The sequence below is a fragment of the Haemorhous mexicanus genome, chromosome 1, assembly GCF_027477595.1.
Source record: "Haemorhous mexicanus isolate bHaeMex1 chromosome 1, bHaeMex1.pri, whole genome shotgun sequence".
Lineage (NCBI taxonomy): Eukaryota > Metazoa > Chordata > Aves > Passeriformes > Fringillidae > Haemorhous > Haemorhous mexicanus.
In genome coordinates, this window is record NC_082341.1 from 122,889,089 (window position 1) to 123,106,540 (window position 217,452).

A 217,452-nucleotide genomic window follows, 5' to 3' on the forward strand; every position below is an offset into this window, starting at 1 on the left:
CCAGTAACAAATATAGCAAGGCACTTGTAGTGTGTGCTGTAAAGCTTTTTAGCAAACCCGGATTTGTTCTCTTTCTGTCTGAGAGATGGAATTTAATCTATCAAATGATCAGGATATTTTTTTTCTCATTAAAGCAGAGCTAGGAAGATCTGCCACAACTTTTTTTCTTTTTAACTCTGTGCTGCAGAGGGAAAGGGGTGAAACAAAAAGGTAAAAAATGTCAAAAGATTATTCAGTGTCTGACACTCAGTGGTCAAAATCTAGTACTGCAGCTACAGAAATCAGAACTGCATCAAAAGTGACCCCATTCAAAGCATCAATAGAAATATTAAAGGATGCATAATCTTCCACTTCTGTATTTTATTAGCATGTGCTTTTAAGCCATGGGATCAACACAGTGAGAATTAAAAACAGTGTTTAAATTACAGATAATTGAATCTGAATAGAGGGCACAAAATCCAAAGACTCTAATTTAGTTACTTCAGAATCAATGAGATTATTTCAATTTGATCATTAACTACTGAGGACAGATAGATTTTTTTTTTCTGAATTTCTGTGTCTTTAAAAATACCAGTCACACTACTGGCATATTTTAATTAAATTTAGTGGCAGTTTAAGCTTCAGAAAATTTTAGAGAAAAAAAATGAAAATACAAATTTAATCCCCTGAAAAAATTATTCACATGAAATCTCTCTCTGAATTAATCTTATTTCAAAATAAACATTAAATCAAAATAAATAGGCAGCTAAGAATTACAAATAAATTTCACAAAAATATTTAACTTGCTGCAAGAGAAATTGTAAGGCCACATTGCATTGCTGTAAGGTAGGCAGTGAAATCACTTATAGCACAGCACAATGAAAAAAATTCTAAAATAGCATTAAAAAAAAAAAAAGTCCTCAAAAAGCCCCTCACTGCATGTTATCAGAGACATCTAGGCTTTGCTTTGCATTTACAGAAATGTAAAAAATTTAGACTGAAATGCAAGCCAGAGTGGTGCTGAACCCCAGCAAGAGGTGACAGGGGTGAGCACGTCCTCTCCTGAGAGTGTTGGCTGCACTGTCATACTTGCTGGAAAAAGTGGTGTGACCCAAACACTCTGTCCCAGGAATTAGCCTTGGCTGGGGGGATAGGCACCAGAAATGCAGGTTTAATCCTGCAGATTAAAGGACCCATGTATTACTCCAAGAAAATAGCAACACAAAATAAGAGATGGTCCATACCTTCTCTCATCCTGTTTCATTTAGGGGATGGAAGCTCTCCAAGAAAAAAAAAAATGTTTGTAACTAAATGAAGGAGATTTAGGTAAATTCTTTTAAAATCCTTTTGCTTAGCAAAGGGCAGGGTTTGAGCAGAGGGGCGCGATGTTGTCCAGGAGAGGCATTCGAATAAAGATATGAGAGATATCAAATGGGAATTCAAAATCAGAGAAAAGTTTTGTCCTTCACTCCTTGAGTTTATGGACCAGAATATTCTAGATTACCTTCAGAGCACTGATGGCTTGGTTATAAAAGCCAGCCATGTATGCTGGAAATATTTCTGTGTATCTTTCCAAAAGTTACATTTCTTTGCACAACAAGAACTTTATTCTCCCAGGTACAAAGCTGGACATGCATGGTATTTTTGGCAAAAACAAATACGCTGTCTTGAACCCAGAATATTTTGCAGACATGCCTTGACCTAAAAAAGAGAGATTGTGCAACCTCACTGTTAGAAAGCATGGGATGGTCATTCCTTCAAAGAAGAATCCTCACATTCACAGGCCCTGGTCTTCCTGGATATCCCATTTTCTGTTGAAAGGCCAGCACAGCAGTACACAAGAAATCCAGGAGGTTTCTGAAATAATAGTTTCCTAAAACAGGTGATCACAGAGCCAACAAGGGGACGTGTTCTGTTGCACCTCATGCTTACCAACAAGAGAGAGCTTGTTTGGCATGTGAAGGTTGGGAGCAGCTTTGGCTGCAGCTATCACAGGATGCTGGGGTACAGGATGCTGAGAGGAAGAAGCAACACAAATAGAATTCCTACAATTCCCAGCCCTGGACCTCAGGAGAGCAGCCTAGGACCTGTTCAGGGAACTGCTTGGATAATCCCATGGGATAAAGCTCTGGAGAGAAGAGAGGTGCAGGAGTACTCAGTGATTTTGGGGGACCACCATCTACAGGTTTGGAAATTATCCCCATTATTGTTCCCACGGTTGGGAGGTCAAACAAAAGTGGCAAAAGAACTGCATGGTTGAGCAAGGAGTTCCTGATTAAACTCAGGATCAAAAAGGAAACATATGAGGTTGAAGTAGGGTCAAGTTATGCAGAAGTATTGGGACACTGTCTGAGCATGTGATGGGGTTAAGAAAGCCAAAAATCCATTGGAGTTGAATCTGCTGAGGGATGTCAGTGGCAACAGGAAGTGTTTCTATGAGTACAGAAAGAGCAAGGAAAGACTGGGGAAAATGTGGGCTTGCTGCTGAGTGGGGCAGAGGACCTGGTGACAAAGAGAGGGGAAAGGCCAAGGCACTGAACAGCTCTTTGTCTCACCCTTTTACCAGTAAGATCAGCCTTCGGGAACCCCAGACTCCTGAGCGGAGGTCGGGAGCAAGGCAGACTTACTCTTGGTAGGGAGAGGTCAGGTTAGGGAATATTTAAACAAAGTGGAACTTGCATGGGATCTGGCAGGATGCACCCACAAGTTCTAAGGGAGCTGGATGATGTCATTGCAAGAGCACTCTCAATTTTTTCTGAAAGGTCAGGGTGTTCAGGGAAAGTCCTGAGGACTGGAGGTTGTCTCTGTCTGCTAGAAGGGCAAGAAGGAGGATCTGGGGAGCTACAAGTTAGTCAGCCACCCCTCAGCCCTTGGAAAGTAGCATCTTCATTAATAGCCTGGACAACAATACAGAGGGCACCTTCAGCAAATTTTCAGACTATATACAACTAGAATGAATGGCTCTCCCTTAGGAAAAACATTGCCAGCAGGTAGAGGGAGGTGATCCTTTCCCTCACATCAGCCTTGGTTAGGCACATCTTAAGTGCTGGGACTGGATTTGGGCTCCCCTGCCCAAGAGTCTGAGGAAGGGCCATGAAGATGATTCAAGGACCAGAAGATCTGATGTATGGAGAAAAAGCTGTGCCTGTTCAGCCTGGGGAAGAGAAGCCTTGGGAGTATTTTATCAATGAGTATAAATACCTGGTGGAAGGGAATGAAAAATATGGGCCCAATCTCTTTCCAGTGGTGTCCAGTGACAGGACAAGAGGCAATGGGCACAAACAGAAATGCAGGAAATTTTTCTTTGACATAACCTTTGCTTTTTACCTTTTTCCACAGGCTGCCCAGAGAAGTTATGGAGTCTTAACCCTTGGAGGCACTCAAAATTCAACTGGACACTTCTTGAGCAACCTGTTCTGGGTGACTTGATTGAGTGGGAGGTTGGGCTAGATGATCTCCAGAGGTCCATTCCAACCTCAGCCACTCTGTGACTGTGTGAAATACATGGCTTTGTTCTTCACTCTGGAGATGGACTACCACATAATCCTGTTGCTTCTGTCATGCTTAAAAGGCACTTAATAAAGGCCAGGACAAACAGAAGTTACAAGAGGCAATGGAAACAGAATTTTCTTAGCCCAGGAACACTAAACATGCCAATATAACATAAAAAAACCCAAACCAACCAAACAAAAAAGTTATTGAGAAGCTTCATTTATTTTTGGCATCCCAAGGAGAATATTCAGTGCACCAAATTTAAGCTTTCTGTGAAATATCTTATAGAATTGTCTTTATCTTCATTGTATGTTAGAAAGTGTCTTTTTAACAAGCTTAGTCAACAGTCCCAAAGTCATTCACCCAAGATGAACCAGGCAATTTACAAATAACTATAAATCTAATATTTTTGTCTCAATAATTCAGTTATAAATAATGTTGCAGTACCACAGAAAGGGTGAGAGAGGAAAAATCATGACTGCCAGTAATGTTTATTCTCACCCCTTATTAGGCATTACATGACACCTTGAGTAGCAAAGAAATATTCCTTATTAATATTCAAATAAAATATCTCTGTTGGCTTTAGCTTTTCACTATACCTATGGCATGAAAAAGGGCAGTTTTAAGGTAAAAGCTTTTCATTTGATGAATGACCTGCAAATGTGGTAAGTACTACATATCTTCAACATCTGTTAAAACTTGTTCTGTTGAACAAACTGCTGTATGGAAGGGACAGATGTAGCAACAGTATTTACAGGGAAAGCTTTGTAAAAATTTCCAAATGTCTTCTGAGGACTATTTGTCGTATTTTTTTTGTATGTGAAGTCATGTTCTTATTAGAAATCTTACCTTTAGAAATCAAGTAGAGTAATAACTTTTTTTAAATAGCAGCTTAAAATATCTTCCTTAAAACAACACTAAAAACAAGTGATGTAAAAAACAAAATTTAAAATGTCCTTAGGTGGGATTGCTTAAATTTTTTGTCTTTGTTAGCTTTTTTCATAAATAAGAGATATTTGTAAAAAGTCAGGAGCCAATGTCTAAGTATTTTTGAAAAGCATAAATGCAATGGACTTCTATGCAAACAAATAACAATTTATCAGCCAAGACAGAACCTAGGTACTAACACAGTCCTTCAACTCTCAGTGGCAGGGAGTATAATTCTGTCGAGGAAAGCTAATATTTTGAGGAAATAATTAAAATCTGTACCTGTTTAAATTGGTGCCTTTCTGCATTCTTAGCAAGGCACTTGGATTATTGGCTAGGTAGAAGTGAGATGATGACTGAGAATGCTGCTTTGCAGTATGCCCTGTTCCCATATGCAGAATTGTCAAAATCAGACTCACATACATGCCTGAGCTTGTACATGTACATGTATTATATTCCAAGCATCCAACAGCACAAAAACAACCTTGTTCCACATTAGGAGTGAAAATGCACACTGCAAATCAGCCTACAGCCTTCTCAACTGTTTGAAAATGTAACTGAAGTTACATCTAGACCGTTGGTTACCAGCTTCTGTGTCAAGAAAATCAAGGCTGCTGAAGTCTGCAGTGGTACCACAGGAATATGTTCAGAGGATGCTCTTTCACCAGTAGCTTTTCATCTTGCACTGACATTTCTCACTACTCATATCCATCAACGTCAGAAACCATGTCAGGTTTTATAGCAAACTTTCTACATTTGCCTTAAAGGGTGTCAGTCAGCCTATGCTGTGCATTTAGATGGGCTTGGTGGGCAGCAGGACTCCCAGCTGTGCTGCAATGCAGCCTGCACCAGCACCTGAGAGAGACACAGAGCTGTCCTGACAGCAGAGATGCTCAGAGGAGCATGTGCTGCTCCCCACACCCTCCCCGGAACTGCAAGAGCCTTCCACTGGAAGTAGGAGTTAGTGTTATTATGGTAGAGTGGTTTTGCCTGTGTTCATTGAAAGGTGTTTAATAGTAAGTGCAGGGATGAGTTTTTGTGTCGTCTGCCAGGCTCTGTACACATGAACTAGAAGAGATCTGAGCACCCAAAGTGTGTCCCCTGATAATTACCTGAGGGTGACTGGCTGCATCACCTCATATCTCATCTTGTCTCCTCTCATCTCTTCTCATCTCATCTCACCTCATCTCATCTCAACTTCTTGTTTTGATTTTGGGCCTTTAGAAGATAGATTCTGAAGACAGGAGATATAATGGTAGAATTAAGGTCTCAAACAGTTTCCATATCAGGTGCTACAAATAGAAGAGTATTCCCCTCTAGAAAGGATACTCATTTAAAACAGCTTGGGACAGAAAGGATTTCAGGACATTGTATGATTGTGTTCTAATATTTTTGTAAGTATCCATCTATTTCCTCTCTACTTGGACAGATTCTTCACATTTTTATTAGTACCTTTTCTAAATCTATCATTGGACATCACAATCTGATAATGAAAACACTACATATGTCCCAAAAGGGCAAGGTGTTTTGAGCTTACACATTTAGGCAGGAATAACTAGGATGATGATCATTCCAAGATTTCTAACTAAAACTTTAGTACTGATGACAGCAAACCTCTGTCATGGTTTGAGAGGAAATAGTTTTTTTGGGATGGTGTGGTCACGCCAATCGGTGTCCAGATTTTAATATTGGCACCTGGTTTGTCCACTGAGGGCATGGATACGCCTCTGAGAACACAGGGGTTAAAAGCTGTGAACTCCCACTGGAAGTTCCTTTTGAGTTCCGGCCCTGGACCAAAGGAGACCTCTCCCCTGTCCAGCTCCTAGCTGGGCAGGGGGGAGGGGAGCCATGTGGCCGGAGGGAGGTAGGCCAGGCCTGGGCCGAAGGGTGGAGGAGCATTGCACTGCGAGGGCTTCGGGCAGCCATCCCCCATTCCCCCCCCGGAGGGAGAGAGCGAGAGCAGCCTGTGCCTGTGATAGCGCGGCTGGAGTGAAGGATAAGGGGGGGTGCCCAGCAGGGCAGCCAGCCGTGGGAGTTCATGAACCAAACCAGCAGAGCCTGGGACTTTTAACCCTTCTTGGGACGATGGAAACCTTGCAAATGCTGATTCCTCCTGGAGTTGGTGAGATTGAGAAAAAGTTGAGAAGAATTCTAGGTGGGAGGAGATGATGGAGTGGCTTTTGGCTGGACTTTTCTTGGATAGCTATGGACAGAACCCTTGAGTTCCTGTGACACAGAGACTGCATTCTAGGGGGAGGCAATGGCTCAGAGCCAGGAGAGTGCGGTGATGTGAAGGTGTGTGAACAGAGACGAAGGGTGGAGGGGGGTTGTGGTGGTGCCCTCCGTCTTTGATGAAGAAGAAGAGGAAGATGATCTCTGTTCGAGAGACCCCTCAGCCCCAGGGGGTGAAACATGGGGGGGACAGGTGTCCCAAAAGGAGAGGGACTGTGCTCTTTTTTTGGAACTGGACAAAGCATCCTTAAAGGGAAAAACCCTAGAAGCAGCTCTGGTCCATGTGCAGTGGTGAGAGCACTGGACATGGAAGGAAGAGGTCACGATGGCCAAATGTTCTCCGGGCGGTGCCACCTGTGACATGGAAACACAAGAAGTTTTGACTGTTTCCTGGGTGAAGTCTGTAGTGCAAGAGGGACTCCTCTCTTCTCAAAGAATTGAGAATTGATTATCCAAAGGGTGGCAACGAAATTAAGAAATTTGGTGGGGGGAGGAGGAGGAAATTTGGAAGGTTTTCATCCTGTGTTCTGTTTTTTCCCTGTAGGTTTAGGTTAATAAAGTTTTTTTTCCTTTCAATCATAAGTTAGAGCCTGCTCTTCTCTGTCTCTGATCACATCTCACAGCAGATACCAGGAAAAGAGGTTTTCTCATGGAAGCACTGGCATTTCGCCAGGCTCAGACCATGACAACCTCAAAACCCTGAAAAACTATTTAAAAGGTTAAAGTTGATTTCCAGTTTTGAAAAGCATGAACTAACTGCAGCTCAAATCCTTTATTACACAACGCAGTTCCAGTCCTCATAAGACTCACATTTGACCATTTGTATATCTGAGGATGCTTGATGAGACCTCAAGCCAGAGATGTTCCTCTAACATTGCTCCAGAGAGTAGCTTAGCTTTCTTCCCCATTAATGAAATTTCTAGTGAGTTAAGTCCTGCAGCTTTTCACTCACCATGAACACCCAAAGCAGTAAGATAACCACCAGAACTACTCCTAATACAAAGAATACAGTGTGTGTGTCATCTGCAATAGCTTTTCCTCTACCAGAGGAAAAGAAATAAACAGGTTTCATTCTATAAATAAAAGTAGATTAACTATAAAGGTATTAACAAAACAGACCAATTAATACAATGAACAAGCAAGATTAGTCTCTTCAGACTGTGTAACAGGAAATGAATTTTCTACATTTTTCATGGCAAAATGAAAAATTTCATCTGAGGGAAGTAAATTGGAAATAGGAAGGTCCTACAATCAGTTTGAAAACATGGGGGCATAGCTGGCCTTTTTTCATTCCTTCAACTCCTTTGGGAATAAAAGAAGAGGAGTGCACTCAAGGTGAAGAAAAATGTCAAATGTCTGGCTACAATCAATGCAAAGGTACTGAGAAGATCTACTACAATTGTAAATGAACCACAAACTTCAACACAGCTTCTTCCACAAGTCACACATAAATAGGGGGGTGTTCACAGTATATATTACAGTGATTTTTAAATCACCTTCTACAATATTGAATTAGGCAAATATCCAGTTTCTGCTCTTTGCACTGGTGGTGTTGAACTCTACCATTCAAAGAACGAAGAGCACCTACAGAGTGCAAAAGCTTGAGGGCTTCAGAGGATGTCCTGTATGCATAAGAAAGTGTGGAAATGGAAAGAAATGGCTGGAAAAGGAAATTTGCTGGTCTTTTCTTTCATCTCACTTTTGTGCTCCTATCAAGGAGGCAGACACATTTTCATACAGGAAGAATTAAGGGGTTAAAGTGATCTCTTCCATATTTATTTGCACTATTTGTAGCATACTTATCTCTTTCCACTCCTTTCTAATGCTACAGATTTATAGTGCAAATAAAAGTAATGAATGACCCAAATTCACCTTAAAATCCCAGGAAACTTGAACAGCCTGTATCCACTGAAATAACACTGTTATCACAACAGCTTTGGATAATAAACTCCTAACTGGACTGACAGAAGTCTAGTCTTTGTTGAATTCCTCCTCTAATCATTTCAATACAGAACAAGCTGTTTACTTTAATGTTTATTTTCTTGTAACGCAACAAGACTTCATTGTTGGAATTACTGAATAAATATGGACCTGAGAAATAGTCACTGGTGAACATTATTCATGGATGTAGAGGTCTTAAATGATTCAGACTCTGATTCACTCACATCCTCAATAATTATCGCCACAAAAGCGAACACGTTTTAAAGAACAGGATGTGAAATTCATGTTCTGAAGAATTTGTAAAACAAAACCTCTACAGATTTTTTTCAGGTTCACTATGAATTATTACTGACTTCTAATACCTCAATCAGGACTCCTTCTTTTTCAAGTAACCACAGTACATGGATTTTTTTATTTTTTTTTTCATGATTAGAACAAAAGAGAGCTTTTAGGTAACTGGAAACTTTCAGAATTGCTTCAGGTTGATTTAGGCCCATTACTGAGGTTGTTCTGATTTCATTGAGCACACGTGAGGTTTAAGTCACTGGATTATTTTGTAGAAAGCTAAGCAACTCTGTCAACATCCATAAGAGTCTTCACTCTTTGGTACTGAGCCAAAGACTTTGGGAGATTTACTGCAAAATTCTTTGGGACATTTATCTAAAAATTAGCAGTAGGTTTTTTCTATCTGTTTTCAATATAAATTAGCCCAATAAGAAAATTTTAAGACATGAAAAGCTCCATCACATGCAACCTAGAGAGCAGCAAACCTGAGATTTGGGTTAGGTAACTGTCAAATATTTCTGTCTTCAGGCATGGTAAAGATGTTTTAAAGAGCTCAAGAGGTCCTTGGAAGTCTTAGGTAGTTGACCAAACTTTGCATGGTGCAGTCCCATCTCAGAATCCTAACTTCATTAACTGACTGTATCATGTGACATTAAGTTTTCTTTGCAGTGTGCTTTCCTAGCTTTTGTTTTCAGTCATGCAAAAAAGAGTGTTTGCAGCACCAGGTGATGCAAATCAACCACAGAGCAAAAGATAATTGTAGAAAAATTTGATGAATATTCCAGAATATCAAATATAGTTGTGCAGGTGAAAATCAGATCACCATCTTATCATGAGGGATGGAAGAAGAGAATATTTTTTGCAAATGAGGCAATATTTATCTACTTTTAACTTCACTATTCATTTGAACCTTTCAATGCCTCCAAAATCTGAAGAAATTCTTTTAATCTGCTTGATGTCTGCCCAGGTGTATTGAAAGTATGCTATAATTAAGGTTTGCCTCATAACTAGAAAAGATTGGTACAAATAATGAAGTAACTATCTAGGTTTGGTTTTTTTACTATATTTGCCTGGGTCTCCAGGGAAACAGCAACTAACCATTTTGTTTACTTCTTGAAAAATGTCTTGAGGAGCAGGTTGGACTAGATGACTTTCAGGGGTTCTTTCCCACATTCCTGATACTTTGACTTTATTTTCAAAGACATCTTGCATCCAGATCAACAATTAACATTTAGCATAGAAAACTTATGCTTTCTTCTCTAGCCTTAATGATGTTCTACCTGATTTGCACGGATTGCATAACCATAGAAAACACGGCTGAAAGAAGAGGGTGCATGTAGTTGTCTCCCTTCATCTAGTCCATGATAATCATTTAATTATGAGTCTGGCATCTATAATAATTTAATAATGCAAGTTCTGTTCATGTCATAAGACAAATGGACAAGTAAAGAGACAATTTATTCTGTGTAGAAAATACATCCATTCAATTTCACACATTTGGCAGCATAGATCTTGGTCTTGAAAATCTTGGGATGATACAAGATTAAGTTATCCAATAAATCATTCCCTAGCAGCCATCCCATCACTATTCCAGAACAATTATGGCCCAGCTACTTCCGTTGAGCACAAGGAGATTTCTGATGACTGAAAGTGGATGGTGTTAGATTCTCTCCAGTGGTACCCAGTGACAGGACAAGGAGCCACGGCCATAAACAAAACCACAAGCAGTTCCACTCCAGCATGAGGAAGAGCTTCCTTACACTAAGGGTGTCAGGGCACTGGAACAGGCTGCCCAGGGAGGTCATTCCAAACCTACCTGGACATGCTCCTCTGGACATGCTCCTTGTCACCTGCTCTGGGTGACCCTGCCTGGGCAGGGGGCTTGGATGAGATCTCCAGAGGTGCCTTCCAACCCTGACGGTTCTGTGATTCTGTGAAAAGGTGTTGGCTTTGAGTAATTTTCGTTGTTTGGTTTTTTTTTTTCCTTTGAGAACATGGTCAAAGCAGAAGACAGGAAGCAAATGCCATGGAAAATAATGAAGTAAGAGAGAAAGACAATGTAAGGTGGAAGTGCAAGAGATAAAGAATAAAACAGCTGCATTTTTTTAGGGGAGAAAAGTGGTAAAGGAAATCAAGCAATGATAATGAGCTTCAGATAAAACAGTGGTGAGAAACACTTAAAACAATAGTTGTAAAAAAGACTGTGGTAAATCTTTGGCAATGCATCCAGTCATTTCAGAATGCCTAATCATCAGGCAAAACATTTCAAAAACTGCTTTATACAGATACATGATTTCCATAATTTAAGATATTTAGATATTTCAGTTTTAAAAAAGCCAAACATGAAAACAAAACAAAATAAACCAACCAACCAAACAAAAAACCAAAACAAAAAAACCCCCACATACACAAAAAGACAGGAAAAAAAACCCCTAAAACACAAGCTTTGGTTTTAGCCCCAGGGTTTGTGTTGGTTTGTTTGGGGTTTTTTGTGGTTTTGGGGTTTTTTTGTTTGTTTGTTTTTTGTTTTTGTTTTGGGTTTTGGTTAGATTTTCTAGAGCTGGCACCTCACTGGGACAATGGATCCTTCCTGAGTGCCTCTGTGTGTTTTAACATTGTGTTCAGATGCAGGCAGATGTCACCTGTCATTCATCTATCTATCAAGACAGACAACACACAGGAAGATGCGATAAGCTCAAGAATTACAGTATGAACAGCATAATTCAGCTTTACTTCTTCACCAAAAACATAAGCCATTCCTTTCTCCCATTTTATTTCCTTCTCACTGATCTGAGGACTCTTTGTTTTGTATGAAGCATAAAAATGTGCTGAATTTGAAAGATATTCTAAATAGCTATTCTGCTTGTAAACTTTTTAGTCTCATCACATTTTGAAAATAAAATAAATACAGTCTGCAGACACTCTTTCAGTGATTAGGGAAAGAATAAACATTCAGAAAACTTGGGAGACTTCTATGAAAATTATGTCATTTTGTCCACAGATGTTTATAAATTCAATTCAGATTTATTGCTTTGAAAAACCCTGATTTTTTTTTTTTTTTTTGTTTGCACATAAGTATTGCCTTTATATATGCTTTATTTTAAACAAAACTGCAATGGATCAATAGCCATAAGGTTTAACAGATTCCTAAGAAGTTACACGTTCTGTGCTTTTATCCAAAATTGCCAATCTGAGTACATCCAAAAAACATACACATCAGCAAAGTTACCTAGACCAGAATTGAAGACCTGAATATTATTTAAAGTTAGATCATCACACTACACTACACTACACAGATTCTGGCATCTTCTCACTCCTCCTTTTCTGAGATAGTAAAACAGTTATTCCAATTCTGAACTGTTAGTAGGCAAATCATGGAATTTACATCCACTACCATTATTAGGTTCTTCTTTGTGTAACTTCAGAAATTTGCCTCTAGAAAATGTGGACTTAGAAAAATATGAAGATATTGACTGTGTAGTAACTTCAGACTAAAATATTGATCCTTAAGTGGGTTAGTTGCCCATTCCTTTAGAGGTCATGGAAGCATCATGGACTTGTATCATTTGCTCAGCTAATGTAAATTGAAATATTTTATTCAATATGTTTGAAAGCATCTGACCAAGGTGAAATATGTCACAAAGTGATACAAAAGGATGTCACTGGATAAGAAGAAAGAGAAATCGACCTGAACAACATACTAATTCAAGTTCTTCAATGAAAACGATATTTAAATGGCACCTGTCTGTAATGATATTACTGCTGCTGTTACTGAACATTCACCCATTCCATTTTGTTAGTAAAACAGCAGCAGATAGAAGCTTCCTCTGGTTTTCACATTTCTTCCATAACTCTCAAGCCTGGGGGTTGCTTTTGCCTTCCCACTATTGCCCAGGACCACCCTCAGCACAAACAGGTTGCTCTGCCTCTCTAAGCAGGTACAAAATTGGGGCTGTCAAGGCTTCTTCCACCCACTTCTTCAGCTGACAGTCCTTCAGCTACGATTCAGCCTCCAACAGATTAACTCAGGTTTGCCTGGAACCTACCTCCCAATTTATACTATCTGCTGTGGGTTTAAAAATAAAAGGTAGAATTTGAGGTAAAGTTTTCAGAAGGGATCTGTACAGCAGGACAGCTGATGCTGCCATCCTTAGTCCTCATGTGACAGTTTGTGCCTCACTCAGCCTTAGATCACTTTCTTCCACAAAGCTGCACCTAACAATTACTTTTGGTGTCTGTTGCAGAGCTGTCAGCTCCGCATCAGCTGTCAGGAGGCTGAATTTCACTCCGTCTGTGTCTCATCCCCACGGCCCTGACTGACAGGCGTCCTGCAGCGTGTGCATCTGACTGCCCCAGTGTGCTGCCAACCTGCTGCTCCCCCAGATCAGGCTCACACCCTGGGGGCTTTAAGCTGCCTGGTGATGGGAAAATGCAGGTTGCAGTGAGGGCCAGCAGTGCAGGCAGGGATGGAACAGCACAAGCTGCTGACAGAGGATCTTATTCCACTCCTAGATCCCTGGGTACCAGCTTCCCTTTCCCTGCCATGGGACTCCTTGTCACCTCAGCTCTGTGAATCAGGTGCACAGATCTCGTGTTTGTCCCTCCAAACACTGCCAGGACTAAGCACCCAGCTGTGCCACCCTCTCCGCACTATCTTGGAGCTTTATGTCACCCAACATAATATATTTTGTATAGCTCAAGGCAGCTTTTAAAAAGATACAGTATTAAATGTGTGATAATATCACAATGGGGAGAATACCCTAAGTAACTCTTTGCAGCCTAGTCCAATTCTTTGGAAAACACTACTTTTGTCTTTGAGATGAAACAATTTTCTTTTGCAACTTGCAGAAAATAAGTGTGGGTTCTTAGCACTTGTTTGCACTAAAAATCTTCAGTATCAAGTCTAGCTACATGCATAAAAACCACCACAAATTATTGGCTTCTTGTGCCAATGACAGTCCAGAATGGCCCTGCTGTGCCACCTTACCTGTGTGACTCAAGTGACTCCTGACTGACTCAAGAGATGTGTGTTGCTCACCATTTTTAACAAGTAGGTTTCATTCAGCTGCTAATCAGACACAAAGTGAGGTATTAGCAGGCAGGAAAAAAAGAAGGCCACACAAAATAACATGACAATGCTGCAAGCTTGTCCTCCTTATATTGACTTTATATCTACTACAATCTAAAGTCAAGATGCAAAAAGGTTGTTTGTTTTTAATTTTATTTTTATATATCAGTGTATATATGCACCCATGCACACATACATACATTCCAGTTTCTTTTAAGACCGTGAAAAAACAGATTATTTATGTAAATTGGTCATTAAGTATTTAAAAAGAAAGAAATAGTAAGACACATTTGTCTTGCACAGCACTGGTGAATTAAAAGACACAGGAGCCCTTCTCTAACCCCTGAAATATCTCTGCTTAATTCTACACTAACATTGGAATTATTGTTTCTTAAAAGCGGCTCTGCTATTATAAGAAAAGGCATCCTGTATCTCCAAATATAATTTTGATGTCATTATTTCAGAAGATGTTTGAAATAACAGGAGAGGGCCCATTTTCAGCATTTAGTTACATTTGCTGGAGATTTTTCTAACAAAAGAATGACAGCTGCAATAAAAATCATACTGGTGCCAAATGCTTTCATTGTTTGCCTTTTTTTTTTTTTAATCTCTTTCAACTGAGAAAAGTAAGGCTAAAGTTGAGGAAAACATTTTTTTCTGGTGTGTATGAGTGGGCGTGCAAAATACTTCTCACTCTTCCTTAAACCACATTTTCCCCCCTCTTTTAAATGTGATGGGGAAAACCTTAAAATAACTGATGGACAGGGAGACATCAACTTACTTACTCTTTTATTTTTTCCACAGTTAAGCAAGATTCATATTTCACTTCAACTCACAAATTCTATAGGGCAGCAGGGGTGGTGGCAGTTCTCACATGGGACCAGAGTGGGACAAGTCAGGGCTGGGCAGGTGTAATCCAATCATGTGTTTGCCACACTGGGGACAGGACAACCATGCAGGAGCAGGGTCAGAAAAAAGGCCCAGACTTGTCAGCTGCAGTACTCTGGCTCTGGTAAAAGAGAGGGAAAAGCAGAAAAGTCTCAGCGATTCCCTGGAATAGCAGGGACCTCTCAGCAATTCCCTGGGTGGGAAAGCAGAAGAACCTGAAGCTGCTGAACAATTCATACTTGATCTACACTGAAATCATTCTTGATCTATAACTGAAGGGCTGTTTAATTATTTTCACCTCTAAGAAAATGGGTGTAATGAAAATGCTAAGAGCCCTCCTGGAATGCCTTTGGAATAAAAACCCAAACCACCTAACATACAACCAGTTTGCAGCAGAGCTTTGGTGAAACAGCAGTCTTGCTGTGAACTGGTGCTTTTATGGTCAGCTGAGCTACTGTTGTCAGGGAGATGGAAGTGGTTTTCAGTCCATGTCCCTTTCCTAGCTCTTGCTCATCTTATTACCTGGCTTTTACAGTGCTCTGCTCAGGTGCTATTATCTCATTTTTGGAGATGGGGAAAGCAAGGCGTGGGCCAGCAGGAGCACAGGTCAGCAATGGGACTTCCCCATGCTCACTATGCAGCTGTGAGTCTGGTTTGCTCACATGCAGACAGGCTTGTGAGACCAAAAACTTGTCTGTTTTTCTAGCTGTGCTAATATGGACCCTTACAGCTCACTTTTTCACTCTTACCAGATTTAAATAATAAACTCTGAAGATCTGAAGCAGTGGTGCCCAGGGCTGCTGTGTCAGATGAAACTGGAACAGCACCAGAGAGAGCAGAAAAACAGGGCAGAACAAAGTGAACAGACAAATTATCTCCTTTTCTGGGAAAAAAAAAAACCTCACACCAGCTTGTATGACTTTACTTTTAAGCTGGCCAATTAAAACAAACAAACAAACAAACAAACATATAAAAACCTTACCATTTATTGAATAGCTCTAGGCAGAAAGAGTCGCAGTCCTCAGTTTTTTGACAAGTTTGGAAGAGAAACACAGCTTCCAGATCTTTTCAGTATCTCCTCTCTGGACATATGGGACACTTGGAGCAAAACAGAGGTGACAGGGTCCAGAGGCAGAAGTTGTGGCTGGAAGATGTGACTTCCAGTGAAGGTCTTCTGAGAGAAAACCTGCAACAGCAGCACTTCCCTGGGGCTCTGCAATTGCTATCCCACACAGTGAGCCTGAACACCAAGCCCTGTGGGGCCACGAAGTCACCAGTGGCAGGAAGCCAGGGCACCAGGCAGCCCAAGCCACAGCCAGAACAGGGCCACCAGGCACCATCATGAACCACCAAGGGGTAGGGCAAGACTGAAGAAAACAAAACAGGGGCAAGGAACCTGATCTGACAGGCCTGTGAATTATTCAGCATCACTCACCATCTGCGTGAGGTCTTCACTTTGCAAGGTATTGCATTGCTTATTAGAGAGGATAAGAAAAGGAGGGAAGCATTTGCAACAGGAGATGCAGCTTATTCAAGTTTCAGGAATAACTTGCATTTGGGAACTACCATTAGATTTTTTTGCATCAAATAAGAGCCACTCAAGTCCCCAAGAATGATGTGGTTGTTCTGAAACACTGACTCAAGAGTAGGTGGTGGGTTTGTTAAAAGAAACTCCAACCATGGATCAGGAAAGAAACTACTTGGTGAAACTCTGAGTTGGCCAGATAAACTGATTCTGGAGATTCCCTAGTGCCACTGCTCCTTTCCTTCTTGATCTTGGCTTCTGAATTTCTGCTTTAGTTCTTTCCCAGTACAGAAAGAGAAGAACTTCTGTCCAACAGCTTCCAGAGTGGATGACCTGGCCTTTTCTCCAACTGAAGAGATGGGTCTGAACTTTAGCATCACTGAAAGGCCTTTGTATTTGGAATTAAGACAACCCTTAAGTGAAAAGGGGTTGGGAAAACTGAGGTTCTACAACCTCTCAGCCTCCAGCCACTGGAGCCACAGAAGAGGACAGTGTCCTTTTCTATGCTCCCAGAGGAAAATTCCCCTCAGAAACTCTGATCTGTGCTTTACATGTGGTCTTGTTCATGCTGGATGTCTTAAATCTTTGCTACAAATGATAGAGGAAAAGGATTTCAAACAGTGACTCAGGTATAGAGCTTATATTTCCTCTGCCATCAACCTACCACAACCTTCTTAATTATAATTTTATCTGAAGTTTCAAGTAAGACTCAGACCACAGTGAACTATTTTTCAGGGTCCATTATCTCCCCAGCTTCTCACCAAGCTGTGGCCTTTAGGCTTTAGAGAATCTGGCCTTTAGAACAGGCTGCCCAGGGAAGTGGTGCAATCCCTCTGGAATTGTTCAAAAAACATGCAGATGTGGTGCTTAGGGACATGGTATACTGGTGGGCATGGCAGTGTTAGGTTAATGGTTGAATTCAATGATCTTAGAGGTCTTGTTGAACTTTAATAATCTTCTGAATAAATGCAGTAGATTACAATAGAGAATGGAAAGAATGAGGCTGCAACTTTGTGAAAGCAAAAGGAACAATTTGTAATGCCTGTGCAGCTTCAAAATGGCAAGGAAACAAGAATGCAGGAATATAACATAGAAAATCAGCTAGCTACCCTGCAAATATCTTGTAAGGCTGCCTAGCTAACATGCACCAGAAGAGGTAATCTACAACATATGCCAGAATTTCCTAATCTTGGTCTGGCTCCACAATAGTAGTTCTATTTATAGATTGCAAAATTAGAATAGACCAGAGTGATTTTTTAGTCTGATACTCTGTTTAAGCGAGATTTGAACATTCCCCTACATTAGTTCTTGATACAAATCCAAGAGTCAATTTAGATAGTCCATTAGTTTTCAACCTTTTACAATTTGCATACCTTTAAACCTTCCAATAGATTTGAAGATGTTGGGTGCAGACTGACAAGCAACATATACATCCAAGTTACTTCTCTAAGATCCCTGGACCACCAAATGTTTACATTAAACACGTTAAATACATTTTGGAAAAAAAAAAAAAAAAAACTGAAAAAAACACCCACAAACATATATACCTTTCAAAAAGCATCCAATCTTAATTTAAAATAAATTAAATGAAAATTTTAAGTTGAGGAAGAAGAAGTCCCTCACAATGTTGTTTAAGAAATTACCCTCATGAATAAAGGCTTTCCTTTTCTCAGGTGGATTCCTCTGGTTTCATCTTCCAGACAGTATATGTTGTGTCTGTTTGCCAGCTAGGCTGAAAAGCCCTCCATTACCGTGCTTCTCTCCTGATGTGGACTCTCAGAGTGATTGCATTGCCCTTTTGCCTTCCCTTTGATAAGTTAAATGGATTAAGCTTCCCCCAGCCACACTACAGGGCATATTTCCCCACCCATTAATCATCCCCCATTATAATGTAAACAAAACAAAAATGTATTCAATACATTCTTCATTTTTCTCTGTTCATACTTATGTTACTGTCTGGTTTAAAAGACAATTTTATCTGACTAAGTTATAGATCATTAAGCTGAAAAAAAAGTTTGCCCGTTACTGCTGTTTTACCATCTTGCCCCATCTTGTCTCATTAGCAGGAACTGATTGAGCATGAAGGTGTTCTCTGGCTGTCAGTAGATAAAGTAGGTGCTCTTGGCTTTCATCTGTTCTGAATTCTCCTTGTCTCATTATCTTCACAAGGTCAGATTCTTTGACACCAGGACTGCTTGCTTAGCACTCCATTCTGGTAATTACTTGCCTGGCAACCTTAACCATAAGTAGATTGCATGTATATGGCAGCAATGAAAGTATCAGCATACAGGCCAACAGCCATATATCCATATAACACAAATACCATTAGAAATGTGTTCATTCTACTGATGTAATTGCTCTGCTTCTGTATTATCATACTGCTGCAAGCACGATGTACACATTAAAATGCATGGTTTATATTACAGTGCTGAAACTGAAGTTGCAATTCAGTGCAATTCAGTCTTTTAGGACTAATCTCAAAGCTTCTCTTCCACAAAACTCACAAATAGTTTATATGGAAAAGGTTAAGCTACACTTCTTCTCTGAATCTTCTTTTACCTTCTCAGAAAGACATACTCAACTCCTGAAATTATGAAGTTGGTAGACTTTGGGAAAGTCTGGATGGTGACAGCCATTATTGGTGCAAAGACTATTGTCAAATCAGTGCACAGTCTTCTACAGAATAAATGCATTTCCTTTGGTCTATTTATTGTGAGAAAGCAAAAAATACATTCTGTGATGGATGCCTCATACAGCTCTCCTTTTTATTCCATTTTACATTTACAAAATTACTCCCTCTACAACAAATCTTATTTACACAGTTCATCAATAATAGTCAAATTGTATTTGAGTCACTGACTTCTCCAAAGTTGTAACAATAATATATATGTTGTTTACATTCAAAGAAAATCCACAAAGAGTATAAAAATGTGAATGCCTTGCATTTTGGCAGAATGCCGAAATAAAAATCCCTTCATACCACTGCAGCTCAAACTCATTTATACCACATTTAAACATGCTTCTTTTGTTACTGCAGTTCAACATCTGATCACCTCATTCTTCTTAATGTGTCAGCAATGTTTAGATTTACGACAAAGCTTTAAATCGCCTATTCAATGTAATTTCAAAGGTGGTGAAGTATCTAAAAAAAAATCTGTCCCTAAGGCACTGGGGTGTAGGTATCACATTGTACTTGCATTGTCCAATTTATTGATGATGGTCACATCATCCACATTTTACAGATGGAAAAACTGATGCCCTGAGAAATTAGATGAGTTGGCACTAATGGTACAGCAAGTTAGAAATAAAAATTAGATCTGCTGCCTCCTAGTTTCATAATCTAATCAGTCTAGCTTGTTTTATTTAAACTCCTCTAACAGCCACAGCCCCACACTCAAATGCAAACCCACAGATCCATTTTGTCTGTCAGAAAGCCCTTGGTTTTCTTCCAGCCATCTCCACAGGTCACAATCCTTCCTCCAGGTTCAGAGCATTTCCTACCACTTTCTTCCCTGCTTACCACCTTCAATCACAAAAATCCATCCTTACCTTGCACCTGTCTGCAGTAACAAGGATTGTTCCCCAATCAGAAGTCATGACCTCCTTCCACTCAATTCAAAAGCCCATTTAAAGGCAGCTGAGAACCCCCTCCCAAACTACCTCACAGAAATCCAGGTTCCATTCCTTGTGACCTTTAGATGCCCCAAAGCTCTCCAGATGAGGCTCTGCTTTATTTACCAATACGGAGGTATGAACAGGAACTAAGTCTCTTAGTTCTCCATATACAGGCTTTAGTTTTTGTCAAGTCTCTCTACCATTTATTTGGAAATCTCTGCCAATTGTCTTTAGAACATTCAGAGTCAGAATCAGCCTTATCACCTTAAGCCCCAGCTGCATTTTTCAGAACAACTTTTTTACCAGATGTAAGGAGGTGCTCATTGGAACATGGTCTGTCTGTGGACAGTATGTATCCTGACATCTCCAGAATCTGGTCCAGCCTTTAATGCCTTTTACTTGGATGCACTGATGCCACACAGCACAGGGTTCATATGACAGAGAACACGTCCTCTTGTCTTACACTGAAAATATGTAAGCGTCCATTACATATTCACAGAGATACTAACATATCTGGGGATTTTTTTTTTTTGCCTTGTGCCTTTTCATGCAGCTTTTTATATCAAATAGGGAGGTTTGAATTTAATTAGACAGAGGAGAATATACTATTATCATCAATACTTAATACTAAAGACATGAAAATTCTTATACAGAAATGTTTGGCGAAAAAATTAATTGTGAGAGAGGAAAACTGTCTTTCATTTCACCAGGATTGGATGATATTCAATGCAATTGAATATTCATCAATTGAGTGCAGAAGCCTCAATCCACTGCTTGGTTAAAACTGGCCAAAGAGCCAGAGTATTATCACAGAACCCCAGGCGTTTGCTCAGCCTCTCAGACTATGCAGTTCACAGAAGCTGATAGACAAGCAACGAAACAAAAGCCATGTATATCTCTACATTTATCATTTTAGCTCCAAAATTACCTCCATGGTACAGAAAACAAGTTGTAACATGTTCACCGTCTCCTGGCAGATGATCTACTTTCCACTTTGCTTGTTCCCATGGATCCTGAGGACTTCACTTTCTTCTGTGCTCCTTCTTTGGAGACTAGCTAGTTTCAATCCTTCCTCTTCCCCACATCTTTCAGCTCAGAAGGACTTCTGAATCCTTAATTCAGTCAGGAAGGAGTTTTAGTCTTGCTTACAACAGATTATCACATATCCTCCTCTGCCTAGGAAAACTGGTGCCCTGGGCATGTTTTTTTGGGTTTGTTTTGGGATTTTTTTTTGCCACTGGCTAAGCAAAGTCAGCCAGTTAGTGCTTGGCAGTGCCTTAGGTACTCTATTATCACATACTTACCATCAGTGTAGGCAGCAGCCAACTCTCAGCATGTAGGTTTTTTTCTTCTTTTAAACTTTACAGAAATATATACCTCTCTGACACATGGCAGCCACAAGAGGGACAAATATATCAAGTGCTTTCCTTGACTTTGTGGGATAGTGACCTTTGAGGAAACCCAAAGGCTGAGACAGGGAGCTAGGATTTAATCCTAATGTATTGGAAGGGCAAAGAGTGACTTATATTAGGAAGAGAAATTTGCCAGGAACTAAAACAGAAAAACTTAGGGTGACAGCCAAGGATGAACATTTTAACAGCTCCAGTTTGGTTGAAGAGAAGTCATGGGGAAAACAAAACAAGAGAATTTAATGATTAATATGTTGTATGGAACTGTGTCAAAAGCCTAAGAGAAGTCAAGACATTCACATTTAATTTAGAGCTATGCAAGAATCTCTGCTAATAGACAACGAGACAATAACATCTACTTTCTGCCTCTCAGTTCTTTTAGTCCAGGCCCTGTTTCAACACTTTTCCTGAATGACAATCTCTACAGCAGTACTGCTCTCCACCTACTTTGGGAAGTTCATAGTGTCTCTCCAAATACATACAAATTAAGAATTATAAACAAATGCAAAGAAAAAGCACAATTTGACAAAAATAACAAGATAGCTTTTGCCTCATGTCTTCATCTATTTTTAGGAAATAAAACAGGTAAAGCCATGGTCTAATTCAGCTTTTATTTCCTAGGCAGGCCAAAAAAGTCACACAGCTAGCTATGATGGCAGATATTCATTCATCAGCAAGTAATGGAATATCAGCAACTGAGGTCTTTGTCCCTAAGAAAAAATACATGTTTTTCACCCTTATGGGTTTTGTAGCAGTTTACACTAAAATTGTTGTCATGAAGGAGTCACAGTTTACAGAGGAGGAAATATGTGATTAGGCCTCATGGTGGGGATTTGACATCTCCATAGCTCCCTGGTAAGCCCTTGTCCTCCACTCCCCTTTGGGAAGTTGGAATCATTCATAGTTGCAGTACAGTGCTGAGTTTTAATGGCTCATTGGCCATTCAAGGAGAGACGAGTGCTGATGAACCTCAGTAGTCCTAAATACCATCACAAGGTTTTTCTATGAGAAAAATCTCTATGTTCAAACTGAGGGGTTTTTTTTCCTTAATCTGAAATTAAAACTATAAATGTTGGTACTATGAGGGAAAATTTAAAAAGTAATTAATATTAAAAAAATGCATATTACAATAAGGTGTTTTTCTTTGAGATAAAGGGATAGCGCTCTTTCATCAGCCAAACTTTTGGCTATTTCTAGGGAAGCCTAACATTCCAATGAGTTCTTCAGTGTCCAAGCCAAAATCAACCCCAAACCAGAGAATATTAGGTACTATCATACTTGCAGGTCCTCTTCACCATTGCATCACAGGAAGGCTGAAGCTGTGAAGACCATGACTTGTCCTCAGTCCAGTGAGAGAAACACCAGGATCTCTGTCTCATGTGAAAATTGTGTCCCAGAATCCTGCTGCAGAGGCTAGATGTGTGTCCTGTCTAAACACGTTTATTCCAGGACCTTTAACTGTTATCCTTGTTCCCTCACCAGTAGTAGAAAGGTGAGCTGACTGGGCTGAACTAATGTTGCAAAAATTCTGGCATTGTCAGTTCCATGGTGATCTGATCTGTAAGGCTGCTACAGATATTCAGTTCCTGGGAAGTCCCAACTTCCACACAGCCTGTGCAAAAACCACTGACATCACTGAAAGCAAATTGTTTCCTTGAAATCTTTCATAGAGGTGAGATCTTAAAGCAAAAGCTTGTTTTGACTGGAAATCTGCAGCAAGATATGCTCTCAAACTGCTGAAGTCAGTGGGGTTTGTTCAACACAATATCATGCTGATTTCAGTGGAAGTTTCTCTTGGTCTACATTTCATTTTTATTGAGACAAAGATTGTATAAACTTTACCCATAGTGGTTAAAACCTAGCTCCTGTGAAAAATATCCATATTAACCTCACAAAACACCAAAGTTCTACTTAGGACACTTTGTCAGACATAAGTGATGCATGAGTCCTCTGGTGGCACTCTGCACAAGGGTCAGCTCATCCCACACAGCATTGATGAAGTGTGGTCCTGTATCCCTAAGTTTAACCTGGAACTGCAGATCCAGCTATCTCAGCAGATTCCTTAGATGCTGCCTCTGCAGCACGTTAAGAGTTTCCCACCAGTATTAAAACCATTGACCCAGCCCAGGTTGTTTTATATCCTCATTTACCCAGGGAGAAAGACTCTTATATTTTTTTATTTTTTGTGAAGGACGATGTATGACAAGACTTACTGGGTCTTCTTCAATGTAAACAGGCAATAACTCTTAAGGTCAAACAAGAACAGATTCTCAGGAATGAATAATTAATAGGGATATACAAAATGTCAGAGCTCAAGTTTCTAGGATTTGCTGAAACACAGACAAATGGAAATCTGACAAAAACAAATTGTGTTTAATAACCCTTAAAGACATGATTCCTGAAGCATCCTGCAGTACTCGTCTCCCCCTTTCCAACTTCTTTCATCTTCATTTACACCTGACAAAGGCTAGTGAAAATAATGTTTGAACTTAAAGTAATAAAATCAGTTATAAAATCACTTACTTTATCACACATTAAATGCTTTTGCCCACTCTTCCTTCTTTTTAACCTTCCTGACTATTTTTAGTGACTGTACAGCACCACTCTCTGCCAAAGTAGCCCAATGCCACAGGGGTGGTGCCTGCAGGCACAAAATGGAAGGACATTTTTTGCCCTCTGCTCCCGAAGGTGATGCCAAACCTTGTGACTATTGATGACACAACGCTGAGCCCAGCTACCAAGCCAGAGACATGAGGTAATATATAGTCTCTGGCTAATTCAGCTAGGTGGATTATAGTTGACTCAGAACCAAGGGCAGAGTGGGATCACATTATGGGGAAATCAAGAACTGGCCTATAACTCTTGGCTTATGCCTCTTATGCCCATCTTTAAACCTGCTATGCCAGCCTGACGTTTGGTACCAGTCCAACTTTATCATCAGTCCATAAAAACTGAACTGCTTCTGAATTATGTCAATGCCGAATTTGTCCCAATGAAAGTGCAGAATCAGGCCATCTGCTAATAATGAAACAAAGGGAAAATATTTCACTGCTGCTATTTATTCCACACTGACCTTCTGGAGATTTCTTGACCAGATTTATAGATCAACCCTCCAACTCAGAGCTCTAAAACCAGAATAACCCATGGAATTACGCAGTTGCAGGCAGTGGGCAGTCAAACTGGATACATACAAAGTAAAACTAAGAAATAATGAGAAACAACTGTTCAGAAGGGAGATCACACATGTGAAGTCTTCTGCTTTCAGGTGAAGAAAAACCCACACCATTAGGATGCCAAATGCTGTAAAAACTTACTCCTCAGTGTGTGCATTTAGGCACATTTTGTACACACCCCACTCAAGAAAAAGGCATTTTGTCATGAATATCACTTAGCATATGCATGGGAAATATTTGCCATACTCATCAGTATTAACAAAGGGATGAATATTTACCCTAACGCAGGATCATTAGGAATAGAGAAATATGCAGAATATTCGCAATATCTAAGATGTTTCTCAGCACATGACATTGTCAGTTGACCAGCTGGGCAAATTCTACAGCATTTATCCCATATTTTCAGCAAACTGGTGTAAATGACAGGTTCAAGCAGCACCCTGGATACCAAAATCTCCTCTTGCTGTGAACAGACACAGTTGGTCAGTCAAACAGCAGCCAGTCAATCAATCACATATACAGCCTATTCATATATATAGACAGAAGCAGCCTTAGACCTTGAACTGCAAAATTGGAGGCTCCCAGGCAGAAAGCTCAATGAATCCTTGGAGGAAGAACAATGCATGGAGCAGTAGCTGTGGTATTCATTGTCCAATGCCCCACTACCACACTGTGGATTACAACTGCCCCTCAAAATGTCCCCAGGAGAACTTATTTTGGTTTAAAGACTAACCAAAAGTTGAGGAGACACACAAAGAAGACAGAATGGATGAGGTCTATGGGAAGAATAGGGACACTTGAGGAGAACCTGCTTAAGAGCTCCATCATGCTCTTTCAGGCAGATTCTCTATTGCACAAATAAAGCACAGGCTGAAGCCCATGATCAGCCACTGTGTCAGCATGTTCCTTGGTGCAGTTTTGGTCTGTGCCCAGCAGCAGCAGCCTGCACTGCCTGGGTATGGCCCAGAGCACAGCACTTGCCAGGATTCATGCCCAGGTTGTGGGCTTGATATAGCCACCCCCTGTTTCAAGGGGGACAAGAATTCAGGCATGTGGAAGAGAATGTATCATGTTGTGTAGCCTCACTGCCAGAAGCCTGTCCTGGACTATTTTTCAACAGTAGCAAAGGCATGCCTTAGTCAAGCTTTTGCCAAAAGATGTGGGTTTTTTCCACATCCTTCTGTTTGCCTTTGCATGTCAAAATGGCATGAGCTCCCACACTCTGTATCAGCTAGATGTGCCCTGGCAAGTCAGCTCTACCCCTCAGAGACTTCATACCTAATCTGGAGCCCCAGCAGAACCCTTATCCTCAGGCTGTTACAGATCATTCCAGCAGTTTCTCATTAGCTCCTCTCAGATAGGTGACACTTTAGACCAGTATTTCATGTTTAGCAGTTAGACATTTTTGAAGAGAAAAAGATTTATCCTCCCTTTTCTTGTTCCAGTTCTAATTTCATACCTTCTAAACTTCTGTTAGAAAACAAGGAATATAATATTTTCTTTTTTTCTGGTAATTCAAAATTACATAGAAGTTTGTGCTCCAAACTGAAAAATATTCATACTTGAGATAAATAACTAACATGTTTACTTTGCATCATAGATTACACCATTTTGTTTTGCCTAGCTTAGGTAATCTTTTTTTATGTTGTAGCTTGATTCATTATATTGACATCCAGATAAAGGAAATTAACATATTGTAATAATCCAACAGTAAAGTTTTTCCATGCTGATTCCAGTCAATGTGCCTTTATGCAGTTACATTGGTCAGAGGTCTTGCAAGGCTGGTCAATTTCAGATATGGATAAAACTTGGTTTCTTCATATTGCAGTGACATCTGGAAACAAAGTTCAACTTCACCAAGTGACAAAAAGTCTCCAAGAAAAATAATCAGCTTCATACCAAATCTTGGGGATTTTACTATTTATAAGTCTGGATGTTATTACTTCTATAAATATCCAATCCTAGTTAAGTTCCTAGTCTCAGCAACATCCAATTACAAGTTCTGCAATCTGTTACCTATTATAACTATTGAACATTTCACCTTGCAGATTCACAGATTAGACTCTGATTTCTAAATCCATCTTTACCTTTCTAAAATGACTGTCACCACATTTATCATGCAAACTATCAGTACCAAGGTTAGGAGCAGCCATACTATCACCCCAAAGGCAGGCAGGTTTTTATATGCATCTCTCCCAAAATATGAAGGCTTAAAGAATGCTTAGAGGTGCAGAACATGGGATGAGCCTAGGATTTGAACCTTACTCAGCCTGAGCCATGGGCTAACAATCTGTTTGGGGATTAGCCAATTTCCAGTTGAGGGCTGGGATGATCTTAATCACTGCCAGCCATGGCCAGGGGACATTAGCATTTCCAAGGCAGAGGCAGCCCTGGGCTGCTGAGACGAAGCTCCTCCCTGGTAGAGCTGAGGATTAGGAAGCCCTGGGGGTAAATAGAGACACAGAAGATTTGAATCTGAATGGGACCCACGGAAGGAGTAGCATCTGAAACCAAGCTTACTTTCCCAAGTCAGGGTTCTTCGTTCTGCTACCTGGAGGCACAGGTGTGCATTTAGGAAATCCTTCACAGCTTTATTGCTGAATAAAGAGGTGAAGAAAGATCGTTTGCATTTGGCCCTGCAGACTAAACTTTACTTGTTTTCCTTCTTACTACCTGTGACTTGTTTTCCTTCTTCTTACCTGTTATTATCTAACAGACTGGTCTGTTAGATAATAACATTTCAATTTTTGCAAAACTTTTAACTCCACTTGATTTTCAGAATAGCAAGTGAAATACCAAGGCTCAAGTAGTCCTACAGAAGCAGCGAACCTTAAAATCAAATTAAAATCCTGTCTAAGTACAGTTTATTCTCTTTAACTAGTTATTATAACAGAAAACATCTCGGCTTAGTTGTTTAAAGCCCTTCAGGAGCTGGAAATGCCTGCTTCTTTATGAAAGAATTGTCTTCTGTTCACTAGCAGCAGTCTGGAAAGCTTCCAGACAGCAGCAAGAATTAGTGAGGAGGAAACATGTTATAAGAATGGGCCACAGATGTGAACGCTCACTTCCCCACTTTGGTGAGCTGATCAATTAAAGGTAGTTAGCAGTTTCCTGACTGGTGCTGTCTTGAACATCTGCAGACCACAAATGCAGCTGCTTCCCATCTTCTCCACCCCATAGGACAACCGAGCTGCTGCTATCTCCTACAAAAATCAGTCATCAAAATGGTGTAGTATCAACCACCTAAGTCTGAACAGAGTATTTAAGAGCCAGTATTAAACTGAAGTGTTGAAAAGATATTTGCCTAAAGCATCTTTAGTTGAATGTTTTGACAGTTGCATTTTATATTGAAGTCACTCATTCACCATTGATATGCTAAACCAGAAGGAACATCGTCACCTGTAAGGGTGGAAGTAGACAGATGACCCAAAAGTGTTTGTTTTGGGGAGGCTGACTGGAACCACTTTTTAGTAGTACTATTAGAACGAAATTATCAGTAAGCAGAAAAGTGTCTGAATCACACAGACACTTTTCACAGTTGCTGGAAGGCATTATACTACTGCTGCCTGTCTTCATAGTAATGTCAGCCCTATGTGTAAAGGGGGTAGTGAGAGATCTGTTTCCTGGCTCAAAGCACATACAGTACAATACCATATGCTCCCATCAGAAGGAACCGTGGGTGCTCACAACTAATCAAGATCAATCTCTCAATTAGGCAGATCACAGGGTTCAAACACAAAGGAGAAGTGGTAACTCCCAGCGATGCACTTATTCTCTCAGCCATGTTGTTTCTGTGTTAGATTATTGCTGAAAGGCTTAGGTGGAGGAAAAATGTGTTTCAAGGAGGAGGTGTCACAATATGTCATTTATAAACAGCATTTATATTGCATGGTGTGCAGTTTATAATGCATCCACGTGGACAGGTGCAGATACACGCAGGCGGCTTGGTCGATGCTCTCAAAAGGCTGGATCCAAGCCAGCTCTAGTCTCAAAGATGTTTAGACACAAACCAGCAATATACACAGCCTGTCACCAGGCCTCACTGACTTGAGCACAGAGCAATGTTAACACACTTATATAGACCAGAAATGGCTCATGTCTGGCCAGATCAGAGAATCTTACATCCACTCTCAGGAGGGAGCACCCATAGATTCCCCTCAACCCCCTCAACTTGTTAAGGAAGATGCCAACATCTGAGATACTGCCAGTGAAAGAGGGTATTTTCAAACTCAGACAGAATTTAAAATCAAGTCTTTACTGGGGGGATAAATATCTATATAAGTCTTATCTCCCTCGGAGGTGTGTGGACATAAATATATATATACAACTTAGCTCCCTTTGAGGTTTGTCTTGAATTTTTACAATGTTCATAGACATGTTGATAGAAAAAAAAAAATATCAGTGTTGCATGTCTTTCAAGCATATGGCACTCCTTAGAGCCAACAAGGCTTTTGTATGAAAGATGAATATGAAATCAGGGCAAGATTTTAGTATACCGAAGCAAATTTCTCCCAACACTGTGTACAACAAATAAAAAGATAAAAGAAAAGGTGGAAAATCTGTAAGGTGGTCAAGCTACAAGTGAATTTAACTCAGGTCCACAGGCTACCTGAAAGAAAAGATACAAAACAAATGAACAAACAAACAGAAATCCTCCTTAGAGATCGCACCAGTCAGCTGGCCAGAAAAAAATGCCAAAGCAACAGTGTACTGGTGCCATCTGGCTACTTCCCTTCCCTCCAATGGCTCCCTGCCATATTCCTGACCAGGGTATTGGAAGAACCAGACACAGGCCACATCCAAAAAAATCCTCACAGGTTTTATACTGGGCCCAGTGGATGCTGGAACAGGTTTCTGGGAGTCAGTGTTATATAAATGTCAAGCAGTGTGAACATGCCTGAAAGAGCTAATAGCTGAGTACCAAACCTTACTACATTAAAGGCACACTGGGACTTGACTGCAGTAAAAGCAGCCCCTTATTCAAGAGACTTCAGGTTAACAGGCTGCAGCATGCTGGGTTTTCTCCTCTGTGGCTACTTTTCATTTCAAACTTCCCTTTCACACCCGAAATGGGTCTCTCACCTTGAAGAAGACAAGACTTGAGGTCACTTTGCCAGGAACTAATCTTCACCTTAGGTGAAGAAAACCAGGTTGTGATTATCAGACAGTTGTATTTATTTTGCTTGATATAAATGTAATCTAGGGATTGAAAGCAAAACACTACATATTCAGAAGATAATTCACAGTTTTAGATATCAACTGAAAATCAAAATATGCACCATTTGCAGTCAGCAACATTCGCGAACCACATGTATGGGGTATGTACAGCTGGTGTAGAATTTAATTTGAATGCTATTTATGTGCTATGCATGCTGCATGTAAAGCAGACTGTCAACTGTTCATTTCCAAAAAAGGAAATAAAAGATACAAAAATTAAACCTGCAAATTCCAGAAACCTCGAGTTTCCAAAACAAAAAGTCAGAGTAAGGTATAATTCATTTTTCATTTCACTGATTTTTTTTGCCAGTTTAATAGAACCTTTTATTCTTTTGGTGTATTTCTCTAAAGCATAGTGCACTTTGTAATTGTTTATATGGGGTTATAAAATTCATAGCTCTCTCAGACACAGGAATAGCCCCTACTTAGTCAATATATATTTCTTGGATTTTTTTCAGCTTCTAATATTTTAATGCAAATAATTTATATCTTAAATAATTTTAGTGCTTTTAAAAAGAGTGAGATTGCTAGATTTTTAAGAGACAAATGTTGTTTACTCATACCGCATATATAGCACAGGCCTTTGCAGTGCTAGTGTCCTGGCACTGCACTAATAAATTAACAAAACACAGTACCTCCAGTCACTGCAAATTTTACTTCATATTCATTTGATTCCAAGTAACACTACAGAAAACTGAACCCCACTATTTTACAAGCTGGTTTAAAATGATCTAAAAGAGCTTTTGTAATTCACTTTAACTAAAAAAAAAAAAAAAAAAAAAAAACCAAACAAAAAAAACCCAAATAAAAAAAAAACCCTTTTGTTTTTCCATTCCCATTCTCTTTTATCTTCTCTACAATTATGAATGGAATTTAGCCCTATGAGAAGTTCATACCATGATCACCACTGCAGAACACCAGAAAATATGTGGAAAGGCCTCTATTTAATCTAAAGACATTGGAAAACCTCATTTAAAGACTTATACAGAGAATAATAATAACAACAACAACAGCAACACAGACCTTCGTAAAAATAAATTTTACTGGTGTCAGATGTATGGTATCTGTGACAGTAAATAAAATGAATCATGGCCATTTGATGACCCTGAAAGCAAATGGAATAGTACAGTTTGTATCAATATGCCCAAACTCTTCTCTATCCAAAATGAGGTGGCCCTTCCACAGTGCTTATGGACAGTCATTGCCACCTGCCAAGAGATGCTAGATATTTGCTACAAGACATCTGTTCCATGTAGTGACCTCAGAGAGAAGGATGAAGGATCCCTCTTTTTGTCTAAAACATGATAGATGACAAAATGGATCTTTTTTTTTGTCCATACTTTGCAAAAGGCATTTTATTATCTATCTTAAGTTGATTTTAAAGAATTTCTACTTTGGCATAAACACAAAATGTATGCTTGTAGCCCAAAACCCAAAATTACTTCCTTAAACAATTACTGAATCTTGGTCTTTCATTCCCCTAAACTATTCTAAGTGAACATAAATTTGGTAAATCTCCATAGGAATTTGCACTCATTGGGGAAGATGACTTGCAGAATAAAGTCTGTTCTTCAGAAGAGAAGACTTCAATTTATTCAGATATCTTGCAGGTAGGATCCCATGGGTGGTAGCTCTGAAGGCTAAAGCAGCTCAGAAAGGTAGCAGGTCTTTAAGGACAGCATCCTCTGAGAACAATGCTTCACACCAACATTCAGGGGAGAAAAAAATGTAGATGTATTAAGATACAGGCTTGGCTAAACAGGGAACATATCACAGAGCTCCAAAGCATAAAGGCAGTATATGAGTGGTGGAATCTAGGACAGACTACAAAGGACAAATGCATAAATGTTGCCTGGACATGCAGGGAGGATGTTAGGAAAGTAATAAATTTAGCCTAAATTTATAGTCCCCTAAATCTGGCCTTCCTGAGGGATGTGAAGGCAACCAGCTGTCCTGCCATTGTGTTATAGTAATAAAAGGTTGAACAAGGAAAATACTAATCTGTTTCTGAATGAAGCAGGGGATCTCATGTCAGAGGACACACAGAAGGGACTGTTCCAACCTCCCCAAAGGACCAAAGTCTTCAGGAACCCCAGGTCTATTCAACACGAGAGAAAAGGCAGAACAAGGAAGACACTCTTGGTGAAGGAGGAACAGGTTAGGGAACACTTAAACAAATTAAACAGACACTAGGAGTCCTGCAAGAACCAGCTGATTTCAGCACAAGGTCACTCTTGATTATCTTTGCAAGGTCTTGTCATGTTGGTGACATTCCTGAAGAATGGAAGAAAGAAGTGTCACTCTTATCTTCAAGGAGGGCAAGACAAAGAGCTGGGGGAACTACAGGCTGGTCAACCTCACCTCAGTCACTGAGAAGATTATGAAAAACTGCCTGGAAGCCCTTTTCAAAGAAGAAAGTAATTGGAAGCCATAAGCGAGAATTATGAAGGGGAAATCATGTTTAACCAGCATAATGGCCTTCCATAATGAGGCAGCTGGCTGATGGATGAGGGAAGAGAAGTTGCTGTTGTCTACCTTGATTTTAGTAAAGCTTTTCACACTGTCTCATTTTCATCATCATTGACCAACTGATAAACTAAAAGTTAGGAAAGTGGAAAGTGAGATGAATTGGAAATTGAGTAAATAACTGGGGCCAGACAGTTACGATTGGCAGCATAAGTTTCATCAGTGGTCAAATTATTGGTGGTATGCCACAGGGTACACCACACTGGTCCCAATACTGTTTAGCCTCACTACTGACCTGGACATTGCAAGACAGTGCACTCATCAGGTTCACAGATGACAAAAAACTTTGAGGTGTGTCTCATACATCAGTTTTACTATTCAGAGGGACCTGGACAGGCTGGAAAATTGGGCAGAGAGGAAATTGTGGAAGTTCAACAAAGAGAAATGCAAATTCTTGTACCTAGGAAGGAACAACCCTAGGGATCTGTGACGGTGTTCACAGGGGTCCCAGGATGAGGGAAGAGATGAGAATGTTGACTCCATGTTTTAGAAGGCTTGATTTCTTATTTTATGATATATATTATATTAAAACTATACTAAAAGAAAAGAAGAAAGGATTTCATCAGAAGGCTAGCTAAGAATAGAAAAAGAATGATAACAAAGGTTTGTCTCTGACCGAGACAGTCCAGACAGCTGGACTGTGATTGGCCATTAGTTAGAAACACCCACATGAGACCAATCACAGATCCACCTGTTGCATTCCACAGAAGCAGATAATTATTGTCTACATTTTCTTCCTGAAGCCTCTCAGCTTGTCAGGAGAAAAAAATCCTGAGGATTTTTCAGAAAATATCATGGCTACAGGGACCAGCACGTGCTGGGGACAACCATCAGGAAAGCAACTCTGTAAAGAAGGATCTTGGTGTCCTTGAAAAGCAAACTGAATATGACTCACAAGTGAGGCAAAAAAAGCCGACACTATCCTGGACTACATTAGGAAAAATGTTGGCAGTAGGTTGAGGGAGTTGATCTTTCTCCTCCATTAAACACTGCTGAGACACATGTGTAGCAATCTGTCCAGGTCTAAGCTCCCCAATAGAAGAGAGAGATGAATTTACTGGAATGAATCCAATACAGGGCCAACAAAGATGATCAAGGGCCTAGAGCATCTCTTGTGTGAGGAGAAGTTGAAAGAGCTAGGACTGTCAGTTTGGAGAAGAGATCTTATCAACATTTATAAATATCTGATAGGGGAGAAAACCCCAGAAAAACAACCAAACAAAAATAAAACAAGCTAACAACAACAAAAACAAAGAGGAGAGAGCCGGACTCATTTCAGCAATAGCCACAGATAAGGCAAGAGGCAATGGTTAGATATTGAAAACATGAAACTCCATCTAAACCCAGAGAAAGCTCACACATTTTTTTACTGTGAGGTTAGTCAAAGATTGAAATAATTTGCCCAGAGAGGTTGTGGAATCTCTACCTGTGAAGCTACTCAGAAGGCAACTGGTAATGGTCCTAGGAAACCTCCTATAACAGACCCTGCTTGAGCAGGGGATTTGGCCCTGATGACCTCCAGAGGTCACTTCCAACCTCAACCATTGCCTGATTTGCAAGTTTCAATAGCTAGCAACAGACACTGAATACAGTTCACTTAGAACTTGTGCAAAATGCTAATGGTGAAGATAATTAAACTTTTTTGACAATTTTCAGTTACTCTGATACCTTCTCAGCAGCTGAAACCTCTGAATCCAGTGAAAATGTAAGTTTTAAAAAGCTGCTTCAGATCACACAGGAATTAAATATTATTTCTAACAAGCACAGAAAAGGAAATCTGCAGTCGAAGTCATGCAAATTTAGGCTAAAGTGTACAGCTTCAGAAATATATGTAAGGCTGCTTCTCTTTGCTTCTTGAACTGAACCTGTTCTAGAATCCTCATAGACTAACATAAATTAAATTATGGTAATATTGTTTTCTGCTTTTAAACTCTGTGAGCAGCTGAACACCAGTTCTCTGGTCTGCAATGCATATTTAAGAAAAACTTGTAACATATTTAAAGTGCACATCCCTGTAGATTTAGCAGGTGCATTTAAATGAATATGAATTCCTTGACACAATGTAGATGAGGGTTACATTGCAAGACACTTTGTGTAAAAGAATTTCAAGAGTTGACAAAGAAGCTTACTCTATTCCATAGTCTGTAAAATACTGGAAAGTATTTCTATAGCCTGTAAAATACTGGAAAAGTTCAAGATTACTAAAACCATGGTAATATCCTGCCCACATCATCTTGAACAAAACTGCTGAGTTGATTGTAACTCTGTCAGCTTGACAAAGAAAAAGGAATGGTTTTATTAAGGGAAAAAATGGCCAGAGAGCTGAACACTGTTCCAAGTGCAATTTAGGGTCTACTGTAATCTTTGGATACATAAACAAGGAATATCAAGCAGGGGAAAAGAACCTGGTATTCAGGCTCAACATTCAAACAGCCAGTCAACAACTCATCCTCCTAAGGAGCGCAGTTGGAGCACAGACTTCAGTTCTGCTGCTCCTCCTCAAGAAGGCAGCTAACAGTACAGAAAGAGTTCAGCAACTAACCAGAAGACTCCCTGAGGTGTGTTTTATTATGATAAACTGAAGGGTTTGACTTTAACAAGTGGGAAGTTGACAACTCAATTTACATTAGTAAGAATGGTCTTCAGTCTGGCCAAGAGAAATGCAATAGTGCAATGCTAAGGAGCTGAAATTAACCAGGTTCAAACCAGGAGAAAGTGACTTGTTTTAAAAAGTGAAAACAGTTATCACTGGAGCAGTTTCTCTGCATTAACAAAGAAATCAAAACATTAGGATTTTCTTTTCCACAGAGATGATCTAGTTTAAACAAATTAATTCACTGCAGTCTTATGCATTGCACAGGAGGTCCAATTAAATGCTTGCAGTGGTTCCTTTGAGCTTTTTAACCATAATCTGTAGTTTGTGACTCTCCTGCCCTCCCCAAGACTGTCATATGCATGTAAATGCTGCTCACACAAGTGCACATGCCTGCCACAGCTACAGGATGAATTGCACACTCCCTCCATGGCACTGTAACCCACATGTTTTATGCTTCAGCATTTGACTTTGGCCCAAAGAAAGAGAGAGCAGCTGTTGTTTAGACTCATTAAGAGCCAAGGAGCCCAACAGAGGTCTGTTCCACGCACTGCCTGCGCGGGAGCGGATCGGTGCGGCACTATGGGAGCACAACCCAACAGTTGTTTCCAAAAGGCATGTGCCAGCACCATCCACAACACACTTCCCCACACCTTCCCTTAGACAGCACACACCATCACCATCTTCATCATTGTCCTATGGTTAACACAGCAAACACCTTCAAATACTTGCCAATGAGCCAGTAACTTAATAAACAGAACCGATGCTGAATTAGAGTTGCATATTTGTCATTTCAAACTCTGGGTCTACCCTGACACAGCCTTTTCCTGACTGTGCTGTATTTTGGGACTCGGTCAACTCTACCTGCTGGTTGTTGCCTGAAAATGTCTTGTGCAAAACAATTGACTTAATGCCTCTTGTCTGCTCTCCTCTTGGCAGAGCATGTGTCCATCTGGATTTACAACCTCCTATGACCACCAGGCTACCTCTCATGACACAACCAATATCCTCACATATACACAGACTGTTTTTATCAAGTGGTGGCAGCTCCTAGGGCATTCTGATTTTGCTTATCTCCCTCTTTTATGTTTTCAAGTATCAGTCTCCCTTGTTTTATAGCAGATTTTTCTGTGTCGTTCTTGCAAGCAAAATCTAAGGTTGTATTAGCCCTGTTTCATTGCCACTATTCTGTAACAGAAATACTAAACATAGTAATAAAATGGCTCTGCAGCCCTTTTCTACCAATAGGTATTTATTACTTGAGTGATAGTTCACAACAAATGGGCAGAAGAAGAAGAATGCTCACCTAAACCTCCACTTTACTGCAAACTGATAAAGCCATGGCCACGTAGCTGAGACTGAGACTCTAAAATGTGCCTTCTGTTCCAGACAAACCAGCAAAAATTACCTGAAATACCAAAATCTCCTGTTTGGTTGTAGCAAGGCTGTCTCAGAGATGGGAGAACAGGGAGGTTTCTCAAACACTTCAGAGAGTAATCTGTGTTGTTTGATCTAAATGGATAAATCTCTGCACCAGCTGTGTCACCTGTGGGGATAGCCTTTACGTCCTTTTGCTTTAATTAGTCTTTATTTTTTGAAGAAATTCTTTAGCTGTTTGAACACTCAAAATTTCTTGGCAGTCATTAAAATATCCCTCTCATCTTTCTCCTATATTTTCCAGTTCCAAGATTATTTCTTTGTGCGTTTTTTCTTCTATTTTGATAAACCTTTTCCTGTAACTGCTGAAGAATCACAATACAGGCTGAAATAAAATCCTGTGAAATTGTGAATTAAATATTGTGAATATTGTGAAATAAAATCCTTCCTGTTTTGGTCCCTTCCTTCAACTGACAATAATTTTTGTAAATAAACTGTTCTGACTACCCTATGCTAATACCCTTCCTTTTTCCTTCCAGGGTTTCATTCCAGCAGCAGTTCTGGCAGCTGTTGTCCACCTTTCATTTGAAATTGGATTGATTTCTGTTTTCCTGACAGCATAACATAAACATGATCTAGCACTAGACTTTGTTACACTGCATTTCTATTAACTACTGAACCTCAGTCAGGTTTGAATTCAAACTGCAGAATCTCTGATTTGGAGCTGAAAGAACAATTTCTGTAATCCCAAAGTAGAAGCTGCCAGATCCTTCTTAGTGATGACAGTAAGCGATGCATGGTCAGTCTCTGATTATCATTGACTGCAAAGGTAAAAAAACAAAAATCCAAGGGCTGAAACCAATTACATTGAGTCTCTGTTTGTCCCTAAATTTGCTGACCCTCTGGTTTGTCCAGTTCAGTAGAACAAAGTTTCCTCCATCTTTTCACATCTTGAGGAAGTTGTGCAACCTTCACTTGTCAGCTGAGATTATCCCAGTGATGAAGGTTCAGGCTTTTAGGCTATATCTGCACTCTTAAGTAAAGGGAGTGGGAGTCTCTAGTCCCCCAGACAAAGTGGCACAGGCTGATGGATACCCACACTGCTAAGGCCAAACCCACACTTCAGCAGGATGGCTTTACCCAGGGCCCTGAGTACTCTGTGTTTCTTTTGCCAGTTTACAAAACCTAAAATAACATGAGAGATGCAGTATGGGCATCATGCACAGCATGTGCACCATCACTCTAAGAAAAAGAGCATGCTGGCAGGTTTGGCATCTGGAAAGACAAAGTCTTCCAGAATGGCCGGAGATGACTATCCAGCATGAAAGGAGCCAAACCTGTTTGCAGGCCATATTAGCCTGTAGGCACGACCTGGCAGGAACTGCTATTGGACCCTTAGAACCACAGATTAGTTTGGGTCAGAAGAGACCTCTAAAGATCAGCTAATCCAACCCTCTTTCCTTTCACTGGATCAAATTGCTTGAAAGCTCATTGAATCTAGCCTTTCAGAGGCACCCACAAAAGCTCTGGGAAACCAGTTCCAGTGTCTCATCATATTCTTCACAAAAATTCTTCCATCTGTCCAATCTAAATCTACCCTCTTTCAATTTCAACCTGCTGGACACACTTCTTGAGATACAGCCCAGGCTACAGCTGACTTCTTGGGCTGCAAGTGCTCTTTTTTGAGTCCTGTCCACCAGGATCCCCAAGTTCTTCTCTACAGGGTGGTTCTCAATCCCTTCATTCCCCAGTCTGCACTGAGATTCCAGATTGTCCTGACCCAGGTGCAAAAACTTGCATTTGGCCTTGTTGAACTTCACGGGCTCACACCTCAAGCCCATCTCTTCCCAAACTGGTTTGGAAGAGGCTATGTGGAATGCTTGACAGCAGAAGCACAGTGTGTACTAACTACACTGTGTGCACAGCTCAGGCTCAATGCCTGCCTTCTATTTGCCTTTTCCTGGAAGCATGGTTGGCCTGCTAAATGTCTAGTGAACTTATCTCTTGCATCTTACATGCATTAACATCTTTCCCTTACAAAATAATTGGGGAAAAAAAAAAAAAACCAAAATGAAAAGGCACTTTATTTATAGTAATATATGTGAAAGCTCTTTAGGTCCTGTGATCTATCATTTTCAAATCATCTTTGAGAACGATGTAGTAGGTGCCCCCCAGGCTGTCTGCAGCCACTAGGATTTCCCATCTGGCCCACCATCTTTCCTGCAGCAGACGGAGACCAGATGTTCGAGGAATTAAATTCACTGGGACAGCTGAACTCCAGCATGAGAGCCTTCAGAGCCCAGCTCAGAGAGAAGCACACCACCACTGTGCCCATGAAGGCTGGGGTGAGGACAGGAGGGCTGATAGCATTGTTTCTGCACATGCCCAGGTTTGTTTGTCAGCCTCCAGTCTGAAATGTTAAATGTGCTCCTTGATTTCTGATTTGACTTCTGGGCACACAAGCAAGTTAGCATGAGACAGAGTGCAAATCACAATAACCCCTTGAGTGCCACCTGGTCCTGGTTGAAACTCCTGATCCCAAACTGCATAGAGAGTTATTTAGCACTGATATAAGATGAGGGTCTGTAGCTACAATCTGTAAACAGAATTGAAAGGATTCAAATGCTTTTGTGTATTCCATACAATACATTTTACTTTACAGTCTATTTGCCTCCTGCAAAGTAGTTGCCTATTTAAGGTTTTAGGATTTTTGCCTCTGATATTTCTGCTGCTGCTGTTTTTGTCAAATTATCTTTGAGCTCAACACACATCCCTACTCTGCTCAGTTTTTTGTGTGGTCTGACTTGTCTCCAAATGAAGGGTCCTAGTCAGGCTCCTATCTCTGCTGACAAAAAGCCAGTAACACACTTAAGGGCTTCAAAAGCAGACATGATTTATAAGGTTGGGTGATGCCTGCCTCCCTTCCTCCTGCCACCTACTGTCTGCAGATATAGAGTTTAACCTTCCGCAGCTGCATTGGGAAGAGATTCAGCTCTTAACCAGTTTTCTGCCTGACCCAAGATCCTGGGTTTGCCAAGGCTGCCAAAATCCATGTCAAAGTCATGTTACAGGGGACTAGCAGAACTCTGCTCCTCTCAGGACTAATCTCCAACTGCTTCTCATTCCATGCCACCACTGTGCAGGACAGCCACAGGCTTGTGCCAGAGCTTTTAGAGACATACTCTCTTTGTGAAGAGGCCTGGGTTTTGGATGGAGTGCTTTGTGTACAGGCAGGAGGGCAGGACAAAACAGGATAAAAGGCTCAGAAATATTCATAAAACAAAGGATGAGGCAGGTGTGGTGTGTCTAATAGCCCTTTCTAAACAAGCCCTATCTGGGGTGAACCTCTTGAATGATCTCATCAAATGCAAGGCAGAGTTTCTTGGACTCCTGGATTTCAGGATTCATACCCACATAGCAAAGTGCAGCCATGTCTCCTGCTGAAGGCCCCCAGATAAGCATGTTGAAAGTAGACACCTTTGGTCCATCCTAGAACCAATTTGATAATGGACAGATCACAAATGCAATAAATTGCACTCCATGTGAAGGAAGTGCTTACAGAGCTTTAACTGAATGACACTGAGACTAACAAAGTTTACTAGAAAGGTTCAGGAAATGTACTGTAAGGGTAAAAAATAAAGTGGCTTAGTGTAACTCTGATGTGGTTCCCCCAGGGTAATTTGCACATCCCACAGTCTTACACCCTGGGATTGTACCAGTGCCATCAAGTTCAGCCGCTGGCACCAGCTGAACAAGCACTGTTTGTGCCAGTTTCCTGGTGGGAGTGATTGATGAGAGCTGGTTGAGCTTGCTCTGTCCAGAGCAGGTGTGGAGCAAATTTGCCCTGACTCAGTCAATTAACTTTATCAAAGAATCAGAATCAACAGCGTGAATACGATAACAATGTGTTGCAGGGTCCATGCTTCTCACTGTGCCTGCTCTCATGCTGATGGAATAATTCTGAGTTTATGGCCAAAAATGGGGCCCAAGTCTTGTAACGTGTGAGCACTTGGGTCCAGATTAATCCCATGCATGAGCTTCTGCTATTACACTGGATTATTCCTGCAAAACTTCCTATGACCACAGCTAAGAGAGGAAGGCAGGGAATCTCCCACTACCTATTTGGTAGTCTAAAGAAATGTGTCTCAGGGAGCCTCTTTCTGTTCAAGCACACACCTCTCCAAGTCTGATGGCCAATCAGACTGGCATAAGGTTGACCTCAGTGATGTCTCAGAAAAACTGCATGCCATTCTTCACTAAGATCTTTATTTTAGGATTACAGACAAGAACTCGGGAACCAACCACTACATTAATGGTGGTCTTCTTTCCTGTGCTAACAATGTCTGCTGCTACATGTAGCTGTGTACAGGGTCAGGGATGTGAAAAGCCTCCATGCCCTTTCCCTGACAGTGCCTCAGCTCCCAAGTTCCCAGAAGTAACCTTACATGCTTTGTAGATCAGGTGCATCTAGGCTTGCCTCCAGCCTTGCCACTTCTTTTCATGCCCATTTAAACTCAAATAAATCTGTTGTCCAAGCAGTTCACCAGTGAGAGAAATGAGACAATTATGAAGTAAATCAGTTTGAAATATGTTCAGATCTCCATGCAAATGTGCCTTTGCACAACTGACTGTCACCTTGGTGGATTCAGCCTGCAGGTGCATGGAACTCCTTGCCTCCAGCAGTCCTCTCCTGGAATAATCAAATTACTCTGCAAAGGAAACACTGGTAAGTCTCTGTGACAGCCTGACAGGACCAAGGATGCTAAAAGCTTTTGTCAGACCTCAAACATCTCTGATCACTCAACTTTACCCTCAGAAAGGAAGTTGTGTGTAAGCTTAGTGGTACCTGGACTGTTCCTGGCAACTGAGGCTATGTTGTAAAATACTCTGAAAGACAAAGTTCCTCACAAAACTGAACTGTATGGGGTTTTTTCTCCATGGATAGCATATAGCCTCTGTCTTTACCCTACCTTGGTATCTGGCTCAGCTCTTCGGTGGATGTGCTGTGCCTGGGTTTGAATAAAGGACTAAATGAGCAACACCAAGGCTGCCCCAGATGTCAGAGCTCAGCATCTGGATCTCTCAGGAGCTCAGCAGGGTCCATACCTCACCTGCTGATGCTTCCCTGATTTGTCTCCCCTGGTCCTTGAGGATGCAGTGAAGTAGATTCCTTTAGCTTGCACCAGCAGGCCTCTGCCCACACAGTCAGCAAAGTGCTGGGACCATAGCGGGCAGTATTCTCCTCTCTGGATGGAAAAACAAGTTCAAATCCCACTGCAATGGTTTGGCTAAAAAATATTGTGAGTGTCACAGTGCTAATCAGAGCTAGGCACTGTTGCAAGGAGCTTTCCAGTTGGTCAGGATCATTGTTGTCATTAAAAGATCCTGTCACTTTTAAAATGAAACAAGGCCATATAGTATATGAAGCAAGCAACCAGCCAACCAAAAGTTAGAAAGCAAGAGAAAGAAGAAAAGGTAATAAAGAAAAAGACACAAAGAGAAAGACAGAAAGAAAGACAGCAAGACAGGCAGCCAATGAGAAAGAGAGGAAAAAGAGAAAGATGAAGGGGAGAGAGAGAGAAGAGAGAGAGAAAGAAAAGAAAGAAAGAAAAAGAAAGAAAGAAAGAAAGAAAGAAAGAAAGAAAGAAAGAAAGAAAGAAAGAAAGAAAGAAAGAAAGAAAGAAAGAAAGAAAGAAAGAAAGAAAGAAAGAAAGAAAGAAAGAAGAAAAAAAAAAAGAAAGAAGCATTGTTACTTCCCCCTTTTTATTACAAGCTGTTTCCCCAGAGCCAGTCTGTAGCCAGAATTGTATTGTACTTCAGTGAAGGCAAAGAGAAATAATACCCAAGAGAAAAAAATGTGGTCTAAAAATGGGAAAAGTTCTCCTACCTTGTATTATGTGCAATTCCAGGCACTGTAACAGTGAAACATGAGCTGATATCTCTGTTTCTCTGAACATGCTATGTTTTAGAGGATGTTACTCTCAGGGCTTCTAAACTTTGTGACATAAACAGCAAACCTAATTCTGAAAAAAGCACCTACCACACCTGATTACCATAACCAGGATCACACACCCTTAAATCAAAAGTCAGTTGAGTTGGAAAAGGTTTAAGTTTTTTCAATAAATTACTTTTTATAATGACTATAAAAGTTATATAGTACACAGAGGCTTGCTAGAGGTAGATACTTTACTGTACCTGAATTGCTGCGAATACTTGCTGAGACATAAAGCTGACAATCAGACATCTGAGTGTGTTTGAAAAACATCATCTACCAAAAGATTAAAGCATGAATTTAGCAAAGTAATCCAGGAAGGAAATTCTTTGTTCTTTCTTGTTACTTTTCATGGCAACTAAAGGGATATAATGGGAAATGATCTTATACTTTTCTTCAGAAATACTTGAAATATAGGAAGAGTTTGAGAACAAAATAATTTTTCACTGTTAAATATAAGGATTTTGACTCTTACTGAACTGTATTTCAACATTTTTTTTTTATTTTATGCCCATGATAACTCATTAAACATATAAAATTGCCTTATTTATAGAGTATAAGAGCACTGCAAGTCATAGTGCCTCCATTTTTCAATGTAGCAATGACCTAGATGTGTATAGATTCTAAATGATCTTTTAATTACAAGGGGAAGAAGGGAATTGCTAGAAATAAAAGAGATTTGTTATTCTACAAAGAAGGGGGGGAAAGGAGTAATGATTCTAAATTTTAAAAAGTACTAATTGCAATTTTTATGAAAAAGAAAGCCCAGTTAGGAAAAACAACCTTGTAGTTAGGATTGTTGATAGAATGTCATAGGGAAGGTTGAGGGAGAGAAAACTAAGGATGTGAAACTGAGCATATCCTTCTGATGTGCAGCATGGGGAAAAAGGGGAATTAACTAATGAATGTATCCAAAGTACTGACAATATTTTAGTGTTCCTGGAGAATTAGTGAGCTCTAAGATGTCTGAAAAGAAAGAGGAGAAGGTTACTGATCTTTTAAAATGGCAAGGGAAGAGGAAGAGAAAGAGTGAACCTGTCATCTACCATCTGGTAAGCCTAACTTCAGTCTGCAGTAATATAGTGGAAAAAATATTAAAAGGTAAAGATCTTAAGCACTTAGGGGAGAATGTAACCACAACCAGTAAACAGCATGGATTTATAAGGAATGGAAAGAAGGCACACAAAAGTATTTTTTTCTTCCTATAATTGCAAAGTGGTGACTGAAGGGAATACAGTAGGTATAATATACATGCCTACTAACATATAGATTTGTATGTATGGGCTTCAGTAAATTCAATAGGATCTAGCAGTGCGACCGAAAAAAAAAAAAATCCAATGCAATTTTTGGGCTTCTAACACAGAGACATGGTGTCACGTACCCGGGAAGTGATAGATGCCTCTCTCAGTATACAATAGTGATGAGATAGCATCTCCACTACTGCTTTCAGATTTAAGTACTTTCAGTACCAATAAAAGTGAACTGGATGGAGTTCAAGAAGCATGGAAGGAAAAGCAAAAGCCTATAGAAAGTGTTTGGCGATAAAATATTAACTGAAAATAGACATCTATAGCCTGGTCAGACCAGGGTGGGAAGAATAAGCTCAGTGCCACGTTCCTTACAGTGAAAGGTTTTCAAAGAAAATAGGGTCAAGTCTGAAAGGGAAAGCCAGACAGGGAGTAAATGTTAAATGTCCATGGCCAGAGCTCTGGCCCCTGCTCCTGCTGAGACTCAGCCAGACATTTATTGGGGTGCAGAAGTGCACATGAATGGGGATTGATGTTCGTGAGGAAAGAAATGGCTTGGAGGACCTAAAGGAGCTTCTCTGGGGACGGAAAGGGAAAGGGAAAGGGAAAGGGAAAGGGAAAGGGAAAGGGAAAGGGAAAGGGAAAGGGAAAGGGAAAGGGAAAGGGAAAGGGAAAGGGAAAAGGAAAAGGAAAGGGAAGGAAAAGGGAAGGAGGGAAGGAGGGAAGGAGGGAAGGAGGGAAGGAAGGAAGGAAGGAAGGAAGGAAGGAAGGAAGGAAGGAAGGAAGGAAGGAAGGAAGGAAGGAAGGAAGGAAGGAAGGAAGGAAGGAAGGAAGGAAGGAAGGAAGGAAGGAAGGAAGGAAGGAAGGAAGGAAGGAAGGAAGGAAGGAAGGAAGGAAGGAAGGAAGGAAGGAAGGAAGGAAGGAGCTCCAACTTCTCCAAATCAAAGCAGAGCATATTGCTTTATGTTAGGACCTTCCAGTCTTTTTCCACAAACCTCAGTGTAATGACTCAGTGAATTTGTCACTGCCTATATGCCCTGTGTTGTCCCTGAAACGGGGATAGCATCAGACTTTTCCATCCTAATCGGGTTCAAGTACATGGATTTTCTAGCATGTCTATAGAATTGAACAGAAAACACCTCCTGAGAGCCTCCTGACTCCTGTCCAAGCACAGACAGCCCACAGGTTTCAGTTTCAGAAGGAACACCAAAGGAATAATTAGATATGTCCCCATGCCGAAAAACGCGGAAGGGGTCTTTTTTCGTTTCAATGCAATTTCCTGTTACATTTTCATGTAGTTTTCATGGCTTCATCCGTTCCCTCCACCACCGCCACCAGCCCCGCCGCCTCCGAGGAGGGCCATGCACTTCTGCCGATGCCCAGGAGATGGTGCTGTGGATTTTGGATCGGGAGCTCACTGGTCGGGGCCGGGCCGGGGCCGGTGGGTCCCGGTGGAGCCCCAAGGGGACCCCGCGGACAGCCGGCGTGTCTCCGCGGGAATCCCCAGGTGCCCTTGATCTCTCTGCAGCCCTCCAGAATTGCCCTCACACCTCCAGCTGCCCCCCAGGGGCGCAGGGCCGGGCTACCGGGGTGTCGTTCTTCGCCCCGAAGCCTCAGCCTCGCCGCGCTGTGGGTCAAGTTCACCAGCGCCGGTTTTGTACCCCCGCCAAGGACCACGGACGGAGGGAGCGCTTACCTCCGCTTCGCAGCTCCTCGTCTCACCAAAGCCCCCCAAGCCCGGCTGTACACACACGTCCCCCTGCCGGGCCCGCTCCCCCCGGCACCGGGAGCTGCGCCCGGCGTCCCGGGGCTGAGAGCACCGGCCGCTTCTCATCCCGCACAGGCACCCGAGCTCCCGCGGGCTGCCGGGCCCTGCCTGCGGCTGGAACAGCTCCCAGGCCAGTGCACCGGCCTCCTGGGGCTGCCCCTAGGCGGACAGGCAGGAGGGTGTTTGCACCACGAGAGGATCCAGCGGGAAGGGTAATTTTATTTCTTTTTACTGTTTTTTTTCCTACACCTTGAACTTAAATAAAGTTTTCTTCGCAAAGACAGCACAGCTGCAGCTGTGGCGAACGAAAGCGCGCTCCAAAGCTTGACTCAATGCTGGAAAAGCCGGGCAAACCCTGCATGGAGGGCTGCTGCCTCTGCTGCACTCAGCGCTCGGCTCTGATCTCCCCCAGGCTCGGCGTGTCACAGGAAGAAGAGACTTCGGGCTGAGCCGCTGGAAGAAGGACCGGAAAGTTGCGGAAGATCCCAAGCCCTCCTCTTGCTGAGGGGCCGTCCGGCTGCTGCAGGCACACGCCGTCCCTCTGCTCAGAGCAGGCAGGGAGAGACTAACCACCTGGCGAAACTCTGTCTGCATTCAGCTCTTGGGCGTCTGACGGCAAAATTTGGAAAGGGTCTTTCATCACGGAAACTTTTCTGCAAACCCTACCCTGGGAAGAGGGAAAAGGGGAAATTACTTCTCTCACAGGTGGGGAGCGGAACAGAGTAACTCTCGAGCAGATCTTGCTAAAGACGCCACAGAAAATCAGCAATCACTGTGCTGTCCGCTCTCGTCTGTACCCTGGGACCTTCCAGCCTCCTTACCCCCTGCCCCTGCCTCCTGCCCCGCCTAGGACGGCCCGTGCCCGGCCGCTCACAGTGGAGCCCGGGGGATGCTCCGGGGCGGCGGGCGCAGCCCTTCTGCAGCTCGGCTCCGGGCTGCTCATTTCCCGAAATAATGACCCAAGTGTGGGGGAGCTGGTGGCAGAGGGCTGCGGTACAATTAAACCAGGTAACGAGACGCTGGGCAGATGTGTTTTCATTGCGCTGTAAGATAAACGCAGTGTTAAATGCCTGACAACTTCCCAGAAGCAATCAGCAAAAGTTTACGAGTGCATAAACCTCAAAGACCATTCCTCGGTATTTTTATAAGCGCCGCATTTAAAGCTTCTATAAATTCTTCTGCTTGCTTCCAAACTAAAGTTCCCGTAGACTATTAAACAGCCACTTCTTCGTGAGGTGGGGAGAGGCAGATCACAACAGGAGGGTCCAGGGAAGGCGAGAGGGGCTCTCTTTTCGTCCCCTCCACTTTGCTCTCCCAGCTCCCTCCCACACCTCCCACAAGGTAAAGTTTGTAAGAAAGTTGGCATCTTTAGAGTACGACAAATCACAGATGAGCACATCGGCAAGATGAAGGGTTATATTCATGTCTCAAGAGCAGGGGACAGACCCACTAGAGAGGGAAAGGAAAGAATGAAGAGAAATTAAAGGAAAAGAGAGGTGGTTGAAAAGACGGGATGAAGCAGGTAAAAAGAATACGAGCAGATCTAGAGGCAGATCATGCGGAGTGACCGGTGGACAGGGAAGACCAAAAAAAGCTTAGACGGAGAGGGAGATTTCAGACGCAGAGGGCAGATCTAAGCGAAAGCAGCCGAGGGGGAAAGGAGGCTGCCGCGGAGGTCGCCGCCGTGCCCCCGTTCCCCCGCCCCGACGGCGCGGCCCGGCAAGCGCCCCTCGCCGATAGGGGCAACCGCGGCGGCCGCAACCCCGGGGCAACGGGACCCGCCGCCTGCGGAGAGGCAGTGTACGTCATCCCCAAAGTTGCAGAAAAAACTAGACAGTGCTAGTGAACCCACAGATCAGCGGGAGAGATCAAGCCGGAGCCCTCTGTCTTCGAAGAAATAAAATGAGGGGAATGAAATATTCCCACTAGCCATCAAATTATAATAACAGTATCCGTCATCCTTAAGTGACCACACGAGTTTTACAAGTTGGATACCAAACAGATTAAATAATAATAATAAAAAAACCCAAATCCCTGTTACGAACATAAAGCCCTTTGTTTATGATCCCGGGGAAAATGAAGTTGCTAATTGAAAAACAATAAACCTAAAATGCCTTTGGATTAATAATGATAGAGGTTAACGGTGACATCCATCCCTTGGAAAGGGGGAGGGGAGCGAGGCGCTCGGTGACTGTGCGCTTGGACGGCGACCAGGGACAAGCGCGGCAGCCAAATGGGGCTGGGGGGCGGGGGGTGAGACCCTCCCTCTTAGGAGGGCTCGGCTTGTATGTTCGCCTCTGATCCGGAGACACGAGGTGAGGAGGGTCTGTATTGTAGTCATGTCCTCGCTAGATGAAATCTCAGTCAATTACTCTGAAATCTGCAGCTTGGCTTCTTTTCATTCTTTCCAGGTGAAAATTCAAACGTTTTCTGTTGTCGCCTGGTCCTTTCTTTCCTGAAACAAGGCACCCAACTGTTCTGATATTACCATTCAAAAACGGGTTCTGTGGCAAACCTCATTTGTGAATCTATTACAGAGATTAATAGATTATTTCTCCTTTTTCAACTAATTCTCAGTGGGGAAATTTAACCATATGGTAAGGAGAGAATTAGAATTTCATCACATTAGAGCAAAATGTAATGAAAAGAGTCCAACACCTGGGGCCAACTCCGAAAGACACAATTAAAAGGTTTTTAATGAAACCAGAGAAACCAAAAAATTTTCATAGCCTTCAGTAATCCTGCCACATAAGAATGATTTGGAAGTGTTGGGAAATACTGTTTTTTTTACTGATGTCATAAGAATGAAAACCTGCCACTAAATACTCTGAGTGCTAGCAGAAAGGCGAGAGCGAGCTGCTCGCCTCAAGCATCAGAGGACTAGTGGGACAAAATTCTGACCGACCCTCGGGTTTCCGCTTCAGCTTTTGGAAGAGTGCAGAGGAGTGTTCCCGGCTCCGAGGAGAAGCCCCGAGAGAGGAGCAGGGGGTCGGAATAACCGGATGACCGAGGCCGCCTCGCCCTGACACCGGCGGCGGCATCCCGGCGTTGGGGAAAAGAGCGGGGGTGCTCCGGCCGAGTCGGGCTCGCTGGAGGGAGGCAGGAGGGCATGGACGAGCAAAGAGTTGGTTAGTCACAGTAAAAAATAAATTTTAAAAACTTTGGTACGTTTTGCCCTTTCTCTTCCCCAGAACCGTACATTTTCAAGGTAACTGGTGGGGCTTTATGTTTTTTATAGGGACACGGGGGATAATCACTCGCAAGCAGCAATCTGCTACTTGAAAAGGGATAAGGGAAGGAGGAGGGGAACCTCCCCGTAGTTTGGTCTCCGTTTGTTGGAGGGGGGGTGGGGAGAGGGAGGACTGGGGACCACCCGCCTCCCAAGGAAGCAAGGTGGACTTTGGCGGTGGGCAGGAGTGGGCACGACGGCTGGGGTTGCTCCGGGGGTTTTCAATTTTATGTTTTTCTTTCCCAGGCGATGCTTTTCGGGAAGATGGGTGGGGGTGGGAGGGAGCTATAAGTTAATGTAAATGCAGGGGGTGGGTGGGCTGGGGGGAGAGGGTGTCACTCCCGACTCCACGGCTAAGTTAGCAGAAGTCTGCTGGCAGCACTCGGAAGGAGAAGTGTTGAAGTGGGCTTTTCTGTAGTGCAGGGCTGTAATTTGCTGAAGGAGGCAAAGAACATCCTTCGATCTAAGTAGGGCTTTTAGTGTGCTCATTGATGAGTGAAAGTCGCCACACATGTCAAGCTAAAGGCAGTTGTTGGGTTACTAACAGGACACAACGTCTTGCAAACATATGCGTTAAGCTGTGTATACAGATGGCAGGGAGAATAATGGAGCAGGCGCCTCTTATAAAGCTCTAGCTGCTGCTTGTCTTCAGACCTGGGAAAAGAAACTATTCAGACTCAGGGCCAGATAGCGCCTGGGATTGTTTGTTACCGTTTTAATCCTATTAATTAAAACGTTAACCTGATTGGGTAGAAAGCTCTGTCCCAACAGGCGAGTCTTCTTCATAATAACCTACTCTCAGAGATAATGATGTAAAAGACTCCCCCGTCTGCGGCGGCTGCTGGTTGATGGGTCCGGAAATCTCTTGAAGGTGAATCCAAGCAAGATAAACGGTGGAAGCGGCTCCACTGGCAGCGCACAATGCCCCAGCGCGGCGCCTGCTGAGGGCGAGCCGGAGCCGCAGCCGGAGCCACAGCCACAGCCCGAGCCACAGCCGCTGCCGGAGCCGCCGCCTGAGCCGGAGCCGCCGCCCGAGCCGGAGCCACAGCCAGAGCCACAGCCGGAGCCGCCGGAACCGCAGTCCGAGCCGCCGCCGGAGCCAGAGAAGGGGAAGCCGCGGCGCCGGGCACGGCGCAGCTCCGGCGGGAGCCGGGAAACGATTTCTGCCAGCGGGACGCCGGGGAGCCGCCCGCCGCGGCGCGGAACCTTGGAGGAGCGGGCCGGGAGCTGAGGGGGGCGGAGGAGGCGGAGGCGAGCGGGGCGCCGATGGAGCGGGCGCTGGGGCTGCCCGCAGAAGAGGACCTCTTCCACAAGAGCCTCGCCGCCTCGGCCAAGCGCATGGAGTCCGCCTTCCGCTCGCCCCCGGGGCTCGACCTTTCCCACCCCCGCGACCGCCAGCCCTCGCCGCTCGCCTGCTACGAGGCGTCGGAGCCCGAGGCGCTGCTGCAGCCCGGAGTCGGCGGCGACCCGCTGGCGCTGCCGCCGGGCTCCGTCTGCGTCAAGTACGGCGAGAGCGCCAGCCGCAGCTCGGTGGCCGAGAGCAGCGGCGGCGAGCAGAGCCCCGACGACGACAGCGACGGCCGCTGCGAGCTGGTGCTGCGCGGCGCCGGGGGGGACCCGCGCGTCGCCTCGCCGGCGGCGGGCGGCGGCGGAGGGGGGGGCGGGGGGCTGAAGGCGGCCGAGGGCAGCTGCTCCAACAGCCACGGGCACGGCGGCAGCAAGAAGTCCAAGGAGCAGAAGGCGCTGCGGCTCAACATCAACGCGCGGGAGCGGCGGCGGATGCACGACCTGAACGACGCGCTGGACGAGCTGCGGGCGGTCATCCCCTACGCGCACAGTCCCTCGGTGCGGAAGCTCTCCAAGATCGCCACGCTCCTCCTGGCCAAGAACTACATCCTGATGCAGGCGCAGGCCCTGGAGGAGATGCGGCGCTTGGTGGCTTATCTCAACCAGGGCCAGGCCATCTCGGCCGCCTCCCTGCCCAGCTCCGCCGCGGCGGCGGCGGCAGCGGCGGCGGCGCTGCACCCCGCCCTTGGCGCCTACGAGCAGGCGGCCGGTTACCCCTTCAGCGCCGGGCTGCCCCCCGCCACCTCCTGCCCGGAGAAATGTGCCATCTTCAACAGCGTCTCCTCCAGCCTCTGCAAACAGTGCACGGAGAAGCCTTAAGCGCCGCCGCCGTGGCCGCCCCCCCCGCCGCCGCGGCCCCGGGGAGCGGCGAAAGCCGGCGGTGCGGTCCCGGGCCAGGGAGCGCGGAGGTGGCGGAGGGACTGACCGCTGCCTGGCCCCCGCCACCTCTGCCCGGACTCGCCTCGCCTCGCTCTTCTCCTCGGGTGCCACCGAGACGGGACCGCGACGGGAGCAGCGAGCAGCGTGCGTGCGGCGGCGGGGAGGGGGCGCGGGGCCGGGGGTGCCGCGGGCAGGAAGGAAGGCCCGGCCCGGGGGGCGCCGGGGGGGCTCGCTGCGCCTCCGGACAAAGGAGAGGCCGGGAAATAGCAGGCCGGGCTGGGAGCCGGGGCTGTCGCCGGGGACAAATCAGAGAGGGCACTTGAACATAGATTTTTTTTTTTTAATTAATTATTAGCAGTATTATTATTATTCTGAGCCAGGAAACAAACAAACTTGAAATGTAAACTTATTATTTAAGTGACTCGCAGAAACAAAGAGACTGGACCATTGCTATGGAAGACTTTGTATTTTTTATCGTCTCTAAACTTTGATCCTGTGAAAATGCGCAAAGTTTGGTGAGAGTGATTTAAAAAATCGAGAGAGTTAAAAAAAAAAGACAAAAAATAACCGATCAAAACCCCTACTCCGTGTCGCTGAAAGTATCGCATTTTTAAAAGAAATATTTATGTGCACCTTGTTTCTTTCCACTTTGCAATGATGTATAAACAAGACATGCTATTTATTTGTTATTCTTTAAAATGACCCTTCCACGCCAACAATATTTATCATGTGTTAAGGTCATGGGTCTTATGTGCAGTTACTTTAAATGCTTCTAAAATTCTGTTTATGGATTAACTTAAACTGTGTGCCAAGTGTTTAAAACATTTATTTGCCAACAACATATAACCAGAAATGTTGATGTATCCGAGCTGCTTAGGTTTATGAAAGGTCATCTGAATTTTAAGTTGCATCATCCCTGTATTTAAATTGAGCTTTAATAAATTGCTTCAGTCCAAAAATTACAGGAAAAGTGTATTCTTAATTGCTCAACCAACTGATTTTTGAAAGGGTATTCTTTGCATTATAACAGGTAATAACTATTTACTTTTACAAGGCATCAGAGCAATAGCTGCTACAAGAACACTTGCCAAGCCAGTGTTTTCCCAGGCGCTGTGTTTTCGAAGGTATAATTTAAACCGCTTTTAATGTGTATGTAAATTATTCTGACTGTGGATAATTATTTAAGTTGAAATACTTTAAATACTTTAGGCTAATTTACAGAACGCGTGGAATTCTTCTCTTCCTTTTTCAGGGGATGTGGGGGGTGGGTTTTGATTTTTAATTTTTTTTAATTTTTTTTTTTTTTTTAAGAAAAATAAGAGATGAAAAGCAAGAAGTAGCTATTTACCCAAAGTGAGCCTTCAGTTTGAGTTTGCATGGCTGGGTGGCTGTCTCTCTGCCATTTGTAAATCAAGGGGGTTTTTTCCATTTTCTGTTTTATTTTTTCTTTTCAAAAACCAGTCCTGCTTTTTTCCACTACTTGCAGATAATACAAATTCGGACTGTCAGGTTGGATGGCAAAATAGGAGCCATGATGGATCTGTTGGCAGGTCACGGATGTGTAAAGAGTGATATATATTAAATAGGTCAATCAGATTATGACAGCAATGTACGATCGTTTGTATGTGTATCTATGTCGGAAAGAATCTTTATTAAAATATTTTGAACAAACGCTTGTATTACGCTGTGCTTTGTTAAACATATCCATCCAGATTAAAGGAGGTGGATGGTGGGGGTGGGTCGTTTTCTTTCCTTTGCCTTGCTCTGAGCGCGCCCCAGTACCCTCACCGTCACCCCACTCCCGGCTCTGGGTGTCCCAGGCAGGGAAGCGAGAAGTTTTTCCTCCCTGGCTGCGTTCCTCCCACTCCCGTGGCAGGCAGCCCTCCGCCCGGCCCTGCCCTGCCCGGCCCTGCCCGGCCCTGCCCGCCCGTCCCGCGGCTCCACGCCCGCCCCGAGCCGTGGGGCTGGATGCGCCGCGGGGAGCGCTGCAGGACCGCCCCCCTGCCTCCTCCCAACCCGCCGGAGTTTTGGAGCCGCCCCTCCCCTCGTGGACCCTCGGCCCTGCCCCACAGCCAAGGGCAGGGTAAGCACGCAGCCCCCCAGGCTGTCTGCTCGGCGCTAAGCCCGGGTTGGGGGTCCCTGTCCTGCGGCTCCCCCCTCCCTTCGGGCGGCCCGGGCCGGCGCCGGGTGTCCGCGGAGCCGCCTCTCCCAACGGCAGCACCACAGGCGGGGGAAGGGTATAAATATTTTCTGCTCCACTTCCCATCAAAAAAGATTAATCAGAACCTGTAACTTTTCAGGAAACATAACTGTAAAGTGCCACGGAGCTGTGGGAAGGCAGCCCAGAGAGGGTGGGCAGATCAACCCCCAGGCGCAAGGAGAAGCGTCTCTCAGCATTTACTAGACAAAGGCTGGGTGCGTCTAATTATGATTATTAAAACAATTTCCATGACGATGTCTAATATTATGTTAATTTGAAAACAACTGTGTATGAAAACTGTCGACTATAATACCTAAATTCATTTAATGAAACACATCGTTAAGGCAATTAAACCTCCTGGATGTGATTAAGGAACATAATTACGACACTGTTCTGCGCCATAATTGGGTGTCTTTAATCAAGGGGTAAAGTGATCAGCAACACAGCCATTAGTTTGTATTGTTCTGTCTCTGCTGTCCATCATTCTGATTAGGAATTAACCACCGCCACCAGCTTGGCGTGGTGCGTGCCTGTGTGTGTGTCTGTGTGAGTGTGTGTTCGTGCATATAACATCGCAGGACACATTTGCTGCAATATTTACCGCTTAATGTCTCTGGCTACCGAGCGGGCTTCCTTCCCGGAGAGGTTCCCTTGGAAGGTGCGGGCGCTGCTCGGCTTTGCCCGGCTGTGGGGTGGGGGAAAATAAGCCAGGTCCCAGCAAACTCCTGGAGCGGGCGGGACCTAAGGTGGGGAGAAGGCAAGGGGCTGGGGGAGGCCCACGCCCTGCCTCCCGGCTCCCGTGGCCGAGGGCAGGGTCCGAAGTGTGCGGGCCGGGCCTGGAGTGCTCCCCGCCGGCTCTGGGGAGCGAGGTCTGTGGCACATGGAGCGGGTTGTCCGCTCACCGTTCTCTCGCCTGCCTCTGCCTCGGAGCGACGGGACAGCAGAATGAAAATATTTGTCATTCCTGGCTACCGCTGCGGCCCGACTTTGGGCTCTCTTGCTTCCTTTTCGATTGCTTCGGTGGGAGCGAGGGGTCCGTGCCAGGTAGAGGTGCTGCCACTCTTGGCCCCAATCTCCTGTCGCGCTGCGCCGGGCATCCTCCCTGGGAAGCGGCGCGAAGCCACTGGGCCAGTCCCTGAGCAGGTCTTGCCAATGCAAGCGTAATGTGTGCCGGGCTGGGGGGGAGGAGAGAGGCTCCCCCTCCCGCCTTAAAGCTTGACAGATCACTTAGCCAGAAATGAACATGTACCCTTTCTAAAGAGCTTCTTTCCCGTTTCCAATCGCCCCACCGAACCGGGATCTCCCTCAGCCTCATCCGGAGCTCCCTCTGCCCCTGTCGCCCAGCCTGGCTTCCTTCCCCGGCCCCTTACCCCGGCTCGGAGCTTAGATTGTCCCAGCATGAGTGACATTGGCTTTCCTAATGTAATGACTTATGAAAGATATAATCATGTGTTAAATTGAATCCTCCGCTTAACTGTTAATGGTGTGCTCTGGGCACATTTACGTATTAGATGCTATGGTAACTAATTACCACTAGAAGAAGGGATAATACACTTTCCAGACTTTGACAAATAATTATGAGTGTTCACATCCCTGCTAGCAGCAGTTGCAGCGGATCTGCTGGAATGAGTAAGTGAATAAATGAATGGGTAAGTGAACTTGTGTGCATGGAGGGGACTAGATAATGAATAGTGGTCAAGTGAGTTTTCTTATTAAAACCTTTAATGAAAATGTGATTTAGGGTGGAAGGGGGGAAAAAGTGAGACGCTGCCTCTACACGTAATTAAATCGCGTAATATAAACATCAGAAACATAAATAAGTTTGCTTTTAATTAAAACTCAGCAGTCGAAGTAAATTATCCACGTGCTCGGAAACTTTACAGCAATTAACACTTTTTTTTTTTTTTTTTTTTTTTTTTTTTTTTTTTTTTGGTGGTGGTGGTGGCGGGGGGAGGCTGTTGGGGAGTAAAACAAACAAACGAGCCGGGACTCCCAACTCTCTCCAGATCATTTGTAACTGTGATCGCACCGCTGCTGCCCACAGGCCAGACTGATCCTGAGGCTCTAAGCAATCGGCGAAGAGCTCCTTGCAGCGGGACAAAAGTTTGGGGAAGTCGCTCTGGGCCCCGCGGCGGCCCCGGCCCCGCGGCCCGCCCGCTCCGCGGGGCCGCTGCTGCCCATCGGGGCCCGGCCCCGCCTGGGAAAGCTCCGGCACTAGCGGAGCCCATGGAGGGCGTAGGGCAGGCTCTCCCTGAAGCTTTGAGCGTGGTTTAGGCAGGCGTCGCAGGGGTTAAGCCGATTGTGCCCGCTCCTGCGCTGCCATCCCGCCGGAGCTGGGGCAAAGGCGGGAGCCGCTGCCGGGAGCCGGAGCCGGCACGGCTGCCCCGGCTCCCAGCCCCACCCGGGGGCTCCTAGCAGCCCTCCACGTCGCAGAGAGGACATCTGCTAAATGAGCACAGAGCTGCAGCCAGCCCCATTTTACCCCTGGTCACTCATCAGCTCGGTGTCACCCAGCCCGCCCACACCCGCCCCCGAAGCGCTCCGGAGGGGAATTTGGTCTGGTTCGGCTCGTTCTCCAGCCTCGGGAAGGGTTAAATCCTTCCCCAAGCCCCTAGTTGCCCTTGTCCTCTCAACCTGATTCAGAGACGTGTAATAAAATAGGAAGCAAATTTATGGTCTGTTTCAAGCACTTTACTGCTGTATTTTTAAATTCATATATGCACATATAAGAACTATGATCTGTGAATAATTTGAAATGCTATAGGAAAATGATGTATTTTAGATCAAACATAACCGTTTTCTTACGTAATTGTCTCGGATTAAAAGAAAAAATAAAGATACATTTCGAAGAGAGACAAAGCTGAAAATCTAATGACAGCCATAAACTGCTAGACAGCCATAAATTAACGTCTTCATCAAACACTGAAGGGATCAGTGCTTATCTAAATCAACAATTATTTCTTCCGAGAAGTTGCAGAACAGATTGCCCCTTTAATACTATTTTTAAATTTTCATAATTGAGGATTAGGGAAAAACAATCGCCTTTCCAGAGTTAACCTCCTCTCCACCAGCCGAAGCCGTCCAAACTCACCGAACACCCAGACCGCTTCCCTAGGAACCTCCTCGGGGGTCCCGTCCCCTTGTCCCACTGCAGCACCCCTGGAAGCTCGTGATGCTTTCAGGAAGGGGCATGCAGGAGTCTTTCCTCACGCCCCTCTCCCCTGATTTTTGTCGCGGGCCGGGGGAGGTGGGAGCGCAGGGAGCACAAGCCGGCGGCGGCAGCCCGGCGGGCAGCGGGCAGCGGACGGGGATGCGGGCGGGCGAGGGTGCGGGTCCCCGCCGCCGCCGCGGGCCGGGGGCATCCCGGACCGGCAGCATCCCCCGGTGCTTCCACTAGCTCAACTAATGCCCATCCGCTTTTCAGGTTCAAAGCTTTAGCGAGGCGGCTCTTCTCCCAGCTGCAGCCACCTGCGAAGCCGGTTTTGCAAGAGGCTGCTGTAAAGAATTCATTTTTTTAAAGGCAACTGAAAGATACGCTGTGAAGAGAGGCGATTCACTGGCTCGCAAGATGGAAATTAGACAGGGAAAGACTTGCTGCCTGTAGGAGATTAGCGAGCGACTAAACTGTTTGGAAGAAAGAGGTAGTTGGAAGGATGAGCTGATGGGGAAGAAGTCGCTGTCAAAAGTCATCACAGGGTGTTTGCCTACTGACTTTTGCTCTCCCTGTAGCCAGAACTTAGACTTTTATTCAACTTTTCTGCACTCATAGCTGCTGGTTTTGGGGAAAAGAAAAATAAACCGACACGTTAGTGTCAAAATGGGTTTAACAAATCTTTGAAGATAGAAAGAATCCCGCAAGGGTTCTAGCAAGAACAGCTGAAGCTTAGGCTACTTTCGATTATTTTTTTTGGTGTGAATAGTTTTGAAGACGAGCACATTTCTACTATTATGAATGATATACTCATACCCCCTCAGTACATGAAACCCCAGGAAAGCCTGATGCATAGAATAAACACAGAACTGTTATATGAGGATCAACATCCCACCACAGCTTCCTTGCTTTCACTTTAAAATGGAATATTGTCTGCCTTTTTTTTATATGCTTTTATATATTTCTTCATATTTATTGCTAACTATAAATATTGACAATAACTTAAGGATCACAATACTTTCATAAACATACCTTTGAGGGGTGTTTTTGTAATGAGGTAATTTTTCTATTATGTAGTAGGTATGGGGACATGACTAGCCAGGATACATAAGCTGGTTTAGGTAGTAGACAGGAAAATACTTCACTTTCTATGGTCTGGCAGTTAGCATAGTTCTATTCATATGAGTTAAGCATATGCATAATTTGATACCTTGAACAGTTTTAAAATACAGTGCTATACAAGTAACATCAAGGCAGTCAACCCAGTATCAAATCCAATACTAGATAAAATACAGTGTTTGGGGGGGTGTCTCACTAACTCCTTCCTTTCAAACTATCTTTCAGACCATTATGGAAAGCTCACTCAGAAATGTGTCCTTCAAGAAATCTCAAACAATGCCACTTTTTAATTTATAAAATTATTTTAATTTAATTTAATTTCAGTAACTTCTAATGTAACCTGGAGTTAGAACAATTGCACAGCTACATACACATTAACCAAACCCAGAAAATGCTGCAGGTCTGTCTTCTCTAGGAAGCATCTTCAATAACCCTCATGGACAAACCTGACAAGCATTTCTGCACGAAGGAATGAAGAAACACTGATGACTTTAGGGTACAACATTCCTATTAAATACCTGGAGAACTCAGCAGCTACAGCGATACCTAGAAAAGCCAAGTTTTGCTTTGCTGGTGCACTGCTGTGCATCGTAACAATTTCATTCATATCCCCTTTTAAAATGAATGATCTGTGAAGACAGAATATTTTACTTTAGGCAGTACATCTTGCACTGCATGGAGGTTTGCAAAAGTAAAAGCCTAGGAGTTGTACTTAGGAATCACTAGTGGACTGCAGATCTTTATATTAATTTTGAATAATGTCCTAAGAATGTCAGAAGTGTCAGAAGTACCACTTTTTCTGTCTCACCTGATGAGAATTGGCTTATGTTTCATGGCAGGGGGGGGTGGGGGTGTGTGTGATAAAAAAGACACGATACTTTCCAATATTCAGATGAGTTTCTGTATTTCACTGCTGAATTAAAGGGGTTTTTTTTTTTCATTACAGAATTATCTGCCAAGACCAGAAAAATGTAGAATGTTGAAATAATAGTTTAAAAATTAAAGCAATAGCTGTGAATCTGTGAGAAAAGTATAAATATAAGCTGGAAAAAATACCACAGACAATCATTCAATATTAAAATAGATATATTCCTTTTATTGTGCCCTTGAAATACAAAATTCCTTTAAGATGTTAGATTACTAAAATAATGAAATTTCTATTTTCTTGCTCAGAAGTACCTTAGTTGATCTAGGAACCTGAACAATGGATATTAACTGTTAAAGTAGAACCTAGCCATTGTTCATCTATATACAAATTGTGAGTTTGCAAAGTTAAGAGCACTTCACAATCTCTTGAATGACCATTCAATAATGACAAAATAAAAGATCATGTAAAATTCTACAAGAAAAATTCACAGACCAGTAATTATTCATAAAGATAGCAATGCCAAAAATAGTGACATGCAACTGGCTTAAAAGCATAAAGAACAACTCTTACATGGTTTTGTATTATTACATTAGGACATACTGACAGAGATTTGAAAATCTAATTTGCAAACAGGTACACATATACTAGATGGTTTCCTATATAATGGAACATTTTAAAAAGTTTATAATAGCATTTAGCAGTACTAAGTGCCAGCATGAAAATGGAGAACATTCAATCTGTAAATTAAAATAAGAGGAATAATTAAAAAACTATGTTTTAGCATTCACATTAGTTCATGATAAATTAACTTTCTTCTTGGGTGCTATAAAGGGCCAGACTGACTTAATAAATCTATTTTTTTAAATGAGAAAAAAGGTGCTTATATTTTTTTTTCAATAGCAGAAGATACTATTGATACAGCCACAGACACCAACAACTTACAGTCAGAGGCTGGCAGTGACCAGCCAAGTCACATCTCAGACTGATGGGCGAGTGCACCAATTCATCAAGGAACAGCAGAGGAATTCAGGGGGTACCCATGTGCTCCTCCTGCCTGATCCTGCACCTGCCAGGTCTGTGGATGCCCCCAGAAGGTACTGCTGGGCTGGCAGGGCAGACCCCTCTGCTGAAGTGGAAAGGTGGGAGAGGGAAGCCCAGGTCTGCCTCCTCCCACCCTGCCCTGCAGCCCCACTGGCACCTGAACGCTGGCAAAGAGCACTGCTCTTTCTGCCTGGATGATTTTGCCTCTTCGTGCTCCAGTGACAGACACTCAGAGCTGCACAATCCTGGGTCCTGCAGCCAAGGAGGTTATCAAAAAGGGTGTTGTGCCCTATGCAATGAAACATGCTCTTCTTGGCACAGCACCCTGCACCTAGCTTGGCTCCAGCTGGGATTTTTGGGGATGCTACACCCTGTTGTGCTGTCTCAGCTTATTGACCAGGAATACCAACACCATGGGCCTTCAGCCTTGCTCCATGGAGACTGAATCCCTCCTGGTCAGACCAGCTGCTGACTCTCAATATGTCCCCTCCTCAGTTGCTGAATACATGGATCAGAATGTTCTAATGTCCCTGTCCAGCTCCAGCTCTCATGGCTTTACCTGGGAGCAAGGCTTTCTTCCTCAGCAGCTGAGGTGTGCCAAGGTAGTGATGCAGTGCTTACCAGCCAAACTAATCTATCAGGGACACAATTCCAGGCCAGGCTGAGCAGACCCTGCCTTGCATTTGATTATTTTGGTTCTTGAGCAAAAAGAGCAAGCAATTTTTATCCCAACAGAATGCTGGCCTCTTGTGTGGTGCTCTCTAACTCTGATGCAAGGTCTCCAAGCAGCTTCATATAGGTTTCATCCAACTCCTGGGAAAGATTCTGACCCTTTTCTCTTTTTTTTCAAATGGAGCATACCATACAGATTTAATTTGCTGCTTTGGAGACAATTGAGTTCCTCTTTTAATTTCAGAATAGATACTATACACATTGATCAGCAGTTAATCTGAAACTACTAATGATTTGCATGTACTTTTGGCACAGTCCTGTTATGCCCTATCAAATTATGCAGCAGCCAGTGATACTCTAATTCAAAATCCTAAAACCAGAATACAATTATAAAAAAGAGGCTTCTGTTTAAAACAAATACCCACTGGTTTTTTCGCAGTTGCTTCAGGTTTGTTTTAAAGTTGGATGCCAAAGAAGGATTCATCATAATTGTAGCATGAGACATTTTACAGCTTACATATAAGCAATAATGGAATACAGTCAACAGTGTAATGATATCAACATTCCCTCCCTCAATAAACCAGTCTCTAATGTCCAGACTGGATTGTGAGCTACAGCTGAGTACAGAGTAGCTTCAACAGAGTAACCGCAGGAGTAAGTAACCTGAGTACAAGAATGTCTCCATAAAAAACAATTTTACTCTGTGGCACAAAACAATAATCAGCTTTTGTTGTTGATTAAATGTTGAAGTAAAGTTAAAGCATTTAATCAACTGTAAAGCCCATTTAATGTAAGTGTACTCCAAATTTGTAGACATTATTGATACTATATATGAAGAGAAAATGTTTATCTGATATATCTCACAAAACCACAATTTCCTTCTTGGATGATTTGGAATGTGGCTGTACCAATCTCTGAAAGTCTTTCTACTGATGCTGACGCTTATTTAGGATATGTGCTTTACACAAATAACTGAACAGACTTCTACAAAAATAACAATTAATAATTCTTAGTATGTAGGTAGTAGTTTTCATCCATAGGCCATCAAGTGCATATAGATTAGTAGAATTTCTGATTTTGAAAGACTCACTCTGCCACATCCCAAAGAGAGATGTTATTTGGAACACAAGGCAAGGCCCACAGATGTGACTATTCTGCCATTACAATTATCATCTTGGCAAATTGAGACTGGACAGCCAGGGGAATCCTCATCAATCTCTGAAGTGATGGCTGGGAAGAGAGACAGGGTCTAAACTCTCAGATTTTGAGCACTAGGAAATTAATTTTCCAAACAAGAGCTGGGCACCCAGTGAAGCAGGTTGGGCAGCCAGTATAAACTTCTGTGGCAGCCCAGGGTTTTCAGTTGCTCAAATTTTGGCCCCAGGGAAGAGCCTGTTTTCCAATTTGCAGATGGACAAGTCTGTTTCCAAACACAGGTCACACTACTCTGCCTATGCACAACTTAGGCAAGGTAAAACAATGTTAGAAAACATTTTTAGGTACCACACTTGCCCTTGAAACCCTCTTTCTCTTTTGCCTTTTTGGAGAAATGAAGAAACATAAGAAATGGTCAAAACAAATGCATGAACATGTTACTAAGAAACAGTGAGAGAAAGAGAAGCTAATTTTTGAGGTGATAGAATAATTCCAAATGGGCTTCTATATTTTCTCCCTGAACAACATGCTTTTTTGGGGGGGGCTCAAGAGCCAAAATAGATAATTTAGGCTTGATCGAGAGCCTATTAAAATCAACAGAACTTCTCTTCTGACTTTAAATGATTGCAGAAAAGAAATCACATATTTTAAATTTTTGCACTGCACCCAAAAAAAAAAAAAAAAAGGAAAAGGAGCAAGAAAGCAAAGCATTCACCATCAGTACATAAACCTGAAGTTAGAAATGTGTTGTCAGTAAGACATTCTTGCAAATCATCCTCCACCACCCCACACAACTTCCATCACATCTCCCAAATAAAGGGCTAAGACTATCAACACCATGAAAGAAATAAAGTAAATATAAAGTTAGGATAATAATCACAAGAAGCTCCCCCTTTCTTGTTATTATGCTTGTATGAGCAGATGCTGATATTCATGTAAGTGGCCTGGATTCATCCTCCCTGTAAATCCTGCTCATCTCACAGCCAAGAGTATGGGGATGCACCTTGTAGAGATGCTGGGCTATTTAGTTCACCAGACTCTTGTCACGTCACCTCACTTCTCACAACTCAAGCAGGACAAATTGAGGCTGCACGTCCCTGCATCTGGTCTTTACCTCCAGCCCAACGGCTTTTCTCCTTAGAAACAAAGAGGGAGGAGGTAAAAGCAGAGAGGGAAAAGCAAACGTTTCCAAAAATATAAAGCTGAGTGATGAAACAGAGCAAACACGGAGATTAGTGGAAGGCATATAGGCAGCTGCTCAATTTCTTAAGGACCTTAGCTTGTAACGAAAGGCAATATCAACGTCTGGCAGGAGGATACCAAGGCCCATGCGACTGTTATCAAGTCTGACAGCTTTGTTTTCTGCTAGTTCTACATCAAAATGAGACAATAGTATGAAAAGAAACATCTTCATCTCATTCATTGCGAGGAACCTCCCCGGACACATGCTGATCCCAGAGCCAAAGGGCATTAGGAAATACTTCAGTTTTCTTCCTGCCTTGTAGAATGCGGTTTTCTTCTTGCCATTCTCTATGTATCGATCGAACTTATACTCCTGAAAATGAAAGAGAAAGAGAGAGACAGCGTGATATCTAACAAGGCAGTTACATGAGCTGCTTTCTTTGCACAATGGTAACGCGTCTGAAACCCAGAAAATAAGATAAAGAGGAAGACAAGGAGCTGACAGCTTCTTCTTTTTAGTTGGTTCCCTCAAGTTTCATTAACTCACATTATCTTCCCTGCAAAGAACACTCTTTAAATCCACTTATTTAGTTTAGTCTTTTTACATCAAGCTCCTTCAACTTCCTCATCTCATCCACCGAGTGTCTGGCCTATATTGATTGTAATTAGATTTTGACCGCTGTGTAGCAGGGACAATGAATCTTAGTGGAAGGACAATTTTCTTGTAAAGCATCATACACACTCAGTGTGGTACATACATCATGAGTAAGGATAATCTGCAAAATTCTGCAAATGCCTATGAATAAATTAATGCATTGCACCGATTTTGCTCTTGCAAGCCAGAGCAAAATCCATCCTTCTTTTGCACTGAATGGTGCAGATCATTCGAAAACTCCAGCGCTTTGCAGTCAGTTTTCCTTTCAGTTGGAGATGGTTGTTGCTTAATTTGCCACATCTTACCTTCAAATATTTTGCTGCAGAAGCTGTGAGCAAGGCAGGACAATGCCAGTGACTGACCATTACAAAGAGGGTGTTTTCAAGTAAGGCTTGAGGTCACACTTGTAACCTACATGCCGTAAATTGAACATATTTCTGACTATTTTTGAGTAGCAGGATCCCTGTTTAGAGATAATTTGTGTTTTTGAATGAAGGAGATCTGGCATCCTCACTCAGTCAATGGCAAATTAACCACTTACAAAACCCTCCTGCATGCTTTGAATAAAAATGACAGGCACTTCTTGCTTATGGTCACTCATTAGCATTTGTCCTGCTTTGCATACATCTGCTATAGCAGCAGCCATTTGGAGCTGGCTGGGAACAAGTCAGTCAGACAGAAACCGACCTCAACTGATTAAAAAACCTCACACCACCATTAAAAATACACTGATACTGATCTACCCATTAGATTAAAGGCTCTGAAAATCATGCACTCCAGGTCTTGCTGTTGAGAAACAAATGTCAGGGGAAATGGTCAGTGAGAAAGGGAACAAATACTAGGTGCATTGGAGGGGATGTAACTTTGGGTGCTGAAGTACAAGAGCTTATTTCACTAAATGACAGAGGCCTAGATTTTCCACAAATATAAAGGTGATTCTATGTCTGCTTCCACTGACAGGTAATTATTTTCAGTCTCTTTGAACACCCCAGCCAAAAGGAAGCAAGCCTTTTTTTTTTTCTGCCAGGAAGTTATTGCTTCATTTGGAGCAGCACAGTAACAAAAATGAAAGCCCAGAATATCATAAGATTTACTTCCTGAATTCTAAATCCTGCTGATCTAAAAAAGCACTGCTAAATATGAACTGCAATAGCTTAAAAACCTAACCCAGAGCTCTTCACTTCACTCAAACGTTTTCACAAGGTGCACTTCTGGTGTCTGGAGGAATTGAACACACAGGCACACTAGGTCAAACTTTATGCTTTCTTTGTCATATTAAGAGCTTTCTGAGACTTGCAATTGCTTTTAACAAAAAATAAATTGCTGATTGCTGTCTAAGGAACAGGGAAAACAGAAAACAAGTGTGAGATAGGAATGCAGCCAATGACAGTGACATCAAACTCAGGGCTGCTGAAGCCCCTTGGGTTGAGTAGTGTTTCCTTAAAAGCTAGCTCACTGACTAAATAAAGACCAATTTTTTAAAAATGAAGGAATTTTCAGCCATGCACAAGGTCTCCTGAAAGAGACATGGTGGCTGACAGCAAGGAAAAGGCCAGGACGCTGAGCAAAAGCAGGCAATGAAGTTCTGTGGATGAGCTGCTACAAGTATTATGAAAACTGAGCAATCTCCAGTGATTGATCTAAGTCTCCTTCTATCACATACTGTATTTAGCTTTGTTTGGGAAGTCACCATAGAGGATTTCCTGCAGGGTTTCCTGATACTTACTCTATGGGTTTTGCAGAGTTCATTTACTGAGCTCTATACCTAGCTGAGTTAGAATTTAGGGTTTCACTTACACACTTTATAGAAAGCTGACTAATTTATTTAGGCCTTAATGGGTGGAGAAAGAGGTCAGAAATATATGCTTACACACTTACACAATATGGTGCCAAAGCACAAGATAGCTTGAACTTAAATTTATGTATCCAGGAGAAAAAGCATTGCTACAAAATTATCTCATCAAGCTGCCTGTTTTCCCAGGAAAAGTTTTCCCTAAATACATGACAAGCTCAAGACTGCACCTTTCAAAAAATTCATTCTCCATCTCTATCTGATCCTCAGTAGTTATTGTTGAAAGCACACTGCATATTTTAAGAACCAAACAGAACAGTGATTTCCCCACTTTTCGAGAGGGGCCCATGTGCTGAAATCAATGTACTGCAATGTGTGGATTGCTCATTCACTATCAAAAAGATAAAATATATGAACTAAAGCTGTACTGTGAAAGCTGAGCAGAGCTGATACTAAGCAGATATATTCAAGCAATGGAAATATGGTAATATATTCTGGCAATTATTGGATAAGGGAGGAGATCAGTTTCCACACTGATGCTTTTGGTCTAGGACCTAAACAAACAGATGGACTTTTGACAAATCAATAACGTTCTCCAAAATAAAGTGTTAAGGATAAAATAAAGAAAGAAAAAGATTATTTGTTAGCTGTTATCTATCCTTTTTAAGGATAAAAATATTAATCAACTATTTGCCAATAGATGAATTATTTTTAAAACCCTGATTTTCTCTGCAGGCTTTATCTTCATTTTTGGGTGGGGACAGCCAGCAGAGCTCCCCTGAATGTAATTTTCATTCACATGGCTCCAGTGTTCATCTCAGTGACTATACCTTACTCCTGCTGACTCCAACATGCTCCACACCTCCTCTCACTGAGGCTGGCAGAGCTCCTACACAACGAAATGCTGTCCTGCACTAACGAGGCACTTGAATCTCATCTTTTCTTTGCAAGCTCTCATCTTTAAATTCCTGAAAGGGAGAGCTTCACGGAGCAACGTCTCTAACACGGGCTTTCTATAAACATGTAAAACATCCAGTTCCTTTCTTCTTTGGCTCAAATGCCAAGGATGGAAATCAGCATGGCTGGGAGACAGCCATTTGCTTAGGAAAATAGGGGTGAGGAATGGATGAGGTACAAGCTCTTGCCTCTCAGGCAGACAAGCCATTTAACAGCCTCAGCGTGCACCCTTGCTCTTTCTTGCCCTTCCTCTGTGGCACCCTGGGCTGGGGACAGCAATCTAGGGAGCAACCTAGCAGAGAGGAGGACTATTCAATTTGCATGCAGGTGGTGAACTTCTGAAGCTGTATTACAGCTGAGGCAGGGTGGATTAATTTTGAGTCTTTGATATTCATTAACTTGAGCGTCAGTGAAAAATACAAGGAGATGACACAATTACCCTCCGAGCTTCACTGCAGAGCAACAGCTTTACAGTCTCAAGTTCACAACACTCTAATTGATCAAGAAGGGGTGAATCCCTACGAAGGGAGGTGAAAAAGCATAAGGCTCAAGTAAGACACTGCTATTATAGGGCTTCAGAGAGTCAATGATGCTTTGCGGGCACTTAGCTAAATGGCCCACATTATTTGCTATTTAAACCACCTTCTATTATTCAGCCCTCCTTGGGTATCAAATGATCCACTGCCAAACAAAGCCCACATTTAGCCTAAAGTTTATGGTAGTCAATGTGCAATTGTCAATTCCTTTGAAAGCAGTCGCAGTCAGTCTCATCACCATATTTCTCTCTTCAGGCCATGAATCCTTTGACCTGCAGGGCCCTAGAAAATACATCTGAAACTAGGAAGATTTGTTCCACAAGAAGGAACAGCAGTAAAAAAAAAAAAAAACCAAAAAAACAACAACCACCGATCACAAAAGGCTTGGCTGCTTCGATGTGCCTGGAGTAGGAAGAGTAGCACCAGCTGAATGTTTACCTTAGGATCTTCATAGACCTCAGGGTCCATGTGCAAAATCTGCGGGTAAAGGGCTATCCAGTCTCCTTTCCTCAAAACGACTTCTTGATTCCCTTCAAGCTTGAGAACAAAATCCTCTTGGCTGATGCGGATGTTCATAGAGGATGAGCACATTCGTAAACTCTCGTTTAAGGCACTCTCTGCGATTAAACAAAAGGGGGGAGGGGGGAAGCATCAGAAATATGGGAGATGACTGGAAGTTATACATGGCTACGGCTGCTGATTCTCCAGGAGTTTAGTAGGGCAGGCTAAAGGGAAAAAAAAAAAAAAAGGGATAAAACCACACAAGCAGAACCAAACATAAAGCAGAGACCAGGAGGAGGCAATACACAGGCCCGCAGGGTTGGGGTGGGGCAGTCAGGGTTGCTGAGCCTCCCGAAGTGATTCTCCCTGATGGAGATGAGAAATCCTGTCGGTTGTAAGCAGCACCAGGTTTTGGGTGGAAAGTCATTATTCAGGCATCGTGTTGAAAACAACGCAATCAAAAGACATGAACGCTTTATGCATTTACATATATTTTGGTGGTTGCAAACAAGTACCAGTGAAAGCATCCACGGAGCTGTTCAGCTTGCCTTTTGAAAGTTGTTGGATTTAATGGTAGGACTATACATTAGAAATCATTCTGCTTGTTAATTCTCTAGTCATTCTGAGAAATTTTAAATGCATTTTCTTTTCAATGCACTATGCTGCCAAATTATAGTGTCTGTTGTGGTCAGAGTGAATGAAAGCAATTCATTATTTGCCTAGTAATTTTAAGAGAGAAAGACACTTCTAATTGGCCTAGAGGAAACAAAACATAGTCCTTTCAGGTTTGGGAAAAGCAAGACTTCTGTCTCCACCATCACATCCTGGAAGGCTCCAGAAGCTGAATGTCCTTGCTTTCCCAGTGGCCTTCACCTTTTGCTCCTAGCACGACAGATTTTATGGCTAATTTCCGGCAATTTATCCTGGCAGTTTGAGGAGGAATTCCTTTGGGAATAATATGCATAATTTGCATAAATCATTCTGATAGCATGTATATCAGCATGTAGCTCCTGTCTAGGGCTGCATCTCTCACTTTGTAATCAAAACTGACTATTTTTCCACCAGTGTGTATGGGCACTGTTATATGTGACTTGATTCCTTCTAATCATTAGTGTGAAAAATAGCTTAAAATAGGGTTTCATTTGCATGTAACAATCCATTTGTGTCTGCCTTTATGTTTTGTGATATCAAATAAGCCTTCTCTAAGTGTTCACCAAGGCACTGCAATTGCTGCACCCAAAAGGTTAGTTTGTTAGAGACAGTAGCTACCCAGTGTAGATGCCTCTGAAAAAAATAATAACAAACGTTCTTTCACTAAAAATTAAATCTGGTGCAGCATGCATAGCAAATAAAGTGGCCCTGGATGCTTTCTTGCAGGAGGTTTTTCCTTAAGCATGCATTTGTCTAAAGAAATGAGGCTGCGGTCAGCTTTGTGTGGCCAGTGCCGTGATTCAATGTGACGTACAGTGAGTCTGTGCATATTCTTTTGGACTGCCTTCGTTACTATAATCAGGCAGAGTCAAATCGGCTTGTTGGTGACGAAGCCAGAAAAGAACCCTGGTTCCAGAAGATGGCCTCTACTGCGGATAGCCACAAGGCACCTGACACGATAGATTTCAACTGGCAGTGCTCTGGCAACAAAACTTTACGCGGTACAAAGGAAGGGTCCAGCCTCAGCTCCAGACTGCCTTCAACCTGCAGAAAATGAAGCTGGTAGCTTTGTACCAGTCCACCATTTGGAAATGGTGGTGACATACGTGGAGACAGCAGAAATCAAATGAGAAAGAGGGAAGGAGGGGAAAAAAAAAAAGAAATAATTATAAAGTGCCGCGGCAAAATAGCAGCGCATTTAACCATCCAAGCAATGCGGTCACATCCTATCGGCGGACATCCTCCCAGAAAGCGCGGCAGTCCCTGCCCGCTGCCGGATCTCAAATGACAATTGGGCAGCATATCTTATGCAGAAGTTAATCACAATAATGGAGCACAAAGTGTGGCTTAGCGGTCAGATCGTAAATGACAAATCTGTTTTACCTTCCAGTACCAGTTATGTGTGGAAGGCGAGCTTGGCTCTCGCTCTGAGCGATCATGCCGATAATCATTAGATGACAAAAGTAATGAGTCACATTATGATCAACAAAGGAGAATGGAGCTTATATGGCTTTGCAGGCTCGCATTAAAAAAATAGACAGTCAGCTTTCCACAAATGCCAGAGCTATACATTGAGAGGAATGACAACTGCACAATAAAACTGCAGCCTTTACTTGCAGTTGTCATAGTTCAGCAGACACCAGCCATCGCTGCTGACAGACCAGCTGGGTAGCTTGGGAGGCCTTCCATTCTGCACCGTGAGGTACAGTAAATTATCCAGCACGGTAGAGCAACATCTGTTTCTGTGCTTGTGCCGAACAAACAAGGCAATTTAAAGCATACCAAGGGATAACCAAGCAGCAAATGAACATGACCCTCGTTTTTTTCCCCCCTTCTTACACACATGAGATGCTAAACTTCACTGTGCAAGCGCTACATAAAGAAGCCAGGCTGTTGTTTGATAAGGTGTTGTCAGAGAGATTTTACATCTTTTCTAGAGAGAGAAGGAGGGGGGAAGACAGAGATATATCTCATAGTATTGTTATTCTTAGAATCCTCCCACTTCTCTCTTCATTTCTCTTATACTAAAGCTAGCACTCAGCTTCCAATTCATTCTAGACTTTTTTTTTTTAAAACTGTTTCAATATACTTATAAATATTCAGTCTTTAAACCCTAATTTGCTATACTTAGTTCACATGCCTTCAAGCATTTGTCTTCCAATTTCCACTGAATAAATGCGTACTAATGAGAAATAGAGCAAGCTGCTGAGGCAAAGCTGGGTGACTTGAGCCTGGCCTGCCACCAGCTTGTGATAGGCAGGCAAATTGAGTTAAAATGAAAAGTCTTGTCAGCTGAAATACAACATGGTAGCCAAACAGCAAGCTGTCAATCATCCAGCCAAAACAAGGGACTGCAGGTAATAAAAGGTCATTGCGAATCATAAGTGCATTTGGCTTTCATAGGCAAGTTAATTTTAATTAAACATGATCTCTATCTGTAAATATTTTATAAAACTTATTGTGGAGTAATGGATTGTTAATTTTATACTAACACAGAGCAGGTAATAGGGTGCAATAATTATTAGAGTGTATTGTAGGAAAATAGCTATTGAGTATGCAAATATTTGGGGGGGTCATTTACCCACGGGCATCACGGTGTGCCAACACAAACGATAATCTGAAACAAGTACATTTGCATCTTACTCAGAACTAAATGGTACTGCCCAGCCCATTCCAGAAAAATATATTTATTCCTTTCAATTCAACCATTGATTTTAATGCTTAGCATTTGTGTTACAACTACACTCTCTGTATTAGCTCCTTTTGGGTCCCTACCCTTTCTTGTGTACAAAACAATTTTTCAAGCTGTGCTCTTTTTGCAGGAATATCTGGGATTCAGCAATGACCTGGGGCAAGAATACTTCACCATATAAATGAATAGACTAATATTAAATAAACGAACTGACTAAACATGCCTAGCATTAAACATGCACTAAGTACATCTCTGCTTTACCCTTGGCATTTCCATTATAACCAGTTTAACTGACAGACCATTTTCATGTGTCCTTTACCATATTAGAGCTCTGTTGTGAGCCATAATGCCTAATAATGCACGTTACTCTGTGTGCACAAATACATTTGGATTTTGGGATTGTATTGGTTATGCAGACAACCCAAAGGGTGCTGCCCAAGAAATGTCATCAGAAGAAGATAACCCTATCAGGGCCAAAATTTGCTAGTTTGATTTTGGGTTGAGTGTGTTTTGCGTTTTGGTTTGGTTTGTTTGTTTGGTTTTTTTAAAATAAAATAATCATGTACCTGAGCTTAGAATTTAGGAGTAAATCAGGCCATGTTGTTCCCTAGACACAACAATCTGACCATAATAACAATGCTCTTCCAGAGAAAGACTTTTAGCAATTTGTGCTTCTTCTCCATAGCATGAAGATTCAAAAAGACTCTTGTTATAGTAGACCAAAAAGAGGATGGAGAATCAGAGCGCTTAAAACAGGAGAATGAGATGACAAGGTGATGAACATGCAAGCATCCCACCTGGTCTGCCTCATTTGAGAGCAGGGACACAATCCCAGTTTCCTACACTCCGGGTTGGCACAGAGGGAATGGAAAGAGGAAAAGCTCAGCCTTGGAGGTTTGGGGTCAGCGGCCTTCCTGCAAGAGGGGAGGTCTTGGCGTGCAAGCAGTGCAATTTGGGACCTTTGTCCCTCCTACACATTTATTAACAAAACATCCCTTTCCCCTTTCCACTGAAGCATGACTCCAATTCTCTTATGGTACAGATTTTTTTTCTATATTATTATTTTATGGGACAGTATCCAGCCCTTTATGACTTAAGTGCCAGAAGAATTGAAATCTAACTTCTGTTCATATCACATTATGTTTAACATGATTATGAAATTTAACAAAAGTGTTACAAGAATACTACAAAGTAGGATGTGGCACTTCCCTCTCAACACATAAATCAAATGCTACCAAGGTACTTCAAGATTTCAAGAAGAAGAGGAATGACACAGTTAATGTTTTTAAACTGTTCATACTGTTTTGCACCAGATGGTTTCAGTGAACTACATGGTTTTATTTTCCTTATTCCTACACTTTTGGGGAGCCTTTTTTTTCCCTTTTTTTTTCATTGGCCATTCCCATCTCAGTCTATAAATATAAACTAAGTTCTCTTTTGATCTTCTTGATGCTTGGTAACTTATTTATTGGTGTATGCTAGCTCTGATGTGAAGTAGTTTTACTTGTGCTCCATAGAAGTCCATTAAATGCTTAGAAAGTCATGTTACTCACCAGAATTGTCATCCAATACCTCCACTACTTCAAAAACATTCTCCATTGGTTAGAGATAAATCTGCATCAAAAGAGCCATGACTCCGGATGTAACCAACTTTGTAGACTCACGATATGTAAGATTAATATTAATGCTCTAACACAAAGGAAATGGATCAGACTCAATTTTATATTTGTACTAATCAAATCAAGTTTGCACACAGATTCTTGAAATGTGCCACACTGGATGATCTTGGAGAATGAGAATGGCAGCTATTGTAAGGATCCAAACCAGGAACAGAATGCACTGTTCCACCATCATCCCTTGACACAGCTTTGCTTAAGAGTACAGCATCAGTTCAGGTCATGAGCTACCAAGACCTATGGACATGAGCTTGTTTTGAACATGGGATTGGTTTTGATATTTAAAAACAGAGGATTATGGAACCTTTAATCTTTTGTTCAGCTGTTGTCTGCCCTTGTAACACTACTTGTGGAGATTCACAGATGATTAAAAGTTAGGTACCTACCTGCTACACTGTCTTTCATCCCTTGGGCTATTTTCACCATTTCTCTTGCCAGTGTCTATGCACTACCAAATGAAGTGAAACCAAGAGCTGATGCTCTGAAGGCCTATACAGCTCCTGATTCAAACTTCCAATGACCATTGTCAAGAGTCTCCCTCTGAACCCTGGATCCAGAACTGGAAGATGTGTAGCTCCCTTAAAGCTCCCTCTTTTGAATAAAGTACTAAACCCACCGTTTCTCCTCTGCAAATTTTTATCTTCTTATATTTTATTTGGAGGCGTTGCCCAACAGAAGCCTGCTTTAGAAGCCTTTTTTGTTTTGTTAAAGAGAGAAAGAAAGAAACTGCTTGCAGATAAAATACATTTGCAGTTTAAATATACAATCCCACTTTAATTTCAGAAAAGGGTCTTTCTTGGCAGTACCATACAGAAGTATTTGAAATGCATTAACACTTCGGCAGATGCTCAGACTCAAACAACTTAATAGGCATCAACTTTTTTTTAAATAATTGCAAAGCTTCGATTTAGCCTTTTGCATACCTTGCATAGTTAATTACCTAGGCTTTAATGTTTACATGCAATGAGAGTATCTACAGCTATAAACTACATAATTTATAATTGATGTAAATGGGTGTTATTATGTCAATTAGGCAGCTGTGTCCTCCACCTTCTCAGTAAACAGAAATGAGTGATAAACCGAGTTTGCCGGGAGAGCCCCTCTCCTCTTCCTAACAGATAAAAATAAATTACCTAGGTAGACCAGGTTGTCCAATTGTTCTCTGGTGAGGTGGATGTTATATGTGGGCCCTCTCTTTTGACCTGTTGACTGCAGCAAATGGTCAATCTCGTCACGCACCGCTGCAAGAGCTTCTGGGTGCCGCAGAAGATAATACATGGCCCAGAATGTAGCTGGAATCGTGTTTCCCACAGAGGCCCACAGGAAGGCAAAATGATGTGCTGGGAGAAAATAAGTGAAAAGGAAGATTAATAGCGTTTATTACACTGATTAGATTTGCAGTGTGCTAATTAAAAGATGTTAGGACACAGACCCAGCCAAGGATCAGTGAATGCTAATGAGGACCAATAGGCTTCTGAAGTCTAATTTTCTGCTTAATGAGAATAGTTTGAAATGTAATGTCGGGGGGGTGGGGGGAATAAGGGGAGGAAATGCAGCTCAGTTATAATCTTTCTCATTATCACCATTAAGTATCTTGTTTTACCACCTCAGCACAAAAAAAAAATCAATTATCATAGAGGGTTGTTTCAGAGTAAAACATTTTATCATTAGCCAATTAGAAAGAACATAAAAAAATTTCAAGGTCGCCATTTTGCCTTTTTATTTCAAAGGTCTATAGTAAATTATTTTATTTTAGACAAGCAATCATTCATAAGTTTCCTACCTGCTTTGTCATAATCTCCAAGCAGCTCATATTTCTCAAATATATCTTGTCTGGCTTGGACCACTTTTGACCCTCCCAGCCATTTTGTCATGTTCTGAAGTAAAAAATGATGTATAAGCTCCTTCCGAACCTTCTTGGTAGCTCCTAGCAACTCAATTGGTATGTTTGCAGCTAAATAGGGAAAGCTGGCATCAAACTTGATAAATTTGTCTCTGATTTCACTAATAACTTTGTGGCCATCTGCAGCAGGAACTCTTCCATATAGTGTTACAAAACTGGCTTCAAACATTACAGAGCAGCAGAATTTGTACATTTTTTCTGTTTCCCAATCTGTTGCTTGTGAGCATTTCCATTCAAATATATCCTGGAGATTTTTCATCATGTGGTCAGAAATGATATCCAAAGGCTTGCCTTGTAGATACTGGTAGATTCTGTGCAGGTTTTCCTTGAGTTCAGGGAATTTTCCTTTTGACAAAGCTGGGTAGTCAAAAGTTTTGGATGCCATTTTATTAGCGAATTCATGAAATTCAAGTTGCTTGCTATTTCGGATGACATAGACATATTGAAATGGGTCCATGATAAAGGTAATATATCTCCCTGAATAGAAGAACAGAAAACAATTAGCGACACGTGCACTTTTATAAATCTGGTGACACTTCCAGAAGGAATAACTGAAAATAAGCCAAAGCCTGTGAAAAAAGAATGCAGGAAAAAAACCCAAAGCAAAGATACGTGAATAAATCTGCAAAGAAGAAAAAAAAAAAAAGAAAAAAAATAATGAAAGAAATGTTATATAGATTTTCTTTGTTAGGCTGCAGATTCCACCAGTGTACAATTTGCAGGCTCTTCTAAAATCCTTGTGAAGCCATTTCCATGTAGACAGATCTACTGTTTGTGCCAACAGTTGTGTGTGATCTCTTCAAATGTGGTGCTCTTAAATAAATAATTTTTTACTCAGGTCTAATTCATGAAAATACAGTGTGGAGTCATAGCAACATTTGGAAACTGTAGGTTTTCACTAGCAGAAAGTGAGAAACACATACATTTCACCTGCACAGAGGAAAGTGAATGACAGAGGCTGGAGTGGAAAACATGCCACCTAGACAGCTTTTTCCATGCAGATGACACAGGAACTCATAATCTGCCAGTTACAGCTTTAACTGCATGCTGCAAACCCCCAACATTTAAAGTTTTTCTCACATCTGGCTCTTTTTCCCTGAAGCTTTTCTAACTTTTTGTTAAGAATGTGCTTAGTATCCATAACATGACCACCTTAGTTTATGAATCTGAAATCACAGCCTGTGATGTAGCAGGCACCATTTTTATCACGGGTTCCACTGTGGGATACACACTGTCCCAGTGCCAAGATCCATTGTGTCAGAGTGCACCACCAACCTCCTACCCTTCCCAGGGTCCTTGATGAGGTGACACAGTGATACCTTCAGCTCCTTGTACAGAGGGATAGGATTGCATCAAGTTAAATACTTTTTCAAATTGTCCCTGCCAGAGAAGTCCTCCAATTTCTCCCCAAACTTCAAGACAAATGCTGAAAAAAAGCACTTGGAGGAGCCACCATGAATCAAAATGCTAACACTCCCAAAGCTCAATTAAATCTCAGTTCTTTATAGATGGTTTTAAATTTAGAGTTCCTGATTCTTACCTTGAATGAAGAGGTGCATTAGGGAAAAAGGGTACCAATTAAAATGTACACTTTCGCTGTGAAATCTCCCAGTCACAAACTCAGGGAAAGAGCAAAGCTTCCAGCACTTACAGGCTAATTCTGTCTCACTAAAGGGACAAATCTCCTTTGATTTTAATGGGAACACTACATGCTTAACTGCGGACCAAATTTGGCTCTGTGACAGATGTCCAGAGATAAAGAAGTCACTACCACTAAAAATGTCAAGTATCCATGGTTACCATATAGTGATATCTGAATTATCATAGTTATTTCATATTCTGATTTATATACACACACAGTGCCCTATGGTATCTGGGTACACTCTGGACTTCCTCTACAATTACCAGCGGCCATAATTCCCCTCCCAATTACAACAACTGCAATCCCAGTGAACTAGTAAGGAAATGTAAAGGACATATCAAGACAGAATTTGAACCCTTTATCTTTTTTGCCAACAGTTTGTGAACGTTTTTAAGATACTCATGGATTTTGTTTTACTGTAACATAATCAACCATAGCTGTAAATTCAATTTTAAAGAATATTGAGAAACCAGCATGACAGAGAGATCCTGAATTCTCAGTCCCCTTTTTAGACCTTCTATGACTACAGAGGCTAACAGGAATTTTTAGTCTTGACTTGACTTTAGTCTTGCAGGATCTTTGTTAGGAGTCCTAGAATTACCCTCTCTTGCCAGCTTTCACCTACTTTCATGCTCTTTATTGAGGCTACCATCTTTGTGATCAAAGCTTGGAAAGAATGTCCACTGGAGCAATTTTTAATAAATAGATTTGGAGTGTTATTAACCCTAAAGATGAAAGCTGGCTTCTTAACTTTGCATTTACAGGGTAAACAATTTAAGTTAAGATTTTTAATTAATATTAATTTAAACCATCTGTCCACCATCTGCTTATTTCTGATGCAAAATATGAGTTTCTTTGTGATCTTTAATCAGACACTTAGCAAACGCACATCAATTCTTATCATTTTTAAGTAAGAAAATGATTTTCAGCAAATGAGTTTTCAGACAAACAATTTTAGAAATAATTTTAAATCAAAACTCACTCACTACTAGCACATACTTTGAAAAAAAAAGTCCCTGAGAAAAAGAATATTACAGATACTGCTTTTATTATTCTCATCAGGTTCCTGGTAGCAAAAAGTAAGTATGTAACAAAATAGAATTCATTTTGTAGAATCATTTCAGACTCCAGACCACATCACTGCAAGTCAACAACATATATAAACACATAAACCAAAATATTTGTTGTTGCTACATTTTGTAAGTGTCTAGACAATCAGAAGAGTGGAACCCCCCTATAACAAAGGCAGCTTGTTTATGTATGCCATCGAGAATCTAATTTTAGATCTCTTAATTAGAAAAGTACTAAAACCTAGGGCTAATTAATGGCTGTTAGAAAGTTGTGAGAGTGGGTATGGGAGCCTTTAACAATTACAGTCATCCTTGCACACAGATGCACTACATGGCTGCACTGCTTACCCCGGTCTCATCCATACAGGAACAGATTGCTAATTACAAAATCGTGCCCCAACACCTCCTCTACACCCTGAACAGCAAACATCCAAAGTGGAACAAACTTTCTCACCTCAAGTTATGATTTTAAATTTTTAAAGTGCCAATATGGTCCTTAGTTTTTCTTTTAAAATCCTGTCCTTGTCTCCAGTGAGGTTTCCTCCCACTGATTGTCCCCGGTGGTGTCAGAGACCAATAAATTAAAACCTTTCATAAAGTTTTCAGTTATTATTTGGTATTTCAAAATGCAGTTTCCCCCTCTACTCCCACGTCTTTCCACTGCAGCTAATGCCAAGACAATCTCTGGAAAGTAACCTTTTCTGAAATCAATCCAAAATCTTGATACTCATGAGTTTCCATCAGAGTACTAAAAAAGGTAATGCCAAATCAGCCAAAAATGAAGGCATACTACTATCTCCACAAATCAGGTAGCCTTAAATATTGAATGTATTCATATAGATACCACTAGAGACTAAGCCTTTCCCTGTTAGTTTGTAAAAACCCCTTCAACACCAAAAACTAAGCAGACATGTACATATAGAAATGTCACACTCCAATTCACAATAGTTTAAGTCACTGAGCTGCTTTATTTAATACAGTAAAAACAAGTCAAAACAAGAGATGTATCCTTCTTTCTGCAAAAAGCCCTCTGAATTTTTATTTCTAATGGCTACAGAGAATTTATACTTCACTATCCAATTCTTCAGTCTGCATTACACCCCTGCTGCAAATAGCCTAGTTATCTCCATTTAGTTTCTACGATCTCCTAGAAATAGAAGATTGATGTGGAAAATATGAAAATTGTCAACTTTGGTAAATCTGAGCACAGAAGCCAGTATTTGTATGATAGTTAAGAAATTACTCTAATAATGCATTCTGGACCTTTTTAATGCTAATGATGAAAGACAAGCATTTCAGATGGCATCTAATGATGGATGTTATTTCAGTAATGCTTGGAGCAGGCTTCAGCCTGGTAAGGAGTTAATGTAAATTACCTTTTGCCTATGAGAGAAAAATGTGATATGCTACTGTAGGTGTATCATGCTTTAAAGAAAAGAATGACTTAGCAGCAGTATTTGAAAAGGCAAAATGTGCTAAGTAAAAACCACGGAGATTATTTTATTAAAGGTGAGTTAGTCTCAGAGAGAATGTTGCAGGGTTCATTATCACTCCTATGAACTTGAGAGGAAAAGGACACAAAGTTTAATCCCAAGAAACAATGACAAAACTGTTTCAAGCTCTTTAAGTTCTTACCTAGCTGTCTGCCTGTGCTGCTGAGGGGCTGCCTTAGCAAGCAGAGGGGCTTGGGAAGTATGATCATCTCAGTGCCACAGACTGTCTCTCTCTTTCCCCTCCTTATCTTATTATTTTCTTTTCTGATCTTTTTTTTTTTTTCCCCCCAAGACTATCGCATTTACGTAATCGTCTTCTTATTAGGGAGATTCTGCTGAACTGCTGACAATGATGTACAGTGGTGCTGCGCTGGCATGACGTTTGGGGAAAACGATTCTGCTGCACCACCACACAAAACCAATTAGAGAACTATTTTCTGCGACAGGTCAGGAATTTACATTGTTTCTCATAGAAAGATGTGCTTTTTAATTTCTTTATTAAGATGACATCCATGTCCCTTGCGACTTTTAGGGATGACAATCATTTGCTCATCACATGGGAAAGTACAATCAGCAAAATCGCATTACTAGTACGGGGCAACGCCAGAAACTCCAAGCATCGTTCCGCATTTTCCAAATGAACTAGTTTGAGAACCAATAATTATAAAAATATATATTGATAGAATTTTTTGACAGGACCTTTAGACATCCACCAGGGGGGTAAAGTAATGATAGTCCACATACAGCTGGCTCCGCTATGTTTGCCGAGCACAGAAACATCATCTATGTCAAATCAGTAAGACATACAGAAATCCTGTACGCCTTCCGATCAGGACATGAGAGGAGACACTAACTAGCTTTGGTTTCCTCCCTGACTTGAGGATGACAAACTATTTCTCTTTAGTGAAGTCCTGACAGTCAGCAATTTAATACCAAAAAAGAGAACTTAAAGTGGTGTCTCTGTTATGATGAATTCACAAAATCAAACATTTCCCTGATCAAGACTGAAACTATATCCAGAACTAACTCCATTTACCTCAGTCTTTATCAAGGGAGGCTTGGCTCAAAAGACGTGAACCTAGGGGATTATCCGAGATGGAATTTGGTTTATCATGGAAATAGAAATTTCTGAAACTAAATCATACTCATAGATTGATTAAACACAAACTTATAAACACAGTCTTGCATAAAATAATAAAGAGGCAAAAGAAATATTTGATTAAACACTTTTAAGATTCTGAAGTATGACTGTATCCAGTTTTATGAATGTACTAGTACATGAATTATAGCTATTAATTGGTATTTGTAAGAAGCCAAAACTGTATTATAGTGTGAATTCAAATTAACAATAAAAAAGACTGTATTTCAACAAGAGTTGGTGTTGTACTGTGCCAAACTCACTTTCAAGTTGCAAAAGATCTGATTATACCAGTTTTCAAAAAAAAAATCCCAAATGAAATTTTAAAAAATAACATATTTAATACAATAAAAATTCTCTTCCAAAGGAACAAAAGGACAGATTTTTTAAAAGGAGGAAAATTTTTCTTAATTAAAAGCACAGCTTGCAATTAAATTAATTTACTTTAAAAAAAAATTAATTCCAAAATATTGCTTCTGTGGAAATATAAAGCTAATGCTCCTACCCTAGGAAAAAAAAAAAGCAAACTTTATACTTTACACTGAACATTTTTGTTTCAAACTCCCTAAAACTACAGAAATAACTAAAAATTATATAGACAAAAGCTGGTAATTTGAACAAGGATATCAGCATGTAAAGGTGCAGAAGATTGTTATAACCATCTATATTAATAAGAGCTTGCCTTTCTGAACACAAGAAAATACTGGATTTTATATTGACTTTAGTAAAAAGTAGATCTCTGTAGACAGACGTAAATTTATATATTTAACTTTCATTCAGGATTTTAGTTTTATTCTATGTTCTTCTTCCATAGCTAAGTGCCTATGTGAAATCACTCAAGTGTTGGTATTCAATCTAGCTTAGTAATACAATTATAAATACAGGAAACAGCGAGGTTATATCATACTTTATTATATTATTATTTTCAGCAAGCATGATCAGAGTAAGAGGCTGGCAACGGGAAGTTTCTGTGTTCCAGTCCCGATTGTATCACTGAGTCAATGTGTCATTCATTCCCTTGTGTTCCTGTCAACCAGTTGTAAAATGTGTGAGAACAAATTCTGCACTTTTTTTCTTAAGTGTTTTCTAAATTTAATCTGATATTTTTTTGTGCTGTGTCAAGATGATGTTAGTTCTCCTTTCTTTAGGAAAATACATAATTGAATGCGCTGGCAAAATCTATGTTCATACAGTATATACCTACAAAATCTGTCAAAATACATATATACTTAGAGATGTAAATAAATCCACACTTTGATAGTGATATTTTATAGATAACTATTATGCTTACAATATATGTAAAATTGAGGGATTTTTATGGGTCTATGCTAGAGAAAAATGTTTTGGGTTAAGGAAGATTGTAAACTAAACATTTGGATTAGTATTTAACTTCACTGATGGAAAAAAATCAAGATACATACTAAAATATTTCTCACCAGCAATATGTACAGTGAAAATATCTCCAAATTTCTTTTGCTGATCCAGTAAGAATTTGTAAGCATCTTTTCTAAAAATCAGAGCTTTCCCAAGGTAAGGAATCCAGCCATTTATTAGTGGGGGCTCTCCAGTCTTTCTGTTAAAAGCAGAAAAAAAATAAACAGGAGTTAACTTTGGCATGAGAGCAACTCATCTTTATATCTATTTATATACTACACTTAGACCCACCTTTTACATCTATAATTCCTGTAATGTATAATATGTTGTACAGAAAGTTCTTCAGATATGGTGGCAGGTTAAATCTAATCACACCTCTGAGCACTGAAGGCTCCATGTGGTGATTAGGAAAAATAAGTGAGAGAAATTGAGACGCATTTAACTACAGGTCGTCCAGTTATTACCATCAAGTTATGAACACAGAAAAATGACATTCAGTAGAAAAGCTCCCAGCTAAGAGTCATCTCATTTTCAATATTTCGTGTGTCAGAGGAAGATGTATTGGAAGGCAATTATGACAGATTTAGGTAAATAGGACGCCGACACACCACACAAAACAAGTATCCTTACAGATAACATTTTAGTAATTTCAGCTTACCAGAACAGAGAACAGCCATTCTAACTAAATATCTTTAAAATATAGGATAATAATACAGGCTGAACATTAACTATAATAAATCTTAGTCTCTTTATATTTATAGCCTAAGATAGAAATGTATCTGGACAGTTTAAGAAGAATGTCCAGGTATTGATGTTTGCATCCCAGTTTAAAAAAGCAGCCATGGTGTGTTAGTTATCTTTACGGAATAGTATAAAACACCTTTTAGGAATCTACTAAATTACATTTTTCTTTAAAAGGAAAAAAGGTTCCCACACTGTCCTACTCCTGACTGCAAGTAAATATCTTCCCTTCATGCTGGTCTTTAGTTGCTTGAATCTGATTTACAACAAAGAAACATAAAGCGTGCTTGTTCTGGAAGGGATTAAAACAAATATTCACAAACAACTCTGCTGCTACATCCCATCTGTGAAGGTGACTTATACTACATGCAGAACAACTCATTCTGATTAAACACAAGATATTTACTAGCTTGGATCTAATCAAAGATCAAGGGATCACAAGCTTTACTACTATCATACACAGCATGGATTTTTATGTAGCTGGATTAACCCTATCATAGTCACATTCCCCCCTGAACTGCTGTAACACAAATTAAAAAATAAAATACCTATGGTATGCTTTTTGGTATTTACTTTTAATTTTACTTTCATAATTGAAACTTTTTGGGCAGGAAGATACAAGCCAGAGATTTGCTCACTTACTTAAAAAAAGTTATCATAAATTTAATTTACAGATAAACAGATGTGGCTAAACCAAGCTGCATACTTTGATCTCTGTATAACTGACTATTAACTTCAAATTTAAGTTTCCAAGAACATCCTTTTGTCCTCTGGGAAACCAGTACATCTTATTGTCTGATAGTCTCACAGCCAACAGTTTGCTTTGCCTTTTTAATTTCCTTAAGTTTTGTGACTTTGGCATTCTGTTTGGTTGTTTTGTAGTGTGTTTTTTATTTTGAGGAGAATGTGAAGCTCCTCTTTCTTCAATAACACCTAGAAACTACTACATTAATCATCCTCTTGTGGTCAAGTAACAACATTATTTACTCAAATGATCCAGAAAACTTTGTAATGTTTAATTTTGTATTAAGTGAATAAAAGCAAAGGACTAATCTGAGATTACATGAGAGGGATCACTAGCCCTGGAAGCATAGCAGCCAACTTGATACCCTCAATTATCCCTTTCAAGCCCGAAAAGAATCTGGACGATTTACCCATTTTTTCCCCCCCAGACTATTAAGTCCTGAGAGTGTCTGCCTTTCACTTCCCTGGCTGGAGACTACGTCCTGTAAGTAGCATCCTGACAAATATTTAGATAGGCTTTTTGTCATCCTCTAATTGAATGCATCTAATTTCACCCTCCATGTTCTGTCATTCGGTCAGAAGCTGTATTCTTCACGAGCTCTCCGCCGGGTAAAAAGAAGGCAGCTCAGAAATCCAGGGGAAAATTAACTTAATGCTCCAAGTCTTTGGGATCACATCAGGGAGACATTTTGCTATTGCAAAGACGTGAGGGTCATCGTTCACTTCAGACATGTTTAGCTCAGCAGCAATAAGCTTAACACTGTTAAACACTGTGTCAAGGCTACGTGGCTTTCAGAGAAAAATATAACACCAGTTCAACTTATGACCCACAGCAGACTGATAACAGAAATGTGTCTTCATTTCTTGCTTTCTGTCTCTTTGGGAGATGGAGGTCATCTCCACGACTTATCAGTGTCTGCTAACACGCGGCACAGAAAAGAGCGGCCGCTCGTGTTTCAGTGCCTCCCCAAATCCAGTGCCTCTCTCCACAAACTTTCAAGCAGAGCAGTGTAGCCAACCCCATTTCCTGAGGGACTCTTACCTGCATCCCGGGTATCTCCAGAAGTCTTCATCAACTTTGGATGCTAAATGGAACCATTAACAAAACCCACAGAAACTTTTACTGCTTAATTAATTTGCTCATGAACTTTAACTCTGGGCTCACGCTTCACAGAAGTTGTAAAATTTGATAATTAGGGAAAATATTACAAGCATTAGAGTTATATTTTACTCATGACAAATATTTTGTTTTACCAAATGCAAAATATAGCTAAGAAATATAAAAAAGCACTATGAAGTGTTTTGATGGAAATTTAGGACTGCAACTTTTTTAATTTAACCATTCAGAATGTCTTACAGATTACATTTTATTCAGGTCTAGTCTAACTGCTTAAATTCTAATGCATTTAACAAACCTCACAATATTCCCAGGTCTTTTCACTCCACATATTGGGCTGGTTTTGCTTATATAGAGGAATATCTTTACTTGTCTGAGAAGCCTCTGTGAAGTCAGCAAGACCTAACGAACAAATTTCTCACATATGTGAGTGAATTTTGCAAATAAAGCATCAGCAACATGTCCAATGCAATCTATAAGTAGACGGATCAGTTACAAAGTGGAGGGAGAGCAACACAGTTGTATCATCCATCATTGTTAAATGGATAATTTCAAATGGCATTATGCAAAAATCAGCTGGCTACAAATACAGCCCATAAATAGAACGAACAGATTTTGATAACTGTAATTTTTCGTTGCTTTCACAGAGAAAAGATACTTTCTTGTTAGCAAGTAATAGAGCTGCAACCTCTACTACACCAAAAAAACAAAGTTTTGGAGTTTGCTTACAGTTTCCACAAGGGAATATTTTTCAGCTCACCTAAAACACAGAAGGCAGTGACTCAGGTGTGATTATTTAGCTACAGAGGTAAGGCAATACTAAAAAATGTGGATGCTGTATCTATATAGTCTCACTTATACCAAGCAGCAGGAGAAAAATGAACTTCAACATAAGTATTTTGGAAAATGTTCAATTAAAAAAAAAAATCAAATTCAATGTCTCTAAACATTATGCTTTCATGCAGTGAAAGGGGATTATTTTGGAAATCCCAGTAAAGTCATTTGTAAAGGTCTCTAAACATGACTTTTTTTTTTTTTTTAAGTTATAAAGAAAATACCCTAAAGATTCACAAGCAAACAGACTTTGCCAATGTGATCTCTCAAGAAATATTATTGCTTTATAAAAGCACACAAGACTATTCTTTTCTTGGTTACACCATTTCAACATCACTGCAGTGTGAGGCATTGAACCCGTGTAAATGAGAGGAGAATCTTTCTCATCTCACTGGTTATTTGTATTCCAAAGGAGCAGATGCCTTTCAAATTATGCAAAAACCCACAGCGCATCTTGTACTATAGCAGATGAACAGGTTAATTTTTCTTTTTGCACATAATAAATCATAAGTGCTTTAACACCCATAGTCGCATTTCATGAACATAAACCTTCTGTTTAATAATGTCTGTTTACAACTAGAATCAGACATACAGTAATCTTTTGCCTGGGATAAACATTAATCCAGATCTGTCTAGAAAAATTATACAATTCATTACCATAAGTAATCTCTATTGTGCCCCATGCTTAACCTTCATCTTTTTTTCCTGTCCTATAATCTTGCAAATCCACTGGCGGTGTATGATTGGCATCTGGTGTTAACGCAGCCTTCACTGCACACAGCGCAGCTGAAGGAGCCGGACAGGAACACGTCACTCTGCAGGGTAACGCCGGTTCAGCTGACCGCTTTTCGCAACAACTTCCACCAAAGGTGGAAAAAACCCCACACCAGCCCAGGAGAAAAAGGTCTAACAACCACAGAGGGACCATTTTCACTTTCCACACCATCGTTACCATTCACAAAAGTTAAAGTTAGTGCCCTGAATTTTCCATAGTATCTTTGGACAAACCATCATAATACCATGTCCAAACTGGAACACACCACGTCAGGGGACTTTAAGGAATGGAAACGGATTGGTACAGAGTAGAACAAAAGCTATTATGAACATGTCAAAGCAGTTAGAGATTATTCACAGGCTCGATCACAATATTTAAGCAACAAGACATGACAGGCAGTGTCTTTCCAGGGGCTTATGAACACTCTAACTGTGAGGAAAAGAATGAGGCCAAAGGCTTCAACCCCAAGAAAGGTAATCCCCAGAAATGTGGTGTCTGGAATGTCTTCTTGTATTATGAGAGAGAGAACACAGGAAACTTAGGACAGGAGGAAGCCAGGGAGTCTTTAAATATTTTTTTTAATTTAACAGTTTTCCCCTAGACCTACTTATAGGTGTTCTACATCTATGAGGACAGAAAATAAAATTTTCTTTCAAATATTTGTCAACAGAGCAATTTCTGACATTTATAAAATTATGTATGTCTTAAATCCTTACCCAAATTATCTGACTCAGTGATCTCCTGGAACTCTAAATCTTCCAGGTTGAATACATGCAGTACCAAAAAAAGCAATCCCTGCAGAACAAGCCAGATGAGTGTTTTAGCAATATACAATCTTTTACCCTTGAATTCTCAGCTTACATACTTCCTGTGGAGGTAAAGGCATTGCTCCTATCTGGTCACTGCTTTCAGGTTTGTGGGGAGTAAATGGATGCATCATCTTGAGAGAGACATGGGTTGACTCGATGAAGAAGTGTGAGTCCTGGACAGAAAAACCTCACACTGCTACTGCCTATACCATGCCTAGGTAAAGTGGTTTCATACTGCAGTGCTGATCACCATCTCTTTTTCTTTAAGATAAAAATCACTCATAAAAGAAAAGGACAAAGACTCAGAAAAAAGTAGAAAATACACTTTTGAGCACTCCAAGGAGAGGAGAGTTTATCTGCACTCCCAAAAAGAGCAGTACAGCAAAACAGACTCTAGTGGTAATGTGGGACAAACTGGGAGAAATGCTGACAAAAGCAAATCAACCAACTAGTGAATTTTTATAGTGATTGTTTTTTTATCCCCAGAAAAATGCAATCCTTTTGGTGCAAGTTTTTCATGTCAAAAATTTCTGGGTTTTTAATAAAAAAATACTTTTTTTCTCCTTTAAAACCATACAAGGTTTTATTGCTAAGATCTCCAAATGTAATCCGCTCACCACTGGAGCATCTTCTTTTCCCTCTCTTCAAGCAATTTAATTTAGGTAATCCCCAAATACCCAAAAATACCAAGACTCAATAACTCATTCAGTAACTCTGAAATATCACTCTCTAAGAAATCTAACTCCTTTGCAGTTTAGGCTAAATTATATCAAGAATTGTATGTTGACATTGTACATAGCAATTCTTCCCACTGCACACTCTGTTGAAGGACACATCTATAAATTCTACCTCTATTTCTAGTTACCAGTTGGGACATTGCCTAAAAAGCCAAAAGGCAAGTAAATACCATTGTGGGAAAGTAATCAGAACAGTTTTAAAATGGAAACCCACGAAGAAAGAGCTTCTGTCTCAGGCTTTATCAGAGGCTCAAAATTCTGAGAAATTTTACGATACCAAATGTAATGTAAAGTTTCATAACAGCCAGGACAGGGGGCATGGTGAAGACAAGACCTGATCAATGCGACAATAATTCATCAGTATTAAAAATTAATACAAATTTAGTGCTCATAGCCTTCATTTTGCAATCCAAATTTGCTTCTGCTCTGGGTAAAGGCTGTGAGAGCAGCCACGACTACTCAACACTTTCCCTGACCAAGCTCAAGGTCATTCTAATAAATTTTACATTTGAGGCTCTTTGTCCAGTCCAGGACTTTCCCTTTCTTAATTCAGCTTTAAAGATAGAAAAACAGGCTAGGCAGAGATGATGAGAGGTTACAGATTTCATACCTGGTACCCCAGGTAGGGTGCTGTGCATTGGTATCTTCCTTATATTTTCCTATGCCCTTCTTGAAGACAGTCAGTAACAGAGACTTTTCAGTCTCCCCAAGCAATGTGCTTCTCCTCACCTCTAACCTTTATCTTCACGTACCTCAAGCCCACTACTTCTCACTCTGTCTGCAAAGGATAAGAGAATAAATGCTTCCCTTCACTTCTGCAGGAACACTTATGTATTTAAAGATACTTATTACGTTCTCCTGTAGTCTTCTTTAGGTTAAACAACCTCAGTTTCTTCCAGTATTCCCTCATAACTATTTTCTAGATCTCTACATACTTGTATCACTTCTTTCTTCATTTTCACACCTTTCTCTATGGCAGTGTCCTGCACTGAGCACAGCAGTGCAATTACCCATTTCATCTCAAGGGTGACACCCTTTGCTTCCCAGCACAACCTCAGCTTTCTGTGCAAGATCACCACCATGTTGATAAAAATGCAACTTGGGAGCCATTACAGCCCTCAGCCTTTTCCCAGTGAAAAGATTGTGCTCCCATCCAGATGCTGTTGATTAGTCCTCTGTGTTTTCCAGTTTGCCATTTGGAATGCTAATCCCTCCTTTGCAGGCTCGCAGACACTCCTCTTTAGGTATAATCCATAAACACAAACACTTTTTCCCCTCATGTTCATGTGAGAAGGATGGGATCAGAAGATCCACCTGTATTTCCTTTTACTCCAATTAGGAACATATTTATGCTGCACATTAACTGACTTTACTGACTGACTTTTGTCTGATATCCTTCTCTTCCCTAATTCATTTCTGCACTTCAATATACTGCTTTGCTGCAACACATGTTAAAACTGTACACAGTAAGTAGCTCATAGTAGGAAAATCATATTAACCGTCTGGCCTGGAAGTGACAAGTGAAGTGTGGATAAGAATGTCAGCACTCCCCACAGAAATATATTCAAACAGGCAGAAATCATTCCTTACGTAATAAAGAGCAAACAAAAAAATTCAGGAAATCTCAGAAACAGTGGTGGGACATTATCACATTTTAAAAACCCTGGTAACAAGGAAAGAGAGGAGAATGCTAGATGGAAAAATATTGCTGCTTCTGTATGCAGCAACAGTGTTTTCTTTGAGAATGTAGTATGTAATTTCAGAAGTAAAAAAATAATTATTGCAAAAATCAAGTATTGTTTTCTATAAAACTGCATGTAAATAATGCGATATGATCATTAGAACAAAAAGGATGATGAAAATAGACCCTTCATTTAATGTAACTGAGCCATCCAGAAGTTTGGAATCTTGGTTAATCAGACATCTCTATAGTCACCAGTGAGAAAAGGAGCTTTTTGGAAGTATTGGTCTTTATTAATGATACATCAGTACGATCATCAAGGTATCTCCATTAGATTTCCTCTAATTCTGTCTTGTCTTTTTTCATATTTGTTTTTTTGATGTCAGTTTTCCTGACCCACTCATATGGAAATCTTTTTCTCCTGCCCCTGATTCCTCTGCATACTTCCACCCTCTTGGGATGCCTCCACGGACCTGCCATGACCATTGAGTCCCTCTCCCACCCACTGTTTACCTTCTTCTCAAACCAGATCTTTCTTCTCCTGTTCAGATCTGGGTTGCCTTTGCTCTCATCTCTCGCAATATGTTCTAGTCCAGGAATTGTCCACCTGATCTCACTTCCAGTTCACCCTCAGCCAAACCCCTCCTTGAATCCTGACCAGCACAGTCACCACTGTGAGCCACACACACTGCAGTGGCACAGAGAAGAAGCAAGGCTGTTGGTGAGTCTTGTCCAGTTTCCCCACTGTGCTCTCCTGTCTTCCCACACCCATCTGTTGTCTCCCGTCTTAGGCAGAGACAGGAACAACCTTTCTACAGTGCATTTCTGCATTGTTCACTGCAAAATTGATCCTCCGTTCTGAGATCAACCAGTACCAATAAAATCACTGTCTCTCTCCATCTCCCCTTTCAGGGAGTATTAGCCATTCTCAAGAAGCAAATACAATTCATTCAGGATGCATGTGTGTGTGTACACATGTATTTATCAATTATGTGTATTTATTAATCAGATTATGCATATCAATACAGATTATGTGTATATAAGCATACTTCTATATGCACACACATAAGCATTTATGCAAACAAAGATCACATCATGGGAAAAACTGAGTGGTGCCATAATTTCTTTTTTTTTTTTTTTTCCTAGCAATAACACACTTTCTATGTTGTAATCCAAACAGTTTTATTATAATATTTTGGGTTTCAGCTGTAAGATTCTGATGTTATAGCCATGGTGGCCTTGTGAGTATCAGTACCACCCTTTTGACCTGAGTGCATTATATACCATTACTGACCAGCAACAGACCACTGCACAAAACTGCTCTGTCCCTCACTCTGTCTACCATGCATAGAATTTTCAAATACCAGCAACCCACTCCTGATTTATTGAGGTAATTAGCTAGAAAATGGGGTCACTTACTCAGTCTAAAAATCTCCATGCGCATAGCTTTAGAAGAAGAAAAGATTTTGCATTTTATCTTTTTTAAAAAATATGAAATACAGCTAAGAAGATTTTTAATTAACAATTTCATGGCTCCCAAAGTTATGGCCATGCATTTCCCAAGTGGAAGCACAGACGCACATGGCGATCTGCAAGCAATTTCCCTCCTCTACCCCATGAGCTTCAGATGTCAGACATTTCACAAATTGTATTACAGAATTAACAGTCAGGACATATTTTGCTCAAAAATATATTGAAAAACTCCAAAGTGTAGTCTCAACAGTTGGATAAACACAAAAATACCCCAGGTACCTTATTTAGTTCACTTATTTGCAAATAAACTCGAAGTTGATATAATGAGAGTAGGTAACTAATTCTATCAGTAAAGCATGTATCACAGGAAAACAGCATTTGAATACTGTACCAAGGTGAATGTTTCAAAAGCTATAAAGTCTGTAAGATGAAAAGTAGGTCTTCTTCTCTTTCAAAGATTATTCAATTATTCATATTTTCTTTCCAGGTACTTTTCCCTCTTTTCCTTCCAGTGCTACAAGTCTATTGCACGTAGACTTGTATGTTAAGAGAAACAGTCTTGTAACAGGATTCCCCACAAACATTAATTCTCTCCTGCTTCATCTCTTTCAGCCACCAGCTTAGATTAACATCTCAGTTTCTCCTGAACTGATTTTACTTCTCTCAGTAGAAACTGCAGGTGATCTATTTCAGCAGAAAGCATGCAACAATCCGCACTCTTTATCTTTGGCTTTTCACTAGCTGCAACAAGTCTCTCCTCTAATTCCCCTTCCTAGATGTGCTTCTGCATTCTTTACTCTTCTTCCAAAACTTCTTTTCCATTTCACTTGTACCTTTTCCTCCTTCTCTCACCCTGAGCTCTGCTCCAGCTCTGCCAATGCTCTCAAGAGCATATGGGTCTTTTTCAAATCAGACTTTCTCATAGTTCACACTGGATAAGTCCTATCCCTGCCTTAACAAGCTGCCACAATTAGGGAGCCACAAATCCAATTACTTGTAAATGTATTTTCCTAGGTCTGTGTAGTAATACTTTTCACATAAATGTACACATGAGCAGCACCTTTCTATAATTCATACTATTCACAATGAAACAGCAATCTGATGGACTCTTGGGTCTGAAGTGAGTGGATATGAAAAGTGCAATCTTTTACTAAGCAATCTTGGGTAGGACTAGACTGAAACTAGATCTCTCATTATGAGGGGAATTCTGAAGTATCTTAAAACATTTTTATTTTTAAATTAAAAAAAATAGCCCTTAAATATATTTCCCACAAAACAGCTGCTCCTCAATTTTATTTAGCAAATATCAAAATGAAGCCAGTCACAGCCTTCTCAGCTTGCCCACAGCTTTTCCTAGGATGCTGAAAGGACTTAACAACAGGGATGGTGGTGCCCTGTCCTCCTCAGGCGGATTTGCAGAGCAGCTTGCAGCCACCCTCAGCCACACAGACTCTGAGAGCGTGGGTCGTGTGTCTCACAGGCAATCTCTGCCCGACCTCCCCCTGGGGTGCTCTCATCTGCTTTTCCCTCTCCTGAGCCTAAAACTCTGCTAAGCCCATAACAGATTTAATATGTATTAATTTAGGAGCATCAGTGCATTGCCTGAAAACAATGGTTTGATGCTTGGAAAATACATTCCTTTAATTGGTCTGTGGCTGCCCTTCTTAAATATTTATGTAAACTCTATTGTGTTCAAGGGCATAAGGGTTAAACCTAAATGAAGCCTTGTACTTGTGTGAGTGCTCTCAAATACAATCTCTGTGGGTTTTAGGCAAACTAACTAATTCCAGTTTTAGGCAAATCAAGAACACATTTTCGTTCTGCAGTCACAGAAAGTAAGATATTACTAACTTAAGATTGTAAGACGGAACAGTGCCTGGGATACTGTAGGTCTGAACATGTTTTAAACCCCTCTGTTATGAAAAAAGGAGTAGAAAACATAAATAAAATTCTCAATTTTTAATTAAAGTGAGCAAATGTCAACTTGAGGACTGTAATCAGAGACATTAGAATTTCAAATGAATATCTGTTTCATTTTTTCCTAATTTGATTCCTGTACAAAATAATATTTAAGTTATAAAGGATCATCTTTTTGAAGAATCCAAGATAGCTGTATATGAAAATATATTATCCTTTTATTTTCTTTTTCAAAACCAGATACCATCCTATTGAGTAATTTCATAGAATAATGGAGTCATTTAGGTTGGAAAAGACCTTTAAGATCATCATGTCCAACCACTGCCCTAGCACTGACAAGTCCACCACTAAACCATGTCCCCAAGTGTTACTTCCACACAAGTATTTCCAGGGACTGGGACTCAACCACTTTCTTGGGCAGCCTTTTCCAATGCTTGACCACTCTTTTGATGCAGAAATTTTCCTGACATCTACTCTATACCTCCCTGGGTGCAACTTGAGGCCATTTCCTCTTGTCCTGCCTATTGGTACTCAGGAGAATAGACCGACCCAGTTTCAGGGAGTTGTAGAGTGACTGGGTCACTCCTGAGCCTCCTTTTCTCCACCTCAGCTCCTTCAGCCATTCCTCACAGGACTTGTGCTCCAGAACCTTCACCAGCTTCCTTCCCATTCTCTGGACACGCTCCAGTGCCTCCCTGTCTTTCCTGTAAACTCAATACTAGAGCCCAAAACTCAGCCAACCCATGAAGAAAAAAAGGATGAACACCAGGGTTGGAACCAGGTATTGATCTGCCCCATCATTCCCTGCAAATAGGGGAGAACACTGCTTGTGCAACTGATCCTTTAGCCAGTTGTCCCCAAGCCCTGAGGTCTCTCTTGATTGCCCTGAAACTTCTTGTTGGGACTTTCAGACTGCCACCTGAAAAATCAATAATAGATGATAATCTGAAAGCCAGAACAGGGTGGGAAGGTTCCTCTTCACATCTTTAAGCTGGACTCTGGAGGCAGCAGACTTCCCAAATAGGTGTGACCAGTTTGCATGCTGGGCCTTCTGTTCCCATCAGAAGAGAGTTTCCTATGACAGCCACCTGTCCTGCTTTCTGGAAGTGGCTTTGACAGAGGATGTGGTCTGACTTGACCCTGGTGACACCTCCATGCCAGATGAGCCCTTGCCCTCATCATTGTCCAGCTACACTCACAGAGCCTCACCCCTGTTAGCCAGGCACCTGGGGAGGTGGGGCAGTCACACAGGTGATGCTCCTGCTGCTCCTGCAGAAATTTATCCCCATTGCTCCTTATCCTGTAAGTCACTGTGCTCAGAGAGGAGAGGGAATCCTCCATATCTAATGGGCTGCTGTCTGTTGAGCCTGTCTCAGGGAAGACAGGATGACATTGCAGTAGTCTGTCTGTCTCTATCATACTCCCTGATGCTCCTCAACCTGCTCATCCTCATCTCATTCGAATTTGAAATTTTATTAATAAAGTGTTCAGTATTTTTCAACCAGCAGCTTCAACTGGGTACCATTACAACTGTGTTGGAGCCCCACATAATTAAATACTGATTCCCAAACAGCAAATGAAGCAGCTGTCTATACATGGGACACAAAATTCACAGAAGTGTCAAAACTTCACGAAATCTTAAAAATTTAAAGCATTTCTGTTGAAGAGATAATGAGCTTTACAGGTTCTAATAAAAAGAGTGTAGAAACAGACAAAGAAGGAGACTAAGATTTAGAACACCTCATCCATTATAATCCATGGATGCAAGCTCAGGACTATAGACTGGTGACTCACCCAATCATCATTCCCTTTGCTTAAAAAGTTTCAAGACTGGCTTCACAGCATTCATCTAGCACAGAAGTCTGTAGAGGTGTGGGTGTTTTGAGTACATTCAAGGAAGGACTCTCATGTGTCTTGCTATGTGACCAAGGAGCCAGACCATTAGCCCCAAACTGTGTCATTTGACTGGTGCCAAACAGAAAAAACAGTAAGGATTTTGTCCTAGAAAGGACCTCAATATTGCTTGCCAGAAGACAGTTGGAACTGTAAGAAATCTGAAAATCCTCCAGCTCAGGTTGTTAGTAAAGCTGATATGAGGTGCTGGGTCTTATGGATACCCTGGGCATCAGACCCTGCTGGGACGAGCCACCTCTGACTGATCATAGATACAGCATGCAATCTTATTTCGGTCTGTATGCCTGAATCCCAAATCATGCATTCCCATTGTCCCAGTGTTTAAGTACTTGCAATTTTGTCAGATTCTGAAATTTTTGTTTGTTCTGACTGAATGCTAATTTGTGTTAAAAGTACAGTGTAAAAACTTCCTTTATTCCAAAGAATAAGTGAGTATCAATAGTGTCATAAACAGCTGGAGAAATATGGACTCACTGAAGTCAATGCTAAACTGAATATTCAGACTGATTGTGGCAGGGTTTCATAACCTGTGCTGCACCAAGAAGTCAGGTATAGGGTGAGTCCTGAATTTCATAATCTACATGCTATCCCACTGCTCATAAACAACTGGTGACATCATAGGGGAGATGAGGAGTGCATCAAAGGCATGGCCAAAGGGTTCACTGACCATGCTGAATTTTGTATTGAGGGTAGGCAGAAATCCTAAGTTTTCTTAGCTATAGCTCTACTCTGGTTATAAACTTGAGTTCTCTACCACCAATAACTGCTCCGTATTATATACCTTTGCTATTTTTCAATTATGAAAAAATTACAAGAAAATGAAAATTAGAAACAAAAGGTTACCAGTAAAAATTTTTAACATTTCAATTCCAAAGATTTGCACCATTCTGATACAATGTAGCCTTCTGTTAATGATGCATCTGTCATTTTATTGACACCCCTAAACAGCTTTATTCTCTTTTCTAATTAAGAGACAAAGCTGATTATGTCAATCTATGAATTGGCATCTGAGTGCTTTTGTTAAAATGTAAGAAGCAATGAATATGACTATTGTTATGCTAAAACAAAAAACTTGGGAATTTTTACTGGAAAACCCAAGATAGAATAATAAATAATGGCTAAATTAGAACAGATTCTTCATATTCATGCAGATGCACATGTGATTGTATTATATAATTAAATGAAGATACTGTGTGAAAAATTAATTCCCAGTAATAGAAAACATAAAGCAACAGTGATACATAATATGCCTGACTAAAATATGTGAGGAGAAATCATCAGATCATAAAACATCAAACAAATAAATGACAGACTAAGCTATCAATCCTCAAGGAAAAATTAAGTTATTAAATAATCCAAAATGCTTGCATGTCAGGACACGATTTCAGCTCCATCCTGCTGCTAAATCAGAGATACCTACTCAGTAGGTTCTTTTAAGACAATACTGTGGATAGGATGAAAATCTTACCCTTGTAGGTAGGTCTTTGTGTTTGGATTGTCACAGGTAAGACTCTGGAACAATCTCCTACACACCAGCTTGAATTGCTGCAATCTGTCCTAACCTAAGAAGGCCAGGGAGAAGACAGCAGCAGGGAAATCCCACAGAGTCAGATATCTTCAATGTTTTGGGATGTTAGCAGTTTTCAGACTCAAAGATAACACAAAACAGTTTTCCCCTCAGTTCTAATCAAAGGCAGCAGACAGAGGTTATGTGTCTCTTCCAGCAGCACTAGATCTTCAAGACCACTACTGGTGCTGAGCTCCTGGCAGGAAAGCACTGAATCCTTTCCAAGGAACTCACTGATTCCATGTTTGCAGTTCCTGCTGATGGTACCGGGTGTCCTCAGGACAGAGCTTAAAGTACTGCAGTCTGACACAGCTCTCCTGGCATCAACTGAGCTAAAAGAATTTACACCCTGAAGATTTAGTCTTCAGCTGCTGACTGTGTCAACCAGTGTTGGCATACATCCAACGAACACATACATTTTCCTCTTTTCCTTTAAAAAATACTGTCCTAAATTATCAGAAAAAGCCAAGACATTATAAGCTATTGTATCAATGGCATTACATTTAGTTATAGCTTCTGTGCTCCCTCACATGCACACCACACCTGTGGTTGCAAACTACCGCTCTTCTACCATTTTCTCATCAAGGGATCATAGACTTCTGTCTCAGATAAACTACAGGCAGCAAATGGAATGTCCATGACCTTCTACTTTGATCTTCATGCAGGTTTAGTCCACAAGGGAAGGGAGCTCCTCATACTTTTGCTAAAAAAAAAAATAGATCTGCAAGTATGAACTACAGCCTTTGCACTGTGTATGTGCAGGTTAAGAATACTCCTCTGGATACCTTATGGAGATGTCCATTACTTATAAGACCAATGGTCTTGCTCAGTACTTCAAAACATCACTCTACTTCTGTTGCACATCATGAAATATCCAGCTGACTGAAAACAAAATTTTGGGAATGGTTTTAAGGAATTATTAAAAGGGATAATAATTTTTCCTCTGCCGCAGGATCTCTGTTGGAACTCAGGACATCCCTCTGGCTGTCCTGGATGGCCAAGACCCCTGCCAGGGGGCTCAGAGACCCTGGCACAGAGCCCAAGACATTTGTGGTTTTGATTATAACCTGTGGAGCAAGTCACTAACCTTTAATGAAGGTCTGCAAGCCATGAAAGTTTAAGTAGAATGACAGTGAATTTATCATGGGGTGAAAAATAGATTTTCAGGGTTTTTAGAATGGGGGTTCAGGGGGCAAGATGGAGGAATCTGGGCATGTCCAGCCTTTCTCCTTCTTCTATTTGGCCTCCATCTTCTGCTGTGATGTTGGCACTTTAGGATTGGTTTAGAGTAGAAGCTCACTATCTAACATAGGTGATAGGTATTGGAAAGTAATTGTAAACATTGTATACGTAGTTTTTAGTATAAAAAGATAACACCACCCCTGGGGGCAGGCAGAGTGCCTCAGACTGTCTGCTGAGCAGACCTCGGCTGGACAGGGGAAAGAATTTTATAGATAAGATACAATAAACAACCTTGAGACCGAGAACTGAAGAGCTCTGACTCCTTCTTCAAGTGCCAGGCTGGGAAAAGAGACATTTTAACCTTTCTTGGGGTCACTCTGACCAGCCAGAGACCCCGAGAGAGCTTCTCTAAGAGTCCACTCAATAACCTGCTGTGACCAATCAGTTTGGTAAATTTCCATTTTGACTACCCACTAGTAAGGCTGGGCTGTTCTCCGTTTAGTGAGAGAAAGGGAAGATTTCAGCCCTTTGGCTTGAAAAGGGTCTGCTTTTAAGAATGTCATGGTCTTCTTTTAAACCACAAACATTTTGTTCACACTGAAGTAGCAAGATTGAGATAATTACATAAGAGTGGATCATTCAGAGGTGACTGACAACAGCATCAAATCATCCCAATACAAAATGCAAATATCTGGAGTTATTAACTGCTGTTATTTGTTCTTAATATTATTTAGAATTTTCACCTTAAAATAACAAAAAAGGAAGTAAGCAAATTGAATCACAGCCTCATGTTCTTCTTACAAATTGGGGGATGTTTTTAGTTTTTATGAGCAGGTAAATAAAAACCAAATTACAATCAGTGGTATAAATCCACATACCAGTATTACCTTGAATACTGCTATTGCTAGGCCAGATAGTACTTGGTAGAGATAAAATCTGACTAACACTGATACACTAACAAAAATTATAATGATGGCCACAGAATACAAACACCTGCACATGTGTAGGACTTACAAACCAGTCATTAGCAGATGAGATTCTCAGGGAAAAGGGACTCTATATAATCTGAAGAGCTCTCAAAAAATGCCTTTGAAAATCAGATTAATAAATTCAAACCCTACCATTGCACCTGTCCATGGCCCAGCCACAGAATTCCTCTTGCCTGTGCTGGGATCAGTTCTGACCACAGCCAGCCGCTGGACCTCTGCCAGCCACAGCAGAAGCATGGGTCTTCCAGCAGAACAGGCATCACAGCCACTTCCACGCTTTTCCCTTTCTTGTCCCCCAACTCCCCCTCACCCCCTCCCAACAGCTCCTCTAGATGGGCCAGAGGACATGGCCAAAGGAAGGGAAGTGCAGCCAAGACTTTGCTATGCCCCAGCAGCCCCTCTCTGCTGTTGCAGGGTCACTGGCAGCCAGAATGATTTAGAGCAGCCTTCAGGCTATTCTAACTTACAGTGAGGGACTTGACTGACTCATTGCTGCTCCAGGACTGTGGGAACATAAAGCTACCTTAAAGCCATTTCAGTCATCCCTGCTTCTGAGCTGTGCTATTTTATCCTTGCCTGTGACTGAAAAAAAACGGACAGTGAGAGCTGTTTACACATCTTGCAGCTGCAGCAAGTGGTGGTTTCCTTTGCCTTTCTTCTGGCTTTATTTGTTGGGGGTTTTTTGTGTCTGTTTTGGCTTTACAGACAGCTCTGGTAGTGTTCATAGCCCCGCACTCCATCTGAGACGGTGATTTATGGCAGTCTCTGCTCTATTGATTGGTCTTCCAAAGCTGAGGCTCCCGTCAGCTGCAAGGCTGTGGGAAGGCATGCTGTGCTGGAGTTTGCTGTCTGCAACCAGGACAAGCAACATTCTTGAGGTTCCCATGCGTGTCATGCCCATCAAGAATAATTTGTACTTTAGCATCTTAATATTTTACAGAATCAAATGCTAGTGACAAGCTCAACTGAAGAGAGATCAACTGTTTCATCTCATTGCTTATCAGCTTTGCTTACATTTTAACTCTGATGGTACTTTGGATTAAATTTCTGCATCGATAATCTGTTTTGTTAGGCACAGAAAATATCAAACTACATTTATTCTACTAATTCCTGTAGCACTCATGCACTTATATATACCTTCAATATTCTCTTTCTTTTTATATTTGCCATTTTAATTTAATGCTTTTCATTGCAAATTTTTCACACTTACCCTCTTTGTACTTTTCTTCTATAATGCCTTTATTAAATTAAATCTTTTTTTTTAAAAAGTACTTCAATTTTTTAATATTATTGCTTCTTCTCTATCACTATCTAGATTTAACATTTCATTGAGCAGACAGTTTTAATTTTCCATTTCTCCAACTGTTCTTTCATTAGACTATTTCTTAAGTCTTTCATTTTATTTTTCTCTTCTCTAATTTTCTTTTAACCTGACTAATGGACTTGTCTCTTTTGTAATTTGCTTTTATTCCCTGTTACTCTCCTTGTGACTTCTCTTTGTTGCTCAGTGCTGACAAGTGTTCTTCCCCATCCCCTGTGAGTGACAGTGACAGCATTTGAGTGGTAGCTGGCAGATTTAGGAACAGTAAGTATCTGTCTGAAAAGATTTTATTTGGTTTTATTTTTATTTTGACTGTAAAATCAGACCTCTCGAATCCTAGAGCACCAGGGGGCATTGTTTCATTTAGAAAATAAAAATTGTCATGATAGCTATTAACTTCCCAACAAGTCCACTGCAATACCAAACAGAGCCAAAGGGAAAAAAATGGAGCTATTAAGGCAAATGCAGCAACCAAGGAGGGTTACAGGTCAAATGTTTTAGTGCTTAAAAACAGATATTATTCTGGAAAGCTGCTCTACAGTGAATCAGAAGTGTTGTACTCCTGACCTCCATGCCTCTGTGCCTCAATGTTCAACTATAGCATCGAGGAGGAAATAAGGAATTGGGAGTTACACTGACAGCTCTTGAGCAGAAACATGAATTTAACCAACAGTGGAAAATATTGACTGAAGTATCTAGAAGGAGCAGGCAGTGACAGCCAAGGGAAATGACATATAAACGTAAAGAAACTGCCTGAACTGCCATTAAAATGAATGGAAATGTAAAGCAACAGGAGAAAGTAGAATGTCCTACAGGTCCAGAAGCTACATTTTAGTGAAATAATTAATAGGCTGCATTTCATAACGAATTGCAGGGTAATAACAAACATAAGTGCAGCTTCACAGCTGACTAAACTCACAATAGCAACAGGCAACCTTATTACCACTACTGAAACAATCCTGTTTGCCAAAGAAAAAGAGAAAAACAAGGGAGCAAAACTCTCTATAATTATGAGGGAAATCATCTATGTAACAACTTAACTAATGCCCAGAAGCTGAATGACTCACAGCATTAAGAAAATTAGAAAGGGTGCTCAGTAGTATTATATAATTCAGGACACGTACATTAGAATACCATGGTTTTACCATGCCAGCAACAAATTTAAGCACTATGCAGTACAGGGCTCCAAACTCTGCAGATCACAAGCAAATACCTAATTCAAACCACAGAGCAGAATTAAGTCTGTAGCTATATACAGATTATGGATCTACATGTCCAAAGATGGATTTTTGTTATTTGGATGAGAGGGATTCTTTGTTCATTTGTGGGGTTTTTTTTTCCCTTTATTTTGTTTAGGGGGAAGCTGTTGTTTGTTTTACTTTTATTTTCATGTGATTTGATGCTTGTGTAGCTTCAAGAGCTCCTGCTTTGAGAGTGTTTATAAGCAAAATTACATGAAATGCAGCCTCCTCTGGATTGCCTGCTGCAGGTGACGACTTCCTGAGGGAACTGATGGACAACACTGTCTGAAACATAAACTCTGCTCACACTGCCAAGCCTTGCTGCAGCTCTTTTAGTCCAAGTCATCTTGACTCAAGCCTTGGGCCAGGTCACATACAGACCAGAAATACAAACTAAGAACAAGTTTGATGTCATTTACCTAACCCACTAATTTCTAAATAAGTAAATTTGGGTAAAAAATGACCCCCTTTTTAGTTTGGGCCCCAGTAATACAAGAAGAATCACAGGTGCTCTTGAGCAATACCTGCTGTAACCCACAGAAGCTCCTGCAAGTTCATATTTCTCTTAGGCAGAGGCAGAACCCAGGAGACACTGTGCGTGCCCCAAGGTGAAATCAGCTGGAAGGCAGGAGAAATCAGATATCAAGTTCAAACTTGTACAGCAAAGTTTTTACACAGCAACTATTTCATAAATCTCACTCCTTTATGTTGTCTTCAGCTTCTGAGCCCCTGCTGCTCTGCATCCCAACACCAGGGCACCACCTGGCACACTGTGCTGCTCCTCCAAACAGCATATTGATTTTACATGAAAATGAAAATCACACAGCAGAACTTCATGGTTTGCTGCAGAGACTTCTAAAGATTAGAGAAATAGATGTCTATGTTTATATAAATACAAATAAAACAACAACCAGCGCATCAAACACAAAAACTCCATTTTATCCCCCTATATGTCATGATTTGAAGGTTTTTTCCACTACTTGCAACAGATGCATTGTTTCTTTTTTACTAATAAAGATCACGTTGACCCCTCTCCTTTATAATGAATAAGCAACAAAGCATACATTCATATTACAAATAACACATAATTACACACACCTATACTGAGCTAATTAAATTCCTGCCATTTCCTTATGTGCTGTATTTTACCTACTTGTACATTACCATTTTACTGTGGCAACTCTTATGACTCTAAATGCTCATTTTCTTGTTACATTATAAGCAACCTGTTGGTGTCTAATTGAATAGCAGATAAGTAATTTAATCTTGAGCTTCTACTGCCATCTGCAATATTAGGAAAATACTGTATGTAAATCATAACCACATACCCAATCGGTTAAGAGTTTACAGTCCTTCAAGAAAACATTCAGCAAAACAGCTTGCAGTAACCCTGCATTATTTTCCATATATACTATCAACAGTATATTTTATTTATTTTCTTGTACATTAGCATTTTAAAAATAAGTGTTTATGTTTATTGTTTCCTTCATTAAGATTTGTTATGGAAATAATATGGCTGAGTTTGAAATACAATATTTACAATTAACAAAACTCCATGTTCAGTGAATGCTTACCTGTGGAGCTAATGTATTCAAAACACAGGTTAAAGCTCAAAAGCAGGTGGACACAGCATCATTAACCCATCATCTAGATACAAATTCACCTGTGAAATTAGGAAGCCTTTGGAAGCATTTTATGTGCAAAGCCTTTGAATACATTTAGGGTAAATCTTAACATTTCTATCTGGAACACCTTTTAGGATACTTGGAGAAAGATCTCCTGTGAACAGATCTATATTTTCAAGAACTGCTCTGAATCTCAACCTAGGCAGCTCTCAAGGGCTGCAGTTACGTTACATCTGCCATGTGCTAGACTGCAATGATAAAGAGGATGTTATTGTTCATTTCGATTTAATGTGTGGATAATACTGTCCCTAGGCACCAAATTTCTACCAAGGAGGTTAGATTATTGTAATATCCACATAATTAATTGCATTATCAATTTTCTTACTTTTTAAACATTTGCTTTTGGTTAGAGAAGATTATTGTACTGCTTCTAAAAATGTCTTTACAATTAATTATCTTTCACTGCAGCAAGCAACGAGGAAATGGATATTAATCATATAAGACTTTCTCAAATTGCTGGGATTATCTCATTTTTAATTACAGGGGGCATAAACAGTTTGTGCAAGAAATGTGGCAAAATACCTATAGCTTCTGTAATATCCTTTTTTGCACTGAAATCAGTCTGCCTTCTTATTTACATAAAATATTCCAGTCTGCCTTGGAAAGGCTCTTCAGCCTTCAATACTATCTGTGGGAAGTTTCACCACAGAAAACAAACATCAGCCATCAGCTCAAATCTGCCTTGCAGCCAGTGAGTCAGGGATGTCTTCCTAGGGGCTTTAAACCAGTTGTGCTCCCAGACAACACAGAACAATGCCAGCATCTCATTTTCAAGACGTAACTGACACATTAAAGGCCCATGATTGTTAGAAGCACTTCTTGACTAAAAAATTGAGCTGATAACCCCACTAAAAAGCCTGTTTTCTAACCAGCAGAACATCCTTGGTCCACCAGAGACATACTTGCACTGGCTCTCCCTATAGCATGCCTGCAACACCCTGTGCTCAGCCAGTGGGTCCCATCTCCACAGCAGACATTCCCAGCCAGCCAGTTGGGCTCAGCTGCCTGAGGTAAGGTCCTGGAGAAGGAAGAAGGCAAAAGGAGAGGGAGAAGGGAGAACAGGATCAAGAACAAAACAAAGAGGAACACTGAACTGAAAAATAAGGGAATAGATTTAGAAGTCACCCAAAGACCTTGGAAGACAAAAACAAGAGTAAGAAAAATGTTGAACTCCAGTGAACAAGCAGCAGTATCTAAACCAAGTTGGTCCTGACCTCCTCATAGATTTTAAAGAGCTGGCCTTTTACTAGAGCCTGGCAGGGAGCCCATGGAAACTAATGTAGTAATTAAGTTTGAAGTGTTAGCCATGCAGCAAAATCCATCAATGGAAAGTTCAAAATTATAAAAATACTGCTCATAGGCCAGAAAACCTGAGCGTCTGGTTCACAGAAAGTGCAAGAGGCTAAAGGCATAGGTCTATGCATACTTCTGCCATGCCCTCCCTGGCACACACCTGCTGCTGGCCCCAGAGTCAACAGGAAATCTAGCTCTTGGAGCTGTCAGTCTCACCTTGACTATTATTTCCTTTAAACATAAAATGACAAACACAAAATATTAATAAAACACATTTCTGATTTGGGGAGTGAAGAAAGGAACCCAGAAGCAGACACACAAGAATACAGTCTCCATTCATATGTACTTCCAGACCAAAAGATTGTTCATTCTGTATTAATACATGATTTAAAATCTACTTGTGAAAGAAAAACAGCAAATAAGAAAACACAAGCTAATATAAGCTTTTTTGCAACTAGTGAAGCAGAAGTCTGATCTTGCAGCCATGGTGCTGAAACTATACTGCTTTCATGTGCGTGCTTAATGCACTGCTCACAGTGTGAATATTTATACAAACTCATTCCTATCTAGCTTTTTACTTCATCAGTTCAAGTTTTGACTGAAGTTTTAACCCTATTTGAGCCTTATACAAGGAACTGAATTTACGGATTCTTCTCTTTCTTTCAGGTTTTGGTATTCCTGGACAGCTTCTGTGCAATTACTTACTTGTTCATCTTAACCTAAGCAATTGTGGGTTATATAAAGACTCTTCCACCTAGTACCATCTTTTGGTTCAATTAGCACAAACATGTAGCCTTCCCACTGCTCCAACCTGCACCACCTCCAAGGTACTGCTACACAAGTACAACTCACCTCAGAAGGTACAGCAAGATTTCTCTTGTGCAAGCCTGCATTATTTTTTCTCAGAAAATGCCCATGTCTCTCTCAGCACAGGATGAACCTTCTGAGTCTTGCAGGTGACATCATCTGCAGCTGTTCTAAAAAAGTTTATGAGGCAGAATTCCCACTGAACAGCCTTTGCTTTCTTATGTCATCTCCTTCAGCTACTTCCTGAGTCAAATCTGCTGTAGGTAAGGCTTGTTTTCACTAATTCAGATCTTCAACAATGAACATTTTTTCAAGCAGACAAAGAGAATAGATAAAATATTGCTACAAAGGAAAGGAGAGCTATAGGAGGAAGGATGATGGGGATTGAGCAGTTAAAAGCAGTAAGGTACATGAAAAGGAGTATGGCTCATACTTTCAAATGAACTTGAAAGATTACACAGAAAGAGAAACTGCAAAGAAAGCATCCTGACATGAAGTACAAGACAGGTGAACTGTAGGATTCTACAATGGATCCATTTCACAAGGCTGCTCTAATAAAAAGCAAGATCCTGGTCAGAATTACTCTGAAGTATCTATCCAAAACAGTTTGTACACTATTAAATGTGCTAGCTGGAATTTAAATTCAAAGCCTACATCTCTTTCACAGTTACTATGGAAGCGCCTACCCTCTGTATATTTCAGATCTACAGTCTTAGACTTGGCCTTCTTTGCATATTAGATTATAACAAAATGTTGTCACTTCTTCCCAAAAATATCTCTGAAGACTGACCTTTCCCTTCTTTCATACATCAAGAAATCTCATCAAGTGGCCATGTCATCTTGCCCCTCACAGCCACTGGACATCATTTACTAGGGGGTGCTTCTTCATTCTGAGCACTCCTGAGGTGGGATGTTCTGGTAGGGAAGAAGGCCATACCTGCTTTTTGGATTTCTTCTCTCCTCTGTGTTGGGTGCAAACTTAGCTTCTCCACTAAGATTCTTTATGGCTTTCCTGTATTCTTGTGAACAACAGAGTTTTCAACTAAAGCTCCAATCTGCCAGCAGTACCACCCCTCACTGCTCAGGCGTCCCTTTCTTGTTACACTACCAGCAGTTGAGAGGAGACTGCTCCATGCTCCCAAGACCCAGGGTGGTCACACCTCAGAGAACTGTGGGGATGTAGCCCCCTCACTTGGGCCACTCCATATATTTCATTTTATAAAGCTAGACAGAGCCCAACTAAGATCAGTCTGCTGCTGATTTCTGCAAAAGGTTATAGTCTCACCTGATAATGGTCAAAAAATTTTAGTGACCTATTGGCTTTCATTAGCCAAGATAAAATTATTTTGCAACTTATTTTTATCTAAGAGATGGATATACATCCATAAACCCACCACCACAGAACAGAGGTGACTCTTCATGGCAGATGTACAGGACTTTATGTGCACATTTAATAAGGCCCTCATGAAGAGACCACCCTCTGCTGAACATGAGTAGCTGTGAATAACTGATACCAAGCTGTAGCAGTTCTGTGGAGTAAAAAAAGACTCTGGGGCTGCTGCATCATTTGCCACAAACTCTGGAGGTGCATAAACAAAAATTACCTTCACATACCCATAATTTTATCTGTTCACATTACAATTGCATCTGTCCCTGGGTTATGCATTAAACGAAGTGTCTTTGCTGAGGGTAGGACCATACAATTCTCTAAGACATGTAACCTAAGATCTTTTCCATTATGGTACAAACCAGACTTCTGTGGTGCTCATAAATATGATCATTCTAACATTGTCAAAGACTACCAAATGTTTTTTTTAAAGCAAAAGACCAAGGCAAAGAGAACTTATTTATTCTTGTCTAGAAAAAAGCAAGAAATTCCAAATTGTTTGGAAACAGTAGACCTAAAAATTCACTGGAAGTTAGTAAAAGGAAACATAGAAGCTATGATCTTTCCATATCCCCAATGTTTATTTATAGGAGAAATATCTAAACATATAAGAGCATATATAAGCCTTTATGAAATAGGTAGCTCTTTGTAGGAGTACACAGGACATAGTAAAGGGAGTTAGATAACACGTTACTCAAAATAGACCAGAGCTAAATATGCCGGCTCTGCTCACTTTCCAAACTTTTTTTTTAAATGCTGACCAAGCTCAGCTGGGCAAGACCTGCTTAGTGCAGTCATTTTCACATTCCCACTGAACATATCAGCTCTGACAATATTTTTTTTTAATCTCAACAGCAGAAAGTAATTCATAATTCTCTCTAACTCAGCCAAGAAAAAAAAAATCAAGCATAAGAAATTAAAAATGCAGATACAGTATTATATGAAATTGCACAATGGTCCGATGTTCCTGATATTTTTATCTTAACACATCAAGGGTGATAGAAGCTTCTTTTTGCTGTCAAAGTGATCAAAGAGAGGTTGAGAAAGAATCTATAAACAGATGCTGCCCAGTGACAAACCTTAAAGAACAAGACTGTGGGGCCAGATGTTTGAGTGACCTTCGGACTACAGAACATGTTGGCATGGTGTTGATTTAGATAGCTGTTGGCAGGGGCTTTCGATCCAGCAGCTGAAAAAAAAAATCTAAATTATGGAAATATTTTTTCTCATCTTTCCCCTAACTATAAAAACTGAAACTACTGGTCAGTGGGGCTGATGGCTGTCAAAGAAGTTGAATTCACCACACAACCCTGCCAGTAGGTATCACATCAAAAAGGAGTTAGCTGAATGAACAAGAACATCTTCAGGCTGTGCCATTTTGCATCCCCCTCAACTTTCAACAGCTGTTTCTTGAGTGAATACAGATGCAGAATAATTATATGAAATGTTTTACATTTTCAATATACTACATCATGTAAATACGTAATCTAAGATTACCTATGGGTGATATAATATAAACCACCATCAAGAAAGGGTTTGGGATGTGGAAAAGGAAATCGAATAATTAATCAATATGGGTGACTTTCCTAAATTATGTTCTTCATACATTCTGAATTTGTAGAATTAAAATGACATTCCAAAAAAAACACCCTCAAAACCCAACAAAGTAACAACAACAAATGCAGAGATAATTGATCACATACATGTTGTTTTTGTCAAATACTAGAAGACCCTGGAAATTATTATTACACGTAACTTTAGCTGTGCTGCAATTTTCTAGATCGGTCTCAGCAAGAGCTTCCATTTTTTAATCCGATTGGAGAAATTAGTCACATACTAGGAGATACAAAAGGAAAAGACAAAGTCATCAATCCAAAATTCCAGCAGATACTCAAGTCTGAGCCATTGCACATTACTAGAACAAATGGAGAAAGCAGAAAAAGTCTTGCTTTGTAACATTAAATGTGATTGAAGACTGTACAGTTCTTCTTACGCTTTTAGACGTTTTGTCACTTTACCTGGAGAAATATACACTGCTTATTCTGAATTGCTGCTGATGTCCAGCACTTGTCAAAACCGCTATCTGTCAAGCACTTCACAAAGTGTTGCAAAATGACAGATCAGGATGTCTGAATAGATGGAGCCCCAGGAAAAACAGAACAGATAGAAAATTCATGACTCTAAACTACATCAAAGCGACTTCTGTCAACATCATGTCAAAAGAAGGAAAAAAAGAACTGTTCATTTTAGAGGGTTTTTTTCATTATATAAACACTTTTTTCACGTATGAGCTAAGTGTAAGGAAAAATTAACTTGGTGTACAGTATGATCATTTGAATGTGCCAAAAATACTCTTTAAATAATCCGGGAATAAGGAAACTTCTAACAGTAGATACTGTCTGGCAGTTAAAACCAATGACATCCAAAAGAAATGCATGAAGAATCTATCAGCTTAAAATAGGACAAACCATCTGGCTCCAAAGAAATCAAAGTATTCTGCTGTGCGTGTTTGTTGGGTTCACAGAATCCTACAACTGGATTAATTTTGTATTTCCTCTCCAATCAGTTTTGATCATCTCTACTTAGTCTGTCAATTGCACAACCCTAATTCACTGTTATATTGCAGGCAGCAGATTTAGTAATATCAAGACAATACTGTAATTTAAAAAAAGGAGCACCATCAGCATAATCAGATCGTCCATTACAGAGAAATATTTTAAATCATTCCTCAAAGGTTCCAGAAAATAAGCAGGTTATGATACATGACTATATACATTTAAATTATACATAATCAAATTTTGAGAAAGAATCACACACAGAATATTAGGAGTAGTGCAGAGCTAGAGATGTTTTCTGTCTCACATACCTTTCACCATAGGTCCCTGCCATCAGTACTAAATTCAATGAAGTTTACTAATGCTGTATTGACCTCTAGCAATCAAGAGGCTAAATGACCCTGTACAGTGGGCTCAGTGGCTTTTAGAGCATTGGGAAACACAAAGCACACACACTCATCAACTTGGGAAACGGAAAGTGGCCCTTTGTGCATGACCAAAGTACAGAACTTGCAGCAAGTTTGGAAATCTGCAGGGTCTGCCTTTACTGTCTCAGTGTCATCTTTGCTTGCCGGTCTGGCTTGAGGAACCGCGTGGAATGGGACATGTTGGAAGGGACCTGTCAAAGGCTGTCTGGTCCAAGCCCCCATCCCAGGCAGGGACATCATTCTTCCATCCACTTTTTCAAAGGGCCTATAAAGCTGCTGCTGGCTCTGACACGAGTGACAGCTGATCCAGAAACTGGCACTTGCTCACTGGCACAAACATGCTCCAATTTTCCTTGGAGAAGATGCCCATCAACCGCTGGCCAGCAAAGTTTGCTAGCTTCAAAACATTTGCAAGATAAAAATGAGCATGAAGAGGAACAGCACCTTCTGGTTCTGAAAGGTGCTTCAGGACATCCTGTTGAATGTGTACATGGCTGGGAATTGCAACCTATTAACACTGGAGTACAGTGGAAGGCGCGTCTGCTGCTTACTGTATGCAGAACTCAATATATCTTGCTTCCTACTTACAAAAAGATGTTTATTACCTGTAACTGTACAGAGGTGTGTGCTTCACAGCAGCAGTGATTGGTAATAAGCCTCCTTTTCTCATTTACATTGATAGCAAGCATTAGTGAAGATATATGCATTTCATTTCATGGTTCAGGAAGAACAAAGTATATGTATATGTGATAGCAGTGGGTGGTTAATGAAATGGTCTGACAAACATAAGCTAATACATAATCATACCAGAATGTGGACTGGAACACCTGTTCCTGCTTCACAGGCTTACAATTCTTAAAGAAAAGTTACTATTCTCAAGAACTGAAATCACTACTATTTAGACATCAATATGCTCCGAGGAAATTTTAGTCATTTTTTTGCAAACACTAAAGGGGGGAATTTTAATGATATCAAATCTCTTTTGCTTGTGTCCTAAGAGTAATGAAAACTTCACACATGCATGAAGCTCCAGTAATTATTTTAAACTGCCTTCTGTTGTCCCCCTGAGGAACACGGTGGTATTTGTTTGATGCAGTTTAATTAGTGTCAGGGTAATTAATGCTATGCTATCTACATGAGATCAAACCCCTTTCTTTGTAACACTCTGGTAACTAAGAACTAAGAAAAGGAAGTGGTTTGAAAATGTGGAAGCTTGGTAGGCTAGACTCAGAAACAAATCAAATTGCTCAAATCTGCATTTACGTACCCAAAATATTAAACACATCCAGCCAAGTCAGAACGTACAAGTGTGAGATTGGGATCATAATGCATTAGAACGGCGCTGTAAGACAGGAGACCCACCGCTACCCATGTAAGTGAAATGCTTTTTCTATGGATGTAATCAAATTAAGTGAAACATTCATGGACACAGTGCACCTTGTAAGGAGTTTAAATCCTTTAATAATGAAATTATATACTTTTGCACAACCAGATCACCATAGTTATTTATAAGCAGCATGTGGTGCTACCATGTGCTGATATATTTTCCTAAATAAAAGCATCATTTGAGTTTAATGAATGAATGTGATTCTGCTTTAATGCCTGAATAAAATTTGCATTTAATTGAATGTTCAGTCTACACTTCAAAATAGTGTCCTCTACAAAAAGGACCAAGGAGGCACCAGAGTGCAGAAGTTGGAACATACAGAATTTCCAGACACACACACACTGCACACACTACATAAATCCTTTTTAACTGTTTCTTTGGTAATAAGGAACTGCAGTATAAATCTCACAACACACAAACTCGAGGTGATTACAGGCTTAAGGATACAGCTCCACTTATTTTCACTGGATAAACTGTTATATCCTAGAGATTATTCTTTTTTTTCTAATAAAGGGAAGGAAGGAAGGAAGTGGCGGAAGGAAGTGGCGGAAGTGGCGGAAGTGGCGGAAGGAAGCAAGGAAGTGGTGGAAGTGGCAGAAGTGGCGGAAGTGGCAGAAGTGGTGGAAGTGGCGGAAGTGGCGGAAGGAAGGAAGGAAGGAAGTGGTAGAAGGAAGGAAGTGGCGGAAGGAAGTGGTGGAAGGAAGGAAGTGGCGGAAGGAAGGAAGTGGCGGAAGGAAGGAAGTGGCGGAAAGAAGTGGCGGAAGGAAGGAAGGAAGGAAGGAAGGAAGGAAGGAAGGAAGGAAGGAAGGAAGGAAGGAAGGAAGGAAGGAAGGAAGGAAGGAAGGAAGGAAGGAAGGAAGGAAGGAAGTGGTGGAAGGAAGGAAGGAAGGAAGGAAGGAAGGAAGGAAGGAAGGAAGGAAGGAAGGAAGGAAGGAAAAGAGAAAGCTCCTGAATTTTTTTCTTCGCAACCCAAGAAATCATGGGCTTGCCATAATACCTCTACACTATTAGTTTTAAGAATAGAAAAAAAAATGTTAGAGGCACACACATAGCCTGGAAAGCATATTGTATGCAATAATACAGAGTTTCTGTGAAGCTTCTTGCAGAAAACACTGATTTGAAGAAAAACAAAGTGGCTTGGTCTTTAACATGCATGTCCTGAGGGTGCAAACAATAAGAGTTCTGTTCAGAACTTGCAAATGTTCTACCAAAAAGCACAAGCAGTAGCCCTACAGCAGTCTGCAGATTGTGTTGGCATCCATCACCATTAAATTCATGTTTGTCATTATCACAAGAGATTTCACCAGCTTATGCTGGTGGCACAGCGGGCTCTGAGGGTCTCTGCAACACACTGCTTTTGAGGTCATCCATGACCTAACACACCCACGGATCAGCTGACCAGCAAAATATGCCCCTTCCTCTTTCCAGTGCTGCTTCCTGCATCTTGGTTGTTTATCAATTAAAGCCACAAATACAAATCCCTTTACTAAGGCGGGCAACGTAGTAAAGCAACCTGCCGAAAGTTTGCCATAAGAAGCAGCCGCGAAGTTCAACAACTGTGAAAGAACTATTAAAAAGGACACACAAACAAGTGACCTTGACTGACAAGCGCACTTCATCCCAGCAATAAACAGCGGCGGGGCTGATAAGTGTTCATTGGCGCAGAGAGTAATTACCTATCTGTCAGCGTTGCTGGTGTGTGCGAAATAGTATAAATGAAACATACATAATGTACAGCAATAATATCGGGCATGCAGAACCTAATGCATTATCATCATTCTCAGGGCTCAGGTTTATGTGGCTGCCACCACTGAGTAAATGCCTTCTAGCCATGATAATTTCATTCTAATCTCTGTTCCATATTATAATTTTCATAGCTAAAAGATACTGAGGAGCAATACGTTTCAATCAAGGGCTAAATAGAACACAACCTGTAACTGGGTATTTTATATACCTATATATATTTTTTTATTTAAAAAAAAAATTTAGTCAATTTATGAATAGACTGAAATAAGCTGTAAATTTATGGATGACAAACTCTGTCTGTAGCAATGTCACAATGTCTGGAGACAGGCTTTACATATCCTCTACAAGGGATGCCAGCTTTGTCTATCATATCTCACAAAAGAATCCAACCCTCTGGAAGAATAAAGGTTTCTGTACCACTTCCTAGCACGTTATCAAACAAGGTTAACACTTAAATCAATGAAAAAGGGTCCTACTGAGTTAAAAATAATAATAAAACAAGCTGTTAAACATTTATGCAATTATTTTAAATGCTGTTTAAAATTTCATTTTATTCCATAACCTCTAGAGCTAAACCACAACTGTGATGAACAAATACGCCAGCTTTTTCACAGATGTCTATTTTACAATAGAGCTTTTGTGTATTTTGAAATTATTTGGGAATCCTTATGAAGAAAAAACTCAGTGATTTAAAGGTACGCTCAGGCCCCCCCCTTCCCTCCCCTCCCCATCTCATGAGGAAAAAGGAGAGAGAACATCACTCACTGCTTTATCGAAATCCATTTGACTGCATGTTAGTATTGGGGGGAAAAGTGCAGTGAAACATCTACTGGAGGCCCTGTGGCACCAACTGGAGCCTGTGTGGCACCAGTGGCCTTATCCTTGCAAACTGTTGCACTGCCAGCCTCTTTCCCTTACTCCCTAAATGCAGAGGGATGTACACACCTGACACTCCTTGCTCAAGAAGCCTCAAGACGGGGCTAGAGCTGAGTAGTGTGCTCCATCCAGCTGCATCCCAGAGGACAAAATGGTGCTCCTGGGGAGCACTTTAGGGTGAGGTGGTGTGCTGGGAGCAACCCTGTGCAGGCTAGAGGAGAGGGAGGGAGATGGGTGCTCAAGTCAGGGGCAGACCCCAGGACCCCACCACGGCCCCCATCCCAGTGGGCTCTCACCCCACCTCTGGAGGGATTTCCACACACCTACTCTTGCCCTGGCCAGCCCCCACATGTGCTGGTACTCATTACACCAACACCCATCCTCATTAGATAAGCGATGCATGTCTGGGAAGATAGGCAAATGTGAGAGCTCAATGATTAAAATGAGCAGGGGTGGGAGGTTTATGCAAACCTTCATTTCAATTTCCATTAGCAGCCTGTCTCATCATTTGCTTTTTTGACCTTCCACCTGTGAGAAACTCAGCTCTCGGCTGAGGCTCACCCAGACCCAGCCCTGGTTTGCCCAAGCCTTCCAGCAGCGTCCAGAGAGGCAGGCAGAGCCTCTTTTGGAAAGCAGCCACCTTCACCATCAGATTTCATGAGCAACCTCTTTGAAAAACACCAATGAAGCTTCAAGTGGTACAGAAACCTGAACGCCGGCATGTTTTGCCTAGCTGGGAGTTTCACTAGAGAAATTTCACATGGTTCTAAATATAACTCAACAGCAGTATTTATTTTATTTAAATGTCTCAGAACATTGCATTTGACAGAAGACAACAGACTGGAAAATTGCTTATACAAAATGCAAGAGGTAGTTGCAGTATTTTCTGGCATGTGGTATTGCTTTGCACTTCGCTGACATCCGTATGGCTGCAGCCACCCCTCACCTTGTCCCATCACCCTCTCACTCTCTGCTTTCTGACATGAGTCTTTCGACCATCATATTTCAATATCCAGGACTCAGGAGATCAGCAGACATGGGGCAGCATTTGGACTGCTGAAAGTTGTGTTTTTACCATATGCTGACAGCCCAAAGTTAGGAGGGTGAAACTCTCTACTGAAGTCAGTGCTGGATCCAAGGATGGGCTTATCAGAGATATATAATGAACTCGGCCCACAAACATAATGCTGGTGATCTGCCTTATAAATTTAACAACACGTTACAGTTACAGAAATATTACATATTTCTTGTGAAGTCAAAAACAAAAAGAAAGCTCTAAGGCAGGTTTCTGTGTCCACCGTACAGTAATAAAACCATGGCCCAAAACACTGCTCCTCCTGGATTTACAATCAGGATGAGGATTAGAGAAACATGCATTTATAAACAAAGGATTTTTTTTCTGTCTGTTTTCAACAAAATAAAACAGTTTCTTGGAGAGGGAGAGAAAATAATAATGGGGAAAATTTTTTCTCTGAGAAATGAGGTGAAAATGAAAATGTTTTTTAACCTAGCTCAGCATGCTGGAATGAGCAAAACAAACCTGGAGCTACACTGTCCCACTTGCATTATCTGCAAAGCCAGAACAGCATCCTAACTGGAATACAACGCCCCTCTTTGCAATGCTTGCTGACATCCAGACGGTATACAAAATTTAGTGCCTTGCTCCCGAGTACCGCTTGCAGGCGCAATAAAAAGGAAATACAGCATGGTTAAAGGCAGACAGAGGCAGGGTCCCCAGAAGCCACCACCCCAGCAGAGCCCTCTTCTTTGCAGATTGTGTATCAACCCCGTGAGCAGCCAAATCAGACAGAAAGCAAAACCATCCGGGGCTCAATACACCCTGTCCCAGGCTGCTGCAATCTCTCCCCTCGACTGTCCTGCACGCTTTCTTTGTTTCTTTTTCAATCCTGCTAGATAGGGAACTGTTCAAACGTGATGTGCATACCCCTGTAATAGCTGGTGCCTAAAGGATAAAAGGCTTATTATACTTTCAGCTGAAGTTGTTAATCCCCTAACAAGCTGAAACAGCATGTGCCGTAGTCTCGGAGGCTGGGGTTGGAAGGGCGATCATCACCTACATGGGAAGTTGTTGCTACAATGGCAAGGGGTGCTCTTCCTTTGGGCCCCCTGAGAATACAAGGGAAACAAACAAACCCAAGGAATGACACTTTAAATCTCAAATTAAAGACACCTTGTTTTATCCAGCATAAAACTGGGAAGTATCAGAGTTAAAGATGTCCAGTGTCGGTATATCCCTTTCACTTTCTTTTCATGTTAGGATCCAGCCATCACCTGCAGGCCTGTTTTCTTCTTCCACAGCCTCAGTGTATCATAATAGTAGATATTTTTCAGGGGGCAAAATGAGACTATGAGAGTGTAAATGAGAGTGTTTTCAGCAAGGCTTCTGCCTCTAAATGGCTCTCAGGGTCAGAGATTTTTCAGCAACAGAGAGATAAAAGAAATTGTTTTAGAAAACTGGAGAAAAGCACTGGTGCGGTCAAAGGAAATGAATGGCACACCAAAAACAGTCCTGCACTTCATGCTCTCCCAGAATTCTTATGCAATGAGTGGCAAGGCTATTAAATTAAAATTTTGGTAGACATCTTAACATGTCTCATTCACTGGATACAGAATTTGTGACACCTGGAGCTTGAACTCAATGAAGCTTAAGGCACTAGCAACAGGCATAGGTATAAAAGAGTTTGGAAATGCAGTAGTCCAGCAGTAAAACAACGTGGTTTGCAGCTGAGGAAGAAGCCAAGGTACCAATTAGGAGGTGTTCTGCTGTCATCCTTGCTCCACCAGCGGTTCACCCCATAGAGTGAGTTACCTGAAACTATCTCAGTTTCCCTGTCTGTAACTATCTCAGTTTCCCTGTCTGTAAAACAGACTAATAAAAATCCTCCATCTCCCAAAGGAATCATAAGGATTAATTAACTTCACATTTAATGATCTCTAAAATACTCTACAGAAAAGTAGAAAAATCCTCTGCTAAGTCTTGGTTGGTTTCAGTTGCTAATGCAGTGAGGCATGTTTCCAGGAACTTCTTAAATCATCCTCACCTCTTCTATCACAAACCAACCAATTACCTGAAAATAAGAAATCAGACAGCTATCACGAGGCAATAAAAAGCTCATTATTGCTTTGCATCTAACCTTCAGGACTACCTGAAGTGAATTGAAGAGAGTCAGGAGGGCCCTGGGAGGCTCACAATGCCCTTTGACCTGTTAGCCCTGCCTTTATCATGACGTGAAAGGGGAGGCAGCACCCATGAGCTGATGGTGTATTTTAGCAATGGTAACTCGAAAGCCCAGACAGGTAAAGCTGTAAAGGTACTCGACCCTGTACCCTTATTGGAAAGGTATACCAAGATTTAGACTGGCTTTTTATATTTAAAACAGAATATTCAAACTGCAGGGTATTTTTTAATTGAGGTAAAAAGAAATATTCTTAGCAGACCCATTCCCTAAACTGAGCATGTGAAAAAACAAGAACAAGCAATGGAGAAGGATACTGCTATCCTTTCATGTTCCTCTTTGCAAAGTCACACTCTTCCCAGTACACAGCCCAAGCAGAACATACGACTCATTGTTAAAATAATGCAGTGCATTAATATCTCCCCCTAAGCTGAATGATGTCAGAAGGATTCCACTGTTTTTATTTAATTATTAATAAATTCTCCAACTGTTAGTATTGCAGAAGCAAAGAAAAGTCCAATTAAAATCTGGAGTCCCTTGTAGTAGGTGCCTTCATACCTGCCTCTCATGTCCTTTTGTGTTACTGTCAAACACTGAATTTCCCCCACTATAAATTTTCCTCTTGGAAACCACTGGCATCCTCCCTCCTAAACAGCCTTGTCAGAGAGTGGACTAAGGCAAATTACATTGAAGCCAAGAATATGCCTATTCTGGCTATATACTTATTTAAAGTCAAGGACATTTTAAAGAGCAGCTCCGAGCTACTGTAGAGATGCCAGCCCATGATATTTTGTGAAGTATGTCTATGAAGTAAATAAAAATAATAATCACAAAAAAACCCTAGCACATAAATAATCTTTAATCAGAGACATTACTCATTATACAATACCACTGAAAATTGCTGTATATGCTGGCTCTTAGTCTGAAAATAGAATATAATACACTACAATTAAAATGTTCAAATATGCATTATCCATCCCCAGAGATGAATTATTTAGGAAATTAAAAAATTCACCAGGTGCTTTATACTGTCACAGGAATAGTTCCTTCTCCTGAAGTAAACAGAATTACTCTAGTGAGCAAGAATGGCACTTTTAGGCTATACATTTGGGTTTTTATTAACAAACATCTATGCTTCTCTAATTCTCTAAAAGGTAATTTTCTTGATAAAAGCTGTCTTATGCAGCTTCCAGAACTGTAAGAATTCCCAACTGACGAGTGCGATATTATTTTTCCTCCAGGAGAGAACGATTAATAAAATATTGCCTCAGCAATGAGAGATTATAATACATTTCCAAAATAAAATAAATACATAAAATAATATTTATTTCACACAGTTTGAGATACCTACTGAAAGTTGTATCTCATCTTGTCTAGAATATAGGTGTTCTGTCACCTATACCATGCACCAGATCATAATCGCAACAATGAAAAATACCAGAGCTTTTCTCCCAATTTTTATATAACATTCTTCAGATCTTTGTAAATTTCTGATAGAGGAAGAGCGTATGGCACAACCAAACATATCTGCAAAATGTCTGAGTTATGGAGCGTGAGAGAAACATAAACATGGAGTTGTTCCACTTTTATGAATTTATCACTTGGTATCATTTGAATGTATGCTTTATGGCTGGATCGTTGAAAAAGGCCTCACATGATCTCTCATTTCACCTCCACAGATTAACAGTGTTAAATTCAAATCTGTACCCATAGTATGTGGAGAAGTAGGGTTATCTTATCATTATAGCTGGCTGTGCTTTTGAGCATATGTTGTACTGAACATCCAAATGACATTAGCTACATCCAAGACTAGCTACTATGTAAAAAGGAAAGATTAAGGGTTTAAGGTTTTTAAAAACAGACAATTCCCTTCCCTAGTATTTTTATTATTTTTAAAAAATGACTATGAGTATATGCATACACACATTCACTCTTCATATATAAATAAGAGCTTCCATATTCCTGTGAGAATGCTCATATAAAACAGTTGCATTATTTTCAATTGCTGGGTTTTGAAATAGCTTAATTTAATCAGGACAAAGCTATTGTTTTAAATATCATAATTAATGTTGAAAACGTGTCAGTTTTGTAAATTTTACAAAGCAATAATCCCACATTCTGACATTTAATATAACAGAAACACTTTCCAGCTGAGGAGAGGCATGCACAAGAAACCATGGCCATGCCCTAGTAAGGACACAGTTTAAATCACTCGTTTGTTATCAGCCTGCAGCTTGGCATGAGTTTGAACCCAGTGGCTGGAGGTGAAAGATCTCTGTACTAATTTACTACATCACTGAAATGCCTCCTAGTCTCCCTTCTGTGACTCCAAATTAATTTGAATCTGCCTTTGTAATTTTTTGCTCTTATCCCAACCTATTCAACAACAGCTTTTACTAACAGTGAAGATCTCTGTTCTTCCTCTGTAAACAAAATGGATCTGAATGGATGTCAACATCAGCTATGCTCCTGGGATAACAGTGAATTTCATCCTCTGTATCCAAATCTAGGGTGGTGCAGCAGCTCACATCTGCAGTTATGCAGGTTACCAGGAGCACCTTGCCTTCAAGTCTTTATATATAGTTTGCATTTACTCCATGTTTTCAAAACCTTTGAGAGACTTGCATAGTGTTCATAGAAGACAGCCTCCTCTCTTTTAAATGTCAATGACTCCTGACAGCTGTGCCCCTCAGGACTTCTGAATCCTGAAGGATGAATCCTATGCTCTCAAAACCAGGCTCCTTCAGTAACCAGCTTCCACCAAAACAAGCCTAACATACAACCCGTGAGGATTCACATTAAAGGGAAAAAAATAAAGTGGAGCCTACCTCTTTAGAGAGAACTAACAGGGTAATTTTTCTTTAAGATGCAAACCATCTTATGATTTTTCTTTTACTTAAAAAAGTACTTATAGAGCTTTATAAATATATATGTACATAGTATATATATATATATCAAAATCAATATATAATATATATACACAGTGAGTTTTAATACCATAGTATGGAAATGTGGAGGAATGCTTTGTGTTTCTCCCCAAGCTTTATGGTGATTTCTGATGACAAGTTGTCTTGTGCTCAGTTCCAATAAATCATTATATCAGTTCAAGAAGTTCCTAACCTTGTAAAAAGAAGGAGCAGTAGAAACATCCTGCAGCACGCTATGGATTTGCAGCAAACATTTCACCTGGCCTATCTTCAGTACGCCTTCTTCCTTAAACCATCACCTGTGGCTTGTTCTGGTATCAGATTTTATTTTCTTATTGTATGGGAAGATGACCAAATTCCTTTGGGGATATCTGGGTCGTACTGAAGTCAAAACAAACACCTTCAAAAAGCATGAAATCTCTTGGCTTCCCGGCCATCTAGAGGACAAATGGCACTGGAAACAGTGTACGAGATGTTACTGCACAAAGATAAGAGTCCCCTGAGATGACAGTTTTCTGGACCTTCAGTTTATTCCAGCACAGTCACTCCTCTGAGTAAGCAAGCCCCTGAAGTGGTAGAAGACAATTTTAGCCCAGAGGGTTTTTGCTAAACAGCTGGAGCTAGACAGAAGCTGGGATTCCCAGACTAATCCCAGACTTGGGACTAACCCCTTCTGCATGGGGAGAAAGGAAGAGCCATTCAGTTCATTAGCAGAAATGAAAAGAGTGGTATATGTAAATTAAGGCAGGATGGGCGGGGTCAGAAGGGATGATGTGTGGATTCACACTCTTTGATGTCAAAGGAACTCTGCTAATTTTCAGCAACAGAGGTCCTGTTCCATTTATCTCAAAGCTTACTGCATCTGTATTTTGCACACACTTATCTCAGCTGCAGATCCATGTGAAAGTGTGAATGGGTCTAAGGCAATCTCTTTACAGGCACATTTATTCAATGTGCATGCCTTACATAAACACGCACATCAGCAGAGAAGTGACACACATTCTAAAGCTCATCATCTTACTAAGTCTCCCCAAAAAGTAATCAGTGGTTTCAAAAAAACACAGCACACTCATCAGATTAAGGAAATTTAAAAGCTTTGCAGGTAATACACATGTTGTCTTTCCTCTTACTAGATCTTAAGAATCCCCCCACCCTCTATTTGATCATTTGCAGCACAAAATCGCGATGACACAGTGAGGACCATCAGAAGCATCAGCATCTTGGTTTAGGTAAAAGCCACATTTATCATATCCAGCAGCCCACTGCTAAGGTTATTCTGATAAAGAAAGAAATTGGGCCATCACACAGGGAATACAGGGCCTGCCTATTCTTTCTTCCTCTGTTGCTGTGTCAAGAGGCAGATCTTTCCAACACACAGATCCTCATTGGACTTAAAGCTATGGCAGAGAGCTTTGAAACGAGAGACATGGGCCATTCTGCTGAGCTCCTCTGAAGTCTTTAGGGCCTTGTGTGCCTGCCAGATTACAATTTGCCTCTGGCAAAGAGGCCACTATTTTTTGAGTTAAAACTAAAATCTGGGTATAAGAAACGATGAACTCATTTTCTAGGTAACTATTCTGGTGATGCCTATCCTGTCAAACAAAGTCTGGAGTATGAATCAGAAAAAGTCCAAACCAACAATAAATGAATTTGGGATTTCTCTTTGTTATCCATATGAGATTGTTCAAAGAGGAGTCATCTTTACATTCAGTCAATTAAGAGCACGATTAAAAATCAGTTTCACTGGGCAGATCTGCCCTCAAGACAATTTACCAATTTTGCAGCTCTGCAATCAGATTTGTGTATTTTTCTTAAAAAAACACACCCAACCTTCCTTCTGTATAAAAGGAACAAATAAACAAATGTTAAATCTGACTAATGCTTCACTAGCTTCAACTGGCTTTGAATTCATTCTCACCATTTCCTTCAGGGAAACAGTCTAACAGTTTATAAACAAAGTACTATAAAACATAAGCACATGGAGAAAAAATATTTTCCTTTTTTCCAAGACAGTAAACTGCCTTGGAATAACAACAGAAATGCAGTCTATATTGCTGGTGTTCTTTATTTTTGCGTTCAGTAGTCCTGAATATTTATGGAATGTTTTAGCTAGGGATACTGCTACTTTATAATCTCAGAATGATTTGTTCTGAATTCGAAATTTACAGGACTTTAAAAGGTGCTGCTTGTAAGTAAAAACTATAAAAAAAGACAAGACATAAACAGTGCTATTAGAGGTAATCACTAGAACAAACTAGTTGTACTTTATTATTTTTGGAACTGTGTCTATAACCTAAATCATGAATCAGAAGCCCATTGCATTAGGTAGTGCACAAAACCAAAGCAAATGTAAAAGGCATTTACTTCCTCAAAGATCTTAGTTTAGACAATAGATAACAGCTGTTTAAGGACAGAAGGAATTAGCAGAGGAAAAGCATTTAGTTAACATCAATTAGCAGTCATCTTGGCACATAAGCAGATAAACTATTTTCTGTGTAGTCACAAGGAAATGCAAGCTCTGAAAGCCATTTCTCAAGGGCAATATCCTCAATATCCTCAAAGATGAACTGGCATTCTGGGCTGATAAGGAAGAGTATGTAAATAATTTGGATACTGTATGAAAGGTTAGTTGAATCATTGAGAAGCCAAAACATGAGAGACTGCAAAAATGCAACTAAGCATGTTGCATTTGATGGATTCATCCCCAGTGGTCATATGCTGAGGTGCAATAACTAAGGCATAACAGAGCAGGGAACCCAACAAGCATGTGAGATACACAGACGGAGAAGAAAGGTGGTCTCTTAAAGACATTATGCAAAATAATCTGTGAGATCTGGCATAGTCTGGCTAGAAGACATGAGCAGATGATAATCATGTGTTCATCATATACCTGATTCACCAGAAGACTGGGACAGGGGGTACAGCAATGGAGAAAACAGCAACAAGAACAGCGTGGCTGGAAGGAAGGTTGGATGAATGTAAACCTTTTATGTATTACAAAGGCAGAAATCAGAACATGAGGCATCCCAATTAAAACCAGGCATGTGCATATTCATGCCTTTAAATAAACAAGTTCAGTTCTATGGCTGGTGTTTAGGCAGTGAGGAGCTGTATTTGCCTAAATAACCTTGATAATTAAGTGATGCAAGTTTTTGGAAAAGGTAACTCTTTTCTGTCAAAAAAACACTGGTTGTTCATCATAAGGGCAGCAGTAATAAGCACTGAAGCACCAAGTACTTATTCCATGGCAAGTAATCTTGCAGCAAACTAGGAAAACCAAATTAATACAAGATGCCTCCTAATGCACGTAATGCCACATCCATTTTTTTGTGTCCAAGGGATCAGACAAGGGACAGTTTCTCATCCAAGGCAATGTCATTTATCCTAAACAATACTGGCATATCTGGGCCCAGTTTCTGAACCACCCCTATGATGCCCCTTCTTTACCTGCTATAAACCATGTCAGAGAGTATAAGAGACAGCATACATTCAAGTGGATGCAACAACCATGTGGGGTGTGCTCTGACTTAAATAAGGATAGAACAGATCAGATAAAGAGAAATTAATATGATTATAGCAGCAGAAATAACACAGATATTTATGTTAACAGTGTCCATTTTAATTGTACTTTCAGTAAATCCCAATTATCACTTTCCTTTTGAAATTTCCTGATCTTAATTTCTGTCTGAACATACTTTTAAAGGAACGTTTGAGCATCAACATCTCAGCCATCCATGAGAAGTGAAAGCAAGTCTTGCCATAATGAAAAAAAAAAAAAAATCATTGCATCCCTGCTTTAAATAGCTCCCTAGTCAAGATGGCCACAGTTGGAGAGCCAGCATTTGGCAAGAAAATTTCTCTCAGTGGGAAGATATCTTGGCTTCTTTGAAGGAAAACTTGCTTTGATTTGGTATCTTCCTTTCAGTACATACTGAAAGTTCATGATATAAGGTCTGCTGAAGAGAAATCCTGTCACTGAGTTTGGTTTTGTACCAAGTGCCAGTAACTGAGAAGCTATTTGGTATGTGAGGCCACTTGTGTACTCTCAAACATGCACAGAAAAATGTGGATAAGTCACTTTGTGAAACAGCAGGGACACCAAAGCCTGAAGAAAGAGCTCCTACAGCTCTCTGAAGTACTCCTGTCACCTTCCATGATTGAAGGAGCTGTAACAGCTGAAAGAATGGCTCCATGGATGTTCAGTTACATTACACTGAGGGCTTGCATTTTAAGTATTATCTTACCTACAACCAAATGAATTTATTTTAACATCTCAGGAAACATCTGTCTGCTCAAAAATGAGCGAAGTCCCACCAATCCCCCTTCCCTGTTTTAACATGAGTGGTTTTGCTGCTATTGAATCGAAGAAACCAAAACCCCTTGTATCAATTTCCACTGAGCCAAATCTTGTATGCTACATTTTGGGGGATACAAACTATCCCACTTTTAAAAAGAAAGTTGTAGTACTTTGAAAGCAGCAGGTCCAAAATAAAAGCTGATATATATCTATATCATCTCTATCTATATCTATCTTAAACAATATTGCCACCCTTACATTTTGAACCCTTGTAGTTTGCTAAGCTTCAAACTTCTCAGTGCCTTTGGGCTTTGTCCTCTTGCATATCAGCTATGCAACTGTTGCATTCTAACTGATGGTTACTCCCCTACATAAAAATCCATTCTTCTCAAAGCCCCACTGCTGAGACCTCTGTATGTGAATCTTCAATTCTGCTGTGAGCACAAAACCATTGCAGAGCAACTAAAACGGTGCTGCACGGTGTTGGGGCACGAATCACAGCACTGGAAGGGTGCCAGGAGGCAAGAGAAAACTGCCTTCCTGACACCAATCATTTTACCTGTCAGTCTCTGAAATGAGACACTGCCTAGATGAAATTAAGGCTTAAGAGGATGCTCAAAGCCTTGCTTGTTTCTGGAAGACAAACATAATGTAACTCCTTCCACTGTAGCCTTATCATTTCTCATCAAAGCATTTTTAATTTCCAGACAGAAAATTTGATGGGCAGGTTGTTTTGCCCAAAAATAACATTTTCATAGAGGAACTAAGCCCTTCTTTTTAAGGGAAGAAAACACAGGAAATGTGGGATTTGCCCTGAACTTTGAGGAATAACTCCTTTTCACCACTGGATCAGTGAATATGTCTGCCTATCCTAAACTCATACCCTGTTTCTGTCTTTGGTCTCCCTATAGCATATCCTACCTTTTACCTCCTTAGACCTCTCAAGCTGACAAAGAATTGCTTTGAGGTGAAAAGTCACCACAATTATCTTTCCAGGGAAATATTTTTCTATTTTTCCTCGGCACTAACTATAATTTACACCCTAACAAGCATTCTAAATTAAAGGTGTACTTACAAATCTTTTGATAACATAAAAAGTTTGGATCTAATGGGGTATAAATCAGCAAGTTTTTAGAAATCCAGATCTTGGTGCAGAAAGCAAGCTGCCAGCCCAGAACACTTTACTTACAATTAACCTAATGCTGAAATGGTACTACCACACCCAACCAGCATGGTAAATGTGCAGTAATGTTTTTGAAATGTTAGAATGTATCAGTATTTGTTTCTGCAATAGCCTGCAATGAAATCCCAATCATGATAGAAATTGTTATTTTTAAAAAACACATCTTAGAGCTGAGTGGGAGGGGAGAAAGCAGAATGTACTGCTTCCCTTTAAGCAGCATACTAAAAGCAGTGGCATAGAGGAACTGGAGCTAAGCTCCATATTAACAGGCCATCCATCAGGCCATAACCAACAGTTTGAATGGAATACACAAATGTGGAGTTCAGGATGTCAACACACACTGGTCTTATAGACACTGGACCACACAAATTCAAACAGGATCTTACCAATGACTACTTACACCATAAAGGCAATTTAAAATATACACTCCAGACTTGCAGTTCCACAGGAACACAATACTCAGAAACCAAGGTATTGTGACCAATGCATCAGACCTACAACCACTGCATGAAATTTAGACTTTGCTGATGGCAAAACCAAGCACCTATCTAGTCAGAAGTGCAACTATGTCTTTACATTGAAGATGTCTAAAATGCACTTTTCCTGAGAAGGTCAATGATAAAAATCTGTGTGTCTCTAACAGAGGAGTGCCTAGTGCAGGAGCTGATGTGCTGTGAGGTGGGGACACGAGTTAGATGCTGTCTGCTGAGATAAGCTGGGGGACAGGAGGAGATTGGGGTGGGTAAGGAGGAACTGGAGAAGTTCCATCTTTAATCAGCATGGTTCCTTGTTTCCCTCACATGCATATGCACAAACGGGGACAATAACCAACCTTGTCTGTAGGAAAGCAAGGCCTATCAGGAACATTTATATCACAGGTCCAGACAAAGCCTGCAGATGCAGTCTGCCATGGGAAGGGTTTACTGTCCATACTACAGCCTGTCATTGTTAGTGACTATAAAGGTACTCCACAGTGATAAATTAACTAAAAGACAATCAGCCATGCTTAGGATGCTTAATTTCAGAGATACATTATCATGGCTGTAAAATGCTTCTGAACATAAAGCTCAGAATTGGTCTGTGCCTTAAGGCACTTCTACTCTGCTTGAGCCCTACCTGACTAAGACACCAAAATGTACTTTGTGACAGTCCAGATCAGTTAATGTTTCTGTGCTAGTCACTCCCTGATTTTAAGGCTGACAGCTCTGCATTTTCAATTCTTTTTAATGAAGAGTCAGGACTGTGGTAAACTGAGAAACTGTTGGCATTATCTTTTATAAATATTATGAGAGCAGCCATTTGCCTGCCCAGGTTTGCTCTGATGCCTGTTAATCTGTGTGATTGTGCTTAGAAACAAAGGAACTGCAACAGCAAATAAATAAAGGAAAGCTTAAAAAAATAATGACAGCTACAGCTACAGTTACAGCTACAGCTACAGTACTTCTAAGGACGGAAAAATAACCACAGTTGGTTTTCTTCAAGCTGCAAACTTCCAGAGATCAAGCCTGGGATGGACAGAAACCTGACATCTTCAGAGGCTTGAGAAGGGAGAGGGATTTTTCTAGGCATGCCAGAAAAATCACAGCATATGTCAATGAAACAGCCAACAATTTGGAAAAGCTGAACACCAGAAGTATGTTGTGGGCTGAACAGGCCCTTGCAGAGGGATCTGCACAAGTTGGATTGATGGGCTGAGGTCCATCAGTATGAGGCTCAATAAGGTCAACTGATAAGTCCTTGCACTTGGGTCACAACAACCCCAAGGGTCTAGAGAGCTAGTCCTAGGAGGAGCTGAGGGAGCTGGAGTTGTTTAGCCTGGAGAAAAGGAGGCTCAGAGGAGACCTTATTGCTCTCAACAGCTGCCTGAAAGGAGGGCGAAACCATGGGGGGATCAGGCTCTTCCCTCAGCCAAAAAGTGACAGAACTGGAGGAAAAGGATTCAGAGGAAGTTCAGGTTGGACATCTGGGAGAATTTTTTCACTGAAAGGATGGCTAAGCACTGGAACTGTCCACCCAGGGAGGTGGTGGAATCACCATCTTTGGAAGTGTTCAAGGAACAACTGGATGTGGCACTTAGTGGTTTAAACACAGCGGTGTTTAGATGTGGTCAAAGGTTGGACTCAATGATCTTGGAGGTCTTTTCCAATCTTAATGATTCTATAATTCTAAAAGTAATGTAATATAGCTCCTTATTTCATAAATGGCATTGCTGCAGCTAGCAGTTGTCCCTAATAATCCATATATACAGCATACCCATGCAGATGAGGAGGCCAAAATAGCAACAGAGATTTGAAAAACAAGAAAGGCATTCTATTTTACATTCACAGAATAAAGAAAAATAAACATAATTAGTACTGGACACTATCTTGATGGGCAGCTTGGAAGTCTCTGAAGAATATAACCTGTTAAGGCTATGCCACAGACTAAACTATTAAAAGACTGCCATTTGCTAAAATAATTCTTTAAGTGTATGCTAGCTCCAGACTGTATCACGAGAAAGTCACCCACTTAAAAGAATGGAGTTTTCTATGACTTCTGCCTAACAAAATTTTGATTGAAATCTAAAGTGTCAGCACTGAGAACACAGGGTTGACATAACAAATGCCATAGCCAATTTGAACAATTATGAGCCCAAATCTGCCATCATTTACATATACATGTGATTCCAGCTGGTGAGCTCAAATTATGTATGCACAACCAACAGAGAATACTTTTTTATATATCTCCAAGTTTCATCACAAAAAATACAATGGATATTCAAGTCAACAGCATTTAAGGAAAACCAAAGATGCTTTAAGGAATATGCTGATCACCTTTCTCAGTGTATCTATCCCAAATACTCTAAGTTTGATAGTGATGTATGCTTTTATATGCAAACTTGCACTGTAAATACAAAATGAATGCAAAAGGATGCACTAAGGATGTGAAATGCAGCAACAAGTCAATATTTTTTTTTGTATCTCAGCTGTTGTATTGTTGTTTGTTTCAGTATTGCTCTCCTCTTGGGGTACCCAGCTCAAACTGGTCACCGCAAGGCTTCCCAAAAGAGAGCACAACTTGTGCAAGTCTCTTTGGTGTCCAAAACAGAACAAAATCATTCTTGAATATGAATGATTCAGCCTAGAATCTGAAACAATCAAAGATGATCATGACGTGCTTCTCCTTCCAAGTGGGAGATGGAGGAAGTTGTGTTTACTCTCTTGCTTGAGCCAGCTCTGTCCATATGAAGTCTGACAGTCCCATGACAGAACTTAAGCAGCAATGCAGTTTCTAGTGTGCCTGCCTATTCCTCCGTAGTTCTCTACAGCCATAGAAATATCAACCACACCTGTAAACACCGCCACAACCACTGCACAATCAGGAAAGCAGTAGCAGCTCAAACAGCATGTGAAATAAGATGACACTGGACTCCAAATGTCAGGAGCTTTCAAAGTATAATCCCTGAATCTCTGCCAATCAGTGATTTGTATCTCAAGTGTCCACAATGGTTAATTGAGAAAAGCAAGTCTTGCAACCAGGAGATGCCTGCATCCCCAAAGGAAAAAGAAGATAGGTGACCACACATCAAGTACTTTGAAATGGTCTAACTGGCTCAACTTTGCAGAGCCAAGTAGGGAAAAGGGCACTAAGGTAAAAAGGGCTCTTGGAGTTTACACAACAATAATGCGAGGAAGTTTGGTGTTTTGCTTCACACATTAGTTCTTTGACATATTCCTCTGTAGGAAGAGTTGTCAATGCTGTCTATGGCTCATCTACAAGTGCCTTCCACTTACTTATCGGAGAGATCACAACCCTTTCAAAATGAAATGTTTAAACTCACGAAAGAGACTGATCCAAACAACATTCATATAATTTGCTGTTTAGGACTTCTCAAGGCTGAACAAACTCAAGCCTTCTTAGGAGAGATACTCCAGCCTTCTGATCATCTTTGTGACCCTCCTCTGGACCCACTCCAAAAAGACCTAGTCTATTTAATTAAAAAAAAACCCAACCAAACCAAAGCAAAATATGAAAGAGGAACTCTCTTTTACTAATAAGAACATACAGTTTTAACCTATATTTTAATTCAAATAATAAAATCCAACTTCAGTACTTCACTTAAAATGGATCACTGCATTTTTGTTTTCTTATGAAAAAGTGTAAATCAGCCAAAGAAGTGTAACACACAGCTATCTGCAAAACCAAGGCATATGTGAGTTGATCCTTTCTGAGACCAGTCTCCAAGTCTAGCACGATGAACCAAATGCAATACACTATTCTCCCATTTATGATACATCCTTCTTTCACTACTTTTTTTGAACACTGTCTCACGTCCACAGACTCACAATATAACTGGTCTCCATTTGCTGATCAGCTTATTCTCAAGAAATGGACAAAATAAGCCATGGCCAAAAAATTATCAACCATCTCAAAGAGAAGGTTTGGAGCAGAACACAGAATGGGAAATGGTAATAAAGAATGGGATTCTGACCTGCTCTGCTACAGCACACCATTTGCTCGTTTGCTAGCATATCTAGAAACATATATATTGAGAACAAATGGTGCATTTGACCTTACTGACAGTAGCACCAGAGGGAATCTCGTGTTGCTTCAGAACTGGTAAACCTGTATATCATCACTGTGCAATTTGTCCTTATTTTTCTTAAAAATCAACTACCCCAAGCCCTTACATTGCAAGCAAGCTAACGATTTCTTTTTTCATAGCACTGTTATTTAAAAACACTATGTGTTCTTACATATATGTTGACACTTTCAGGAAAGGAAATGGTCTTGCTTGACATCATGAAGGCAAATGAAGTTTATAGGTGTATAAATACAACCCAAAAATTATTATGTTTATGGTGTGATACAATAAAGGAAATCAACCTTTCATGATTCATGATGAATAAATTTACTGAACTACACTTTTTAACTTATGGGTACGCACATTAACCCATGAAAAAAAATTATTCCTTAGCACTATAACTCTTTGAAGTGAAATCCCAGAAAGACCTACTCCTATAATCACATAATTTCTAAAGCTGCAAGGCTGGGGAGCTTAAACAGCAGCAAGGGGCACATAGAGACAAGACTGAAAGATTTTCACCCTTTTGAGTCAACAAGGGAGTGTTCCAGCTGACATATGCAGCCTCTGCTTGCCCTTTGTCATGTCTGTGTTTCACCTCAAAAACTGTCAGTGACTTGTCAGAATCAATCAGAAAAGCTAATGCAATTCTGCAATGATGTACAAGTTTGGACAGCATGACATCAAATTTCTGGTAGTGTGTGTCAAGTACCATATGAAAACAGATGTCCTCATTACTCCACTGCTTTGGTACAAAAGAGTACATCTTACCTTTTTGACCCGTATCTGGCAATTGGGGGATTACAATAAAGGACAGCCAGCTATTACAGCCTCTAGCCAGTACTTTTATCATATAAAGCGAATTCTAATCCTCTTTATCTTCCGGCAAAAGAAGTTTACTTTAGCAGGTACAGTTTTCCTACTGGATGCTGCTTTATGTTCCAAAGACTTAGAGTCAGACTGTCAGTGCTTCAATGACCTGACAAAACCCATCATCTTGCTTGATGCAACACGGGGTTTCAGACTTCCTGTCAATAACTGCTCCAGTTTGACCAGAAAAGCCAAAGCCAGTTACTAAATGGCTGTGCAGCTCCCAGATGAACCTGGAGCTTGGAGCATGAGTAGGGACCTGAGATGCAGCCTCAGCAGGGGTTTGCAAACAGTGCTGTCCTTTCCTACAGCCAAAGTGCTTGCTCCTAATATGCTCCATAGTTCCCAAGTGTCATACCTGCAGGTGAAGTATCCAGAAGCAAGTATGGCTGAAAATTTATTCAAAATAAAGCTGGTATTCTAACTGCACTTTATAAATTATCTTATATGATGAACAGCGGTCCTCCAACAACCCTCCCTTTTGTTAAACTAGGACATACAAAACTCAACTCATGCTACACTTCTCCTTTTTGATACTTGTCACCAAGCTCTACTGATGCTGTATCAGAGAAGAGAGCATTTTTTTTAGGAAGGAAGTAACTTGGGGTACCAGCAGACTCCAACTGCTGAGGACCCTTCTGCCCAATGTGTAACTGCTGAAACTGGTAAAATCCCCAGACGCATTAATCTATCCAAGGCAAAGCATGGATACAGATGCCCATCCTTCAGAGCATCTTTGTGAAAACAACCTTCAGACTCTCTGATTCCATTAGCAGATTAATTAAAGGAATTCTATAACCTGAGGTATATTAGAAGGCAAAAGAAACTTGATATAAAACTGATTTAAATGTAAAAAGAATAAATTCCTACCACATGTAATTAGAGGGAGAGGAATAATTTTATCTCATGAGGAAAATGCAAGCACACCTCCCTGTAACAGGTAATACTCAGGAACAGACTCATAATTTAATGCTTTAGGAAGGAGAATCACTCTCCCTGCTCAGAGCAAGCTCTGGAATCTGAAACTTGCCAGAGAATTCTCTTTGTGCTAACCAGGAATGGCAGAGTGAGTCTCCGTTTGCTGGCTGTGTCTCTCTCATGCACAGTGGGTTCTTTGGGGTGTCCAGGCTGCTCTTATTTAGGATATCTGTACAGCCACAGCCCCTCTCAGGGAAAGCGCTGGAAATGAAGCTTCAGTGTAACGTTGGGCTATGCAAGGGAATTAATCTCATCTGCAAGAGTCCACACTGCATTTTCCCCAGCAAGGTGATCTGCTTGCACTAAGTCACTCAACATAACATGATACAATAATATCCAAAGTTTTGTATCATTATTCCTGTTTAAATCTCTAAGCTTAGATATTACAGACAGGACACAGAAAGCAGTAAGAAGATCTGGTTCATGAAAATGGATGATCTCTGTTTTACTAACAGGTCATGCTACCACCAGTGCCTAGAAGAACACATTCTTCCACAGCAATGGACAGATAAATGCAGTATGGATAGAAGTGCCATCAGTTGGAGTAGGATGGTAGCAAGCCTTTGGATCCTCTCAGTTAGTGGCTTTGTGAGAGGCAAAACAGATCCTGTACAGTGTAAATGATGGTTAAGTTCTATGTGATTTGTGCAATTAGCACACTCACTGTCACAAGGGCCTGAGCAACTTATCTTGTGTGCTAAAATTTGGTTAACACTAAATTAGCCTGATCTTCAATTTCCCATGGAATTGGCTTCATCTGTGTCCACTCTTCACAGACATTTTAGTAGCTGGCTTTCCTCCAAGTATTGCAGAGATTCTTGCTCTGAATTCAGCCTTTTCAGCTACTCACATCCCAGCAGTTATACACAAAACATTTTATTCCATTACAACATCTAACACACTTTGAGTTAACACATGGTTTGCAAGGGCATGGTAATACCATTTAGCACACAATGTATTATTTAGCACACAAAAGATATAACATCTTTATGAAGACCAGGGTAAGGATATTCCATAGCAGTTTTAGCTACCATACTGCATGTACAATAAAGGGTTTTTATACATCATCAAAAGCCTGTCCTTAAACACATACTGGTGCAAAGTTTAGGAGCACCATATCTAGAGTCAAGGATTTCTTGATGGACACTAAATGCACCCTTTTGACTTCCCACACCTTGTACATTATTTTCCTGTGCCACTTCTTTTCATAACGCCAACTTCCTCCAGGAGATGGACAAAACACAGGTCGCCTAATGAAAGAAAATAATGATGAAGATGGAATTTTCATCCTCATCAAATGTACGAGTGAAGAATGATCAACAGCATTCAGTGCAGTGCCCCCAGTAAAGAAATTGTATGAATATTATCACAACTGTGATAATATTATTAACATTATTAATATTAAGACAAATAGAGATTTTTTAAGGCATAATAAGTATGCACCAAAAATATTTTCCCACCTTCTCCATGTCCTGTATATGAGAGGATGTTGCTTTAATTACCATCGCAGTTTAAAAGATCATCATTACAGAAGAGGAGTTTTTGGCAGCCAATCTGGCCTCTATTCCATATGCAAGCTACATCTTTCTCCACTCTTTCCTGAAACACATGCCAACAACAAGGAGTACTAGAATCCAATCATGATGCCTACGAGAACAAAATACTGCACAGTACACAAAAACTTGCCATTGTTTAAGTTGGGAGGGACCTTCTAAAATTGTATAGTCCTCCCACCTGATCAAGCAGGGTCATTTATAGCTGGTTGTCCAGGACTGTGTAGTTATGGATAAGGACTCCATAACCTACCTGAGCAACCTGTTCCAAACTCTGACCACCATCACAGTAAAAAGGTGTTTCCTTGTGTTCAGATGTAAGGAGCAGCTGAGCAGACCACGTGTGACAAATATTAGCCATGGTGCTTCATGGAAGATGTTCTGATAGCTAGATGATGAAGAAGAGTAAGACTCTTGGAAGGTTAGGAGGGGCTGATCTTAACTGACCTTCTCGCAAGTAGACAACTGACACATTCCCAGAGAAACCTCCCTCCTGCTTCCAACAACCTTACCCTCTCCCTACTGCTAATCATTGCGGTGGTACTCACACCTGAACTCCCTGCATTTTCCCAGCCAGTCAGGATTTCTCACCCCATCTCTTTCCCTTTCACCCCAAGAATCAGGAAATTCCAGAAAACACAATGCCTCTAAGGCCAAATATCATCCACTGCATCAGCATGACACCTCCAGCCACTAGCTGCCACACTCCAAGTATTGCTGATCGGACAAAACCAGTTGTAACACAAATGTTGGACAGATTTTCTTCTTAAAATTGAAATGAATGACATTTCTTGAGCAAATATGCAGAGTACTTTATTTGAATTTTTATTTGCTCTTCTGTTCACTGAGTCCTCTTTGGACCAAGTGACAAACATATCTGGCTCTAAGACTGCTCTATCTGTTAAACAAGTCTCATTTATCTTTGAAAAAACTCAAACCTGTAAGTTAATATCCTCTTTCCTTAATATAAAGAAAATTAATCATCTTGGAGTTCCTTTGCATTTGTGACTCTCAGTGATGTCACAAAAATATTTCATTAATGTCCTCAAACATTAGCACAGGCTTTCAGTTGTTAAAATTTTTCTTTCTGATATGTGCTTTGTAAAAACACTATCAAGGACAGCACAATTTAACTTCTGCAAACATCAATTTCTTACGATAAATCAACACGGCAGCAGATATATGTATTATGAAGTTAATGATCTGTCAAGATATTAACAATGTTGATTCCTGAAGAGAAGTCTAGAATTTAAAAGACAAAACTGGGTTTATTGGATAGGACAGATTGCTGCTTGTCTGACCAACTTAGTCTGTGTGACAGAGCTACAAGCTGCCTTTGGGTTCACAAGTCCTTCAAAACCGAAGATTCATGGTAATAGAAAGCTTTTCAGCATAAAACACCCAACAATCAGAGTTAAAGTTTTATTTATTGGCTCTGACCATCTACTTCTGTTATCAACCATAAGGGCCCATACACTTCATCAACTCCCAACAATAGCCGCAAGCTTGGACAATCTGTCTTGTGTCTTCATTGGGTAAAACTTCAATGGAGCAGCATCGATTAAAGAACAGCCCACGCATAAAATGGAAACTCATTAAAATAAACTTTTTCAAAGGGGGAAGAGACTTCAGTTCCAATTGAATTGAACTGTTTTTATTTCAGAGATGAAAGCTCCATTACCCAGCTATACATTCATGTGCTCATGGCTTAAGTGCTTTTTATTTGACTTAAACTTTTGGTTTCTTCCCATGTCTTTTTGGAGGCTTGAGAAACATAATAGGAATTCAGAGCTTATTGAGCTTGATTGGAACACAGTATCTGTGAACCTCATCATAATACCTCCTGGACCTTTATGTTTATCGTCTCTCTGTGGCCTCTTTTGTGTGTTTTCCTGGCCTTTCCTACAAGAACAATTGTCTCCTTTCACACATATTTGCAGAAACATTTTTAATGCTTTAAGCATTTTTAAATGAGTGGACAAAAAATAATGAAGAAATAAAAATAACGCAGGTGTAGTCATTTACATTATAGATGGAAGACTGCATAAGCTGCTGGTGTCAAGATGGCTTTTCTAAAGTGTTTATATGAAAACTGACTTGCAGCTTACTGCCTGAAAATCTCACCTTGAACTTATTATGAGGGCAATAATAATATGAAAAAATACAGATGGTATCCTGTGCTATCTGGAAACTTCAGTTTAAACAGAGGAAGCTTAATACATGGTAGATTACTCATTTATATCAAAGCTAAGTATTAATATTCCAAATGCTTTGATTTTAGATTACTGAACTCCAAATGAAATGAACTATAATCTTGGTTACTGACAAATACTGAATGTCAAAAGAAATTTGTTTTACACTGCAAAGCTATACAGAAATATTCACTGACTGTGCCACCAAACACTCTGCATTGCAGAAAACGAGCCCACAAATGCTTTACAAAATTTTATTACACTATGTGCTTTCGCCTTCATACATACTTTTATGAAATATAAAGTAATCTAACTCTATTAAAAATATATGCAGATATTTTTTAGAGCCTTCTTCTTAAATAATATCACATGGCTTGCATAGAGATTAACATACAGAAGGCAAATATGTTTGTGCTTCCAATTCCCCACCAATTTTTTTTTCAACTACATTATCATTTGGGGTGAAAAATGTCTAATCACCTTTGATTTCAGCTAGACACAGATGCACACAACAGAACTCGGTTCCTCAAGTTTACATATGGTCACACAAAGACTGAGAAAACACAAAGGTCTATTAACGAACATCTCCCTGGAACACAAAAAATGTACTTCATGCAGCACATTATTTAAAAACAAACAATGTGTGGGAATCAGACAGATTTAAGACCTGTATTATTCTAAATTTTTGCATAAAGAGTCAGTGTTGATTATAAATTAGTTTTTCTTATCAATGTGTTCATTCTCGCACATTTAATTCCTGAGGCTGATAGACATTAGTCTAACACTTAAACAAGACAAGGAGAGTCTGAATACTCAAGAGAAAGCCATGCAAATCTGGGAGTCTGGGACTCCCAAATCTGATCATAATCTTACAATTTCTAGATTGCATTTGTCCTTCGGATACTGAATGAAGGTACAGCTCACAGTCTGGTGACAACCAGAGGCAAACCTCAGCTTTCAGCTTGGTGCTACAGACAACATCAGTGAAGATTTACCTAGGCTGCCCCAAGTCCATGTGCTGACCACTGCACCGCCACAGCCTCCTCACCCTTCACTGCTCTCACTGCAGCTAAATTAAAAGTGCACCGTTAAGGCAGCTTGTGCTTCAGTTGTCCCATAGAGATGCCAATCACTGGAGATGATTAACCACATGCTCAACCACCCCAAAAAGTCGAGTTTTTCCACCTCTGCCTCAGTTTCACCAGCTGTAAATTTAACCTGCTCCATGGAGATCCTGCACTAATTGGCCAGTGCTTGTACTTTATGGAGGCAAAACAGTGTATAAAGAACAATTCTCAAAAAAAAAATTCTTTCAAGGGATTAAATATTTTTTTTCTGCTCTAAAAGCAATTTTTAATACCTCAAATGTCTCAGGATTAACAAAATATATTTTTTATTTAAAATCTCAGTCTGTAAAGTCATTTGAGAGAACAACCCCACATTACTCGGGCCACCAGAATCTGCAGTCATGGATTTTCTGCACAGGAAGTCACACTAGAATAGGGTGGGGGTTTGGGTACACAAGAAATGTGGGATCAACTGCAGATAGGTTAGATTGCTATGCTACTAAACAGTTTTTAATGAGAAATTCAAAAGGCAATTTAGAACAAAAAAGTCATAAATCAAATACGGACGTGCAATCTGCATCAAAATCAAATACAGAATAGGCAAATTAAACATATTTGGAAAATAGAACATTATTACTGGAAGGATGAATATTTTCAAAGTATTTCTTGATGGACTTCACAGTTCAAACATACACCAAAAGTTACACATTCAAACGAAAGCAAAAGTCTATAAAACTGAGCTGTGCTTCTACATTGCTGTTCCTAGAGTTTATGTTCAGTATAACTCACAAGGATTGCTACTCCCTATCAGATATTCTCAAGCGAATCGGAGAGCTTATAAGACTAAAGCAGAAAAGAACCGAGTAGGATACAGAATTCTTGCTTACATTGTCTTCACAGGCCATTTAATTATTTTACAGGTCATTGCAATCTGCATATATTTTGCAAAGGTGATATTAGATATGGTCATATTCAGGTTCAAAAGTGCCTTTTATAGCTCAAAACTGAATGCTGTAGTTTAAAAAATAAAATATGAATGCATCAAATTGTTATAGTTTAACTTGAAACTATTCTTTTTTTTCTGTTCTCATAAAATACAAACTTGCACTACACACACACACACACACACACACACACAAAATCCAAATATTCTGAAAAGTTTGCTTATACTACTATTGTAACTGCTGGCACAGAGCTCTATCCCAATTAGACCTTAAGGAAATGTACTGTCCTATTATCTTAGCGTGTTTTTGGAAATGGCAATCAAAGAAATATTCTAACATGAACAAGTGTTTCTAAGTGCTAATTATTCATGGTATCACTTGCTGATTGGTGCCTGCGGCCATGAAAATTTATTTCTAGGCTGTATTTACAGTAAAACCAAAAGTGCTTAGTGGCAAGTAGCTTAATCAAATTTAAGAACAGCAGACAGATAACATAGGAGAATTTTTTTTTTTTGTTGCTTTAATCCTCTCATTTGGTTTTGAAACATAAGGCCCTGTTCACTTCATTTAAGTCTCACAATGACTGGAAGCCTGATCAATCTGTCTTGTGTCTTCTTAGGGTGAAACTGCAATTGAGTGGAAGCAACAGATGAACAAAGCCCACATTCAAATCTGTAGCTCATTAAAATAACGTTAAAATAGGGTAAAATCGCAATTGTAAGTGAATTGTAGTTGGCTTCTTTCAGCTACATACATTTGATTAATAAACCATACATTCATTAGCCATGAACCACTGGTCTTTAAAGTAAATTTAAATGAATGACCCTGCTTTTTTGATCTTCAGACAGTTTTGAAAACAGTTATGAAATAAAGCTTAAAAAAATAGGTCAAGGGCTGTTTCCTACAAGCCAAAGAGCTAATGGGATACAATCCGTCAAATCCCATGATCAATTCAAATTCTGATACAGAAACTTAGAAAGCTGCAAGTTTACAAGAGACATATTGTAAAACAGCTTTTCAAGAGGGAAAAAAAAGAAGTATTGTTAATTTGCTTTAAACTCACAAGCAGCTCAACACTTCCAAGAACATTTAAAAAAATACTGTAAGAAGGCAACCTTAATTAAGGTTACAGCAACTCAAACAGCAATGAGAGAACATAGGGATGGAAGAAACCCTGTAAGTCATGAAGCTGAGTATCCTGCAGGAATTTACCTCAGACCATCCTGTTCAGAAAGTTAAACAAGGATGATTCTGCCTTGAAACATGGGTAGAAGTTAAACTAGTATTTTTATACAGACTTTCTGTCAAGATCATAGAATCACAGAATGGCTTGGGTTGGAAGGGACCTTAAAAATCATCGAGTTTCTATACCCCTGCCACAGTCAGGAGCAGCTTCCACTAGACCAGGCTGCTCAGGGCATAATCCAACCTGATCTTGAACACATCCAGGGATGGGACATCCATGTTCTCCCTGGGCAACTCACTCCAGTGCTTCATCACCCTCCAAGTAAAGAATTTTTTCCTAACAGCTAATCTAAACCGGCTCTCTTTCAGTTTAAAGCTATTTCCCCTTGTGCTGTCACTATCTGCTATCCCTCTATCATCTCTGTGGCCCTCCTCTGGACTCACTTTAACAGATTCACATCTTTTTTGTGTTGAGGACTCCAGATCTGGACCCAGCACTCCAGGTAGGGCCTCACAAGTGCAGAGTAGATGGGTAGAAGCCCCTCCCTCGATGTGCTAGCCACTCTCCTTGGGATGTAGGCCAGGATGAGTTTGCCTTTCTGGGTTTGTAAGCGCACACTGCTGGTTCATGCCCAGCTCTTCATCCACAAGAACACCCAAGCCCTCCTCGCATAAGCTGCTCTCAATAGCTTCTCCCAGTCTGTACTCATACCTAGGACTCACCCTGACCCAGGGTCCAGCACCTTGCACTTGAATTTATTGAATTTCAGGAGTTTCCTGTGTCCCATTCATCAAGTTTGTCCAGGTCCCTCTGGATGGCACCCCATCTTTCTCTGGTGTCACCTGCACCACTCAGTTTCATGTAATCTGCAAACTTGCTGAGGGTGCACTCAATCCTTCTGCATCACTGGGAAGATATTGAAGAACACCAGTTCCAAGACCTATTCCTGAAGGACACCTCTCATCACCAGCCTCCACCTGGACATAGACCTCAACTCTGGCTGCAACCATCCACCCAAATCCTTATCCACTGAGTAGTCCATCCACCAAATTCATGCGTCTCCAGTTGGAGATAAGGATGTTGTATGAAACCATATCAAAGGCCTCACGGAAATCTAAATAAATTATATCTGTCAGACTTTCTTCATCAACCATTGCCATCACTCCATTATAAATGGTGACCATATCTGCCAGGCACAATTTGCCATTGCTAAGTGAGTGGAGGCTGCCTTGGATTACCTCGTCTTTTATATGCCTGAGCACATAATTAAATGAAGAGTAAAGCTTTGTCCCATGAACAGAAATCACTGCTAGATGATAAAAAGAGTTACCAGGAATTGCTCCTAAAGAACATTATTTTATTCTAGGAACACTTTGGTTTTCCTGGGAACTGATCAGTGGTTTCCTTTCACTGGAATAATTACAACTGGCTGCCACCATTTTTTTAGGAATTCTGCATGGGCAAGACTCAGGCTGCAGAACATGGTGACAGCTGGAGTAAACCATTGTTAATCCCATACCTCACAATAAACCACCAGGTCATGCTTTTGAAGAAGATGAGCAAGAAATTAATTCCTAACTCAAATTCAACACTCAGCCCAACATCTGAGCCAGCTAACCACCAAATCTGTTTGATATGTGCCTGTCTCCCTAACACCACTGAGATATCACTCCACCCTTCTTGCAGACTCTTTATTATTCTTGTTTTACATTTCAGGGATTCTCTCTGAAGCTGTGACAGGAAAGGATTCAGATCCTGATTTATTTGTCTTAAATTAAAGCAATCATTAAGGATCCTCATCCCCTGCATATCCTATACAGCACATAGAAAGCACAGTTCCTAGTCTGAGTGCTAATTCAGGTGCTATGAATTCCTCTCTAGAGATACCTGTCTTACCTCCACAGCAGAGGGGCAACTCCAGTCTTCACTTCTGTGTGGTCAGGTGCATAAACTTAATATGGGTGAATGTATCTTACACTTCACTTATCAGAATTTCACATTTTATTTAAATATGAGTTTGCACCACAATGGCTTTAGGCTGGTAGTGACATGACAACAAGTTTCCAGCCTCCATCCCATGTATCAATGAAGACAGTAAGTACTCTGCTTTTGGCTGTATCTTGGTTTCAGATCAAATTTTAGGTACCAGAATGCAGGTATCTAAAATTGCTTCATCTCCCTGTATCCAAATCAGTACCATCAGTGGAGATCAAACTGATTTATTTCACCTGAAGTAAACAAGCAGGGCTCAATTCAGCTGCCTCAAGACAGGGGTCTATCTAGTACTGTGAGATGCTCCATGGTATTTATTCCACACTCACACACAGTGGCAGGTCTGACACTGCCATGGATAGAGAATTACATCCTTCTGGGCCCACAGCTGGAGGCCTCACAAGACAGACATCTCTGTTTAGGAAAATGAATGGTGCCCTTTATATCTTCATTACAAGTGTGTCCCCGCATCATAAATGATTTCCACAAAACCATTAACAGTATCTCAGGAGAGGTGTTCAAGGAGACAACAAAAACAGAGTACAAATACACTGGAACTGGTCTCCTTGCCCATTTAGATGTGCCAGAAGCTCAAAGTATTCAGCACTCTGAGGTACAAATATCACCACACTGAAAAAAGGAGTCTGCGCACGTATCCCACCAAGCCCCAGGCAGGGGTCGTGCTGAAAACTGGACATCACATGTAGACTACATGGAGCAGCAGAGCACTCCCACTTATGTGGCAGCACTGATTTTATCCTTTAATAAATCAAACACTGGCAGCAGCTAAATAATGTCAACGCCCATTTTTGGAAAAGTTACTGCAACTGTGGCAACAATTTTTAACTCTCCCTTAGTACATGCCATAACACAGTGATTCTCTGAAAGCAAATTATCCAGTCTGATCAAAAAGTGTATCTCAGTTCAGCTGGGTATGGGAAGTCTTGAAGTCAAACTCATTTAACATTTTTCCTACACTGGCAGCATAAATCAAACCAATCAACTTTAGTGAAATTTCTCACAGAATTAAGGAAACAGTAAATGTTACTGCTAAGCCTATTTAAAAGAGACTAAAAAACTCTGTACTTTTTTTCTTTTTAATTATGCCAAGTATTTATTTTACTACAGCTACCATCCGTTGGTAACTACTGTTATTACAGCACTCTTCATCGGTACTTTATATTTGTGCATTCAGTGTAGGAGAGAAAATGGCTATAAAATATAAGTAGAGGTAAATATTCATAAGTTAAAAACAAAATTACAGAAAGCTTTTGACCTAAAATCTTTCATATTCTGGACCTGTTTTGTTCTTTCCTTTTGTATTTATTTAATGCATGAACTCTGTTAATTTAACTGTGGTACTAAAATTAAACTTTAATTCACTCAATGCTGGAATTAGAAAGCTGACATGTTGTTTAAGAAGAAAGTCTTTACTTCAAGCTGAAGGCAGAAAACACATTCCTCTTTTGATACTGATTATCACTATGCATATTGAGAACTGAACACACAGTAATTGTCTGCAGTCAGTACTAAATATAAAACTCATTCGATAAGTTTGTACACAAAAGTTTCCATGTCTTTAGAAGGATCCCCTATTTTCCCAAATACATAAGAACTGAAAGGGCATAGACTCCTCCTAATTAAACAAGAGAGAGTTACCAGAGAGCACTCCTCACTTGAGGAAAACAGAAATAGCTTCCATTTTGCTGGTGGCCAGCTCTGTTTTAAGGCTGATGCCACTCAGTTACACAAGAGCCACAGCAGTGCAGCCACTCAGAAACCCCTTTCATCAGTTTGGAATTAAACAAAGGACAGATGAGGAGATAAAATAAAGACTGCATCACCAAAGGAAACCTAAAACAAATTTTAGTAAGGGAAAGGTATTTTCTGAGATGACTGGGATACATGACTTGAAAATAACTAAATAATGAGCATGATGAGCATGCCAGGACAAAGCTTTCTATAGGATGTCCTAATAACCAGAAGCAGTTTCCTTTTTTAAAAACTCTTTTGCAAGAAAGTAAGATAGTTTTTCTCTCAGTGTGAATGGGTTCATACTTGTTGGCTTCCACTTGGAAAGTCAGAAAGACACTTTTAAAGACAAGTTTCTGAATAAAAACTAGAAATGGAAGTTTTGCATGATAAACTGCTGCATAAGAGTCCATACAACATCCATAAAGCACAATTGAACTTCATTTCCAAACACTGAAAAAAAGGATTAAAACTCAAGAATAGTCTGCTTTGAAAAAAAAAAATCACTGTACTAATTTTTGCCCAAATAAATACACTCTTCATACAAATCATGAGTTCCACAGTATAATTAAGTCTATTTCCTCCTAATTTAGCCACTAGGAAGAAATTCCCATACTGTGAGGGCAGTGAGGGAAGCAGGTTGCTCAGAAAACTTGTGGCTGCCCCATCCCTGAAAAGTTCAAGGCCAAGGTTGGATGGGGCTCCAAGCAACCTGGGCTAGTGGAAGGTGTCCCTGCCTATGGCATGGGGGGAGCTGGAATTAGATTATCTTTGAAGTCACTTCCAACCCAAACTTTCCATGATTCTATGATTCTGTGAACCAATATTTTACATTAAAAACTAAACCAACAAAACCAGAAATTTTTAAATCTATCTGGAGCTCTGAGCAGAGTACTCCAATAGTCACAAGCAGTTCTGGAAGCAGCTGCCAATGCCAGTAGTTTACACACTAAAAATAATAATTCCTATGGGAACGTGGATATTAGTGAAGTACTTCAGGGACTGGCTTCAAGGTTAGTTAGGTTTAAAATTTCCACCAACAAAATACTAAATATAAATGTGAATGTGAAGTCAACTCACTGGCAGCAAAAAGAAGGACTAGAAATCACAAAGATGGAACGTGAGACATCAATAATGAAATATCTGTTAGCCTTAGTTGAGAGGTTGTGCAGTTCAGGACAGGGACAAGAACTGCTGGGTGCTGAGAGGGGGCCAAGGACAAAGAGCTGTCAATTTTTTCTAGTAATGAGACCCACAGACACAAACAATAGTACTGTCAATACACACACACACTGTCAACAGAAATACTTGTATCACCCCCCAAAAAATCTCTGATGAAGCCTCATCTAGAATTTTAAAAACAATTTAGTGGGCAATAAAATAAATAAATAAATAAATTGATTGATTGATATGGCATGGTACAGGAGTAAGACCAGTTCTTTGGACAAGGACTTATTCATCATAGTAAAACTGCAGCTTCCTAAAAATACACTAGCAAGAACTGGAAAGTAAAACAGCAGATTTAGTTAAGCTAGTATAAAAGTATAGCAAAAAAATTACCGATTAGCCTATTTGGCTGATTTTTAGAGAAGAAAGAAGTCTAATTTTATTGGTTTTACTACCCTTTTTCATCTTTGTCTTTTTCTTCTCTCAACCACAAGTCAAGAAATTTGTTTGTGTCCTTACTAAGATGAAATATCTATTCAAGCAGTTCATTTTCTAAGCTGAATCATCTGGAGAAAGATATAAACCAACAAACCAAATCTTCCCCATTTTCTAAAATTTGTAGTAAAATGACAGCTTGCCCCAGGAAGAGTGGAAAACAAATCTCTGTAAGAGAAGTCCTTCCACGTCACAAATTAGGCTTGATAAATCAGATGCCTTGTCATACAAGTTTTGAATTCATGTGCCAAATTGGGGGTAGCAGGCAGGTCTGCCTTCCCACCGTGGTGAAAACCTGTCTCTGCCTGAAGTCCACGGGCAATGTGAGAATTCTTAGCCATCTGACAGCTAAAAACGTGACCCACCTTCAAAAAAGAAGCATATGGCTTCCAGCACCCAATTCTGACAACATTTTGTCCTTATTCCAATTTTGTGCCAAATTCTCTAACTCTACTACATTTTTGCCTAACATATTATTCACCTTGTGAAAGGATGTTAATCAGTATCATTGTCAAAATGCTTCTCTGGGAAGAGAAATTTCCAACAGGAAAAGGAGACTGCTTAAAACGCATTTTAAGGGATATAACAACATGTCCTAAAACAAAAACAAAAAAACCAAAAAAAAACCAAAACAACCCAAACCCCCAAAACTAAACAACAAACAAACAAAAAAAATCCAACCAAAAAATCCCCACGGATTCAGATTTTTATACTAATGCAAATTATAATCTGAGAGAAAGGTGAAGAAGCTTTATTTCTGCGTGCCCATCCCAAAGAAATATTATTAATATCAGACTATTTCCCTGTCTCCTGTAGGATGCAGAGAATCTGAGTCTTCACTTGATCTAAAGAAGTAATTCCCATTTTTCCCCTGCAGACACACAGTACAGTTCTGCATAATAGTTCTGCATTATGGTTGTTGGTATCTCCTTTACAACCCATGTTCACACTTGATTGTAATGCCTGGTAGACCTGTGGGCATTGGGCTGACCAAAGTAGCATCTAATCCAACCTGAGACTACAGGTGAATGATTCCTTTCAATAACTGCAGTATAAAATCACAACCCTACTACTTCACCCAACTGCATCTCCACAGTTTTTCTGCTGAAAACTGGTAATGAGAAAAGGTTAAAGTGGAATACACTAATGACATATTCTTTTTCCAAGGCTCTGATTTCTTTCTATCTATGTATTTATACTGCTCTTGATCAGAAGAACTATAATGAAACACTGATATTGTGCAGCACCTATTTGTGTAATCCCATTCAAAGTAAAGCAGATCAAGGAATTCCACTTGGTAAAATATCTGTATTTAACTGAACTGTAATTTCATTACACCAATATTCATCAAAGCTAAATACCATTGGAAGTAGGCACTGGAGTTAATCGCTCAAGGCGTATAACAAAAGGACTGCAATAAAAGCCCATGCCCAGAAAACTGTGTGAGAGCAAAAAAAAAAAAAAAAAAAAAGATTAAAAGCAGAAGGAACCTGCTACTGCTTAAGAGAGGCTGGGGGTCTTTCAGCAAAGGAATGCACCTTATCAGTACTTCGTGCAGCACACAGCTAAAAAGCATCCTTGAGCAGATGACTTCAGACTCTACAACATAGGATGAGGCAAACACAGCCCTGAGTCTGACACAAAGAGTGAAACTTCAGAGATGTGACAAAGAAGTCCCCGAGAGTGAACAAAGATTTCCAGGATTCCTCCACTCCACCCTTTCCAGGAGGTGCAAATAGCAGGTGTCTTGGCTCCTCACCATCCCTGAACTTCACTGGTGGGGCAGCATTCCCTCTGTCTCTCTCTTGCTCAGAGGTTTGGTCCTCTGGCAACCAGCAAGTAGGTGTCTGATACGTTTTTTTTAACTTCATGGCAAGGATTGCACTTTGTTAATACTGCCAGACATATATGATAGCTGTCAAGCTGGTGAGTTATTTTAACACTTGGAGAACTGGCTCTGAAACAGTCAGGTAGCAAAATGCTAATGAAAAGGATAAGCGAGTCAAATCAAGTATGCTGCACTGTCTGTCTTAATGTTGCTGGGACGTCTGGAAAGAAAAACAAGTCTTTCTACTGACCAAATTCATTTTTATAACACCCAAGTGCCTTCCTATTATTCACTGACTCACCTCACTCACAGGTCTCTCCGCTGGAGATAACTGCAGGGTGCAGTATTTTTTTAAAGTACTTGAGGTTTTATTTCTTCCACTCACCTCCAGTTTCTCTCTGTGGAATTTTCCTGCCAACAGCCATGAACTACATGCACTTAGAATGGTAAAAGTTTCTGAAGAATATTACTCTTCAATATTTAGTAGAAGGAAATGCTTAGAATTGTTGTATACACTGTATGTGCCTGGAAAAGAACCAGTAATGAAGAATTTTGTCCTCACATGTGAAACTGGACACTTCTTGAAGCTAGTACAATTTACTGCTCATCTGCTTTACCACAGTTTTTTTTCTCCAAAAAAACTACACAATTGAAGACTTCATTTACAAAAAAACCCCCCAAAAAACTATAAAAATGGGCCAAATCTAGAGCAATAACAGCAATAACCATCTTATTCAAGGAAATCAAGTCGCTTTCTTTTTCTTTGTATTAGAGTTACTAATCAATTGACAATTCAAAGTGCTGCAGCAACTGGACATTTATACATCACAGAGTGTTCTAAAAACTATTAATTCAAACAAGAAGGAAGCCCAGGAAGGAAGCACTCACATATATTGCTAAGAAAATGACTCCCAAATACGTTAATGACGGTGCCAGGGCAAAAGGACAATGTCACTACTTTTATTCAAGTTTTTCACTTTTTACACAGAGGCTGACAGTGGTTTACTAACAGTTTAAGTTAGGCTGGGGTGTCCCTTCATTAAATTATGCAAGCAGCCTGAATAGAGAGTACATATGAAAAGCTGCTCTGAGCTGTGAAAAGAAACATGTTGCAGCTGGTGCAGGTGATCATCTTTTCATCCAGGCTGCAATCCTCTTCTTGTTTGCTTCCTTCCTACATGCACATATACATCATTGTTAATTTTAAAAAGACATATCCTTTTGCAGATTCTTTACTACCTCATCATTTCCATCTATGGATCACAAAGTGAAAGGAAAAAAAGATTCTTACACAAAGAAACTAGTATTAACATTTATGTGACTGTGATATGATTCTTAAAGACAGCAGTCCCCTAACCACAGTTGCTGACAATTACATTTTCTACAGCATAATCACAACTTAATTGTAAGTTTGGATTTTGTAATATCACAAATAAACAAAAAAGATTTATCTATGTATTGTAATTGGCTGATCATACAAATACTTATTAAATATAAACACATATGCTTTTGTAGATTTGTTAGAAAGATTCGTTAATTGCTTAATGAAAGATGTCTTTCAGATACTAATTCCTTCATTTACTTCGACAGATTAAATTTTATATGAGGAGATATTAGCATGCATGCAATGAAGTGACAAGGACAACTAAAAAGCTTAAAATGTTAATGGATGAAGTGCAGCTTTCTCAGTTACTCCAAAGTAAAAGCTATAATCTTCATTACATGCACTAAAGATCATATTTTCCTCTGCTTTCTGCAGAGATAAGACAGCTATATTTAACAGAGAAACGAACACCACAATATGTTTCGATTCAGCTGCTATATTTTCATCATCATAAATAAATTATGAAAACTTGAAACAGTGCATGAATGATTCTGCATAGAAAACAACAACAAAAATGCAATTAATTTTTATAGAAGAGAAAATTGATAGTTGACATCCAAGCAATCCAATTGCTTCTATATTTCATCACAGTAGCTTTAGGTAATTATCTTCTTGATAATCTCTCTTCATAATGTGCTTTCAGAAAAAAAAAACAAAAAAACAAACAATTGGCTTTAGTTACTAAGGCACTACAGGGTTAATGTCAACCATTACTGTAAAAAGCAAATTACTAGCAATACCAACAGTCCAGATCCTTCCTTTTTGCTGTAGACTGAAGTTCAATCTGGCATCATCTTTTCTCTGTCCCCAGTAGGGTGCAGGGAGCCCTCTAGCTTCCATGTGGGATTCCTACTGTGGTACATATTGGCCGGCATACAGCTGCTCTAAACAACTATTTGCATCTACAATGCGGTCATCCCACCACCTTCTTTTCAGATCAATATGATTGGGACAAACAATAGTTTGATTTTGATTGCTCTATAGTACGCTTGGGTAGAGCTGCTGAATGCAAGCGCATCGCTCAGAGACAATGGGCTGGTTCATCATCCAAAGCGTCCCTTTTCAAACAGCTGCCTCTGCCACACTCACCCTGACAAACGTCCAGAAAAACAGATGGTTTCAGCATTCATGGGCAGTTTAGTGAAAGCCCTAGAGTCAACTATTCAAGACATTTTATCATCTAGCTGATAATAGAGCACTGCTTGGAGATAAAAATTAAAAATACATTTAAAAACTCTATTAATTCGCACCCACGTGCAGCCCCTCTTGCACATATAGAAAACAACTTCCCCGTGCCCTGTAACACTGCAAAGTGCAAGCACTAAAGGAAGCTTCAGTCTTAACTCCTTCTGTGGAATAGAGGCACCACTATAAAAAATGACAATCAGCAGGAAATCTCACCGGCCACATATACTGCAACACCCACAAAGAAAAGCAATGAATTAGTAATTGAATGGGAAGTTTAACTTTGAGCTGCCTGAGGTTTGCTGTGTATTAAATCAAGTCCTGCTCTCTTTTTCTTTTTTTCCTTTTTTGCTTGTGTGTATCTAAGAAACAGAGATTTTTTTTGCTTTTTTTTTTCATGCTAAACCACAAATGCTTTTGAGGCATTGTATTGACAAGGGCACAGGCTGCACTTTGATATAAATTCTGCTCATACCTATGGACAATCACATCATTTTTAACCAAGTCATTGGTATTAAGCAGCCTCCCAGTCAAAGAAGCTGTGCTAGTAAAAAGCTGAGAGTCTGTGCTCCCTTGAACATGGCTGTGCCACACTTGTCTGGAGGGACATGAAGGACAATGGCTCCTCAGCTCCACCAGCCACAAAGCCTGACCTAGAGATGAGAAATGGGAAGTATTATCCTTCTGGGCTCTCTGGGCAGTGTTATCTTTCACAGCATGCATTACTCCAATTTGCTCCACAAACCCCTACAATGTTGGGGAAACTTAAATTCCTTCAAGTCACACTGAAAAGTCTAACTCTTCTTGAGGGTGGATAGAAAGATTCGGCTTCTGTGAAAAAAAAAAAAAGGTGTTATATTTATTGTTCCTCACTTAACATTTTAAAAATATTAATTATTACTTATCTATTAATTTGCTGGACCACATGATTTTTCCACAGCAAAGATAAATGCCATACTTGGCATTGCATTAGTCCAATGAGCTGAGCTGCTGCACAGTCATGCTCACTCTAACTCTGCTTTTCAGTGGAGCACGAGGGACTGAATCTTGGAAATGCTAGGAACTTTCTGGCAGCTGTATGCAAGTATGTGTCACACAGCTCTAAAGAAAAGCAAAGAAACAGAAAGGGTCAGAAATCATCTTTGCCAATGCCTCAATGTCTAAAAGATACAACTCAGCAGATGTATTTTAGAATTGAAAAATAGTCATAATAGAAAGACAAATCTGACCATATACTGTGAATGTGAACTTATTTGCTTCTTTAAAATGTTTGTTTTCTAAAAACATTGGGCTTAACCTATTGCTTTCAGCTCAGGGAAATGATAGTCTCAATCCAATCAGAAATCTCCAGCAATGAAAACTTTACTGAAGGAGATTCCTTAGTGATGAGAGATGGTACCAACATCTAAAAATGAAGATATTTTAGTCCATGTGGCCACAAATATAGTCACTATGTATAAAGTAGCTTTTCTCTACACTACTAATGATGTCAGTTTTGAACATGGGCTTGTATTTTCCCAGTAAACTCTTCCTTACTGCTGAACTTGCACATAGACCCTCTGAAGCCACTTCTAGTGCCTGCTTCCTCTTTCAGAACTTCTCCCATACCTCTGCTACAACATCAGCCAAGTGTTACTGAGGTGAGCATGTTCATTGGACTGATGATATTACAGTCAGGACTACAAAAACAGAGCTCTCAGACACCTCAGGAGATTGTTTAACCCCTCTGCTGCATAAAAAGGGGCAAGGGGCAGAAATATTCTACACAAAACTAACTCCTTGAACTTTTCATTTTAAATCATACTTTAAAAATTCTTGATTTCCTCATGATTTCTTTTGGAAACTCTCCAATTTATCTACATCTTTCTTTATATGCAGTCCCCAAAACTGGATTCAATACTCCAGCTGAGGCCTCACCAGCACCATATGGTACAAAATAATTACTTCCCATGTCTTACACATGACACTCCTGTTAAAGAATCCCGAAAAAAGAGGTGCTTTATTTGCAATAGCATGTCCTTTGTGAGTTGTATTTCACTTGTGATCTCCTAAAGCCCCAGACACTTTTCTGCCTTCCAATTACTTCTACCTTTTGTCTTTATGCATTTACTGTATTGTGGGCAGTATTTTGTCCTTCTTTACCAAAAATTCACCTGGCCAGTTTTTACGTAGATGTTTCTGAACCAATTCATTACTCTGAAGTGTTGCAAACCTCCGTGCCTGCCCCTGCCCAACTCTATGAAAAAACCAAAGTGTATTTTCTCATTAACATTCTGAATGATGCATTAGATGGACCAGAGAGCAGAACCTTCTGTGGAAGAGCCCACTCAGCAAAGCCAGGTGAGGGGCCCCTGCTGCAGCTGGGAAAGGCAGCACCAGTAACTTCTCTTTGAGAACACTTTTCAAATGCTTTGCAGCCACTTACAGCGATTTCATCTAGGCCATATTTTTCAAGCTTGCTTATAAGAATGTCATGTTGGACAGTGTCAAAAGCCTCACAAGTCAAGACACATCACATCTCCTAGTTCTCTGTTATCCACTAGGCCAGTTACTCTGTCAAAGAAGGAAATGAGATTGGTTTGACACAATTTGTTCTTGACAAATTCATGCTGGCTGTTTTTTATCACCTGATTATTGTCTAGGTGCTTATGAATTGTCCTAGCATTTCTCTGGGGGATCAAACCAGGGCTAAACTGGACTTGGCAACTGGAAAAAGGAGTATCCAGGGAATTAATGACAAGCCTGACTTTCTTCAGCCCTGCCATGCTGCTTCTGTTCACATTAAACATTGCTTACAGCTTAAGATCAAACCAACAAACCTGGCCAACTTCTACAGTAGGACCCTCTTGCAGTTAAACACTCACATTACATTGCTACAGTGCAAGAATCATTTAGATCTAGAAGAATAATCTAATTCCTGTCTAAGAAGCTGCAGGGCTGAAATCCTATTCCCACTTTCTCCAATAAGACCAGGACTTGGTCTTGCATTTTGGGATGAATTACCTCAGACTTCTGCTGCTCAGACTTTCAGGGCTGGCTTTATGTCTCCTAGTGACAAATTACTGCAATATGCAGACAAATACTTAGTTTTCTTGCACATTTAAAATGTTACCCACTCAGTCACATTAAAAGGAGTCTTCACATTGCTTGTAAGAGCCTTTGAACCAGGCTTCAAACAGCCTTTGAACAAGGCTTCAGAACACAAAATTTATCATCTTTCTTTGTTTTCATAGCCTCTTTCCCAGAAGGGTCCTGACCTTGTTTGAGATTTTGAGTGGTACTGCAATAAGAGTAATAAATATTATGGGAAAGTCATAAATCCCACCTCAGTCTGGAGAATGAGAATATGTTGTGAAATCAGGGGATATTTAGCCAGAAAAAAAAAAAGGGGGGTGGGGGGAGAGCAGCAATCTGGGAGCATTCTGTTGCCAAAAAAAAAAAAAAAAAAACCAAAGAAAAAAATCACAAAACAAAACCCAAACAAGAAAGCCCTTTCCCTCTCTGTTTCTTCCCTTCCAGTTTAATGTTTCCCTGGTCATCTTTCCCAATTCTTTATATTTTCCTAATAGAGGAAATATATAATTTCCTAATATTCAAATGAGGTCTTTCTCATGCACATATCTTTATGCAAGAGATAAACAAGAAATTATTTTCTTCCTTCTTTCTATCACTTCTTTTCAGCCTTCCTCTTACTTTTTTTCCTATTTACTCCTCCCAGTTTCCAACACATCCATCCTCCCCCACAGACTCATCTCTCATCCCCTGTCACGCCTTTTTTTTTCTTTCCTGTCTTACTGTATAGGAACTATTTCTCATTTCCCTTCCTTAAGCCTTTTTAACCATCCAGATTTTCAGACAGGTATTAAACTAAGTGTTGCACACCATTCTGCAGCTATGTCTGGGATATCTCAACTCAGCTTCCCACGCTGCTGTTTCCATTGATGCCTGCTAGAACACGTCTCACTGACCCTGTGCATGGCAGGGGTTACAGGGCAGGGCCATGGAAGCAGCTGTGCCAACACCTCCGAAGGCAAGCCAGCCCAGATGGAGAGCACCAAGCACAAGAACACACAGCACTGGATGTGGCTCCACCAGGAAGCCCTGCAGGACAGCTCACACGCCACTCTGGTCATGGCTTTCCTCAGCCTTGTTTAGATGAGTGGTTTTGCAACTGCTGGAGACCCCAGGTGGTCCAAATACCGTTTCTAAGGAGGATATGGTGGACTGCCATGCTACATGGCAGCCTACATGTACCAAGGCACTCAGTCTTAAAAAAACCCAGAGAGGCTAAAAGAGCATTTCTAGTTTTTTTTTAATTTTTTTAAGTTTTTTTTTTTAACTGAAAACATTCAGTAAGACCTTGTTCCAGTACTCCTTCATTCATGAAAATTTTGACCTTCTTTAGAGCAGTCCATTCCTGTTCTTCTCTGTTTCCTCTATGGCCATCTGTTTGTCTTGTTTTCATGCTGCAGTTTCTTGCAGGAGAAAGTATTTTGGGCTTTCACCATGCTCAGCACTAATATAATAATAAATAGGTTTGCATTTAGAGGCAATACTTATAAAAAAATATAGATTCTCTAATCTCTGTTTACTTTGTGAAAAAAAATAATTAATGTAAAAGATTCACTTAAGAGTTTGTGTATAAAAGTACCATTTTGTTTAAAGTCTGTCTCGGTGTTAAACTGCATAAATGAATTTTCCACTGTTTTCATGACAGCCTTGTAGTCCAACACAGGATATAAAAGTCATTAAAGAGGAAAATATAACAGAAGAACTACAGAAACTGGCAAAGTAACATAGAAATAGAAATATTTCCTTAAACTGCTAGCTCTATTTTTTTATGAAATTACTAGGTTTCAAGTTGATGTTGTCAGTGCAAGTAATCTTGAAATTTACACTACAGTAGTTTCTCTATCTCAAGTCAAAGACAAAAAAATTAAAGGAAAAGGTCATTTTTGAAAGCTTATGCATTAAAATGTTGAAACATATTTGCTGGCTTGATTAAGGTTATTTCATTAGAGACAGAAAAAACATTTTTTAAATTAAGACCCATATGGTTTCAAATGTTTTGCTGCAGTGTCATCACTGTTACAGAACAATACACAATGAAGTATTAGATTTTCTATCTAGTCTGAGTGCTGTGAAATCCATGAACCTAAAAGCATAAAGCAGAAGGTTCAGATTTTTTACTTAGTATTTCAGAGGAAACATAACACTGGATCATTTAGGAGTTAAGCGCAAGATTAGAATAAAGTATATCCTCTAAATTTTGTATATGGTATAGGCCGCATATGGACAGTTCTTCCATCTGCCTAAATGACTTCAACGAAGACACAAGTAGATAAAATTGAAGTTAATTTAGTAACATGTACCCACATGATAGCAAGTCCAATTTTGATTGAAATCATTTGAGGGTTCTAACATTTGCATCTCTTCAATCAGCTTTCATTTCTTACAGAGATTCATCATCTCAGTATCTAGCTGGATTGCACAAAAATATGGACCTCCATTAATTTCTAGAACGAAAAATTGAAACTAATCCCAGAGACCATCTGGAAGGCATGAGTAGCATGGAAATTCAGCTCCTTGTCTGTAAGGCCACAGCTTTTCTTTAAACAGAACAAAAAGTAATCCCACAGACTGGGTTTCATTTTCAGCTGCAGGTGTGACTCAAAGACCTCGACATCTCAGTCACACACCTCTTGCTCATAACGAAGGCAACGCGGCACCCAAGCTCGGAATTCCAAAGCCCATGAAGTTGAAGCTGGAAGCCAACATCTTTCAGAGTATTCACTTCTTCTAGCTGGAATAGCTCTGAAATCTAACAAAGACTTTCTATTGATGGATACAGAGAGGACAAAGTGAATGCAAACCACTATTTTGGGACAAATCTTCAAACTATTTTTGATCCTAATTAAAGGTGTCTATGTGAACATCAACCTTGCCAGAAAAAAATGGAACTGTCAAGTCAGAGAAAGAAATGGTAGATGACATGACCCTTGTCTCATGTTACTGCTTCTTACATGTGTAGCTTCACTGCAGCAAGTTTGATTATAAATTTAAATAAGAGTTCATATATGAGTATGCATACTTCCACACGGGCCAAAAAAAATTCTAGTCTTTCACAGAATCAATGCGTATTTTTTTTATAATTTGTTCTCTTTAAGAATAAATCTCATTACAAGGTTTTAAAAGTGATATATCATAACAATATTAGTGATGTGTTTATATTAATGTGTTTCCAGAAAATACCCTGCCTACATTTTGTTTCAGGGCTAAAATGTATCTGGGGGAAAATGAGCTCATTCAAAATAAATGCTTCTTTAAATCCACTTTAATTTTTTCTGTTGAGTTAATCAGATATGACACTGATTTTACCCTGTACTCAGAACCTGTTAGGTATTCTGTCCAGCTGAAATACAAACACTGTTTCAATTACAGAGGAAGGCAGGTAGAAATTAAAAGAGGCATTGCTCCTTTAGGTTTAAAGTCGCTTGACTAGTCAGATCTTCAAGAAGAATCTCTGTTACTGAGTTGAAGATTTAAACAATCGTGACTTTCAAGAGTGTGTTTCCACACCATTAGTGATATAGTCGTTCACATCAGAAAGAACGACTGCATTTTACAGAATTCAGCAGAGAAATGATTCCTATCTAGTACTTGGTAGAGGCAATATTTCAGGTTTTTTATGCCATGGTTTTTACAATCTAAACACAGAAATTAAATGCCTGTAGTCATAACTCATATCCTCCAATTGCTTTAAAATGGACATTTAGCTCCTCAAAGGGGTTGACAATGTCTTTTTAAATTACTACTGCTGATTTATAACATGGTGATATGACAAAGTAGACTTACACTCCTCAAATCTGAAGAAAGAACTAATATTCTTTGCACATAGTAGCGGGCAAAGGTTCTTCAGAAATAAAATATGCCTGCCCTCTACTGACCATCTAAGAAACTCTTTTTTTTTTTTTAACAATATTTGCACCAGTAAAATTTTAAAGGAAATTTTAAATTTCTTTCCTCATTTAAACTATCTTATGATGTCATGTCTCCAAATTAGGTTTCCAATCTCCAGGTACTTGTTGCATCCCTCCAGAAAGCTCAAAGCCTGTTGGTTTGCACAATATGTTACACGTATCCAAATATTTTCTTTTTTTTTTTTTTATTCACTGGTCCCTTGAGAAAGTCAAGAAGAAAGAATGGAGTAACCCAGAGTTTAAAATCTGTCTGCCCAGAATTGCAAATGTAAAAGACTCCCTTTTTTGCAGCAGCTGTTATAAATCAAGAAGCAATTGTACCTGGGACATTCACACAAAATGAGTTTTATCCTCAGGAGAGCTTAGAAAAACACAAAAGTGTTTGCAAAATTCATTGGATACCAAATTTCCAGGGTAATTTTAATTCAGTTTGAAACACTGTGCACATGTGCTATCAGAACAAACAGTTTTTAAGAGTAGCAAGAAAAACAAATTCCTGTCTAGATACGTGTGACCAGTTCTGCCAGAGACACACCAGGGCACATCTGGATTAGCTGTCTCCTTTTGAGTTGCAATTTGTCTAATTTGTTTTAGACTTACTTAAAATGAGATGAACCATGCTTTAGAAGTGCTCCCCTGCCCGTATCGTACATTCACTCAGATGAATCTTGGGGAAGGTTCTCTGCATTATTTACAGACAGCACCAGCAAACCACCAGCAAACATAACCCACAAGGAGGAATGAAAGGAACAAAGGAAATGCTCCTCTCCTGGCAAATCCAAGGACACAAACAGCTTCAAAGTGCAAGAAGAGGAGTTCAGTCCAGAGTGGATTTTACCCTTGGACTCTGGGGATTAATGGCATTCCAGACAATGAAGTTACCACCATTCCTTTTGGGCTAGGTGGGACCAGTATGATCCCAGCATAAGCCAGTGCTAACTGCTGCTGTTTTCAAAAGCTTTCAGAACTTGTCTGTGTACAGTCAATATGAACAAATTAGGCTATGAACTCTACACAGACCAATGATTCCTGTTTAGTTCTCCATGTGGGCACTAAAGGACAGGAATGCATCCACAGCACAAGCTAACCACCTGAACTCACAGGTGGACTTAAGGATCAGGCTGTCCAGTCTTGTCACTGATTTTATCAATGATTTCAGTGAAAACTTACCCAGACCAACTCAGAAGTGCTCCTAAGAGCCAAAGACTTAATACATAATTAAGCCATTGCTCTTGCCATTGAAAATATATATTCACTAGGTACAGTCCTGTGCTAATGCAAGCCTTACTATGCTTTATCTTCTTAAATAATGTTGACTTCCTGCAGTCACCAGAAAGTGACTTTCCAGCTTGGAAACATTCCAGTCCAAGTTTTCATCAGCCTTTGAAGCAAGTTGCCATCTTCAGAAACTGCAGAATAGCTACAGGCACAAAACCCTGAGCAAGTATATAAATAGATTAGTGGAGAATCTGAAAAAAACTTCCATTGAGTAAATAGTTTTCTTTTCCTATTTATATCCCTAGCTAACCTATGAAGAAGAAAAGGAAAAGAAGGCATAGGTGTTAGTAAGCCATGTGGATAGCTATCCCTTCTCTGAATATCTCTTTCTCTATACAGCACACAAAGATATAGAGAATATGTACACATATATATATTTCCCCAGGTATATATATTTCCCCAATAATAATAATCAATAGATACATTTTTATGGAGATGCAACTGACGGTGCTTCTGCTACTGCTGCTAGACAGCTGCCTAATACTTGTGGTTTGCAAACATCAGCTTCCTGAGGATGAACAAAAAGAAGTATCCCTGGAGCGGAGTACTTAAAAAATGGGGTCACATGCTCATGAGTGAAGATTAAAGAACAAAAGCTTTCTTTCACAATCTTTCCACCTATCTGGGCATTTGATTATTTCTGTCATCACTGCCCTGTTTTGAAATCTTTTTCTACTGGGAAGCTGAGGCTCTGCTCTGGAAGTCCACACAGCATCATGTAGCGACCGGAAGTCAGTCTTTGTAGAAATGCATGTAGAAAGGAGAAGACACATTCACAATACTTCTGCCATCTACTTAGAGATGAGCTTTCAGTAAAAAAATCATAATGACAGTAGTGACATAGGTTAATACGAGTATAACCTGTAACATAGGTTATACTCGTACTAATTACCTCTGGTTCTTAAGATAGACCAACAGTTCATGACAGAATATGCTTCAAATAATAAAAAAGTCATGTTGACCAAATGGTGATCATAGATAAAGCATATATGATCCTTCCCATGGAAACCTAAAGGGATTATTTGTGCATGTAGAAGCAATAGGCGGTAATTAAACCTCACAGTATTTACAGCAAAATTTCCTCTGGGAATTTTTCATCACACTTTCTTTAAGAATAGCCACAAGCAAAAAAGGTTGGTATTTTCCCTTTCACAAAAATTAATAACAACCCTTTAAAAACCCTAACTACAGCAACACTGAAAAACCGAGTCCAGAGACATCTTCAATATCTATTTCTTCCCTACCAACTTTGCTATAGATACCATAACAGAGACAGATGCACAGTATCAAGAAAAGCACTCTGAGCGCTGCCGCTGCCAGACTATTGAGCCTCACAATGTACATAAAAAAGTGTTACCCCTGAGGCAAATAAACATAGCAAACACAGTCCTCCAAGAAATACTACACAGTATTGGAAGTTTTATGCTATATTTAAATCTTGTCCTCTCCTTTTAATAAGGAAATATTGATACTGAGAGAGAAAATTACTCTTCCTGATAATTTAAAACAGTCTGTTGATTTTCGCAGTAGGACTGTTAAGTGTCCTTTTGAAGTTCCTTAATCCACAGAGTCTCACAGAGACAGGACATATCTTTGGAGATGGAGGGTGAACTGAGCAGAAAGACACAGCTCTCTTGCTGACTCCAGAGAATTTTGCATTGCCTTGTCTCGGAGGTAAAGGCCTCTTTCACCTTATCACAAAGAGAAGAGCCCCTGGGGTCTTGCACAGTCAGGAAACATGGGGTTTTGCAAGTGGAGGTGCTTGGGAAAACTGAGGTACAGCAACCAGACACCATCTCCTAATGTGACAGACAATCAAAGAAGGAACAATAACCTCTGCAATTTATTGTTGAACATTTCCCAGATTAAAAAAAAATAAAATTGCTCTTTAAAAACATCTTTAGCCCTTCCATTTTACTTGCATAACAGGTCACAAAACTAACTGGTGTAATGCCATGTCTTCAAAACCAAAAAGATCTATCATGGTAGCTTTCACCTAATGTTAGTTTTGTTGTTCAACTTCTCCCTTTTCCTTCTTCATTTCAGCTTTCTGAAACCATCTGCTTCCTGTTAAGATGAATTTTTAAAACCCTCTGAGCTGCTCATATGAAGCGAGTAAAAGTTGGGTTTTCTAAAAGAGGCCGAGATTTGCAATGTAAACAACCTATATGCAGCTTATATCTTCATTCAGGTTTATAGCAAGTGGGTGGATGCATTGCATAACTACACTTCAGGAGAGGTAATTAGGTACCGAAATATGCATTTGCTTGTGTAGTGAACCAAGTGCACTAACCCATACAAACTTGCTTATTTTTGTGCTCATAACTGTTTCTCTACGTTCTAAAAATGTGATCTCTTATGAGAATGAGTATTCAAGGTTATAAGGGCCCACAAATCCCTTTCACCATTGCCTATAACTTCTGAGCTTTTCTGTCTCCAGTTACTTTCACCACTTAGGAGACTGTAGAGCCCCAATGAACATATTTCATGTGGTTAGCTAAGGTTGAAAAGGTTCATTAACTGTTTCACAAACATTAAGATATAATAACACCATAACAAACTGTGCCTGGTTTGCTTTCTTTAGGTGCCTTTTCTAGCAAACAATCCAGCTGCAGCCCAGAGTCAGCCTAGCTGAGCTTACACAAGAGGGACACCTGCCAAGATGGTCTACAGGCAGGTTGCTGCTGCCCCAGAGCTGCACGGAGCATCACACGGCCTCGCTAGCTCCTACTTGTTTAGACAGTTGTTGGTTATTCTTGAGAATTAACTGAGATGCTCTGCAGGTTACAATAATAAGACAGCAAACTAATGAATGTAAGGATGCAGAGGCCAGTGCCCAATATCTGATCCAATGTATGGGGCTGCCATAGATTGGCAATGGATCAGACATGGCTCCTGTGGTATCTGACTGTGACTGCACAACCAAGCCCCATGCTCGTCCAGAACCTATTCACTTCCTTTAACAGCATCTTTAAAGTCTCAATCCATGCCTCATTCCCCTCAGCAGTGGGTTATGGACAATAATGCTGTCTAGTCCAAATTACTGTGACTAGATCATCAGAAAGGAGGTGAAAGATGATTGTACAACATTACTAAGTACTGCTTTATTCTTTTTTGAAGTAGATGGAGCATAGATCATGTTAGCACTTTAATCACATACATGTCTTTTGCTCTGACACACTGGCCTAGTTGAGCCTAAAGTTAGTGATAAAGAATGTTTTTAGCTATCTAAACCCCACTAAGAAATCATTTAAGGTATTTTGCTTTTAAATACAGACAGCTACTTCTGTTTTTTCCTGCAAGGAGTGGATCATATTTGCAACATGGTTTATCCCTGATCACCTTGGCTTAGAAGACCTCAGCAATGCTATTCAGACGTTGCAGGCAAAGGACAAGTTCATACCCATAGCTGAACCACAGGCTGACACAGAATCTGCACCTCTGATCTTGGTTTGGAGAAGAACTAATACAAGAGGGTTGGCTGCATTTTCAAAATTTGAATCAGTAGCTTGCTACTCAGCCCTGGTGAGGCTACAGTTGAGTACTGTGTGCAGCTCTGGAATCCACAGTACAAGAGAGCCATGGAGCTCCTGGACCAGGCCCAGTGATTGAGAGGGGACCTCCTTAACACGTGTAAATATCTAAAGAGTAGGTGGCAAGCAAAAGGACAAGAGGCAACAGGCGGAAACTGATGCACAGAAGTTCCACCTGAACATGAAGAACTTCTTTACTGTGCAGATGAGCAATGGAACAGATTGCCCAGAAAGGTTGTGGGGTCTCCATCACTGGAGATACTCAAGAACCACCTGTACACAATCCTGTGCCATGTGCTCTGGGCTGACCCAATTGAGCACAGAGGTTGGACCAGATTACCCACTGTGGTCCCTTCCAACCTGTCTGATACTGTGATCCTGTGGGTGTATTGTCAAATGCAGACATGGAAAAGTCACGTGGTCTGTTTGACAAATGATGAGCACAAGTCTGACTCTAGGAGAAGAATAGCTGTCAGCAGCAGCTCTGAGCAAATGATGTCAGCATGGCAAATAGAGCACTCTAGAAGAGAACCACAAATCCTAAAAGGTGGTCCTGGATCTGCGCCCCATAATCTAGCCGGTCCTGGATCTGCACCCCATTTAGATATGCATTAAATATACAAAATCTGAACAACCATAAAGGGTCTGAGTTATTAAAATGTCTGTGGTATGATGTACCTCTGGAGACACTCAGAAGGTTACAAGCTCAAGCACAAGGCAAAGCACTTATTTTGCCACACTAATTGGTCAATGTAAAAGCACTGAAGTAGTTATGTGGTGCTTTTGAAGAAAAAAAATTAGGTGTGGTGGAGAGGGAGTTGTTAATAACTCTGCCCTTTAATAAGGATAGTCTATTACAAAATAATTTGTAAGTATATTAACCTGTTAAAGCAAATTGCTGATGGGTTAATGGGTTTAAAGACCTTGTTAGGGAGAACCATTAAATATGTAAAAGAGTACTCACAATAAGGAAAGGCTGAAAAGTATAGATGGAAGTATAGACTGCATTTTTTCCCATTACATCAACAGCACACTTGCTGGTACAGAAGACAATAATTTATGATAGCATTTGCATTTTGTTCCCTGTTTCATAATTTTTTTTTAGCCCCTTTTCTCTCTTAAAACTGTGCAGAAAAACCCCACCTTCCTTTTTAGCACATACACATTTTTTCATGGTTTTAGGTATAAATACACATCCTTTCCCTCTGAGAACTTAATGGACAACTGGAAAATTGGTGAGACTGTAACATCAGAGATTTGAGCTTCACCAATGTGCAAAACAGATTTCTAACCACACTTCTGAATGCTACTTTTCGTTCAGGCCCAATTAATTAATTCATTCTACAAATTAGATTTTTACAATCAGACCAGAAACTTCCTGTTAAACTATGCCTTATATAACTGAGATCTTTATTCTGGGATATTCAAGAATTCTTGTAAGGCATTTTTTTTTTACCACAAAAAGGTCAGTCAAGTACCTAACACATATTGACAGGAGGGGAAGTGAGGATAACTTAAGAACTGGAAATCTAAAAACAGGGAAGAAAGAACAAGAATGCTGTAATACACACTTAAGTTTTAAGGTGAGTCAAAAATAAATACTGACCCAGGAACCCCAGACCTGACAGCTGAGGAGATTCTCACATATAATGCAAACAGTGTAAGGAAATAGATGAAGGAAGACAAGCACGAAGAAAGAGTCCAGTGACACAGACGTGATAGCAATTAATCAACTAGCACAGTTTTTAGGTCCTAACTCAAAGCTGAAACTTGTCTCCTTAATATTCATCCCATGACAAAGACAAAATGAACAGGCAGCTAAAGACACAGGCTGTGTAGGCACTTCTGGCCTGTAAGTTTGTTATTTGCAGCATTTATTGCTCAGCTCACTACAAAGGCCACTTTTCCTGCAGCATTCCCTAAAGCTCAAAATGCCTCGTATTTGCTTTGTGTTTTTCCTGGGAGTATTTTCTAAAGAAAGACCCACCATTTCCCTGGAGCAGGCCACTTAACCACAATTCCTGCTGCCAAGGGAAAACACTTCATTTTCTCTTTTTTCAGTGTTTTGTGCAAACAGATGAAAACAAGAAAGAGGCTCAATATAAAGTAAGTAAACCCCAGAATTAACATCAGAGTAACTTCAGTTACTTCAGTTATTCTGATAGAAAACCATAATAGTTAATATTGTCATGTTTTGGGTTTTCTTTTACTGGGGACACATGGTCTCTTCCCAGTTTTGTACAGATAGCTGTCCACACCAAACATGAACATCCTCTGACCAAGCACTGTGTTCTGACGTCTCTGCAAGTGGAGAAGGGGGAGAGAGAGATGCCATTCTTCATGGCATGGTTCCAATACCAGAGCAGTCACCAATATATATTGAAAGGAAGGTAGTGAATCATTTTTTGCTATGAAAAGAAATGCTACTTTGCCATGAATTCCTTTGTTAAAACCAAATTTATTTAGTTTCTGTGGTTTTAACAAGCAAAATGTTCTAAGATGGTATTTTAGAATTTGCTTATGCAAATTCAAAGGAGACCTCTTGGACACACTTCATCATTTCAAAATATACACTTTACACCTAAAAAAATGTATCAAAGCCACAAATGCTTTGGTCAAGAAGTTTCACCCCTCTTGAATTGACTGATGATATCATATGTTCTAGGAATATTTTTATCATCTGGCATGTTGCTCGGCACCATATGGCACAGCACACTGACAAGAGAGAAAGGACTAGTTTTAAATATTATATATATATATAGGTAGATAAAAATAAATGTTACACTTCTATAGAAGTATAAAAGCACTACTGCCCATTTCTGAAATTCTTATTACAGTAGGGGTTCATTGTGGAAGGTGTGTTTTTCATCCCCATACTGAAATACAGAACTACAGAAGCAAAATGTAGAATAGTTTAAAAAAAATAGATGCAACCTCTCAAAAAGAGCTTGAACTGAATGCAACACTTTTTTTCTCACTTAGCAATGCTTCTTTTTCCAAGACTTGTATAATTATTGTAATAATGACATATTAACCCTTTCTCATGGAATTAATTTCATGCAGTTAATTCAGATAGACAGGTTTTATAGTCACTTATAATTTCTATATAGAGCAATAGCTCCAGTTCTTTCAGTACTGGAGGGGATAAGTCTGCTGGTTTTTCCAAGAAAACTTTTTAAATGGAAGCTCATGTCATTTGGCATTAATACACATATATATTATCTCTCAATTTTTCATCATTATTTGAGGTAAAATGACATTATAAATTGCACAAAATACTGTAATGAATATTTATTTAGGTAGAAATAATGTGGTTTTTTCTATTTGGCAAAGAAAATGTGAAATTTGGGGTTTTTTTAATGAGGTCACTAACGGAGTACGATAGAACATTTAGCCCAGAAATTATTGAAATTCCTCTTTTATTTTCCTCCCTGATATCTTTATAATTCTTCATTCAAACTCAAATACAGCAAGATCTCATCTTCTCCTCTAACACAGCAATACCCCAGAATGTGAAAATGTCTCTAGAGACACAGAAAGTTTAAACATATTCTGTTCTAATGCAAAAGCAACCAAATGTCCATGGCCTCCCCATAGTAATATTCTGCAGCAAATTTTTCCTTCCTAATTCACCATTTTAAGAACAGGATACTAAACTGAGCATAGATCTTCTCAGGTCTTTGGAAACGTATTCCTGTCCATCCCATGTCTTCACCACACAAATATTTGTCTGTTTGGGCTTTTCCAGAGTACTTTTACACAGACCAAGCCTGCAAGAAGTCTGAGCTGCTGACTAAATGTTTATCTTCCTCCCACCTCCAGGTCTCTTTTGAACTTTCAGCTCTAAGGAATAGGTGACACCTATTCCAGGTCCTCCACCTTCACCCAAACCCATGCACAAAAGTCTACCCTACCTTCAGAGATACTTGTGTATATGACACACTCTTTTTCAACTTTGCTACTGTTCAAATCTTTCTAAACCTGTCCATGCCCACAAAGAATTGATCCATCTCATAAGGTGCACTACACTCTGCTCCTGCCTGCCTATTCTGGCACTGGCACACTCCCCATCTTTACACCCATTCTCAGTTCTAGACCTTGGAAACAGTCTTTCACTCTCTTCCACACCAGATCTCCACATCATTTAAGATTTTAAATGAAATTATTGAGTTTGCCTTAAAATTGTTTCTATTTTATCTAGCATTTGCATACTACAGTGCAAAGCAGTCAAAAATACAGTGATCTAAGAACTTTTCCAGTGTCACCTATTCCTTAGAGCTGAAAGTTCAAAAGAGATTGAAACAGATGGTTAAATTACGTACATTACACAGTATCCATAGAAAAGCAAAGTCTCTTTTGCAAGAACTACATTTTCCCTGACTCCCACCACTGAAGACCAAAGAAGCTGGAGGGCAGTGCAAAGCACTGGAACTGCACAGCTCAGAATGGGCTCTGGCAATCAGCAGGGCAGATGCTGACATGTCTGAGAGCTCCTGAAGGCTGTCCCTCTGCTTGGTCTGTGCCCTCAACACCCAGCTGGGTTCCCAAGGTGGTTCTTCATGCTGGACTCTGCATCAGAAGCACAGAGGGGTGGAGGGTCATGGCTGTGTACAGTTTGCAGATCCCACGGCCCAACGAAGCCATGGCACTGCCCAGTTTCACTGTGGTTTCACAGCTACAGCTCTGCACCTGGGTGGTTTGGGGATGAAGGGTGCATCATTAATAAAGTTGTTCTCACACTACAGGGTTGCACTCATCCTCATGCACATCCAGTATACGAAATAAAATTATTCTGCTGTGAAGGGGCTTTTCTTTGAGTGCCAGGCAGACAGAAAACACCACTAGAGTTTTCACCTCTTACCATCAACAGAGATACCCTGCTCAAGATAGAGTAACTATGCAGATGTACAGAGATGTAATAAATCACTGGGCTGGAAGCTGGTGTTGCAGTAATCAGTAACCATGTCCTGGATTATGTCCAACATGGACAGTTCCAAAGTCAACAGCTTTAAAGAACAGTTTCCAAACGTTACAGAGAAGCCTAATAGTTGTAACTCAGGAGGATAAAATTACTAAGAGAAAATGCAAATGAAATTTAGAATTCTTTTAGAGAATTTGAATTTCTCTTAGCCAAATTGCCAAAGGCTGGAAAACTGAGGAAAAACCTGGGTCAGTAACAAACTGAAAACAACATTTACTAATGAAAACTAAGGTCAAAATTTGATATCCTATGGTTATAATACATAAAATGCATTGTCTTACTTTAAAGTTTATACTATCTACCCTTTACTTCTAATGGGTATTCTCTTTCCCACGTAATAATCCTCTGTAACTATGTCTCTCAGCCCCAGAGTTAGTTAGTTTATTGCAAATGGGCATTTGGAGCCCTCACAGCAAAAAATCCAAAATATTGTTAAGACTAAAAATTTGAGGAAGCATATTAGAAACAGTGAAAAACATGAAAAGAAAGCTAAACTTTCTATGAAAGCATACTGGCTTGGAAATATGGGGAAGGGTATTAATTATCAGTCAAGGGGGGGACTTGAATTCAATCCTACGCGAACAGGGCTTTAGCCCAAACAAATCTCTTACTAAGACACTATCTCTAAAGAGGGAAGGGAATCAACCACCACATAGGTAAATGAAGAAGCTTGCAAAAATTCAGATAAATGAAAAAACTAAGCAGGCTTTCATCTCAGAGAAACACATAGCAACCACCAGTGACAGGGAAACAACAAACCCTTGCTATAAACATGGTATTTTAAACAAGAGGATGAGGAAGAAAAGGAGCTGGCTCCCAGGAAAGCACAGGGATGGTCTGGGAGATGCATACTCTCTAAAGACATGATAGTATTGGACCACCAAGTGAAATGCTAAGGCCCATTTCTAGAAAAGGGTCAGAGTAGATGCTCTCCCAGACATGTGGATTTATAATCAAAAAGATGACAAAATCAAACACCTTATACTCTGAAGAGGCCTAACCATAACCAGGCAACACAGAAATGTCTTCTGAAAAATAGTAAGGCAGAAACAACAGCACTTTGCTTACCATTCAGTCTTCCATGCACTGTTAATTGTCAAATTCCTTTGCCCCCAGTCCCTCCCCCTGCCACCATTTGTTCACTTGTCCCTCACTCTGACTAAAAACATCCCACTATCTTTCCAATATTTTCTCCTGATCACTTTTTCAGCCAAACCTAGGGATCTCCAACTCCCTGTGGCTTGGTTAAGCAAGGAGGAGAGGTGATTTCATAGGCAGTTATGATGCTGAAGTCTCTGCACAACCTCCAGCCACCATTTGTGCTTTGCATTAAAGGACACCAAACATTTCAATATATAGTTTTGTAACAAAAGATCACAGTTGACTCCAAAATTAAAGTCTCAAGCGTGCATTTACAGAACAGTGGACAAGAAGCCAGTGTGTGAGAAACCTGATCTCAAATTTTTATGACTTAGCTCAGTTATGTAATGCTGGTGTGCAAATAGCTACACCTTCTCTCAGTTAGTTTTTAAAGTGATGGAGGAAGGCTAATGAATTGCAATTATACACAAAAATAAAGTGAGATTGCTTCATTCAGTATCATGGGTGCCCAAACTTCAGTTTTGTTTCAGACCAGAAACTTTTGTGCACACAATGACAGTAATAGTCAGGATAATGGGAAGAACTGAGCCTACCAGAGAACCAAATTCATGAGAGGTGGAGATACATCAACTCACTGCAGTGACCAGTGATGCAGATGGTCAGGATTTCAGCAACAAATTATAGGATTTCTTTTGTTAAAATCACTGGCAAAACCTCATTTTGATAGATAACATGAACACTACCAGCCTCAAGGAATTTTATTTATAAAAAACTATGTAAAAAAATCACATGAAAGACTGAATAAAATTTTTCAGTGGATTTAAGTGGTTGTTCAAGTCAGTGAAAAAAATCTATCCATTTGCTGAAATGAAGGACAGATGCATGGTAGATAAAACTCTGTGAAATACTCTGCAAATCTATGGGTATACATTAGCAACAGAATAATACACTCCCCTCCAACTTCTGACAAAACTGAAAACATGGAAATAAAGATGTTAGTTAAACAACCCCCTTCTGGAAGAATGCTAATTAACTTTTATAGGTTACATTTTCTTGATATACCGAAATCAAAATGACACAGCCATTTGTTTTCCCTGGCAAAGTCATGCACATCACTGATTATTCAGGTTTTGAAAACTGTGTATAATACATACTACCACCTACACAACAGCACAACGCTGACATTTCAGCACAGAACATGTTGAAGCAGTATTTCTGTACTGGAAAAAAAGAACAACTAACAAAGACATTTCCTAGAAGGTATCCATCGAAGAGAAGAGAATAATGTATAAAACATGGGCCTTTTCTTGAGAGCCTGAGGTTACAGATGCCTTTTTCACCACATCATGTTCCCAACATAACAAATCTGGCAGAAGAACCAGGTTGAAAAAATGGAAAGCAATTTTCATTTGGATTTTGCAGAGCAAAAAAGACTTATCAACTTTTTATGTGAGGCAGAGTACATTTAGTAGAATTACAAACAAGTTGCCTGAAGGTCTTTATTCCATATTCTTTCCTGATTAAAAAATGTATAAATTCTTGTTACAGTCATCACTTTTAATAAGACAAGATGAAATGACTGTATTCTTAATACTGTATCAACCCTCTTCTGTTACTCCCGCTTATTACAGAACCGTAATTTTTCATCCATGAGAAAATCCAAGCCATCCTATCTTGTACACAAGTTTCCCCCTGATAAGTTTCTAATTACTTTTTTTGAAAAAAAATTTTAAAACCTACTCACACAACAGGGTGTTCCCTGCTGAGCAATGGAGGCACTCCTTGCTCCGTGAGATGCACCCAGCATACAGCATACACCAAATCTCTGCAGTAAATGGGCAACTTCAGTGAGGTCTCCAAAGTCCATCAGTCCAAAAATATTGCAAAGGACATGAAAACCAGACTGGATCCTCAAAGCACCCCTGGCATTGGCATGAGGGTGAGGAACTAGCTAGGTTTTCTAGGGAGATGTGTATGTCAGGTGCTCTCACACACAAAGCTGAGAAACAGCAGGTGACACAAAGTGTGGAAACCCAAGTGTGGATGAACTAACTACTCACTGAACTCCTGACTAATCAGGCTGTAAAAAGAGGTTAAAGTTTCTGACAGCACTATATGACAGTGCAATAATGAACTAAATTTTGCCATGAAATTTAGTGCTGAACACTCAGAATTTTTATTTCAGTGTTGAAGCAAAACTCATTTGAGTCCCAGTGTGGCATCACTGCAGCAGCAAAGTCAAGATGACCTTCGGGTACCAAGAATCAGAACAGCCCACCACAGATGATATAATTTAGAGATCATTAATAGAGCACACAAACAGCACTATTCCAGCACTGCCAAAGCAGCCCCACAGTCATGCTGGGGAGTCAAATCACAATCTGAAAAAAGCCAAAGATTGGTTACAGTTTGGCTGCCTAACATGTTTTGTGGTTTAAGGAAAAAAAAAAGGGAAAAATGCAAGCTCAGAATATCTTAAGTGAACTCTGAAAACACATACATTTCAACACATTTATACGAAAGAAACTCACTTTAGAGAAGTTGTACTGCACTTTCAGTTCCAACATCTCCAAGTGCCTGACTTGATAACAAATGGTAATTGACACTAAAGAAAATAGCAAGCAATGGAAATCAATTTTATGGAAAAAAGAAGAAGAGATCTTCTCCTTTTAAAAGTCACTGTCATAATGCTGTAGGCTGACAAGACCTATGTTTTGATACTTCATAAAAGATGTTTCCCATGAAACTTCTATCAATATTTGCGACACCAAACAGTACAGGTAAATGAATGCAAAGCTTAGATTAAAAAAAGCACTTAAAATAATATCTTCAGGAGTTAAACCAGTGTTAAAGGAAAACTGCTTACTTACAAGCATCCGTAATGTATCTGTTGTGGTTAATTAGCAGGCTAAGACTGCAGCAATGTTTGAGTCTGACAGTAGTCAAAAGAGAGTAGGGGTTTTCAGTCTGCAATTCTCTTCTCATCAGCTCTCTTTGTTTCCAAAAGCTTTACCACCTATTCTACCCCAATAGAAATACCTACCCTACACCTTTCTCATTTTACCCCCTGTGTCGGGTCAGCTGTCTCTGCCCAGACATGCGTAGGATGGTTCTTTGCAGCCCGTGCTTCAAAGGACAAATCTGGACTCTTTAGTTTTTCAGTCTTCTGATTGTTTATTATTTTTTATCTACAGAGTTTTCTCTCTGCCCAGCCGGGATCTGACCAGCAAGGCAGCCAAAGGCACTCTGACCGCCCACGGGGCGGCCGTGTCTTTTTATAGTAAAAACTATGTAAAACATATTTACCTTTTATTCCCAATACCCTTCACCCTTGTTAGCAAGTGCACCTTCACCATGAACCAATCCACAAGTGCCAACATCACCACAGAAGATGGATGACAAGAAGAAGAAAGCAGAACCATGAAGAACCCTGATCCCTCCATCTTGTCTCCATAACCCCCCTGTACCAAAACCCTAAAACCTATATTTCAAACTATAAATATATCATTCCTGCACCATTCAAACCCAACTCCCATGTCCTCATACACACGTGGCACATCCCTAGAAGGGTCAAAGTCAAGCTACCAGGTGCTTTTGGCAACATTCCAGGTCCTCCGAGCCCCTCAAGGGTTCTCTCCGTAACTCTGGACATGAAGAGTGATGTGCTGAATTCCCACAACCCTGGAGTTGTCTTCTCATTTATTTCAATCTTCATTATTTTAGGAAAAAACACCTAAAAAAGGAATGATTTTAAATTTGAAGTAGAAACTGCTAGTTAAGGATTGAACATCAGGTTTAGGAGGAGTGATGTTCCCGATGGTAAGGAAAAACAGAGCAGAGGGCACACTCCTCATGATTGCAATGGCATGAATCTGATCACAAATGAGGCAAATTTTTTCAATTTTGAAAAAAAATTAAAATTAATAATTAAGCTCTGTGTGGCTCTGTCTGCAGAGTAGGACAAAGACTGCTTCTCGGACAATGACTGGGTCCTGTGACTCACCCCATGAGTACACTGGGATTCCCGCCAGCCTACCTTCCCTCTCCTCTCACAGCTGGTTTCTGTGGGAAGACGTGCACAGAAGCACAGGCACATTTCACAATAGGAAAAGCCCATTATTTTTACTACTTTTGTTCAAACTATAGAAGGAACTATATTGTACTAAAGTGACCACAAGAAATTCTTAAAAATTTGACAGTAACAATCTGTTCAGCTGGAAGCTACATGAAGAACTTCTCTTGGGAAGCTCTCACAAGCTCAGGATGGATTTTGTTGAAGAAGTTATATCTTAGATTCTAGATGCTCAAAACAAAAAAAGAAAAACCACTATAACATCAGAAAAACTTTGTGGGTCAAAAGCCACTCCGTGACATTTAGCAACTATGTTATTAGTTTCATCATCATGTTTAAAGAAAATTCACATCTGATTGGTTCACAGACAGAAGTCCTTGACTCTGCATCTTATTGTTTACAATTGCAAAAAGGCTCTAAGGACTTCAACCTTCTCAACAACTCAAACAGAGTACTTTTGTTCTGTGTAAGTCAGCAGGATTACACCTCCCCATATTTTTCATGAAAGGGGAACAAGCTTCAGATTGCTTTTAAAAAGTTAGTATCCCACTGGGAAAGGCCAGATCAGACTCGTTAGCCAGTGTGGTTAAGCACAAGCATGCCAACTCATGGAAAGAAAAATAAGGGGTAGGTTTAGCAGAAATAGGAACTCTGTCTAGCCACAGGCAGCTGATAGCATTACAGACCCAGGAGGGAGTTTGAGAAACATGCCATTGCTTCACATTTTTGTGAATGAGAAAAGAGGTTGCCTCATGATCAGGGCCATGTGGCCATTACAATTCCATGCAATCCATGAATTCAAACATAAGTGGTGTTGCATATAAAAGGAAACCTGCAACCAGCCCCAGTCTTGAAAGCTATCATCCTGCATGGGTATGTAGACGGAAGTGAAAGTGCTCTTTTTAAGTAACCTCAGTTACCAACAAGAAGTGGTCTCATCCTCAATGAACTTTGAAATTCTGTTGAAAGCATAACATTAGAACCACATTCCCCCCTCACCCCACCCCCCAGAAATTAAGGAGAGGAAATACTGCTGTACAATCTGTATCATACCATCAAACCAGAAATTCACATTTGCCTCAGCATGAAAGTGCTGATATGTCAAAACACTTGAGCTTCTGATCCACTTAGACGCTCAAGTCTCACTAAAACCAAAACTATTAAAAGACTTATAAAGAGCCATCATTCAGCAATTCAATGAATCAGAATGCAAGGGGACTTCTGTGAATCCAAACTAAACTTGTCAAGTATTATCCTTTACACATGAGGTAAGTCACCACATGTAAACATGGTGAGATCATGAAGTCCAGCAAAAGCACAGAACTTGTGCACGGTCAGGCTGCATGTCTTTAGCATTAAGGTTTTCACTCCTTCCTGTATGGCCTGGTCTGCCCTAATCATCAGTAAATTCCATGTGAGCAAACATGTCTCAAACAGACATGCAAAGGTGGCTCCTCAACCAGAAAAAGCTACCACAGCAACCCCCTGCATGCCCAGGTTCTGCTGCCACTGCCAGAGGGCTTCTGCAGGCACAGCCCTGGTGGAGGGACAAACCACAAACCCATCTAATGCAGCCAGGTTGGAAAATTTTTGCTGGTCATGTCACCAAGAATACAGAGTCTGCAGTTATCCCAAAGGCACCCTTAACTACTGTGTATTTTCATCCTGCAAAGTAAAATTGCAAACCCTTCCTCTGTAACAAAATCCAAAGCCACTTCATGGTAGAAACAGCACTACAAACCAGAGCATTTCTCCCTTTTCTGAAGCCTACAGCAGCAGGATTTGCTGTGATTTTGAACAGATTTTCTTCCTGCAATAGTATTTCAGTTGTTACTGATGTGCTATGAACCACAAAAAGGCTAAATCTACACACACCACTTACAGAAGAGATTTCATTTGGGTGTATGATTAAGATGCAGCTACCATCAAAGCTCTATGCTGTGAGTAAATATCCAAAAAATAAAATCTCAGGTTTATCGAAATTTGTAGAAAATCTCAAATGTCTAAAGTAAGGCCAAAAATTCATGTTGAATGCTGAAATAATACAAAGTCTGATAAGGGTCTGTTATCACTTGTTAACTACTTTGACATAAGATTAGAAGAATTAAAGATCTAAAAGTTAGAAAATTACAGCTCTAGTAGATACAAGAAAGAAGCACAGAAAAAACTAAAAGGGAGTTGAGATAAAGAAAAAACTGTTAGTTTGAGTGACAGAGAAAACTGCCAGAAAAATCAAGGAAGACCTAAATGCACTAATTTTTTACTCTGTCTAAAACTGTTGAAAATCAGTTTGATCAGCCAGTCAAGAAGATTACGCTGATGTCAAGGCAATGACAGAATTATATAAATGAAGAGAATAGCAATGGCTCTAATCCCTTCCTGTAAGGAGTCTTGCAGAAGGCAGGTATGGCAGAAAAGGCAAAAAGCTTTCAAGCTACTCTTGACAAAGTCAAACATAATAAAGGACTACAGTAGAGCTCAAGGGGAAAACTTCAAGCAAGACAAAAAAAAAAAATCCAAATATATCTTGATTTAACATAAGCCTAGCGAAATTTGTAAACATCAATAATTTAAATGGGTTAATAAACTGTATTAGGTTCAATGAAAATTTTCTTCAAAAGCTAGAACACAGGTAAACCCAAGACTCAAGGAGGCTGTCACCTTTTAGATACATTCAACTAACAGCTGCCATCTCATTTCTGGGGCTTGAAATTGATTCAATTATGCTTTCTTAGAATTTCACAAAACCTTATGCTAGCCTCATGCTGAAAATAATTATAAAATTCTGGGGTACATGAGTGCTAAGGGTGGTGTTCACTACAGTAAGCAAGACTTGGGGAAGGAGATGGAGACAAACTGATCATTGGGAAAGCAGAGAGCCTTTGAATAGGGTAAGTGTTGAAGTCCTTACCCCTTAGGTCTCCACCCTTAGTGACAGGGTCCTGGCATGAGCTGAGCTGTTAGGGAAGTAGCAATACAAGTTATGAACTGAGATGGCAAGGGATCAGCCACAACAACAGGACAACAGGACGACAGGACAACAGGACGGAGGCTGGATGAAATTTCTCTTCCTGACGCATGCTGACCATCCTAATTTCATTCTTTTATTCTTTCTACTGCTGACTGGAGATGCACTCCATCACAACCTGCTTTCAAGTTTCATCCCATCAACTGAGAAATCCCACACAAGGAAAACAGAGAGGAAATAAAGGGCAATTAGAGGCACTGGGCGTTAAGGAGTCACTCATGTTAGCTGACAGCGACACTGAGGATCCATGAGGAATTGCCAGGTGACTTACCAACAAAAGCACTTCATCTTTTTGTTGTCATTTTGTCCACAGAAAATCCCCTTACAGGTTCCAGTTTGATAAAAGCAATTAGCAAAACTCACTCAAATGAAAAAAAAAGGCTCTCATTAGCCTAGCTTACTCTCTGAGCATAGCAATGAGAATTCATGAAGACAATTACTAAAGAGCACAATGAATTTTGTGGACAGTAAAAAAAGTGAACTGAGAGATCAAACCAAAAAAAAGTACTCTAATATCTAGCAGAATAAAATGGATGATACAAAACATAAAGCCTGCTGAAAAAGTGAGGAGTGAGAAATACAGACTTTATCCTTTAGTGACATAAATCTAGTGCTACACAGCAGCCACACTCTGCAGTCAGGTTGTAATCATTATGAAAAGATTGCAAAAGAGCCTAAGAACCTTACCCGTATGATGCAATCCAAATGTGCTGGTTGCTTCCCCCTAAACAGAGCAGTTCTGAGAAATTTAGCATGGAAACTCTTATTTATTGAGGCTGCTTTGACTGACCCAACCCGGGAAAATGAAAGAGATGTCTGCTAAAACAGACTGCCCCAGGATGGACAAGATGCCCATCCCTGGAAGTGTTTAAAGCCAGGTTGGATGGGGCTTTGAGCAACCTGATCTAGTGAAAGGCATCCCTGTCCATGACAGGGGAGCTGGAATAGATGATCTTTAAGGCCTGTTCCAACCCAAACCAACCTATGGTTCTATGATTCTATGTTATTCCATGCTGACTTGCAGTAAAATTCATACTTCTGCAGGCAATTAACTAATCCACCCCTTCCACAATCTTAAGAAAACAACTGACTGCCATGAGGAGAGACTTTCTAGCACCCTACTGCCTTTAAGGAGATAATTTGATATTTGCCACAAAAAGTAAAAAGGAGGATCTGACACAGCAGGGCTGAATATGCAGCTGTAAATGATCACTGCACCTGGGACAAAACAGGATACCAGAGGTACAAATGGTCACATGTGGCAACAGCAGGGGTTTTGTCACCCACAGCTTTGGATCCTGACCACTGAACAAAAGCTGTGGGGGTGAAAATGCCCTGCACACATGGGAATCCTAAGGCAGCCTTCACTTTGGAATCCACCCCCATCATAGCACACATGGGGATTTCCATCTTCCAGTCACTTCCAACACCACAGTCATTCACTGAGAACTGAGCCAGGTGTGCAGTCGTCAATCCAATGACCAAGGGACCAAAACCAACATTTCCAACACCACCAGTTACCTATGAAGTTGCAACTATATGCACATATGGAAGGGTTTTTTTCACATGGTCTAACAACAGAAACTATCTGATGTTCCAAATCAGCACATAGTACTTGTGCTAAAAACAATTACAAGAAAAATCTTCCTGGGCTTTCATTTTGATGAAACCAACTGTCTCACTACAGTTTAAACAGCTTTATACCTCACATTTCTTCTGGGTGCATTTCTACAGTGCATTTAATAACAGTGCATCTGGAACTGCTGCAACACGATTTGGAGGCATGAGATAACACATATGCCTCACTCCTAAACAATAGTCTCAGAGATATTATTAATAACAAAATATGTTGAAATAGTGCACAAAACAAAACAAACAAGATTTTTTTTATGTCTAAGCAAAAAAATGAAGCACCGGTTCATCTGGTCCCATTTGAATTATCTCTGGCTTTTACAGTCTTCGTTAAAAGAATTGGCTGATCTTTTTCTCAAAACAATGAAGAAGCATGCAATGCAGAGACTACAGAGCAGCAGCACGCAGCCCACATAAATTGGTCCACACAAACATTCTTGGCAGTGGAGAAGAAAACACAAAAAGCAAGTTTCTTCAGTCCACACTAAATTGCCACTGAGGCACAAGTAAAGATGTGTCAGATGAACTTGCCCACGCCTTTAAATATACACTTGCCTTTAAGCAGGCATTTATTCGCAACAGCAGTATTTAATACTTTGAACAGGAGATGAACTTGTTTGTAGTGGATGACATCTCAGGACATTTTTCATAACTTTTGCTTAAATCTCCTCAATGTTTCAAAGGATAGATACATTCACTAATGAGAGTGAACCCACTCTCTTTTCTAAAAGTGAAAACAGAATGGTAAGAACATCCCTCAAAGTAAAAAATAAACCAAAGGCAGGACATCCTTCTATGCACAGTTGTGTTCAAACACAACAACAATTTAATATAGCAAATGCAGGAGACATTGCAAAGGACTAGACTATGTGGGAAGTAAGACTGGATGGGTCACAATAACTGTGCTTAATTAGACTTGGGATTCCAAGATAGAAACACAAAGCTTTCCTTCTGGAATGGAGATCATGAAAGCAGGAAACCTGAACTTTCTTTTGAGCCCAACAGATCTCAGCATTGTCTTATTTTAGCTTCTTACCACTGAACAGACACAACCCGCACAGTTTTATTTTAAAGTCTTCATAACAACAGGTTTTTAAGGCTCTGAATTTATTATAGCTGATGTGGTTCTGTGTAAGGAAGTCCAAAGGTTGTGAAAAAAGTCCCTTCACTCATAAGGTGGTAATACCAAGTAGGATCTAGCAGTGTTTTCACTACATAAAGATGCAAGAAACTAAACAGCTTATAGAAGAAAAAAATAATTCTGACTCATTCACATATGCAAGATTTCTTTGAAGCTTGATTATAATTTTTGTCTCTTAAAGCAGCAATGCCAGAAATTGAGCTGTCTGTTCAACCACAAAACCAGACACTGCGCAAGCAGCTGTTTCCCAAGCCACTGAGCACTGACATACAGGGGGAACCTCTCCAGTCCTGCTGTGAACAATTCTGTGTCGAGCCTTAACAGTGACAGATAATTTAACCTGGCTTTAAAGGATATTACGTGCAAGCTGCTAGGACACAAACTCCAAGTCTCCCTCATTTGGTCCTCGGAAGGAGCCCAGGCTCTGACCCCGGCTTGTTGCCGTTGCTCCAGGGCCTAGAAATGAATCACCATCAGTCACAGACACTGTGATGGCAATTGTCACTGAGAAGCCTCAACATCTTTTGTGTAGTCATGCACTATGGGCTCCATTTCATCATCAGATACACACATCTAAGTCCTACTGCTGTTCAATCAGAATCTTTCAGGCATCTACTTAAGGTTAAAAAGAGCACCACATCCAAGCCAGCTCTCACAGTACTTTCATTTTTCTTCCCAAATATCAGTTCAGTGGGTTCATCATGTTTTACAATTGGTTCTTGGACGACTCCTGAACTGAGACATTTTCACTTCTGGTAGAGCTACACAGCTGCTACTTTTTAAACAGGAATCGCAGATGAATGTTGCAGCACGGGCTCTGGCACCACGCCTCACCCTCAGCTGTAGGTCTGAAAATTTGCTATTTAAGCACAATGGTTATGCTTAAACTAACCTAGTCATCTTAAAATCTTTTAAAAACATTAAAAAAATTGCTCCAATAGACTAACAGAAGTTTTTGAGAGGGATATGGAGGAAACACATAATGCACTGGAAACAATTTACAAATATTAGTACCTACCAAAACAAAAGTAAATCTTCCATGGACATTTTTCTGTCTTAATGAAGTATAATTTTTCTGTCTTAATGAAGTGTATGTCTGAGCTAAGTAAATACTGCAGATCAGTTCCTGAACAACTGAAGGAAAAATTATGCTTTGCCATCAATCCACTCTTTGAGCTATTTTTAGAGAAGCTTCCCAAATGTGACTACCAAAGCTTCTGATGCTGAAAAACCAGCTGGAGAGAATTAGCATGGCTATGATCTATCTCACACCAGAAGCTCTGAAGACAAGCTATTGTAACCTGAAAAGCCAGGCCAGCACTGAAGAAGAAAACACAGAGCAGTACTTTCCAACTAGGGATGATGACCAAACACTACAGGTGAGCAGGCCAGCAATGGAAGTCATTCAAAATTCTCTCTGAGGAGACAGTAGCAATTGTCCTTCTTTCCTAAGCACCCTGTTTTTGTTAACCTGATTAAATAGGAGTTTCTAAATATATTTTTTTGTTTTCCTTGGGGCCCTGTTAAAAAGCTGGAGACCATCCCTCTGTAGCCTTCACAGATTACAGCAGCACACTGTGACAAAGGGGCAGACCCGCCCTTTTGCAATAGTTTTTTAATGTTATGGAATATTTGGGCTGGTTTTGGTTTTTGGTTTTTTAAATAAACAGAGCTGCCAGAGCTAATAATTGCAAAACTTTTGCATTCTCACACCATGCTGAAATTTGACTATAATTTTTTTAAAAATACTTTATCACTTCAAAAAGTAATGTGGCAATTTTCTGTGACAATTTTTTTAACATATCATTGAAAAAATTCTAATTTTGTCCAAATCATTTCAGACAAGGCAAGTTACATAAAAATTTGTAATGACCACTCAGGAGAAATCTGGGGAACAATCTTATAAGAAGCAAGACAATGGGGTAAGGAAAGAGCAGGCCACCAAGCAGTTTGCTGATTTTTTGGGGAGCCACAATAAAACAGACAGCCACACTTCACAGTGCTGCACTCTGCCTTCGCCATCAGAAGCACATTGACTCATGCAAGAGCTCAAAGGGTGTGGAGTAAGGCGGTCAGCAAGGAAAATGAGTAGCTTGTGACAAACACACGCAGGCTCTCTGACAGATCCCTGGGCTGCCATGGGCCAGGAAGGAGACACTTCTTCAACCACCCACTATGGACATGAGTCTACAAAGTGCTGTGTTGGATTCCAGGTTTTCACTGCAGTGTCAGAAAGGGGAAACTGGATGGATGGTGGAGAGGGTACTCCTGTAACACCCCATTTTAGCTTCATTTTGCTCATCTGTTCTTTCTCCACGTGCCTCCACAGGCTTCAGCAGGCCACTTTGCCAGGACTCCATGCATATTCTCCAAAATCAACAGGAACGCATCCATTGCATTGGGCTAGAACCTCCTACCACTAGGCCTACAGTATGAGAGAGCATTATTTTTTTAAGAGAATTGGAATATTGCTTAGGAAACTACAAGATTAAATCATGAGAAGCACAACCATAGCATTTTTGTGCTGATTTGAATTACGAATAGAAAGTACGAGCAGTTAAGAGGAAACAAGATATGTTCTATACAAGAGCCAAGATTTTTTTTTCCTGACATGTGCCAAACAAGGAGAAGAAACAGAAGAATCTGGCACCATTAAAAACAGTTTGTGGAGAAAGGGACTGAATATCTACAGCCAAGATCCATGTGGTTTGTAAAGAGGAAACTTTTGTTTTATGGGACTCTCAGTCAGCCAAAATTCACCCAGACGGCATGCAAATGGATATTAGCCTAAAATCCTACATGCTTCTTGTAAAAGGATCAGTAAAAGATGGGGAAAGAAAAAGAACACTACTGAAGTTTGAAATCAGAATTCAAAATCTGCCTCATGGTTGAAAAAGTTAGTTTACCAGACAGCTATAATGTCATACATATATGGTAAATGTCTTGGAAAGAAAAGGCAGCAAGTTAAAGCACAAAACTAGAAGTCAGGAAAATGTGTTCCAAGTCTGGCTCCAATACCAAGGAGATCTATAAAACTTGGATAAAAGAGAAAAAGACTGCCAACTTAACAGTGAGATTTTCCTTAACTTCAAATAGTGTATTAACATTGCACGTATGCTGTTTCCTTTAGCTTCTGTATTTCCCCCACTCTCTGGCATTACAATGCACTAAGTTAAATAAGTGACTAGATGGAGTGCTAAGAACAGTTATATTACTTTATCAAAACAAGCCCTGCCCAACTTCTTAATCAAAACACTTGACTGGGAAAAAAGACCCCCACAACAGAAAAAAAACAAAAACACAAAAACCCCAAAACCAACCAACCAACCAACCAACCAAACAACCAACAATTTTATATGGGACCATAATTCTCATAACTGAGCAAAACCCTAAAGCGGCTGGCACAATCCAACAACTTAGCTGACTATTGCAAAAATGCAACACCTAAAATTGCATTTCAGCGTACAGGAGAAAGGGATGGACAGGCAACAGTTCCTCAGCATATGTTGAGCAGTTATATCATGCAAGAATTCTTTTCAGCATCTCTGACAACTCTCTGAGTGCCCAGTGAAGCATTTGTCTGTGTTTTCTGTAAATCAAGAGACCACACTGACCTCCAATTTACAGTAGGGGAAGTGAGGAGGAGTCCACAAGCAAGACTGCAAGCTTGGGACTTAGCAAAGTCCCTGCATCCCAGTGACTCCCTCCTGAGGGAGCTGAGACCCAGGTAGCTTTGTGAGTCGAGACTCCAGGAAATCCTGCAGTCACCTGATGATGCAGCTCTCCAGTTACATCACCAGTTATTAAACACATCGGGGGGCAAACTTCACCATGATGCTTAAAGGAGAAGTAGTTCATAGCTCATGTCAGGGGACACTTGGATTAGGATTTGCCCCTTTTTGTCTTCCTTCAAACCAGCCTTTATTTGTAACGTTTCAGCTAAGATTTGCCAACCAGCTTGCTTTCTTCCTCTAAATATAGAGGCAAGCATGAATATAATTTTTGAAGCACTATATATTCACGTGGGTTGTCCTCATTCATACCTTTGGGACTATCAGCTTGGAAGAGGAGCAGAAGGGTTAATTGTTCAAAACTTTCTGTAAGCTCTGTGTGTTTGTTTACAGTGCTCTAGATGGACACTCCATGCTTCATGTTGCATGGGAATAATAAAAAAAGCTGAAAGCAATTTCCGTTAATTCTCACCCTTTAATTTTATTTGCTCCAAAGAATAAAGAAGAGAAGAAAGCAAAATCAGTAATTCCAAGGGAAAAAAAATAAATAATAGGCCCTTTCCACAGAAATATGAGGAGGAAAAAACCCCATGAAAGTATAAACTATTGTACTTTAGTCAGAAAGCAGAAGCTAGCAGTTCTTATTGCCACTAAAAATATCTCCACCTCTCACACATATACATTTACCAGGATGGCAACTACTGATGGGTTCTGGATGCTGATCAAGGCCAGACCAGGTATAAACTATAAAGCTGAACAACCCCCAACAAAGTAGGTCAAGAAAACTGGGAGGGAAGGGAAACTGTTGCTAGGTGGCAGTGTACCTTAAGCAAAGAATTCTGTAAATCAGAGAGCACTGGGAAGGTTCATTATCTTCTAAAAGAGGTCTTATCTTTAGTGCCATCTTCAAAGTACTGGTAGGAAGTGGAACTCAAAATCTGCATGACACACACGCTACAAATCAGAAGGATGAGAAGCTGCACAAAAAAAAAAATTAAGAAAAAGAAAAACCTGTGTTGAAACACACTACTGTCCAAGGCCCATGATATAATGGCTCTCCAGGTCTATTAGAGCCATAAGAAAAACCAACACCCTGTGAATGGAGACTTGTACACCTTGAGAAGGTTACAGTTTTGCTGACTTCATTTTATTCTACCTTCACTTAAGCTCTGACCAGTAGGAGCAAGCAAAGAAATAAGCTTCCACCACATCTTGGCACAGGAGAGAACAGTTGACAGAAAACCCAAGTGTGATGGTGAGAAAGAAAGGTTTCCTAAGGCTACTTAAGAAACAGAACGGTTACTTTTCTGCCTTAAACAGTTTCAGTCTTCAGTCCTTTTCAGAGTGGAGTAAGAGCGGACAATGACAGTAAACAAAAAAAAAAAAAACACGTGCACTCCCTAGAGGTCCAATCAAAGAATGGAGAAAAAGGCTTCTGCAGGAGACCAAGGTAAGAAGGAAGAGGTCAGATTTTTCTGGTATCCTTCTATCTGTCCTTCCTGATGTTCCCTCCAACTGAAAACTACCTTAACATATTGCCTAAATTAGCAGAAGTGGTAAAAAAGACAGGCTGATGACATCTTGTGAACTACAATTCACTTGGTAAGAGAGCTGTTAGCAAGCTCACAGCTTGTCACAGAGAAGGATAAGATGTTCTTGAAGGCAAAGACAAAATCTATATTCTTTTCAACAATATCTGTCTGGGTTCAAGAGAGCAATTTTGGGGAAAAGTATCTTAGATTTATGTAATTGTATAGATCAGAGGTATTTTAAAATATAGAATAAAAGGGAAAATTAAAGACAGTTTGCTTCAACAAGGCTTTAAATCCATAACTCAGGTCACAGCAAAATCGCTTCTGAGAAATGTATCATGCAATTCTTCTTATGTTCAATCTACAATTACACTGTATAAGTCTGGAGGTTTTTTAATACCATGTTCTGATGCATTAGAAACTGGTCAGAAACAATATATTAGAAGGTAGACATCCCATCTAATGCAGCACAGAAATTCCTATACTGTTGTCAAGTAGCACCACAATATGTGCCACATATCATAGCATTCCTCAAAAGTAATCCTGACCATCAAGATAATTCCTAATAATTAAAATACCAACCCTACAAACCTACAGAATCATGGAACAGTTTGGGTTAGAAGGGACATTAAGGATCATCTAGTTCCAAATCCCTGCCATGAGGTGATTTAAAGCCCCATCCAACTGGGCCTGGAACACTTCCAGGGATGGGGCAGCCACAACTTCTCTGGGAAACCTCTTCCAGTGTCTCATCACCCTCACCATAAAGAATTTCTTCCTATTCTAAAATATAAATCTACCTTTTTTCATTTTAAAGCAATAGAATTGCAGAGGGAATAACTTTTACAAACCCTGTCATTGATGCAGCTCACATCAGAGGTGTGTTAACTTTCCAAGCAGTTATAAACCTCTGATGAGGAACCTTTTTCCAGGTTTGGTCTGTATTTTCTTTATCTGAAAAACTTTGGGATGACAACCTTAGGAGAAGAATTCAATTTCAAGATAAACAGGGACACAACAATTCTTGTTCCACTTCTCTCCACTGTCCTCTTCCCTCCCCTAAGGCAGTGGTTTTAATCTGTGGTTAGCCTAAGCCCCTTCTTCCTATTAATTTGCAGCATCTGCTCTTCAAAGAGGGAGTCAGAGAATATCCCAGCCTTTTCCATAAATTCTTGGTTACAATTTTCAGTCATGGACATGCAATGAACACTAGCAAATAAAAATATCAATTTGAGAAAAAAAAAAGTGGAGTAGTACTACACCTATGGAAGTTAGCAGGAGACACAGCCCCTGAAGATCTCAAGGACCCTTCTCTGACTTGGGCAGCATCACTGCTGGAAGACAAATGGGAGTCAGCTTCACCTGACATCTCACCTCCTGCTCCATAAGACTGTGTACAGCTAGTGGAAAAGCAGTGTGAAAACACCAAAAGAAAACCACATGAAGCTGGGGCTGAGGTAAAACATGAAGGCAAAAGAGAATATAATCTGTACAGTCTCCAGACTATGAAATCATCAGCTTTTGCCAGAGCAGAAATACTTTCATGCAGCAGCAAGATGGAAGCGCTCACAGGAGAAAACACATTCTCCAGCAATCAGCCTAGATAGGCTTTTCTTCACTAACCAGTAAGAGGGAGATCTCTCTTAGCATGCAGAAGGCACCGAGACTCATTTGACATTGAGTTTAACTCAAATTAATTTTTTCTGTGATTACAGAAACTTTTGTTCTACTTCTTTTTCTTCACCATCTGTGATACAAAACCTGGCAAAGACTCCAATTAGTCTCCTTTGTGTTATTACTGCCACAAGCACTCAAATGATAAGCATTTATACAAAAGGAAATTCCTCTTCCTTTCTACTCTATCTCTGAGAAAACTGGTACTGAATTCAGCCTCAAATCTTGTAATGCCAGGTTATGTCAACAGCATTACAGAAAAAAGCAACAGCAGATTAAGTCAAAGCAACACCTTTTCTGACAAAATTTTAAGCCAATACACCACCTTTCCTGCTCCAGTAATGAGCACCTCAGCCTGAGAGGAAAAAGAGGGGAAGCACCTTATACCAAAAAAGGTGAAATCCTGTAACATCTGCTTAAGGAGCATCAGTGATGGATTTAGGAAGTTCTCTTCTCCAGGGTATACAAACCCTCATTATGCTCCTAGATGTGTAACTCTCAAGAGCCACAAAGGTGCTTGTGCTTCACCTCAGTCAAGCAGGACAGAGGCATCATCCAGCAAAACAAACACACTGAACTCTGAAGTGCAAGTTCGTGATGTTTATTTACTTACTCTTCATTTATATATACGCACACTTGCCTACTGTGGTAATCTTGATGGAATCCATGCAGGGCTGTGGTTAAGATGTCAAATTTGATCATTCTGGTAAAGTTGGTACCTTAAACACAACAATTCCCTTACACAGGGTTTACACACTGCTACAAGCATGCCAACATTAATGCAACATCTTAACTTGTGTAAGAGCACATGCATGCCTGAAGTACCAACATTTCTTCTAGCATAGGCAAGCTCCACATTGTCTGCTCTTCTGTCCAAATGGCTATGATCCACGACCAGGAACACAGCCTTGACTTTGGCATTTATTTATGGAGTAATTTGCCAACACTCCCCATGTGGAGGACACATGGGGATGGATAAACTGATAAGCAAGAGAGATCACAGACTTGCACCAAATTTGAGAAGCATGAACTAAGCTCTAACCCCATTTTTTAATCTACTGCACCCTTAGAATGGCTTTTCTTCCCACAGATCAGAAATGGTTGTTGAACATCAGCAGGCTGCTGCTGGGCATCTCTACAGACGATGCATAATTTCTTTTCTTTCTTTATGCTAAAAGAAAGAGAATTAATGGCACATTTTACTGGAGCAGGACAGTACTCAACACCAGCACCTTCTGCTGAGGGCTGTACCACACAGAGGTTGATGGGTTTTACCATTTGTTACTTGCAGTTGCTTGCTCACTAGTGCTCCGTACAGTTCTGAGAAACAGCACAGGCTTTTAAGTAGTTAATTAATCAAACAGCAGTTTGGGTTTTGGGACAAGACAATACACCTTCTTGTGAGGTCTTCTGTATAACATCATACTGCTGTGACACAAACCCTTTTGCTGTAGACTCTAAACTGCACTTGAAAAACTCTACAGCCATAAGGGATATAAAAATAATTCAGAATGGGTTCTTTGATCCTTTTTTTTTCCCTACCACTCAGATCTGGCTGAAAACTTTACAAGCAACAGCTTTGCCTGTTTCCATTTTCAAAGATTCTTTTACAATTGTACTAGAATTTAAACTAATGACAGGCACAATTTATAATATGGCTGAGGCAGTATATCTTCTGGCTTTAAAGACACCCAATCCTGTTTGCCTTCCAGCTCCCCTTTGGTTTTCTGTGCTGATGTTCTTTAGGGAGCTAGACTGGCAGCAAACTAAACCAATAAAAAAATAAATAGTTTTTATATGTTTAACTCCCAGAATAAGCTCACAGAGGGTCAGAGGAGCAACATGGATGATGATGAGGAGGAGTGACCTGTCAAGCACCAACTGCCCATTTCATAAACTGAGCTGAAGCATGAAGCATCATCGCAGACTACTCTGTCAAGCAGTTTATGTTATGGTATGACCCCACTCAAACATTGGGATGGATGTCTCATTTAAGGAATGGATTGGGCTCTCTAAGTCAAATCACATGTAAATGAGGATTCCAAACCAGACACCACGGAAATAACCCTTCTATGTTTTCAGATGCCTTCTGGGATCAAAACACAAATTTTCAATGTTTTTCAATTCATTCTATACATGGTCCCAAAGTCAGGGATATTGGTCTAAAACTTGCCAGACTGCCCTTCTAATTTTTTTTAGAACCTAGTAGTGCAATTTATTTTTTGCATTTGCTTGTCTGCATCTTGCAAAATAACTTACAATTACTAGGAAAAGGAACAGTTTACTATTCAGAATTACATCTATTATTTTCTACGCATCTCGTTTTATGAATTAAGAATAAGCAAACAATCCAGTGAATAGTGATCCCTCCCCTTCTTCACTCCTCCTCCGTCAGCCTTACACACACTTATTCATCAGTTGCAGAAGAGACACTGAAGAGCATCGAGTACTGGCTTCACGTGGCCAAGCATTTCACTTGATCAAGTGAAAAATACCTGGGAAAATGTATATAAAGTAGCAAGTATTCAGAAAGTATAGTTCAGACAGTGCTTCTTTTTCCATCAAAAAAACCTGTATGTTCTTCTTGAAATGTTCCAGAACACGTGTGCACCTTCTTTGAGTTTATATAGACTGTACACTTGAAATAAACTAAAGGCAACAGCATGAGTAACACTAACAGAAGTCACTAGAGCGTCTATCACCCAAGCTACTCGGCACGAAGATAAGGGCAGCGAGGGCCGATGTCGCAACCCCGCGGCAGCAGCGGCTGCAGGTACGGCAGGCGCACCGCGGGCTCCGCAGGACAGCTGCCGCGGGCCGCTCTGGGGCTCTGCAGCTACACGGAGCAGCAGGTCCTCAGCAAACCGCAGCGTCGCGTGTGCTCACGCACGCCGAGCTGCCCGGGGATGTGCTACGTGCACAGCTCCTTTGGGAGCACGGCATTCCACGCATCCCCGGGAGGCGAGACCAGAATCCCACGTGCCAGCGGCCGCCCCCGCCCGAGGTCAGGCGAGGAGCCGCCGCCGCCCCCCGCCGCGCTTCCCCGGCTCTCTCTGGGCCCCGGCAGCGCAGCTGCCGCCCGCGGCCCCCGCGCCACCCCCGGCCGCAGCGGGGGCCGCCGCCCCCGGGGGCCGCCATCCCGCGGGGGCCGCCGCCCCCGGCCCGGCGGGCGCTGATAGGGCCGCCCTGAGCGGAGGGGCGGGCGGAGAGCGGCGCGGCCCAATGCGCGCCTCGGCGGCGCCGCGCCCGCCCGGCAGCCCCGCTCCCCCGGCCCGGCCGTGCAGGAATGCGGCGGCCGCCCCCCGCCCCGGTACCTTCTCCTCCTGCAGAGCACGCACACGGCCCAGAGCAGCAGGGCGGCGGCGGCGGCCGCCCCGCCGTAGGTGCCGAGCGGCAGCGTGTCGGGGCCCATGCTGGCGGCGCTCGCCTCGGCGGCTGCTGGTGCCTCGCCGCCGCCGCCGGGGAGGAAAGTTTCGCCCGTCCTCCCGCTCCCGGCAGGAGAGGCGCCCGGCCGGCCGTCCCTCCCCGCCCACCCCGAGCCCAGGGGGCTGGGTTTGGCTGCTCGGAGCCGGACTTGGCGAGAGGGCCCGGTGCGACCCGGCCGGCTCCTCCCCGGGGAGCGCCCAGCGCGGGGAGGGTCGCGCCCGCCCGCCCCCGCGGCTTCCCGGCGGCGGAGGAGGGGGAGCCCCAGCCTTCGGCTTGCCGGGAAAAGGCTCCGATGAGGCGGGAAGATGCCGGGACGGAGACCCGGGAGTGGTGGGGGCATCTCAGTGCTCCCCGCTATTCAATCCCTTTCATCCGTCACGGCACCCTGGGAGGGTCTCGGTGCCCCGCAAACGTGGCCTCCGTACGAACGGTGCCAGACTCGGACAGATAGCAGCTCTGGCAACCTTTTGACCTCCGCTTGGTTTTGATACAGACACCCGATGTCATATATGTATCCCCGTAAAAAGCAAGCCAACATCGCACAGCTTCATAAAACTTAATAGGCGGTATGATAGCAAATAGCGAGGGTTGGTTCTTAACACTGTATGAGAAGAAACTGGGTCCAGTCCTCGTACCGTGCCAGCCTCTCTGGCGTGTCACGGAGAGTACAGGAGGGGAAGGATGAGGTGAGAGACAAAAAACACGCTATGAGGAGATCCCCAGCGGGAGGAGCTGGGATGAGCTGTAGAGGCAAAGAGGTCCAGGGAGTTCAATACTTCGTGGCAGGGCAGGGACTAACAAAATACCAGGGCAGCAGCACTACCTTACCGCTCCACTGCCATTTGGTACTAGGTACACTCAGTTGTTTCTGTGATGTAAGAGACTCTTCAATGAGAATTCACACTGAGAGATGGAGTAAGATCTTTCAGGTTTTGGAATTGTGGTTCGGTTGAATGCTGACAGACAAGTTCATGCTCATTTTCAGCCACATGCAGTATCGTTTGTTGTATGTTTCGCAATGCTTGGTGGTTTATGTATATATATTCCTTTCATCTTGGAAACAAACTGTAGAACACGGGTCTTCTGACTTGTCCTGTTGCAAGTTTTTTCAGAATTGTAGAGTCCCAAATGTATCTTAGCAGATAAAAAAGCCGTTAACAAAGCACCTGCCTTAGCAGATTTCATGATTTTTGAGAGCCTGAGGCATATCTGAGGGTTTGAAGTCAGCTGAGCTGTGTGTCTTCTTCCTCAGACATTCCTTTTAGTGAAATATTTAAAAATGCCATTGTGTTGACCAGGAAAAAATCTAAGTAGTGTGTCCCACATTAAAAGTGACCGAAATCTGAGCAACATTGCTTAAAACCAGCAGCTGTCTGTCTCTCCTGAGACCAAAAAATCAGACACCCTTATTGTGCAATATGATGCATGGAGAGAAACCGTAAGAGAAACTAATGCTTCACTTGTAGTTCTTTAGAACTTCTTGCAGGTAACTGTATTTGAAATCCCCAGCCTGGGAATCCCAAGGGGTTTCTTAGCTAGTAGTCCTGTAAATTCACGGAAAAGAACTAATTCAGAACTGAAAAGTATTGCACTGTAAGACATTACACAATAAAATATTACTCATTTTGTGAGTGACCTCTTCTGTGAAAATTTAGTGTTTCAGTTCAGTTTGGTGAGAAATAAATGTCCACATACAATTAAGTAGCTGTGGCAGCTAGAATAAACCCTCACCCGTAATCAAAACATCCAAACACCAAGATTACTGTAGTCCTGCCAAAAGGTGTGAAGAAGGTTACAACAATCTTTTTTAGTTTTCACTTTTCATGTTTGTTGAAAATTACTGTCTTAGGTCAACTGGAGATGAAAAAAACTCACCTCCACACCAAAAACCATTTTGAACCACACTACAAACACTTTAAAATACAGGGAACAAGCCCTGAAACATCTTGAGTCCTTAGGAATGCTGAGTACTGTTCTGTGTCAACCATTTAAAAAGTCCAAGTGGATGGATTAAATTCTTAACTAGTGAAGGCATCTCAAAGAGCTGGAAGCTAGAACATATTTAAGTTTGATGTCTTATATATAGTATGAATCACGTCAATGCAAATCCAACTGGATGATATTTACACATAACGTACCAGTTACAATTATAATAGATGTATCCATAGATATTGGCGTCTCAGCTAACTGGAGAAAGAGGGTGAGGCTGAACAGTTCCCTTTAATATAGCTCTAGCAGGAAAGAGGAACTTAATTTAATTTTCAGAAGGTTCAAGCCTGGTTTATAGTGGTGTGGTCTCTTGTTAGGAAAGTAGTTTATTACGAATTGGAGGCATTTTCAGTTTCAAGCTGCCATGAGCTCTTTATAGAGCTCTTGCTGCAGCATGGTCATAAGTGAGGAGAAAGAATGCAAATGCTGTTATATTTGGAAATGGATAATGTTCCTCTCCAGCTGGATACAGCTGTGTCCAGTTGTTATCCTTACTGGTGGGGTGTAATTTCTGTTGTTCTATCACTGTAGTAGTGGGTCCTTTACAAATTTCTTCAAGTGTCCTTTGTATGTATTAGAAAACTTCCAGAAACAGCTGCAGGCTTGAGAGAGGTGAAAGCATTTCCAAGTGCTTACGAGTTTGGGGGTGGGGTGGAGGGGGGAGAGGAATGCAGAATTCTTAAGGTAAGCTTGGAGGGCTTTTCAGTTGGAAAGGTTTAAGAGGGGTTCCTAATACTATGGTAATAAGTCTATAGAGATAGTAGATAGATTAGATAGATAGATAGATAGATAGATAGATAGATAGATAGATAGATAGATAGATGATACATGCTGAGCTACATTTCTCCTGTTTAAATTGTGAACATTCTGTACATATGCTACAGTTCAAAATGCATACTGTGTGTATGTTTCATACTGCCAATGTTGTAAGATGATATAGATCATATTTTTTTGTCTTATGAAAATGCAGAAGACTGAAAATAAACTTTGAACAGTATATACTGCAATCTGTACAGTATTTTACACATCACAGTGTGATTTTGCTATATGCAGCACATGGACAAATGCCTGTTCTACTGGGTAGCTTTCATGTGCACAAGGATTTAAACTCCCAGTCTTAGACAAGAGCAGATTCTCTACCATTGAAACACCAGTGACATATGTGTTATAAGCAGCAACGGGAACAAGGCTTACTTACTTTTCCACTCACCCAGCTTTACTCATTTAAAGGTTATTTTCAACAGCTTATAGCTTTGATCTGCTATAACCATTGCAGTTGCAATACTGCAGGACCATTCTTGCCTTCAGTTCAAGTGTGCATGAATTATTTCAACCAAAAAAAAAAAAAAAGATGTATTTTTGTGAACAATGCTAAAGAAAATACCCATGGTAACATTTTTAGTGATTTGAGAAATGGCAGTGGCATTAGACTTTGAAATGGGGTCAACAAATTAACCTCTGTGTCAAAGATAATCTGTCCAAATTTATTTAGGTTATAAGCCCCACAAGAAAAGAGGTTTTGTACACTCTAATGACCTGCTGGACCTTTGGGGCTTCATTCTCTGAAGATGCCCCTGGAACTGGGTCTGCTTCCAGCTCTTAGCTCAGCAGCTGTTTTCTCTGGAAGTGAAGCTCTGAGCTAATAGAGATCAGGCTGAATTCAGGGCAATGAAACTAAAAGCCTTTTTGTTCCCTGCTCTCCGTCTCCCTTCCTGCTAGAATGCAGGCAAAGGGAAATGCAGTGATTTAAGTGTAGGACGAAAAGGCTTACAGACCTCTTAAATCTTGCTTGATTCAAAACTAATAACCTGATTCTCACTTTGTGTTCTCTCCTTCAAGTACACACCAATCTGCATTTAATGCTTTTGTAAGACAGCACTGCAGGCTCTCTCCCATGGCCTCCTGTGTCAATCACAGCTGATCAGCCCGAGCTCTGAACAAGATCCCACGCTGAGATGGCTGGGAAGCCCCATTCATCCATCCCTGCACGTCAAATGTCTTGGTCCCATTTCCCTCTATCATGTGGGATGCCATGCCAAACACATACTTGCTACATACAGCAACATATGGACTCATCAGAAAAGAAAAAAAAAAAAAAAAAACGAAGCTGAGAGGTCTACAGGGACAAGGACAGGAACTGAATAGACAAAGAGATCATGAATGGGAGCCAGGAAGGGGAAAAAAGGAGGATTAGGAACATATGAGGGGAAACTGAGGATGAATGGGCAAGATGAAATCTGGGACCCAAAGGAAGGGAGATGACAGTAAGAATAGAAAAGATTTTGAGGAGGTATGTGACAGACTGGCAGCTGTCTCAGTGTAGAGATTAAGATGTGGAATTGTGATATGACTCAAACACAAAATCCAAGAACACAAGTGGAATGGGAAATGAGTGGGAATGTCAGTGTGGGAGAGGAGAAGCAAAAAGGATTTTGGTAAAAACCCTCTGAGATAGTTCCTACAGTTTGCAGGCTGAGTCTTACTGGGAAAGAAGAAAGGGATTTAGGTCAAAAATTGACTCTGGGCAAACATAAAAGTGATGAGCAAGATGATCAAGATAAGAAAGGCCCAACAGAATATCCTACATCTTCCTGGCTGCAATTTTACTTTGTACAATTGCAGAGCCTCAAAAGACATGGTCCTGTATCTCTGTACTACCTTCTGTGCCAGAAATCATACAAGCCCATCTTTTCCTTTCTGTTATAGCTATCACAGTGAGATCTGGTTATTTCCTAATCTAGCATAAAAGTCATTCACTGAAGGAGAATAAGGAATAGCTAGCATGTCACCAGATAAGCCATTGTTTCCACTCATTCTGAAGCTGAGTCTGTACCTTTGCAAAAAAATAAACTGGCAATCTAAGATGCGGACTTTGGAAAAGTGAGGCATCCTGTTCTCAGAGCTAAATAAAAAGGGAGCTGTGTTACAGATGCTGTGTGGAAGAATTTTCACATTTTTACTCTGAATTTTTAATGAGAAAACTTTAATATCTACATGTATCTAAAAGGAAGTAACTTAGGAATGAACTTTACAGATAAACCTAGATGGAAACCGGTGAGGCAAGGGGATGACTGCTATAGCAGTGGCTGTCCTGGCTAACTTAACTAAAGATTCTCCTTCACAGTTATATTCCATGTATTTCTGTGGATTATTTCTATACCATCATGCCATGGCTAATTATCTGACAGACCCTCATTTTCTGCAGACCAATTTGAGAGCTTAGGTCTGACTTCCCTAAGTGCTAAGCCCATCAAAAGCAACACATAACTATAGTATCTAGCTACAAAAACAGTGGTGTATTAAGGACTTGCCCTTTGAACATCTAAAGCACTTTTAGCATAAAAAACACCATCATTTGAATTCCCTGCTGATGAGCATCCATGAAAATATTAATGCTGGTGTACCCTAAACAGGATTTATATTTGCAATATAGTAAGATACTCAGTTGTATGCACTAAGTCTCCTAACAAAGTTTTGAAGAATGCTGTCTTCCCTGCACAAGATTATGTATTCAGATTTTGGCAAAATTATGGTAAAAAAATAATGTAACTACATGATATTTACCTTGATTAAAGGCCTAGAATTCTGGGATTTTTTAACTTTCTAATAGCTGACTTTGTAACCTTCAAAATGCACTTTTTATTTTTCAATGCTATAATTCAGTTTAATTTGCCTTGGGAATACTGCAGTCTTTGCTAGCAGCAAATATTTGGGACAACTAAAGAGTGTTTGTACTATTATAAAAACAAATATCATGTATTAACTCGTTAGCTGGCAGGTGTATGTATATAAACAACATCTGGACATTTTTCATTTCTCTGGAGTACTGAACATAGCTATAGCTCCAACTGGAAGATAGGAGAGGTGATGGGAGGAGAGAAAAAAGAATGTATGTAAAGAACATAAGAGATGCATCTGTCACAGTCCTGTCCATTAGAGGGACAGTCAGCAGTAGGGTGAATATCCTGTTGCAAACAGAAACAGCTCCATAGAAAGTCAAAAGAGTACATGGTTACCCAAGTGAGAAGAATGAATGATTGAAGATTGTAGATGAAAAATCCCAGAACTATTAAAAAGTGTGTTATTGATGGTCTGTGATGTAAAAATATTATATGAGCCAAATGGTTAGACATAGAAGCCGTGAAAAAGGAGACAGTAAAATCCAGACAAGTTTGTCATGATGATCAAGTTTGTCAAGGATGATCATACAACTGTGATTCCACCCACAGACATTTCTGAAACCCCACACAGGGAAATGCAGGAAATACTCAATCACAAACCAAATAAAGTCAGTGGTTGGTTGCCCTAAAATGAGTAAGGATTCATGTCATGAATGCTAGCCATTGCAAAACAGGGCAGATACATATGGCAAATACATTTTAAAAAATAGAAGTGTTTAAACGGGAGACTAGACCTCCTAAAGTGAAATAAAATCAGTAATACACTCAAAAACTTGTGAGCTGTCTTGGCAAGAGCAAACAAGGTAGAGCAGTGCTGATCAGATCAAAGTGCAGTGGAAAATGTTTCAAGAGCAATGCTAAGTTAATGCTTACATAGAAACTAATTAGCAGTAAAACACAGCATAATTATCAACTAAAATTGCATGTTATGTAAAAAAGTGGAGATATGAAGCAGTTCCAAATGCATGTTTGTGTTTTAACATTTACACTGTTAAGAAATGCAGTTAACAAATAAGGTCTGAAGGAGGAAAAGCTCACATAGACTAAAAATGTGACTTGAGTAATGATTCAGCCACACAATTTCTAAATCCTCCTGTATCAGACTAGAGCTGATAGTGATTCCCAAGGTGCTAGCTATACTCCTGCACAACCATTTTTTCTCATTATTTATAATTTCTGGACCACAGTGTATCAATATAATGGTGCTACAGCTTTTTAAACCATGCCTTTAAATTTGTGTTCTTTGGGTTCTTTTAACTACTACAGTGCTTGTTCCTCCAATATTGCATAGTATTAGTGATCTTGCTGATCAGTCACATCATTAAGATACTATTTAAAAGATTTGGGTTTACATTTTATTATAGTTAATATTTTGAATTAAGCCTAACTTTGTGAAAAACAAAAAGCAAAACATTGTAGCACAGTAAATTTGAAACATATCTGGAGAGTCCAACACTTGGCTTAGCCATCAGTGGCTCAGATTTAATGTGCAATCAGTTAAGTCAAAGGTACTTGGTATTACCCAGCACTTTTTATGATTGACTTTTAAAAAACAAATCAAATGTACTTCAAGATGACTTGTATGTTTCTTCTTTCTTTTCCAATATTCTCTATGTTTATGACTTTAACTGTTTTTTCTCCCTGGGAATGGCTTCATTCAAAGCCAATACAGGATCTCAAAGCTCACCAGCAGATTAAAACCTGGAGTTGCTTTCTTCTACCTATCTGGGTCATTTTGGACTGACCCTCCCATTCTTGAGGTGAATACTTTTGATTTGCCCATGAATCAGCTCCTAATCTACCAGTTTTCAACTGCCCATATCAAAGTAAACTAAATTGGAATGATTCCTTTGATATTAAATAAGCAAGGCTCAGCTTGTTCATTGGGCAGGTACCTTCTTGTGCCAGAAACCTCACGGCAGGCCTGGGGCATAGGCTAATGGCCCATCATTATGTTGCTCAGATTGTGATCTTGGGCTGCAAATCTGTCAAAGCCTGAAGTCAATAAAACTGTTTTGATTGCTAAATGTGTGACACCCTGTGCGTGCATAGGGCACACCTATGGGAGGTGGTGTGATTAGAGGAATTGGGCGGAGTATGGGGCGGAGTCTGTACTTTGGACTTTATCCTAAATAGAAACTTTTGCTAAATTCAGTGTTCCAGTAAGTTACAGTGGATAGACAGACAGGTTTGAAATGGGACCTCAGAAGTTACTTTATCTCAGTTTCTCCCTAAAGAGTGAAGCGAGCACAGATTCTTTAAAAGGGGAAGTTGGAAGTTGGAAATAGGTATGCAGCCAGCCCATGCCCACAGTTACTTTCCAGGTTTCTTATAGGCTAACCGGAAACTGAGGCCATGTGTACCTTGTTACTGAAGTCTCTTTTGATTGCTCTCACATTCATTTTTTTATTTCATTGCTGCCAGTGTGAACAATCAATAGTGGATATTAATAAGAGGGCCTTACTAGACTGGATTGTTTTCCAGTAATATCCCTTATGTGAGCCCCTGGGAGACAGCAGACTTTCCTGTGAGTTGGGTCAGGTCTGTACATTGGACCCTCCACTCCCCTTGGAAGGGAGTCTCCCATCACAACTACCCTTCTTTTCCTCTCAACAGAGGAGGTCTCAACGCAGGGTGCAGGTGGTGTCATTTCAGGAGGCCCCACCATCCCACAAGGATCTTGCCCCATCTGATCTGTTGTTTGGCCTTCTAGGTCCAGAGCCCCACACCTGTTGTAAAAGGTACCAGTCCTACTTGCCAAATTCAGAGAAAGAGGGACCTTCATGTGCTGTGATGTGCCTCCAGCCTTCATCTTTATCAGACCTTGGCTAACAGTCCTTTGGCTAATTACCCTGCAGGGCTCTGAGTCTGTCTGCTTTGTCACCACAATGGAGGTTCAAGACTCCTGGGAGTCTGAGACTGTAGCATTACTGAAAATAATTGCTCTCTCTCTTGCTCATTCACTCAGATACTGCACAGCCTGTTCACTTCTTCCTGCAGCTCCACCTGCAACACAGCTCCTCAAACACAGCACGCTTCTGCAAAATAAGTCTTTGTCATCCCAGCCTTGGAAAGAAGCTTCAGGCACTCCTGGTAGCCTGTGACCAGGAGAGCTACACCTACCATCTGCAGGTCTGGCTGGCTGGAGGCCTCTGACATGGCCTGGCAGCTACAGGGGATTGAGCTTGATGGCATGTCAACATTTCAGCTAAGGAAGCTAAAACACTTCCTAAAAGGATCTCTTTGCTCTTCCTTACCAGGTACTTAGTCCATTTTCTGCCTTATTGGCTCCACACAAATGGTTGGAGAGGAGCCCTTCCTTTGTGAAATGCTGTGCAAACTGATGTGCTACACGCCAGTTTGTTCCTGTGCCCTGGAACCATTTAAATCTCCCATGGTTGCTCCTGGCCCTGTCTCGTCCTCACCTGACTGGCTGCGGAGGGCTTCCAAATCCTGGCCAGACTGGGGCCTCCTGCAGTCTTTCCTGAACAGAGGAACCCCCCGGTACAGCTCAGTCTCACCCCCTGGACTTTCCTTCAGTCACAGCTGCTTTGTGGACTTACCGACATTTTAATTCAAATGAAGATTTCGTACTTTGAGATATACTCTGAAAAAGCTGGAGGAGTCAAAATAATATATTGACAGATGCAGATGTCAGTGTTTTGACCAAAGCAGCAGAGTCTTCTGTTCATATCCCACATGAGTGTGGAAAACCAGGCCAAAATGGAGCTCACAAATACTGATCAAATAAATGGCTACTATAAAAGTAAGCAAGTGGGAATAAATAAAGAAATTCCCAAACCAGAAAAGAAGTATTTTAAAAAGCAAAATAAATGTTTTCCTTGAGAAGCATCTGTAATTTTGTGACTTTTTTTCCTTATGGGAAGGAAGATTGGTGGTGGATGGGTTACAACACAACATTTTCTTGATGCAAACCTTTTCTCTACAGAGAGCAGAGGCCTGATTTCCAGCTCAGACTAAAATTGGGTGTTTCCATTTCCAAACCTTTCTCTAGCCATTATTTTGTTTCTTCTGCCAGGTCCACTGTTCCCTGTCTCTGCTCTCTGTTCCATGTTGTGACTGTCTCTCATTTGTAGATCATAGAATCTTAGAAAGGGTGGGAAGTGACCTCAAAGATCATTCAGTTCCAACCCCCTTGCTGTGAACAGGGACACCTTTCACTAGAACAGGTTGCTCAGAGCTCCCTCCAACCCAGCCTTGAACACTTAGCGGGATCACAGCTGCCCTCTGCTTCCAGAAACACCCAGAACTCAATGGTATCTTCCTGCCCACTTTCCCCACTGTTAATTTCTAGGTGAGCTGTGTTTTGAGCTGTGACTTCCTTTCTCTCCCACCACTCCAGAGAATAGCATCACTGCTCCAGCATTTGTGGGAGGAGAACCTGTGAAGGTCAGAGGTAACCAGTTGCATCAGCTTCAAAGATGTGCCATCCCAACATCCATTAATGCCCTTGCAGTATATTCACAAGCACTAAATGGATATATATATATTTAATAGGCCTTTATAAATTTCAAACTTGTATATGTTCAGAATACAAATTATCATATTATTTTCCTTATTTTGGAAAAGGTCTCATTTAATTGAAAAACAAGTCTTTCCCATTGGATTTTCTGATAACTTAAAGACTTTTTTATCACCTTTTCTTTTCTACAGCAAATTTTATATTGCATGTCAGAGGCTAGTTGAAAATATAATGATACCATGATCATTTTCTGTTGAATTTGTTGTTCACTCCTGTTCTGAAATTTAGCTGACACCTATTTACATTTCTGTGTATTATATTGGAATTACCCTAAGAATTCCATGCATTTTTTCCTAAGTAAATTACAATTTACTTTTAAAAAGTAAAGGAAATACCTAATTAGTGGTACTGAATAACAGATAATTTTGTGCTTCTTGAGCTTCTCTCGAAGTTAGAGTTTATTTCTATTTCCATTTAGATTTCTGACCCAGTGCTTGGCCTTTGGAGGAGAACTAACAATGTTTGCCTAAAGATCTGTTTATATTAGGTTACTTGTTCAAATATCCCAATAAAATAATTCATTCTGTAAATTATTAAGTTATATTTTTCATTATATAAAATGTTTTTAAAAAAAGTTTGTCTTCATTCCATATATCACTATCATTATTTCTAAAAGCCTGAATGGTCTCATTGAACTCAAATTGAGAGACCCCTGAATTCAATGACATAGTGAGAGGCATCTGCTGGAAATTTTTTTCTTGTAACAGATACTATTTCAGCACTAAGAACAACACCAAGGACTTGAGCCTATATGTCTTTCACATTTAGAATTCCTACCAAAGTCAGGGGAAATCTTCCTGAAGCAGAAAAGTGTAATAGTATAATTATTCATCTTCTGGAAAATGGCATATTATTCTAACGCCTATTAAATTGATACCTTTGTAAGTTTCTATCTCAACAATTTTGAAAGCAGTAAAATATGTGCAGGAATTGTTAAGTATTTTTTTCTTTTCTGAATCATGAAATTTTGCCCTTAAAAGTTTACAGAAAGTCAAATACTAGGCAAATATTTTCTCCTTACTGTAGTATCCATCTCTCTACACTGTTTTTATAAGCAAAAACATAGGAAATTATAGAAAAAAATACTAAATAAAATTCAGTGTGTCGAGTCACTTATATTTTAAAAAGAAATTTAACTGACACTAAATCAAGGCATTTTATGTTGTGATTTATTGGCAGTGCAACATGTTGACCTTCAAGTGAGCTGTTTGTCTCCTGAAGTGGACAGGAGAAAAGACACTCTGAAATTACACCTAGATGTTAATAACTCAGGTACTTCTCACTCATTCATTGTTTAACAATTAATATTACTTATTGCAGATACAAAAATAAGGACTTATGTTGAAAGTGTCCACAAATAACTTTTCTATTTTCTGACTAATGTATCATCTCTAGATGACAGCAAATGGAGTGAGGCAACAATCACTTTGTTCATCATCTGGTATGTATGAGTCTCTCTCTCTGTCTCTCTCTCTCGTCTCCAATACAGCTCTGCCATGATGGGACCGTGACCCAGAACTCTGAAAAGTAGATACCATCATGCTGGCTATCACAAGTGGCCCACTCTTTTTTTTTAGGAAGCCGTTTCTATCAAAAGCTGTAGTGTAAGCTACTAGATCCTTGCAGAAGCTGGTAACAGAATAATTTGTGTAAAGGCTGTCTCCTGTTTCCAAGGGATATTGTGCTTCTGCTTGGAACAATGAGAAGGTGTGGTCCTTCCCAAACACCTGATTTCACTGTAATATTTAGTATTATAACTATGGACTTAGTTCTTCTTCTTCTTATTATTATTACCCTATTGATAATCCCCCATATGCATTATAGGTTCTATTCATGTGTAATAATGATTTGAGTGAGAAATGTCTGATCCTGCTAAACACATGACCCTTAGCCTTCACTTTGAAGGGTTTTGTCATCACACTTAGCTTTGAGTGTGTGAGTCAAATACCTGTATTTTGGCTCTAACATCTTGGCAAAGAGCTGCTTCAGCCTGAGGGCTGGATGCCTCAGCTCCACTTTAAATCTTTGGGTCTGGTCCAGCGTTGTTCTTGGGAAAGGTGCCAGATCAGTGTCACCCAAGGCTGAAGTTCTCCATGAAAAGGCAATATCATGGGTCATAGCAATGCTAGACTTTTCACACATCTCAGCAGACAATGCTGTACAGAAGGAGTTGTCTTCCTTGACAAAGTGCTTCAACCACCAGGTTGTTCAGATTGATCCAAAGAGTCAAGAGCCTCAGTTCAGCTTAGACTGAGCAGTCCAAGTCCACTAATTTATTTGATGTTACACCTCTATAAACAGCTGCCTAGCATGGACAGTGCTTGTTTTGTCCAAGAGGTAATATAGGTTCAACAGAACATGGAACCAGATTCCAGATTACCCAAACCTGAAAGACAAGTCAAGTGTATTTCCTAAGCCCAGCCTGCACTGTCCTCCTCCCTTGCTAAAAGGCTCCTCAGTGCTGCAATTTGGCAGTCAGCAGGCTATAGCACTGAGACAGAATTTCAAATTCAAAGATCATCCTGATCTTAAAATGTCAACAAAACACCTGCTCTTCCAATATCAGGAGGCTACTGATGAACCACAAATGCCATTTTAATTATGTACAGATTACTATATGGGTAGTTTAAATCACCTATGTCATTTTTTTTGGTGTAAACTTATAAAGCAGTGAGTGCTTAGTCTGCCAAAGCACTCAGGAAATGCCTTTTAAGACAGGTTACTAGTAATACTTAACAGCACAGACCCAGTAGTGCCCTGCTGTCTTACCTGTGACAAGCAGAGTATTGATCCCCAACATCTCCACTGCCTCAGTCAGCCTCTCTTTTAGATGTATGGCATTTTGAAAAGCAGTAACTAACACCAGGTCAAAACCAGATAGTTTATTTCCTCTGACAATCCCTTCTGACACCATTCACAGGATGGAAATTCTTGTGGCATAGGATTATCAATAAGTGCTGTATGCAGAAGAAGTCTTTCGTTCCAATGAGCCTGTCTGTGTCCCTTAGGTTCTACCTTACTTTTGTTGATCAAGTGATCTGGTGCTTGAATTGCTCTTACAGGCTTTGCTTTCAATAATACAAAACAAAACAAAACACTTTTGTGTTTTGTTTTATTGAAAGCAAACAGTAAACTCAAGCTGTGGCTTGGGGTTGGTTTCCAGGAAGCAGAAGAGTGATGCAGCAGTGGTAGAGGGTGTAGAGAGAAATCAGTTTATCCCACCCATAGAGATTTTGAGCAGCTGTCTGGCCTGATCCTGAGTTGATGATGGTCCTGTTTCAAGTGAGAAGCCACAGTAAAAAATGTCCATAAATAACTAAATAAATAATGTAATTATTGTGTCCTTTTTGCTGCATTCTTAGGATTACTGAAATTACCATTCTGATTTGAAAAAGAAAAACAATTTTTAAGCCTGGATATTTAAACTGAACAAAAGTGTTTTTCCAGTAGTGACTAACACAAAAGGAAGAACAAATATAGATTTTAATACTGGTATATTAAAATGAAAATTTACATGGCCACAGAGAGCTACAGTGAGAATGTCTCCCTCCTCACCAGCCCACAGAGGTTTGCACATATGGTAGCCCACTTTGCATTGCTTGGGAACTTTATCACAACATTTGCAAAAAGTGATTTGTGTTTTGGGACAGTAATTCATTTTTTAGAAACTTTCTTTTTATTCACTGCTAGAGGTGGGCTGAAGCCAGTTGTGCCTGAAATAAAACCAAAAGCCTCATGAGCAGATGGCCTAGCATGTTCAGCAAAAGGGCTATCTGGAAATGTGATGTATTCTTTGCTAATGAAGAACCTTGAGGACTATCTTCTCTGTTTACCATCAGCCTCTGAATGTGCATCATTCCCTTATTCTCACAGGCACTGCTGCAGATGAGATATAAGAAGCAGGAATAGCACTAAGATTTAAAAATCACTGTTTTTTTGGTTTTATATTAATTATTTTAGATTTGTTTTGTTGTTGTTTTTTTTTTTTAATACCTAGCAGCACTAATACTTCTAAATGTTGACTTTTCTATATATATGAGCCAGAATATATCTGCACATGTAAATTGAAACCACACTAAATGGACATTATGATATCCCTTTCAGTGTCTTTTGTGTAGGCTACCTCACCTGATTTTTCTCCCAATTTATTTAGTGTAGGTTGGAGAGGAAGAGAAGGAGACACAGTTCCTGCATTCTTCCAGCCATTCTCAAGGTTAAAGCTTCCTTCTCCATCCACTCCTTTCCTCCAGTTAACGTAATGTTTGCCTGGCTTCCAGTGTCAGATCTCAGTGTGGATCCTGCCACATCATCATCTGCCATTTCAACACAGCCTGTTGTGTTCAAGATCAGGACACTTAAGTGTGTTTTAATGGACAAAGGTGAATATGTAGGTGTCTACTGATTAGGTGGATAGTCAAACACCCTATGATAAATGATGACAACTATCCTTGAATGGACAGGCACTAGCATCATTGGTTCTGAGCTCCCCTCAGCATAGCTCTTCAGTAAGCACCAAGTGGACACTAAAAAGCAGATGTAAATGCCTGCAAAATAAGTTTAAGGTATTTAAGTGTGGAACTGAATCCCACCCTGGTTGTTTGCCAGCAGTACTTTTCTCCCCAAAATTGTCACTCAGTCTTTTTGTACTTCCATTTCACTTGTTTACCTGTTCCCCTTGCTCCTATGTGTCTTGTTTAATTCCTTGTTTTGTTGTCTCATAGCATCATTTGTTCTGGAACAACATGTTCAAAATCTGCTCTTGCACAAGACAACCTTTGTTCGTACCTGGTTGAACTGTCTCTCTGATAAAGTGCTTTCCTCCTCCTGACAGGAAGTTTGACACAAATAATTTATCCTCTCACCTCAGCTTCATATTTAATGTGCAAACATGCTTGTTTGTTTGTTTGTTTGCTTGTTTTCTGAGGGGGGGAGATTTGTCGTTAAATTTTGTTTCTGTTAAAGAAAAGTGAATTTTTAATAAGTGATCAGTATTTTAGCTATCAGTTTCTAAACCAACACTGCCTACAGTCTTGTTAATATGCCTGATTCTCAAGCATGCTAATTTTTAAACCCTTTACAATCAAAGTGAGATGTAGAAATTTAATTTTTGTGAAGGGTTTCCTCCATGGTGGTTTCTGACTGTGTCTCTATGAACAACACAACAGTGAAACAGAATCTGTGTGCAATGCACAAATTATGACAATAAAACTGAAGAATCCTCACATTCCCCCAGTTTTAACTCTCCAAGCAAATGTGAGAAGGCTAGCTCATATACAACAAAACTATACACTGTATTCTAAGCATAGTTTTGCTAGTTTAAAACTGGAATGATTTAAACTGCTTTACTCCAGCCTAACTGGGATCAGGATATGCCTGTATGATCAATACAGTAGGCATGTTGGCCTAAACCTTCTGGAAATAAATAAATACTGTCAGGAACAGTCCTCTTGCAGGGAAACAGACAAAACCACCTGACTTTAAACAGACTTTTAAAAAACACATCTCTTATGAAAGCTCTTGGGAGCAGGAGTTCTTTTCAGTCTCCCGGGGCATAGCAAGCAAAGCAAGGTAACTTATCTTGACACCAAGTCCTCGAGCAGCAGATCTTTTGGGGAATGAACAAAGTGCTCTGTAGAGCCAGCCTGGCTTATCATCAGAGTCATCTGTATCCTTGAAAAGTACAGCTGGGGTTAGGGAAGCTGCAGAGAACACTTATGTTGGACTGACATGCTTCTCCAAGCAAAGGAATCATCATCATTTCATTTTCAAGCTAAGTATTTTTAGTGTTTTTTGCTCCTGAGGGGAGTTTCCATCATAACCCATTGATTTGCATGGAGCTTATTGTTTGATACAAGACTGTTGGCTTTGTTTTTTTCTTTTAATTTTTTTTCTTTAAAAAAGAGAGAAAAGCACTTGAAAAAATTCCATGCTTTTCAAGAATTTTCCTTATTACAGCAGCCCTCTGTGAGTTATTTCCAGCAATTCTGAACTTTGGACTGGGAATCTTTATCATATTAAATAGTTACTATGTTGTGCAAATAAATACATGCATATGAATGTGTAAAAATTTCAAAAAATATTTATTTCCTCTGCTTTGGTAATTCCATGCAATTCACTGACACTTCAGGAACCATGCAATTTAATGCAAACAATACTCAGTTGACCAGTCTGCCAGGAGAAATAGGTATGTATTGTAAAAAAAGAACAAAGACTATATTTTTTTTCTCCTGGTTTTCTGATTCCTCATTAAATAGTAAGTTACTTTTGACAGCTGTTCATTTTTAATTTTGGCCATATGGAGGCATAGCAGAAGGATGTTTCCAACATTCTACCTATCCAGGATTACTAAAAATGAGGGAAGCAAATGTTAAATCCACAAAACCATACAGAAATGAACTTTTCATTAATTTTTCCCCCCTGAAAAAGTAAAAAAGAGAATTTCCCAAATATATCAACTGAAATTCTCATAAAACTTGACCAGACCCTGCTAAGTGGCTGGAAGCAGGAAAAACTGTTGCAATCCTGTGGTGAAACAGTAGGATTTTGAGAGGTGAGTGTTACTGGTTCAAATGAGGGAACTATTCTTTGTACTTCCCCCTGCAATTAATGTTTACAAATTCATGTTTGCAAATTAGTGTAGTTTTGCACCAAAACTCCACAGTTTTGATTTTTTCTTTTTAAAATTATATTTGTATAAGCTAAACTATTGGTGTACAGACTGGGGAGTGGATGGCCTCTGCTTTCCTTTAACATGTGCTGGCAACAGAGAAGTTCACCTGTTTTCCAAAAGAGAAAGGAGAAGACACATGGCTCCACCAATACTTTCCGGCTGGTATTCATGAAAGAAGGCATTCAAAAGCTAATATTTCATCTGTTTATTTACTACATGCCAGACTCTGGTTTTCTCAGTTGGTTGTTAAACAAAACAGCTGTCTACTACACATCTGTTTGCAAAATATATTACCAGATTGTGCAATGAAAGATTGGGGAACTTTGTTTTAATTTGAAATTAGATGGTGCAGCAATCTTGGATCCAGTATCAGTCCCTGAATCTTTGCTTTGCTTTGGAACAGTGCTGACCAAGTAACCCTCAGTACCTTCCTAGTGTCCTCCTTAATGATCTAGACCACATGGCACCAGCCTTTGCTCATATCATTTGAAGCCTGGGGAGACCAGTAATGAAAAGACTGGTCAATGAAAGATTTATCCTAATTTTGCATTATAGCAAATACATTGATTAGCTACTTATGTATTTTATAAATCATGATTGAGAGGCCTAAACATGGGATTTGAAGACCATTGACAAGAGGTCAATGTTCCTAAGCCTTTTCTTTCACCCTGGGCTGAGGTGGGGTAATTAACTTTTTCTTTGTCCTGGACTAAGCATGTATTCACAGATGGATATTGCTCTTCAGTTCATATGAGACAAACAAAAAAGATGGAAGAATCTCATGGAATATCTGAGCCCTGAGTTCTGATTTGAGCCAAGCTTCTATTTGTGTAGCTTCTCACTGCCTTCTTTCATTTTCTCCACACTTTTGCGTGGGTTGAAAAAAATTTCTTCACTTTTGAAAGATATTCTGCTGAAAAATACTTGCAAGGTCTTTGGAGATGTAATGCACTGTTCCACTAAGTGAATGACCCAAACGTTACTTGAACAAAGGCCTATCTGGTTGCTTTCGTTTGGGTGGTTGTGTTGTGAAGCCCTAAAAAACCCCAGTCATTAGAAAGCTCTCAGCAGCTGTTCTCTGAAAATCAGAGCCACCGAAGACAGTTGTAATACCAGTTGTGTTCAGATGGTTGTCAAAGTGGATCTGACAGAGCTTACTGGAGGCAACAAGAAGCAGTGACTTTCAAAAACAAAACAAACCAATCAACCAACCAAACAAACAAAAAACATAAAGGAGAAAAGAAAACAAAACAAGATGTTAAATAATAAGAGATAAGAACAGACCTAATCTACTGGAAGTAAACTCTCTCCCTCATTTGATCTGGACATCTTGAAATGTGCACGGAATGGCTCTTGCTGGGACAAAGTTTCTGGCTGTGTATGATAACAATTATTTTTTAAGTATGAGACTCACTCTTTTATGTCATGAAAAATTCCCACAATTTCTCGTTTCTCAAGGGGAATTCCAGGCACACCAAGTGAAAATTGTTTAAAGGAACATCTGTTTTGTCTCATAAATTATGTGACAACATCTTAATAGAAACACAACGTGCCTGTGTATATTTCTGTGCTTTCACCCATTAATTACAGAGAATATTAAGGTTCTATTTTACTGTGCTTAAAACATCTGGTGCCAAAAGAAGCATCAAGAAGAAGGGAAGCATGGTTATGTTATTAGGCTCAACAATCCCAAAATACTGATCAGCACTCATTACTGTCTGTTGTTTCCAAATTAAGTTAGTATTTAATCTAGAACTCATTGAATATGCATATATTTAATGAAGTTTATATTTTAAATAAATATATGTGTTCTAGCCTATTGCACAGGTTTTTTGATAAACTTAATTTATAATAGTTAACAAAAGCATTGTGTGGTCGAAATTCAGCCAGCTTTTATAACCAGCTTGGTAACACATCCAAATTCTAATCTGATGTCCTGAAAAACACCTGCAAGACTTTCTTAGAATCCAATACTACACCAGGAAGACCATTGAAGTCAAGCTTTTCATTCAGTCCTGTGGCCTCCATGTGCTAAATAACCAGCAGGTGCAGAGCAGTCAGCCCTGTCCCAGCTGGAGCAATCCCCCCCCAGGTTCCCGGTGCCCGCAGCCAAGGTGTGGGGTTGAACACTGTGTGAGAGTGAGAGCCAGCACTTCAACACTCAGACCTGACCACAGCAATGCCAGGAGAGAAAAGCAAAAGATTGGGAATACCTACTGGTTTATAAAGGAAGGCTTCCACTTTATGTAAAACTAAAACAGCTCCAAATTCCAACATCTGTTTTTATGCTTTAAATTACCCCAAGTAGTTTCTTCATTTTCCAAAATTGCACTTCCTTAAAAGGCCTCCTATTACACTATTACATTTTATTGTGCATTAAACATCTGGTATCAACAGCCTAAACAACAAAAAAGCATGATTATGCTGTCAGACTTAATAATTCAGAAATATTAACCAGCTCTTATACTATCAGGAGTTTTTCATGCAAAATTGGCCCTTAATGTGTATTTTGCACTTATGAGACTTTGCACATACCAGCATAAGATAACAGTGTTCAATCTTTCATGTAACTAACAGAGTTAATTTGCCTAAATGAAATCACTTTATCAGCAATACTCTTGCCCTGAAAAAACCAAGGGATTATCATAGTCTGTTAAAACATACCAAACTGTGATCTGGAAAATGGGGGCGGGAGGGACTTCTTCTGTGCAATAATAGATTAGGAAAGCTATTTAGCCTTAAGCAAACTTGAGAGCTATGGAGGCTGAACCATGTGGAAGGAGACCATAAAGCTCCTTGCCTGTTCAGTAACCAAATGACTGCTGCTTAGTTAGCTGTAAGCTTCAGTTTGAGACCTTTTGCTCCCATATTTAATTAAAACATCATTGTCATCTTCTGTGAGTACTGAGCTGTAATACTGCAGGCCTATTCAAGATCTGTTTCTTAATTGGTCTTAAATAGGTTAATTGCAATTCAAAGAACAAGTCATTACCAGTGGGATGCAAGTGCATGATGCAATGGGACAGAGCATGAGCTATTGGCTGTAATGCCTGATGAACAGCATAGTTATTATTTTAAGGTTATGGTTGGAAACATTTTTATTGCATAGATTCCTGGAGTTTCCTTCACCTCCTCCTTCCTACTTTTGCTCTGTGAAATCTACCCCTGCAGCTGTTACAAACTTCACATTGACTGCTTGTGAGTCTCTGCACTAATGAAAGGGCTGGGAACCTTTGGTGAATGGCATAACACCGATAATGGGGGGTTTAAGAGACCTTTTTCTTTCCTTTTATAATCAGTTGCTGACCCAAGATGACAAAACCAATGTGAGTACCTGTGAAGTCTCACTGCCTCCAGAAAACAGCCCTTGAGCCCCCATGGGGTCCCCAGATTGTCTGTGTGAGAGTGGTGTGAATATGTACCAGGGATTTAGTGGCAATGCCATTGCATTACAAACACTAACAATCAAAGCATTCTAAAATGGTACTGCAAGTGTTTTCTGACTTGTCTAATATCACTTGATTGAATAACACTCTGCAGCTTTCTTTCTCAGTTACACAAACAGATACTATTAATATATTAATGTTTCTGTGTTGTGGGCTCCAGATAGCTAGCCAGCCTTTTCAGGAAATCTTAAAACAGTGCTGAATATGGAAAATGTATAGTTATATAATCCTCAGAAAGCCTAAGTAATTTAGGCATTCAACTAGGCAGATACAGATTTTGCATTAATGTTTCAAGGAAAGTTGCATTTTTAATCCTTTTACTGGCTTCTAGTCCTGCCAGGCAGATAGTAACATCCCCTGGAAATTGAACAGAGGATAATGTAAACCTCTTCAAGATGCAACAAGACTACTATCTTCCCCAAACAACCTGAAGCACTAGGGGCTGGCATGTGCCTTGCCATGAGGAAAAAAGAAATCTGACCAACTTGTCTGGTACTTGCCTTCACATTCACTCATGTCTACTTCAGCCAACTGGTCCTGGTGTAATTATACCACCTTCCCTCTCAATGGCTGTAGTCCTGAGAAGGAAAACACTCTCTCTTCTGTATGTTTCAGAGTTTTATACCACTCACTGAAGTCCTGGCATTATATGAAGGCATTTGCAGTAGTAAAGTGCAAAGAGGTATTCAGGGGATCTCCAAAGCTTCTAAGGCCAAAACTCTGTTGGGGTATGGCTTTCTCAGATAAGAATTTGACATGCAGAAAGTGAAAGTGTTCTTGTGTAATGAAAATGTGAAAAAGATAAATTGTATATTTTAGGCTGAAAGGCTGAAAGGCTTTCCCATGGCTTTTTGAAACATTTCCTAATGCTGTTTTCCTCTGAGATGTTGTTCTTTAGCCAGATACCCTGAACAGAGAACACTGTGTCCCCAGCTTCACTCTTAGCTTTCTGGTCAGTGTAGTCTCCAAAGAGCTTAGCTGTCAGCAGGATTTGTAGATACAAATTTGATGCAACTTGGGGTTAAACCATGAATTATTTTCAAAACTAGGACAAAGGTCTTAGTTGGCATTGAAAAATGATATCAGAACTGTGGAAAGCTGAAGTGCAATTCTGTGTTTAGGAAGTTCCTGTTTCCCGGTATTCTGACTGGTACTTTACTCACTGGTAATAGCTCTAGACAATAGAGTTTGCTGTCATGACTAGATAAATCTGTATTCTTCCCCTTATTCTTGCATTTAACATAAGAATTACCTAAAGAGCTTGTTTTCAAGGAGGTACAAATAAAGTACGTTCAACATGCCTGAGCAAACACCCCAAGCATGCAGGCAGTGGGAATGTAGCAAGTGGATAGCAAAAAGAAGGTTATTTTTAGGACTTTGCAAAAGCTAAATCTGAAGACTCAAAGCATGTCACATAGGTCACTGAACAGCTGTTAGACTGTGAGCACTCTCAGTCTGCATTCAAATCAGTGAGCTGGAGGTAAGAGAACAGATTTTCAAATACTGTATATTCTCCTTCAGCTGCTTTTGTTAATCATAGAATCATACAAACATAGACTGTTAAGGGATTGGAATGGACTTAAGAGGATCGTCTAATCCCCCCACTTCCATGTGTATGGACACCTCACTAGACCAGGTTGCTCAAGGCCTTATCCAACCTGGCTTTCAATACTGCTATGGCTGGGACACCTACAATATCCCAGGGCAACCTGTTCCAATGTCTAGCTAATCTCACAGTGAGAAATTTCTTCCTTATATCGAACCTAAATTTGTCCTCTTTCAATTTGAACCCATTGCTCTTTGTCCTATTGCTCCAGCTCCTGAAGAAGAGTCCCTCTTTGGTTTCCCAGTAGGCTCCTTCAGATACTGGAAAGTTACAGTGAGGCCTTCATGCAACCTTCTCTTCTCCAAGCTGAAGAGCCACAACTTCCTCAGCCTGTCTTTGTAAGGGAGGTGCTCCAGTCCTCTTATCAACTTTGTGGCTCTCCTCTGGAGTTGCTCCAACATTTGTGTCCTTTTGTTAGGGGCACTGGAACTGTGCTCAGAACTTCAGGTGAGAACTCAAAAGAGCAGAATAGAAGGGGAGAATCACCTCCTTTGTCCTGCTGGCCACACTGCTTTTGATGCTGGCCAGGATTCAGCTGGCTTGAAGTATTACGACTCTGAAATTCTACAATTGAAACTTTTCAGCTCTGAAAAAGTGGCCACACTGAGTGGGATTCATTTGACCATACAGATATCTGCCAAGGAGACTCTACATATGAGTTCCTTGCCTTGACCCTTTTGTTAGTGACAGAGAGACGTCCTCTTTCAAGTTGTGATCCATCCCATCATAAAGCGGATGTCAAAGACTGATCAAGCACATTCTCCTTGTTTCTTGACCACTGAAGAAGCCAAGAAAAACAGTCCCAGATATAGCCATGAGTTACTGCAGATGTGCAAATTTTTTTGAGGTTATACGGCCCTTACACCTATGCTAAGAAAGTAACAAGGACCACATTTTTTATTATGGTAATGTTCAGGGAAACTGGATTCAGGAGAACATTAAACAATAAAACCCAAACAGAATGTTTTCACCAACTAAAGAGGGTCTTTAGAGGTTCATTTAGATGACAATAGCAACATGGGGATTGAAAGAAAAACTCAGTCTCAAACTTTCCAGAGAAAGTGAAGACAAATAAAATATCATTAGTCTCGAGTCTTTTGGCAGCGGGAGGAACAACATCCTCCAAAATTGCCAAGAAAACAAGTGACAGAATTATTGCTGATCACTACCTACAGAGATTTCACAAGTCAGAGTTTGCAGGCAGCAGTAATGTCTCCCATCAGAACAGCTGAGAAATTGCCATTGAGGAAAGTCATTGAGAAAATGACAAGATTTTAGGTACACAATCCTTTTCTCTAAAGCATTCTGCTTTTCAAACAAAGACAGGTAACTTCTGAGCTAAATACAAATGGAGAACACTTGCCTGGTTCCACAGAACCCACTAAATAAGGCAATATTTCAATGCACATTGATTGGTACACTATTAAACAGCCTTCCTTGCATTAGTTTGTTTTTTGTGAAATATGGTCCTGTGTGAATATTAATCTCTTGCTGATAAGTTACAACACTGTTCTGTCATATATGAAACTTTTATATAGTCACAGGAAAAGAACAAAAGGTTCACAAATGTGGTCAGAAACAAACACAGAAAAAACATTACAGTGAGTCAGCTGTTGGGGCAAACTGAAGAGTCACATAACTCGGACACATCCGTGTCTATGTGAAGGTATTTGCTATATTTTTCCTACACATTTTCTCTTCATATTTCCTCATTTTCCACTATCCTCCACTGACAAAGATGATTGAAACCTACATTACAACTTGATAAATGCCTCCTTTATAAAAAGTAACATGACAGAAACAAAGCCTTATACTTGGAATCTAAGCACCTGTTGTGTCCAAGTCTTCCAACTACTGTAAATTAAGAAAAAAATTAGTCTAGGATTTTAAGTTATTTCTATTGAGAACAGGATTTCATTCTTTCTAGCCCAACAAATCATTTCCCCTTGATAATCCTTAATCTGTAGTAAATACTTGGGAAAAATCAAACAGAATTTTTCCTACAGAAATCCAAGGATACATGACCTTATCACCAATCCTAATTTGGCAGATGTAAACTGTCTATGTTGTCATAAGGTAAATGCAAGGCATTTTTACATTTTCATTTGCTCTTTTGCATTCATCCAGAGGTTGGTAGCCTCTAAAAGGAACATGTATATTACAGTACTATCTACATTCTTACTTACAGCTGCAGATTCCCTGCCTTTCTAAATTATTATTTATATAATTATAATTGTTAACTTATAAACAAACTTATGTGCATCAGGACATAAGTTGTCCTGAAGGTCTGGAAAAGAATCAGGGAAGAAGAACATCATAGGAAAGGCAGTTAGGAATAGAAGACATTTTTCAAGTTGCAAGAATCATTCTTCTCGCCAAGGGTTCAGAAAAGGGAAAAAAAAATTAAAGTATAAATTCTGTCACTCACAATGGAAATACTAATAAAGATAGCAAAAGAAAATATTGAAAACAATTTGATAAAAGTATAAAAACAATAACAAGAATGTTTGTCATAACAGAGAAGAAAATGTGTGAAACAACTTTTGAGGGCTGAGAAATCGCTCAAATATGAATAGAGCTGTCAAGAATCAAAATGCTATAGGAAAAAATTTGGGTGAATTCTCTGTGTTGATGGCTGATCTAGAAGAGGACATACAGGATCTTGTACAGGAACTTTTCTGTACAAGGAACAAGGATCAAGAATCCCAATGAGGAGAGAATGCCATGACAGTCTTGCAGGGAGTCTCTTCTAGAGGCTGGAGAAGAAGCCTCTTCTTTTGGACTTATAAATAATCTGGAAAGAGGGGTGACGAAGTTTCAGATGATTCAAAGTCATTCATGGTAGTAAATGTCTACAAGGAGTTACAAAAGCATCTCATGGTACTGGATGACTAAGAATAATATAAGAAATTCAGTATCCAAAAGCATCAAATAATGCAAGTAGGGGAAAACAATCATCAACTACGCATACACAGATGCTTTCATTTAGCTATTACTGCTCAGCAAAGCCATCCTCACTCATTGTGGGTATGAAGATTTAAGCTTATTAGTCAGAGGCAGTAAAAAAATCCCATATAGATTGTTAGAAAATATTGGGAAAGGAATCAAAAACAAACCAGAAAGATCATTATGCAGTTGTGAATCCCTGTGTGTCCCATGAGTTCTGCATGCTGCTGGTTCCTTCCATATCAGAAAGGCTATGAAGAAGCAGCAGCAGAAAAGTGTGAAAATGGTGATCAGAAGAACAGAGAAAGGATTCCTTCATGAACAGAGATAAAACAGACTCAACTCTGCTCAGTGTGGAAAGGGACAGTTTGAGGGCAAGTCTATAAAGCCACAAAAATCATGGAGATGAAGAACTGGGAACAACTAGTAGTTGCCTCTCTCCATTATCAAAAAAAGTGCATAGCCAGGCAGCAAAACAAAAAGGCGTTATTTTTTTCACATGGTAATTTAGTTGTAGAGCTCATTTCGAGGATATCATAGATTCTGTACATGGGTGTAAAAATAGGGTTAAGTGGAAAGATGTGGCTGGCATGTCCAGCCCATAAAGTACGTAAGATTGCACAAAATGGGAGTGTGTTTGAGGGGAATGTTGAGATGTGCATGCCCTAGCATTGTCATATATTATTAAAGAACACATACTGGATAGAACAAACTGTGGCCTGACCCAGTATGAGGAGATGTACGGGGTCCAGTACATCCCAGAAGCTTTTCAGGCTTCTCTAGTTAATATCAGTTGGTGCCTGTCTGGTAGATACAAGTGTCTAGAACTAACTGGGGATTTCTACGTTTGAGAAACATCGTGAAGAAACAGCACTGCCTTTATGTGCCACATGGGATCACATTGTGATAGTAAAGAAGAGGCTTTTGTGAAGAGAAAAATATTAAGAGTGACTGTTACTGGCCTCATTTGGGGACTGGATGGAGATTAGAAAATCTGTAAAACTTCAGAAAACAGACTTTTTTTTTTTGGTCTCTTAATAAGCATCCAAACTCTGTAAGACAGTAAGTCCTGCTGTAAGTTATGTCCTACCTATCTGTGGTAATAGATGCAAACATCTCTCCTTATGGTCTCTCTTAATGATGGACATTCTTCTTTGCAGACAAACATTTTGCTCATTTCCATTTTTAGAGATGTTATAAATCTTACTTCATGCTTGGTGCTAAAACTGCTTGCAGCAGGAATGGGAAAACAATGGTTGCAGAAAAGATTATGCTTTAAGAAATTAAACTAATGTAGTACCAAAGCCTTCTGTAGCAATAATTTTGCTGTGTCCCAGTATTTGGGATCTTTTGCTATGTTATTTCCCACATCTGGGCCTTGGCAGGTGGAGAGGTGCACTTAACTTCCTTCAGCTCTGTGCCATTACATTGTATTTGTTTTCACTGTTTGCACAGATGTAACTGTAAAAACTTTACTTGAATGGGAGCTGTGAGAGCTTGGGAAAACCCACCTGGAAAACCAGCTTGGTTTTTTTTTTAATATATTTTGTTCAGAATTACTTACTAAACTTGTAGGCTTAGGGAGAGCTTAAATAAAACCAATGTAGAATTTTAAATGGGGGAGAGGGGAAAGCTTCATGAAGCAGAAGTACAAAACCATAGTAAAAAGAATAGGTCACCAAGAGTTAATGGGGAGTCAGAAGAAGATGGTGCCACTCATCATTGATTTTGTAGATGAAATGTATAAAGAGCATAGAATGGGACAGTGGAGCCACCAAAAGGTTGAGCAAGAATTTGTCTTACCCCTCTGCCCTGGAAATGTTACATACCCACTGCTCTCCTGCCAACCTGCTAAGGCTGTGGGAAGTAGGCTGGACTCTGAAAAATGGCAGTCTAGGACCAAGGATTCAGTGAGACCCACAGATTCAACGTGGACATTTTGTGTCTACTCATGACAAATGAAAAGTGTCTCTCTATAGCTGCAAGCTGTGAAGACACTGTGGATTTACAGCCTCATCAGTGCAGACACTCCAGGCCAAAGATGGGCTTTCAAAGTCCCCATGAAGCTCCTCTCATGGGGAGCAAGGCTGTACAGATGGGTTGTGGAAATGAAGGGTCTGGAAAGGTGCACAGAGAGCTGTTCCTGATGATTAGTCACTAGGAGGAAAGAGCAAAGTTTCAATGTTTGGAATGAGTCAGCCTTCCTGTCTAATCAATGGGCGCAGGAGCATCTCTGTATACTGTCTGTACAGAGTTACTGTCATAAGTTCAACATGATTGGTCAGAAATATTGCAAAGAAATCTGTGATAAGGTCACTGATTGAGCAGCGAATAATTTTTGCTTTTGTTTCATTTGGAAAAGCAATAGTCACAGCACCCTAGATGTTCCCATATTATTTTCATCCCCAGGAATCCTCTTGCTTCCCAAGAGCGAAGGCCTACACTTCAAAACTGAGCTGGATGCCAAATAGTAATGAATAGGAGGGAAAATTTTCCAGCAACTTCTACACTTCTGAAAACTTAAAACTGGAAACATTAGCACTTCCCATCTTCTTTGGGAAATAAGGTGCATTCTAGGATGACATCTCTAAACTCTGAAAGTGAGACCTTTCTGCAAAGGTCACTTTATTTTAAAATAAACCCCTTGTTGTAATTTGTGGAGGGTGTGACTATTTAGACAATTACTGGTGATGAAAATGAGAAACCCAAAGCCTCAGTAATTTTTAGCCCTTGGGGAAAGAACAAACTAAACTGGTACTATTTGCAGTACAGCATTAGCCAAACACAGACATGGACACACTTGCAGAAGGGCATCAATGCCCCAAAGAGCTACATGTTGATGAAGATAGGAAATAGAATATTCATAATATAAGGAAAGAGGATTTTTTTCCATCATAAATGAATAGAACTGATCATTTCAAGGATTTGTTGGGGTTTTATAATGCATGAAGTGTTTCATACTGTCCTTTGAGTAAATTATTCTTAGCTGGATGATTTCTTAAAGGTTTGGAAACAGAAAACAGGTTTGAAAACTCAATTTTCCACCCATGATTTAAGTAAATGTTTTTGCAGGTGTTGCTCAGTTCCATACCTGACCACAGTGAGCAAAATAAATAAAAAGAAACAACAAAGAAGATGTAGGTTAGAGGCCAAGTCCTGATGCAGTATAAATGGATGTCAATTCTCTGATTTTAATTTTGCTAAACCACTTTGGACCTAGCTATCTGGGAAAATTTTCAATCTATCACGTACTTAGCCTGAATTAAAAAACTAGGCAATCTTATTTTTCTTCCAATCCTATTTCTCCAAAGCATCAATATGTGGTTTTTGCCAAAGGATATGAAAATTAAACCATGAGGTCACCTCATCCTATAAATCTGCAGCCTCCAAGGTTGTGATCTGCCCTGGAATTCTTTCTTTGCTGGTGTCCCTTTTGGGAAAAAATCCCCTGAATTCTTAGTATAAATTACGTCTTGGCATACCTAGAATTTTTTTTTTCTTTTGTAGATTTATTGACCCATTTCCTAAAGCATGGATTTCTCAGGTTCTTGCATTGTCTGTAGAGACAATGCAAGAACCTGAGAATGGAACTTAAAGCATCTGTTATTGGAGGTGGTTGCTTTTCTGTCTATACCTGGCTGCATATCAGGATGTTAAACTCCATATCAGCATGTGAACACCACATCATTTTCATCCAAAATAAAGGCATGAATGGTAGAAATGCAGAGGAGATTGAGGCATGTTCACAGCAAAGCTCAGAAGGTAAGTAAAGAGACAAGCCTAAGCCAGATACAACTTGTACTGTGTACATGCGATGTTCATAGAAGAGTTACAATGGATCAAGTGAATTTATTACTACTCTCCTGAAAGTTGTCAGAACAAAACCTATTTGATGACATGAGTCTGTCACTTACTTGTTTGTGTCAGGGCAGAAATAGATATGAGCAGTTTCTTAGTGCATCCTGACTATACTTACTCTTAAGTTTTACAAACTAGGGATGGGACTTGGAGCCAACTGGTCTGTAGCACCATGACTGGCTCTTTGTATTATTTCAGTAAAGATTAACTCCACTGCAGTCAACTGAATTACATAGAAGGAAATACTGTGTGTGTTAACAGAATCTAACTAATTCATTTCACTGGCATAATTCACATTTTCAGTGACATGATTTGGTAGAACCAGTTTTAATGAGAGTATTGTAGGTAGTCTGGAGTACATAACAAATTTAATCCATGTGTTATTGTAAACACCTAACTGGGCATTAAGGAATGTATTTTGCAACAAAACATTTATAATATCAGCAAACAAATCTGCTTTACTCTATCACTGAATGCAATACAATGTTACACAATTTTTACCAGGATTTTTTACCATCCTTCTGCTGCCATTAAGGGCATAAAATTATTTGGTATTCTCCTGAGAGAGTGATTCACCCATCAGAAACATTTCCTTTAACCTAATTTATCTGTTGCTGTCAAAAATACATATTTTTAAAACTTTATTTCTAGAGAGTCATTAAGTGATTAAAGCCAAATGAGAGGAAAGCAGACAGTTGGTAGCACAACATAAATCATAATCGAAACCATCCTGGTAGTATAACACCGCCAGACATTTTGAGTGGTTTGCGAGGCTCTGAAGAGTTGCACGGTAGTATGGCTTTTTAACATCCTGCTCAGTAGTTAAAGGGTATTCAGCCTGATCTGCTTTTGTTGATAGCTGATATTATTTGACATTTTAACAAGGTTCTGTATTTGCAGAAGCATCTTATGGCACCACTTTCAACATCAGAGTCTATCACAAAAAACATTTCAACTGTTTTGCAAACAAACTTTCTTCCAGTTAATAATTAAACAGAGGAACAGCTTGCGGTATATGCTTGGAACTAATTTTACTATATATAGTTGGAAATGACAAGAGCACATGAAGATGTGACTGAAGCCTGGTAGCATTTAAATACTCAGTACTTCCTCTGTTACCTTGACTAGTGTAAAGTTGGTTCCCAAGGTAAAAACTAAGTGGTCTGCTGGCATATGGTATAACCTCCATTTGAGCGCTAAAAGCTGGATGCTGTTTTTGTGAAACAGATGTTGTTGAGTGCAGCAATGCACAACTGACTCTATCTAACAGCTGGGAATCCTTCGTGACCCATATAGCTAGAAATAAACATGGTCCTATGCTTGGCAAAAGTGTAAGGAAGCAAATTTTCATTTGTTAAGGGCTTATCAAAATGAAGAATAAATGTTTTTAGCCATAAACTGATTTTATTCACAAGAGTAATCTTTCCAGCAGCTTATGCGATGGCCTCATAATATTACAGGCACCCTTTGCCAGATGAAGGCTGCAGTTGCACTGACATATAGTGCAGATGGAAAATAAACATCTGCCTCAATCAAGAGAGAAGACCAAAGACAAGGTTGACAAATATTATCTGGCATGACTATCTTTGCAGGAAAGCATATAAATGCTACAGGACCAAAACCACTGGCATCGTCTGGTGTTGTCCTTATGTGGTTACTGACCATGAAGAGAGATGATTAGTATGCACTCTCCAAGGAGGAGTAGTGCAGATGCTCAGGATGATATGATTCCAACTCACTAGTATGTGTTTTGCTATAGCCATACTATGCTAGCAACAGAGCAGTTTGAAATATTTTTGTTCTCAGCGTTTCAATGACATTTTGTATCCAGAAATGTACATCTTTCTGGGGGGTGTCAGGAAAGAGGATGTTTAGTAGCTATTACGTTGTCAAGCATAATTTAAAAAATTGATACAATGGCAGTTTTCAGCTTTTTTTCTTAAATAACTTTAGGAAAATATTATTTCTGTCCTGCTTTGAACACAGCATTTTTTAAGAGAAAGAGTTAAATGTGAAGATCATTCAAGTGACAGCAAACTGTTTGACTTGTTCCCATTTTACCTTTGGGAGAGAGAGTAGTACACATTTAAGGTAACTCTACATGTGTGCATATATGCACAAGCCTACTGAGCCAGTATGGGACTCCTCAGACTGTCTGATTCTCCCACAAAGGATTACACACTGCAGGGTGACAGTAGTTTCACAGGTTTTGTTTTTCTAGGAGTGTTTCTCTGTCAGAGTAAAATAGGAATCTTACCAGTTTTGGTCATTTTGATGACATCTGATTTCATATCTAATTTTTGACAGTGTAAGTTCAAATTGTCTGTAATTTGCTCCAGAATAGAGTTACCCAGGAGGGGCATATTAATGATTGTTCAGTCTTAATTAGTGGTTTTAATCTGGTAAGAATGACATGCATGGTGCCTATTAGCTAAATTAGTGGGAAATTTATTAAAGACAGAAATCAAATTTAGTATGAGGATGAAGGTGTAAATTTGAAAGTTGGAGATTTCAGACCTAAACAAATCCTGGCAAACAACCAGAAATGTGCCCAACAGAGTTAAAAAAACCCAACAACCTCATGATATTGAACAGTGTTTCCATTAAGCTCCAGAACTTTGAGCCACAGAAGAATTTTTGTTTTCTGTAAGAAATAATAATTTACTTTGTAGATATTACTTAAAAGGTGAGCTTTCAAAGTCCAAAAATAAGAAAAGAAGAGGTAACAGAAAAGGAAAAGAAGAGGAAGAGGAAAAGGAAGAAAAGGAACCAGCATATGCAGTCTCAGAGTGGTTATGACAGTCTCCTGCTTGTCTATCTGCTTTCTTAGTCTTTTTCTATTTTGCAAATAGAACTTCTCCACTTTGGGAAATGTTTCAGGAAATTGGAATTGGCAAAGTTTAATGGGTGCACCAAGCTGAACTCAAAATTATATTTTCCTGCCATGTGCCGTACCAGATGTATCCAGTGAAAGGGTGCAGCTACAAAAGAGATGGCAGCAGCACCCTCTGTGCCTCAGGTCCCCAGTGTATATCTGTCAGCAGGAAGGATGCAAACCCTAAAACATTTACAAATTTTGAGGGTTTCTTACCAGCAATTCTCAGATGCCAACCATAAGAAAAATGTGTAAGATAGGTTAAAATTGGCAAAACCTGTTTCAGTTTGTGATATTCAAGAGGATCTGGATATTTTTCCCAGATTTTTTGTTTTGTTTTGGGGGTTTTGTTTATTTGTTTGTTTTTACTTTTTTTTTTTAACAAGGTTGCCTCCCACCTCTTGCCTGCCTCGAACAGCAGTATGTTTCCTTTAGGCAATTTTCTTCCCTTATGTGCTGTTTTTATTTCATAAACTAGTCCTCAGACTTGTCTTTCCAACTGCAGCCCCAGCAGACATCCTCTCTAATGCTCTAGTCTTAAAATATTAATTTGAAGTAATAGACTAAAACAAGCTTGTTAAGGATGGTGTTAGCTGAGCCAATCACTAAAAGCTCTAGTTTTCAAAAACATATACACATCTATATGTGTGTATGGCACAGGGACAATAGGAAAGTGACTTTCTCTGAACGTGAATGAAGCTTCACAGGCTATGGCTGACTCCAAAATGCACAACAATAACATAAGAGTACCCTGAATATCACCCAAATGCTCCACAAATCATCATTTTTGATGACAACAGTTTGCAACAATAAAATTCTCAATATATGTGGCAATGAGCCAAAGGAAAACTCACATAATCAAGTGAAGGAAATCAAAATGTGGGGCTAACAGCAGCATTGCAAGTGAGGGCAGAACAGCTCTGGTGGCTTCTCTAGACATGAATAAGACATGACTTTCTGGATCACAGTCCAAAATACCCCTAAACTTGCTCAAGCACCAAGAGTCACGGAATGATCTCTAAACTATTTCAGTCACGTTGCCCTTTGGCACTTGCTGCAGTTAAAGCAATATTCGCCACAACACTTTCTTCTTGGCTTCTTTCAAACTTCTTCATTCTGTGTTGGATTTCAGTGGTTTCATCATTTCAGTCCCAGATGAGTTTTTCTTTCTGATACATAGTACAAGAATTGACGGACTTAAGTAGCACAACCAACCTTCTGTACTCATCAATAAAAAGTGCTGCTTGGCGAGTGATGTCCAGATGTGATCTTTCCTACTTACCCAGACAAAACTTGGAGTGTGGACTACAGAATTCAATCTTTTGTACTGTTAATGCAGAAGATGGAAAGGGTCACAATGTTTCAAATTTTTTTTTCAGTTATGTGGGTTTTGGGGTTTTTTTTAAAGTAGCTCTATGCCAGCTTGAAAAACGAGTAGAAATTTCAGTATAATTTTGCCCTGTCCTGATGTTCTCTGAATAATTTTATTCTTTTTTTTTTTTTCTTTTATGTTCTACATTCCATAGGCTTTCTGTTTGATACAAAACAGCAGCACTAAAAAAAGTGGTGAGATGCTGATAGGGTGA

The 217,452-nt window shown here is 40.3% G+C and overlaps 2 protein-coding genes across 3 annotated transcripts; one reads left to right on the plus strand and one right to left on the minus strand.

Moving 5' to 3' along the window:
- Positions 1-49,749: 49,749 nt before the first annotated feature.
- Positions 49,750-50,677, plus strand: BHLHE22 (basic helix-loop-helix family member e22). The gene has a single exon (XM_059855987.1). It carries the CDS (start codon positions 49,750-49,752, stop codon positions 50,647-50,649), a length of 900 nt encoding a protein of 299 aa, XP_059711970.1. The 3' UTR covers positions 50,650-50,677.
- Positions 50,678-58,247: 7,570 nt separating this feature from the next.
- Positions 58,248-184,329, minus strand: LOC132335077 (cytochrome P450 7B1). Of its 2 annotated transcripts, none has more exons than XM_059861186.1 (6): positions 184,142-184,329; positions 80,225-80,376; positions 73,341-73,937; positions 72,691-72,897; positions 66,476-66,654; positions 58,248-62,470 (listed from the first exon to the last, which is right to left on the minus strand). In XM_059861186.1, exons 1-6 carry the CDS (start codon positions 184,237-184,239, stop codon positions 62,174-62,176), a joined length of 1,530 nt encoding a protein of 509 aa, XP_059717169.1. In that variant the 5' UTR covers positions 184,240-184,329; the 3' UTR covers positions 58,248-62,173. The 2 variants fall into 2 exon arrangements, with proteins under 2 accessions (XP_059717169.1, XP_059717178.1); XM_059861195.1 differs by having other exon boundaries at positions 80,240-80,376; positions 184,142-184,327.
- Positions 184,330-217,452: the final 33,123 nt, after the last annotated feature.

Bases quoted from the DNA above. Each gene is read 5' to 3' on its own strand.
- BHLHE22 (XM_059855987.1), top strand. From the start codon at position 49,750: ATGGAGCGGGCGCTGGGGCTGCCCGCAGAAGAGGACCTCTTCCACAAG.
- LOC132335077 (XM_059861186.1), bottom strand. From the start codon at position 184,239: ATGGGCCCCGACACGCTGCCGCTCGGCACCTACGGCGGGGCGGCCGCC. The intron at 80,377-184,141 runs GTACCGGGGCGG...TGCTTTTAACAG, and splicing joins GTGCTCTGCAGGAGGAGAAG to AAAGACTGGAGAGCCCCCAC. The intron at 73,938-80,224 runs GTATGTATCTTG...TCTTCTATTCAG, and splicing joins TGCTGGTGAGAAATATTTTA to GGAGATATATTACCTTTATC.